Here is a 288,358-nt window from a genome sequence, read left to right as displayed (position 1 = left end):
CTGGAGAGAGCTCAGTTTCTGCTGTCATGTAACATAACTCCTGCTTCTTCCTGTTGGTTTTGGCAAAGTATGTATATCCCTGGACTGGATTCTTGAGATGGTTAATGTTGCATCCATTAATAAGTTTGTGGTTTCAGGGCCCTTTTGTCTCCATTGGTCGGAGCTCTGCCTTAGAAATGTAAAGGGTCTTTCCAAGGCATTTCCTTGAAATTTGATTTCTTCATTCACAGGGGACATTAGCACCTCTTCAGAGATAACAAGATCCTTGCTCTTTTCTGAAGGCTAGAAACTCCTTTTGTGTGAGCTGTAACTAGTCAGGCTTCAGTCAGCGTATAGCCTTTGTCCATTTAAAAAAAAATTATTTTATAAAGTAAGCCAGGATGGTGTAGACATATATATTTTTTCCATCATGTCTTCTGTTCATGATACATCCAAAGTCCCCAGACACGGTTAATACCGACAAAGCGCACATCTATGAACCCCCTCTCACTGATGGCACAGAATCCAGAGACTCCCTTTTCTGATCCCTTTTAATGGTCTGCTTGGCTCTGACGACACTAAAACAGCAGCAGTGAGTCTTGTCCAATCCACAATCCCCTGTTCTTCCTGTCTTCAGCTCTCTGTCCTTTCCAATTGCATAAAACACAGTAACACAGTCTCTGCTATATTCTCAGTCTTGCTTCAACCCCATTTGTTCTAAACTACCAATCTGTTCTAAACTACCAAACAGAAAACAGATCCATTTGTGGATTGCCTTGCTTGTTTCCACTCTCACCAATTGTGTGTTCTCTACACTGCCTGTCACCAAAAAGGCTGAAACCTGGCCCCATTGTAATTAGCTTTCTATTTACCCTTTGCTTCTGAGCTTTTCATCCCCATGGCAGCTTTGGATCACATGGGCATTTCTTGGAACTGAACGATGTTATATTCAGGAAACCAATTAACTCTCTTTCAGAATACTCCCTGGTTCACTTTGGTCTTAAGGGGGGGCATTGCACAAAAAGAAAACACAGACTTTTCCCAAAGCTCAGATCATCACACTATCTAATTTGCTTCCAAACCCTCTCAGGCAATGCAATCCAGATCTCACAAACAAACTGCATAAAATTCATGTTACCTCTGGTTCTTTTGTCCATCACCTTAAATCTCTGTTCTCAGGTCAAGAACCCTTCTGTCACTGAAAGCTGTTTATTTTTAATATCAAAATTGTTCATAATTTTGAAAACCTGCCAAATTTCCTTTCAACCTTTCCTGCAGTGAGGCAAGCAAGCCCAGTTTCTCCAGTCTCTCCATGTCACTGAAGTCCCTCATCACTGGTACCATTCCAATAAATCTCTACCATCTCCAAGGCCTTGACATCCTTCCTAAATTGAACACAATACTCCAACTGAGGGATAACCAATTTTTCCTCAAGGTTTAGGCTATGTTTTTACAAATGTAAGGAAGTTCAGAAATAAGATCTTCAATCTCAACCCACCCTTCCCGCATAATCCCCAATATCCCTTGGTTTCCTTAGATTCAGGAATCTATTGCTCTCAGCCTTGAACATACTCAACATCTGAGCATCCTCAGCCCTCTGCAGGAGAATTTGAAATATTCACAATGTTTAGTGAAGTAACTTGTCCTCCGTCCTAAATGGTCAACCTCTTATCTTGAGATTATGCCTCTCTGACCGAGATTCTCCAGCCAGGGGAATCAGCTCCTCAGCATCTAACCTGTAAAGCCCTTTCAGGATCTTGAGATCATGTCTCATTCTTCTGAACTTCAGAGTGTATAGGCCCATTCTACTCAATCTCTCCTTATAGGCCAACCCTCTCATCCCAGGAAACAATCTAGTGAACCTTCATTGCACTGCCTCCAAGATATGTATACGTACAGAGACCAAAACAGTACAAAAGTACTCTAAGTGTGGTCTCACCAAAGCCCTTTGCAATTGCAGCTTTCTTACTCCCTTGTACTCCAACCTTCTTACAATAAAGGCCAGCCTACCATTTGGCTTCCTAATTGCTCACAATGTGTTAACTTTATGTTCTGTGAAAAGGTTGCCTAAATCCCTCTGAAAGCCAACATTCAATAGTTTCTCACCATTTAAAAGATTCTATTTTTTTAATTCTCCCTACCAAATCAAATAACCTCACATTTCCCCATTTTATATTCCATCTGCCACCTTCTTGCCCACTCACTTAGCCTGAGTATATCGCTTTGCAGGCTCATGTTCTTCACAGACCTTACTTTCCCTCCTAGCTTGTATCCTCATCAAATTTTGATATTATACCCAGTCCCATCATTTAAGCCATTAACATACATTGTAAATAACTGAGGCCTCAGCACTGATCCTTGCAGCACCCTACTAGTAACAGCCTGTCAACCTGAAAACGACCTGTTTATTCCAACTGTTTTCTGTCCTTGAACCAATCTTTTACCCGTGCTAATATATTACCAATCCCACAAGCCCTCATCTTGTGCAAACTTACTTGTGCCACCTTTTTGAATGTCCTCTGAAAATCTAAATATGCACATCCACTGGTTCCACTTTAGCTATCAGAGAAACAGTACTCTACGGCACTCTTAATTAAGCCAAGAATTCAATATGCTTCAACAGGCTTCTCAACTTGTTCCGCCACCTTCAAAGATTTGTGCATGTACACCAGGTCTCTGTTCCTGTACCCAATTTTAAAATTGGGTAATTCAGTTGATATTGCCTCTCAATCTTATGACCAAAATATACCACTTTACATTTTTGTTAAATTTTATCTGCCATTTTTCTACCTATTTCACTAATATGTCCGTTTCTTCATCTATTATGATCCTTATTGTTTACTGAATTTCCAAGTTTCATCTCATTTGCAAGCTTTGAAATTGTGCCTTGTATACCCAAGTTCATGAAATTAATACATATAAAAAGAGTAATGGTCCTAACTAACCCCAAGGGATATATATATATATATATATGCTTCCCTCCAGTTTGAAAAATAATTGATCACCAATATTCTGCTTTCTGTACCTCGGCTAACTTTGAATTAACTACACCACTCTGCTTTTAATCTCAAGGGCTTTAATTATGGTTACAAATCTATTATGCGGTACTCCGTCAAATACCTTTTGAGTCCATGTACATATCAATCCTCTCCTTTACTTTGAAGCTCAAATAATTGAATTAAGTCAAATACAATTTTCCTTTAATAAATCCATACCGACTTTAATTAATTAACCTGCACTAATTAATTTGATGAGATCAGTAAGTTAAAGGGACATTGATAAATGAAGTTGGCAAAACTAGCAAGAGTTCAATGGCAGAAATTGTACGGTCATCTACTTAGACACAATGGATAGATCAGTATTTTCTAAATGGTGAAGCACTGGACATTATGAAAGGATGTATTGGCCTGTATCGGTGCTGCATAGCTACACTAGACCAATACTGAGTTTAGAGTTAAATTGAGGACAGGTTGTATAGGCTTGTATTTACTACAGTATAGATTAAGGATGTCTAATCGAGTCATTTACAATGATTAAAGGAGGAATGATTTCCCCTAGTGAGTGGGGAAGACCAGAACAAGGGAGCATAACCTTAAAATTAGAGCTAGGTCACTCATGGGTGATGCAAGGAAACAAAGTCATGTAAAAAAAAGGTTGGGGAAATCTAGAAGTCATCCCCAAAAAACTGTAGGGGGCCAGGAGCAAATCAAAATGTTCAGAACTAAAATGGATACATTATTGCTTGGTGAAGACATGAGAGATATGGAGTCAAGGCAGATAATTGAAATTAAGATACAGAGATTCAAGGGGCTGACTGCCCTCATCCAGTTCCTATGAGTGACATCTTTCTACCTTAAGTAATTATTCTTCTAGAAAATAAAACGTTTTTGTTCTGTGCAAAAAATCCTGTTTCCACAGGAATCTCTGAAGGAAGCTTAGTGAAGATTGTTTGGCAATGTGATTTCAATGTCCCTACCAGTTGGTATTCTTCATTACCCTGCAAAGTTGTACCTTGTGTTTTTCCTTGTTACATCTAATGCCATCTTCTTCCAAAAGAGGAAGTGTATTTCCAAAACATGGCATCTACATTTAAAGAGGTCAAGGGGTAGGCTTATATGAGCTCCTGGTTAGAACTAGAACCCAAACTCGGAGATGTATTTTTGTCTAATTTGGATGAGATGATTTGTGTACACAGATTAAATATATTAATTTGTTAATTTCACCACTTCTACATGTATGCAGTTTAAAAACCTTTGTTCTAGTTTCTCTTCCTCCACCTCACCCATGATTTTGATTTTAAAAAAATGTTTTCAGTCATTATACCACTCTCTTTAAATGGATGGAAATGGGAATAGGGTTCCCCACATAGAAAAGTTTAAAACTACCTATGACAACTGATCAGTGATTACTTTTTCAAGGTTTGGCCTCTATTAATGATGTGCAGCAGCACGTTTCGGATTGCTAATATTTACACCAGTAAATGATAGAGGAAACAGCAAATTGCAAAGATATCATTTTAGTATTTCTAACCTTTCAAAGTTGGGCATTTACTATCAGAAATCGCTAACAAAATTCAGCTGGAGTCAGGCAATGCCAGTGATTTAACATCCCCACAGGATGGCAGCCGTTGGATTTGCTGAGAAATGTATATTTACTCCTTTTTATAGAGCAATTTCACTACCCTTTTCCCCAATACGCCCCTATTCGAGGGTAAATTGCCAACTCCAATACTATTTATTAAATTAACGTCCAATGCGATCCATTCAACACGACAGCAATTTATAGGCAGCTGATTTAAAAAAAAATCAAAATTACAATACAGCCGCAGAAACAAAATCGATGCAAAATTGTTGCAGCACAAGGACAAGCGTAATCCAACTAACGGCGTCAAATCCAAGAGCGACTGTAACCGGACACCAGAAATTGCACACTTGGGAGATGTTACTTTTCCCACCCAGCGTCACGATCGCCTGATAATAGAAAGCTGCAGTGTCTGCAAACACGAAGTAAATTAATCATCCACTTTATTGCGACCTTTTGCAGTTTAATTCCATACAGGTAATAACTGAGAATAAATTGACAATTTTGCACCTTGGATATAACTTTATGGGATCCCTCGTGGCTGACAGTCAGTCAAGCAAGTCGGTGTCCCATTCACACTTCGAAATAAATTAGCACACATCCATATTTGCACAATATACTGTGATTATAAATAAAATGGCTGATGCCGAGTTACCATTCCCAAGTTACCATTTGTACATCGCCACATGGTGGCGATAGCCGCGAAATTAGCGCGCGTTATTGACATTTCAATTCCAACTCAGCAGCCAATTGGAGATCTTGTTTCTCCGTCGTTACAATTATCCAAAGAGAAACAAAACTAAAATGCTAGCATCTTTTAAATGACAAGAAAATAGCAGTCAGATTATTTTGTTCCATCTAAACCCTTTTCACATTAACTCTGAACAGCCCTGCCAACGAGGAAACAAAGTTCCGCAAAGCAATCGATTTAATAACCACAAGAAAGCCACTCCCTTGCCATGGGTACGAACTTGAAACAGAAAAAAATATAGGCAACAACGGGAAGCCAGTTGTCAGAATAAATTGCACCCAGAATGGGAGGGGACACAGATTGCCAAATCAAATCCATTTAACATGCAACAGTCCCCAGTCTTTCATTAACTGCACAGACCATCACCACCAAAACAAAACTTGGTGTGTGGAATTTATTTTCAGAGCTTTCTGAGCACGAGAGATTTGTATAATCCGCATCCTGATTAGATACCAAATCAACGCTGCATAATCTCTGCGCCATCAAATAATCGTTTCAGCATACATTTAACATATTCTAATTATGGGATTTAGTGTCAAGACAATTGCTTTGAATTACGTTCATTTAAATAAAAGTATTCCAACTATTTACAATACTTTCAAATTGCTAAACCTAACTCCCGGAAAAAAAGATAGAATATTGTCCCATACAGTGGACTGGCCTCAGGAGGGGGCAGGTCAGAGACACACAACATGCCACCTGAGCATTGAAACCATGATCAAACATGAATTTGTTTTTGACCATCAGTTTTACTGATCTTTGCTCTGTTCACAGGTAGCTCAGTAAATGATTCATTCTTTAAAGTGACTACTATACAATAATGACAAAGTATGTTGACCATCAAAAGCCAAGTGACATTCTAACAAAAAAGTTTTTTTTTAAAGTTTCACCAGAACCAACCACACTAGATGAAAGCTTTGACTGTGAAAACGGTCATCCAAGTGGTTAGGTTGACTTAAGGATCAATAAAAGTAAACAGGCCACCATGGTTCAAGTGGATGGAAACAAATATTTCTAAAATTATTCCATCCATATACTGAAATAGTTGTAAGACATAAGAGGTTGAGAGTTATTTATTTACTCTCATTAAAGTTGCCAATTTTTAAGATCTAAATTTTAATAAAGATAGATTAACCTCTAACTATTAGTGTATCTGAGTAAAGGATAAAGTAATTTGTTCTCCTGGATTGTCAAATCACACCCATTCTTGAAGGAAGCATCAATACAGCTGCTCCATTCACTTACAGAAATACCAGTACAGGTATCTTAAAGACTATAAAATCTGTAGTGTGAAACAGCCTTTCTCCAAGTCTCTTCAGTTATACTCCATTCAAGCATCAAATGTAAATAATTGTACTTCCATAACAGAATGGGTAAATTGTAGATTTATTAATTCTAGCTACCATTACACTTAATGCAAGGAACGGGCTTGTTGGGTCTTTTCACGTTCTTATAATTCAGTGGTTGCCAAGGGGAGGGATTTAAAAGTTACTAAACTGTTTTTCCATTTTGGCACCAGCGTTAGCATTATTCCTTGGGCAACTGCAGAACAAATCAGATGCAGAGTAAAGCTCTTTCTGCTGACCAGAGCAATTCTCCCTTCATACAGGCCCCCCAACTGCAGCAATGTACCAACTGTGGCATCAATGCCAACTTTACTTTTTTAAAAACCACTATTTATTATGGCCTGAGATAGTCAATTATGGCATTTGAAGCAGAATGTACGAGTGACAGGACAGTATTTAAAACTGACTACACCACTCAGTCCTTCACTGCTAGTGTATTTTGTCATCAAAATGTAGTTTCAAGAGAAAGAATGGAGTTCTATAGCGATTTGAAAGATGGGACTATATCAAGCAATAATTGGCTTCAGGGATTGTTCTCCACAGAACACTTGCTCCTTCCTATATATAGCTTTAGATAGGAAAGTCTTTGAGTATGTACAAAAATAGAACCTTCATTCCCAGAACTTCACCCAATCACTAAAATTGTCTTCCTATGACCACATGCTGATAAAAATCTGAAGCAGATGAGGCATTCCCACAAAAACTAAGGTAAAAATAAATCAGAGATTCGGTTATCCAAGCTGCTGGAATAAACCGACCAAACACCATCTCAAAATTAGCCGGGATGAAGACTGGTGGGAGGCCACTTACTAAATTGATGTGCTAAAGAATTTGAGAAAATATATAAAATTCAAATGGGAAGGTGGAGGGCACTTAAAAATCAAATATACTTAATCATTTTCTAGGTTAAGAACAGCAGTTTCTTTTTGTCAACATTTCCAAGTCAGGGTGTTACTGATGCCAACATATTCTACACCATGGTCAGATTCCAGCACTGGCAATGTGCAAGCCTCCTCATTTTAACACTGATACATCTCAGGTAATGCAATCACAAGTAATCAAGTGCTCACTTTACAAACTGAGCTAGTATGCGTGCTAAACTGATAAAAGGCAAAAGACAGCAATTAAATAACATCTGTGCCAAGCATCACCACTTGTGGATAGAATAAAACTGCTGTGACAGGAATATCCTGCTTGCGAGACAAAAGCTCAAGCTCAGGTGTCCGTGGTGTTGCCTGGTTCTTGGATCTTTCAACCCATATGAAGTTGCTGCTGGTTAATGGATAATTTATTAGAACACATTTTAAAAACTAATGTTATCCATAAAGAACATCTCCTTTCAATCAGGACATTGAGGTATGTTTTGTTTAAAACTGAATTGCAGAAGGATTCTAAGGATTGCAATCGATGTTAAATGCCAAATTTACAGAACAGAAGCACCAAAGACATCATTTATTCATGGTCACAGGATCACTTACTCCCATATATTTTCATTCTGTTCAACTTTAAGGCAGATTCCATTTAGCTTCTTTTCAGGGCCACACGGCATAGAAGTGAAGCCCAACAATTCAGAAAAAAGGTAAAAATCAAGGTGCTCCAGATTACATTATGGTTGTCTGAATTTTATTTCTTGTGGGAGTAATGGTTAAGCAATTGGATAAATTATCCAGTTTCCGATTTATAAATTTAATCCAATTATTCAGAAATGAAGAGCACCTTACACAAATTCTATAACTTATGCCCAAATACGACACTGGCAGTATTAAGATATTAAATACAGCCCAGGGAAACAATGAATCTTTACAGGTCACAATAATCCAGCCCTTTAGCAACATCAGTTTACAGAGAATAAAGACAATCGAGGTTTACGTTCATAACTTTCAGTGCAGGATGAATAGACCATGCCAAACAGTTTAAACTGTTTCAGCGATTGCTTATGCAGTTACAGCAGTTTAATCAGATTCAAATTCTTTACATCAAAGACCTGTAGAAACCCAGAATGGCCAGTGATCCCATCTATCAATAACATGAACACACTTAATAAATAAACCACTCCTTTAACCCATTCTATAATTATTAACAGCTACCACGTGCATTTCAAAAGATACTTTAGTTCTCTTTCAGAAATGCTGCGGAGTTTGTCTCCCCCAGGGAGGTGAAGGCTCTTGATATGTAAGGCAAGCCACTTGCATAGTAGTCAACATCATGGTGGGTTTCTGCACCAGTTGAAGTCCTCAATGTTTTTCCAATTCCGTCTGATGGTACTGTTCTGTACAACACCAATGCTCAGGGCTTGACTATATGTACATGTAAAAAGCCCCTTGCACCCTAACAAAAATAGGGTTAAAAGGTAATTGCTGTAGGTACAGGCAGGTTGAGTCCATTTCACATGTATCCATTCATCAGCTCACAGAACCATCACCTTCACCATCTCGCTCAAATTCATCAGTGATTTCATCTGTGTTCCCTGAGTCACTGCTTGCTGCAGAGCTGAATGAAGGGGATTTTCTGTTGGTTTGTGGGGGAGGGGGGGTGGAGTGGAGAGAGAGAATAGAGAAAAGAATGAATCATCTCAATTTAACCATTAAAAGTTAGCTAGACATACAATCAGGCACCGAGATCATCCAATCTTAGCACAGGAGGAGGCGGTTCAGCCTATCATGTCTATCGTTTCTTTGAGAAAGCTATCAAATTATTCCTACTCCCTTGCTCTTTCCCCATAGCCCTGTAATTTCTTTTCCCCTTCAAGTATTAATTCAATTCCCTCTTGAAAGTTACTACTGAAATCTGTTTCTAACACTCTTTCAGGTAGTGCATTCCAGATCCATAATAGAACAACATGTGTGGTTATTCATGCACGATTTGACCAATAGGTTTAGCAGATTAAGAGATGCCATGAATTGCAAATCTCCAGAACTTGTTTGGCGATTTACATCACTCCGCCATTTACTTCCACAAACAGTATTAAATCCTCATCCTCCCCATTTAAAAAAAATTGCTGGATTTGCATATGAACTGTCCATTAAACTTGCCATGGAAAATTGTGTTTAGTACCTTTTTCAAAGGCTGATCATTGTTAATCGACCTCTCTGCCCTAGAATTTGAACAATTTAAACTGTGGAATCTCATTCCTTCAGGTGGTTGAACTGCTCAGAAAGTTTAAAGTAGTCAAACTTAATTTTTTCCATATTTTTCCTTTGTCTTCTTTCTCCCTCAAGCCAATCTTTCTTTTCCTGTCTATTCCTTCTTCCATGATTGGACTAATTCACCCTTTTTGCCTCAGCCGTTCCTCGGTTTCTTTCTCAATTCTTAAATTTCACTGGTTAAGGAGATAGACAATTGGTCCTATTCACTGAGGTCCCAGATGCTCCATGCCCTTGCCATGCTGTTATAAGCTTGCACTTGCAGCAAATTATGGCGCAAGACTTCTGAGCTGAAGGGTGCAAAAAAGAAAACTGAACAGGTTGCCAGATGCCCCACTTCAAGATCCGGCCTGTTATTACAAACTTTGACATTACAATGTTAGAGAAACTATCCACCACCTGCTTAAACATTCACACCACTGACCTCCATATTAAAACATCACTTGATGTCAGGTCTCAAAACGGCCAGATCAGGCTAATGTCAAGTCAGGATACTGTGCAACTTCCTGCACTTAGTAAGATTAGAGAGATTTAAAAAGTCTGAGAAGTTTATCGTGGGTTCTCTTACCTGCCTCCTGACTGTTTAATGAGCCGACGACAGGTTTCCATTTGCACATCGAGGCCACGCTTCATGCTGCACATTTCCATGTATTCATGGAGGTGGCGGTTCATATCGCTTTTGGCACTGGTCAACTCCAGCTAAGTCAAAAGAAGATGCAGTGAGAGTGAAGTGTGATGAGTGGGTTGGGGGTGAAAGAGGAGGCAACTCATGCATTGAGTGAGGAGGCAGTGGCGGAGCAAGGTATGAGATTATTGTTCGGAAATTGTTTAACATTTATCAGGCAATGCCTAAAGTAGACGGAAAAAATCTCACCTCTATTTGGTCAATGGTTTCCTGATACTCCTTTTCTCTAGTTTTGAAAAGCGATTCCGTTTCTTTGATCACTGTTTCCAATGTTTCATCCTTTGAGTAAAATATTAATACATTTTTAACTCCCTTTCAATATCTATAATAAGAAAAATCCCCTTGGGATCACAAACATTTGTACTCTGTGCTCAAGTGTTTGAGACCAGATTAGTTAAACATTAACAAGTGACCCTTCACAAAGTTTGAGATCAGCATGAGCAATGAACAACAAACAACTTCCAATCGTGAGTCACTCCTACAACGAAAACAGCTTTCAGGCTGACAAATATGATTGGGCGGTTGTTGCTATTGATTGTGTGTGTTATCTGCACACAACTGCAATTTAGTGCCGAGACCTAAAGTAACATGAGCACCTTTGGGATCAAAATGTTTCCCCTCTCCATCTACAATCTGCCCTCAATTCTGCCACCTCTGTCCAGAGATACCTGGACCACTGGGGAGGACACATTCTGTACAATGGCCTACTCTAAGCAAGCACCACTGAAGATGGAATTACATTACCCATAACTGGCAGTGTTACACCACTCAGATATAGATATCATGGGAGTACAGGCTAGTACTTACTGTAATCTCCACACAATGTGCCATCCAGGTAGCCTGGAGGGGGAGGGAAAAGAAAAATCAGACGCTGGGTAAATAGAGGCCAGATTATTCAGCCCAGTCTAACGGTCGCGAACACAGAACCTCTGGCAGATAGGAAGAGCAGGTCATTTGCTACCTCATCAGCTGAGAAATGGTAAATAGCAACACTGCATATGATGCAAGGAGTCAAAAAACAAAATTACACGACTTGCTCACAGGCAAATCGCACATCAGCATAATCAAACAGTTCACCCTGAAATATTGCATCTGGGGTTAAAGTGGTTACTTCACCAAGATGTAAGGACAAGGAGGGCAGTGGCAAGGAGGGCAGTACTGGGATTACTCTGCTTTCTGTATTATAAAGGGGCAAACTACTTATTTACACCGAAGGCTCCATTGATACCTTAAACATGAGGAAATATTACCCTCGCTCAATCAGAATCTCTGGGTCAGGCGTTCATTCTACACAAAGACTTCACTAATGAATAACGCCCAAATGTAATGTGGAACTGTGGTCTAGTCAGATTTTTAGAATATTCAGAGAGACAGACTCCACCACTTACACCCTCCCAGTATACATCGATTTATTCACTTGCGAATAGGGGTACCTCTGATGGAGGTTCCACGATGGCTGTGTACTCAGCAAAATCTTCCCAAAGCAGTAGGGTCTCTTCATTTTCTTCCCAGCTCAAACTGTCACAGTCATCTTCAAAGTCAAATGTCTCTCGCCTGGGAAGAAACACTAAATATTAATTCCAGATGTACTTATGGGCAAAGCAGGTGGTGTTCCAAATGGTTTCTTCTCTCCCGAAGTTATCATGGAATCAATACGAGCAGGGAATAATATACAAAGTAGAAGACAACATTTAGGGCCATATAGCTCTGACAATCAGGGTGAACAAGAGGATTAAAATCAAAAGGAAGACAATTAAAAAAAGCTAAATTTTAAACATGCTGATTAAAGGGTAAGAGACATAGGGATGGCAAAACAGGAAGAGATGCTGGAAAATAAAAATGTGGAATAGATTCAAAGGGATAGTTTTTGGTTTTGATTAATTTATCCCTCAAAAAGGTTAGGGACAGAATAAAAGAGTAAGACCAGTTTAGTTGTGAAAGGCTTTGGGGAGAAAGAGAAAGTTTCTTAAATTTAAGTGTGTAGGAAATGGACAGGAAGAAGAAATAAGGAGGCTATAAATATACTCCGAGGAATGCCAGGAAAGCAGTGAGCTCTGCAGGGAGGGATTTGGAGGAAAATATAACTGAAAACAAAGCAGAAATATAAGGCATTCATCAATGTCAGCAGTTAACAAAAGAGGGGCTATCCCATTAAAAATTACAATAGGAAAGTGGTTTCTGAAGATGGAGAAATTGTTTAAGTATTTAACTGTTATTTTTCAAGAGTGTTCACAAAGAAAACGGGGTGAGAAATACCAGGATTGGAGGCACAATTTAAATAAAATCTAGAGTGAAACATTTTAAAATCATGAGTGGACATATTGGGGAGGCTGTTGAAACTCAAAGGTAGATAAAGCTCCTGGCTCTGATAATTTTCACCCCAGGGTTTTGAAGGAACTGACATGATTGAGAGTCATCTTGCAGATATTTTTCAGGGATTCCAGCCAAATCCCAAAGATTTGGAAAACTAAGCATGACTTCCACCTTCAAAACATTGAGGGATGGATCATCAATTTTTCATAATCTATCCATTCTTAGCACTTTTAAATGCAGGCCTTTCCAGCACTGCCTAAGCCAGGTCAGATAAGGTCAGGTTTCCTTTACTGAGGCACATCACATGGCTGACCAAGAGTCATTAGCATGTGTTGAAAGGATTTGCAGGTTGATGACCTGTTTAGCCACATTACGAACGTACCTTCCTTGGTTATCAAGTCCTGGGATGAGACTTGAACCCAGAGCATCTGGTTCAAAAGCAGGGACACTACCCATTGCGCCACAAGACCTCCTTTAGGATGAATGAGGAGAGGCAATAGAAACTAAGTGTTACAATTTTATAGGAGACTCAGGAACAGAGGCACCAGGGGGTATACGCACACAAATCTTGAGGTTGGCAGGACAAGTTAAGAATGTCATTTTCAAAAAAACATACAGGATACTTGGCTTTAATAGTGGCACCGAAGACAAAAGCAAGGAAGTGATGCTAAACCTTTATAAAACACTGGTTCAGACCCAGCTGGAGTCTTGCCTCCCAATCTGGGCACCATTCTTTAGTAAAGATGTCAAGGCTTTGAGAGAATGCAGAGGAGATTTACTAGAATGGTACAAGGGATGCAGGGCTTCAGTTACATGGAAAGACTAGAGAAGCTGAAATGTTGTCCTTAGTGTAGGGAAGACTGAAGAGAGAGGTATTTAAAATCATGAAGGTTTAAGTAGAGTATGTAAAGTATACCTATTTTTGAATGGTTGTAGGCCACAGATTTAAAATTATTCTCCTCAGTTGACCACGTGCCTCACCCATTTATGTTTCTGCCCGCAATACTAAGATTAATTTAGTGATTAGAAAATGACATATCTTCTTCCCACCTATAAAAGCACAGCACAAAAATGCACCATCACATCTCCATGCTGTAGCACTAGTCACGTTTAGTAAAGAACCTCTAACAACATAGCACCAATGATGCATTCTTGCATTTAGAGAATAACCATTATCCTCCTGTGCATCCTGCCCACAACACAATCCAAAATTAAACAGCACTATGGAACTAAATTAATTGAACTCAAAGCTTTAAAGTAACCACAAAGGATGCTCCTCCTCACCACCTTCCCATAACTTAAGATCAATAGGAAAACCACTTTGGTTGAGTCATAAAATGTAAACTGTAATTTTATACAATGTGACCAGAGGAATTTTTTTTACTTACAGTTGATTGAGCATTCGCTTCATTTCATCAGTTATATTGAGGGATGTGCTGACATCATCATCAGAGTGCCGTGTGGTATCCCCATCAGTTTCTGAGCTCTCATCATCACATGCTGGCTTTTTCTCTTTCTTTTTGCTGACAGTTGTCACCTTATTAAGGTAAAGAGTGGGATGAAGTGAGAACAGGACCTCAAAAGATAGTAATTTGTATTGAGTATAGGAGCAGTAAAAAAGACAGGTTAATATGTGGCCAAAGAAATGATGCACAAGGGAGAGCTTTTGATTTCTGGAGCATTAGGACCAGGTATGGGGCAGGACCTGTCAAGATGGGCATGTTGTACCTCAACAGGGCTGGGACTAATGTCCTCGTGGAAAGCTGAATAATGCTGTGGAGGATGATTCAATCCAATTTCATATCTATTAAAATAAATATCTGATTTTCTTTTCAAAAGGATACAGGGAAAAGGCAGGTTAATAACAATGATAAAATAGAACCATTGTAGTTGATTAATGGGTCTGGGAAGCCCTAAACTAGAAACAGGTAATTAAATCAGTTTTCATTAACATTTTAAATAATTAACAAATTGGAATCATTCTATTTTTCATTGCTCTGTAGGTCACTTCCTGTAATAAATGATTCCCAAGCAGACAGTCCAAGTGAAACAGGGAATTCAGCCTGAGCAGAGTTAGTCATTATGCTACATCTTAAATCACTCCATGGCAGGGAATGGGTTAATCGACTAATTGCCATCATCAAAAGCCCCATGCACATTAACTGAATTCCAATCGCTGTTTCCTTTCACCTGGAACATTTTGCTCATGTCCTCAGAGTTTCGCTGCTGTGCCACATCACAGAGTTTGGCAGTGATGTCAATCCTCCGGCAGATATCCATATCCACTTTCATAGCCTTCTCTTGAATCTTGGTATCCAAGTCAGACATTTGCTGCAATGGCACAGAAGGTAATTTTATCATAGGTTTTATGAACTATGCTTTCTGATCAGGTAATGTAAAATTAAACTCAAATTTGATTAATTCCTGCAGTCAAAGACAAATCAATGCAATCAAAACGTGTATAAGACAACATCAAACAATTTTAAAAATTTGCTCATTTCATAGGAGTACAGCAATTACACAAACATTGGCAGCTTTGTTTTTGCTGTTTACTGTGTGCACTTTTGATTTTAAAATCAAAATATAAACACTGGCCTAACTTTTGTTTCTCCCCCATACCAATCACACACTAACAACCATCCCTCTGAAGCCAAACAGAAAAGTCAACAATTTCATTTATATAGTGCCGTAAGAGATAAGTGCCAAGGTGCAAAATGCACAACCAATTCCATTAGATGAGAGATGTTTGTTTTTCAATTAGTTGGAGGCAGATTTAATAATTACACCAACAGATGATCATATGGCTTATTACATTCAGCCAATCTCAATTACTCATGCTCCCATTACCTCTATTCTCACTTCTTGAGAATTTTCATGGGACCTTAGAAAATAGCACAATGCTATACAAAGCAACTTCATCTACTTAGTTTCAGTGACATTTTCAGTAGTGCACAGCACAAGTGAAACAAAAGTGTTAAAGGCCTCCCAAACAGAAAAATGTCAACATTCACTGCAAGATTAAAAGAGATGATCTGCTGTTCGAGTCCTAATGCTGTGGTTAGCATTTGGGACAGTAACCATCCAATGTTCCCTTATGTATATGGTCTGTTCATCAGCATTTCAAACATTGCACATGTTCAAAATATTTGCAGCTACCAACTTGCTTCCAGATATTGGTATGCAAGGAGTAGCACACACATTTTAATCTCTTAGGGAAGGTGTTCAGATCATTTGGCAGCCCTTTAACAAACCATCAAATTCAACTGTAGTAATATTAAATAAAACTATTGTTTTACCATTCTTAGTGCTAATCTGTATACACTGCTAGTGTGAAACAATTGTTATGGGATATGGAGATGCAGCAAGATTAAGGCTCAGGTGAGCAGATTCACTTCTCGATCAGTGATAGTTTAAAAAAATGGGTAAAGGCAACCATATCCAAATTCCACTGTATTCTTGACCAAAGGTTTGAAGAGATAAAATGTAAAAATAATTGTAAGGAGGTCAAAGCCCAGTGGCAGCATTTGAGAGGTTGGAGAAAGTTCCAAAACCAGTGAGAAAAATGTACAAACCAGCTGTCGTACTTCTAGCTGGTGTGGCCATTTGACTATCCTATTATTTACACGTGTTTTATAAAGTCCTTGTTATTTCCCTTTGTGTGCCCAAGTTTTATTTCATACCCCCAATCTTCCTAAACCCCCTTGCAGATTCCCCTCTGTGCTTTTTGTGCTTGTCTTTAATTTTGCCATTTTTCCACCTAATTAATTGTAATAGGTCACCTTTCAACCCACTGAAATTAGTGGACTTCCAGCCCCAGCCCTTACTTTCCTTTAAAGGTTTTCAATACGAACCCTGTTGGGTTATGGTCACTATTTACCAAGTATTCTCCTACATTTCCCTGCTTTGTTACCCAGAACCAACTCTATCAAAGCATCTTTCCTCACTAGAGCAATATACTGAATAAGGAAACAGTTCTGCATGTGTCTTATTTACCCCCTCCCCATTTTGACCAAAATATGTTCTTATCCCACACTATTTTTGGATATTTGAAGTCCTGTAAGCCTCTCTAAACTACCTACAAATTTCATTTGCAATTATTTCTTACTCTTTGGTGCTCTGTAATACCCTCCCAACACAGTAACAGATTTAGTATTAAAATAAAATTTTATAGCCAGGAATATTTAGCTCCCAATCTTGTCTCAGCTGGAGTCAAGTTTCCATTAAGATTACGTTCTAATTAGGGCCTTTGATTCTCCAACCTTATTTCCATTGCATTGCACATGCAAAGCAAATACCATGACCCGTCATATTCTTCAGTGTGCTTCCCTTTATTCCTTCACTATTCTTGTTCTTCACAATAATGGAAGAGGATAAAGTACTAGTGTTAAGAAGAAAAGTGAAAATAAATCAAAAGGGAGGAACTTACTAGATTTAATATGTAAAAAGGCAATATTTAAAAAAAGACAAAACAGAAAATTAGACCTGGTTACTTTTTCAGGGTATTAAACAGGGTAGGTGGGAGACTTGTAGATGCTTTAGTCACAATCTTCAAAAACACTTTAGATTGAGGAATTGATCCATTGGATTGTAAGATTGTCAATATCACTTTACTACTAAAGAGGAGCGAAAAAGTAGGAAATTATAGGCCTATAAGTCTAATGTCAATTGAGGGGAGGTCATTAGAATCTATTAGATACATTGTGACAGAGAACAGGCAAATATGAACTGATCAGAGAACCAGCATGGATTTGTGAAATGTAAAATATCTAACTTTATTGAATTTTGAGGAGCTAACTAACATGATAGATAAGAGAAAACAATCTATAAGGTCCCATGTGAGAGACTATTACAAAAGGGGAGCATATGGAAGTGGAGGCAACCTATTAACATAGGTGGGGAATTAGGAGGTACTGCAGGATACTGAGAGTAGGAATAACGGGTATGCATTCAAATTGGCAAGATGAAACTAGTGGTGTCCCCCAGGGATCTGCCCTGGGCCCTCAAGCTTTTTTAAAATTATATTTATTAATGACTTAGTTGAAGGAAGAGAGATCAGTATGTCCAAGTTTGCTGACACCGCCAAGTTAAATTCTACAGTAAATGATGCGAATAGGAACACAAAATTGCAAACCAATATTGATTGATTAAATAAATAGGCAAAACTACGGCAGCAAGCGGAGTTCAATGTAGGAAAGGCTAAGGTCATCCACTTTGAATCCGAGAGAGAGATCAGGAGTATTTTCTAAATGACAAGCTAACAACTGTGGAAAATAACCAGAGATTTAGGGTTCAAATACAGAAACCATTAATGATACACAAACAATTTTAAAAAGATAATGGAATATTGGGCTTTAGTTCAAGGCGGCTGGAAAACAATGAGCTAGAAGTTATGTTGGTTATGTAAAGCTATGGTTAGACCTCCATTTAGAGCGCAGCATTCAGTTTTTGTCACCATATCTTAGGAAGGAGATTGGGTTTGGAGGGGTTAAAGCACAGTTTCACCAAAATAACACTAGGATGAAATAAAAGGGTTAAATTATGAAGACATTGACATGGACTAGGCTTGTATTCCCTGGAGCATAGATGGGGATGATGTAATGTGCCAAAGGCAACTGAGAAACTATTTCCTGTAGGGGAAGTCCAGAACCAAAGGCCATAACATTAAAGTTAGAGCTAGGCCTCTCGGGGTGATATCAGGAAGCACCACTTCACACAAAGGGTAGTGGAAATCTGAAAACCACTCCCCGCAAAATGTTTGGGGCTGGTGGGTCAATTAAGATTTTAAAACTGAGGTTAAGTTTTTGTTAGACAGAAGATATGAACAATTACAGACCAAGGCAGGTAGTTAAGAGTAATGATACAGATACACCATGATCCAAGTGAATGACAGAACAGGCTGAATGGTCTCTCCCTGGTGTGCACATACATGCGGTCAGTTATTCTGATATAGCATTTCTAGTAAGGCTTTGCCTTACACATGCAACAGCAACTTTTGTCATACTGTAGCAGGGTCAATGTGGAAGATAGTCCAATGCAGGTCTCCTGGTGTTTGATACACTTGAGTTTAAAACAATCATGTGAAGAATTACAAACCCAAACAACTACACCCTACTTCCCCTGACAAACAATCACACTGCATTGACACCTTGCCTTTTGTTTCTAAAGTCAAAATATTTGATTTATAAAATCATTGATGTATGTATTGTACTGTACCTCAGTATACACAAAGGGATCAATGCACTCAAATCCTCCTCACTCAACCTTGAAACCTGCAAACATTCGTTTGACTAGCAGAACAAAAACTTCCAAACGTACAGACACGCAAGCTTTAAGGAATGACAAACTTAATGCATAGTAAAGATTGAAGCTGCTATATTTACAGCAGGAAGGTCTGCACACTGACTAAATGAGGTCGTTGCACCCAGTGAAATTCCAGTTAAAATTTTTGATCGCAGTCCTAGTCTAGTTAGGAAAATGACTGCATCAACCATCTATATGACAGTGATCCAGTTGCTTGTTTTCACAAGCAGTGTCCTTAGAGCAATCATGGTTTCTCCTCTCCCTCATATATTATAAGTGAATTAAACATTCAAACCACTGTTCAACCCAGTCCTTTGAATATGCAGCACTTTCGAAACCAGTGTTTTACAGATTGAACATTGCTATTAATAAAATGCTCACTCACAACCTGCTGTCTAGCCACCCATTTTCTCCTTGAACTCCCAGACAAAACCAATTATGAACATTTATCAGTCCTCATTATGAGCAAAGAGTCTTTTGGGTCCATACTGAGCTCCAATGCCAGCAAACAAACTGCAAAGAATTAAATTTATTCCCGAGCTTAGCATTTTTTTTTAAGTGAGCAGGGGAGAGAGAAATGAAGAAAGGAATGATTTTGACAAATGGTCAAGATCATTGGCCTCCACATCTGAATTAATCATGACAGAAAACACAAATTTACTTCAACATTGCAAAATCATTTCTGCCCATAAACGAATACAGCTTTTAAGACCATAATGATGAATGAAACTTTTATTCAAACATTTCTCAAACATAATGAGCTAAATAGTCTCTGGTGCTGTAAACTTCTACTTATATTTAATCTATCAGGGAGCAAAAAGAAATCTTTCTCTGATGATAAGCTCTTTCAGTAATCAGAGTTAGAAGAGGGTCATTAAATAAACTATTTGACTGCCCCTTAAACTACCATATATCAAATTGCATTCAAAGGGGAAACCCTGCCTGAAAAGCGGAACATTTCAGCAAAAATCACCGTCACATTCCAGGAGCAATTCTACCAAATATGGTATCAGAATAAACATATCACAGCTGCGATTAAATCTTGCACAACCAAACTGCCGAGTCTGTAGTCAGCAGAGTCAAATATACTGTAGTTGATAACCATCTGGAGTCTGGGCAAGTCAGAAACACTAATGAGAATTCCAGATAACAAAACAAAATTTTAGCTGAAGTTTTATTTGAGACACGACATACCTGATGAATCAGGATGACAATGTGTCTCAATATTTAGTGCAGATTATTTTATTGGCCAGTTTTATTTTTTACATGTTGGGTTTGGTTTTATTTATATTGTACCTAAGCCAATCTTACCTAGTTACTATCAAAAATATCCAATCAAATGTAATTTTTAAAAATACCCTATGCTGAACTTTCCAGTTCAGTTGCTATATCTGCTCAGAATGTGATTAGCTCAGGCAATCTTCAGCTGAGTGCTTGCTCCAGAGTGCCTCTCATCAATGTACAGACCCAACCATCTTCAGCTGCTTCATCAATGACCTTCCTTCCATCATAAGGTCAGAAGTGGGGATGTTCGCTGATGTTCAGCACCATTCGCGACTCCTCAGATACTGAAGCAGTCCATGTCCAAAGACCTGGACAACATCCAGGCTTGGGCTGACAAGTGGCAAGTAACATCCGCGCCACACAAGGGTCAGGCAATGACCATCTCCAACAAGAGAGAATCCAACCATCACCCCTTGATGTTCAATGGCATTACCATCACTGAATACCCCACTCATCAACACCCTGGGGTTACCACTGGCCAAAAACTGAACTGGACTAGCCATATAAATACTGTGGCTACACGAGCAAGTCAGAGGCTAGGAATCGTGCAATGAGTAACTCACTTCCTGACTTCCCAAAGCCTGTCCACCATCTACGAGGCCCAAGTCAGGAATGTGATGGAATATTCTCCATTTGCCTGGATGAGTCCAGCTCCTACAACACTCAAGAAGCTGGACACCGTCCAGGACAAAGCAGTCCGCTTGATTGGCACCACATCCACAAACATTCACTCCCTCCACCACCGATGCACAGTAGCAGCAGTGTGCACCATCTACAAGATGCACTGCAGGAATTCACCAAGGCTCCTTAGACAGCACCTTCCAAACTCTCGGCCACTACCACCTAGAAGGACAAGGGCAGCAGATAGATGGGAACACCACCACCTGCAAGTTCCCCTCCAAGTCCTGACTTGGAAATATATCGCCGTTTCTTCACCGTCGCTCGGTCAAAATCCAGGAACTCCCTTCCTAACAACACTGTGGGTGTACCTACACCACACAGACTGCAACGGTTCAAGAAGGCAGCTCATCATCACCTTCTCAAGGGCAACTAGGGATGGGCAATAAATGCTGGCGTAGTCAGTGAAGCCCACATCCCGTGAATGAATACATTTAAAAAAAGATATACCCCCATCAATGGATCATTAAGGATTTGTGATCATTAGCATGAGGCTACTGATGATCTCAAACCCAAATTTGTGTTTTTCTAAATTCGTTCATGGGATGTAGGCATTGTTGGCAAGGCCAGCATTTATTGCCCATCCCTGATTGCCCTCGAGAAGGGAGTGGTTAGCCACCTTCTCAAATCACTGCAGTTCACATGGTGTAGATACATCCACGGTGTTTCTAGGAAGGAAATTCCAGGATTTTGATCCAGTGACAGTGAAGCTCATTTCCCACAAGAAAAATTATCCATTGTTACACCCTCATGGGAACCACACAATGAGTATTATTTCCCAGTGATAACACCACAATAGCCTCAAGTTTCAATGTAATTTCAGCTCAACTAATGCAATTTATGATCAACCACAAATTTTATTAAAATCAAAAACTACTCAAGGTGTCAGTGTTCAGGCAAGATACGTTTCACTCTCAGGACAAGACACCAACTGAACTTTCAATTGTTGTCTTACAAAAAGGCAGAAACTCAACGGTGGCAGAAGCACTACACATCACAGGCAGGGAGAGGTGTGGCAAAGGGAGGTTTAAAGAGGGTCAAAAAAAGTGATAATTGTCAAACATTCAGAAACCGTCATTCAAAATAAGAGTTCGTTGGCAGAATAGATTGAAGCCAAAAATACACCCCATTTAGATCATGAATGACAACATGCATTTAACATAAAAACATCTCCAGGCACTTGTCAATATAGGAATGAATTAGAACAGATTGAGCCTAGAAGAGGAAAGATGAAGAAAATTTGGCTGAAAGGATGGGTTTTAAGGAAGCAAAAAAAAAAGGGGTTGGGAAGTGTTTCAGAGAGCAGGGATGTGAAAGTCCAAGGCTTAATCATCAGGGGTTGGGCAAAGCGGAAGATGCGCAATACCTGAGTCATTGACTTGGAACTAGTGGGAGTAGCACAGGATCATAAACTAATACAGCACAGAAGGTCACCATTTGGCCCATCAAGTGTGCACTGACTCTTTCGAAGAGCAATCCAGTTAGTCCCACTTCCCCATTCTTTCCCCATATCTCTGCAATTTGTTCTCCTTCAGTGTTTATCAGATTTCCTTTAGAAGACTACTATCGAATTTATATCCACCACCATATCAGCAGCGCATTCCAAATCCTAGCCATTCATTCCATGAAAAACCTTTGTCGCCTCTGGTTCTTTTGACAACATCTTAAATCTGTGCCCATGTTTATCAACCCTTCAACAATTAAAACACGGTTTCCCTTCAGTTACTTTATCTAAACCCCTCATAATTTGAAGCATCTCTATCAAATCTCCTCTTAGCCTCCACTGCTCTAAGGGAACAATCCTAGCCCTTCAAATTTGTACCACTTACCTTGTATTGTCTCTTCTCATTGTTAACAACAAATTGCATCACCTTGCACTTATTTGCACTGAACTCCATTTGCTACTTGTCCACACATTACAGAATCTTTACAGTGCAGAAGGGAACCATTCAGTCCTTCGAGTGCATTGGTTCTCTGAAAGAGCATTCTAGCTAATCCCACTCTCTTGCCTTATTCCCATAACCTCGCGCACACACTCTTTTCAGATAGCAATCCAATTCCCTTTTGAACATCTTGGTCGAACCTGCCTCCACCACCCTCTCAAACTTTGTTCCAGACTCCAACCACCCTCTTGACGAAAGTTTTTTCCCTTGCATCACTTTAACTCATTATTAATTAATTCTGTGCCCTCTAGCCCTTGATGCTTTCGAGTGGGAACAGTTTCTCACTATTTACCATGTCCATACATTGCAGCAACCTATGTTCTTATGGGGCAGAATTCTCCAGTCGGCGAGTTGGGGGGGGGGGGGGGGAGAGAGAGGAGGGAGGGAGGGGGGCGCGCCGCTCGCCAACATGTAAAATGACACACGGTGATGTCAGGCATGCGTCCTGACGTCACCGCACGCCATTTAGATTGCCAGTTCAGCAGGTGCGCAGACAACTTGGCTGCGTGCCCGTCGAACTGTCAAAGGCCTATTAAGGCCATTTAAAAAGTCATTAACTCAATTAAATGAGCTGTCCATCCAACCTTAAGGTTGGCAAGCGGGCGGAGAGCCCAAATGGCCTTCGCGTTTTTCATGAAGCCTTATTCACGGGCGGTATGAGGTTTCATGAAGTATTTTAAAATGCAATAAAAATTTTTTAACATTAATTCTTTGACATGTCCCAGCTCATGTGACAGTGTCACATGAGGGGACATGTTTCAAAAGTTTTTTCCTTCCTTTTATGAAGTCCATCACTATCTTCCACACTGCTTACTACACTTTTAAGTCATCTGCAAATTTCAAAATTCTGAGCATGGATTTTTATTTTTTTTAAATCTGCCCGTGATTGTGGCACAGGCTGGAGAAGATGTAGAGATGGCATGTAGAGATGTAGAGGAGGGTGAGGATTATTAGTTTGTGTTGGGGAACAGGAAGCCAAAGAAGATAAGTGAGGACAGTGGTAATAGATGAACGATACTCAGTACAGGCCAGAATTTTACACAAATTGGAGTTTTGGGAGGATGGACAGGGAGGGGCCAACAATGAGATCTTTACCAGGATTAAGAGAAGCAGTGAAGTGGTATAGTTGGGTGTCTTCAGCATATATACTGAAGCTTACTCCATGGCTGTGGATACTGTTGCAGAGAGGCGGCATTTAGATAATCAAAGGAAATCAGAGAATGAATTGTAACATTTTACTGCACAATAAAATCATGTCGCCCCTTGCAGCTGTGCCAACTGTCTGAAAGAACAACTACTTAATCCCATTGACCTGCCCTTTTCCCTATCCTTTAAATTTTTCCTTCATCTTTGAAGGAGGCAAGTTGATACAGCTGTTAAAAAGGCACATGGGATCACTGGTTTCATAAATAGAGGCAGAGAGTTCAAAAGCAAGGAAGTTATGCTAAATCTTTATAATCACTGGTTAGGCCTTAGCTGGGGTAATGTGTTCAATTCTGGGCACCACGCTTTAGGAAGGCTTGGAGAAAGTGCAGAGATATACTTGCATAATACTAGGGACAAGTCTCTTCAGATATTTAGATCGACAGGAGGAATTGAAATTTTTCTCCTTAAAGCAGAAAAGGTAATGGGAGGTTTAATAGAGGCGTTCAAAATTGAGTTGTTTTGACAAGAGTAATTCAGGACAAACATTTCCAGTGGCAGGAGAGTCAGTAACCAAAGGTAACTGGCAAAAGAACCTCAGTGGGGTATGGAGAATTTTTTTTTTTTTAAGAACAAAACACAGCGAATTAAGACAGTCTGGGATGTGATGCCTAAAAGGATGATAGAAGCAAAATCAATCCTAACTTTCAACAGGGAGTTGGATAAATACTTGAAGGAAAAAAGAGGGCTGTGGGGAAAAAAGAGAAGGGAATTTGGATTTATTGGATGGCTCTAAGAGCTAGCACATGCAAAATGGGCCAGTTGGCCTTCTTAATGTTGTATAATTCTTTTTAAAACTACTGTGGATTCCACTTCCACCAGTTTCCATCACGGTATTCCATCTCCTAGCAAGCTTGAGTTAAAGAAAATTCTTAGTTTCCTTCACTCTTTTGATGATCTTAAATTTATGGCTTCTGCAGTTCTAACTTGCCTCAAAATCACTCAATTTCAACACCTTCATCTTAACTTTTCGCTGTAATGAAAAGTCACCTTTCTCTAGTCTCTTCAAAATTAAAGCATCTCATCCCTGATATCACAGTGAATGTCATCTTCTGCACCTTCTTGATAGCTTTGAAAACCTCCCTGAAGTAGCATTCTCCAAATTGGACAATATTCCATCTGCAACCTAATCGATGATTTAAATAGGTTTAGTATTATGTCGTGTTTTTATAAATCTAGAATTTTTTTTTAAAAAAAGAACCTGCTTTAACTTGCCCTCTCACTTTTAAGGATGTTGATATCTACAGCCCATTACACTTCTCTACTCCTTTTAAAGTCTTACCATTTAGAGTATATTTCTCCAATTCTTCATCCTAAAATGTATCACTTCAAATTTCTTTGCATTAAACTCTTATCTGCCCAATGACTTAAACTGCCTACGTCTCTCTCAAGTCATTTCCAATCGCTTTCACAGTTCACCACACACCCTATTTTGTGTTGCCTGCAAATTTTAATATTGTCCTCCATGCTCCGCTGACTTCTAGAGAACATCACTGCTTAACATGCCTCAAGTCCAAGGGTCAAGGATAAATTCTTGAAAAAAATTCCGAGGTGACAGTGAAAGGAAGGGAACAGAAACCATTGCTGTAGATATACTGGCTGCATTCGGAAAGTACGTACATGAAGGACCTCTTGGTTTCTGGATCCAGTCCCCACTCAAATGCCAGGCCTTTATTGTGTCTCAATCTCCTCAGCCAAAGTTATCAACTGCTCCAGGATAAACCCCAAAGGTAAGGACAACCCCAAGCACCTTTCTTCCCTCCCACCCCCACAATAAGACTCCTCCTGAAACCCCTGACCGACACCGCCCCCCCCCCTTATATCCTCACTCCAAATACCACGAGAAACATGTGGATTTCTTCATTTCTGAGTGTCTGATCTATGCATCTGCCTTTACTCTACCTTCTGCCAAAATTGCTTCCTAGCCCCTGACCACCTCTTCAATTGCCCACCAAGTCTGTCTATCATTTTGCAGTTGTTCCCCCAACTCCATCTTTACTCCTTTTCAAGATGCAACTCTTCCTTTTTGTATTCTCTCCCCATTCAATTCCTGATCACTCTTCCCTTTCCTAGTTCCCATGATAGTGGTCAGTGACTCCCTTTCAGAAACTTAGGAGCAGGAGTAAGCCATCTAGCCTGGAGTCTATTCTATCAAGTTAGGAAACTCTTCCATGTGCAAGGGATGGTAGAGGTTTGAAATTCTTCCACAAATGGCAGATGATGCCAGGTCAATCGTTAATTTTAAATCTAGGATTGATAGATTTCTGTTAACCAAGGGGTACGGGGCAAAGGCCAGCATATGGAGTTCGGTCACGGACCAGCAATGGGAGAGACCAATGTCAAGCTAAGCACGCTGCAAGAAAAAAATGGATGTACATAGTAGGCACAGAAACCTCTTTCTCACTTCACACACCATATGAGTGTGAGGAGGATAGTTCATGCGTGTTTCTTTTTAATTAAAACATTTGACTAAAAGATGGCTAGGTATACTATTTTTCCAATTCTTCTTGGCCAAATTACTGCTCGTCATTAATGATCTTTATTGTGGCAACTTTTCTGCTCACCTGTAAAGTACTTACATCACTCATCAGGCTCTTAAACACAACTAGCTCTGATTTCAACTTTTCCACTTTCTCATTGAGTTCCTTCTGAATGGCTTCAGCTTCCTGAGAATCCTGAAATCACAAACACAGTTCTCAGGACCTGCAGCTGTAATAAAAAAATTCATGGAATGACTGCAAAAATTAAATGAAGTACAGGTTAAGTCATGATATCATAATCAGGAAATCCATTGGAGGGCCAGCACAGCATGAACCAAGTTCAGCTCTGTAATAAAACCTATCTGCACAGAAAAAAACTTAAGATTGAAAGCCAGTATTACCCTTTTCAGACTTGTTATATAGTGCCAATTAGAATAAAACGTTTAAAAAAGTCCTCCTGAATTACCTAGAAGGTTAAAACACTATGCTTTCAACTTTGGGACCCAAGTTTGAATCTATCCCAGACCATAAAAGGGTGTTATGAGATGAGCCTGAAGCTGCCTCAGCCCAGTAAAGAGGTCTATAATTTGTACTTGGGTACAGAAAGCACAGTTATTGATATTTTGATTGAATACAAGAGTAAGAAGGACGGACTTTCACAGAATGAGCAGATAGGTGGCAGATGCAATTCAGTGTGGAGAACTTGTGTGTTTTGGAGAGAAAAAAAAATCAAGAAATGGAAGATTGACACTGGAAGATGTGGATGGAGTAAAAGTCTTAAACCTCAAACATTACAATTCTTTAAGAAGTGAAAGTGCCAATAGATAAACCCAGAAAAAAGACCAACTGTAATTTTGGTTTTTTTAATAAATAGGACGATGAAGTACAAGAGTGAAGATTCGTGCAAAGCAATGGTTAGGTCAGTGTTAGAGTAACGTGTGCAGTTTCGAACAACCCATTACATAAAGAACATTAAAGTCACAAGAGAATGCAGCGCTTAGATTCACCAGGAAGATACAGTGGATGGGAAACTACTGTTGAGAAGGGATGCTGCCATATTTCCACTGCAACAGAGAAGGTTAAGAGGACATATAATTGCACTTTTTTTTTATTGTTGGGAAGTGTTTTCATATGGCGAATGGCGAAAAACGATTTCCTCTGGCTGTGGAGTCAATTTAGAATGGCCACTAAGAGAGAGGTAAAGAGTTCTGTTGAAGAGTCATACGGACTCGAAACGTTAACTGTATTCCTCTCCGCAGATGCTGTCAGGCCTGCTTAGTTTTTCCAGGTATTTTTATTTTTGTTTTTGTTAAGGGTTGTTGGAATTTGGAATACTTTGAGATGAGTGATTGAGGTGGACACCATTTGCAGCTTTTAAAGGAAAGTTAGATAAATACTTCAGGCAGAGGAATATGACGATAATAGGGGTAGATCTGAATAGCGGTGTTGGTTTTGCAAAGAGCTGTTACAATGGTCTGAATGTCTTCCTCGATATGAACTTTTATGGTTCTAATTCAAAATTGTATCCCTGTGTTTCTATAAAAAAAACTTTAGATGTTGGCAGAAATTAAATTCCAGTCTCAATTTAGGCAGGGAGTGCCAATGCAATCCTGATTTTGCATATAGTACAGATGGAAATTATTTTGGAACTAGAAATCCACCTATCCTCATCTCATATTACTGTGTCTCCATTTAACACCCACCGCTCAAAAAACAATCCAAAGCATGCATACGTCAAAAATTCATCAATGTCTTGAAGTACCCAATGAAAAATAAAATATTCATATCTTACCACCTGTAGTGCAGCCACAATTTCTTGCAGATGCTGTCTGAGATTGAGTTCTTGTTCCCACCTAAAGGTAGAAGACAAATATTGTTACAACAGGGATCATAACACTACAATTATTGAATTAACAGCTTTCAATGCAACACAGTAACAGCTTAGATAACAGTTGTAACAATATATCAGGTTAACTTTGGTGTAAGGCAACATGTGAACAAAATCACAAACTTTTATTCAATTAGTGAGTACATCTCAGATTATCTACTGCAGCTTACAATCCATTACATATCCCAACATCAGAAGCACCACTGGGTAAAACATATTTGTCATAACTTTCTCAGTCTTCCTTATGTGCAACAAATATATAGGTATATAGTTTTGGCCAGCAATTTGGAACAATCAACATTGTCAATTCTATTTTATGACATTCGTTTGCAGGGATGAACATCAAAACAAATTCAAATTTCCCTGAAGTAAATCAAATGCAGAACGTATTAGAAAAGCCTATCACAACTCCTTACTACACAAGAAGCGTTTAGTCACCGAAGCAGTTCCAATACCAAGCGATTCTGCAACTGCCGATACAAGTCTTAGATTATGTATCACCCCAGTGGTGGCAAGGTAGAGGATATCACAGAATAGATATAGGCATTCTGACAAGGTGGGGTGGTGGAGAACGTGGCAGCTGGGGGGTGGTGAGGGGCAGTGGTGTGAGGTGGTCACGGTTTACATTGGAACCAATGATACTGCAAAGAAACGGGTTGAGATTGTATAGTGTTTCAGGATCTAGGTAGAAAACTTAATAGTTCCGTAAAGACAGTAATCTCTGGTTCACTCCTAGTGCCAAATGCTAGTGAGGATAGAAAAGAAAAATGATGATAAATGTGTGGCTGGAAAATGCTGCAAGAGGGGGGGAGGGCTTCAGATTCCTGGGACATTGGGACAAGTTCTGGTCAGCAGAACCTGTAATAGATAGAGTTGTAGTATCTGAAAAGGGCTCAATTGGTGCATTTTTGAAGGAAGGAAGGAAATGGGACCAATTGTTCAGCTCTTACAAAGAGGTACAATTGGTGAATGGCCCACTTTCATGCCCCATGAACTGTCAATCAGTCCCACACGATTGTCACAAAATGGAAATAGTGTGGTTCATTCAAAGAACACACTATCTTTTGATCAAAAGACCAAAGTGTTATGTTTTCTTCTCTGCGTGACCAAAGTAACTATTAACAGTAACAATTTGCATGTAGTAATCTTTTGGTCCTTCTGAACTGTCTAGCCAACTTCCAACAAGATTACCCTGATGCATCTCTAATCCAATACCCCTGAAGCCTTTTTGCTGGAAGGAACTTACACAAGTATTTTTAAATCGAATCATAATTTATGGTTTCATGTTCTATACTTTTGATAAGTTTCACATGTTTACACAGAAATACATAGGACCAGAAAAGAAGAGGTTTATTAAGTCTAATTTGTGTTTATCGTTTCACTGAAGGTATTTTGCATGAATTTACCTTTTCCTTGTCAGACTTAATTTTGAAGTGCATCCTTGAATTTTGTGCACAACAGAAAAACATTTGAGACCACATCTCCAAACCCCTCATTCTTAAATATGTCTATTAAATCATCCCTTAGTTTTCTCTTTTCAAGACAGAAAAGCCCCAAATTTGCTAACCCACTCCACCAAGCTCTGACCTTTTTGCCCTGGAATTAACCTGGTGAATCACTTTTGTACCCCATCCAAAAAGGTAATATCCTTTAACCATATGGAGAACAAAACTCTATTCTGGATGTGATCACACTAAAGCCACAATTTCAGAACTACTTTTCTTGCCTTATGAGTTACACCCTCTGGCTGTTGATCCCAATCTTTTATTTTGCCTAGCTGCCTATAAACACTGTTTGTACCCAAGTGTGCTCAACATGTTCACCAAAACCCCTTCATAAAATCTTTTTTCTGCAGGCACACAAATGCATTTCTCTTTTTTTACATACATAAAAAAAAAGAACTTGATGCATCCTCAGGGGCAAAAATATGTTGGCTTTGCCAGCGATCCCAAGAACAAATTTGAAAATAACTTAAGTTAGTTTGGCTAAGAACATCTAAATTCTAATCACATTACAGTAAACTCTTGCTGTTCATGGGGGTTCTGATCCCGCGAGATCTCAAAGGGTGAAAACGCGAATGGCGAACACAGCTTATAATGCAACAGAATTAGCTATGTTCCATCATCCCCAAATTTCACATTTTTACCTTAATGCAGTCAATAAAAAACTATTTTTTTGATTCAATTAAGGACAATTTTACTGAAGAAATTATTTGTCAATAAAAAAAAAGTAAAACTTTTCAATTACAAAATACAGTACCATGTAGTACAATTGACAAATCACAGTACAGTACATTACTTTACAGTACAGGTGCATTGAAGATAATTTTAATGAAGAAATTGTCAACACAAGAAACAGGGACAACTTAAAACTTACCTATTACAGAATAGAGTACATACAGTATAATTTACAAATCACAGTACAGGTACTATACCTTACATTACAGGTACCATACTTTACCTGAGAGTGGATGTAGATGGAGTGGGTGATGTGACTGATGCAGGCATTGATGTGGAGTGGGTGATGTAACTGAAGCAGGCATTGATGTGGAAGATTTGGATGAGAAGAACAATGTTATTGTTGACTATTTCACCTTTTGTTTTTCAATTTTGCAAAGTTCTCTAAGGGGGCAATAGCTGTGTCAATCGCTCTACAAAAGGCAATGCTGCTTTCCATGCTTATATCATGGTCTGGTTGCCATATTTTTCAAATCTTCGGCTGACCTTATGAGATCTGCCATCATCTTGGTTGTGAACTGAGCCGTTTCAGGCTCTTCTTCCCACTCCTACTCCTGTTTAGGCTCATTTCATCTCAGCAGTTCACTCAATTCTTCCGTAGAGAGTTCCTCTCCATCAGATTAAAGCAGCTCATCCACTTCAACTGTGGTGATGTCTTCAAATCACAGAATTTTAACAGGGGGCGATTCAACCCACCATGTCTGCACTGGCTCTCCAAATGAGCATTATGACCTAGTGCCATTACCCTGCCTTTTCCCCGTAACCCTGCACATTGTTTCGATTCAAATAATCATCTAACACCTGCTTGAATGCCTCGATTGAACCTGCCTTCACCACACTCCCAGGCAGTGCATTCCAGACCTGAACCACTGTGTGAAAAAGTTTTTTCTCACATCACATTTGCTTCTTTCACAAATCACTTGAAATCTGTGCCCTCTTGTTCTTGATCCTTTTACGAGCAGGAACAGCTTCTCCCTATCCACTCTGTACAGCCCCCTCATGATTTTGAGCATTTCTATCAAATCTCCTCTCAGCCGCCTTCTCTCCAAGGAGAACAGTCCCAACTTCTCCAATTTATCCTCATAACTGAATTTTCTCATCCCTGGAACCATTCTTGTAAACCTCTTCTGTACTCTCTCCAATGTGTTCACATCCTTCCTACAATATGGTGCCCAGAACTGTACACAATATTCCAGCTGAGCTCTAACAAGTGTCATATAAATTCAGCATAACCTCCTTGCTCTTGTACTCTATGCCCCTATTAATAAAGCCCAGGATACTGTATGCTTTATTAACTGCTCTCTCCACCTGTCCTGCCACCTTCAATGTTCTATGCTCATATACACACACAGGTCTTTCTGCTCCTGCAACCCCTTCAAAATTTCACCCCCCATTTTATATTGTCTGCCCATGTTCTTCCTACCAAAATGCATCACCTCACACTTCTCCACATTGAACTTCATCTGCCACCTATCTTCCCACTCCACCAACTTGTGCATGTCCTTTTGAAGTTCTACACTGTCCTTCTTGCAGTTCACAACACTCCCAAGTTTCATATCATCCGCAAACTTTGAAACTGTCCCCTGCACACCAAGATCTAGATCATTAATATATATATATCAGGAAAAGCAAGGGTCCCAATACCGACCCCTGGGGAACTCCACTACAAACCTTCCTCCAGCCTGAAAAATATCCATTGACTGTTACTCTCTGCTTCCTATTTTTCAGCCAATTTTGTATCCACGTTCCTAATGCCCATTTTATTCCATGAGCAATAACTTTTCTCAAGTCTGTTCTGTGGGCATTGTATCAAATGCCTTTTTAAAGTCCATGTACACCACATCAACAGCATTACCCTCAACGACCTTTTCAAAAAAACTCCAGCAAGTTAGTTAAACATGATTTCCCCTTTAGAAATCCATGCTGGCTCTTCCTTATTGACCCATATTTTACCACATGACTAACAATTCTATCCCGAATAATTGTTTCTAGAATCCTGCCCACCACTGTTAAACTGACTGGTCTATAATTGCTGGGCTTATCCTTACAACCTTTTTTGAATAAGGTTGTAATGTTTGCAATTCTCCAGTCCTCGGACAGGATAAATCCCTCCCCTCTAAGTTGTTTTGCCAAGTCAACAATCCTGGCACTTCAGCCTTCACATTGGGGAACCCTGTGAAATCATTCACAGTCTCAAGCCAAGCTTTTTTCCAGCAGGCATTTATGGTTGATGCTCTAACTTCATCCCATGAGTCCTTAATTACACCTACTGCTATGAGGATGTTGAATTCCTTCCAGTAATCATGGATTGTGGTTGAAGGGTCTGCTTCCAGAAGATAAAGGATGTGGCTTCGGGTGTAGAAAGCCTTGAATGAGGCAATGACCCCTGGTTAAGTGATGTCGTATTTGGGGTAAAAACAATTTCAACATCTGGATGGTTCTCGGCAAGAGCGTGGATACTCAGGTGCATTATCAAGGATTAGTAGAACTTTGAAAGACAGGTTTTTTTCCCTCAGATAAATGCGGACCTCTGGCAGAAAGCAATTGGCAAACCAGTCTTCAAATACGGATGCTGCAACCCAGACATTGCTGTTAGCCTTACAAACGGCTGGCAGATGACATTTATTTTTCCCTTTGAAAGCTCAAGGGTTTTCTGACCTATAAACAAGCGTTGGTTTACATTTAAAGCCAGCCACATTAGCACATAGAAGTGTCGTGTCAACCTGTCCTTTGCTGCTTTAAAACCAGGAGCTGTCTTTTCTTCTTTTGAAATGTAGATCCTACCTGGCATCTTCTTCCAGAACAGGCCAGTTTTGTCTGCCTTGAAGGCCTGCTCGGCCTGGTAGCCTCTCTCAAAGTATTCCTGCAACACCTTGGGGAAACTCTCCTGCAGCTGCATGGTCAGCAGAAGCAGCCTCCCCCAACAATTTCACATTATGCAGCCTGCAATACTTTTTAAAGCGATCGAACCATCCTGTGCTGGCTATTTGGAAATAGAAGGAGAGGCACCTTCTGCACCACCTTCATTGTCACCAGCACAACCCTCTTTACTACCCTTTACGTTCTGGTACAATTCAAGTGCTTTGTTTCAAATGACTGGACCATTAACTGGGGTCCTCCTTTGATGCTGGTGCACTATCCATACATTGAGTAACTTCTCCATTTCCTCTAAAGTGTGGATCTCTCCTGCTTACAGAAGTTAACTTGGTAGTACGACTGCCAGAAACACTAACAATGGCCCTTATTTTTGCTTCAGACTGCCTAATGGACCTGATTGTGGATTCATTCACAAAGTATTCCCTGGCCAGCATGGAAGCACTTGCTTCATTTTGCAGTCTATCTAGGATTGTGACTTTTTGTTCAAGCGTCATCACCTTCCTGGGGCATTTTCTGCTTTGCTGTGACTCTCACATTTTTAGTAAAGTGCTGTCCTGTCTACTGCAAAATCCTGTAAATCACAGCAACCCATGTGCACGTGGAGGCTGCACATGCCCAGTGAAGGGGCTTTTGCAGTGCATGCTTTCTTCGAGGGCAGTGTTTTTTATGGAATTTTAAGGTACAGTATGTTTTTTATTAACCTTTGTGCATGTGTGCTGTTTAAATAGGGATTGTTACATTTTTAACCTGAAATGAGTGAGGCTTCAGGGGCGGGAACTGCGATTTGGTACACAAACAGGTTCGTGCGGGTAAACAAAATCGCGATGGAGGGGGGTGCAAACGGCAGGAGTTTACGGCACTGCAAAGGGGTTTGTGCAATCCTATGTTTCAATTCTGTACTGTTCAAGCTTGTATAATTATTTAATTGTGCACAGGTATATTATGGATTATACTTTGTGATAAATTAACACAAGTGTAACATAAGAAAGGTAGTTAAACATGACTCTAAATGGGCTAAATTGTAATATTTTATTCCCTGTACCACTAAAAATGCTCCAGGCCAGCCTTGAATTTTGCTTGGCTGCTGCCAATATTTTAACACCTTTTAGTTCAAAACCATGGGACAGAGGGATTAAGATTTTGAAGCAGAATTGTAGAGCCTTCTTTTGAGTCAAATTTTGAAATGCACTAGAATAAAAAAAAATCCTCTTATTACGTGATCAGTGCATTTACATTCAGACCATTCTCAACCTATTCAATCTGCTAAATTTGGATAAATATTATTAGAAAAACCATCAGAAAATTGGGACAGTTTTTGTCAGCCTTCAGTGTGGTACAAGCTTTTACACTAATTGATTTGCTCAAGCTTCTTTTCAGAAATCTATTCAATCTATTAGATCCAAGTAGCTTTTCTCAAGATCACTGTGCCTATGATATAAATAGCGAGGCCAGTTCTAATTAATTATTGATATGGTTGGGAAAACCTGGTGAAGCAAACAAAAATGTTGTACTGGAGAGGGAAAATGAGAGAGAGGGAGGCTGGTCTGAACTAAGCATTAAAAAAAATCAAACCGTTTGACCCTGTTGCAGGGGCTTCTACTGTACAATACAATGAGGCTAACCAAAAAGTATTTACAATGGGCTAACAGGGTCACTTGAGACCTCAAGGGGCAGTCGTCCTTGCCCTTTTACAAAAGAGGCCCAGGTAACGGTCCCATGCTCAGGTTCATGAGCCATGGCCAATGGCAGTAGAACCAGCAAATTTTCAGTGATGATGGCAGAACAGCTAGAACCTCGAGGGACAGCGACTGCCTATACGTAGAGGATCCTTTGAAAAAAGGACTCTTGTTTCCTTTTAAGCTCAAGAGGAAGGCAACAGGAAGCCATCTCATGTATTCTTTTCCCAGTCATACTCATTTCTCATTGGGGTGGAAAATGGAAGGCTCTCACGAGCAACTGAACATTAAAGTGCAGGATCCGAGGCATGGAGAAATGAGTAAAGGACCTGCTTTTGGGCAAGTCACCATTACATCTAACAGTGTACTGTGTGTATTATTGCCATCCCTCAAACACAAAAACTCAAAACAAGAACATTAAAAGGATTATTTTTCTCATCTAGTGCACTAGCTGTGGAGAAAACCACCACGGTTAAATCAAACAAAGCATGCTTTTATTTTCTTATTCTCCCAATTTTATCAATGGCAGATAGTCATAAGGATACACCTGTACACATAGCTGATCAACCCAGCTGCAAGAAAACAGCGCACAACTTAAGAAAAATCAGACTTGCACTGTTCACGGTAGAAATGATACATTAACTCTTCTTTAATGTCCACAATGTGAAGAGAAAACCATATTATAATATAAAACAATATATAAAGGGACACAAATCGTGCTGTGGAAACTATCGAGGTATTTCCCTCTTGTCCATTGCAGGGAAAAAGCTGACATGCAATCACAGAATTTTAACAGCACAGGAGACAGCCATTTGGCCCTGCATGTCTGCACCGGCTCTCCAAATGACCTAGCACCATGGCCCTGCCTTTTCCCTGTACCCCTGAACATTGTTTCTATTCAAATAATTATCTAAAGTCCTCTTGAATGCCTCAATTGAGCCTGCCTCCATCACACTTCCAGGCAGTGCATTCCAGACCCGAACCACTCGTTGTGTGAAAAAGTTTTTTTTCACGTCACACTTTCTTTTGAAAATCACTTTAAATCTGTGCCCTCTCGTTCTTGATCCTTTTACAAGTGGGAACAGCTTCTCCCTATCTACTCTGTATAGCCACCTCATGATTTTGAATATCTCTAGCAAATCTCCTGTCAGCCACCTTCTCGCCAAGGAGAACAGTCCCAGCCTCTCCAGTCTATCCTCATAGCTGAAGTTTCTCACCCCTGGAGCCATTCTTGTAAAATTCTTCTGCACTCTCTCCAATGTGTTCACATCCTTCCTACAATATGGTGCCCAGAACTGTACACAATATTCCAGCTGAGGTCTAACGAGTATCTTATATAAATTCAGCATAACCTCTTTGGCTCTTGTATCCTATGCCCCTATCAATAAAGCCCAGGATACTATATGCTTTATTAACTGCTCTCTCCACTTGTCCTGCCACCTTCAATGATCTATGCTCATATATACCCAGGTCTTTCTGCTCCTGCAACACCTTCAAAATTTCACCCCCCCATTTTATATTGTCTGCCCATGTTCTTCCTACCAAAATGCATCACCTCACACTTCTCCACATTGAACTTCATCTGCCACCTATCTTCCCACTCCACTAACTTGTCTATGCCCTTTTGAAGTTCTACACTGTCCTCCTTGCAGTTCACAACACTATCAAGCTTCATATCATCTGCAAACTTTGAAACTGTCCCCTGCACACCAAGATCTAGATTATTAATATATATCAGAAAAAGCAAGGGCCTAATACCGGCCCCTGAGGAACTCCACTACAAACCTTCCTCCAGCCTGAAAAATATCCATTGACCATTACTCTCTGCTTCCTAATTTTTAGCCAATTTTGTATCCACGTTGCTACTGTCCCTTTTATTGCATGAGCAAATACTTTTCTCACAAGTCGGTTGTGTCGTACTGTGTCAAATGCCTTTCAAAGTCCATGCACACCACATCAACAGCAATACCCTCATCGGCGTTTTCTGTTACCGCTTCAAAAAACTCCAGCAAGCTAGTTAAACATCGAATTCCCCTTTAGAAATCCATGCTGGCTCTTCCTTATCAACCCACGTTTTGCCATGTGGCTACTATTTCTATCCCGAATAATTGTTTCTAGAATCTTGCCCACCACTGAAGTTAAACTGACTGGTCTGTAATTGCTGGGCTTATCCTTACAACCTTTTTTGAACAAGGACGTAATGTTTGCAATTCTCCAATCCTCTGGCACCATCCGAGTCTAGGGAAGACTGGAAGATTATGGCCAGTGCCCCTGCAATTTCTACTCAATTCCTTCAATATCCTTGAATGCATCTGATCCGGTCCCAGTGCCTTGTCAACTTTAAGTACCAACAGTCTATTCAACACTATCAATTTTGAACCCTTCTGCTGACAGAGTTTCCTCATCTGTCACCATGGCCAGGGTAGCATCTGCCTCCTTGGTAATGACGGATGCAAAGTATTCATTTAATACCTCAGCCATGGTCCCTTCATCCATGTGTAAATTCCCTTTTGGGTCCCTAATCAGCCCTACTCCTCCTTTTACCACCCTTTTACTATTTATATGTCTATAGATGACTTTGGAATTCCTCTTTATATTGGCTGCCAGTCTTTTCTCATAATCCCTCTTCACTTCTATAATATGCTTCTTCACCACCCCTCTGGACCTTCTGTATTCTTGGTTCTCAATTGTATTTTCTACCTGACACCTGTCATAAGTGCACTTTTTCTTCTTTATCTTAATGTCAATCTCCTTTTTCATCCAGGGAGCTCTGGATTTGTATGTCCTACCTTTCCCTTTTGATGGAATATACCTTGACTGCGCCCGAACCAATTCTTTTTTGAAGGTAGTCCATTGTTCAGCTACAGTTTTTCCTGCCAATCTTTCGTTCCAGTCTATTTGGCCCAGCTCCGTTCTTGCCCCATCGAAGTCGGCTCTTGTCCAGTTAATTAATTTGACTCTGGATTGCCTGTCATCCTTTTCTATCATCCTAAAATGTACAATACAATGACCATCCCCACTGACACTTGATCTACTTGGCCTGCCTCATTTCCAAGAACCAGGTCCAACAGAGCATCTTTTCTTGTTAGATTGGACACATACTGCTGTAGAAAATTCTCCTGAACACAATCTAGAAACGTTTGCCCCTCTCCGCCCTTTATACTATCACTGTCCCAGTCTACATTCGGGTAATTAAGTCCCCCACTATAACTACTCTACAATGCCTGCATCTCTCTAGAATTTCCCTGCAGATTTGTTCTTTTTCCTTCTCACTAGTTGGTGGTCTATAGACTATACTGAGCAATGTAATTGCACCCTTTTCATTCCTTAGCTCTAGCCAAATTTATTCTGTCCTTGAACCCTCTGGGACATCTGCTTTTTCCAGCACTGCAATGCTCTCCTTAACCAATATTGCCACCCCTCCTCCTTTCCTTTCTTTCCTATCTCTTCTTGTACCTGGGAACATTTAACACCCAGTTCTGCCCTTCCTTGAGCCAGGTCTCTGTTATCACCACAACATCATATTTCCACATGGCAATCTGTGCCTCTAACTCCCCAATCTTATTTACTATACTCCATTCATTCACATACATGCATAGTAACCTTGATTTAGATTTTGTTACTTTTTCCCTTACCCCGACATTACCTATTAATTTACTATTCTCTATACTAGTGCTATCTGTCTCTCCCAGTATTTTGTGCACCCTGGTATACCTCTCTAAAATTTTCTCTAGGTTCTCACACTCCTGCCGAGTTAGTTTAAAGCCCTCCCAACAGCACTAGCAAAATGCCCGCAAGGAATTCAGTCACAGCTCTGTTCAGGTGCCATCTCCCTCAGAGCCAGTCCCAGGAATATAAAGCCCTCCCTCCTGCACCATTTTTCCAGCCACGCATTCATCTGCCTTATCCTCCCATTTCTGTACTCACTGGCACATGGTACTGGGAAGCAATCCGGAGATTACTACATTAGAGGTCTTGCTTGCTAATTTTCTACCTAGCTCCCTAAATTCTGATTGCAGGACCACATCCCCCTTCCTACCCAAGTTATTGGTACCAATGTGGACCACAAGCTCTGGCTGATCTCCTTCTCCCCCCAGAAAAAGGTCCTGCAGCCACTCTGACATCCTTGACCCTGGCACCAGGGAGGCAACATACTATTCTGGAGTCACGTCTACAGCCATAGGCTGTCTGTTCCCCTAACCAATGAATCCCCTATCACTATAGCGCTTTCTTTCTTCTTTCCCCTCTCCTGAACAGCCAAGCTGCTTGTGGTGCCACAAACTTGGTTCTAACTGCACTCCTCTGAGGAACCAGCACCCTCACCAGCTTCCAAAACAGAAAACCGGTTGGAGAGCGGGACCCCAGGGGACTCCTACACTACCTGCCTGCTTCTCTTGGACTGCCTGGTGATCACCCATTCCCCCTCTGTCTCCAGGCCCTTAAGCTGCAGTGTGACTACCTCTCTAAACATGCTATCCATGTAGCTCTCAGCCTTGCAGATGCGCTACAGTGACTCCAGCCACCACTCAAGCTCTGAAGCCCGGAGCTCAAGTTGCTGCAGCTGACAGCACTTCCTGCATGTGGTCAGCTGGGATACTGGTAGCATCCATGACTTCGCACATATTACAGGACATGCATTCCACTTGACTGAACTGCCCTGCCATGCCTTAACTCTACTTCCCTTATGTTAACTTTATTCTACTTTGGATTATTTATATTACTTTATTATATTGGCCCTTAAATTTCCCTTATTTCTGGTGCTTCACAATTAAATCCAAGTAAAGGATCTTTAAAAATATCACACTTTTCTAATTTACTCACCAGTTCCTACTTATCAAGGCTGCCGTTCTTCTTTCTGAGCAAAGGTAGAAAAATAAAAGAGCATCTCCTTCTTTCTCACCGAACTCCCTGAGTCACCAAGATCCAACTGAAGCTCTCTACTGCAGCCAAACACAGCACTCCAGTGCATTCTCCCACTCCAGTGCATCCTCCCAGAGACAGTTTGGCTTTAGGCCAACCAGAGGAACGTCCAACATGGTCTTTTATGCCAGACAAATCCAAGAAAATTGTTGAGAACAAAACCAGGGACTGTTCATTGCATCCATCGACCTGACCAAAGCACTTGACTCATGTACTGCACTGAAACCTGGATTGTGCATCAGCAACACTTAGGAGTGCTAGAGAAAGTCCAACAGTAATGCCTTCACCACATCCTCAGGATTCAATGGGAGGGCTGTGGAACAAATGTGGTTAATTTCTTGAAGTGAACTCCACATTTATTAAGGCAAAGCTCATGCAAAATCAACTTCAGTGGAGTGGACATTGTGCCATTTGGATGGCCAAAAACCACCTCCCCCACCAGGTCCTGCTTTCCCAACTCTCAAATGGCCATCGTTCCGGGGGAAGGGCAAGAAAACACTTTAAAGATACTCTGCAGCTCTTCTTAAAGCATAGCAACATTGGTATTAATGACTGGGAGGAGCTTGCTACCAATCATTCAGAACAGCGCCAACTTGACAATCAAGCTGCACCATGCTTTGAATCATAATGTCTTAATGAGGCAGAGTGACAGCAAAGGAGGAAAGAAAAAGAACCAAATCCTACAGTCCCGATCCCACCACCTCATAGGACGTCCTATCCTATGTGCCCAAAGACGTATGGCAAAAATTGGTCTACTCAGTCACATGAAGCCCCACGGCAGAAACTCATGACCCTGAGTAAACGCCTTCTTTCAATCAAGGGACAGCCAACAATATAAAATACTAATCTCCAATGGCTTTCATGCTCAATACACCTTCCACAACTGACAATGTACAGTTGAATCAGGTCCACTCCAGACTCTCCAATGGAATAGAAGCATTGGGGAAACTTATAAATACAAGTACTTTCTTGTTATATATGTCTTTCACAACCTCAGGACACCAAAAAGCACTTCACAGACAATTTGATACTTTTAAAGTGCAGTTACTATTACCAATTTGCACACAGCAAGATGCAATAAATGGCAACAAATGATCTGACAATGTGTTTTTAGTGATGTCAGTTGCTGAACAAATGTTTCCCAGAACACCAGGAGAACTTCCCTGCTCTTCAAAAAGTGCCTTGGCATCTTTTATTTCCATCTGATGAGGCAAATGGTGTTTACCATCTCAGCTAGCAATGCAGAACTCCCCCAGAACTGCAATTAAATGTCAGTCTAGTGCACATACTGAAGTCCTGGAGTGGCCTTCAACACTCAGCCTTCTGATTCAGAAGGAAGTGCTAACAATAAGTCTTTTTCCTTTGTATAACTATCCACTGAGCAATACCCCAAGCAGTTTGCCTTCAACGGCAATGAAAATGTTCCAGAATGTATATTGGAGTCCAGGCTGTAACCTCCAGTTTACTCCACAGGGAGATAAAATGCATGTTTTGAAAGTAAATACAGACAACCAAATATTTCACTAAAACATTCAAAAATAATTCATTCCAATTTTAGTTTAGGCATTATTGTACATGGTCAGAGACAATTTCCCTTCGGAGAATCCTGAAGGTACTCCGCTGGAGATATTAAAAAGGAATATTGTTTCTGAAGATCTACTATTACGATCTTTCTCACATTAGTTGAGTGATACAATTTGTTCATAAGGGTAGAAATGTATAATGCATTATTCTGCTGCTGGAGGAAGGTGCTTCCCTTGAGGCTACAAAGAGTCATTACTGCTCAGCAAATACTGCACAAGTCGAACCTTTACTTGGTATTCTGATTGCAAATCATAACCCAGGCCAACTTAGAGGCTGTAGGCATTGTGAATCCCATACTTTCTGTTCTAGAGATTTTGGTTACATTTTATATTTCTATATTTTATAATTATTACATATAAGCGACACATATATTTAAGTTGACAGGAAATGTGCATCAAACGTAATGTTTTTATGATATTAAGTAGCTATTCCCCTGTGGCAATACTCAGTTAGCATAAGGATTTGCTGTTTTGCAACAGGAGAGTTGTTCAATACAGGTTATAACATCTAGACCACTGATTTATGGCACCTGAATAAATTATAGACTGTCACAGCACTGGAGGTGGCTATTCAGCCAGTTATGCCTGTGCTGGCCCTTTGAAACAGCAATCATGTTTAATCCCACCATCCCCAGCTTTTTGTCCCTAGCCCTGAAAATTCCTCATCTTCAAGTACCTGACCAACTCCCTTTTAAAATTATTTATGGAATCAAATTGCACACCCTTTTCAGGTAGGGCATTCGGGAGATCCAGGCAACTATAAGAGTAAAAAAAAATCTTCTCCCTTCCCCTCTAGATCTTTTGTCAATTATTTTAAATCCATGAGCTCCGGTTATTTAGAAACCAAAGTAACCCATATGCTTTTTTTAAAACACTGTCTATGGACACCAAGGCCACTCTGCTCTCATGTTTCAAAATCATGCCATTTATTGTAAGCTGTCTTTCCATACTTGTCCTCCCAAAGTGTATCACTTCTCATCTCTTTGCACTGAACTCCATGCTCCTGCTCAGCTCATCATCCTGAAACCTACAACTATTCTCATCACTATCTATTATGTTGCCAAGTTTTGTATCATCTGCAAACTTAATAATGCTGCTCTGAGTGTAGGTTGTTTATTAAAATTGAAATCAGCAATGAACTCTGAAGCTGACTCTTGGGGACCATCATTGCAAACCCCCTCCTGGTCTGAAAAACAGCTATCCACCATCATCCGCTGCTCCCAGTCAGAGTCAAATCTGTATCCATATCGCAGCGATCCCCTCATTTCCATGAACTTCAATCTTCTTAATAAAAGTCATGTAGGCATTTTGCTGAATGTCTCCTGAGTAAGATCATACAACATCTACTGCTGTACAAAAACAAAAATAGCTGGAAAAACTCAGCGGGTCTGACAGCATCTGCAGAGAGGAACACACTTAACGGACTCGAAACGTTAACTGTGTTCCTCTCCACAGATGCTGTCAGGCCTGCTGAGTTTTTCCAGCTGTTTTTGTTTCAGATTTCCATCATCCGCAGTATTTTGCTTTTATCTATTGCAGTACCTTGGTCAACCTTCCCTGTTACCTCAAATAATTCCATCAAGTTACTCAGACACAATTTGCCATTAACAAATCCATGTGAGATCTCTTCAATTAATCCAGGCCCTTCCAAAAAAAGTTCATTTCATCCCTGATAATGGTTTCCAGTAATTTTCCCACCATTGACATTAGGCTGACTGGCCTGCAGCTTCAAGATTAATCCCTTTCCCCTTTTTTGAATAGTGGTATATCATTAACAACTTTCCAGTATTCTGGCACTAATACTGTATTCAATGAGGATTGAAAGATTGTGACCAATGCCTCAGCTATTCCTATCTTTGCTTATTTCAGCAACCTAGGAAGCATTCCTTCTGGACCTACCAATAAAGTTCTATTTTATCACAAGGTATTCAAGGATTTAATGTAAAAATGTACATATGAACATACAGATTAGGAGTAGGCCACTCAGCCCCTCGAGCCTGCTCTGCCATTCAATAAGATCATGGCTGATCTGATAGTAACCTCAACCCCACATTCCTGCCTACCCCAATAATCTTTCACCCCCTTGTTAATCAAGAATCTATCTAGCTCTGCCTTAAAAATATTCAAGGACTCTGCTTCCACCATCTTTTCAGAAAGAGTGTTCCATCGGCTCATCACCCTCAGAAAAAATTTCTCATCTCCGTTTTAAATGAGCGACTCCTTATTTTTAAACAGTGATCCCTAGTTCTAGATTCTCCCACAAGAGGAAACATCCTCTCCAGATCCACTCTGTCAAGACCCCTCAGGATCTTAAAGGTTTCAATCAAGTCTTACTCTTCTAAACTCCAGTGGATACAAGCCTAACCTGTCCAACCTTTTCTCATCAGATGACCTGCCCATCCCTAGTAAACCTTCTCTGAACTGCTTCTAACACACCTACAACTTTCCTTAAATAAGGAGACCAGTACTCTACACAAACTCCAGATGTGGTCTCACCAGTGCCCTGTACAACTGAAACATAATGTCCCTACTTTTGTAATCAATTCCCCTCACAATAAATGATAACATTCTATTAGCTTTCCTAATTACTTGCTGTACCTGCACACTAGCCTTTTGTGATTCATGCGCTATGACACCCATATCCCTCAATCAGAGCTGTGCAATCTCTCACCATTTAGATAATAAGCTTTTTTATTCTTCCTGACAAAATGAACAATTTCACATTTGCCCACATTATACTCCATTTGCCAGATCTTTGCCCACTCATTTAACCTATGTCCCTTTGTAGCCTCTTTACGTCCTCTTCATAATTTACTTTTCTTCCTATCTTTGTGTCGTCAGCAAATGCAGCCATTCCTTCAGTCCCTTCATCCAAGTCATTTACATAAATTGTAAAAAGTTGAGGCACCAGCACTGATCCCCGAGGCACACCACTTGTCACATCCTGCCAACCAGAAAAAGACCCATGTGCCAACTCTCTGCATTCTGTTAGCTAGCCAATCTTCTAACCATGCCAATATGTTACCCCATACACCATGAGCTTTTATTTTACGCAATAACCTTTGATGTTAATGCCTTCCCAATGTCAATTTATCAATGCCTTCTGGAAATTCAAGTATAGTACATCCACCTGTTCCCCTTTATCTACAACACATGTAACTCCTTCAAAGAACTCCAAAAAATTGGTTAAACATTATTTACCTTTCACAAAACTATGTTGACTCTGCCTGATTGCCTTGAATTTTTCTGAATGCTCTGCTATAACATCTTTAATAATAGCTTCTAACATTTTCCCTATGACAGATGTTAGGCTAACTGGCCTGTAGTTTCCAGCTTTCTGTCTCCTTCCCTTTTTGAATAAAGGAGTTACATTTGCTGTTTTTCAATCTAATGGAATCTGCCCCAAATCTAGGGAATTTTGGAAAATTAAAACCAATGCATCAACTATCTCACTAGCCGCTTCTTTCAAGACCTTAGGATGAAGTCCATCCAGACCTGGGGATTTGTCAGCCCGCAGTCCCAACAATTAGCTCAATACCATTTCCTGAATGATTCCAGAGTGCCTCACCCTCTTCCATTTCCTGATTTACAGCTACTTCTGGGATGTTACTTGTGTCCTCTACAGCGAAGGCCGAAGCAAAACACCCATTTAGTTCATCCGCCATCTCCCTACTTTCCATGATCAATTCCCCGCTCTCTATAGGACCAACAATCACTTTGTTAATTCTTTTCTTATTTAAATATCTATAGAAACTCTTACTATCCATCTTTGTATTACTAGCTAGCATTCTGTCACACTCTAATTTTTCCCTCCTTATTAGTCTTTTTGTCATTCTTTGCTTTTCTTCATATTTTTCCAACCTTCTGACCTGCCACCTGTCTTTGCGTAATTATATGCTTTTTCTTTAAGGTTGATACTGTCTTTAACTTTTTTAGTTAACGATAGATGGTGGGCCCTCCCCTTGGAATTTTTCTCTCTCGTTGAAATGTATATATTCAGTGTACTCTGAAATATACCTTTAAATGTAGCCTCCATTGACCTATCCCTTAACCTCCTTTGCCAGTTCACTTTGGCAAGCTCTGCTTTCATGCTGTTATTTAAGTTTAAAATACTACTTAGACGCACTCATTTCTCCCTCAAAATGAATATAAAATTCAATCCTATTATGATTGCTGCTACCTAGGGGTGCCTTCACAAGAGGTTATCAATTAATCCTATCCCGTTGCACAATACCATATCTAGTATAGCTTGCTCTCTGGTTGGCTCCAGAACGTGCTGTTCTAGGAAACTATGCCGAAAACATTCTATGAACTCCTCATCTAAGCTACCTTTGCCCATCTGATTTTTCCAGTCTATATGTAGATTAAAATCCCCCATGATTATTGCTGTACATTTCTAACAAGCTCCCATTATCTCTTCTTTTATTCTCTGTCCTATCGTGTAGTTACAATTAGGGGGCGTGTACAGCACTGTACAAAGACAAATGACTTCTTGCCTTTATTATTTCTTATCTCAACCCAAACCTCTTATACCATCCTGGTTTCCTGAACTTAGGTCATCCCTCTCTAAAGTGCTAATACCATCATTAATTAACAGAGCCACCACCCCTCCACCTTTTCCTAACTTCTTGTCCTTCCTAAATGTCACAAACCCTTCAATATTCAGGTCCCAATCTATGTCACCCTGTAGCCATGTCTCTGCAAAGGCTATCAGATTGCATTTATTTATTTCTATTTGCACCATTAGATCATGTGTTTTGTTTTGAATGCTACATGTGTTGAGATACAGAGCCTTTAGTTTTGTCCTTTTATTATTTTTGTAGCGTCTAGCCTTATCTGCCAATTTACTCTTAGATTTGTACTCTGCCCCTTCCTGTCACAGTCTATCATTTCCCACATTAATATCTTTCTCTCTTGCCTTGTCTCTACTCTTTGGTTTACCACATCTTCCCAAATTTGATCCCTTGCCCCCACTATTCAGTTTAAAACCCTCTCTACTTCCCTAGTTATGCGGCTTGCAAGGACCAGCCCCAGCATGGTTCAGGTGTAGACCGTCCCAACAGTATAGGTCCCACTTTCTCCGATAGTGGTGATTGGGGCCTGTGCCCCAAATACCGAAACTCATTTCTCCCACACTAGTCGTTGTGCCAGACATTCATTTTTCTTATCTTATTTGTCCTGTGCCAATTTGCACATGACTCAGCTAATAATCCAGAGATGATTACCTTTGAGGTTCTGCTTATTAATTTGGTGCCTGGCTCTTCATATTGGCTACGCAGAGCCTCCTTCCTTGTCTTGCCTATGTCGTTGGTATCCAGTGGACCACAGCCACTGAATCCCCCCACTCCCACTGCATGTTCCTCTCCAGCCCTGAGCGGATGTCCCAAACCCTGGCACGAGGCAAGGTTCTCGCTCTTTGCTACAGAGATCAGTGTCAATCTCCCTTACTATACTGTTCTCCTACTACCACTACGTTCCTATTTGCCCCCCCCCACTTGAATGGCTTCCTGTACCATGGTGCCATGGTCAGTTTGCTCATCCACCCTGCAGCCCCTGCTCTCATCCAAACAAGCTGAGAAAACCTGAGACCTATTGGACAATTGCAAAGGCACACACTTCAGCCCTCTGGGTCCTCTTACCTGCCTCACTGGCAGTCACAACCTCCTGTCCCTGACCAAATCGGAAGACCCTATCCTAAGTGGGGTGACTGCCTCCTGGCATAAAGCATCCAGGTAACTTTCCCGCTCCCTGATGTGTCGCAGAGTCTGCAGCTCAGCCTCCAGCTCAATGACTCTGAGCCAAAGCTCCTCAAACCGTAAACACTTACTGCAGACGTGTTTGCCCTGGTTCACAATTATATCCAAGAGCTCCCACATGCTGCAACCTTGACACATCACCTGTCCTGTTGTCCTTAATGTATTTTAAATAATTACTTAATTATATTAATCACTTATTTATGTTGCTTTCTTATATATTTTATTAACTTTACCACCAATTTGTGTACTATTTTAAACCTTAGGGATAGGATAGAACTTACCCACTTACCAGATACTCACCAAATAGCTAGCTAATTTCCCTGTAGTAAAGCAAGAACAAATTCCTAGGGGGTGAGAAAGATAGAACAAGGAAACACCACCTCTCCCCTTCACCGAACTCCCCCTCTCACCAAACTCCAAGTCTTCATTCAATTAGCTCAGCTGCACTTCATTTTCATTGTGTTCATTGTTTTGTGAATATTTTAATGAGTTTTCATATTATATATATATACCCATGTACTAACTTTTATGCCTTACCATTTTTGAAATTGAGATTTATATTGTGCCTAAGCCAATCTTACCTAGTTACTATCAAAAATATCCAATCAAATGTAATTCTTAAAAATACCCTATGCTGAACTTTTCAGTTCAGTTGCTATATCTGCTCAGAATGTGATTAGCTCAGGCAATCTTCAGCTGAGTGCTTGCTCCAGAGTGCCTCTCATCAATGTACAGACCCAACCATCTTCAGCTGCTTCATCAATGACCTTCCTTCCATCATAAGGTCAAAAGTGGGGATGTTCGCTGATGTTCAGCACCATTCACGACTCCTCAGATACTGAAGCAGTCCATGTCCAAAGACCTGGACAATATCCAGGCTTGGGCTGACAAGTGGCAAGTAACATCCGTGCCACACAAGTGTCAGGCAATGACCATCTCCAACAATAGAGAATCCAACCATCACCCCTTGATGTTCAATGGCATTACCATCACTGAATTCCCCACTATCAACACCCTGGGGGTTACCATTGGCCAAAAACTGAACTGGACTAGCCATATAAATACTGTGGCTACAAGAGCAGGTCAGAGGCTAGGAATCGTGCAATGAGTAACTCACCTCCTGACTTCCCAAAGCCTGTCCACCATCTACTAGGCACAAGTCAGGAGTGTGATGGAATACTCCCCACTTGCCTGGATGAATGCAGCTCCCACAACACTCAAGGAGCTTGACACAATCCAGGACAAAGCAGCCTGCTTGATTGGCACCACATCCACAAACATTCACTCCCTCCACCACCAACACACAGTAGCAGCATTGTGTACCATCTACAAGATGCACTGCAGGAATTCACCAAGACTCCTTCAACAGCACCTTCCAAATCCACAACCACTACCATCTAGAAGAACAAGGGCAGCAGATAAATGGGAACAACACCACCTGGAAGTTCCCCTCCAAGTCACTCACCATCCTGACTTGGAAATATATCGCCGTTCCTTCACTGTAACTGGGTCAAAATCCAGCACTGTGGGTGAACCTACACCACATAGACTGCAGTGGTTCAAGGCAGCAGCTCACCACCACCTTCTCAAGGGTAACTAGGGATGGGCAATAAATGCTGGCTCTGCCAGCGAAGCCCACACCCTGTGAATGAATTTAAAAATTATAATTGTTTAAAATAGGTGTAAAATTACACCCATTATTTCAGGTGCAGCAAGGAACAAATCAGTTTTCTGTTGTTTTATTGCAATTTTTGAGAGCTACTAAAAAATATCTTCACTAAGCCCATCACATTTCGTTTCTTTCAATGTATTTTTACTGCAGTGTATGAATCATGTTAAAAATTGGAAAGTTTCCAAGATTACATATCCTTACAAGTGTGTGCCTGATGTGCAGGAATGGCTTGACACTTCAATTATCATACCAAAAAGTATAGGACATGAATTTTGGGTGTAACGCCCCAATTATATCGTCACAGGAAATTCCAGCCTTGGTGAGCGAAGGTGGATTTTAACTGCACTGGGTGTAAACCTGGGCTTTGGTAGCACTGAGGGGATGATCCTAGTGTTTGATGGACTGGGATTGGGGTGAAGAAGTTTCAATGGGATAGGTGCTCTTATGGCCTAGTATTACTTTGGAGGGGAATAATGAATTTGGAAAACTATGAAGGGGAATCTTCCACATCACCCAGCTTTCCCCCAAAGCATAATTACTTATTTTCTTAAAAAGGAAAATATACCACTTAACATTTACTGCACATTGATTTCCATCTGTCTTTTTTTTGACCCTGCAATCAATTTAGCAAAATTCCACTGCAGCTTCCTTTGATCTTATACTATTCACTACACTTACTGTATTAGAATGGTCTTCAAATATGGACACCAATCCCCTTAGCCTCATATCAAAATCATTGATGGTACATGGTGAATAGAAACAAAATCCCTATGGGATACTGCAACATTTCTAACAAACATGAATTCTGGAAAGAAAGAACTTGTATTTACATATTGCCTTGTATATCCTTGAGCTCTTGACAAACAACAGATAATTTTCGGTCTCGTTACATAATAAATGCTGCAGTGAATTTATACATAGCAATGTCACACAAATAGTAAATAAGACAAATAAGCAGCTGTGTTTTGTTTTGTGCTGGTTGAGAGATTAATATTGACCACCGCACCAGGAGAATTCCTTAGTCCTCCTAAATAGCATCATGGAATTCTTGAGCAGAGAAATGGGGCTTCAATTTAACAGCTCATCTGACAATGTGGCACTCCCTCATTACTACAGTGAAATCTTGGGCAATGCTTGCTCCTGGCTCTGAGGAACTCTGATGCCTGACCAAAATCGTGAATGGGGGGGTGCAATGTGGTGTGAGGGAGGGAGCCCAGACTCATGTTAAATCATAGAATCATGGAACAGTTACAGGAGGTTATTTGGCCTATTGAATCCATGCCAGCTGTCTGTAATAGCAACTCAGCTAGTTCCACTTTCTTGCCCTTACCCCACAGGCCATTCCCCAATATATTTTTAAACTTTGCTTAATTTTGATGAGTCCATGTCACATTGATGCTTGGACCCCTCAATAGGATCTACTTTTGGAGGCCGGTGTGCCACTTAGCATGGAGGCTTGCTAAATGGAATCGTGGGCCACATATTTATATGCAAAAGTTAGTGTGCCTAATTTCTAATCCATAACACAATTGAGTGCGGTGCAAAACAAGAGCCTTCCACCAAAAAAAGTTACCCTTGCTTTCCTAGCTGATTTTTGAAATCCAGTTTTCTTTATACTGCTGTCTCAGCTGGAATATTGTGTACAGTTCTGGACGCCACACTTTAGGAAGGATGTGAACGCCCTGACAGTGCAGTGGAGAGAGTGCAGAAGAGATTTACGAGAATGGTTCCAGGGATGAGACACTTCAGTTATGAGGAAAGATTGGAGAAGCTGGGACTGTTTTCCTTGGAGAGAAGGCTGAGAGGAGACTTGAGAAAAGTTTTCAAAAATAATGAGGGGCCTGGACAGAGTAGGTAGGGAGAAACTATTCCTGCTCGTAAATGGATCGAGAACAGGGGGCACAGATTTATAGTGTTTTGCAAAAGAAGCAAATGTGAGGTGAGAAAAAACTTTTTCACACAGTGAGTAGTTAGGGTTTGGAATGCACTGCCTGGAAGTGCGGTGGAGGCAGGTTCAACTGAGGCATTCAAGGGGGCATTGGATGATTATCTAAATAGATACAATGTGCAGGGTTACAGGGAAAGATTGGCACTAAGTTAAAATGCTCAGAGAGCCAGTGCAGACACAATAGGCCGAATGACCTCCTTCTACACCGTCAGCTTCTGAGATTCTGTGAACCACTGAGAAACTATCCTCAATTCGGACTGTTTCCTCCTTTCTAACCAGTTTTTAAATTCAACTTGCAGCCTATAATAAATTATGTACCTCTTAGTCTTTTCCAATAGTTTCGTATGTGGTGCCTTATGGAAAGCTTTCAATGAAAGTCCATGTACACCACAAACACTGCTTTTCTCCATCCACCATATCTGTTGCCTCCTCAAAGAATTTGGATCAGGTTTATCAAGCACAATTTTCCTTTCTGAAATCTGCACTGGCTGTTTCTAATAACATTTGCTTCATATACTTTATAATTTAATCAAAAATTGAAGATTGCAAAATGTTTCCAACTACAGATGTGAGGCTATCTGGTCTATAATTACCTGGGCTAGCTTGGTCACCCTTTTCCAAGAGGTCTGTGCAAACATCTAATTTATTAATTTCTGTATACATGTCTGCCTCTTTCTCTCCATTCCCTCTTGCACAGCTGTTCCTAAACAGAATGAGACATTTTTGGAACAAAGCACAGGTAATGATAATCTGAGAAGCTTTCAAAGTTCTACCTGTTTGTTTTTCATCAAAAAGATAAAAATACTCAAATCAAGTTGATGAAAAACACCATCTCTGCGAGCTTTTGTAAATGGTCTCATCCATGTAGTTTGCATTGAAACCATTTCCAGAGAACACAAACTTAAATACATTAATAGAAGCTGAAGCTGGCTTTTCACTGAATAAGCAACACATTTTTATGATTTTTTAAAAAATCACAAATGGAAACATTACCCCAGTAGCTTTTGAAATGTGTTATCCAATTTTTCCATAAATAATTCTGAAAAACAACCACGAAGATAATTCTTGAAAAAGAAGCATTTGTGTGGTTGGGTTAAAAGATAAAATGTGTACAGACTACAGGTCTGTTTTCAACTAAGAAATTAAAGGTTTGGGTAAAAGTAGAGGACTGAATCCCTGCATTTCATCTACCCGCCTGCCATAACTTCAGCAGAAGAGGTGCGGATAATCTGGAAAAATTACAACTAACGAGAGAGAAGGATTGAAATTCATTGACGGACTTGTTGCTACACTAAGCCAGATACCTGATCAGTCTGGGTGTGGTAGATTCTAGGTCTAATCGGATGTGGTGGACTCTGTTCCAACTGTCACTCAAATTTACTTATTTTGTACAGCTTCTTGTAGCATTCCATTTATGTCACGCTACAATCTCAATTTAACCTGCAAAATCATTCTGTCCTCCCTAAAGGGACATATTAGCATATGAAGGTGAGTGAGAAAGTTCAACACGCCACTGAAAATTTAGCAAGGATATTATCATAACCCACCAATATTCCCAATACATAAATGATCTCAAGACAATGAGAAAAAGATCTCAATGCAGCCTATTTGTCAAGGCAATGGCCAAATAAAACAACCATTTCCCCTACCTGTACTACTACCACAATTTGCAAAACCGCCCAAACACACACAATGTACTAAAGTTGACCTATGCAAAAATCTGGGAACAGATTGCTGGGCGACCGTTTTGCAGAACGCCTGCGGTCTGTCCGCAAGAAAGACCCAAACCTCCCTGTCACTTGCCATTTTAACACTCCACCCTGTTCTCTTGCCCACATGTCTGTCCTTGGCTTGCTGCATTGTTCCAGTGAAGCCCAACGCAAACTGGAGGAACAGCACCTCATCTTCCGACTAGGCACTTTACAGCCTTCCGGGCTGAATGTTGAATTCAACAACTTTAGATCTTAAACTCCCCCTCCCCCCATCCCCACCCGGTTTCTCCCCCCCACCTTTTTTTTTCCAATAATTTATACAGATTCTTCTTTCCCCACCTATTTCCATTATTTTTAAATCTAAAACTAAAACCTTGTTAGTCTTTCCACCCCACCCCCACTAGAGCTGTACTTTGAATATCCTGTCTTCCATTCTTAATTAGCACTTTTCTTAGACAAATATCACCACCTTCAACACCTCTTTGATCCTTTTGTCTGTGACATCTTTTGATTATCTGCTCCTATCACTGCTTGCTTATCTCCACAATCACCACACCCTCAACTTCTCTCTCTCCCCCCTGCCCCCCCCACCTTAAACCAGCTTATATTTCACCCCTCTCCTAACTATGCTTCAGTTCTGCCGAAGGGCCATGAAGGCTCGAAACGTTAACTGATTTCTTCTCCACCGATGCTGCCAGACCTGCTGAGTTTTTCCAGGTAATTCTGTTTTTGTTTTGGATTTCCAGCATCCGCAGTAGCTTTTAGCTTTTTGTTTTTATCTCTAGTTTACTGGCACCCTAGCATGTGCCATTAGTTCTTTTCCCAAGAATTAAAATATGGTGAAACCTTAGCTCCGAGCAAACCTTCAAGTTCACAATATCAAAAATGCATTACTCACATTAGGTTTCAGCCCCACCCCAGCCCTACCCTGCCCAGATCATTTCATTGCATTCAATTATATACAGACGCACAAGCAAATCCTCAACATGAAAGATCAAAGGCTCACAGCCTTTGATGTGTTTTATGAGGCACACCTTGGTACAAGACTTGTGTTTCAACTTGCCTGAAGGATTTAGAATGCAGCAGAATCACAAATCATCCTGAAAGAATGCTGAACTACAGTCATTGCCTCCTCCCAATATCCACTGAGCTTCTAGTGCATTTGATGAGCAAACAAACTTGAAACAACTTGCATTAAAATATTCTTAGAACATCCAAAAGTGCTTCAGAGGCAATTAAGTACTTCTACAACGTAGGGAGTTAATTTGCACACAGCAAGGCACCACAAACAATGACGTAAATTGCCAGATAATTTGTTTTTGATCGTGTTGGCCGGGACATAGAGAACTCCCCTGCTCTTTTTCAAAATGCAATGGGACCTTTGACATCCATCTGGGGGATGGACTGGGCCTTGGTTTAATGTCTTATCCAAAAAGGCAGTGCAGCACTACCTCAGTACCACACTTATGATGAAGAGTCATACGGACTCGAAACGTTAACTGTATTCCTCTCCGCAGATGCTGTCAGACTTGCTGAGTTTTTCCAGGTATTTTTGTTTTTGTACCACACTTATAGTGTCAGCCTGGATTATTTATTCCAGTCTTTGAAGTGGCTTGGACTCCCAACTTTTTGACTCAGAGGAAACAGTGCCACCCAAGGCCATCACTGAACATAGCTTTGGATAACTGGAACAGAAGGAAGCCTTCCTAGCCTGCTCTGTCATGGCTGATCTGGACTTCAACCTTCGCTCCATATCCCTTGATAACCTTACCTAGTAAAAATCTATCAATTTCAATCTTTAAAGTTCTAATTATCCTAGCATCCATTACCTTTTGGAGGAGGAGGAGGGGGATAAAGGGGGTGATTGTAAATTTTAGATTTCTACTATCCTATGTAACGTCACATATTATGCAACATGATTATATTAATAATGTCAAACATATAATGGCATTCATAAATTATTTCTGCCTTTCAGTCGCATTACACATATGAAAATGTGAGAATTGTGCTACTAGGTGTAACAGCAGTTGAACAGTTTAAAATTCTTCGGCCAGATTTAAAGCAGCCACATGTAAACCACAGGCTTCTTTAAAGGTTATAAGTAACTTTTTAACAGGCAGCTATTTGTTCCACATTCTTCAGCTGGATGTCATTCAGATAACTTCATCCCATCGCTGAATAGTGTTAGGGCATCACTTGTGTCACTCATCTTTCACCCAACATCCAATGCTTTACACCTGTATTTACCCCGTACACCTGTATTAAATTTCACTTAATGGGGGCATTTGGCTTATTTTCTGTAATCCATTTATCCCTAACATATATTCGCTGCCAATGCTTAGAACATAAAACTATTAAGCTGCAGAAACCCTTGTATTCAAAATTTACCAGTGTCATAAAGGAAAGATGACGGATAGCATTTTAAAAATCTTGCTTTATGTGCCTGAATGCAACTTCTGAGATAATTATGCTATCATTTTATGAAAATACTACAATCTACAATTTCTAGAATTGGATGCAGCCTCAATTGCCCAGTGCTCCTATACCCATGGATGTACACTATTCTTTTCATTCCCAAGGCCATCTTATGCTGTCTGAAATTACTTCACACTTTTCTACCTCCAACCACTTCCCATAGGTGTGAGCAAAGAGATAAATTACCTTATATGCATTATATAAATTGTACGGCATGCATTTCAGATAAATCTTGTATTTGGGACTGGGAGTCAAATCATGCAAATGCAAAGAGGACCCTAGAAATGAATACAAGTGAAGGTGTTTAGTATAACACTCAGTGTCCACATAACAGGCATAACCTAAGCATAAACAATTACCCTAGTATGAGAATTAGTGGAAGTTGAAATTATAAACAATAAAAATGCCAGTGAAATTGGAGATTACTGTAAATATATGTGGTATTATGCAGTTTGCACGCTTTTACACTGTAATGAATCTGCTTGCCAGTTAAAGCCTTAGTGAAAGTTTACTGCATTATTTACAGCCTTCCAAAGGCTAGACGGATGCTGAAATAAACTGAAAACAGCTTTTCTGTTTATTCCATAAGCATAATAGAAATTTACATAGGTACTATGGCAAATGAAAACACGCTCCTTCCAGTGAACATATGGAGCTAGACTTCAGCCGCAAGATTAGTCTGAAACACGGAAAACAAAATTATGTAGAGTTAACAAAGTAAAAAGACTCCAAAACGCAACACTAGTCATTAGTATTCGGGTCAGAAAGAACTGCAATGTACTATTCAATTTCTGAAGTGCCCTACTACAACTGGGCCTCTTTGTAAACAAGCTCTTAGTTCAAAAGAACTTTCAGTTCAAATAAATGAAAGGTTGATGAGAACTCCAAGTCTGGTCCAACATAACCACGCCATTGATATTTGTACAGCAAAATGAAAACTGGGACAATCAAACAAAAAAGCCTCATTGAGAGAATATTAGAGGCCAATTGTACTATGCAACTTCCCTTGACTCAATGGGAAAAAAAAAACTGCTAAGTTGACAGTATAAGCAGAGTAGTGATTTAAATGCAACTTTCTTAAGATGTATTGGTGCTGGTCCCCAGTCCAGATAGATGGGGACAGTTAGCAGCAGGCAGGGCATCTGGCTCTAAAAATCAAAAGCCAAATCCAAAAAATGATAGCTAATATGAAAGCATGATCAGCCAGCATTGTGGCAACCCCTTCTATCATGGTAAAAACCAAAAGAGAATGAAATAACTTTTTAAACCTAAACTTTTTAATCCTCACAAAAAAGTCAACTGTTCTGTTAGTGTGGCACTAAAATAAATATGTAGGCAATGGTGACTAGCACTCTGACATACAGATTGGCTTTCCCTTAATGGAGGGTGATGTCAAGCCTGTATGAAAACTCAATTATGCCAGTTCACAATGTCAGCATTGAAACCTGTGCCTTCAGCTTAAGACCACCATTTGTCATGAAGCTATTAATGTATATATTGTTGGAAATTATTTTTCTTTTAAAAAGAGGTTTAGTCTGTGGGTGTGTCTTAATTGGTTTAAAACCAGCTAGTCTGGGTGTTTTGATGTGTACTAGTTTTGAGATGGTAGAGGTACATTTGCATTTTGTTGAATAGAACATTCAAGGGGGGTGAAATCTGGCACCTAGCTAGCAGAGACCAAGCAAAATGTTTATATTGCTAATAAAATTGGTACTATGAATGGAGTTTTATTGTTAGAAGAGGTGGAGCTCAAAGGGTCTGGTGATGCAATGAGAATTTACATTCAATGAGATGTGCTAGGTATATCAGAGGTCAGTTGTGTGTGTGCAGGGCAGAGGCATTTTAAGATCAAAGCAGCTGTAAGCCTAAAACTGTTTCCACAGGAACCAACGTGAAAGGAATCTCATTTTGAATTTGCATGGTGAAAATGCTTTGCCTGGTGTCTGCTGAAAGTCTATGGGTTGCTGTTGCCTTAATAGAGATTAGTTTGGGAATTTGTTAAAAGTTATGATAGTAGTAATTTATAGTTATGTGTATATATTTAACTTGTGTAAATTAATAAAGGTCTCATATATTTTGATATAAAACCTCTTGAGAACTGGTGGTCTGACTCCTTAATTTAGAGCTGCATCTCAAACATACAAAAATAAAAATATAGGTTATGACAGTTGTTTAAAGATTCCCTCTAGGATTTTTAAATAACTCAGCTTTACCAACTGCTGGGTCATAACACATTTCAAAACTGACCAAACAAGACTGCCAATATCTGTGCTCACATGCATGTATTTCTGGAGGGATACTGCCCTATTGTATTAAGTTTCTGGTACCAGTGTGCACACTTCTGGTCATAAATTGCTCCCAACACTACAAGCTAACAGGAGATTTTCCAAATGACACCACTTCCAACAAATGACAGTGCAACTGTTGACTTCTACTTCTAATCTGGTTTTACACCCCAGTCTGGTTACGTTAGCATGCCTGGTGTTAGCTTGCTCGCCTTACTGATCAAATATGTAAACATTATTTTGGTTTCAAGGCAATTACTTTTACTTTATTCCCAATTTGTCTGTGGGTGTCAGATTGTCAGCTTGACTCAGCCGATTGCATTTTCACCTGTGCATCAGAAATTTCAAGTCTCACACCAGCACTTGGTTAACTCTCTGATACGCCCATTGAGCAAGTGTTGCAATATCAGAGATAGTGTTCTGTAGTAACCTTGAGAGGAGATATTAAACTGAAATCCCATTTGTCAGATCAAATGTTATAAAAGAAGCCCATTTTGATGAACAATGTTTCTTTTATTCTCCACTTCCCTATACTACCACCCCCCCTAAGCACAGGTAGTGGCAATGAATTTAAATCTGATTAAGTTTTACTTGTTTCCCTTTTATTTTCAATTATAACCCACTATAATTAATCCACATTATAACATGCTTTTGGAGTGTGAAGTCCATTTTCGGCACTCCCCATTAAACAATAAACAAATCATGAGCACAAAGCACCAGGTATTTGAACTAACTAAAGATTTATCAGAAAGAAGAGAACTATGCCCATAAAATGCTGCCCATCAAAAGCAAGATATCAAACATTCAAACTCATGTAAAGTCAAAATATTTAAAAGAAACATTTAAGCTGACAATCTGACATGCACAGAGGTACTGGGGAATAAAGTAAAACTGCCTTGAAACCAAAATAACATTTCCATATTTGATCAGTAAGGCTAGCTAGCTAACACAAGGTATGCTTTTCAACTCAGTGGGCTGAATGCTCTCCTGCTGTACAATTCTGTGATCCCTCCATTTATGCATCGGACTCAATTCACGAGTGAAAAATCAGTATCTTACCAAGAAGGTCAGGAATGGAATATAGCTTAACTCCAGCCAAATGGCACAGTAGGTGCAAAGGATTCAGTATTTGTTGACTATGGAGGAAAGTAACTCTGAATGAGTAGCTGGAGAATGTGGCAGAGGCATTGTGGGATAGGTATAAAAAGGACACCATTAAGAAATTTAATAGCAAAATGAGAAAAATCATAAGGATCAGATGATATCTATGCCAGGAGGTTTGGAAGAAAGAAAAGCAGTAAGCACAATTTTTAAATATCTTTGAGAACAGAAGTTAGACCAAAGGACTGGAGGGTGGTAATTATTTTACCCTATTGAAAAGGGGGGGGGGGGGAAATCCCAATTATACAACAATTAGTTTTACTTCAGCTGAGAGTAAATTTCTACAATTCATTATGCAGAAGGAAATTCATTAAAGATATGGGTTAATCAGGGACCAGCAGCATGGATATGCAATGGGCAAATAGTACCCAATTAGTTTTTTCAGGAAATCAAGAGTATCGATAAAAATAATGTGATTTATGCATGTATGAGGAGCCACATTTATGCAGAGATCAGTGCTGGAACCTCTTGTTAACTGCTACGTAAATTTTAACAAAAGAATGATATTAAAATTTGCTAATGATACCAAGTTAGATCATTGCAAAGCATGATGAAAAATACAAAATAAAAGCAAAATATTGCGGATGCTGGAAATCTGAAATAACAACAGAAAATGCTGAAAAAACTCAGGAGGTCTGGTAGCATCTGTGGAGAGAGAGAGTTAAGTGAGTCATACAGATTCGAAACGTTAACTCTGTTTCTCTCTCCACAGGTGCTGCCAGACCTGCTGAGTTTTTCCAGCATTTTCTGTTTTTATTTCTTAAAAATACAAGAGGTAGGCATTAGCAGAGTGGGAAAATAAAACTCAACACAAATATATGTAGTGCATTTTGAGAACAACAATGAAAACAAGCAAAGTCCCCAGTAGTTCTGCAGTCTACATTCTGTTCACAGGCAAATAGCACTACCATTTGCCAGTGCCATAGGAGTCAATTACAATGATGCTGCTTACAACACATTAAGCATGTAGATAAAGGCAGTTCAACAGGTTCTTCAGTACATTTACACTTTTGTTAATCCCCTGCATTTACAAAATAGCCCTTTATCTTGGCAATTGAATTCAAAAGTCATCAAAATAAAGCCGCGAAGGGGGAATGAGGGTGAGCGGTGTGGAAAGAAACACGATCAAAACGGGCCACAAATTCATAGGAGCTAATTAATCAAAGTTACACTTCTCTCCACAGATGCTGTTAGACCTGAGTTTTTCCAGCATTTTCTGTTTTTGTGCCACCATCAGAAATGCACTGTTCCGCTTTTAGTTTTGTAGAAATAGGATTTCTCCATCTGATTCCCCACTCAAATGCACTGGGTAGCGAGAAGTTCCTGTACTTGCACAGAAAGTTAAGGCATTTCAAATCTGAGTACAATGTGGTAAATGTTCATTACTATCAATCAACCTCTCTGGCACTGAAAGTAACTAGAAGTGTTCCTTCAAGTTTTAATTGTTGTTGAAGACTTTTTCCAAATTAAAACTACTTTTTCTTCATATTTTTTCTCTCCCAATTCAATCTTTCTCCCCCCTCTATCTATCTCTTCCCAGTTTGACAATGAATATCATTCTAACTTACACATCCTTGTTCCGAACTTGCATTGATTAAATCTCTGTGCTTCAATCTTTATGGGTAAGGAAATACATTGTTGCTTTCCCTGTGGAGGGCATCGCACCATTTCATCTCCCACTGCCAGCAAATTGCCATTGCAAAATATCATGGAGATTAACTGGCAACAGCAAGTCTAACTAACTAGGAGTGGGGTACCTTTTGTTGACTGTTTAATGCAACTTGCCAGCTATCAGCAGTAAGGCCAACACACTCGGTGCAAATAATGCAGACAACGATAAGAATCAAAAATGGAGGAGCAAAAAAGATCTAAGGATGCAGATGTGTGTTTCACTTCTTTAATGGTCTATGTAACAACTTGCAATCCTATGCTGGTACTAACACAAAAATATCCGAGGCATAAATTAGGCAACAAATCAACAAAGTTGTGCATCAGAAACATTCAAGTTTGTGCCCCTTGTATTTGAATGCCACATTAGGGAGTGCATCAGGATCGGTGAGATTAAACATTTTGCTGGGAATAGCAAAGGTGGACATGAAATAGTGATTAAGATATAAGTTTTAAGCTTTAGTATTGTGGCAAATGAAGAATCAAAGACTAGTCAGTTGGGATTTAGAAAGTAACTTGAGTTTCCACCACCCACCTCTCCTCCCAATCAAAGACAAGCACACAAAAGGAACTGAGGTCGGAAGCAGAGAAAGTAAAAAAGGGCCAACAGGTTTCTGAGAGTCATTCACAGGGATATTGAATATAAAAGCAAGGTGACGACATTGAACTAGTGCAAACATTTGGCTACGTCAATGGAAGTACAGCAGCTCTGGACACCCCATTGCATTAGGAGAATAGAGCCACAAAAAAAGGCACAGAAAAACTTCGCCAGAATCATATCAGGAATGAAAGTCATAGTTATGAAGAAAAAAATGCTGTTGGTCAGTGGAATATAGAAGAATATTTGGGAGTTGTTGGAAGATTATTAAAAAGGTTCAACATTCTGAACAGCTTTTTTAACAGATAAATACATTGCTATCACTGCTGTTGGTATCAATAACAAGAGCATAGAAAATTATTACAAGAACAAAGAACCAAAAAATCCATACAACAGGATAACTAGAATAGTTGATTTACCACAAATGACTATTGGGGTACAGACAATCATTGGAACGGGGATTCAGTATGTCTCCGCTTTTCAAATACAATCAGGGAATGAACAGTAAGAGGTGCAGTTAAGGAGCTACAAAAACAGGTGTGATGAGCCAAACATGAGTGGAGAGCTGGTTCAATCAACCTCTACACTTCAAACAACAGTGCAACCCAAGTTAACTTTCCTTCAGATTTTCCCATTCTGAGACAGATGGCAAACAGTAGCTCCCCATTAGAACATAACTAACAAAGGGGAAAACGGGCTGACATTTAATCGGTAATGTCTGAGCTCGTGGTTTTAAAATAATTTTTCCTCTTTAGATTCCCCAAATTATCCACATACAGGGCAAGCAGAAGGCTTACTCCCCGGTTTCTGGGAATGTCACTTTCCAACTAAGCACTAGAAGGTGCAAGAAAAAGGCACAGGTTGACGTGTCCTCTGATTTTCCCTTTCACCCAATGAAGCACCACATCTCAAGCACTCCAAATACCCTTCTAAAGGCAGAAAGTCATCACACAAAATTACACCCTTGAATTTGCACCCTACAACTGTTTGGCTCAAACCAACATATGTGGTCCATTATCTGTCAATTTACTGCTGTCCTAGGGCAATAAATCATTGAGAATGAGCTAAAATATTGGTGCCATGACTGGCTCCTAAAGTAATAAATGTATTACAATGCCCAACCCAAAGAGGTTAAATTCAACATTTCTTACATCCAACACATTTCTTTCAGTCACTTCTTGATATTTAAAGTATCCAAAGCTACCAGAAAATATTTCATTCTAAGGTGATCTGCAAAAGGATTACTAAATTAATCTATTGTGGTTGATAAGTGTGTTTTAAATCCAAATTGACTATGCAAAATTGTGTGCGGGTCCATTGAAGCAGAGAAATGTTTGGCAATTGCAGAAATTTAGGTTTGACAGAGTTAAACACAATGGGAAATACTTGGATTAATTTTCTGCATTCGGATTGAAGAAACACGCAGTTATCATCTCACATATTAGAGTTTATGTACTCTACATGGATAAAATCCATGTACATACATAGTTTAAGAGATTCTAATTTTTTTAAAGTTTGTTTTAAAAGACTAAAACTCATCATTTTCTACAAATGTGTTCAGGGTCTGCAGGATTATATACAAACGCTCAACTATTGACTCAATAAAGCAGTTTATAAAGCTGTGTACTGACAAATGCCTGGATTCATAATCTGTGTTCTACAATAAGCTTCCATCTCCTTCAGCTATCCAATCAAAAATGAGAAAACGTTTGATCTCCAATTTAGAAGTACATTATTCATTTCACATTACCCCTCCCCTCTAAGAATGTTGGAGTCGCATAATCTTGGGAGATAACAAACGATTCTTATTCCATCACCATTTCACAACATTTTTTCTAATGTAGTGCAGCTGTGCAATTTACATCATGAATATGATTCCACCACATATAGCTCTACACAAAGAATGCCTGAAAAGTGTAACAAATTATTTTGTGGGTCAGGTGTCACAAGAACTCTCAAAAGTAACCAAATCAAACAACTCAAAGCCACACAGGTTGTATTTTCATCACAGCATTAGCAGTAATAGTTTCTGCACGCACAAGTTTAACGAGAAATTACTATCTAAAGTTTAAAAACCTAGGCTCCTTTTATATAAGATTTACACATTTAATGACCCTCACTTATACGTGGGGATACTGGTGGAATTTAAATCTGCTAAAAGAATCTTCCATGTTTGTCCAATGGTTAAAGTAGTGGCTTGTCGGGCCATTTGCAGAGTGGAAAAATCAAGTGCCTCCACACACCCCCGCGCGCCCCCCCCCCACCACTCCGACCTCTGGTGGATCTTTCCAGGTCCATCAATGCTGGTTCTCTAAGCATATGTTGCTGACGGTAGCTCCATTTCCTTCAGATGCTATATTTTGTATTCATCCTTTTCTAATACTTACCCCAACCCCTTTTAAATGATGGGGTGGATGTAGAGAAAATGTTTCGACTTCTGGGCGAGGCCAGAATTAAGGGCCGTAAATTAAGGTGGTCACTAATCTAATAAACATTTTATTCATTCATGCGATGTGGGCGTTGCTGGCGAGATCAGCATTTATTGCCCATCTCTAATTGCCCTTGAGAAGGTGGTGGTGAGCTGCTGCCTTGAACCGCTGCAGTCCTTGTGGTGTAGGTACACCCACAGTGCTGTTAGGAAGGGAGTTCCTGGATTTTGACCCAGCAACAGCGAAGGAATGGCGATTGTAGATCCAAGTCAGGATGGTGAGTGGCTTGGAGGGAAACCTCAAGGTGATGGTGTTCCCATGCATCTGCTGCTCTTGCCCTTCCAGATGGGAGTGGTTGTGGGTTTGGAGGTGCTGTCTAGGGAGCCTTGCTGAGTTCTTGCAGTGCACCTTGTAGATGGTGCACACTGCTGCCACTGTGCATCGGTGGTGGAGGGAGTGAATGTTTGTGGATGTGGTGCTAATCAAGCGGGCTGCTTTGTCCTGGATTATGTCAAGCTTCTTGAGTGTTTTATTTTTTTAACATACGCATATACGGAACAAAACAAAATGTGTAAACAAAGTTCAAACAGATCCATTGCAGTGGCAATACGAGTTCTGGTCCCCCTCATTATTTCTGCTGCATGGCAATGTGTATACTCGAACATTCCTTGTTCCAGTCCTACTCTGGCCCCTTCCCACAACTCTTTCTCCGGTACATTGATGATTACTTCGGTGCTGCTTCATGCTCTCGTCGGGACCTGGAAAAATTTATTAATTTTGCTTCCAATCTCCACCCCTCCGTCATTTTCACGTGGTCCATCTCTGACACTTCTCTTCCCTTCCTTGACCTCTCTGTCTCAATTTCTGGTGATAGACTGTCCACCAATATCTATTACAAGCCTACCGACTCTCACAGCTACCTCGACTACAGCTCCTCACACCCCACTTCCTGTAAGGACTCCATCCCATTCTCTCAGTTCCTTCGCCTCCGTCGCATCTGTTCTGACAATGCTACCTTCAAAAACAGTTCCTCTGACATGTTCTCCTTCTTCCTTAACCAAGGTTTTCCACCCACGGTGGTTGACAGGACCCTCAACTATGTCCAGCCCATCTCCCGCGCATCCACCCTCACGCCTTCTCCTCCCTCCCAGAAACATGATAGGGTCCCCCTTGTCCTCACTTATCACCCCACCAGCCTCCGCATTCAAAGGATCATCCTCCGCCATTTCCGCCAACTACAGCATGATGCCACCACCAAACACATCTTCCCTTCACCCCCCGGCGGCATTCCGTAGGGATCGTTCCCTCCGGGACACCCTGGTCCACTCCTCCATCATCCCCTACTCCTCAACCCCCACCTATGGCACCTCCCCATGCCCACGCAGAAGATGCAACACCTGCCCCTTCACTTCCTCTCTCCTCACTGTCCAAGGGCCCAAACACTCCTTTCAAGTGAAGCAGCATTTCACTTACATTTCCCCTAACTTAGTCTACTGCATTCGTTGCTCCCAATGCGGTCTCCTCTACATTGGAGAGACCAAACGTAAACTGGGCGACCGCTTTGCAGAACACCTGCGGTCTGTCCGCAAGAAAGACCCAAACCTCCCTGTCACTTGCCATTTTAACACTCCACCCTGCTCTCTTGCCCACATGTCTGTCCTTGGCTTGCTGCATTGTTCCAGTGAAGCCCAACGCAAACTGGAGGAACAGCACCTCATCTTCCGACTAGGCACTTTACAGCCTTCCGGACTGAATATTGAATTCAACAACTTTAGATCTTGAACTTCCTCCCCCATCCCCACCCCCTGTCCGTTTCTTCCCCCTCCCTTTTGTTTTTTCCAATAACTTATATATATTTTTCTTTTCCCACCTATTTCCATTATTTTTAAATCTATAACTGTAATGCCTTGTCAGTCTTTCCACCCCACCCCGACTAGAGCTGTACCTTGAGTGTCCTGCCATCCATTCTTAATTAGCACATTCTCTTAGATAATATCACCACCTTTTACACATCTTTGTTCCTTTATCTGTGACATCTTTTGATTATCTGCTCCTATCACTGCTTGCTTGTCCCTACAACCAACCCCCCCCCCCCACCAAACTTCTCTCCCCCCACCTTAAACCAGCTTATATTTCACCCCTCTCCTAACTTTACTCAGTTCTGCTGAAGGGTCATGAGGACTCGAAACATCAACTGTTTTCTTCTCCACCGATGCTGCCAGACCTGCTGAGTTTTTCCAGGTAATTCTGTTTTTGTTTTGGATTTCCAGCATCCGCAGTAGTTTTTTGTTTTTATATTAATGCTGGTTCTCCCCTTGATCATTATATCTTCAAACCGAGCATCTCATTAGATATTACACTGAAAATCTTATGGAAAAGCTCTTAAAAGTAATATAAATGGTTTCCTTTGAGCCTTGGAATGTTTCGCCATCTTATGTACACCAATTTAATAAATTTGCCCACGCCTGCATCAGAATAAAAGTCACTATTCTTAGTGATCACACTGTGGACTGTCAAAGGATCCAATATGATCTAAATAATCCTTTAATATCAGAGATTCGTTGATAGTTTTCAATCTGATCAGGGGTTCCTTATTGCTCGATAGAAACCATAAATGCCCAAGAACACACTCAAACAGAATTTACTCCCCAGTCTCAACAGGGCATCTCGGAGCAAAGTCAGCAATGCTTAGTTTCAATTTTCAAATACCATTACCTTGTTTAGCTTTTTTAAAAATAGATTGTAAAAGATCTACTCTTCAGAACACACGCTTGATACTGATCATAAACTGGCTACCGTTAACTGCTAATATAAAGCACGCATGTGCAATGCTTGACCGTTACACGGCAACATCACACCGGTTTATTTTCTGTCACTCCCTAGCCATCCTCTCTGTTTATCAGCTTCAATGGTGTCGATTCCAGCAAGTTGTCTTTTAACTCTGGAAAATTATAATCCTCCTGCCCACTGTCAGCAGAGTAGCCGAGGCTGCTCATTTATCAGTCTCGCAGCTGTTGCCCACTCTCAGATATTGCACCAAGCTCCGCAGTGAAAGCGCTCACTCACTTTTTCTTGTACTCATCCCGCTCCCTCTTCACTTTGGCCAGCACATTGTAGAGGGCCCGCAGCTCGGGGGTGATGGTGTCGATCTGAACACCGACTCCGTCCGGGTGGGTCCAAGACACGCCGGGTCCCTGCACCGTCTCCAGGCCGCCTCCCACCTTCCTGATGTGAGTGAAGCTCCAAATGGTCCCGGGCAGCCGGCTCGGATAATGGTGGTGAGGCAGAGAGCCCGAACCGGGAGTGTAAGTGGAGCCGGCGCCGGGAGTGTAACCGACACCAGGCGTGTAAGCGGAGCCGGTACCGGGCGTGTAACCGGTACCGGGCGTATAACCGGAGCCGGCACCAGGGGTGTAAACCGAGCCGGTACTGGAGGAGAAGCCGGCACCGGGAGTGTAAGAGGAGCCGGCACCGGGGGAGTAGCCGGCACCGGGGGAGTAGCCGGCACCAGGAGTGTAACCGGCACCGGGAGTGTAAGCGGAGCCGGTACTGGGGGAGAAGCCGGCACCGGGAGTGTAAGCGGAGCCGGCACCGGGAGTGTAAGCGGAGCTGGGGGTGAAACTAGAGCCGGCACCGGGCGTGTAACTGTAGCCTCCGACCGAGTAACTGTAGCCGGTGCAGTAGTCCAGCCGGGTCTGAGTGGCTACGGCCCGGGTGCGGCCCAACCGGGTCCTCCGCGGCCCCTGGGCCGCCTGCAGCTGCTTCTCCAGCAGCTTGTTGCGCCGCTCCAGCTCATGGACCTTGGCCAGGAAGCAGCGGAAGCGCAGGTTGAGGGTCTTGAGGTGGCTGATGTTGGAGCCCAGGTCGTTCCGCAGCGCCAGGGTGACGGGGTTGGGCTCAGACAGGCCGCAGCTCAGCAGCGGAGGCATCGCCGCCGGGTTCATGGTCAGGACTGGACTTCGGGATTCAGTGACGCGGCCACGGGCAAGAGCCCATGGCACGGGGGGGAGAGAGAGAGGAGCAGGACAGGGTAGGGCCAGACGCCGTCGGGAGATGGGAAAAGCTCGGCCTGGGCCAGACCTCCGCGCTGCTCAATCACTTCCAAGCAAATTAGCGGCACACCCGGCTTCAGGGTGACTGTAGCGCTGCAGCGTCAGAGCGAGGGGTGGGGCCTGTTCCGCTGGGCGGGGCTATCATAGGCTCCGCCTCTCGCGGTCATTCCCTCGGCCTTGGGAGCGCGAGACTTGTTCCAGCAGGCTAGCGGCGATCGCGGCTCCCGCCTTTCCTTGCCTGCGGTCTCGCTCGAGCGCTTGAGGCAGTTGCTGAAGTGCCCGGGCTTCGGGGAGAGGTTGAGAGCCCACCCTCAGGCATTCCCTCTCTACCTCCGCAGCTTAAAACTTGCATCTTTAACCAAGCTTTTCAATAATTTCTGACTGTAATCTCTGTTGCGCCATTTGTTTTGTTTTGTTTTCCTTGCATATTGCAGTCTTAATTTTTGTGGACCCTAGTTTTGTTTTCGGACTGCAGCAGTTCATCATTCTGCCATTCACACCTCCTCTGGACACATCTTTTGTTTCTTTACTTGTCCCATTGCTATCCCCTTTGGTTCTACCCCAACAACTCTTTTGTCCTTCAATGTATTCCACTACCTTCCATTTTGCTCTTTTTCAATTTCCCCCCATTTGACCTACTTAAAACCTATTACATTTCTGACTTCTGACAGTTTTGATAGAAGGTCATTGACCTGAAATGTTAACTCTGGTTTTTCTGTCCACAGATGCTGGCAGACAAGCTGAGTATTTCCAGCATTTTCTGTTTTTAGTTTAGATTTCCAGTATCTGCAGTATTTTACTTTTGTAACTGACCAAATTTTTGGTCATCTGTTTCAATATCTCTTTCTGTGACTTGGAGGTTGAATGTCATTTGACATATTTGAAAATAAATCATCAGTAAAGAAGTGGATGCAATTGGATGATGGTGAGTTGAGGAAGGGATAAGTATAGAGAAAACATAATGGGAGAGAGGACACATATACCCTGAGTTGGGCTTTGTTATATCACAGATTGGGAGATAATCTAATATGGAGCTCACCAGTACTGGCCCAATCAAATATTCACTCTTTACTATTTACTCCTGTTAAGATGAAGTCAAATTTTGTTTGTAAAAAATGTAAATCATGCAGTAACTTGGATTCAGCAATTTTAACAAAAGACGTGTAATTTTTGTACTTTTTCAATTCAATTTACAATTAAGCAATTTTGAATTAAGAATAGACTATATTCCATACAAGACTGAGATCTGATAGGTGCAGCCTTCCATGTACCATCATAACAGCAACGTGATAGCATTATTCCATCCCAGATTGAGAGAAATACCAAAAAATTGGAATACCATCACATTCAAACAGAGAGTAACTCTTACATCAAAACAGGCCATTCAGCCCAAATGGTCTATGCCGGCATTTATGTTCCACATGAGTCTCTTCCACACATTTCATCTAATGCATATCCTATTCCTGTTACCCTCATGTAATTACAAGATTCCCCTTATGCTGTACACCTTAACTACTCCTTGTCATAGTGTGTTCCATATTCTCACTGCTCTCTATGTAAAGAATTTTTTCCTGAATTCCCCATTGAATTTATTAGGAACTGTCTTATAATTATTAACTCTAGTTTTGGACACCCTCGTGAGTAGAAACATTTTCTTAACGTCTATTATCTTAAATACCTCTATCAGATCACCCCTCAGCCTTCTCTTTTCCAAAGAAAAGAGCACCAACTGTTCAGCCTGTCCTGATAGTATGACCTCTCAGTTCTGGTATCATCATTGGGAATCTTGTTTGAAACGCCTCCATATCTATTTTATTACATGGAGACATAATATGTTCACAGTATTCCATGTGTGGTCTAACCAAGGTTCTGTACAAGTTTAATATATCTTTGTTTTTTAATTCTATCCCTCCAAAAATGAACTTCAGTGCCTGGTTTGGCTTTTCTAATGGCTTTATAAAGACAACTCCCTAAGCACCACCCGTTCTCAGTCAATGAGACTAATTCTGACAAGGGTAGTAGCGCCTTGCCATTGTTCAGTTGGAGACTGAGAGCATGCTGGACAATTCTTAGGGCATCACCCTAACCGTAGCAACCTTAAGGCTACCATTCCAAAGTACTAACTGCCTGAAGATTTTCCCACTCTTATACTTAGTAAACATGATAAGGCCAGCTGCCCAACAGGCACAGGTCACAGGAACAGGAGGAGGCCATTTCAGTCACTCGAACCTATTCTGCCATTCATGGCTGATTTGTATCTCAACTGCATTTATCCTCCTTTATTCCATATCCCTAACAAAAATCTATCTATAGTAGCCTTGAGAATATTAACTGATCACATATTCCCAGCCAATGACTAAATCATAGACATTAGGCTGACGGGACACATCACACATCACTGTGCTAAGATCCATTGATGAATCTTCTGGGTGCCGTGCTATCCTCAGATTGAGTATAATTCCCATGAGGTGCTTCTCAGGATCTGTATCATTCCCAGAAGGAAGCCAATCTTGACACATGCAACTCCAAACTTTGTCCTAATTTGGAACTAATTGCAGTTCTTAGTCTGACAAGGATTGCTGCTGTCTGCAGATCCAATAGGGGCAGTCCCTAGGCTTTGGCAATTTAAAAAATTCATTCATGAGATGTGAGTGTTGCTAGGAAGCATTTATTTCTCATCCTTAATTACTATTGAGAAGGTGATTGTGAGCCACCTTAAACTGCTGCAGTCCATGTAGTGGAGGTGCACCCACAATGCTGCTAGGGAGGGAGTTCCAGGATTTTGACCGAGTGACAGTAAAGGAATGGCAATATATTTCCTAGCTTTATAAAGACAACCCTAAGCACCACCCATTCTCAGGCTGCATGACTTGGAGAGAGAATTGCAGGTGGCAGTATTCCCATTCCAAGTCCTGTGGCGAAAGTGAATTGGCAACAGGGACAGGACTATGAACCTGGGAGTCCCTAGTCTAGAATCTGCACGCAGACGACAGATGCATGAAGGTCATTGAACACCTCTGATGGGACAGAGGTGTTTTAGGGCAACAGCATCTGTAACTGAGCACTCCTCTTCACACCCCAAATGGGGTGGGGGCTAGAAAAAGTGCCCCAAAAATAGGCTGCCCCACTTTCTCTTAGCTGGGGTACCATTCATGACTCCTCAGATACTGAAGCAATGTGTATCCTTGTGCAGCAAGAACTGGAGAAGACCTGGGTTGATAATTGGCAAGTAACATTCGTGCCAGGCAATGACCATCTTCAATAAGAGAAAATCCAACCATCTCCCCTTGACAGTCAATGGCATTATAATCACTGAATGCCCCACCATCAACATACCGGGGGGTTACTATTGACTGGTTGGAGTCATATGTAGCACTAAGGAAGATGCCTGTGGTTGTTGGAAGCCAATCATCTCAGTCATGGGATATCGTTGCAGGAGTTTCTCAGGGTAGTTAGGTAGTCGGTAGTTAGAAAGGCAAATGCAATGTTGGCATTTATTTCGAGAGGACTAGAATATAAAAGCAGGGATGTGCTGCTGAGGCTTTATAAAGCTCTGGTCAGACCACATTTAGAATATTGTGAGCAATTTTGGGCCCCATTTCTCAGGAAGGATGTGCTGGCCCTGGAGAGGGTCCAGAGGAGGTTCACGAGAATGATCCCAGGAATGAAAGGCTTAACATATGAGGAACGTTTGAGGACTCTGGGTCTATACTCGATGGAGTTTAGAAGGATGAGGGGGGATCTGATTGAAACTTACAGAATACTGAAAGGCCTGGATAGAGTGGACATGGGGAAGATGTTTCCATTAGCAGGAGAGACTAGGACCGAGGGCACGGCCTCAGAGTAAAGGGAAGACCTTTTAGAACAGAGATGAGGAGAAACTTCTTTAGCCAGAGAGTGGTGAAACTATGGAATTCATTGCCACAGAAGGCTGTGGAGGCCAGGTCATTGAGTGTATTTAAGACCGAGATAGATAGGTTCTTGATTGGTAAGGGGATCAAAGGTTACGGGGAGAAGGCGGGAGAATGGGGTTGGGAAACTTATCAGCCATGATTGAATGGCGGAACAGACTCGATGGGCCAAATGGCCTAATTTCTGCTCCTATGTCTTATGGTCTTATGGTAGTGTCCTAGACCCAATAATCTTCAACTGCTTCATCAATGATCTTCCCATAGTAGGGATGTTTGCTGATAATTGCACAATGTTCAGTACTGAGAAGGAAAGAAAAGGAAGCAAATTCTGCATTCCAGATCCCACTACCTTGTGGGACATCCTGCCTGATGTGTCAAAAGATCTGCTGGTCAAGAATCAGTCACATGAAGACCCATGGCAGAAACTCGCCCCTGGTAAATGTAAAGTACTGCATGCATGAAAGAATGATGGGTAACATGTACTCCATGAATGTTGTTTAATTCATTCAGGATGAAGATTCTGAGTAGATGACACGCTGAACATGTACATCTGAGGTGATCTTATAGAGATATTTAATATAGTAAATAGTGTGGAAAATTACTTCAAATTAAATTGCAAGAGACAGACAAGGGAACACAAATTCAAACTAGTAATAAGGAATTTAGGAGTGATAGCAGAGAGATCTCCATACACAGAGTGATCAATACATGCAATGGATTTTCAGTTAAGAGTTGCAACCTTAAGATTATTATTAACAATTAGATGCCGGAATGGGGGCCAGCTTTAGGGTCTTTCTGGATGGATGAACTAAGGGATCAATATCTTATGAATGTCCTATAAACAACAGACAAGAAAACAGCTCTGATAAAGGGTCATCAACCTGAAACATTCTCCCTGCAAATGTTGCCAGACCTGTTGAGTATTTCCATCATTTCCTGTTTTCATTTCAGATTTCCAGCATCTGCAGTATTTTGCTTTTGTATTAGAAAATTGAGTGTACTAGCTGGCCCATTTCACACTCTGGTGTTAGAATGGTTTTCATTTATTGTTTCTGGCAGAAGGCTGAGCTGAACCAAGCATCTCTCACATGAAGAGAAGGTGGCTTTTGATTCAAGTAGTACTTTGATTGGCAGCTTGGTGGACCAATCCATGTCACACAGATTTTAGTGAAAGTGCAATGTCTTTGCTTCTTTCTCTTTGGAGAGAATGGAGATTTCTGTGGTTGGACAGCATGAATCAGTTGGAGAACTACATTGGTGATGTGGGGTCTGCTTACAGTAATGACCAATGATATTCAGCCTATTCACTGCAGACCCATGAAATTTGTAACAATATTGGAGGAGCGGTCTGTGATAATACAAATAGACGCTTCATCTCTGAATTTTGATATTGAAAGAAAGTCTTTTTATTTGGTGCCTTTCATAACTGCCAGATATCCCAAAATGCTTTACAACCAAAGAATTACTTTTAAAGTGTAGTCACTGTTGTAATGTAGGAAACATGGCAGCCATTTTTACACTGCAAGATCCCACAAACGGCAAAGAAATAAATAACCATATCATCTGTTTTAGTGATGTTGATTGAGGGATAGATATTGGCCAGGTTAATTATGTTTATTACTGTTTCCTGTTATGTAACTTCTTAATAATATAATTTAAACTTCACTTTGGATCTCTGAAATTTTCACTTTAAGTAGGAATCTCCTCTCAAGAGCTTATCAAATTATTTCTGAAAGTGTAGATATGATTTTCACGCTGTTATACATCCATTAATTTAATTATATCTGATGCAAATCGAATAAATTTGAGGTTTGACCTGTTTTCATAAATTGCCTTTATGTTGTAGTATCTTAACGTTTTGCTACATTATAGCACTATATAAATACAAGTTGTTGGCATCTTCCTGAGCTACTTCTGTTATTATAGTTCAAATAAGAAGATTTAAAAAGAAAACTGTAAATGCTGAAAACGCCAGAAAGACATAGTAGACCAATCAGTTGCCTAACCTGTTGTTTATGTCCAGCATTTTCTTTTCCTCTTTCATGTCAAGAAAGCTCAAAATTCTGGGAGTCCTACTTTACTGGCGAAGGACTCCCCCTCCCTTTTGTTAGCTTTGTAGACACTTCAGGTGCAGGGTCACAGTCATTTCCACATTAGGTTTGAGGTCCCACATCTGTACAAAGGCATTAGAGGCACTCACAGCAAATGGCACAAAGATAGGCCAATAAGAGTCAAATGGTCATGTACAGAATTTTTATTGATTTCCCCAAAGAAGACAAGCCTCAATTTTAAAGTAATCAATCCCCTCTGGGAAACCTTCTTGTCCTTTGGAAGTCCCCTAAGGGAAATGGTGCCAGCTGGCATGGCTTTTGCAAGGCTTAGAAGTGTTTGCTGGTGATAGATCCCAGGGTAGCCCAAGAATCCTCCCCTCCGCCAGCCTATGATATGTGGAGAAGCACAGGTGGAAAAGCTGCCAGCTCCTGCCTCTGCTTTCCTCTACCACCACATAATAATTTGGGCTGTGCCAACTCTGCCCAGTTTGGTGCCTTCCTCCCTCACAGACAATCACCTGCTGTACGCCCACTCTGGCCCCAGATTCTTTCTTCCTACAGACTACTAGTTAAAAGATTTCTAATTTCAAGATCATCTGTACTTAAGTAATTAGAAACATAAGATTGCAGAGGATTGAAGAAGAGCTCTACAATATTGAAGAGCTCTACAGTAGAAAAAGTCGGTTAGAAAAAAAACTGGCTGATAATTTCATGATCTGCAAACCAGTATTTATCGCCCCTCCTGAGCTGTTCTCTGGGCAGGATAAGTCACCCAAGGTTGTATGAAACTGGGGTCATGTGTACGCCCAGACCAGGTTTAGGGAAACTAGTTGCTTCTTTGCAGGTATTGTTACCAGGATCTTGTTTAAAGATACAATTTCTAATTTTTCCCTTCTGGCAGGATTTTTAAAAAACTGAAACCCTCTAAAAGACAATGGAGACTGCCAGACAGCTACAATATACAGCTTGCATTCCACCAATTGGCATGGAAAAAATAGCACTCAACCCCCTGGGGAGCATCAGCCTCCTGTTGGTTTTACACTATTCTGAAACTTTGAAAATATTCCTGAGATGAGACATCAAAATGCAATTAAAAACAAAAAACTACTGCGGATGCTGGAAATCCAAAACAAAAACAGAATTACCTGGAAAAACTCAGCAGGTCTGGCAGCATCGGTGGAGAAGAAAAGAGTTGACGTTTCGGGTCCATACGACCCTTCAAAATGCAATTACCAGTTCTAAAACAATGACTGCAGCAGTAATGGAACAATAGAATTTCTCTGGAATATAAAGCCAGCAGAGTACTTTAAGAGACCTAGCAGCAGGGAGATCAGAGACTCAAAATGCTGTATTGAAACAGGTTGCAAAAGCTGTTTGCTCTCTCTTTCACTCTCTCTGAAGTATTGTGCCCAGGTTTGCAAAGTAATAATCCCGAGAAGAAAAATCTACTGCAAACCAAGGTTTTTCGGAAATAAAATGTGGAAATTTGCTCCATACAACTAAACCCAGGAAGACAACTGAACAAAACAGCCGCAACATGGATTCACTGCGTGAAGACCAGCCAAAGAACAGCTAACCATATACCCCTTTGTTTTATCTTCTTCACAAACTGTAAAAAAATCCTTAAATCCACCCTCTTGTTCTGCCATATGTGCTGGTGTGTCTTTGGGCCCAGGTAAATGTATGTGACATGGGAATAGTGGTTACAATTTACCTAGGGCAGAATTTTTCATCCTGCCGGCAGGCGCACGCCTGACCCGAACGGGAGTGAAATAGTGCGCGATGATGTCAGGTAAGTGTCTTGATGTTATTGCCCACTCTCGCGATATTTTGCCCAGCGTGAGAGGCAGCAGCGCGCCCGCCGACAACTAAAAGGCCTATTAAGGCCCTTAATCAATTAATTAAATTGAATTTTTCACTGCCTGTCCAACCATTCGGTTGGCGGGCGGGCGAATAGGCCAGGCAGCCTTTGCATTTTCAACGAAATCTTATCCATGGACGGGATGAGGTTTTGGACAGTAAATAAAAAAACAATAAACATTTTTAAAACTCACTTTTAATATGTCCCTGCTCATGTGACAGTCACGTTTTCCTTATTTTTGAAATCTTTCTTTTTAATGTTAAAAACCTTCAGCTCCCTGAGGCAGCTCTGTGCTTTCAGTGCACGCTCCCCCATGCATGCACACACTTCAACGCTCGCACTCATCCTACCCCCACCCAGCAACGCTGAGGCTCTGAGCACGCCTTTCGTGCTGGCTGGCCGTTAATTGGCCAGCTAGCATGAAATCACGCTCACATCCCGAATGCGAGCGGCAGTCGGTTTCACGGCCGCTACCAGGCCCGCCTGCTGCACCCGCCCAACGAAGTAAAAATGCTGCCCCTAGTCTTCTTTAATTTGGGAAATAGTTTCAAGTGGCAGAATTTTCTGGTGCCGCCATCAATGGGTTTCGTGGTGGGCAGGAGCAGAAAATTTGGAAAGAGGCCAAAAGTCGGATTCCCGCCAATGAGAAAACAAATTGGAACTTTTCCTCGCCACTTTAATGGTGGGATGGTGGCGGGTCAGCTTTCCCACTGATCCATGTTGGGAATGCTATTTGCATACATTAGCATGTCATGAATACTCATTACAACACAACTCGCCCGCCAGAACAATGTTCCCCTCTCCCCAATTTCGTGCCACACCAGTGGGAAATTAGATCAGTCTAAATTACAACTGGATATAAATGGCATGCAGTTCACCCTCACTTTACTCGTGACTTTGAGGTGAGTGCAACATTCAAAGCCTACTTGCAACAGCACTGCTCCAGTTCATCAGCGATGCAAGTGTTAGTCCACACTGGTGGGGCTGCTCTCTGTGGCTGCCTCAGGTGTTAAGCTGGGCTGCTCACAGTGGCTGCTGCGATACTACAGCAGGTCAGCATTGTGTGCTGTGAGTCTCAGGCAAGGTTGAACTCTAAAACAGAGACCAGCATGGTAACTGGAGGAGTGGGGGGAGATGACAGAAACCTGAGGGGGTTGGGGGGGGGCAGTGGGGACGATGGCAGGCAGAGTGAAGATTGGGGTGGGGAAGCTGGAGCCCGACATGGAACAGTAGAACCCAGACACAGAAGGGAGTGGATGGAATTTGATTTGCAAGAATGGGAGGGGACGCACGCAGACTCTATAGTATGAAAGATGGGGGGTGGGTGGGGGGTACTGTTAGTGTGGCACAAGAGGGAAGGGTTGCACATAGACTCATGAGTGGGAGGGGAGAGAAACTGTCTTTCTCTGGTTGTTCATTAAGGAGCTGGAGAGCTGAGTGAAAGACAGTCATGGTCCTTGGGTGGGGCCAAGAGGTCGGGGTGAGAGATTAAAGGCAGTCCTGGGACTCTGTGGGCTATGCTACAGGGCTATGCATGTTGTGTTCCCATTTGAGGGATTGGCAAGGTGTGGGGATCAGGCACAGCTTGGTGTGAAGGGCGTGATCATAGTCTCAAACTTGTTGCTCATGGAGTGTCTGGTTCAGTACTGGGCTGCAGATGGGATGGTCATGGTAAGGGAAGGCATCTGCAGCCTATAAATGGGGAAAACGTAATAAAGGGGGGTGGTACTCAAAGATCTCTTGAGGACAGCGGGGTCAGGGGATGCCGCCTCTGTATGTGACCGTACGCATGGCCTCGAGATGAGGAGGAGTGAAGTATGGATGGGGACATCAACAGTGATGGGTTCAGGGAGGGGGGCAGGAATGTCCATGACAATGACAATGGGATCCAGGGTTACTGGGGTAGGCTGGAGAATCGCTGGAGGGAGTTCTAGCTGCACATCATGAGGTTCCAGGGAGATCGGAGGGACCCGATCTCTGACAGGGGAAGGGTCAAAGCTGGTCTCGAAGTAGAAATGCAGCACTGCCATCTTGAAATCACTAATTTAAAATCAAAACTGGAAAAGAATCTGCAAGGGACGGGGCTGATGCAGTGTGGGAGGAGCCCACAGCTGGATTCAGGGGCCCTAATGGGGGCACCCTCACAGTGCTTAGTGTAACAACATGGAAATGGAGTCTGAGCTGATAGAACTCAAGAAGAGTTTATTGAGAAGGTGCAATTGGAGCCACTGACATTTGGAGTGCTTTAATGTGAGACTGCAGGAGTCATTGGGTTCACAATGATGTTGACCAATTTGAGCATTAACAGAAAGGAATGTGAGAATGGAAGATGCTGCCAACCATTAAGGGACTGCTGAATATCTGCAAGATGATCAATGAAAGCTTCTAAGGTGCTTCCTCCAGTTGGCATAGCTAATGGGTCAGAGGGCATCCAGTCATTCCAAAAGTGCAGGATAGGCATAATCAATATACCAGAACAGAAATAGTAGGAATGCCTGTGGTAAGATTGAACCTATCCTGAATGCACTCAAGCCTCTTCCAACCTCTCTGGGATAAAGATGTCAAGTAGCTAGGGCGGCATCTTGGTCACCCAGAGGTAGCGCCTCAGCTGGAATGCAGAATCAGGGAAAGGTGAGTAGCGCAGATACAGCATGTAGGTGGCCTTCTAGTTGCAATTGGGAGCTCTACTATAGCTGCCCATTACTCATTAATCTGTTGGGTCTTTCTGTCCAAAGGGAGAAGGAGGATTAAATAATGGAGTCTGAGCTCAATGCTGCCTTCTTGATGGCAATGATCTGACTAAGGAGGAGAAGAAGGGCCCGGCGCTGCCCAGCACAGCTTCGAGAAGAGGCCCGGCCTGAGGACCATGGTCCTGGGGAGCCCCAGCAAGACCTGGAGGATGAGGAAGTCAGACCCATCCCTTGGAGGCAACTTGCACGACTAAGGGTCTACCAAAGATGCCTTTCCTATCTGGAGATGAGCAAGAGACAATGCCACACACATCTACGCTTGTCAAATTTGCCACATTCTGTGGGAGGAGCTAACACCGCATGGGTTGGGCGGGACATCCCCTGCCAGTGCCCCTGAAGGTCACTGCTGCACTCAATTTATTTGCCTGTAAGTCATTCAAGGGATCCACAGGGGACCAATGTGGCATCTCTCAGTCCTCAACACACAAATGTATCAAGGAGGTGATGAATGCCTTTCAAAGTGAGGCTCATCATTATGTGAAGTTCATACTGAATGAAGCTAGCCAGGCTGCTAGATTCCCAGGTTTTGCAGCAGTCTCTGGCTTCTCTAGAGTACAGGGTGCAATTGATTGCACACAGGTTGCTTTGAGACCTCCATGGCAGCAGACCCTGATGTTCATTAACAGGAAAGGGTTCCACTCCCTAAACGTTCAGCTGGTGTGTGATCATCAGAAGCACATCATGCACGTTTGTGCAGGTACCCTGGGAGTTCCCATGACTCATACATTCTGAGGCACTCCCAGGTGACTCAGATATTTGAAGGACTGTGGCACTTATAGGGCTGGCTCCTTGGTAATAAGGGGTATTCGAAACAATGGCTCATGACACCTGTGCGTCGTCCTCAGAGTACCTTGGAGGAGAGACACAACGCAGCGCATAGTTTGACAAGATCCATTATAGGGCAGACCATTGGCATCCTGAAGATGCACTTCTGATGCTTGGACCCCTCAGGTGGGCTCTGCAGTACTCTGCATAGAGGGTGTCCCACAAATTCATGGCGTGTTGCGTCCTGCAGGACCTGGCACTTTAAAGAGGAGGTCGCTTGCCAGAGAGAGACATGGAGGAGGCTGAGAGTTCCTTGGACTATGAAGACCAAGAAGGGCAGGAACGTGAAGAGGGTGATGATGGGGAGCCTCCATTTAAGGATGTAATCAAAGCCACAAGACACGGAAGATGTGCCTGTGACACACTCATAGCTACAAGGTTCCAGGAGGAGTAAAGTGCAGGCAAGGTTACCCAAGCACGTTTCTCCTGTCCCTTAGTGGCATGTCTCTGACCTGAAAGGCCTTTACAACCACTAACATCAAGAGCAAGGTCAGCATTTGGCCTTGGATCTTCAGCCCTTATGTTTCACCAGGCCCTAATCTTTGGAAAGATTAGCAGCCAAAGCTGTATGTAGCCGCTCTGGGAGGTGAAAGGCAGCATACTAGTGCAAAGCCTGTGTCAAGTGGACTTGATGCAGTCGTGGCCTCCTGAATGAAACACTTCTTGTTGCTACAGAGATGCGCACCTGGCTGGAGAGACCATCATGGCTGCAGGCCTTGTGCTTTGCTACTAACAGTGAAGACAGCTATTTGATGATGAGACAACATGAGTGGTAACCCTGCAATGCAATTGAGCACACATATCTCCATGATGTCTCTTAATGTATATCACTTCCTAACGCAATTTGCAGGCACTTTCAATAAAGAGGTTGACACATCTCCTTGACATTAGACAAGGGGCGAGCAACTAACATGAGTCACCTGGACATCACTTGAATGTGAGGCTCACAAAGGATGGTGATCACGGAGTGAGAGCTTGGGTCACCCTTGCAATAAGAGGCCACATAGATGCATACGTACAATGCATTCAGATGACAAGACCATTGTCATGAACAGCAAATGTATTTACAAAGTTGCATGACATATAAAGTGAGTGAACACCCATGACCCATAAGTGATATCAAGGCTTCTTAATCTTTTGAACCCTACCACTACGTTTTGGTGCATCCCTGACATCCACAGCAGAGGTTGAGGCAGCCTGCTGACTGTTACGTCCTGTTGTCTTTGATGTCTTTAGCGGGCATCCTCTGGAGCCTTGAGGGCTGGAGGGCCTCAGCCTGCTTTGGGTCTCTGCGATGAGTCAGATGCATCCTCGGCCTGTGCAGCTGGAGGTGATGGGGTTACAGGCAGAGGGAATTGGGATCGGCTGAACACTCGAAGAGTCACCTGAGTGGATGGCACCGGGGTGTCCAGCTGCTGGTCCTCTTCCCTGTGGGTGCCCAAGGGCCCCTGCCTGACTCCTTGAGGAGAAGAGACACTTGGAGGCAGGGGCATAGTGCTGCTGGAGTGTACCAGAGCGCCGCTGCAGCACCCCTTATTTAAAGGCTTTAATGGCTAGTCCTATAATCCACCACCCAGCATCCCCGCATGTTTCATAGGGATCATAATGAGTGGTTACCAATGCTGCCTGTGGCATTTAGACGCCTGTCGTTAACTCAAAGAGCTCTTGGGTCAAGTCAACCTGTCCAAATCTAGTCTCTCTTTCCTGACAACAATACAAAATGTTGCTAAGGAAGTTAAATCAGTCATGAAAGACACATTGATATAAACTTCCAGAGGTCAGCTGTGAATTTTAAAACTAAAATGAGAACAGTGCCAGGTGGAGAGGGAAGGCAGTCAAAAATGCAAAGTGGTGAAACCTCATTGAAAGGCTGAAAATTTAGAGTAAGTAAAAATATTTTTTCAATGTATTTCCTAATAAATAAATCTGAGGTTCAACAAGAAATGTGAGCATGGAAAAAATGAAGCTTGGCTTTATCTACTTTCAGATTTCTTAGTTCTCACCCAAAATTTATTCGTCCTTAAGATGTGGCAGAACTGAATGATAGGATTGTTCTGACTAATTCATCATTAGCAATGCTGAATGAATCTTTTTTATAAAATACCAGATTGTCAGCTATAGTGTAGATTTGCACAAAAGGTGACACTGGGGGATGCATCATTCACGAATTGCACATATATGGTATGGGAGCTACTCGCCACGCCTATAGGAGGTATATGTAGTGCGAATGGCCAACATAGCCTTACTTCACTCAACTTCAATGCCAGAAATGGAACAACGCCTTTTTTGTGCGACCAACAGAGCCTGTCCAGCAGTCCTGAAGATTAGTAGCTAATAAAAGTCATTGGCTTTTCCGTAACACCGGCTCCAGCCTTACCCCTTTCCAATACTTCTATTTTACTTCCGACACCTCCTATTTAAAGGCTGGATGGTAAATTCTCCTTTGCTGATTGGTCATCCGTTATATGCCTCACTTGATTTTTCTTTCCACTGATCTCAATGGAATCCACTCCATTAATTGTCTGACTGGATTTTCAATTTGTAAGGTTGGTGTTGATTTTAATCATCACTGCTTCCAATATTGAAACTACCTGTTTTCAGGAGTAGTATATGCTGGGTGATTTGGCTCATTAATAGCAACAATCAGAACTGGACAGAAATTGCCTCGCATAGAAATGGGATTGTGTGACTTGTGATCCAGAGATGGCTGGCCCGGGGACCATGTTAAGTGATTTCTCTCTGTATTATTATGTGGGGCACAAGGGCAAGTTTGGCCAATGTTTCCTGGAGCTTGAGTTCAGGCTGTACAGTAAGTGTTGACCGGAATGTCCGGAGCTCACAGTATGGCTGTGAATCCAAAGCCTGGGGAGGTTAAGAAGTGGTGAGGGAAGGCCGGGCCTCATGCTGCTGCTGGTGCTGAATATCTCTGAGTCAGTGTGCAGCAGCAGCAACAGCAGTAACCCTCCTGTACAGCTCCCTGACTGTAAAAAAAATACAGACCTTACAACTCCCTGCACACAGCTTTCTCATAAACAGGCATTTCAGGGTCTTTGAAGCTCAAGGTTCCCAGGATCTAAAGCAGCACCAATTTCCCCAAACACCCTACTGTGTTTGTTCATTCATTCATGGAATGTGGGCTTCGTTGGCTGGGCCAGCATTTATTGCCCCATCCCTAGTTGCCCTTGAGAATGTGGTGGTGAGCTGCCTTCTTGAACCGCTGCAGTCCATGTGATGTAGGTACACCCACAGTGTTGTTAGGAAGGGAGTTCCAGGATTTTGACCCAGTGACAGAGAAGGAACAGCGATACATTTCCAAGTCAGGATGGTGAGTGACTTGGAGAGTAACTTCCAGGCGGTGGTGTTCCCATCTATCTGCTGCCCTTGTCCTTCTAGAATATAGTGGTCGTGGGTTTGGAAGGTGCTGCCTAAGGAGCATTGGTGAATGAACATTAATTCCTTGGCTGTGATGGCTTGAGGATGTGAAACGCAGTATAGTGTTTGTATTCCTGCTGACAGCTTTACATGGAATTTACAGCACAGAAACAGGCCATTTGGCCCACCTTATCTATGTTGGTGTTTATGTTCCACACAAGCCTGCCCCCACCCTTCTTGATCACACTATCAGAGTAACCATCTTCCTCATGTGTTTATCAAGTTCCTTGAATGTATCTATACTAGAATCATAGAATAGTTACTGCACAGATGGAGGCCATTCAGTACATTGTCTATGTGTAATTTCTCTGCAACAGCAACTCAGCTAGTCCGACTCCTCCACCTTTTTCCTGCAGCCCTGTAAAATCTTTTCCCTTCAGATAATTATCCAATTCTCTTTTGAAAACCACAATTGAATCTGTCTCCACCACATAATCAGGCAGTGCATTCCAGATCCAAACCACTTGTTGCATAAAGAAGTTTTTCCTTACGTTACCTCTGCTTCTTTTATTAATCACCTTAGAGTTCTCGACCTGCTGCCGATGAGAACAGTTTCTCCCCATTTACTCGATTCAGACCCCTCATGATTTTGAACACGTCTAACAAATCTCCTCTCAACCTTCTCTTCTCCAAGGAGAACAGCTCCAGCTTCGCCAATCTATCCACATAACTGAAGTCTTTCATCGATCGAACCATTCTTGTAAATCTATTCTACACCCTTTCCAAAACCTTCACACCCTTCCCATTAAGGCCGAACCAGTGTTTTATGAAGGTTCATAACTGACTTGCTTTTGTATTCTGCGCCCCTATTTATGAAACCCAGGATTTAGTATAACTTATTAACTGCTTTCTCAACCTGTTCTGCCACCTTCAATGATTTATGCACATATACACCCGGGTGCCTCTGCTCCTGCATTTCCTTTAGAATTGTACCCTTCATTTTATATCACCTCTTCTCATTCTTTTGACCAAAATGTATCACTTCAGACTGCTCTACATTAAATTTCACCTGCCACATGTCTGCCCATTCCACCAGCCTGTCTCTATCCTCTTGAAGTCTATCACTATCCTCCTCACAGTTCACAATACTTCCAAGTCTTGCATCATCTTCAAATATTGAAATTATGCCCTGTACACCAAGGTCTAGGTTATTAATATAAATCAAGAAAAGCTGCGGTTCCTCTATGCCACCCTTCCCATGGAGAACGTGAGGCGTTCACACGTCAGAGCCACAACATCAGACAGAATGCAGATGGACTCCTCCATCCTTCGCTCTAGTCTGCTGACTGCGTCTCGCAACTCTGCCTGATGTACTCCAACATTTTAGCAATGACCACTTCTAGAGGCTCATCATTTGACTCAGACTCAGCGGGTGGCTGTTCTCTAGCAGTCCTCTGAGTGCCAGAGACCTGGGCTGTCCCTGCCTCCGCATGCTATGGAGAAATGTCAGTGAGGTGTCACTGAATATATTTAAGGAAATAGAAAGATTTCTAGACTCTAAAGGCATCAAGGGATTTGGGGGGAGAGCGGGAGTATGGTGTTGAGATGGAGGATCAGCCATGATCATATTGCATGGCGGAACAGGCTCAAAGGGCCAAATGGCCTACTCCTGCTTCTATGTTTCTATGTTCCCCCAGAATATGACTCTAGAACTATGACCCTTCAGGGTGTGTGTCTTTGCGCTGGTGCATGGTGCAAGTGAACACTGTGATGGGTCTTCATCCTCAGCATCCTCCTCTGAGGTGGCCTGGGGGCTGGGGCCGTTGCCTGTGCTGATCTGCCTGGACCTGCTGCTGCCTGTAAGAGTGAGAAGATAGATTTGGTTCATGAGCAGGCTGAATACAATATTGCACGACGCTCACTGTGAATATCAAAATGTGATCAACGCATGGAGAGCTCATCCATACTGGCTTGCTGGGAGAGGCTTTCCCCACAGGAGCGATCTCTGTCCTCATCCACCAACTCAGTGGCATCCTCCTCAAACTTGAAGAGATTTTGGATGTCCGCTGTCCCTCCTCCAGTCTGGGATCTTTCCCCCTTGTTGTGGGCAAATTTGGCCTGCATGAAGACAAAGGGATGGAATGTGATGAGAACGGTTGGGGCCGAGGTTGGGAAGCATGCATGTCTGCTGTGTGTGTTGAGCCCTCCCCAGTAAGGGCTGAGGATGGTGTTTGTGCAAGATGATAGATGATTTGCTGGTGAACAGGCTTTCAATGCTGATAACTCCCCTGCTGATATTTTGTGAGATCCCTGAGCTGAGTGACACTCTGAGTGCATAATGCCATTATGAGATTGTGCGTTTGGAAGAGCTGAATGATGACTTACCCTGGTGATGCAGATGAGATCATTTATCCTCTTCCTGCACTGGACAGTGTTTCTCAGGTGGGTCCCCATGGAGCTGACCTCCCTTGCAGCCGCCTCCCAGGCCATAAGGTGAGGTTGGTGGACTTTCTTGAACCATCCCTTGGATAGAGGACATTCCGTTGCTGGTGCACTCCATGAATAAAGACCTCAAGGAATTCATTGCTGAACCTTGGCGCTGCCTTCTTTTTCCTTGGAGCCATCCCAGCCTTGGTTGTTCACACAGCTAGACTGCAGAGAGTAATGTGTGCTTGGCTGGCGTTTATAAATGGCACCAGGACCTTCAACCCCATTAGGTTATGGCAGGGCAGTCGAATCATTGGCCACCCCACCATGTGATTCAGAGAGCTACTCGCCAATGCATAATTAATGAACTTCCAAGTATAAGATTGGGCATGATTTTCTGACCCGCCAATCTGTGAAAAACTTGCTGCAAATCCTGCCCGCCACCACACTTAGTCTCCGGAGCAGAAAATTCCACCCAATAAACTTATCTTGTTCTTTGTTTAACCTAAGAAAACCTGTCTGACTAATTCTTTACAATCTGAAAGCATAAATAGTGCAACTCCTGCAGTAGCAAAGCACATCCTCTTTACATTCACAAAAAAACCTTGTTATGATCAGACCTGGAGTGGGAGAATAGGGGAGTCCTTCACCCCTCATCTGAGGCAGAGTTTTCCGCTCCTGCCAGCGATGAGAATCAGAACAGGTGGGGTGCTAAATTTGGCATGATCGGAGAAGTCAGCTTCCTGCTGGCGAGAATTCAGTTTGGAATTTTGTTCTCCTGACTTTGATGGCGGGTTAAAGGCAGGTCGAGTTTTCCGCTGATCTATGTCAGGAACCATATTTGCATTAATTTCCATCTCATGAATGCTCATTAAAAGGCCAACTTGCTGGAATTACTTTCTCCCTCCAAATTAAGTGCCCCATCAGTGAATAATTAGAATGGCCTGTTTCATGACTGTATTTAAGTGATTTGCACGTGGTGAGCTTCACTTCATCAATGACTTGGAGGTACGTAGACGCTGTTTTCACCTACCTTTAAGAGCAGTGCTGCGAGATTTCGGTGCTTGTCAGAAGCTGCGCCAAGCCTGGGCACGGGAGGCAATTGCAGTGGGGAGAGGGAAGATGGGGGGAAGAGTGGTGGGCAGTGCTGACTGGTGGAACACGGGAGGGAAGGGGGAAGACAGAGGCAGGAGTGTGGGGGTCAAGGAACAGAGTGGAGTAGTGAAAGATTGTCCTGAGGCAAGTGTTATAAGACTGTCCAAGGAGGAGACAGAGACTCTCCTGGGGCTGAGGCCACGCATGGGGCAGTTGAGGGGGATAGTTCCCAGAAAGTAAGAGTACATGTGGCCTCGAGAAGTGGAGGGGTCAGGTCAACAAAGGACATGTGGACATCAACATTGAAGAGTTCGGGGGGAGGACAGGAGTAACAACATGTATAATAATAAGCTCTAGGGTAATGGGGAGGCTGGATAGTGATAGGAAGAAGGGGAATTAGGAGGTGGTGAGGATGGGAGGGACTTGCTGGGTATTAGGGGAAGATTGGAAGCTGGTCTCCCACAGGAATGCAGGCAGCATAATTTATATCAACTCACCTTCCAATGACGCAGTTTGAAAATTAAGCTTGAAAAAAAATTGCTCAAGAAGGGGTCTCAGGGCATGTGGAAAGGGTTCAGCACAACAAATCTTGACCGATTGAAGGGACATCCTATAACTGCATTGCTGAAACCATGAAGAGCATGGTTCAGCTGAGTGCTGAACTCGAGGCTCACATGCACAATGAATGAGCTTGGCTCCATTACTAATGGTGTGCATTCAAGCGAGAATCCATTAAGTTTAGGTGCTACGGTGCATATGATCTTAATTAGCAACTGACCCTTACAGAAGCATGTCAGAATGGATGCCGGGTCCAAGAATCAATGGCCACGTCTGCTGTGCAGAGGCAGCATGTGCCCTTCAAGCCTCCATGTTCCCAGTGCATTGGTCATGGTGTTCAAGACACCATGCTTACAGTCAGGACATAAGTGCAAGGACTGGGTATCCATAGTTGTTGTGAAGACCACTGGGGGACAACCAACCCAAGGCTGAATGTGGCTCCTAAGACTTGGTTCTTTTGACCTTAATGAAGACCGTCGTTGTGATGTGCAGTCACATCTGAGTGCAAAGATCAGCCAGCTATCATGTTCCTGGATGATATCATCCTGTAAGGGGTGGCCTTCGTATGTGATGTACAGACAGTGGGCAAGGCTATGGTTAGAAACTACATTTGTGCCTTTTATATGGAGAGAGATCATCCAAGGGCACAACCATTGATTGCTCAATTGTTTGCGTTCACAGATACAAACCGGAGTGGAGAATGCAGACTGCAGTCTAATGCTGCCTTCATGACTGGCTTCATTAGAATGGGGAGAAGAAGGGCCCGTTGCTGATTGGCACAGCTCAGGGAAGACCATTGCCCTGAGAAACAAGAGTCAGCTGGGCCTGAGGAAGTCCCGGATGCTGACGAGGAAGGGCCAAATCCATGAAGATGTTTGGTGCAACCAAAGGTCTACAGAAGACGCATCTCATACATGGAAATGAGCAAAAGACAGTACCTTCGCTTGTCTGGCGATGTGGTGGCTCATATTTGCCACATTCTCCGTGAGGAACTCATGCTGCATAGACTTGGAGGGCATCCAGTGCCAGGTGTTCTGAAGGTTACCTCTGACCTGAACATTTTTGCAAGCAGATTCTTCCAGGGCTCCACAGGGAGCCTTTGTGGAATTTCACATTTGGCAACACACAAGTATATAAGGACATTGACAGATGCCTTTTTCAGTAAAGTTCACCATTTTATACAGTTCCACATGGATGAAGCAAGCTAGGCTGCCAGAGCTGTGACATTTTCTGCGATCTCAGGCTTCCCACAAGTGCGGGGCACCATCAATGGCACACATGTGGCCTTGAGAGCTCTCTGGCAGCAGCCAGTGCAATTTATTAATAGAAAAGGATTTCACTCTCTGAATGTACAGATAAGGTGAAAGCAGATCCAGCATGTTTGTGCAAGTTATCCAGGGAGCTCGAATGAGTCTTACATTCTGAGTCACTCCCAGTGCCAGAGATATTTGAAGGAGCTCAGCGCTTAGAGGGTTGGCTCCTCAGTGATATGGGATACCTGCAGAAGACATGGCTAATGACACCAATTTGTCATTCACTGAGTGCCTCTGAGGAAAGATACAATATCGCACATTCAGCTATAAGGTCCTTAACGCAGACTATTGGCGTCTTAAAGCTGCATTTCAGAATTTTGGGCTGATCAGGCGGGGCTCTTCAATACTCTCCACAGAGGTCTCCCGCATACAGAGGTCTCCCGCATTGTTGTTTGCTGTGCCCTGCACAATCTTGCGCTGCAAAGGGGGGATGTTTTGACACAGGGAGAGATGGAGGCACTAGATATCTCCTCGGACGAGGAGGACATTGAAAGTGATGAATTTGAAGAGAGCGAAGATTCAGACAAGCCACATGAGGATGCCAGTTAATGGACATGACGCGGAAGACGTCTCCATGACAATCTCATAGCTACAAGATTCCAGGATAAGGTTGATGACAAGATTTTACAAGCACAGTTCTCTACACGCCTTGATGCAGGGGACACAACAACACCCTCATTGTCAACTTCAACGTGCCTTGAGAGGTTAACAATCTCACAACAAATACTGGTGACTTTCAACTCTTGACAACGGGGTCATCACTAGAAGGTGCAGTAGCCTAGGGATCATATGTCCATTGTGGAATGTGCTTAGCACTATACTGGCGAGAATTCAGTTTGGAATTTTGTTCTCCTGACTTTGATGGCGGGTTAAAGGCAGGTCGGGTTTTCCGCCGATCTATGTCAGGAACCATATTTGCATTAATTTCCATCTCATGAATGCTCATTAAAAGGCCAACTTGCTGGAATTACTTTCTCCCTCCAAATTAAGTGCCCCATCAGTGAATAATTAGAATGGCCTGTTTCATGACTGTATTTAAGTGATTTGCACGTGGTGAGCTTCACTTCATCAATGACTTGGAGGTACGTAGACGCTGTTTTCACCTACCTTTAAGAGCAGAGCTGCGAGATTTCGGTGCTTGTCAGAAGCTGCGCCAAGCCTGGGCACGGGAGGCAATTGCAGTGGGGAGAGGGAAGATGGGGGGAAGAGTGGTGGGCAGTGCTGACTGGTGGAACACGGGAGGGAAGGGGGAAGACAGAGGCAGGAGTGTGGGGGTCAAGGAACAGAGTGGAGTAGTGAAAGATTGTCCTGAGGCAAGTGTTATAAGACTGTCCAAGGAGGAGACAGAGACTCTCCTGGGGCTGAGGCCACGCATGGGGCAAACTCTCCAATCCAGCCTTTTGTGAAATGCCCCTCTCTTCATCCCACTACTGACAGCCTTGCCTTTAATCATATAGGCCCTATGCTCTGGAATTGTCTTCCTAAATCCCTCCACTTGTTCACCTCCCTTTTTCCTTTAAAACTAATATCTTGGACTAAGCTTTTGGTCACCCTTCTTACTGTCACCTTTATTTATCATCCATCTTTTACACCTCTATGAAAAACCTTGAGACACTATTCTACATTTAAAGCACTACAATATCTTGCATTTATATAGTGTCTTTTATACAGTGTGTTTTCCTTTGTTAGTAACATCTTGAGCAAAACAATAATACTACAGAAGCACTTTAACTGGTGTCTAACTTAGATGTAAAAGTTGGGGTTATGTACAATGCAGGGAGGAATGGGATCGCTTGATATAGAAACTAACATCAAAACATCTGAAAACAGTGGTTTCAAGCTTTTCATTGTGGGGATATCTTGAAATATTTACACACTCTAAGTCCTAACACTCGCTTAGAAGACCCCTATAAATCTTCACACACTTCCGGGAACCTTTGTTCCAACTTCCAAAACAATGTATCACCATTATTGCAGATATAGTGACAGAAATAAAGTGCTAGTGAGTCAAGTACAGAAAAGATATAAAAGTGTATTTATGTAAGCCAGGCCCCAGACAGACAGAAATTTAATCCTCAAGACCCAACTTTCAAAATGGCATTCTGAATTATCAATGGGGAACGCTCATTGTTATTTGGAACATGGAATATTTGAAATATTTACTCTGAAAAGTTTCTTATGGTAGATAGCAGGTTCAGAGATAAAATACTTCAGTGTAGAATGTGGTGCAAACCACTCGATTCTGATGCAATACAATTAAGAGATATTCTTTTAAAATGTTTTTTGTTAACATTGAGGAAATTAACCACCACTATATAGGAACCCAAGGTTCAGCAGGACTACTGCAAATGCATATTACAAGTCAGCTTTTAAAATTCGGATTCATTACATAGATCCATTTTATTCAGTTTTGGTCCCATTATCTAAGGAGAGATATACTTGCCATAGAGGGAGAGCAATGGACATTCACCAGATTAACCCCTGGGATGGGTGGATTGTCTTATGAGGAAAGATTGAGGAGACTGGGTCTGTATTCCCTTGAATTTCGAAGAATGCTGGGTGACCTCATTGAAACTTACAAAATTCTTACAGGCTGTGACAGGGTAGATATAGATGTTTCCCCTGGCTGGTGAATCTAAAACCAGGGGATGTAATGTTAGGATAAAGGGTAGGCCATTTAAGACTGAGATGAGGAGGAATTTCTTCACTTACAGAGTGTGGTGAATCTTTGGAATTCTCTACCCCAGAAGGCTGTAGAAGCTCAATCATTGAACATGTTCAAAACAGAAATCAATAGATTTCTAAAGACTAATGACATCAAGGGATTTGGAGATAGTGTGGAAAAGTAGTGTTGAGGTAGATGACCGGCCATGATCTAATTGAGTAACGGAGCGTGCGCAACAGGCAGAATGGCCTACTCCTGTTCCAATGTTTACTTTCGTGTTTAGAAAAGAAAATCTATAAATGAGTCTACCTCAGTATCCATACCACATTCAGTGGCTTATCTGATATTATATATATGTTGTACCGGTTAGTTCTGGTTGTAAACACACGACTTATATATCTGGATTCTTTTGCGTGTAAGCTTTGTACAAAAGAAATTGTTTAATTGTAGCCTTTGGGCATTTTTGGCTTTGAAATTCCAGGCTCAGCAAATGTGTGTGTAGGAAGGTGTTGAGTTCAGTAATTGTGAGAACGATGTTTTTTTTTTAATTGGGATTATTCACGTTCTAACATAGCCCACTCAATAACAGACTACTTATGTCATTTGAGGCTGAAAATCAGAAATATTGCTTATTTCCTCTGCTCAGAGTGTAAACATATTCCACTCCGTAGGGCTAGTTGTTTTTGATGTTATGAATACAGGGTGTGTATTTGAAGGGCGTTCACAACATTTTTCTCCTCCAAAAGCAAATTAAGTGTGTAGGCAGCAGGCGGATGTATAAAATATACAAAGTAACTGAGGCGCAAAAACACTTTCACCAAGAAAATTACACTGTTACTATCTTAGGTATAACAAACTAAAAATGTCTCACTAAACGTTTGCTTTAATTTCTGAGCGAGGCAGCCAGTTGATTGTCTCCTGTTAGGCAACAGAGGCTTTAAACACATGGGTAATTTAAACTTTTATAAACCTGGGATTTCATTCCTGATCATGGTTTCTTTTTGCAGAGGGAAATTTACATTTATTGAGAACATGGCTTGTGATTGCTGAACCTTATGTCATTCTGACATTGTAGAGACTTGATCATTCTTGCTGGATACTGCCTTTCTTTGACATTGTGGCTTACCTATTTTGGCAGAACTTTCCTTTAATCCATTTGGTAGGAATGAAGTATGGAGTTTGGGTAGCTGTATTAGCAGCACAGTTTATCTTTTATTGTATATTTAATACTTTTTTCCACTATACATTTTCTATTTGGGGTGAATTATAACTGTTGTGGAAGTGAAATCACAATGATCTGATGAGAAGAGAACTTTGCCTTCCAAAGAACTGAAGTTTATACTGACTTAATTTCCCATATTGTACTGTACAGTCCTGTTTAGCTTGCATTCGGGTAGTAAAATTAGTAATTCATATTTTCTATAAGTATTTACTGAAAAGGAAAATGCCAGACTACTACTTGATTGTTGATGTAAACCAAAAATCCTAGAATATTTTGAGGTAAATGTGGTAAAGGTACTTGATGGGTTAAAGGAAACGATGGCTAGCAACCCCCATGGACCAGATAACTTGCATCATGGCCTTGTGGAGACTCGGAAGGTGATTACGTGGTGGTAGCTAACGTCATGGGAAAAAAATCATTAATCACTGGTGAGGTTCTGCAAGATTAGCAGCAAACAATTTAATTCTTAGCAATGTAGAAATCTAGCAAATGATTATCAACAGCTTCAAAAACATTAACACAGATCCAAAAAAGCTGATAATATTTGATTGTCCCTGATAATGTGAAAACAAATTTACTTGTATTGAAGGAAACAACGCAAGTTGAAAAAATACTAGTTGTGTATATGGACTTGTAAAAAAGGCATTTGACAAAGTACCACCTATTGGCAAAATTGAAGCTCATGTAATTAAAAGGGGCAGTGACTGTTTGGATATGAAATTGGTTCCATTCCATTCCACGCGTGCTCTGCCCAAAAGCAGGTCCTTGGCTCAGTCTGTGCTGATGTTTCATCAAAGCTGTTTTCTTGAGCAGTTTTTTTTGTTAGCGGTGGTTTGCCATTGCGTTCTACTCTCAGGGACAGAGTGAGGAGGCAGGTCCCAAGTCTACCTCAGCCGGAACAGTAATTGAAGCTGCATTGTTGGCAATATTTTGAATGCTACCAACCTAGCCAAATGAGCTAACTGGCCCACCATGAAATTGGTTGTTTTTCATTGTGCCACAGGGGTCAGTGTTGGGCCCACTGCTCTTTTTGATAAATATTAATAATAACTTGGGTATACAGGGCATAATTTCCAAGTTAGCAGAGGGCACAAAACTTGGAAAAACAGCAAATAGTGAGGACCATTATAGCAGACTTCAAGACAGACTGGTGACATGGCTAGAAATATGACAGGTGAAATTTAACATGGAGTTTTTTTTATTCATGGGTTGCGGGTGTCACTGGCTAGGCCAATGTTTATTGCCAAGCCTAATTGCCCTTGAGAAGGTGGTGGTGGGCTGCCTTCTTGAACCACTGCAATCCACGAGTATGAAATAATATTTTGGTAGGAGACTCAATATAAACTAAGGAGGTGCAAAACAGAGAGAACAGGGGATATACATACACAAATCTTTGAAGGTGGCAGAACAAGTTAAAACAGTTTTTAAAAAGGCATGTGGAATCCTTGTACTCCATGCCTCTATTAATAGAGCCAAGAGCAAAGAAAGTTATGCCAAACCTTTTTAAAACACTGTTTAGGTCCCAGGTGGAGTACTGTGGGCAATTCTAAGCACTACAATTTAGGAAGGATGTCAAGGTCTTGGAAAGGGTGCAGAGGAGATCTAAGAGACTTGTACCAGGGATGAAATACTTCAGTTATTGGAGGGATGAGAGAAATTGGAGTGGTACTCCTTTGACCAAAGAAGGTTAAGGGGAAATGTGATAGAGATGTTTGAAACCATGAAGGATTTCAAAAGAGTAAATGAGGAAAAACTATTTTCAAAGGCAGAAAGCTCAGTAACCAGACGACACAGCTTTAAGGTAATAGACAGAAGAATCAAAGGGACCATGAGGAAAAATACTTTTCAGCATTGAGATGCTATGGTCTGGAAAGCACTGCCTGAAAGACAGTAACAGTGGATTCTAGAATAACTTTCAAAAGAGGATTGGATAATTGAAGGGGGAACACTTCAAGCTCTATGGGGGAAGAACAAGGAACAGGACTAATTGTAGAATTCTTTCAAAGAGTTGTCATGGGCAAGATGTGCCTAATGGCCTACTTCTCTGATTGTGATTCTAGTGGTAGCTCTCAAGGGGGCAAGGGGCATGCTCCCTTGAAAAAGTTTAATTTTTATGTTAAAAATGATGTACTTTTAAGCATTTGTTTCCTCCACAATTGACAAATCTTTAACCAAAAAAGGGGGTAAAAAGTGACATTTGCATTTTCAATGGACAAAAGTCACCAGAACAACCACCCTCCCACATTCTAACCCAATGTCCAGTCTTCTTCCTATGTCAGTTTCTCTCTTACCCACAATCACTACTCTTTCTTGTAACACAGAACTGTATAGAAAAAAAAGGATTAAATTGATGGAGAGTATTTGTGGCATATTTAAGGTCAGAAATTATAAGACTACATTGCTGGCATGAAGCACCACTTGATGCAAGTGTCAGGGATTTCAATATTGTAGGCCTATGTGACCCACACTCACATACTGCAATGTTCCCTGCTAACAACAGATTTCCATTTTCTGCATTGCATTGTTGCACTGAGGGGAGATATTGAGCCTAGCTGGTCCGGTACTTGGACATCTATTGTTTCTATCCACCTAAACTGAAACCTACAAATCTACAAGTAACACTAAACTAGAGAGACCAGTAGAGACAGAGAATGCAGTTAAACATTTGCAGCAGAACTCCGTTAATGCAACTGGGGAGGCAAATATGGCAAAATTTAATTTACTGACAGGTGTAAAGTACTGCACATTGACGGAATAAAATGTGTAACCTAATTATAAATAGCGAAATAGAATTAGAACAGTTAGACTCAAAGGGATCTGGGAGGAATAGGTGACTTGTTAGTTTCAACGTCTAGACGGTGTCTGGGCATTGGAAAGAGCCTGAACAGTGGGCTACAAAGTCAAATATAAACAACTAAGCAGAGGTTAGATTAAAAATAAAGCTTTACAGTGCATTGATCAAATTTCACTGTTACCATGCAATAAAACTACATGATGTAAGGGAGTAACGTATTAGCATGGATGAAGAATTGGTTAGCTAACAGAAAGCAGAGAGTAGGAATAATTGGGTCTTTTTCAGGTTTGCAAGCTATAACCAGTGGAGTGCCATGGGGATCAGTGCTGGGTCCTCAACTATTTACAATCTATATTGATGACTTGGATGAAGGGACCGAATGTATGGTAGCTAAATTTGCCGATGACATCAAGATAGGTAAGAAAGTAAGGACTGAATCTTCCAGTCGGCATGTCGGGCCCAACACGCTGACACGTAAAATGACGTGCGATGACGTCGGGCGTGCGTCCAAGTCCTACGCTCCTAAAAGGAGCTTCAATGGTCAAATGGTTTTTTCTCATTCTCGATGTACACTATTTGCTTGGTTTCTTATAGGTCTCACTAATTTGGCTTCAAAAAGGGCCAAACAATTGTGATATTTGATCTGATCTGAGGAAAGCTGTTACTGTTATGTAGAGGGGTGGTGAATAAGCAGAATTGCAACACGACTTTTTCAGACCTGGGTGGCCCACGAGTTAGGATTTAAATATTGGCAAAGGTTTTGACAACACATTAATCTATCTAATACTCCTCGGTATAGCATACATAACCATTAGCATTACATGTTAACAGTATTATGGATAGCTCACCCCTGTCTTGCTCTTCCCAAATCAATGCACCAGACAGGTCCTATTCTTCTGGACCTTACATCCAGCCCCAAAATTGCATTCTGTGTATACTAGAGATGGTAACTCATATGAGAACAGGAGTTACCATTTATTGGACAGAGAGGTGAAAGTCAGGGCCAGTAGTGCTCAGATCATGTGAAGAGGTGGGGGACCTTCCTGATGTATTTAACACTGGACTCAAATAAAGGTGGTGGGGGAGCGAGGGAGGAAAAATATTTAAAGGGAGGAAATGGAATGAGAGAATTCAAGAAAAGCGTCAAAAGCAGAATACCTGGATACGGTCAGGTGGGAAGAATGCATGACAAAGGGTCATATGGGGAGAGAGGAGGATAGTAAAGGAAAAAAATCAACAATGAACAGAGCTACTGTATGATGAAGGAGAGATGGCTTTGTGCAATTCTTTGGGAGATAGAAAGGAGAAGCTAGATTTTGCCTTTTAGGATGGGATTAGCATAGAACACCACCAATAACTTGAAGTGGGAAGAGGAATACAATCTTAACTAGGTGTCAGGTTGATTTGATTACGAAGAGGAATACCAGTGAATTAGATGGGAGGGTGAAAAATCATTGTGAACTAACTTTGGATGAAGTAAAATGCTTTTAGCAAACTGAGGTAGGTAGGAAAATAACAATTAACTTTTGAATAAGTGGTAGATTGATCTGTCGAATATGCAACTGTCACTTTGTTCCTCCTTTTTAAAAAAGTAAAAATTCACAAATGCTCCTTCAACATTTGAATTTTTTTCTTTAGAGGGGGAGTTTTCATTTATTTGTGTTTGTTTTCCTCTAAGAGGAAACCTGTGGAATGACTTTCTTTTCAAGAGGCATACTATCAAAGCTTTTTGTCTTGCACTCATCAGAACAGCTACGCAAAATAAACCAAAAGTAAGGAGACAACAATTTATACTGCATAAGAGTGTGTTGATTGGTTGGGACGTGGACTCTGATTGGTAGAGGCCTGCCTGGTTTGAATCTGAAACAAAAGCTTGGCAGTTCTCTGCTGCATTCTCCATGGCAATGCTTCGACCAGAGTCCACTTGCTAACCAATCAGCATTCTCTTCTCATGCGGAATAAATTGTTGTCCCCTTTCTGTTGGTTTATCTTGTATAGCTGTCCTGATGAGCGCAAGACGAAAAGCTGCGATAGAATGTCTCTTTTTTCAGCAACACTCAAGTTCTCTACAACCAAATGACGACTTTCTTTTCATGTTGCTTTTTTTGAGCTGTCAGTGTTCTAAAGGTGTTGACCAGATTTTGCTAATTTTCCAGGTTGCCTTTTTAAAAAATATTCGTTTATGGGATGTGGGCGCTGCTGGCTAGGCCAGCATTTAATGCCCATCCCTAATTGCTGTCGTTCAGAGGGCATTTTTAAGAATCACCCACATTGTTGTGGGTCTGGAGTCACATGTAGGCCAGACCAGTAAGGACAGCAGGTTTCCTTCCCCAAAGGACATTAGTGAACCAGATGGGTTTTTACAACAATTGACAATGGTTTCATGATCATCATCAGACCTTTAATTCTAGATTTTTTTTACTGAATTCAAATTTCACCATCTACCATGGTGAGATTCGAACCCGGGTCCCCAGAATAGTATTCTCTGGAATACTAGTCCAGTGACAATACTACTATGCCACTGCCTCCCAGCATTATGTATGCATTATGCCTTGATGTCACATGCCCAAGGAGAAAATGAGCAATTGGTGGGATAGAGGACTTGCCTCTTGGTGACCTACCAAATATCCATCCAGTCGACTAAAAAGGCGAATAAATTATAATCAGTTTGATTCAGTCAAACCAATGAGAAAAGCATGACCTCTAGACCAAAGTACTGGATTCACACATGACAAAGGCACACCCAGCCCAGCTGATCCTGCAAAGTCTTCCTCACTTATATCAGAGAACATATGCCAAAATTGAGAGAGCTGCTTTATGGACTAGTCAAGCAACAGCCTGATATAACCATACTCTCGGAAATTATACCTTTCAGTCAATGTTCCAGCCTCCTTCATCACCTGCTGATTACCACCCATCACCCTACCTCAGCTGATGAATCAGCACTCCTCCATGCTGAGCACCATTCAGAAGAAACACTGAGGGTAGCAAAGGCACAGAATGTACTCTGAGGGGTGGGGGGGGGGGGGGGGGGAGCGGGGAACGGCACTTCAGCGTCCATTCCCAAGGATGGCTTAACAGCAGCACTGATCGAGCTGGCTGAGTCCTGAAAAGATGCCAAGCTGGACTTGCAGCAGGTGGAGAGAAAACTAACCTGAGGGGAAAAACCTCCTTGTGCTAATCTTCACCAGTCTACCTGTTGCAGAGGCATCTACCCATGACAATATTGGAAGATTGGACACTTTCCATCAGGTTGTGTGGCTACATAGCCTAGATGCAGAACAGCAGCTGCTAGATTCCAGCAACTCAAATCTGGGCATCCATGAAGTATAATTGTATTCCACCAGAAGGTCTGGAATATAACTCTATTACCATCAAGCCAGAAGAGCAAACCTGGTTCAATGAACAGCATGCCAGGAGTAGTACCAGGTGTACCTAAAAATGAGGTGCCAACCTGGGGAAGCTACAACACAGGACAACATACATGCTGAACAATGGAAGCAGTGTGCCATTGGCAGATTTAAACCATCCCACAACCAACGGATCAATGTTTAGCAATCCTGTCACATCCAGTTGTCAATGGTGTGGATAATTAATCAACTAATTGCAAGAGGAGGCTTGATAAACATCCCCAACCTCATTGAAGGTGGAGCCTAGCACAAATACAAAAGACCAGACTAAAGCATTTTTGCATCCACATTCAGCCTAAAGTGCTGTGTGAGAGATCCGTCCTGGCCTACTCCTGAGATCCCCACCATCACAAGCCAGTCTTCAGCCAATTCAATTCACTCCACGTGATACCAAGAAACAGCTGAATGCACTGGATACACCAAAGGCTATGGGGTACAACCACATCTCAGCTGTTGTGCTCCAAAAATAGCTGTCTCTCTTGCCAAGCTGCTCCAGTTTATTGCACTGGCATCTACCCAACAAAAGTAGAAAATTGTCCTAGTGTGTCCTTTTCATGAAATGCCAGACAAATCTAATTATTGCCCCATCAGTCTACTCTCAAGCATCAGCAAAGTGATGGAAGATATCAACAGTGCAATCAAGTAGGACTTATTCACTGGTAACCTACTCACCATGGTCAATTTGGGTTCCGTCAGGAACACTTAGTTCCAGACTTCATTGCAGGCTTGGACCAAACATGTACAAAAGAGGAGAATTCCAGTGGTGTGGTAAGAGTGACTGTCCTTGACATCAAGGCAGCCTTTGACTGAGTGTGGCATCATTGAGGCCAAATTAAACTGAAATCAATGGGACTTATGCGGAAAACTCTCCAATGGCTGGACCATACCTAGTACAAAGGAAGCCGACTGGGGTTGTTGGGAGACTAATCATCTCAACCTCTGTACCAGGAATGAGAAATCTCCACCAAAAGGCAGATTTCCGACATTGGGGGTTTCAGAAATCTGTCATTTGACTCCTTGCTTCTGACGTTCAGACCAACTTTTAAAAATAAAATCGAGCTGTCAGTTTCATTGACAGTTGCACCCAGCAGTAACTGCTGCTCTTGACCTTCATGCACCCTCCTAGATTTCTAGTCAGTTTTTTAAAAAAAACTGGAAGTGCCCAGAGATGGAAGAGGCTGTGCCCTCTGGACCACTTAGATTTGAGCCCCCGGGGTTCTGAGCTCCTTCCCCACTGTGTGGATCCCCAGCAGTGGCGCCAACTGAGGAGGAGCTGCAACCATCCACTGTCAGGGGAGATGACAGTGACAAAGAACCAAGCACAGACAAGGTGGAGACATCTAGGCCCAGGGTGGAGAAAGATGGTTGAGTGTCTCTGGGTGGGTAAAGAGGGAGGTGATGAGTGAATGTGTCTGGGTGGGGAGGGAGGGCATGAGTGAGTGAAGGGGAAAGGGTTTGGGAAGAGGGGCTGCAGATTGCAGGAGGAGAGGGTAGAGGGGCTGCTGAGTGTGTCGGGGAGAGATCCTTCACTGAGTCTTCTGTTACCATGGAACATGGAGAGCTTGGCTGAAGCCTACATGATTACATAAAATGATAAAAATTTTTACAAAGTACTTTAAAAACAGGTCTTCATATTTATGTGATGTATATTTATATTTTGATCTATGATACATGAACTTTAATAATAAAACACGATGTTACTATGCTGCTTTATTTTTGCTGGGGTCTGGGGTGGGGGGGGGTCATATTAATTTTCAAGAGTTTTTTTTAAATTACATATTCGTTTGAGATGTGGGCATTGCTGGCAAGGCCCGTCTTTATTGCCCATCTCTAACTGCCCTTGAGAAGGTGGTGGTGAGTAAAATTTATGTCACATTGGAAAATAGTTTGCATAGCACTTTGCTTCACTTAGCATGTACATAATCCAGCAAGACGATGTTCTGTTGTTAGTATGCACTAACTACATTGAATGCTGAAGTCACTTTGGTGATTTTATACAAATGCATTGGTCCATAGTCTTGAAGGTAATAGAAGGTAAACAAAGTGAGAATTAGTGTTTCTACGCACATGAAGTCCAATAATTCCACCCATTTGAAGTGGCTTAGAAGCATTTGCATTTCACTACAGATCATAAAACGTACTATTACTTGATTCCTTGTCACAAAATATTTCAGACCTTTTTGTCTTTAGCCACTCTCACCCCTGCTCTGCACATTACTGCTGGAGTTCCTCAGGGTAGTATCCTCACTTCAACCACCTTCACTGATGACTTTTGCTCCAGCATAAGGTCAGTGATTGGTATGTATAGTGAAGCAGCCTGTGCCCACATGCAGTAAGACCTGGATAACATTCAGACTTGTGTACTATATTTGCAAATAAGATTTGCACCACACAAGTGGCAGGTAATAACTATCTCCAACACCTCCCCATGACATTCAATGACATTGTTGAATCCATCTACATTGCTCAGAAACTTAAATAGACCAGTCACATAAATGCAGTGGCTACAACAGCTGATCAAAGGTTGGGTATTTTGTGGTGAGTGACTCACCTCCTGACTCCCAGAAGCCTCTCACCATCTACACGATGCAAGTCAGGAGTGTAGTGGAATACTTTCCACTTGCCTGAATGAGTGTAGCTCCAGGAATATGCCATAATCGAGACTCAATACCATCCAGGAAAAGCAGTCTGCTTAATTGGCACCCATCCACCACCTTAAACATTCACTTGCTTTACCACCAGCACACCATGTCTACAGTGTGTATGATCTACAAAATGCACTGCAGCAACTTCCCAAGGTTTCTTCAACAGCATCTCCTAAACCCACAAACTACAAGGTTAGTACACGCAAGGAGCCACCACCTCCAAGCCACACACCATCCGGACTTGGAACTATATCGCTGTTCCTTCATCATTTCTTGGTTCTCCCTACCTGGAGAATCCTGGAACTCCCTATCTAACAGTAATGTGGGGGTACCTTCACTACACAGATGGCAACAATTCAAGAAGGCAGCTCACCGCCACTTTTTCAAGGCTAATTAGGGATGGGCAATAACTGCCCTGCCAGTGATACCTACATCTTGTGGATGAACGAAAAGCACCCTTTTGTGTAATTGCAATTATTTAAAAAGTTATGTTTTAAATCGTATGATTAAGACAAGCTATGCAACCAAACATAACTGACACACCTTTCGTGCAAAGGGATTATTTAGGTAGTAACCACTCCCTTAGGGCTTTGGTGAAGATAACATAAAAGGAATAATAGAGTAACAGGGTGTGGAAACATTTTGTGTCAGATTGCTCTAAAGCTTTTTGAAAACATTGAAAACTGAATAGACTCCACCTTTTGTTATAGAAGCAATAATGATTACCAAAAATTGAGATGACAACACACCCCAGCACTTGCATCCCACAGACTAGTCTGAACAGAGGCTTTCCAGTACATGACGTACAACTTTAACTTAAAGGATGACTCCTTGCCTTCTTTGCATACCAAATACACCATAACAAAAACAGAATTACCTGGAAAAACTCAGCAGGTCTGGCAGCATCGGCGGAGAAGAAATCAGTTAACGTTTCGAGCCTTCATGGCCCTTCGGCAGAACGGTTCTGCCGAAGGGCCATGAAGGCTCGAAACGTTAACTGATTTCTTCTCCGCCGATGCTGCCAGACCTGCTGAGTTTTTCCAGGTAATTCTGTTTTTGTTTTGGATTTCCAGCATCCGCAGTAGCTTTTGGCTTTTTGTTTTTACCAAATACACCATACCCAGCTGTAGGTCTTTCCCTGTTTAAATTTAGGCAATAGAATTTGGTTACTGTGTCTAAGCCATGCCTAGTTGGTACAACACAGAAATTTGGCTGAGATAAATTCATGTGCAGTCCCCAAACTTAAAACGTCTACATTTAACACAAACAGTTTTATTGGTCAAAAAGGCAACAATGATTAAATAGGTGCATTAATTGCAATTTCAAACATGCTGGTTAAAGTGTCTTAAGTTGCCTGTATTTTGGGCAGAAACAATGTTGTTTCTATTCACTGAATTAAAGACTTGGGACAGACTTCACTTCTGACTCCACTGTTTTGCTGCTTGATTTTTTATGCCCTGAAGCTGGTTCAGATGTTACAATTTCCCTTGATACTGGAACTTTCCAACTTGCAGGGTTTCACCAATTCCTAATTTGTACTTTTTCATCAGTTTCTTCCTGCTTTGCTCTCTGACCTCATCTTGTCCATGAGACCTATCTCCTGCTCCCTCGGTCCTTTCCTTACCACCCAACCTCCCTTGCTAGGCCCTTTGGTTAGCTGATATTTTTAATGGTTCCCTCTCCTCAGGACTGTTTCCACCCTCATCCCTTCAAATGTGGCGTCATCACTCCTGGCTCAAAAAAGTCATCTTGACTTCTCTGTCCTTGCAAACTATCACCGCACCTCCAACTCCCTTTTGTCTTTAAAAGAATTGTTGCCTCCCAAGTCCAGGCCCATCTTTTCTACAATTCCGTGTTTGAATCCCTTCAGTCAGGTTTCTAGCCCTACCACAGCACTGAAACAGCCCTCTTCAAAGTCACAAATTACGTTCTTTGTGACCGTGATAAACTTTCCCCCTCATTCTTCTTGACCTCTCTGCTCTATCATCCAAATGAGTAGAACTACCCTAACTTGGTTCTATTCTTGACAAATTGTAGGCAGAACATCACTTGCAGTGGCTTCTCTTTCCACTCCTGTCGAGTCACCTCTTAAGTCCACAAGGATCTATCCTTGGCCCCCTTCTATTCCTCATATACATGCTACCTTTTGATGGTATCATACAAAAATACATCAGGTCCCAGCTGTACGCTGACAACGCTCAGCACCACCTCTCTCGACCCCTCCACTTATCTCACTTTGTCGCAATGCTTGTCTGACATTTAACATTGGATGAACAGACATTTCCTCCAACTAAACTCTGGGAAAACTGAAGTCATTGTCTTTGGTCTTTACCATAAATTCTGCTCTCTTACCACCATTTTTATCCCTGGCAACTGCATGAAGCCAAGCCACAACTTTGGTGTTGTGTTTGACCTTGGGATGTGCTTCGGACCATATATTTGCCCCGTCACCAAGACTGTCTACTTGTATGTCCATAACATCACCTTACTCTGAACCTGCCTCTGCTTGACTTTACCAATGCCCTCTTGACAGGGTTCCATTCTACATAAACTTGTGCTCATCAAGAACTCTGCTACCCATACTTCAACTCGCTCTAAAAGTCTTTCACCCATCACCGTGCACTTACTGACCTACACTGGATCCTGATCTGACAACGTTTTAATTTTAAAACCCTCATCCTTGTTTTCAAATCCCTTATGGCCTCACCCCTCTCCATCTGTGCAACCTCCTACGGCCCTATAGGCCTTCTGAGTCTCTTTGCTCCTCCAATTCTGGCCACGTGCATATCCTGGATTCTAATCATGCACCAGCGGCGACCATACCTCCTGCTGCCTTGGTCCTAAGCTCCGGAATTCCCTCTTTAAAACTCTCTACCGTTCTTAAAATCTACTTCTTTGATCAAGCTTTAGGTCATCTGTCCTGACATCTCCTTTTGTGGCTCAGTATCAAAAATGTTTTTACTGATGTTGCTCTCGTTAAGTGCTTTGGGATGTTTTGCTCTATATAGAACAAAAAGTTGTTGTTGAAGTTCTTTTTTCATTTCACTTTTGTAAATAATAATTCAAAGGGAATATATGAGGCAAATGATATATTAATACTTCCGTGTTATAGCATCCATTGTGTAGTGTACAAAGTGCAACTGCACAAATGAGTTCACTAAGCAGTGGGGACTGCAGAAACCCCGTATACACGTCCCTTTCTTCCTAGAGTACAGCACAATGCAGTCAGCCAATCAGCTTTTTGATAAATGTTGGTTTTATAGGACACCTACAATTGGAATTTGAGATGGATACTATTAGATATCCAGCAATTTGTTGCGGCTTGGTATAGGATAAGATCGTGATGGAATCTTTTAATGGTGGGTGAGCCTCAGACTCAATCTTAGTCAAATTTAAAATGGAAGACACTGGAAATACTCAGCAGGTCAGGCAGCATCTGTGGAGAGGGAAACAGAATTAACATTTCAGGTTGGTGACCTTTCATCAGAGCACATTAGTGGAAGTTGTATTTAGTTGCACCTCCATCCTCATTCTGTCATAGCTGAAACATGGAGTTCACTAACTTTAGCCAAAGTTAAAAGTAGAGCCATCTTCCCCAGTTAGATTTTAAGATCGACTATCATGAAAAGCTCAAGTATGGATCAAGAGGATACATTAGGTTATGTTGTTACAGCTTAGTTCCCATGTTGAAACTTGGATGGCTGAGTAGTAGGTTCTCCCAGGCTCCTCCTAACCTTTGTTTTTAATGAATCCATCCATTCGCACCAACCACTTTTAGTGAAGGTTACTACCTCAGGCATTTATATCTCAGTGCTTAATATCGATTTCAATATTTTTCAATTGAAGATTTTTGTTTGTTGGGCTTGTGAAAAGTAGCTTTGACACTTAGTGTGCAACATGCAACAACCTACACAAGGCTTAATGTGAGCTGGAGCTGGACAAGTTTAGTCTGGTTTTCAATGTTGAATCAATTGTAGATTGGCATTGAGAAGGATCATGATTTAACTTTATTGGATGTAATAGTGAACTAGAGCTTAAGCACAACATTTAAATACGCGACATGTTACTGTGAAGTACTGAATACAAGAACAAAGTAGGAAATTAAACCAAAAGTACTCCATGCAGTCAGGTTAAATGACAATTCCAGTATTATTCCTCTGTACACATGTACGTTAAAATCTTAAATCCAGAATGCTCACACATAGAAAGAAGCTGTTGCTGCTGAACTGAGGCAGAAAATAATTCCAACTGCTTTGGAAGAGTGAAAATGCAAATGCAGTATTTCTAAAAGTACAGTTAAATATTGACTTTGTTTTTGAGCAGATGAATTTGGAACATTTTAGGGGACAGAGTTAAGAAGATCTTTCAGGAAGTTGTCAGGATCTTCAACTTCTGTTAAGAGACCTGAAAAAGTGAACACAAAGGAATCATTGATTAAGTGGCTATTGTGGGATTTAGCCTAAACAACACACCACCCCAATTAAAAGTCATTCAAAAGCCCTTGGAGATTTTTTTGGGGAAATGTGATAAAACTTCTCCCCTAACACCAAGGGACAGACAGGCCTAATCTTTCAGTTACAATACTTATTGTTGTTGAGTTGCACCACCTGACTGGAACACAGTATTCTATTCAAAATCTCATCCAGACAGAGAATGTGGAAGTGAAGCCTGAGATTCAAATTTGCAATCCTCTGATGTCCATGATCCAAAAGAATAATGAAGGTCCTGTTGCTAGTATGCAACAACAGTGGAAGACAATTTTCATGAAAAATGTCTCAGACAGAAGGTGCATTTGAGGGCTTAGTATTTCTACCTCAGAGGCCCAGTAATTAGAGCCCTGGTTGCTTTGTGAGAAAGGAATGCTGTTGTTTTATACTGGGGTGGAGAAGGGAAATGAATGGACAATACTTATTTAAATACTAACCTGCAACATCTAGAAATTCAGCAAATGACTCAGCAGGCATAAATTCATCCTGGAAAGTTTTGAGAGATCTGTCTGTTGCCTCATAGATTGGCATATCATTGTGTCGGATGTATTCGGCAAGAGAGTAGGACCAGCCACCCTCTGTGTTACTTGTAGGAACCTTCTGTAGTGGCAAAGTAGAAAAAGACTTCAGAACAAAACTGTACAATGCAGTAAATGTGAATAATATGGCTTGTTTATGATGAAGCAGAATACACAGAAATCTTAACAGTTTTTTGAGGAATAAAGTGGCATTAGATATAAAGTGAATGAGCATTCACAGAGTTAAATCACCTAACTCTCAGAACAATTCATCCCAACCGTTACCATTCAACTCAAATCTGGTATCACACCAACATAAACAACTGTCTCCTCTATTGCATTTTCAGTTTCGAGCTAAAACTGTGGAAACTAATTTTGCTTCAATCTCAACTTCTGTGTTATTGTTTGGGAAAACGGACTATTTTAAATAATTATGGCTCAGTTAGATGAATCACTGAGCTCAACAGAGCATATATGGTGATTAATCAATGCAGAAACAAGCCAGGGCAAGTATGCCTGGTGCCTTCCACAACAGGCCAGGGCAAATGTGCCCGGTGCCTCCCGCAGCAGGCCAGGGCAAATGTGCCTGGTGCCTCCCTAAACATACAGCATACCTTAAATATTCCATACATAAGATCCACTAATCCCCAGCAGAGCAGCACAGGACGGTACACAGAGTATTCCTTCACAGACTTGTCAGACAATCTGAAAATATCAAGACATTTCATCAAAGTGACTTAGAACATTCTGCAAACAACTCTAAAATGTTATTTTAATTTATAGTACTCAGGAGACAGAAGGGTAGAATGGCTACCCAAAATATTGTTTAACATTGGTACATGCAGTCTTCCTTACTGTTTGGAACATGTTTAATCTCCACACATTATTAATAACTACCCTAATTGCACAGTGGAAAATGGCAAATGACACTGTCCATTTAATAATATTTGTGTAGGTAGCAATCTTTCCCCATACTACTCTATTGGCCTCAACCAAATCTTCGCTGCATTGCTCTGAGAAGCAAGCAGTTAACAAATAACCAAAAGAGCATAGAAGTATTACAGTAATAAAACTAAACGAGAATTTAGCTCAGTGGTGGCATTCTTGGCCTCAAATCAGAAGTTCATAGGGTTCAAGACTCATTCCAGGATGTCAACACATAAAAAAGGCCGTTACAAAAGCATACTGAATACTTGACTTTATATATTGAGACTTAGAATACAAAATCAAGGAAATTAGAGGGGCTTCAGTTCTATGGAGAGAGAAAAGCTGGAATTTCTCTCCTTACAGGTTTCAAAGTAATGAGTGATTTTGCTCGAGTAGATAGGGAGAAATTGTTTCCAATGGAAGGAAGATCAGTAACCAGAAGCCACAGATTCAAGATAATTGGCAAAAATTCCAGGGGGAAATTAGAAGTTTTTCCAGTGAGTATGGTGGTCTGGAATGCACTGCCTGAAAGGGCAATAGAAGCAAATTCAGAGAATTTGAGAAATACATGAAGGGAAAAAAATTGTAGGGCTATTGGGAAAGACACAGGAGTGGGAATAATTGGATAGTTTTTTCAAAAAGCTGACATAGACCCAATTGTCTGAATGGCCTTCTTTCGTGCTGTAGGATTCTGTGACTATCTAGGCTAACACTGCAATGCAATCTTCAGGGAATACTGTAAAGGTTTTGATAATGTTAAAGTGAGGCCCTTGGCACTAGTCAAAGAGGAGGAGGAAGTTCTCTTGGTGTTCTGGCCAATAAGTATCCTTCAACCACTGTTGCCAAAACAGATTAACTGGTCATTTACCTGACAGCTATTTGTGGGACTTCGTTGTGTGCAAATTGGCTGTACAGTTTGCCTATAAAGCAATGATTATACTTCAAAAGTAATTCACTGGTTATAAAACATCTTCTGGCATACTGAGGAGATTGAAGGTGCTATATAAATGCAAGTTCGTTATCTTCTATTCAGTACTGAAATTATAAAACACAAATTCCAACCATGCTTCTTCAGAAAGAACACAAAGATAGGTATGTGAAGCTAACTTCTGTTAGTTGGGAAATTTATGAAAGTAGCATATATGCAAGTGTTAGATCTCTACGGCCCTATTTCTTCAGGCTAGCTTGCATGCAGCAACATCAAAACATCTAATGCTCTCACCTACCAAAGCAATAATGTTTAATGAAAGATTGCAGTATTTCAAATAACTTCAAAGGAACCCTTCACATCAGCCCAAGAAGCTTTCATGTTTCTAATATGTTCTTGTATCCTGGAACGTCTTGAATGGAGCAAGTTACGCTCAGCAGCCAATTTCTTAACAGCTGTTTAGTAATGGGTTTTCCTACAAACTGTCAAGGTTGATAAGAGCCTGGCCTTCAACTATCAAGCAGGTCCATGTTCAACGGATCAATACTACTTGAAGTGGAAGGTTCATCCATGCAGCTGGTTCCTGTTCAGAGCAGCAATCTTCTTGTCCAAGCATGAGTTAGGACACAAGTAAATTCATCTATGCTATTTATTAGGTACTGCAAAGACAAAGGACCTTATTTATCTGAACATGGCTAAAGGATTAAATGAATACCTTGCACCTATCTTCACAAAGGAAGTGAATGATGTGAAGGTTACACTAAAAGAGGAAGTTATGGACAGATAGAAATAGAGAAGGCATACTAAAAAGATTAGCATTATTGAAAATTGGTAAATCGCATGGAATGCATCTTATGTTGCTGAAATAAATAGCAGAGGTCTTGGTCACAAACTTTTAATCCTCATTGGATACAAGAGTAGTACCAGAGAACTGGAGGGCTGCTAACATTATAGCACTATTCAAGAATGGGAAGAGGGATCAACCAGGAAAACTACAAGCCAATCAGCCTAACCTTGATGATGGGGGAAGTTATTGAAAAACATTATCAGGGATAAAACAGGCTTTCATTTGGAAAGATACGAGTAAACAGAGTGTCTCAGGGGTTTATTAAAGGTAATTTGTATCTGGCTAACTTGGTTGGACTTTTTGAAGGCACTAGTGAAGGTTGATCAAGATAGTGTAGCAGGTGTTGTATCAAGGACTTCCAGAAGGCATCTGATAAAATGTAACACTATTAAGATGATGGAAGCCCATGGTATTTAGGGAAAAGTGGCGGTATAGATATGAATTTGGCACAGTGACAGAAAGCAGAAGGTGCTGATGGATGGATAGGTTTCAGGCTGGCAGATGATTTGCAGTGGTGGTCCCCAGGGGCCAGTTTTGGGTTCATTACTCGTGTCACATATGCAAATCCTTACAGGGAAAGTTGATTAAAAATATGGGTTACTTGGGAATATAAATATTGGAAAAGGATATAAAAGCAAAGAGATCATGCTAGAATTTCAGAAATCATTGGTGTCATCTCAGCAGAATATTGTGAATCATTCTGGGCACCACGCTTAAGGAAAGCCTTTAAAAGAGTACAAAGGTGGTTAACCGGGATGTTAGCAGGAATGTGGGATTTCAGTTATGAGGACAGGTTAGAAGAGTTTCACACAGTTCTCCTTGGAAAAAAGGTTAAGAACTGACCTAACAGAGGTTTTCAAGATAATGATAAGTTTTGATAGAGAAAACCCATTCCTCTGGCAAGTGGATCAACAACTAGATGTACTAGATTTAAAATCACTGGCAAAGATTTAGATGGGAGACGATGAGAAATTTCTTTTCCGGGATCTGGAACACTTTCATAAAAGCTTGGGAAGCTGATTCCATATATCGTTTTAAACGGGAATTGGACAGGTACTTGAGGATGAAGAACGCAGTGTTGCGGACAAAAAAAGTGTGGTACTAAGTACAACAGCTCTTTCAAAGAACCAGCATAGGCACAATGGGCCAAACAGCTGCAAGTTTCAATTATATGATTTCAACATATAAATACAGATCAGATAAATCTGTATTATTCCAAGTATACGAAACAGCAAAGGCCAGAGGATACAAATAAAATTTAGCGAAAAGTAGGTTTAATATACAGAAAATGTTTAATGTTTAAAATAAATCTACTGAGGAAAGTAACAAAATGGAAGACACTTGCGATGTTCAAGATATAATTTGATGCTATGATGATAGCTCAAAGCAGTCAAGAAATTGACACAGATGGGACAGTTCATTTACTAGATGGGCTTTAATGGGCAAATTTGTTTTCTGGGTGAATGGCTCTGTTGGGACAATTCATTTTCTGGGGGGAACAGCTTCAATGGGAGGGTTCTTTTACTGGGGAAGGGCTTTGATTGGACAGTTAACCAGAAAGAGGCTTTGAAGTACCCCAACTTCCCTCTTGATCCAATGCTGGACTGAATTCCATTGGGCTCAATTCTGTATCAGTGCCACAGCTACATTATATTGAGACAACGGACCAAGGAATATGCTTACATGAAAAGTAACTTGAAAAACATTCTCTCTACAGTCCAATGGATTGGAAAAGATTCAAAAATTAGCAATGTGCAAAATTACCGAATGCCATTGGAATCAAAATTAGCCTGCTATTGCCTCAGACCAATGATCATGTTGCCTTAAGGAGACAGTGCTCATGTTATTTTCCTTAAGGCAATGTTGATGATTCCGAAGTGTATGTGAAGTTCAAACTCAAGAAGAAAATATCACTTTTGGATTATAATAATGTGCGCTGGAGAAGTTCTCTCAGGTCACACTTTCCTGATTTGATTTGATGCCTATAGTAAATATTCTCATACTAATACATTTGCTAGTCATGAAAGTACTGACTTTTCTGCCTCTCTGTTGATTTTCTTACTTGTTGGAGCCGCTTGGTGATGCTTTCCTTGCATGGGTGGTGACCAAAAGACGTTTTAGAAAATCAAGACGGGTGGCTTTCCATTTCTCAGGTGGGAAGATGTGCAAAGCCAGGACTGTGAAATAGTGTGCTCCATCAACCTCGTAAGCATTTTCAACCCATTTCTCTTTTGGCTGTTCCAAGAAACTCTGTAGGTTCTTCTCCTCTCGAGATGTTGCCCGGGTCCTGTGATATGATTGAGTAACATCAATGTCCATACAGTTCATAAAACAGTTACAATTCAATGAGGAATTTACTGTACTTACGTATTAAGAACATAAAGGACTGTATGCATTATGTATGGGATGAGATGGATGTTACTTTCTCTGCCTCCTCCACCAGTATCAACACTGAATGATTGCTCCATTGCAAAGCGCAGGAAGAGTAGCTTAATATCATGAACGTTTAGCTGGTAGGTGGGTTCACGTTGGCCTGTGCACTCTTGCAAGTATGTATTGTGCCTGAAATTGGAAACAAGGTCATCTAATATATCACCAAGGAACTTAGCTACCATGCCAAACATCTGAATGCATCTCAGAATGTTACAGCACAGAAACAAGCCATTTGGCTCAAGTCTGTGCTTGTTTTTCTCTGGGCCACCTTGTCTAATCCCAACATCCTGTTCATTCCTCATACTTTTAATATTCCCCCAAGTGCCAGCTTGACCCAGTGGTAGCACTCTTGACTAAGTCTTAAGATTAAGTGTTCAAGTCTCACTCTGTGGATTTGAACACATAACCAAGGCTGACACATCAGTGAAGTACTAACAAATTACTGCATTGCTGGAGAGTTTGTCTTTCAGATGAGACCTTAAAATTGAGCCCTGCCTACCAATTCAGGTAGATGTAAGAGATCACACACTGCATTATTTGAAGACCAAGAAAGTTCTCCAAAATATTATCCCTCAGCCATCACCAAACCAGATTAACTGGAAACATATCTTATTGCTGTTTGTGGGACTTTGCTGTGTGGAAATTGGCAGCCTCTTTTGTTTGCCTACAAAGCAATGATTATTTCAAAAGTAGTTAATTGGTTGTGAAGCTCCTTGGGACATGCTGAAATTGTGAAAGATGCTTGATAAATGCAAGTTCTTCCTTCTTCATTGCTGATTGCCTTTTAAAAGAGTTGATGAACTCTGCTTCAACAAGAAATTAAGCCAAAGGATCTCACATTCTGCTGTCTAAAAACATTTTTATTCTAATCTTCCTTCTATTCTTTTTGTTATCATTTTAATTTTATCCTCCCTTATTACCTTCTCACCAAACACTGGAAATAGTCCACTATTATTTACGATATCTAAGCACTTAACAGGGCATCACTTAAGCCCCAATTTCTCAAAGCTGTCTTTGTAACCTTAACTCTGCAACCCTGGCAACACCCTAGTGAACTTAAGCCGCAAATTTCTTTACTTTATATCCTTTTTATAATAGGGTGCCCAAAATTACAAAATAGGTTCCAAATGTTCTCTGACAAAAGTTCAACATTAGCTCTTTGCTTTTATATTCTCTGCCTCCAAATAAACTAAGGATTCCAACTGCTTTTTTTAAATAACTGATGTACATGTAACACCAAATACTCTCTGCCCACCTTCTCCATTTAAATGCTTATTACTTAACGTGTATTTTCTTTGCATAATATATGATTTCACAACTTTCTGCATTGAACTGCACCTGCTGCCTGACTGCCCATCCTGCCAGCCTCGCTATGTCCTCCTATGGTTTTCACAACCCTCATCACACTCTGCCACATCTCACCCGAAATATGGTGACATCAGCAAACTTCCATATTATTCATTCAGTTCCTGGGTTTTTCACTCCCCCAGTTTAAATTACAGGGAATATTTCAAAATGAAAGATCTCAGTTTACATCCTTTGCTTAAATGAAATCTCTTACCTTGCCAAACATGTGGCAAATGCTGATTCAGGTACATGTGGACCCCACACAGGAAGTAATCCATTACACTTGGTGTTTGCATTTTGTAATGCAGCACTTTCCCACTCCTCCCGACCACGTGCCAGCCTAAAAGGAACAACTCACTAAAATCAGCCAGATCATCAGCAGTTACATAGGTTACCATCATAAATTATCAAAACCAATCTGTGGACTAGTAATAAATCACAGTATTGACTTAATTAGAACATTGTGAATTTTATCTAATTAACTCTTACATTTATTGTATAACCATTCATTATGCTACAGATGCAAAACAATCTTAGAAAGGAAAACCAGTCATTTAATACTAGGATTTCCTGATCCAGAGCCTCTAATTTACAGAGAGCGACAATTGTTTTCAGGACTTTGCAAACAGCCATAATTATCTGGGTTTGCCTGTTCTCAGGAAGTACTTGAGCAATGGCTTTAAGGAGGCAAACTTAAAGAGAATTCAACCTGATAGCTAAAACTCTCCAATCCAACACCAAATTACCTCTGAATCATGTCATGGACATTTTGGTTGGTAGTGATTAAATAAAACCATTTACTATGCTACTATGGACAGATCCTTTCATATGAATATTTCTTTCAAACAAGATCTGTAAACGTAGCCTTTCTAATGATTACAAAATACAACTACAGTGATGTACAGAACCAAAATACAGTTCATTCACAAAAAGGATGAGTTATGATATACCAAGTGCCTTCCATTTTGGAAGTTTATTGTATTCTTGAATTGATTGCTTAGGTGCAGCGAATCAGCGAATTCAGGATAACTGAAAGGGGTGGGACTCACTTGTTTCCCTGTTTATTAATTTAAACAACAGAAAATAAGGTGTGCTGCATTAATGATATCATTCCTCCCTACCCAATTAGTCATGTATTTGTTCTGTTCAAATGATCCAATACCCCAAGAACACAAATATAAAATTCTGATCCCTTATATTTTAAAAATCACAGCACTTTTGGAATAAACGTGATGTCACTAAGTTAGTGCAGAAACATTGTGCAGCTATAAGGGACTTGAAGGCTGAAGTATCCAGCCCACAACAGGCAATTCCAATTCGTCCTTTTCTTCAGAATCTTTTCAAATAGTTATCCACCACCCTTTCGAGCATCATTATGGATTCTGCTTCCAACACTGGTGATTAGACATTCCATATTCTAACAACCCACTGTGTTAGAAAACTGTCCTAACTTCTCCTATTTGTCCTTTTGTTAATGGCCTTCAAAATTTTCCCCTCAAATTTATGCCCTCCAATTACCATCTCACTCATCATTTGAAATAGCTTCCCTCAATTCATTATCAAAACCTCTCAATTTAAATAAAAGGTGTAGGGTTACCAATACCTGACTGCAGCAAGGTGACAATCATAGTGGACAATATTGAAATGCGAGACTGTACTGTATCCCTGCTGTTTCCGTGGTTTGTTCTCAAACTCTTCAATGGCAACTCGCTTTGTGAAGGTATAAATTCCTAACACTTTGGTTGGCTGTAACAGAGATCAATAAGGATCATTCTATTATAGGGCAGGCATCTATACCATGAAAACGTACAGCAACTGAATTTTTTCTGGGCAAAGTAGGCGTACCTGAAATTTATAACCCTCACGGCAAATGCAACAGGTCAAACCTGGTTCCTCAATAAGTTCTTCCATCTGCTTCAGTAATGTCGTTGTGGTGACCACCTGACCCTTCTCATTAGTCTGTAGAAAGAGAATATGTAAAATGTAAATGAAAAGACTTTGACTTTTCCATAAGCCATTTGTGTGATACAACCACCTTAACAGCCTGATCTTAGCAGCATGTGAATCATATCAAGGCAAGTCAGTTCTAACTATGCCTTTTTTCACGTGAAAGACAACTGCGGAGTAGCTTTAAAGTTGCAGTACAGCTTTTCCTGAGATCCAGTTAAAATATGACAAAATGCTATAATAATAATTATTTTTTTCTATCAAGTAACAACTTTATTCTTGACTTTCCTTCTGCACAGCTTCCAAAGTAAACATGTTAAAACATTGCCACACAGAGTGAATGTTACACCTTGGTTACACTAGATCTTCCTACAGAGATAATCCATTTCCCAATCATCATCATCTATTCTTAAAGTCAGAATGGTTGAGATGTAAACTGATGGAGTTTAGTAGACACTGCTCTCACCATCTACAAGACCAGGTTTGGCGCAATTCTGAAGATGCTAAATTATGTTGTTAGTACAGCAACATAAATGAGCTGTGGACTGCAACACTTGTAAGTGTATCCAATAACTATATAAATATCAGCAACACATGTATGAATACAGATGACTGCACTTTGACAAAAGGTCAAGTCAAGAGCTAAAATGATTGCTGGTGTGGTGAGAACATAATTATACACATGTTTTGTAATATAGGTAAAGTTAGATTGGTTTGCTTGATTGCAGCTTGTTTTATGGTGCACCTAATAATTTACCAATTAAAAATTATACCTAAGGAGGGAGTTCATGGCATGCTCACAGAACACAAGCTGCTCAAATTGTAATGACCCTACCATTTTTTCAACAATCTTTAATAAATAAAAGGAAAGTTTTAGAAAAGTGAGTTGAATTAAAATGCACGCACCTGGCAATGCTAAGGATGCTGAGAGAAATGGGGGAAGACAAAGTGGAGGCCATAGAAATGACACACTGTGTGTCAAAGGACTGTAGAATGAACTCTATAATATGCATTCCCCAGTTAAGTGCGGGCCAGTTATGTATGGCAGGGGAAATTTTGGATTCTTTAATTAATGATGACATTGCTAAATTTTTAGACAATGAGAACGTGATTAGAAGCAACCAACATAGATCTCAGAGAGGAGGATGTGTTTGGAAAACCTGAATGAATGTGAATAGGTGACAGATATGATAGATGGAGAAATGCAGATGTGATGTTCAGGGCTTTCAAAAAGCTGTCAGCAAAGCACCAGAGAGGACCAAAGAGCTTGCAGTTGTATAGCAGCACTTATGACCTCAAAGTGTCCCGAAGCACTTCACAGCTAATTATTTTTAGCACGTGGGCAAAACAGCATGAAATAAGTGGCCAGTTAAACAATTTTGATGTTGGTTGAACAATAAATATTGTCCAGGACCTCAGGAGAACACCGCGAATATACTACAAATAATGCCCTTTATATCTGGAAGGTCAGGCGGGATCTTGGTTTAACATTGCATCTGAAAAACGGCACCTCTGACACTGAGATAAAAGAAAATACTGCAGTTGCTGGAAATCTGAAATAAAAACAGAAAATGCTGGAAAATCCCAGCAGGTCTGACAGCATCTGTGGAGAGAGAAACAGAGTGAATGTTTCAAGTCTGCATGACCCTTCTTTAGAGCTCAGGGCACAAGAAACCTACTGCAGAAAACTATATGGAAGTATGGAATTAGCAGAAGGGTAGCAAACTGGATTAAAAACTGCATAGAAAGGAGGAATTAATGAGTAGGTGTTAAGGGAAGTTTCTCAAGGGTTGAAAATGTTCCAAAGTGTTCAGGTCTGGGACGACTTTAGGAAACGCAACAAATAATTCCAAAGACCAAAGGAAACTAAGAGAACTTTGATAAGTTGGTTGGACAGGGAAAAAAGTGGCAGATGGAGTTAAAATGTCAGTAAGTGGAGTACTGTGTGCAATTTTGGGCGCCATACAATAGGATGAAGTAGTCATAATGAGAGTACAATGCAATTCACTCAGACACTGCCTTTTATGGGGATTTGCGACCAGTATTAATGATTGAAGAAGAGACCATGTCAGAGTTTAAGAACAGGTTGGAAAGGCAAGTAAAGGAAAGGGAAATAAAGGGTGGGCAAAAGGGATTAGAACTAGAGTTATATTGAAATTACAACATGGAAATAGGCCATTTTGGTGTTGTGGTCCCAACCCACGTGCACATCCTGTTCTCATGCACTTTATTTTAAACATATTCAATGTTTACCGTCATTCCAAGTGTGCCCAGCGCTTTCTGTCGCATAGCCATTGCCATCCGTTTCTTTTCTGCTCGTGTCTCCTTTCGCGCTGCTTCAATTTTCCTGTTGACTTCTGGGTGTTCCCGCAGTGCCTCCAGTAGATTTTCTGCGAGGGTCCCAATGCCTTCATCACTGGAAACCTGCTCCAGTTTATGTAGGTTTGTGATGGAGTCTGTTCCAATTAACATCTGATAATACAATGTGAGAGAGAAAAAATTACTCCAAGATGCCACTGGGCATAACAACAGCCTGGGCTCCAGTGTTTGCAATGAAACAGGTGCCATCCCCATTAACATAACAGGCCTGAAATGATTTTCCATTCGTCAGACACCTCTCATTCCCTGGCAAAATTACAGTAAGTAGTCACAACCACACTATCAGCTGGAGTTCTGTTCCCCCACATATTCTCCCCCTCAGGTAAAGCTCAACCTGAGGAGTTTCCACTCCTCCATCCTCTTTCTGGCACCATACTAACAATGCGTAAATAAATCAGATCCAACTAAATGCATACTGTGTGCAGCACATCTGAAATGGGTTGGGGGTAGATATGGTCATGCAGTGGTTATGGTACTAAACATGGTGAGTTCAAATTCCAGCAAGGCAAGTTTTGTTTTATTTTATGGGTTTGCACTACCAATAAACTGATCATTAGAGCTGCTGGATTGTTGTAAAACCTCAATACATTCAGGGGAACAAACGTGGTATCATGATTAACCTTTTTTTTAATAATTAGTAGCTCATCAAACTTCTCATTTCCCTTTCAAGGCTGAAAAGCCGAAGTTTTTACAAACTTCCTCATTGCTTATTCATCTGACACAGGGATTATCCTTATAACTGTTCCCTGCATTGCTTCCAGAGCTCATGCATTTCCTTGGTGTACAGAATTAAATGCAGTATTCAAGGTGCGATTTGATCAGCACAACATACAACTTCAGCTTGGGGCATCTGTCTTCTTGTCTATTTGCATACCATTAAGGACACAGTGGTCACAGAATTGGACTGGTAACTGTGGGAGTTGTGAAAGTGAATTCCATAAAATCTGGTAATTTGTGGTTGAAACCCAGATAATGACCATGAAAAGTAAAATCCCAATGTTCATAATGCGCTTCAAGGAAGAGAACTTGCTGCCCACATGTTGCTCCACTCCTACCTTTTAGGGGCTCAGGGCAACAAGGGATGGGCAATAAATTCAGCCATGTCAGTGTGGTCCGACAAATCAAAAACGGACAATGTAACACAGCATGGCTTTGCGGATTATTGCTGTATAATAATCCAACAAGATTTGGTCACTGGCAGGTACTATCTTGGACTTTTTGTTGATGCTTCGTGAGACCATACTGTCTCACCACTTCTACAATGCTGGGGAGTTTGAGAGTTTGACCAACTTACATTGTTTCTAAATCCAAGTCATTTCTGTACATCAGAAACACTAACGGCCCATTATCAATCCCTAGACTTCACTAGCTTATTTCCCCAGGCATACTTGACTCCCCCAAATACTATCCATGACTTGCTCTCTTTTAGCCAACCCTTTATCCACCTCTTAAGTTCTGAGCATCAGTTACTGCTCTCCAGTGTATTGTTCATCCCTGGGATTTAAAAAAAAAAATTAAATGATATCTAGGATGATGTCCCTCTTAGTAATATCAAAGTCATGGAGCTTAGTAATATCAAAGTCATGGAGTTTAGTAGTGAAATCTTGAATGATGGGTGGCTAATGCCTTTCTGGTGAATACCTTTCAAAAGGAACGAACTATTCTTAGTTAACTATTATTGGTACATCTGCATTTTCAACCCATTCTGCATCCTCGTTTGCTGTTACAATACTGAAAATTCTCTTACAGCTGCATTTTGCTTCCTAACAATGTTAATTTCTAGCTCCCTTTTTGTCCGAACTTTAAAAAAAAATGTTAATTGTATGGCAAATATAAAAGATTTGCACAGCAAAACATTATAAACTTCAAAACCAAAGTTAAATTAATTTAATTACTGGAATAAAAAAAGTTTGAAAAAAATCTGCTCATCACCTGCTCAGCTTCAGCTGTGAAGAGAGAATGGGGGCCATCTCACCCAGACTTGAGCTTTCCAGAGGAGGCAGAGACCATTTGGCTCACTTTACAGCTTCTCCATCCTTCCTACACATTATTCTATTTTCCTTGTGCTAGTCCTTCGAGGGCTGTGCTTGAGAATTTATGAAATTTACCCCACAACAGATAAGCGTGTTATTTGAAGCTAGACCCTATCATGGAAGTCCAGTTCTCCACAAAATAGCTGCCTACTCTGCTTTCCAAAACTGAAGTGTACAAGAGCCAGGGAAAGTATTGGTAATGAGGGAGATTGAGAATTTAGACAGAAAGAAAAAAACTTACTTGTGTGGGAGGGTGCTGCATAGCCAGTCCCCGTAGCAGGCGGAGAATAAATGGAAGAGCTGGTTTTGATAAGAACTTCTTCCACACATCTGCATCAAGGCTATAATGAGATAAGTGTACATTTTAAAGTTGGAGTTTCAGCCAACTATCAGGATTAGAGTGGGGTTCCAGATATTATATATTTCTATGACCTGCACCCACCTCCTGACCACCCCGCCCCCCCCACCCTGCTCCTGGTGTATACAAAGCCTCACAACGACCCTTCCATTAACACTTCTTTGACTCCAACAATTTCCCATAAAAGATTGCATGATACATCTAAAAATTAAATAATTTTAAAAACTCAATACTCATGAAATGAATCTCACTTCTTGGCACTTGGAATATGTTTCCGGATGTATTCTAAAGCATTCTGGGTTATTCCTTTCTGCAGGATAAGTTCCTTCAGTTGGTGTCCATTGCTGTTGTTTTTGATTCCTGCAGCAATTTTACAGAAACAGTCCAGGAAAACCTTGTCGTCTGTGTTATGTTCTTCATCATATCTAAGAACAGGACAACAAAGAGATGGAAAGGATTAGAAAGGCCATGAGAACAACAATCACAGTGAAAACTGGGAAAGTAAGTGAAAGGAAGGCCGTGCAGGATGCTCAGAATAATCTTTAAATTACACATTTAAATTTAAATCCGTTTGTTTAAATATTTTAGCATAAACAGTGGCTTCTTATTCACATCACTTTTAATCAAAAGTGAAGATGTAGCGTGAAGCTGCATTGACTTAGACAAATTAAATGGTCCCCCACCACTTTGTGAATTATTTAGCTCTACAAAAGGTATTCAGTGGAAGTGCTTGGCTCCAGGATGTTCACATGTGTAAATCACCAATCACAGGCCAACAACTGTCTCTTACTTGTCAAAATTACAGTAGGGCTTGAATCGATCAACAAGAATCTGCATTTTCTCCAATTCTCCAAAAGACAGGTATGGGATAATACGCAGCAAACCCTGGAGAACACTGGGATTGGAACGGACAAACGTCGAATTAATCTGGTCCAACAGCATCACCAGTTGATCTTTGTCTCCTGTCAGCAGCAGGTTACCCTAGTGGCAAGAGATAAATTCAGCTACAGACTTCTATTACACAAGAGAATTCTGTACCTAGAGAGAGGACGTAATGGTCAGCTGTAAGGGTATACATTAATAAAAGCACAGAAACATCTCACTATGTCCTATGCATTGTGTTCCTGAACAGCCTAGATGATTCTAATTCATGAACTTTGAACTCAGATGGTTGAGTAAACTCTGTACCGGCTTTGTCTTTTTCTGACTGTATTGCAGAGGTTCATCCTTGGTCCTTTCCTCCTCATTGGTTAGATTCTTTCCCTTGATAATACCATGCAGAATCTTAGCGTAATGTTCCACGTAAATGCTGATGTCCCCATCTCCTTGCTCTATCCCCCAGAGCTTTCACTCAACTGTTCAAACTGCCAGCCAGCAGGACTGAATGAATCAAGCTTTCTTCTAACTTAATGTAGGCAAAACTGAAGCCCATGCCTTTTGGCTTCCATCAACTCCTGTGTGCCTTTATTGCTATCTACCTCCCTGACTGTCACCTTGTGCAAAGTCTTTTGGTGGGGAACCTTGGCATGTTACCTGAGCCAAGTTTCCTACAACCGTAGACTCAGCAAGACTGCCCGTTGCCACCTTGAGAATATCATGCACCTCCACCCTGATTTCTCACTGCCACGGAGAGATTAACTATGCCTTCATCACCAGGGGCCACAATTTCTCCCATGCCCTCATTGCCAGCTGTCCTGTCTCAACACTCCATAAATTGCCACTCATTCAGTATACCACTGTCCATGATCTTATTTGCTCAATGTCCCACAGTTCCATTACTCATGGGTCCAATTACTGCATCCCGAAAGAAAGTTTAAAAAAATAGTCCACATCATGTATACTTCCATGACCTCACCCCTCCTTTTCACTAACCACCTTCAGTCCTACATTTCCATTCACAACCTATGCTTTTTTGGTTCCGTATTTCCCCATCCTGTTCATTTAACCAATGCTGGCTGCTTTTTCAGCCACCATCATGACCTCTAAACATTACCTCCTCTCTCCCTACATTCAAAAGTTTACTGAAGACCTTTTTCAGCAGCCAATCTTAGCTGAAATTCTGATGTGAGGAGCACTATAAATAAAGCAACTTTTTTCACATTCCTTTTTCTTTTGTTTTGCCTTTCATTCCCTGCATAAGCTTTGCAGATGGCTCAATGGGTAAGTGTACTATGGGTTCTGGTTCTGAGCCACAGGGAGGAGAAAGTGCTTGATCAATTTGTTTTTAATTGTGCCAATTGTGTGCCTAACCACCTCTGCTAAATGCACCAACAATTGCTGGAACATGGTTCTACTGATACTGGTGATCTGATATCTCACATGATGGTTACTGGACCTTCGCTCCATCATAAGGTCAAAAGTGGGAGTGTTTGCTGATGTCTTCACAGTGTTCAGTTCCATTCACAATTATTCAGATGATGAAGCACTCCATGCCTACATGCAACAAGGCTTGGGTTAATAAGTGACAAGTAACATTCATACCATGCAAACACCAGGAAATGACCATCTCCAACGGGAGGGTTTAACCATCATCCCCTGACATTGAATGGTATTATCATTACTAAGTGCCCCACCATCAACATCCTGGGGTGTAGAAACAAGAAACTCAACTGGATTTGCCAAATAAATGCCATGGCTACAAGAGCATGTCAGAGGTTGGGTATACTGTGGTGAGTTGCTTACTACCTGACTCCCCAAATCCTCTCCATTGTCTACTGGGAACAAGTCAGGAGTGCAACAAAATACTCCCCATTTCCTTGGATGAATGCAGCTCCAACAACACTCAAGAAGCTCAGTACCACCCAAAACAAAGCAGCCCAAGAACCACTGGTGCACCGTGGTTGTAGTGCCTACCATCTACAGGATACAATGCAGTAACTCACCAAGGTTTCCTGAAGGACAAAGGCTGCAGGCACTTGGGAACACCAAATTCCCCTCCAAGTCACAAAACTTCCTGACTTGGACGCGTATCATCGCAGTTCAATCCTGTTTCATTGTCACTTGTTCAAAACCTCGGAAATTCCTACCTAACCATGTTGTGGGAAAACCTTCATGCAGACTACAGTGGTTTAAGAAGGCTGTTCACCATCACCTTCCCGGGGTAACTAGCGATGGCCAATATCAGCTTTGCCAGTGACACTGTTATCCAAAGGGTGAATAAAAAATGAAATAAGCCTTGCCAGTGAATGTCAGTAGTCTAGTGCAATGTGGGTTTTTGTTGCATGAGGGAGATGGGAGGGAATTACAGCCAAGCCTGACACTTGAACTTTCAGCATGACTCACTGGAGCACACTCTAGGTCTCCTCTTCCTCAATTCTCAGGGTATCAACATGAATTGCAGTACCATTACTAATACCTGTGCTGAACTCAGCTTTTCTGTTACTGAGCTGCTCAAATTAGCACCTTTTTTCCCCTAATATTTTATTGTCTCTGCTTTAGGTGTTGACTCCTTTTTGGAGTAGAGTTCCATATGTGATGGTCTCCCTTTCGCTCCATTCTTCATGCTCAAATTACGGAAGAATCTTCGGATCTTGAGAATTTGCATAAGATACTCACTCTGTCCTCAGTCAGCGGCTCTGCATTTGCTTCATCTAGAATTATCTCCATGATGCTCAACACTTGCTCAGCAATTGTTGCACCACCACTGTCTTTACTCTCCTGCTCTGCCAGCAATGCCTAGAATACAAGCAATACCTTATTAAACACAAACTAACACCAACAAACAAAATATTGAAGTAAATAATTTTTTTAATCAGCACAGGCAATTTTTGTTTTTGACAGTTGGCCACATAATGCAAAATATAGGTTTTCAACTTGGGTCTGAGAATTCCAGGAAGTTCTTAAGGTCATCAGATTTATCTCTGTCTGGGCTCACGAAGTCATTATCTAGAGAACCTTGCTCTCTAGATTTTCTCTGTATTTGTTAACTTATTTCTGGTATTAATCTAAATGAATATTCAACATTTTACTTAACAATAGAACTGCTTGTTTTGAATAGTTGACTCTCTTTCATAACTTTGGAAATCCCCATCATTATTTACAATTTTCCACACAAACATTTTGCTATGTATAGACAAGACTTATGCAACAGCAAGCCACTGGACTGAGGTAGCACTTTCCATTTGTTTTGGGTAATTTCTGATGAACATAACCAAGTTTACAATATTTCCACTCGAGATCTGAGACTCACTAGGTTGAGGGTTCCCAGCATTACATTCAGCGGGTTCATCTCTGGTTTAATCAGCTGTTGTCGATTCACTTTCACTTTTACACAGTAACTAAACAGCTTCAGTAGCACCTGGGAAGAAGAGAAAAACAAACTTTGTTACATTTGATTATTACAAAACATGTAACTTGGCATTGACCCGACCTGAGTTTAAAGTCTCAGTTCAAGTGATCCAACAAATACTGTAGGAGTCATCAAAAAATACCTTGCACAGCTTTTTTCAAATGATACTCTGAATAATTTGGCATCTGGATTCATTCCAGGGAATTGCATGCGAGCGAACACTCATCTGATGATGATTTGCCATGCATGCGGTGTCCTGTTCCTACATGCAAACCCTGGCCAGTTTGACTACTTTTTATGAAAAAATTAAAACCATAAGATGCAAAACAGGCAGAAAAATCTGTGGGATAACTGAGTGGGAGCTTGATGTATGGAGAACGCGTCATTTAAAAAGTGAGACACTCTACATGATAGATAAGCTCTCTCATTCATCATCCTCAACATTGTAGGAAAGTAATAGTACAATAATGAGAAGGGGGGGAAGACTTTGCAGGGGCAGAAATGCCAGTCCCAAAGGACACATGCCAAGAACATATTGACAGCTGCCAAATCTAGTCCATGTTTAGTTAATAGATGGGAGTTACTCCACATAGGAGGCTTACAGATCCTATTGACTGAGACCTGACTTAGTGATATACAGGAATACATATGGGAAGGGGCAGGTCGAATGACTTGTGACTAGAACACTGGATTTCTTCTCCACGAGATAATAGCACTGGCTGAAGGCATAACTGGAGCGGCCATATAAACACTGTAGACATTGTAGCAAAGTAACAGTACAATAATGAGAAAGAGAGAAGACTTTGCTGGGGAAAAAATGCCAGTCCCAAAGGACACATGCCAACTTTATTGACAGCTACTAAATCTAGTCCATGTTTAGTTAATACACAAGCAAGAGGCCAGATACTTCGACAAATGGTTCACATCTTAACATCTTAAAGTCTCTCCAATATCTATGGTGCTCAAGTCAGAAGTGTGACAGGATACTTGCCACTTACGTGGTAAGGTGCAACAACAATACTCAATAAGTACAACACAATTGACGACACAGCCACCCACTTGATTGGGGGCCCTGCCTCTGAACCCAACATCAACACCCTACATTAGCAATGCAGTGGGGCTGCAGTATTTATTTATAGGGAATATTGTGCTAACTCATCAAGATTACTTCAATAGCCCCGTTACCTCTATCAAGGACAAAAGCAGTGATACCATGGGACCAGCATCAACTCCAAGTTCTTCGAGTCACATAATATACAGGCCAGCAAACCATCATAGACAAAATGTTTCAGCACATCCAAAGTGTAAAATCAAATATAATTGATCAAATAAAGTCATTACTAACCCTACAAAAGGAAATTCCAGTTTTCCATGATTAAAAACTGTCACAGAATGTTTGAATAGATGATGCATTAACGGTGAAAGATCGATTTAGGTCTCAGTTAGGGGCAAATAGTGATCTCACAGGACTATTGCATAAAATATGCAGTATGAAACATACTGGATGAGGCACTAGGTGTTATTCCCCCAGTCGCCCCCATCAAAAGTAATTCAATATTTTGAATGGAAATAGGCTGCAATCTTATGTCAACCATGAAATATGGAAAGGTATATATCATAAAACACGACTGAGGAGAATGCTATTGGACATACATTTCTCATTTGGTATTAACTTCTCACCTGGTCGTTCAGTTTATTGGGTGATCCAACACATTGTGAGGGTCTGAGGTGAGAGCCTCACAGGATGGTACATGTTTGGACATTGAGTGGTCAGAAGATATGGCTCCTCAGGCCTAGGATGCAATCACTAAAGAATGATATTGCATAGGGGTCTCCCATACATCGAAGCTGGGCAGGTGCTTCCTTGAAAGGAGCCTGGCCATACAATGGGGGTTCCTTAAGAGTGCTCTCAGTCTTTCCTTGTGCTATTTAAAAGCAGATCTTGCTTGTCCAAAATGCTCCTGTCATCAAAGCACAATTGTAACTGCTGTTGCCACAGTTTCCGTGAAAATAAAGCTTAATTCCAATAGGTCATCAATTTGCACCATTTAAAAAAAAAACCAGAATTTGCTGCTGCAATTCATATGTCTAATATTGTTTATAAGGTGTAGATGCTGCCTAAAACAAATGTGACGCACACCAATGTTTTGCTTGGGTGACGACAATAGTGATTATGGCCATGAGCAACTGTAAATAGCTAGCTAACAAAATATTTAGTTCTTGGCACAGCTGATTTGTGACAGTATCATGAAGTACAGGTAATGATTTTGATAACAATTGGCAAAAGTAGCTTGGTGCGTTTCTGCTTTTGAACTCAGGAAATGGGAAGGTGCATTAATCAAAGATCAGACTGATGTCAGAGAATGTTTCTAAAAATCTAGGACTAAGCACTGTAAATGTCAATTACCAAGGACTGCGAGAACAATAGCAAGATACAACTTCTGCAAGAACATTCAAGGACTACTGTGAAGATAATGCTAGGGGCACAGGACACTAATCCTGGGTGTGTCAGGCGCTCCAGCAGATGATTTATTCTTACATGTGACATGGGAGTAATATGCCACATGCAGTTCTGACACCAAAATCAGGTGAAAGTGCCTGAGATAATTCCCGAGATAATTGCCAAAAATACCTACCCCACCCCTGCACCCCCACTCAGCATTCAGAAGGGTCCATTCTCTCTGCAACATTCCGATCCTCTCTTCCATCACCCCCAACTCTGGCTCCCAGCTTCCCGTCAGGATTGCAACATTTGGCCTTTCATTTTCTACCTTCCCATTGCCCAAATACGCCTTCCAGGTAAAACTGTGATTTACTTATACTTCTTCCAACTTAATATACTGATACAGTCTCCTCTGCACTGGGGAGACCAATTGCAGACAATGATTGCTTTGCTGAACACCTCCATTTAGTCAGCAAGCATGATCCTGAGAGCTTCCAGTTGCTTGCCATTTTAATTTTCCATCCCACTCTGACCTCATCGCCTGCACTGTCCCAATGAAGCTCAGCACAGGCACGAAAAGAACAGCACCTCACCTTTCGATTAAGTACTTTACAGCCTTCTGGCCTCAATATTGAGTCAATAACTTTAGATGATTGTCCATTTGCTGAGACAGCAGGCGTTGGTAATGATTGTGCTTTAACATTTCTTACCTCCTTTGGACCCATCTTCTGTTTCTATACTTGTTCCATTACCATCTCCTTTTGCCTTCATTTAACCACTCCTGTCCTCTACTCTTTCCTATCCCCACCATTCCTTTTCTCTGGTCCTATACTAGCCTATAACCTGTTAAACTTCTAACATCCTACATTTCTGATGAAAGGTCATCAATTTGAGAATTTAACTGTTTCGCTCTCCACAGATCCTGCCAGATCTACTGAGTGTTTCCAGCATTTTCCTTTTTAATTTCTGATTTCTAGCATACAAATAGTTTGTCCCAAGAAATAATCCACACTGGATTAACTGCTCTCGTTTGTGCAGCCTGCAAAACAACAGTACTATTATTCTAAGCACACCTGCAGCTGGCTCCTTTCTTTTATAACCATTGCACAGAAGGAGGCCACTTGACCAATTGTGCCAATGCTGGCTCTCTGAAAGAGCTATCTAATTGGTGCCATTTCCCTTGCTCTTTCCCCAGCCTGTAAGTTTCTCCCTTCAACTATTTATTCAGTTTCCTTTTCAAAGCTATTATTGAATCTGCTTCCACCATCCTTTCAGGCAGTGCATTCCAGATCATAAACATTTCACTGCATGAAAAAAATTACCGTCGCACCTCTGGTTCTTTTGTCAACTACCTTAAATTTGTATCTTCTGGTTACCGATCGATCTGCCACTGGAAACAGTCTCAACTTATTTATTCTACGATCGATCATGAATTTGAATACCTCTATTAAATCTTTGCTGTAAGGAGAACTTTTTCAGTTTTAGTCCCGTATCACCAATGTCATTCTTGTAAGGTTGTGACATCCTTCCTAAATGTGGTGCCCAGAATGAAACATAACATTCCAGCTGGGGCCAAACCAGTAATTTATAAAGGTTTAACATAATTGCTTTGCTTTAGTACTCATGTTTCTTTTTATATCCCATATTCATTTTCAACAGCTTTGTCGACTTTCCTGCTACCTTCCAGGATTTACGTACACCTCCAAGCTCTCTCTGTTCCTGCACTCCCTATAAAATTGTGCAATTTATTTTTTATTGCCACACCTCATTCTCCGTACCAAAATGCATCTCTTCACACTCCTCAGAGTTAACTTGCATCTGCCCATTTCACCAGTCTATGTCCTACTGAAGTCTGTACTATCCTCCTCGCTGTTTACTACATTTCCAAGTTTTGTGTCATCCGTAAACTTTGAAATTATGTCCTGTATTCCCAAGTCCAGGTTATATATATCAAAAAGAGCAGCGGTCATAGTACTGAGTCCCTGGGAAACATCACTGTATACTTTTCTGGTTCTTTGTTCTAAGGGATGTGAATGTTCGATAGTTGATTTGGGCACAAATCTGTGGAAACTTAAGAGTACAAGCCAATGCTTTACCAGTGCCATGAATCTGGACTCCAAACCCTAATGTTTGTACAATACATCTAGAAATGATTAGAACAGAACACACGCTGCCTCAGACACTCACAGTTAAAAGGTGTCGTCCTTGTTTGAAGTCTTTGATTCCAGCCAATCGAGTTAACATACACTCGAGACCGCCACACTGAGCCATCACTCCTGCCATTTTATACACCTCTTCTTCATCCTCCTCTTCATCTACACAGAAAAAACAATAATGAAGGGTCAGAATAGTGACAGTAGCTATCGCAGCTGTATCGCAGACAATGAATGTCAGAGCAACAGAAATGTTTAATGATTTAGTTTTGGGACAAGAGATCATACAGAAAACTTGAAAATACAACCATTATCTGTGTGTCAGTGATGTCTTTACCTGTAGTTGAATCCAATGATTCAATAAACTCCTCAGTTGCGTCTCCAAGAAGTCCTCGCATTCGGTAAATTATACGCATTGGCTCCCCCTGGGCAACAGTCAAACAAGTTATTTACTGGATAATCACTTGGAACTTATAGCTCACAGTTACACTTGGGTCAAACATTAAATATACTAACAGTTGAAACAGACCTTCTGGCACCAGAATACATCTCACTCTTTGTGAATCTTTTCAACCCATTTTAGTTAATCTTTTCAGAGATACCCTACAATTCCCACCCCAATCAAGCAGCCAATTGCATCTTTAATGATTGCAGGTTTGTACCTCCATCTGGAACCCATTCTATGTACTGATCGCTCTGTATTGCTGGTTTGCACTCACCTCATTTGCTGGACACCAGACCTTCTTATACACCTCAGCCACAGGTAGGTCCAAGCTGATGATTTTGTTGTTCACGAGAAGCTGAAAAATACCCACAGAAATTACTAAATAAAAGTTATACTGTAAGCAAAAAGAATAACCTGTTCTCTGCCACCAAAAGCACAAGTCGCGAAGGCTGTGTTGCCTGCCCAGTGCCAGGGCTAAGGACATCTCCTCCAGGCTGGAGAGGAACTTGGAGTGGGAGGGGATGGCTCCAGTTGTGGTAGTCCATGTAGGTACCAATGACACAGGTAGGACTAAGAAAGATGTTCTCGTGAGGGAGAATGAGCAATTAGGGGCTAAATTAAAAAGCAGAACCACAAAGGTAATAATCCCTGGGTTACTACCTGAGCCGCAAGCAAATTAGCTTGGATAAATAAGCCTTAAAGAGTTGAATGCGTGTCTCAAAGACTGGTGCGGGAGAAATGGGTTTCAATTAATGGGGCACCGGCACTAGTACGGAGGAAGGAGGAAGCTGTGCTGTTGGGATGGTCTTCACCTGAGCCACCCTGGGACCAGTGTCATAACAAGTTGTATAACTAGGGCTGTAGAGAGGACTTTAAACTAAATAGTGGGGGCGAGGTGTCATGAGATGAAATTTAGAAAGTTAAAGAGAAAGGACAAGGCAATAGTGCAGGGTAGCGACACAGGTAATAGTAATCAGAGTTTGACAGAAGGGTCAGAGTATACAAGCATAAGAGTTCACCGAAAAATGGCTTTAAACTAACTGAGGGGGAGGGGGGCTCGGGTGAAGGGAGATTTAGAAGTCTAAAAATAGAAGTTAAGGCAATAAAAAAAATACTGATGTGGGTAAAGACATGCTGAGAGGGACAGGAAGATACAATGTTTAATGATAATAGTGCACAGAGAGTAAGGTCCATTCAGGGAATAATAGTAAAACAAAACTGAAGTCACTTTATCTGAATGCATGGAGTATCTGCAATAAGATAGACCAACTAGTGGCACAAATAAAAAAAATGGTTTAGATATAATCACCATTAGAGGCATGATTAGGTGACCAAGGTTGGGAAAATAAATATTCCAGGGTACACAATATTTGAAAAGAGATGCAGAATGGAAGAGGAGGAGGGGTGGCCCTGATACTAAAGGGTGGCATAAGGACATTAGTGAGAAAGGATCTTGGCTCAAAAAAATATCAAGAAGTAGAATCAGTATGGGTCGGAGAACACTGGTGGGAGGTGTTTATAGGCCCCTTAACAGTAGTTATACCATTGAACAAAGCATTAAACAAGAAATTATTGGAGCTTGTAACAAAGGCAATGCAATAGTTGTGGGGGACTTTAATCTTCATGTAGCCTGGACCAATTAAATTGGCAAAGATGGTCTGGAAGATGAGTTTGTAGAATGCTTTCATGACAGTTTCCTGGGGCAGTATTTTGTTGAACCAACTAGGGATAAAACTAAAAACAAAAAGCTAAAAGCTACTGCGGATGCTGGAAATCCAAAACAAAAACAGAATTACCTGGAAAAACTCAGCAGGTCTGGCAGCATCGGCGGAGAAGAAATCAGTTAACGTTTCGAGCCTTCATGGCCCTTCGGCAGAACTGAAGCATAGTTAGAAGAAGGGAGAAATATAAACTGGTTTAAGGTGGGTGGGGGGGAGAGAGACATTCACCACACCCTCAATGTCTCTCTCCCCCCACCCACCTTAAACCAGTTTATATTTCTCCCTTCTTCTAACTATGCTTCAGTTCTGCCGAAGGGCCATGAAGGCTCGAAACGTTAACTGATTTCTTCTCCGCCGATGCTGCCAGACCTGCTGAGTTTTTCCAGGGATAAAGCTATTTTAGATCTAGTATTATGCAAGGAGGTAGGGTAAATTAGTAACGTAATAGTAAAAGATCCTCTGGGAAATGGTAATCATAATGCAAGTGAATTCCACATTAAGTTTGAGAACTATTTACTCCAATCACAAACAAGAATCTTAAACTTAAAACCAATTACATCGGTATAAGGTCAGAACTGGCTAGGATTGATTGGATAAATAGACTAAAAGACATGGAAAACATTTAAAGAAACAATTCAAAATGTTCAACAAAAATACATCCCATTGAAAAATAAAAACTCAGCAAGAAAGTGGCTAACTAAGGAGGTTGACGATGGTATTAGATTAAAAGAGGCTTATAATGTTGCTAAGAGTAGTAGCAAGTTTGAAGATTGGGAGTGTTTTAGAAACTAGCAAAGGGTCACCAAAAAGTTGATAAAAAGGGGAAAAATAGAATGAGGATAAACTAGCCAAGAATATAAAAACAATTGTTAGGAGCTTTTATAAGTATATCAAAAGGAAGACAGTAGCTAAAATAAACGTTGGTCCCTTAGACTCAGAAACAGGAGAAATTATCATGGGGAATGAGGAAATGGCAGAGAAATTGAACAAATATTTTTTGTCTGTCTTCACAGTCGACAACGCAAGTTACGTACCAGAAATAGAAGTTAACCTAGCGGCTAATAAGAGTGAGGAAATCAAGGTAATTAATGGGGAGGTGATGGCGCAGTGGTATTGTCGCTGGACTAGTAATCCAGAGTCCGAGGCTAATGCCCTGGGAACCCAGGTTCGGATTCTGCCATGGTGAAATTTGAATTCAATAAAAATCTGGAATTAAAGTTCTAAAGATGACCATGGAACCATTGCCGATTGTTGTGAACCATCTGGTTCACTGATGTCCTTTAGAAAAGGAAATCGGTCGTCCTTATCTGGTCTGGCCTACACGCGACTCCAGACCCACAGCAATGTGGTTCAGTCTTACATGCCCTGTGAAATGGCCTAACAAACTGCTACAAAATCACAAAAAATGAATGAAACCGGATGGACCACCTGGCATCGACCTAGGCTCCAGAAACGACAACAGCAATTTTAGCCCTGTCGGTCCTGCAAAGTCCTCCATACTAACATCTGGGGGCTAGTGCCAAAATTGGGAGAGCTGTCTCATAGACTAGTCAAGCAACAGCGCCTGATCCTTATGGAATCATGCCTTACAGAAAATGCCCCATCACCATCCCTGGTTAGGTTCTGTCCCACCGGCAAGACAGACCCAGCAGAGGTGGCGGCACAGTGGTATACAGTCAGGAGGGAGGTGCCCTGGGAGTTCTCAACATCGACTCCGGACCTCATGAAGCCTCAAGGCATCAGGTCAAACTTGGGCAAGGAAACCTCCTGCTGATTACCACATACCGCCCTCCCTCAGCTGATGAATCAGTGAACACCTTCATGTTGAACACCGCTTGGAGGAAGCACTGAGGATGCAAGGGAGCAGAATGTACTCTGGATGGGGGAATTTAATGTCTATCACCAAGAGTGGCTCGGTAGCACCACCACTGACTGAGCTGGCTGAGTCCTAAATCACATAGCTGCTAGACAGGGTCTGTGGAAGGTGGTGAGAGAACCAAGAGGGAAAAACATACTTGACCTCATCCTCACCAACCTGCCTGCTGCAGATGCATCTGTCCATGACAGCGTTGTTAGGAGTGACCGCCGCACAGTCATTATGGAGACGAAGTCCTGCCTTCACATTGAGGATACCCTCCATCGTGTTGTGTGTCACTACCATCGTGCTAAATGGGATAGCTTTCGAACAAATCTAGCAACTCAAGACTGGGCATCCATGAGGTACTATGGGCCATCAGCAGCAGCAGAATTGTACTTGAATACAATCTGTAACCTCATTGCCCGGCATATCCCCAACTCTACCATTACCATCAACCTTGGTTCAATGAAGAGTGCATGAGGGCATGCCAGGCATACCTTAAAATGAGGTGTCAATCTGGTGAAGCTATAACACAAGACTACTTGCATGTCAAACAGCATAAACAGCAAATGATAGACAGGGCTAAGTGATCCCACAACCAACAGGTCAGATCTAAGCTCTGCAGTCCTGCCACATCCAGTCGTGAATGGCGGTGGATAATTAAACAACTCACTGGAGGAGGAGGCTCCACAAATATCCCCATCCTCAATGATGGAGGAGTCCAGCACATCAGGGCAAAAGATGCCAGTCTTCAGCCAATTACATTCGCTCCATGTCAAGAAACGGCTGAAGGCACTGGATACTACAAAGGCTATGGGCCCTGACAATATTCTGGCAATAGTACTGAAGACTTGTGCTCCAGGACTTGCTGCGCCCCTAGCCAAGCCATTCCAGTACAGCTGCAACACTGGCGTCTACCAGGCTATGTGGAAAATTGCCCAGGTCTGTCCTGTACATATAAAAAAAGCAGGACAAGTCCAACCTGGCCAATTACCGTCCCATCAGTCTACTCTCCATCATTAGTAAAGTAATGGAAGGGGTCATCAACAGTGCTATCAAGCGGCACTTGCTTAGCAATAACCTGCTCACTGTCGCCCAGGTTGGGTTCCGCCAGGGCCACTCAGGTCCTGACCTCATTGCAGCCTTGGTTCAAACATGGACAAAAGAGCAGAACTCCAGAGGTGAGGTGACAGTCCCTGTCCTTGACATCAAGACTGCATTTGACAGAGTGTAGCATCAAGGAGCCCTTGTAAAACTGGAGTCAATGGGAATCAGGGGGAAAGCTCTCCACTGGTTGGAGTCATACCCAGCACAAAGGAAGGTGGTTGTGGTTGTTGGAGGTCAGTCATCTCAGCTTCAGGACATCACTGCAGGAGTTCCTCAGGGTGGTGTCCTCGGCTTAACCATCGTCAGCTGCTTCATCAATGACCTTCCTTCCATCATAAGCTCAGAAGTGGGGATGTTCGCTGATGATTACACATGTTCAGCACCATTCGCGACTCCTCAGATACTGAAGCAGTCCCATGTCCAAATGCAGCAAGACCTGGACAATATCCAGGCTTGGGCTAACAAGTGGCAAGTAACATTCATGCCACACAGTGTCAGGCAATGACCATCTCCAACAAGAGAGAATCCTACCATCGCCCCTTGATGTTCAATGGCATTACCATCACCGAATCCCCCATTATCAACATCTTTGGGGTTACCATTGACCAGAAACCGAACTGGACTAGCCATATAAACACTGTGGCCACAAGGGCAGGTCAGAGGTTAGGAATCGTGCGATGAGTAACCCACCTCGTGACTCCCCAAAGCCTGTCCACCATCTACAAGGCATAAGTCAGGAGTGTGATGGAATACTCCCCACTTGCCCAGATGAGCGCAGCACCCACAACACAAGAAGCTTGACACCATCCAAGACAAAGCAGCCCACTTGATTGGCACCATATCCACAAACATTCACTCCCTCCACCACCGATGTACAGTGTGCACTATCTACAAGTTGCATTGCAGGAATTCACCGAGGCTCCTTGGACAGCACCTTCCAAACCCACAACCAGTACCGTGTAGAAGGACAAGGGCAGCAGATAGATGGGACGCTACCCTCCAAGTCACTCATCATCCTGACTTGGAAATATATTGCCGTTCCTTCACTGTCGCTGGGTCAAAATCCTGGAACTCTCTTCCTAACAGCACTGTGGGTGTGCCTACACCACATGGACTGCAGCGGTTCAAGAAGGCAGCTCACCACTCCTTCTCAAGGGCAACTAGGGACGGGCAATAAAAATGCTGGCCCAGCCAGCGAAGACCACATCCCATGAATGAATGAAAAAAATCAGCAGAGAAAAGGTATTGGAAAAACTCAAGGAACTAAAATCCGACAAATCCTCAGGACCTGATGGCCTATATCCTTGGGTTCTTAAAAGAGATAGCTGCAGATAAAGTGCATCCAGCAAACTATGGTTTTCCAAAATTCCCTAGATTCTGAAATGGACCCAACAGATTGGAAGTTAGCAAATGTAACACCACTATTCAAGATAGGGGGGAGAGAGAAAACAGAACCACAGGCCAGTTAGCCTGACACAGAAGACTGATTAATGGGCAGAAAGCAGAGAGTAGGAATAAATAAATTGGCAGGCTGTGACTACTAGAGTTCTGCAAGGATCATTGCTGGGGCCTCAGTTATTTACAATCTATTATTTAGATAAAGAGACAGAGTAATGTCTCCAAGTTTGCTGGTGACGCAAAGCTAGATGGGAATGAAAGCTGTGAGGAAGACACAAAGAGGCTGCAAAGAGATATAGACAGGTTATGAGAGTGAGCAACAAGATGGGAGTTGGAGTATAATGTGAGAAGTGTGGGGTTATTCACTTTGGTCAAAAGAATAGAAAAGTAGAATGTTTTTAAAAGGTGTGAAACTTGTAAATATTGATGTTCAGAGAGACTTGGGTGTACTCCTACAAGGAACACAAAAAGTTAACTTGCAGGTACACCAAGCAGATGCAAATGACATGTTGGTCGTTATTGCAAGGGGATTATAGTACAGAAATAAGGAAGTCTTGCTACAATTGTTCAGGTCTTTTGTATGACCACACCTGGAATAGTGTGTGCAATTTTGGTCTCCATTTTTAAGGAAGGGCGTACTTGCATTGGAGGCAGTACAGCAAAGATTTGCTTGATTGGTCTCTGGGGTGAGAGGTTGCCCTATGATAAGAGATTGAGTAAATTGGGTCAATACTATTCGAGTTTATAAGAACGAGAGGTGATGTCATCAAAACATTCAAGATTATGAAGGGGCTTGACAGGGTGGATACTGAGACATTTATCATTTAGGACTGAGATGAGGAGAAATTTCTTCAAAGGGCTGTGAACCTTTAGAATTCTCTACCCCAGAGTTGTAGATGTGCCATCATTGAATATGTTTAAGGCTGAGATGGACAGATTTTTGGTCTTTCAAGGAATTAAGGGGTATGGGGTGTGGGCTGGAAAGCGGAGTTGAAGCCCAAGGTCAGCCATGATCATATTGAATGGCAGAGCAGGCTCACAGGCTGTATGGTCTTCTCCTGTTCCTATTTGTTATTCACCCAACCAAACATTTACAACAAATTTTATAAATTGGTTCAAACTGATTGAGAATATTACTTGTCAAAAGTAAACCTAGCTAAAATTAACCTGGAGGTGGAATTTGTCATTTGATTAGCAGGAAGTGAGAGCACTCCACATTTTAAAAATCGTTCATAGGGTGTGGGCGTTGTTGGCAAACACAACAATTATTGCCCATCCCTAATTGCCCTCGAGGAAGCGTTGATAAGCCACCTTCTTGAACCACTGCAGGCCGTGGGGTGTAGATATGCCCACAGAGCTAATAGGCTGAGAGTTTCAGGATTTTGACCGAGTGACAGTGGAGGAGCTGTGATTTATTTCCAAGTAAGGATAGTGTGCGACTTGAAGAGGGATGTGCAGGTGGTGGTGTTCCCATGCTACTGTTGTCCTTGTCCTTCTGGGCGGTAGAGGTTGCAGGTTTCCAAGATGCTGTCAAAGGAGCCTTGGAGAGTTGCTGCATTGCATCTTGGATATGGTACACCCTGCAGTCACTATGTGCCTGTGGTGGAGGGAATAAATGTATAAGGTGGCAGATGGGATGCCAATCGAACAGGCTTGTTTTTCCTGAATGGTGTCCACATTCTTGAGTGTTATTGGATCTGCATTCATGCAGGCAAGTGGGGAGTATTTCATTATATTCCTAAATGGTGTCTTGCAGATGATGGAAAGGTTTTGAGGAGCGAAGAGGTGAATTACTCACTGAAGAATTCCCAACATCTTGACCTACTCTTGTAGCCACAGTATTAACATGATTGATCCAGTTAAGCTTCTGGTCAATGGCGACTACACAGCAGTCTACAATCTCAGCCAGACATTTCTTAGAATGGGAGCAAAAAAAGACAAAAAATTGTTCAAAACAAGGTGGTGTGATGTGGGGGGAGAACAAAAAACCATCAGCACCAGCAGCTACTTCAGTTCTTGAACAAAGTAATGAAGTTGAAGTAATTGAAACACTGAAATATTAAAAAGCTACTTCAACAGCATCACTCTGCCAGCTACTCCATCACCAAGGAGACCAACAGCAACACCATTACCTCCTGGTTGCATGCCATTCTGACTTGGAAAAACATCACCATTCCTTTATTGTCACTGAGTCAGTATCCTGGAATTCTCCACATAGCACTTTTATGGGCTGCAGCAGTTCAAAGTGGGTCATCATCACCTTGGGCAATTCAGTATAGACAATAGTATAGACAATAAATTCAGCTGTACCCATATCGCAAGCACAAATGTAAAAAGGAATAAAGATTGCAACCTTCAATTTAAGTCTGGGGTTTCAAGTTATTAATGAGAATTTTCTTGGAACTAGGGCACCATTTTGTTGCTGTTTCTTTCTGTATTGGTTCATACCTCCATCCCACTGTCATCTTCTAGCAGTGCTACAAGGTCACAATCCTGACAAATCTTATTCTTAATGTCTCTCATGAGTGGTCCAATTCCAGGTTCATTGCTGCTGTAAGGATTTCCTGGCATCCTGCCCTGTAGGAAATCTTCTTGCTGTGGATCTTTTTCCAATGTCACAAAGAACTCTGTCACTTCATTTTCCTCCTGCCAAGAGAGCAGATCTATTAACAAAGGTGTTCACTTTTATCTTTAAAAAAAGCAAAATACTGTGGATGGAGATCTTACATCTTTATCTTTGTTTTATCAGCATTGAACATCTCAGACATAGAATTATTTAGTGAGGAAAATTGCTGCATATCCACCCACGTGAATATTACAACAGCACTTCTCTATTACCATTCAGCTACTTCCCCTCTGCTCTTCAACCCAAAAGCTCCCTCCGCCGATTTTAAAAAAAATTAACAAAGTAAGCGTTGGACCTATAAAAAGTGAGTCTGGGGAATTAATAATGAAAAATAAGGAGATGACAGATGAATTGAACATCCGTATAGAGGATACAAGTAACATCCCAGGAATAGCTGTAAATCAGGAAATGGAAGGGAGGGAGGAACTCAGGAAAATTACAATCACCAGGGAATTGGTATTGAGAAAATTGTTGGAGTTGCGGGCTCCCCGGCAACAAGTCCCCGGGTCCTGATGGGCTTCACCCTAGGGTCTTGAAAGAAGTGGTTAGTGAGATACTTGATGCATTGGTATTAATTTTCTAAAATTCCTGAGATTCGGGGAAGGATCCATTAAATTTGAAAATAGTGAATGTAACTCCTTTATTTAAAAAGGGAGACAGACAGAAAGCAGGAAACTACAGGCCAGTTAACTTAACATATGTCACAGGGAAAATGTTAGAAGCCATTATTACTCGGGTACTTGGAAAAATTAAAAGCAACCAGGCAGAGTCAACATGGTTTTGTGAAAGGGAAATCATGTTTAACCAATTTATTGGAGTTCTCTGAACAAGTAACATATGCTATGGATAAAGGTGAACTGGTGGATGTACTGTATTTAGATTTCCAGAAGACATTTGATAAGGTGCCACATCAAAGGTTATTGCAAAAAATAAAAGCTCATAGTGTAGGGGGTAACATATTGGCATGGAAAGAAGATTGTTTAGCTAATAGGAAACAGAGGGCAGGCATAAATGGGTCTTTTCTGGTTGGCAAGATGTAATGAGTGGTGTGCCACAGGGATCAGTGCGGGGGCCTCAACTTTTTACAATTTATATAAATGACTTGGAGGAACTGAAGGTATGGTTGCTAAATTTGCTGATGACACAAAGATAGGTAGGATAGTAAGATGTGAAGAGGAGGCTACAAAGGGATATAGATTGGCTGAGTGAGTGGGCAAAGATCTAACAAATGGAGTATAATGTGGGAAAGTGTGAAATTGTCCATTTTGGCAGGAAAAATAAAAAAGCATAATATCTAAATGGTGAGAGATTGCAGAGCTCTGAGGAGCAGAGGGATCTAGGGGTCCTCATGCATAAATCACAAAAGGCCAGTATGCAGGTACAGCAAGTAATTAGGAAAGCTAATATAATGTTACTATTTATCCTGAGGAGAATTGAATGCAAAAGTAGAGAGGTTATGCTTCAGTTATACAGGGCATTGGCGAGGCCACATCTGGGGTACTGTCCACAATATTGATCTCCTTATCTAAGGAAGGATGTAAATATGCTGGAAGCAGTCAGAGGAGGTTTGCTAAACTCATACCTGGTTTGGGTGGGTTGTCTTATGAGGCAAAGGTTGGACAGGCTAGGCTTGTATCCGCTGGAGTTTAGAAGAATAAGAGGTGACTTCATTGAAACATATAAGATCCTGAGGGGTTTTAACACCGTCAATGTGGAGAGGATGTTTCGTCTTGTGGCAGAATTTAGTACTAAGGGCCACTGTTTGAAAATAAGGGGTCGCCCAATTGGGACAGAGATGAGGAGAATTTTTTTCTCTCAGGGTTGAGAGTCTTTGGAACTCTCTTCCTCAAAAGGCAGTGGAAGCAGAGTCTTTGAATATTTTTAAGGCAGATTAGATTCTTGATAAGCAAGGGGGTGAAAGATTATCGGGGGTAGGTTGGAATGTGGATTTGAGGTTACAATCACATCAGTTATGATCTCATTGAAAGGCAGTGCAGGCTTGAATGGCCGAGTGGGCACTCCTACTTCGTATGTAATTTATCTCCCCTCCAGTCTAGTTATGAACCTCTGTCTCAACACCCCACCATTATCTCTGACCATTATCTAAGCCTGAACCAGACCTTTAGTAACCTCAAGTGTTCTATTCGACTGCAAGCTGAGCCTCTGATTCCATCTGCTCGGACACAGACCACCTACTTGTCCGTATTAGCACCGTCTCCGCCTGAATTTCAAGCCCTCCATGGCCTTGCTCCTCCTTACTCCTGTTAATCTCTTCCAACACTACACACGCTTCACTCCACAAGCTCTTTTACATTCCCTCTCCCTTTGACCCATCATTGGTGACCAAGCCTTTGGCCACTTAGGTGATATGCTCTGAAATTCTTTCCTTAAACAGCCTTCAGTTAGTTCCCTTGCCTCCTTTAAGACTTTACTTCAAAAGTCACCTTGATTGAACAAAGTCACTCCTTCTACTCTCTTCTTTAACTGAGGATCCATTCTCTCCCCTAAGTTTTTATGAAGGACTTGGGACTTCTTTCTATACTAAAGGTGAAACATAAATGTTGTTGGATTCTTCTGGTATTTGTTGCTCAGTTACACACTAGTTTAACCATCAGTGCCACTGCAGGGGCAACATGATGTGGCAGAAATATCTCAATTATATGTTACAAATTTCAATGAAGATGTGTGAACGTAAAAGCAAAATACTGCGGATGCTGGAAATATGAAACAAAAATAAAAATAAAAATAGCTGGAAAAACTCAGCAGGTCTGACAGCGTCTGCAGAGAGGAATACAGTTAACGTTTCGAGTCCATATGACTCTTCATAAGAACTGAGGAAAAATAGAAATGAGGTGAAATATAAGCTTGTTGAGGAGGGTGGGACAGGTAGAGCTGGATAGAGGACCAGTGATAGGTGGAGACAAAGAAGAGATTGTCAAAGATGTCATAGACAAAAGGACAAAGGGGCGTTGACGGTGGTGATATCATCTAAGGAATGTGCTAATGGTGACGTTAAGGGTAGAAAGCAGGACGAGCAAGTTGACAGATGGCCCTAGTGAGGGTGTGGTGGGTGGGAAGGGATCGAAATAGGCTAAAAGGTGGAGATGAAACAATGGATGGGAATACATTTAAAAATAATGGGAATGGGTGGGTAAAGAAAAATATCTTATCCCACCTATTTCCATTATTTTTAAATGTATTCCCATCCATTGTTTCATCTCCACCTTTTAGCCTATTCCAATCCATTCTCCCCACCTCACCCCCACTAGGGCTGTCACTTGCTCGTCCTGCTTTCTACCCTTAATATTAGCACATTTCTTAGCTAATAACACCACCGTCAACACCCCTTTGTCCTTTTGTCTATGACATCTTTGGCAATCTCTTCTTTGCCTCCACCTATCACTGGCCCTCTATCCAGCTCTACCTGTCCCACTCCCCTCAACCAGCTTATATTTCACCTCATTTTTATTTTTCCTCAGTTCTGATGAAGAGTCATACGGACTCGAAGCGTTAACTATGTGTGAATGTAAATTAATTTTTTAATAACTTGGAAAATGAAAATACAGAATTATTTGAAAGATTAACACCATTCATGGAAGTCAAAACCAGGGCATTATTGATTGACATGCAGTTTCCCAAATCTAGGGGCAAGAATCTAGAAATGGGCAATAAATGCAAACTTGACAACACCACCCTCAGCCCAAGAACAAAGGTATAGAATTGGTGCGGTCCCCATTAGTGTGGTCATCCTACTGTTGGCATGATGGTGATTTAAACAGAAAGAACTCAGCACTGAGTAAGAGTTTTCTCTTATATTTTGCTTTAATGTGGCTCACTTATACAGTAATTAGTCTTGTAGAACCTTAACCTTCCATGAGATATGGTTTCTGACCGAACTGTTTACATATAATTTCACTATAGGCCAGATGGTTAGCCCAATGTACAAATCCATATACTCTCATGCTTCTTTTGTACTTACCGGGTAGATGATGCTGCACAGCCTCTCGAAGATGAAGACTGGCGTTCGGTAATCATCAAGACTGTATCGTTTAGCAGTTTCAATACAGACAGCCATGAATGCCTTTGTTTCAGACTCTGTACCTACAGAAGTGTGGGGGTTAGAATTTGATCAGTACAAAAACAGACATCTTCTTCGCTCCTGAGAGAAACAATCAGGCTCGAATTTTCACAGAGCTTTAAGCACACCAGCCTACCCTGTAAATCCTGCCATCCTAAACAACCCATTTATTCACACTCTACTCTCAATCCCATGAACCCTAATCTTGTGTGACAACTCCTGCGTGGCACCTTATCAAATGCCTTCTAAAAATCCACATGCACTGCATCCACTGCTCCCTTCATCTACCTTGCTAAATTGAGAATCAGAAGTGCCACAAGTAAAAAAGATCCAGCTGTGGCTAACTACATAGGTTTAGGATATTATTACATTAAAAGAAGTTTATAATATTGCCAAGAGTCATAAGACCGGGGATTGGGAAGTTCTAGATATCAGCAAAAGATGACTAAAATTTTGATAGATAGAGAAAATAGATCGAGGGTGAACTAGCCAGAAATATAAAAAGATTGTAGGAGCTTCTACAGACAGTAGCAAAACTGGATAGGTGTAATTATAATAGAGAATAAGGAAATGACAAGGATGTTAAAAAAGTAGTTCTGTCTTCACAGTCATAGCCACAAAAACACCAGAAATATTGGGGAACCAAAGGTCTAATGAATGAGGAATTTATTCATATTTGCATTATTAGTAAAGAAAAGTACTGGAGAAGTTAATGGGACTGAAAGCTGACCCAATGGCCAACATCCCAAGATTATTAAAATGGTGGCTGCAGAAATAGCAGGTGCACTGGCTGTGATCTTCCAAATCCTAGATTCTGGAATGGTCCCAATGGATTGGCAGATGCTAATGTACCACTGCTATTCAAGAAAGGAAGGAGAGAGAAAATAGGGAACTACAGGCCAGTTAACCTGTCTCCAGTCATTAAGAAAACGCTGGAATCCATTATTAAGGAAGTGGTAACAGGGCACTTAGAAAATCACAATGAGATTAGGTAGAGTCAGTATGGTTTTATGAAAGGGAAATAATGTTTGACAAATTAAGAGTTTTTTGAAGATATATTCAGCATGACAGGTAACGGGAAACTAGCAGATGCTTTGTAGTTGGATTTTCAAATGCATTCAATAAGGTGCCACATAAAAAATTCATGCTCAAGGGCAGGTGGGGTTGGGGTAATATACTTACATGGATAGAGGATTGGTTAAAGGATAGAAAACAGCACCAATTAAACAGGTCACTTTCAGGTTGACAGATTGTTACTGATGGGGTGCTACAAGGATCAGTGCTGGGGCTTCAGCTACTTACAATTTATATTAGTGAGTTAGATGAAGAAACCAAGTGCAATTTGCTAAACTAATTCAAAATGATTAGAATATTGTGTCCAGTTTTGAGTGAACCACTTTAGGATGGTGTCATGGTTATGGAGTACTCCACTAAGGTGACACCAAGGATGAGGGGCTTTAATTCTGAGGAGAGACTTGACAAACTGGAGCTCTTCAGAAAAATGCTGAAGAGGTCTGATACAGGTCTTCAAAAGTATATAGGCTTCTGAAGATTGGAAGAGCTGTTTGAGAGAGCTAATACAGGCACAATGAGCCAAACGTCTGCCTTCCATGTAACAATATTCCAAGATCCTAGGGGTAACGTCATAAAGAATGAACCTGCATTTATATCATGCCTTTCACAACTTCAGGATGTCCCAAATCACTTAAGTGTAGTCACTGTCTGTAATGCAGAAAAGGCAGCAGCCAATTTACGCTCAGCAAGATTGCACAAACAGCAATTTGGCAATGGCCAGACAAACTGTTTTTAGTGAAGCTGATTGAGGGATAAGCTACTGGGAAAACTCTCTAACTCTTCAAATGGCACGAGGGGGTTGATGGGACCTTGGTTTAACATCTCATCCAAAAGACGGCACACTTCTGACTGTGTAGCACTCCCTCAGTACTGCATTGTGAGTTGCCAGACTAGATTAGGTGTTCAAATTCCTGGAATGAGACTTGAACCCACAACTTTCTGACTCAATAGCAACTGTTCTACCCACTAGGCCACAGCTAACACATGGCATGTGCTATAACTTGGATCATCAGAGCAGACATCCAAACTAACTGAAAGAAATTATGCTCTACCTATTAGGTGGAATACGCTATATTTTTAAACCAGAGAGAGACACAGACAGGGAGCATTCTCTTACAAAAGTACTAAACTTTGATTCCCCTTTAAATGAGGATAGAGCTCAACTTTAAGTTTGAATGTGTCTGTGCTATTTATTACCTGTTGTCATGTCCTCCAACATCTCCAGCAACATGTCTTGCGTCTCATCAATCAGTTTTGTTCGCTGAACCACAAGTTTTCGCAGACACAAGTAGCCATTCAGCACTGTGCCCACCAAGCGACTCTTGAAGTGACGCTTTATTGATTCCACTTCCACAAAAGATGAAAGCAGTGCTGAAACAAGGTAGCAAAACAGTGAATATATAAAATACATGACTATCCACCTATTGATAGGTTAGTGTTCAACCCTGCTCTGTAACACAATGTACACCTCACCTGTCAGGCTTTTTAATGCATATCCCTGCTGAAGGTCAGTGCTGAGTGTTGCCTCCTCCAATGCCAGTAAATGGGCAATTTCCTAAAAACACAAATCAGGTGACAGGAGCATTACAACTGAAGAATTCAGACACAGTGGGCAAAGATGATACAGTAATTAAAAGACTGCCATTCTTTCCTTTGTTCTCATGGAAACACCAGCACCTTCAATGGCACAGGCCCTGGCCACTTTCTCGCACCTCATTCAAATGGCCAGTTTTCATCACAGTGCCTTTACAGTGTGGCTATTCCACAATGGAGGTCATCATAGCTGAGCCCAATTCTGTCCTCACTTGACATCTACACATGTGTTTTCTAATAGGAGTCAGTGAATAGGAATCAGGAGTATAAGGAGCTGGGGGACCTTTCCCCCCTCCATTAACAGGAGCATTGACAGTAACTGTAGCCACTCTGGCTGAAACCAGTTAACTCGACAGAAATAAGGGATAGAACGTGAGAACGTGTTCAATAATGTACTAGGCTAACTTGCTAAGCAATTGGACAAGCCCTATTGCTCCTTCTCTTAACAGGATTCCTGCTGTATTCCTGAATGAGAATCTCAAGGTTTTGTGGACTTAGGTTTGTCTCAGTCGCTATTGCCTCTTGTCCTATAAAGAATTTGTGATAAAATATATAATTATGAAAAAGTAAGCATTCAAAAATCTTAAGGGTACAGAACATTGGCCAAATATTAATGTCAATGATTCTAATATGTACAAACTACCTCCTAAATGTTCGAGAAATTTTGATTGGGACAGAAAATTAGATTTACACCAAGTCAGGGGAAACAAGCAATACAATGAAAAGAATAACCCTGAAGTTCTGAGGAAAGGTCCCTGGCCTGGTATTTTAACTTTATTTCTCTTTCTACAGATACTGTTTGACAGACATGGGTAGTTCCAGCATTTCTTGTTTTTATTTCCAATAGTAAGATTTAGCTTCCTTTAAAGTTAATGGAGATTCATGATTAAATGAATATCACAGACAATACAGTTTTGCTCAGTTAAGCAGGGAGAACACATATTATTTAAAATCCCTGGCAGTTCTATTTCACACTAACTTACAGTCACATAGCTTTATGTGCTTTAAAAATGTAATGAAGTTACAGCAAATTCTGTTCCCACAGTACTTGAACAGGAAAATTCTTATAACTAGGGCTTAGCTTCTGTAACAAGCATTTCAGTGAGGGGAGTGTCACCCTATCACAGGCCTTGCTAACAACAGTTTTCCAATAAATAGCTGCCCTAAAGCAATGGAAGGTAGATTCAAGTAACCCAATCCCTATAAGATCAATCACCCACTTATCTACCGCTCCCAGAACTACAGCTCATATCCCGACCCTTCAGACATGTACAAATAGCATAATGACAACTCTGAAATGTCACCCTGCCTGTTACAACTGATCTAAACTAGCGTTGTCACTATATTGGTAGTGCACATCTGTTGCTAAACCTGTCTAGGAGCTAACGAACCCAAACAATGCAACAGACTCTCAAAGGGATTAACTAGTAATTAGTTTGGCAGCTAATACCAACAAGACACACAACAAAAGAAAAGACTATCTGACTGGAATTACTCGGTGTGGGAATCAGATAGAAAACACAAACTTGGTAAACATTTCCTTGCTTAGAATTTTGGGCAGAAGCCAATTAATTGAGAAATTAAACATAATGGGGACAGATGGCTGTGCCAATCATGACATAATGTTATGGAAAAGAACTGCCACCTGAGATTTTTCTGACTGGTTTTGGAATGGAAGCAAACACAGACCTTTGTGATCAGGTTTCCGATGTATGGCAGCACTCCCCGAGCTGCCAAGTAGATCTTCCAATGAGCTGGTTTGATGAGTTTCTGATAGAGTGCAAGATACTCAGCTGCACACTCACCGGCAACACTCAGCTCATCCAGGTAACTGGCAATACAAAAACAGAAGGTTAAGTCTTAAAGTACCATTTTAGTGGGGTAGAAGTAGAAGACAATGAGTCGCTAAGGTTGCTCACTGATTGGCAAATGGAGTTTGCATTAGTGAAAGTCCACATTCCTAGTCGGTGGTGTGTTTTCTTGGGGTTAGGTGACTCCACAGCAGCCCTCAGGCCAGCTTGAAGTCACTCCCCTCATCCTGCTGTCTGTAACAGAGCTGCAAAAGAACACTGCTTTCCAGATTCAATATTGAGTTCAACAATTTCAGACTATAATCTCAGTTCCATTTTGTTTCTTTGTTTTTCTTGCCCCACCACCATTCCCTTTGGCCCTGGAAGACTAACTCTTTGATGATTCACTATCTCTTGACTTTCACCTTCTCACATCTTCCTTTTGTCCTTGTCCCACCCACCCCTTGTTCAAAATCAATGACATCTCTGATGAAAGGTCACAGGCCTGAAATGTTATGCTTCTCCCCACAGATGCTGCCACAACCTATGTATTTTCTGTTTTTATTGCTAAAGAACATGCCCTGTAATTGACATACCAGCTGGAATGAACAACATGTTAACAAGAAAATTAATATTTATACAAAAAACTGAAGAAATATTCAGTGAGGCTATTTATTTCCTCTTGTTAAAAGATTGATTTATTTGTAATAAGGACAGGGCAGCAGATAGATGGGAACACCACCACCTGCAAGTTCCCCTCCAAGCCACTCACCATCCTGACTTAGAAATATATCATCGTTCCTTCACTGTCACTGGGTCAAAATCCTGGAACTCCCTCCCTAACAGCACTGTGGGTGTACCTACACCACATGGACTGCATGCGGTGGTTCAAGAAGTCAGCTCACCACCACTTTCTCGAGGGCAACTAGGGATGGGCAATAAATGCTGGCCTAGCCAGCAATGCCCACATCCCGTGAATAAATAAAAAAAGTAAAATCATATCCACCTTGTAAATTGTTGGAGAAAGAAAGTGTAAGTGCAAAGTTGTATCATGGATAAGTTCATACTGCCTGATGCAAGCTGGTCTGCCCTTGCTCCAACTTCCACAAATAATTTTGCAGACATTGGGGAACTTGGATAACTGATCAGAATGCAAGTCAAAATCACAGATGTTTAACATTGACAAGAAAGGAACTCTACAACGGACAAAAGTCAGCAACTGGCTGCAACTACATACTGTTCTATAATGGAGACCCCATTATGTTACAGCTAGACCTGGAGTTGCTGAAAGAACTTATGAAGCTGTTGCTTAGATTTCTGGTGAACAGAAGGTACCTGGTGAGGAGATCAAGAACTTGTTGCTTGCGGCTTGGAATGGTGGTAAGTGCCTCCACAATCGTACAGGCAGCTTGCCGTGCAGCTTGCGTTGCAGGAGTGAACAGGACCTGAGAAACAACAAAGTCGGGTGGGTAATGTCCAACTCATACATAGTACAATGATTTTAGAACAGCAGAAAACAGGCAAGGACGTTCATTTCAGCCTCCCCAGTTGCCCCACCAGCGGGGGAGGGGGCTCCCTGGACGCCCCGCCAGTGGGGGAGGGGGCTCCCTGGGCAATCTGGTGAACAACTGCAGAATTCTGTGACAGTGTCAGTGGTAAGATTAGAAACACATTACAAAGGTCTGGCAGTATGTGAAGAATGAACTTGTTCCTTCTAGATGAATTGGCTCACACAAAGCAAGAAGATGGCTATGAGGGACCACAGCAGGAAAGCTGACTTTGTTTCCCGTTTGAATTATGACAACCGCTTGCCTGGATTCAGGACTCCTGCAGCATTTTAAATAAATTACATATACTTTTAAAGCAGTAACCTCTTTCTTGTTTTTTTTATTTCAAAGTCTATGTCTCAATAACTGGTCCCCACAACCTCTGGAACACTGGTTGCTAGCACCTAATCTCGCCCCCACCGTAGTAGAAACCACAATCCACAACTTCATTATCTTGAAATTTGATTCCTCAAATAATTACCTCACGCTCTTCCCACCTCCACAAGGCTCTGCTAATCCAGAACTCAGGCCCTTATTCCCTCCAGTACCCATCATCTTTAATCCTTGGCTCCAGAAGCTGCTTGAGTCCCAAAAAAAATCAAAATTGGGGTTCTTCTCTGCAAATGTTGTCATAGCTTTGCCCATGTTCTCTGGGAATTATTCAGCCATATTTTCTAGCCCAGGCCTTCTGCTGTTCCTCAGGAGTCAGTACTCTTGCCCTCTGGAAATCTCTTTGAAGATCACTTTGAAACATTTTTTTTTTCTTACACAGTGTTATGATCTGCAATGCACTGCCTGAAAGGGTGGTGAAAGCAGATTCAATAGTAACTTTCGAAAGGGGATTGGATAAATACTAGAGGGAAAAAACCTGCAGTGCTATGGGAAAAATGGGACTAACGGGATAGCTCTTTCAAACAGTCAGCAAAGGTATAATGTTGAATGTCCTCCTCCTGGGTGTGTCATTCTATCATACTTCCCATTGCTTTCTCCATCCTCCATCTTCAAAAAAGTTTCCCTAAAATTCCCTCTGCTGCGCTCTCAGTTCCTCCTCCCCAGCCCATAAATTCCTCCACTTCCTGTTTGGTGCCTAAGTCTTCCCCTTTGTGAAGTTCCCACATACAGCAATGCGAGGAGTGCTACATAAAAGCAAGTAGTCACAAGAAAGTGGACAAGTCTTTGCAGTCTTCAATTGTTGAGCACAGGTTTAAAGAGGGTACAGCATTAAACGTGCAGAATGTGAGACCAATTTGAATTATAATCAACCTACAATAGTAAAGATATGACACAGTGATGCTACATTGTTCAAATGCTGGACTCTCCCTATGATCACCCATTCATGCAGAGTTGCAATTGCTGAACTGAACAAAGAATCTCTCTCTCTCCCCAAAATGAAGAAAACGGTAGATTACATGGAATTTACAACACAGAAACAGCCCATTCTGCCCACCTGGTCTCTGCTGATGTTTATGCTCCTAATCAATGGTACTTCTTGTGTACAGGGCTATTGCTTGGCAGCTTCTATATCTTCTGTCCTGACCTGGGAAAAGTTCACTCGGTACGTGAGGATGGGGCAAAAAAAATTGTGTGTGCTAGTTACAGCTACACAATACTGTACAGCTTAGTGAAGATGATAGGTGGCAAGTCATCGCTGTATACGGCCCAGAACGGTCTTGCTCTTATACCTTTATCCTCTGTTGAGTTACCATCTTTGCCCATTACCTGTCTAAGCCAGTTATTGTGTCCTAGTTTGAGGTCCAGTGGCGAATTCCTCTTTCCACGTTTGCTCAGGAACTGCTTCCATTTCCAAGCGTACTTCTCCATCAGATAGAGATGTCGTAGCTCAGTTTTACTTTGTGTTTTTCCTTCAGCGTCCAAAGCTGTTTGGAGGGGGCACAGGGGTGGAAATGAATCCCAAATCATTCACAGTGTTGTCACATAGCTTTCATCTATGCACAAAAGGCCTAACACTAAGGAACTTCAATCCACAGGAAAGATTTGAAAATAAATCCATTCATTTCATCATCTGTTTAGTTCACAACTTCTTGTTGTGCTAGGACCCTGATTCTGCAGAATTTGCCAACATTTGTTTTGTTTCTTAAGTAGAGCAGTTCAAATCACTTAGCCAGATTCAGTATATTGTCTGGAACTGCACAGACTTGGTGCTGGTTCACATCCCTACTCAGTTTGTTACAGGATCCAATATGCTCAGGCGCATGTCACATCACATCCGGTCAAAGTAAACTGAGCTAGTGCAATGGACCATTATGCAAACTAAGAAACAGTGGTGCAGTGTGTAGATGTTCCAAATACTGCAGTTGGATGGAGATTCATGCTAGCAATTTCTGCACACCATCAATAGGTGCTGTCAAATGGGTGACCAGTTGTCACAAGTAATTTGAGCCTTTTAAAATATATTCTCCACTCCAACTGTATCAAAAGCAGTGCTGACAGGAGCTTGGCAGTAATTACCTGCTGCATTCTAAAGTGGGGGAAAATGAAACTAAGATCAAAGAAAGAAGGACGAACTCAGCAAACTACTTCAGTCCTTAGAGATTATTTAAATGAACAAATATGTCAGTTACTCCTTCCTATTGCTGAAGAAAATGAAGCAACTGAAGTTTTATTCTGGAAATCTTGTGCACAGTAAGCCATTCACCTACAGGATACTGCAGACAGAACAAACCCCTTACTACAGCATTCCAAATCACCTCAGATTCCTGCTGATAACATACAACAATATGAACAAAGCATTTCCACTCGTCAGGTGTGGTATCTCTTTGTACATAACACACTGAGCTCGAGTAGGACCATTAAAAGCTGTAACATGTTGAAATCAGAAGTCATGAGTGAAAGTTGTCTCTACCTCTGGCAGGCAGACACTTCTTCCAAGCCTCATATGATGCTTTGGGATCTTTCTTGAGCCACGCTTGAGCCTGCGCATGTATCTCGTTACTATAGGGTTTGACAGTTGTAAGTGTATCAACCGAGGTGTCCTGCAGAAGAGAGAGAGCATAGTGATTAACCTGACAGAGAGAGAAGCAACTGGATCACTGTGTTAAATCAGAGAGTATGTAGGTTGAGTAAATATATTCACCACCGGTGAACAGGCGCACCTTGTTTTTCTTACTAGTTGGGGCAGGTGGTTTAATCAGTCGTTGAAGAATACGCAGACACATCAGAGTGATGTTCTCAACAACCACTGGAGTCTTAATATTCACAGCCATCAGGTACAGACTCAGGGCTATGGATGGGAAAACAAATCAGGGACATTACACAATGCAGTAATTCAAAACCTATGTGGTCCAGCAATGATGCAAGAACATGGTTTTGAATCCATCTAAACTCATTTGCCATAGACTTTAATGTTTTACTTTAAAACAAAAGTTAATGACAGTGTTTCATTATGACTTAGAAAATGAGGTTGCTTGTCAGTGAGCTTTATTAAACAATCCCACATTGAGTTAAGCTTACCACATCGAAGTCGCAGCTCCCAGCATGCATCCTCCTTTGAAATTGAATCAGTCAATAACAGCATCTCATATTGAAGACTGCTGGCCTGAAAGTAGGAATAAACACATCAGTTCAGAGAGAGGTGAAAGAAAGAAAGAGAGAAAAGAATGTGAGTGTGAATGTGTGTTTGCTTGTACTTATGTTCAACCAGGGCTCTTGTGTATCTCCCACAATTTTCTTCTCCTGTAGTCTTTTATGAGTTCCCTGCAATTAGGTGGGTGTTGTTAGCCTTCCTACATCTCAAAGATATCTCGCACATTTCCTCAAGTATCATCCTAATTTTCCCCAAGATATTTGCGTACTGAACTAATATATCAAAAGGCCATAAAACACATCACAGGCAAGCCCAATCCTGTCCTCACCAGGAGCCACACTGAAAGGTGGGCTGTCTTCGCTCCCAGACTGAATTAATTGCCACTGGGAAGCTCTGCTAATTGCTCATGTCTGCAGGCCATGGAGGAGACATGGAAAGTTAAGCTGGTTCTTTCAGGTGCACGAACACTTACGAGACACTTATTAAAAACTTTTGAATGCTGCTTTATTAATTTACTAAGAAACTAACTACTGTACCACGATATAGGAAGTGGTTCTGTATTTTTAAAAAGTCACTTCAGAACAAAAGAAACATTAGGAATAGAAGCCATTCATCCCTCAAACTGCTCCGCCATTCTATCTCAACTCCATCTTCCCGCACTATTCTCCTATCCCTTAATTCTTTTGGTACCCAGAAATCTATTGATCTTGAATATACTGAACGACTGAGCATCCAGAGCTCAATGGGGTAGAGAATTCCAAAGACTCATAACGCTGAGTGAAGAAATTTCTCATCTTGTTCCTAAATGATCACCGCCTTATTCTGAGACTGTGAACCCTAGTTCTGGACTGCCCAGCCAGGTGAAACACTATCTCAGCATCCATCCTGTCAAGTATCTTAAGAATTTTATATGCCTCAATTAGATCACCTCTCATTCTTCTAAATTCTAGGAAATTTAGGCCTGGCCTACTCAATTTCTCCTGAGAGGACAATTCTTTGAGCCCAGGAAGCAGTCCAGTGGCCCTTCAATGCACTTCCTCCAAGGCAAATATATCCTTCCTTAGGTAAGGAGACTAAATCTGTGCACAGTACTCCCGCTGTGGTCTCATCAAACTCCCATATAATTGTGGTAAGATTTGTTTACTCTATACACCAATCCTTTTGTGATAAAGGCCAACATACTACTTGCTTTTCTAATTGTTTGCTATACCTGCACGTTAACTTTCTGCGATTCATGTACAAGGACACCAAGTTTCCTCAAATACCAACATTTCCCATTTTCTCACCATTAAGAGATATTCTGATTTTCTGTTTTTCCCAACAAGCAGATAACTTCACACTTCCCCACATTATATATTTTTGCCATGTTCTTACCCATTCACTCAACCTTTTAACTGAGTAGATTGGCCCAGTGTCCTTTGAGTGCTGTGCCTCTGGAGACAAAACACAGCTCATGGATAATTCCAATTCTGTGCTAATGTGTTGCATGGTCTACACCAACAGAGCCTTACATTTTCTCCCTTACACTGCTCAGCAGGGGTTATGGAGCAGCTTTCAGGAGCCAGAGCCCTAGCTGATATCCCCCTCCCTCAGCAGGTAAATAAAGGTCAAATAAAGCAGCTTCCATTTTGCCCCAGCTTAAGATCAGTAAACTCAGCACCGAGCATGGCATCAAACGTGGATATATTTCACCATGCCATAAGTCATGATGCCTGGTTGCCACTGGGGGAGCCACCAGCCAGTTCACAATGGGGTGCAGTTTCCACTCAATTGTGGTTTTCTTGATACATTTTGCCTGAAATCAGCATTACCCAAGCAAAGGATTGCACAATTTAAGCGCACATTACGTTCAAGTTTCCACAATCTTTTGAACTGGTTCAAGAAAAAACACACTAAAAGACAACCTTTCCTACAAAACTGCTCATACCACCTAATTGAATTAATCACCATTGGAAGGTTCCGCTAACAGCGCTTGTTTGTGGAACTTCAAAATTTTCTGAAAGTTAAGCTGGTTCTTTGAGGTGCAAGGGCACTGATAAGACATGTTTTAAAAGCTTTGAATGTATTTTTTTTTTACAAATCTACCAAGAAGCTGACCACAGTACTCCAATATAACTCTATATAGCTCCATATTTTTTCCAGTCATTTAAAATTGGATTACTCCTAGGTTGTGCATTGACACTGATTAAAATGCTTTTATGATAAACTCATTTTCAGATGTATTAATCAAACTGCATCAAATTACCACTCTTAAATATATCAAGGAATTTTTTTAAAAAGAAAAATTTTTCAATTATGTTTTAAGATGCTGCCTAATTGCCTAGTTTCATGTGTCAGACTTTGCATTGAGATATACAAATGAGTTTAAGCAGAAACCCAAGAGAAACAACTTCTGACAACACACACAAGTCGCTGATTGCACCCAAAGCGAAAATTCATTGGTCCGGAATTTGCAGTGGGAATAACAGCTTAATACTGTGTAAAACTGACAGCATCTTCTAAAATATGTACAGTTCATTTCAGAAATCTGAAAGTTGCTGTCAGTGACACCCTGCTCCTCCACAGGCTGCACTGCTAATCTTTACAGATGGAGTCAATTATCAATGACTGATATGTTGTGAACTTCAACTATTTAAACACTATTCTCGCTGTAAGCCCAATTATGTGTGGAGTTTTTCACTCAAAAGAACATTTAAAAATTGCAGACTTAAAATAAATTATAAAGCTTGTGCTCTGATATTTACATTTCTCCCTTAACTCCATGTGTATGCCTCAATCTTTATTTCTATACAATGATTTAAATGGGGTTTATATCCCCTGCTTTGCTATCTGTGGGAATTCTTCCACCTGACTGGCTGATCAGCTAGCCTGCTCATTGCTGGATGTCACAGATCCTCTGTAGACAGCACAAAGTTGAAAGTGACATTGGGATAAAGGAGTCTGTGCTCTAGAGCCTGCTAAAACTTTGCAGGCAGCTTTTTAAGATCAACAGTGAGCACTGTTCCTTTGTCTTTGACTACAGGAGTCCAGGGCTACATCCTTACTCACCAGATCAGGATTGGCCCAATGTCCTTTAAGTGCAGTTGAAACCTTGGCAATGATTAGGTCATTCATTTGTTGTGTTGCCTCTGGGTTATCTCTGCAGGTAAAGAGCAAAATATGTTGGTCATATAAATGGAGTAACAATACAGTAGCAAAGCAAGTAAACACATTCTAGCTACTGCATTAAACATCAGCTTGGCTCAGCTGGTAGCACTCTTGCTGTAGAGTTAAAAGTTTGTGGGGGTTCAAGCGCCACACCAGGACTTTAGTCCTTAATCTAGGCTGGTATTTCAGTGCAGTACTGAGGGAGTGTTGCCACGTCCGACTGTTTTACAGTAAGACCTTAAATAAGGCCATCAGCCTGATAAGGTAGATATAAAAGATCCTCTGGCACTTAACAGCAGCAGTGAATTCTTTTGGTGATCTCACCTACCTGGATCACTCACTCAACACAACAAAAACAGATAAATTGGTTACTTCTGACAAGGTCAGATGAAGGGTCAACAACATGAAACATTAACTCTGTTTCTCTCTCCACAGATCCTGCCTAACCTCCTGCGCAGAATTTAGCCCTCGTCGGCCGGACTCAGTCGGGAGGCCGACCGCTGCTTGTGATTGGGGCCAGAAAGTGATTTCATACTGGTGGGCCAATTAAGGCCCACCCAGTGTGAAACACGAGTGGCAGCGCTCAGCATTGCCTGTGCGGGCGGGCGGGGAGCAGGGCGAGCGCTAGCCTAGTGAACTCGTACAAGTGAGCGCTTGAAAATCTCCTGCAGGCAGAGTTTAAAAAAAATAAAGAAATTAAAAATTTAATAAAACATGTTGCCTCATGTGACTCTGTCACATGAACAGAGACATGCTATTAATTAAGTTTTAAAATTTTTACTTGCTTTAGGAAACCTCATCCCGCCTGTGGATGAGGTTTCCTAAAAAGTGCAAAGGCCGCTTGGCCTTTTCACCTGCCCACCAGGTTGGGCGGGCAGCAAAAAATTTCTTTTTATTACCTTGTTAATGGCCTTAATAGGCCTTTTACTTGGCAGGCGCGTGCTGCCGACTCCTACGCGCGCCCGCTGCCCGAAACATTGCGCAACTGCGCGTTGATGTTGGGAACGTTCACCTGACATCAATGTGTGTCATTTTACGCTTGAGCTAAAAATTTTGCCGCCTGAGTATTTCCTGCATTTTGTGTTTTAATTTCGATTGGTCACTAAAAGGAATTTGCTTTGTACAAATTAGCTGCTATGTTTGTTTGGCATAATAGCAGCACTACATTTCAAATGTAATTCATTGTCTGTGAAGTGCTTTAGGATATCCTGAGCGCACAAAAGGTGCTACAGCCCCTCCATGGCCACTGTCTGAGGCTGAGCTGAACTGTTTAAAACCGTAGTTTCCTATTCCCATATTATAACTCACACCAAGTTCCTTTTAACTCACTTCCATACTTTCTGATCTACATTGGCTCCTGGTCCCTCCTGATCCAGCAATGCCTAGAATTCAAAAGTCTCATCCATGTATTCAAATTCTTCCACCCCCATCTTCCCAATCTCTGAAACCTTCTCCAGCCCTCAGAGATCTCTGTTCTCCTCCAAGTTTTCTTGTCTGCATATTCCCAATTTTCATTGTCCCACTATTGGCAGCCAAGTTTGCAGCTGCTTAGTCCATAAGCCTCTCTTCCTTTAAGATGCTCCTTAAAATCTATCCCTTTGGCCAAGCTTTTAGTCACCCGCCCTAATGGCTCAAATTTTGTTTGATAATATTGTTGTGATCCTGCATGCTTTACTATGTTAAAGTTGCTATACAATGCAAGCTTGCTCTTTCTAAACTTCCCCTTAATGTTGACAAATGTAGAAAATACTACCAGGTGAAACATTAGTCTGGCAACTTAAGTCCAAGTTGTTCATGCTTTGTCTACCTTTCGTTATACTTATATTTTGAATCAGGCAAGCTACAAAGTAAAATTCTCCAGTGGGAACACTGACAGTTTCCTTAGAATTCAATAATACTGCAGTATTTTTCTCACATACACAGGTCACGTCAAGTAATTAATCAAACTGAAGCCCTGCAAGGGTCATATGAAATGATTAAATGTTTGAAGAGAATGTACCAATGATTTCAGAGTCACAAATAATCTGAGCCTTTGCATTCAACTAATTTTAAAAACGAAGACTTTTGATTTGAAAGTCCACTTCTTCTGACAGAGATTTTAGACGACTGAAGGACAAATGAACATACGAAATAGGAGAAGTAGGCCATTCGGCCCCTCGAGCCTGCTCCGCTATCCAATAAGATCAAGGTTGGTCTGTTTGTGTTTTGAATTCCACATTCCCATCTCCTCCGATAACCTTTGATTCCCTTGCCTACCAAAAACCTAGCTACCTCTGCCTTAAAAATATTCAATGACTCCGTCTCCACCACTTTCGGAGGCAGAGAGTTCCAAAGTCGCACAACTCTCAAAAAAATTTCCCCTCATCTCTGTCCTAAAAGAGCATTTTAATTTTAACACAGTGCCCCCTAGTTCTGGACTCACCCACAAGAGGAAATATCCTTTCCACATCGACCTTGTCAATGCTGTTCAGGATCTGATATACTTCAAGTCACCCCTCATTCTTCTAAACTCCAGTGGAAATAAACCCAATCTGTCTAACTTTTCCTCATAAGACAGTCCGCTCATTCCAGGTATCAATCTAGGAAACCTCCTCCAGCACACTTACATCCTTCCTTAAATAAGGAGACCAAAACTGCACACAATATTCGAGAGGTGGTCTCACTTCAGCAGCCCTGTCTGAAAAGTGAAAGTCACCGTAGTCCCAGAAGGCCATAGGCTGCTCTCTTAGAGAGATGACTGGTGGTGAGTTTAACCCGAGGGTCACCACATTGGAGAGGTGAGGTTGAGAAGGATGACCTCAGCCTGTATGGGAATTGAATCCACGCTGTTGGCGTCACTCTGCATCACAAATCAGCTGTCCAGCCAACTGAGCTAACCGACCCCTAACTAGCCCTGTATAGCTGAAGCATAACATCCTTACTTTTATGTTCAATATCTCTCATAATAAAGGATAGCATTCCATTAGTCTTAATTGCTTGCTGCACCTCCATACTAATTTTTTTGACTCATGCACTAGAACACCTAGATCCATCTGCACCTTGGAATTCTGCAGCCATTCTCTGTTTAAGTAATACTCTGCTTTTTCATTCTTCCTGCCACAGGGAACAACTTCACATTTTCCTACATTACACTCCATCTGCCAGATTTTTGCTCACTCACTCAACCTATCTATATCCGTCTACAACCTCATGTCCTCTTCACAACATACTTTCCTACCCATCTTTGTGTTATCTGCAATTTAGCTACCATGCCTTCTCTCCCCTCATCTAAGCAATTGATACAAATTGTAAAAAATTGAGGCCCCAACACAAACCCCTGTGGGACTCCAGTCGTCACACTCGGCGTGAAGCTGATTGTTGACTACGCTTTCACTGTGGATATGCCTGGAATGGGCACTGTAGCAAGGCTGAGCAAAATCCATGAAATTTACAGGAACAGGTTCTTCACCCCCTACAGGCTAGAGATGGATTGCACTAAAATATCACTGGTGGAAATGGAAAAGGGGCAGCACTGAGTCAGGTTTTTTTTTTAAAAAAGTAACAACACCTTTAAAACCAGGGTTGACATTACTTTGGGGGCTAGCCATGATGATCTTTCAAATTATTTTTAAAGAACATCTTGACGCTCAACCTCAAAATGGTTCACGTCATCAAAACGGAAGCTGTTGGCAAAATTTTGATGGCTTGAGTAGAGGCGACTAGTTACAAAGGACAAGAGCACAAGCAGCATAGCAGTGGGTGCAGTTACCTCCCATCTATTTCCAGCCCTTGCATTAGGCCATCTTGCTGTCTTCATACATTGATGCATAGTACTTAATGTATTTGGCAAGTGCGGGGCACAGACTTGGACACTGCTGTTTCTGAGAACACTAGGTAGTGTCTGCAGCATTCTCTAAACATTTTTTGAAATCAGGCATTCTGTGAAGAATAGCTAAGGAGAGGAATCAGTAACATAAGAAATGTTGCCACTGCGATGTCTTAACTTTCAGCATGACTCTTCATTAACTCTAGTCTTCTGATCCGATATCAACCCTCTGCTATAGCTGCTAAGAACTGGGTTCAGCCTGCAGCACAATCAAACAGCTGAAAAAAAGAAACAGAAAGAGAGAGAGAAAGAAAGAAAGGACAGGGGGAAAAAAGAAAGTCAGCTGATATTAGATGCATATTTGGTCTGTTTGGATGCAGCACTGCACTCTGTCTATCTTCTGAAATGAGGGTACCAGGAATGACTGTTAAATATTCTAACCAATACAAACAAGTCACAGAAAAAACAGACTATTGATCTCATACATTGATTGCAGAAATGCTGCCTCTAATATTAGACAAGGAGTTCACCCTCCCTACATACCTAGTTAACAAGCACATCAGTTGTCTGACTTCCTCTCTCATTGAGGCAGTACCACGCCGCAGATTATAATCAAACAGCTCTCGGATAAGTCCCTGAGAAACCAGGATCTGTCGGATAGTGCTGTTGGTAGCAAGGGCACGAAGTAATGTTATACAGTGCTCAGTAACAGCTGAGGCACAACCATAACACTTTGTTGAAGAGGTGTGCCCACAGCCGAGGACAGACAGAGCTCGATACTGACTGGCTGTGAATGTGGGCTGAGCTGATGATCGTGATGACTTTGTTGCAGCTTCTCGCTGATGAAGATCATATTCCAGCAGTTCCTTCCGTGAAGCCAGGACTTTCTGCAAAACAAGTAAAATGTTTAGGTTAGATTAGAGTTATACAACCTGATTAACCGCTATCTAAACGAGTGTTCAAAAATCATGCACATTTTTAAACCCAGACATTCAATCATCACAGTAACAAAACGTTTAATCCTATTGTTTTCATCCTTATTGTTCACTGCTTTGAGTTATATTATTCTTGTTAAATCTTGTGTGTGTTGGACAAACTTTATATTTCTTTGGATTTTTCTACCTGAATAATTTTGGACAATTCATCGAAGGATGTCTTACAATCTCCACAGTATTCCTGAGCCAGTTGCTGGATATAGCGATTCACACTTGCTGCTGATGAGCTGATTCCGGCAACACCACTGGAATCATCCTGGGAAATAGGAAAGAACAAATGATTAAGGCTAATTTCTTGATGTTCAAAGTGCAACCCGCTCCCACAGCTATTAAAAAGGGAGACAGGATGCTTGGCTTTATAAGCAGACCATAAAGTACAAAAGTTATAGTGAATCTTTAAAAAAAATCACTGGTTTGGCCCCACTGGAGTCTTGTGGTCAATTTTGAGCAACACACTTTAGGAAGGATGTCAAGGTTTTGGAGAGAGTGCAGTGGAGATTTACAAGAATTGTACCAGGGATGTGGGACTTCAGTTATAAGGAGAGTATTCAGGAGCTGGGATTGCTCTCCTTAAAGTAAAGAAAATTCAAGGGAAATGTAACAGAAGTGTTCAATATGATATTGGAATTTTTTTTTCAAGATGGGAGAAATTATTATGGATGTTAGTAACCAGAGGACAGAGATTTAGGACAACAGGCAAAAAGTTCTGAGCGCAAATAAGGAGAATTTTCTGTTATACAGTGAGTTGGTGAGATCTGGAATGCACAACCTGAAAGAGTAGTGGAAACAGATACAATGTTAACTTTCAAAACTGAATTGGATATATACTAATCATTTGCAGGGTAAGGGGAAAGAACAGTGAATTCAGGCTAATTAGACAGGCAGCTCTTTTGGAGAGCTGGCATTTGGACAATGGGCCAAATGGCCTCCTGTTCTGGATCATTCTGTGAAATGGAAGCACAAACTGAACAAAGCACACTGATAACAGACAGGCAAATATAATCTTGCAGAATCAGGACTCCAGGCATGTGTCAAACAGTGAATGTAAATTAATTCAAAATCTTAGCTGCCAAATGTAGAGAACTGAATGGGCAAGGGAATCTTCACCACTTAATCACAGAAAAGACACAGTACCTGCAAGGCATTTTAGGAATAGTTTGTTTCACATTCTAATCCTAGAGAAATATTTCTTACACTGGAACTCCCTTCCCTGAAACCCTTTGCCCCTCCATTTCTCTCTATCCTTAAAAGTCATCTCTAATCCCAACTATTCAACACAGTTTTTAGTCCCACTCTGTGTGTCTTTTCCTCTTATTATTTGTTAAGTACTAGGTGGGATTCCGTGAATGAAGAAAGGCGACATAAGTTGTGGTGCTGAATGTCGCCCAACCAGTGAAACACATCCCTTTACCTGCGGTTTCTCAGGAGCTGCCTCACTGACTTTCACCAACAGAGTTTCAAGCTGTGGCCTGTGTCCCATCAGCTGGTGATAAACACGATCAGCTTTATCCAACAAAGTGTTTATGTTTGTGACTGCCTGCAGGACAAAAATCAAAACGTTAGAAAATGACAGCATATTGATTTAAACAGCAGAAAGACAAAATATATTGAAGGGGCTGGAATCCAATTAGTTCTCAACCAGACATTCCCAAAATTTAGTGCAACAAAGCAAAAGGGGGTCAGGTGCCAGAAAAGTCAGAAACTGAATGCGAGCATTTCCCTTGGCAACCTCACCTTCTTTCTGTCCTCTTCATTTTCAATTGGATCCACTGCACAGCATGGCTTGGCATGCAACATGAAATCGAACCGTGCATATTTGCAGAATCCACAGGCATTACACAGAAATGGATCTTTCTCATCATAGTTAATAGATCTATAAAGACAGAGCTGAATTACTCACAATGATTATAATTTCGAAACCATAGAAAAGTTACAGCACAGAAAGAAGCCATTCATCCCATCGTGTCTGTGCCAGAATTTGCTCAAGATGTTGGCCTAAGGAGCTGAGAGACTCAACAGGAGCTGAAAGGGAGATTACTCTCAGGTCAGAATCCAGGTTTTAAACATATTATTGAGTCAAATCAAATTAATTCAGCACAAATGAAGAGTTGAGGTTTGTTTGCTAAGTGTGCAACCAAAAATTAACTGCAGGCTTTCCCATAAGCTGACATTTGCACCACACAAGTGCCTGGCAATGACTATCTCCAACAAGAGAGAATCTAACCATCTTCCCATGACGTTCAATGGCATTACTGTTGCTGAACCCCCTCCCACACTCAACAACCTGGGGGTTACCACTGACCATGAGCTGAACTGGGCCAGCCATATAAATACTGTGGCTACAAGAGCAGGTCAGAGGCTGGGAGTTCTGAGGTGAGTAATTTACCCCCCAATCCCCAAAGCCTGTCTACCATCTACAAGGCACCAGTCAAGAGTGTGATGGAATACTCTGCTTGCCTGGATGAGTGTGGCTCAAACAACACTCGAGGAGCTCAACACCATCCAGGACAAAGCAATCCACTTGATCGGCACCCCGCCTACCAACTTAAACATTCACTCCCTCCACAACTGACCACTGGCAACACAGTGTCTACTACACTCAAGATGCACTGCAGCTCACCAAGGTTCCTTCAACAGCACCTTCCAAACCCATGACCTCTATCACTTAAAAGGACAAGGGGAGCAGACACATGGGAACACTACCACCTGCAAATTCCCCTCTAAGCCACACACCATCCCGACTTGGAAATATATCGCTGTTCCCCCTAGTGTTGCTGGATCAAAATCCTAGAGCTCCCTTTTCAGCAGCACTGAGAGTGTACCTACAACATATGGACTGCAGTGGGTCAAGGAGGCAGCTCACCACCAACTTCTCAAGGGCAATTAGGGGATGGGCAACAAACACTGGCCTTGCCAGCGATGCCCTCATCTCATAAAAGAGTAAAAAAGTGACTAAAGGGGATGCTCAGTTGTTGAGCAGATTCATATCTGAGACCGACAGATTTTTTGGCACCAAGGGAATCAAGGGATATGAGGATGGTGGGGGAAAGAGTGGAGCTGATGTGGAAGTTCTCCATGGTCGTAATGAATAGCTAAGCGGTCTAAAAGGGCTGTATATGCTGCTACTCCTACTTTTTATGGTTTTCCATCTAGCCTGATTTAAAATCAGTCTCATCCCACTTGAGCTGCATTTGTCAAGATAGAGTAAAATTCCTTCTGTTGCTCCTGACTGCACTGTGCCTCAAAGAAAAATGTATATATCACAGAATTTCAACAGTACAGAAGGAGGCCATTCAACCCATCGTGTCCGCATCAGTTCTCCAAATGAGCATTATGACCTAGTGCCATTGCCCTGCCTTTACCCCGTACCGCTGCACATTGTTTGAATAGAAACAATCATCTAACACCCTCTTGATTACATCACATTCAGCCCAGTTAATATACTAGAGTGCACAAATTGCAGGCCACCTAGCCTCTAAAAGGTTACAATATAGTGCATAACATACAGCTCAACTGCCCTAACTCTGCAAAGTACTGTTGGTCAGGTCATCTGGGGCCACAGTCAATCTAATTCTGGCCGTAATATATATTTGTATGGTGAATGTTCCATATGCTGTGTTTAAGCGACCTGCCAATGCCACTTGAAAACAGCTGCAGACCTCGTTTGCATAACATACAGCTCAACTGCCCTAACTCTGCAAAGTACTGTTGGTCAGGTCATCTGGGGCCACAGTCAACTGGAAAATAGAAAGCATTTAAAAACAATCTAATTCTGGCCGTAATATATATTTGTATGGTGAATGTTCCATTTTATTCCAAATTTATTAACTACCAGATGAAAAAGCTGGATTGTGAATAACAGGACTCAGAATGGCCATCTTGGAATTTTGGCAACAAATCACAAATCAGTAAATTACATTAATACCATCCATTTTATAAATACGGCAGCACTGTCTGACAGGTTTCTCTAAACTCCACAATAAAGCATTTTAGTTTTGTTACTGCTTTATGTTCATTTTATCTTAGCATCAGTTGCAGACGATCCCACTCACCTGCATTTGTGACACTGGTACACGTTCTCCCCGCAGTTACCACAGACACCTGGATTGGCAGGAACGGATGCACTGCAGCGTGGACACTGCAAGGTCTCTGTTGATGCCTGGTAATTCTCATAAAAGTCTGCAAATTCAATCATGAGGTTGGATGCTACAATGGGGAGCGGGAGATCAATTTTCACTTCAGTCTGACCCGGTGTTAGTTGGACTTTTTTAGCCTTGTGCCAACGAGCAGGCCTAAGAAGAGAAGTTCATGTAACTGATGAGGCAAAAATCACCACAGCACAAAGTTGGAATTCAGTCAGGTCATAAAACTGTAAAATTTGAAGTGCCCAATTAACCTGTTGATATTAAATACATTAAAATCAAGCAAAACTATTCGAGTAGAAAGGGCAAGCGCCAACTTTTGGCTGTGATTACCAGTCAAGAAAAAATATGTAGTTATGTATGGCCTTTTAAAGTCCTCAGGATGTCCCAAAGTGCTTCACAATCAATAGTGTACTTCTGAAGCGTAGTCACTGCTGGGAAAATTCTGTATCCAATTTATGCATGAGATTGTGCAAGAGGTTGCAAAGCTCTGAGGTGCAGAGAGATCTGGGTCTCCTAGTGCATGTATTACAAAAGCTAGTATGCAGGTACAGCAAGTAATTGGGAAAGCTAATACAATGTTATCATTAATTGCAAAGGGAATTGAATACAAAAGTAGGGAGGTTATGCTTCAGTTGTACAGTGAGGCCACATTAGGAGTACTGTGCACAGTATTGGTCACCTTCTTTAAGGAAGGATGTAAATGCGTTGGAAGCAGTTCAGAGAAGGTTTACCAGACTAGTACCTGGAATGGGTGGGTTGTCTTATGAGGAAAAGTTGGGCAGGCTAGGCTTAAATCTGCTGGAGTTTAGAAGAGTAAGAGATGACTTGATTGAAACATATAAGATCCTGAGGGGTCTTGACAGGGTGGATGTGGACAGGATGTTTCCTCTTGTGGAAGAATCTAGAACCAGGGGTCACTGTTTAAAAATAAGGGGTCGCCCGTTTAAGATAGAAATGAGGAGAAATTTTTTCACTCAGAGGGTCATGAGTCTTTGGAACTCTCTTCCTGAATAGGCGGTGGAAGCAGAGTCTTGGAATATTTTTAAAGCAGAGACAGATAGATTCTTGGTAAGCAAGGGGGTGATAGGTTATCGGGGGTAAGTGAGATGCAGATTTCAGGTTAAGATCAGATCAGCCATGATCTTATTAAATGGCGGAGCAGGCTCGAGGAGCTGAACGGCTGACTCCTGATCCTTGTTCGTACGCTCACATGACAAGGCAAAACAACAGTGAAATAAATGACCAGGCATCTGTATTAGTGATTTTGGTTCAGGGATAAACATTAGCCAGGACAAAAGGAAAACTACCCTGATCTTCTCTGAATAATGTAATGGGATTATTTACATCCATCTGAGAGAAAACACCTCTGACAGTGCAACACTCCCTCAGTACTGCACTGGAGTGTCAGCCTAGATTGTGCGCTCAGGTCTCTGGAGTAGGGCTTGAACCCACGACCTCCTACTTCAGAAGTGAGTGTTTTCACTAAATCAAGACTGACGTTCATGGAAAAAAACTTTCTCCTAAGAGTAGAAAGGGTGGCTGGATGATATTTATTTATATAGCCTGAGCACACATTAATTCACTCAGAATCAACATGCAAACTGCACAGGCTGCTTACAGTTACTTGGAACTTGTACTTGCATTTGGGAAAGGTTAAGACCAAACATTCATCCACCATCATTTACAAGGACATAAATGTCATCGCCAGATACTCACTTATTTTTTAGTTCTACAATAGCCTGCACAGTTCTGTTGTTGTAATACAGGTTGATGGTGCGAACCATCTTAGTGCGTTTCAGATCTCCAATCTTCACAGTCACTTTGCTGATGGTGTGGCTGCCAATCAGTTTCACCACTTGCTGTGTGGTTGTATAGCGTGTATCTACCTTGATTGATGAAAGTTTAATATTCTGAAGAGAACAAATAAAATTTTTGGTCATTTTAATTTATGTGCATAAAGTACAAGAGAAAACCAATGTACCAAGGTAACTAGCAGTTCAGTGTGAGATTCATTGCTTGGGGCTGTTCTAACTGTTGATCTCTATGATTCAAAAATTATTCTGAGAAGCTCCTTTACCCAAAAGGGACATTGTCTAACTGTCAAGGGGGGGCAGGGGTTTCTATGAGGCTATATTGTTAATATAGTTGTGACAGGCCATAGCAACAGAGAATCGCTTTCTCTCAAAACTATCCGCTGTAGTTAACTGAACAGATGACTAACCAATAATACTCGTGGAGGAAACTGCTGACAATGACTCACACACAGAGGCGACCACAAGTCTTTACACTTTCAAGGAACAATTTTCCAGAGGAAAAGGGGAAATTTAATGGTAGACCTTGCCAGACACCCACTGAGCCAGGTGTACTTCTATACTTACAGTGAATGGTACCTCAGGGTTATTACAGACAAGGCAGGGATCACTCTCTAGGTAATAGCCATCGAACTCGACTAGACCAGACAGCATGCTGAAACAAAACGAAAGCAGAAAAAATAGGAATATTGTTAATCATTTAAGTAGCATAAAAGCACATTGCAGCACCTCTTCAACAGTTCCAGATCTACATAAAATGTGTTCACTTATGCCAAAGAACAGACATTTAAACAAATATATTACTCACTTATAAATGTTGGAGTTGGGATGATTGGTGAGAATATGGTTCTGAGTACGAAGAATCTCTACTGCCTTGTGTGAATATTCTTTCAGCTAGGACAGGAACAATGGTGACAGTCATATTCAGCACTAATAAAGTAGGAACATGCAAAGCAGTCAAATTCCCTACAACGGGGCTTGCTCTTTTAATATAACAGACATTGGCCACAATCTATAGACACTTTCTTACCTTTTTTTCAGTCTGTGGAGTCTTGAGTGAGAAGTATCCCAGCAGGTCCACAAACTGTGCAGCCTTGCGTCCATAGGCTGGGAGTTCTGGCCAAATCGACCACATCAGGTCCAGTAACAGCTCTTGCTGTGATTTGCCAGAGCTCCTAATCACATCAAATCAAAAGAAAGTGCAATGAATAGAAGCAGTAAACCAAAGAAGAATCACCACTGTGAGGTAGTGAGTTCCCAAGGCATTTCCAACATCACCACACAGACACCTATGCTGTTCCGAACCTCCTCTGTACCCCTATTCCAATTCCCCCTCATCCCCACTAACCAGCTTCCAATCTGATTCTCTCGATTCCAGACACCAATTCCCCTCATTGTCATTGCTCCTGAGCCCACCCATATCCCCAACCTTGGACTTCATTACTCAAGTGGTTGCTGCAACACGTGTAGCAATCCAAACCTAAAGTCCTTGGGCATCACCGTTCACGTCCAAAGGGCCTAAGCAGAACTCTGTTCAGCTGAACATAACTTCGATCACATTGTACTGTAGCGGCCTTAAGGCATTGGTCAACATCCCATTAACCTTTTAAATTATTTTATCTTACCTAATGTTTAGTGATTTCTGGACTTGGACCCTAAACAGCTCTGCTCCTGTACGGTTCCTAGCTTCTTGCCATTTAGAAAATACTTTGATCTATCTTTCTTGGGTCACATCCCTCTTGGGCTGCGTTTGTCAAGATGGAGATCGCTCTCGAAAAACATGTTTTACTTACCTGATAACTGCTCCACAAATATCCCCAAACTCAATGATGGGGGAAGCCCAGCACATCAGTGCAAAAGACAAGGCTGAAGCATTTCTTCAGACAGAAGTGCTGAGTGGATGATTCATCTCGGCCTTCTCTTTAGTTCCCCAGCATCTCAGATGTCAGTTTTCAGCCCATTCAATTCACTCCACATGATATCAACAAACAGCTGAAGGTATTGGATACTGCAAAGGCTATAGTATAGGCCCTGACAACATTTCAGCAATCGTACTGAAGACTCGTGTTCCAGATCTAGCAGCACCCCTAGATAAGCTGTTCTGGTACAGCTACAGCACTGGTATCTACCTGACAATGTGGAAAATTGCTCAGGTACGTCCTATCCACCAAAAGCAGGACAAATCCTACCTGGCCAATTATCACCCCATCAGCCTCCTCTCATCATCAGCAAAGTGATGAGGTGTCAGCTGTGGCTCAGTTCATAGCACCCTCGCCTTTGAATCAGAGGGTTGTGGATTCATGTCCCACTCCCGGAAACCAAGAACTGTGATTATACTCAAAAGAGTTGCAATCTGTGACTGTTGATAACTCGAAAAGAGTATCAGCAAAGTGATGGAAGGTGACATCAACAGCGCTATTAAGCAATGCTTACACAAGAATAATCTTAGGGGGAAGCAATGGCATAGTGGTATCGTCAATTGACTAGTTATCCAGAGACCCAAAGTAATGCTCTGGGGACCTGGGTTCAAATCCCACCACGGCAGATGGAATTTGAATTCAATAATTAAAAGTCTAGCGATGACCTTGGAACCATTGTCGATTGTTGCAAAAACCCATCTGGTTCACTGATGTCCTTTAGGGAAGGAAATCTATCATCCTTACCTGGTCTGGCCTACACATGACTCCAGACCCACTGCAATGTGGTTGACTCTTAAATGCCCTCTGAAATGGCCTAGCAAGCCACTCAGTCGTAACAAACCTCTACGAAGTCACAAAAAATGAATGAAACTGGGCGGACCTCCCGGCATCAACCTAGGCACGGGAAGTGGCAATCTCAGCCCTGTCAACCCTGCAAAGTCCTCCTTACTAACATCTGGGGCCTAGTGCCAAAATTCGCAGAGCTATCTCACAGACTAATCAAGCAACAGCCTGACAGCCTCACGGAATCATACCTTACAGGTAACGTTCCAGACACCACCGTCACCATCTTTGGGTATGCCCTGTCCCACCGGCAGGACAGGCCCAGCAGAGTTGGTGGCACAGTGGTATACAGTTGGGAGGAGTTGCCGTGGGAGTCCTCAACATCGACTCCAGACCCTATAAAGTCTCATCAGGTCAAACATGGACAAGGAAACCTCCTGCTGATTATCACCATCTTCTCAAGGGCAATTATGGATGGGCAACAAATGCTGGCACTTGTCAGCCTACAAAGGAATAAAAAAAACTTCCCCACATTGAATTCCATCTTCCAGTTTTGCCCACTCAGTTAATGTTCATTTGCAGCTATCTGCGCCCATTCACTCCACTATGCTAACATAGTGGTGTTAGAAAACTTAGATACATGGCCCCCTTTTTTTCATCTAGGTCATCATTAAATAACCTGAAAAGCTGAAGAGAGTACGGGTTTCCTTGGGTTATCACTAGTATCAATATTTGTTATTTATTGCCCACATGTTTAACTTTTTTAAGCCTTTTGTGGAAAATAACTGAACTTCTGTAGCAAAATTCTGTTACAACTTTTGTCACACTGAAGTTATACTGTGTCTAGTTTGACTATAAACTCACAACATTTGCACGATTGGCCTCTTTCTCCTGTTGTTACTGCAGCTCCTACACAGGGCTGAGAGCTCAGCAATGCATTGCTTAAACTGTTAATATTGCAGCGATTACAACACTAACAGGCCATTTGGCCCAAGCAGTGCATGTTGGTGTTTATCCTCATGGAAATGAAACCGACTCGCGACTCACCTATAGATGTGTAGAGTAAGGCAGTGAGCCTGCCAACGCACAGATGAGGAGTTTGATTCCAATAGGAAACATCGTAAAAACTGAATCAAAGTTTCTTTGTCAGCAAATTTATTCAGTTGATTGACCAAAGCTGTGCAGAGCTGATCTTCCTGACTGCTTGCATTCTCTGTCAAAAACAAAGAAGGAAATGGCAAATTTATTAGCTGGCATGATAAAAGCATAGCGCATACGAGTGTAAGAATATTATCCCGATGTTCACAATTCACACTGTAGAAACTTGAGCTTTGCTTTGAGATCACTGGCAAGGGCACATGAATTGCCCATCCCTAGTTGGGCTGAGGCAATGCATGTGCCCTTGCTTGCGGTGGCAGTGATTCCATTATGGTTAAATGCAAGGAATTCCAGGGTTTTGACCAAAAGGACATGAAGGAATAGTGACAGAAATGCATCTTGTCCTGCGACACTGCCGGGGTTATTGCTGTAGTCTAATTTTTTTTCTCTCTTGTGTATAGTAGGAACATTTTTGTAGTTGGGTGTCTTGCCAGGATACTTCAAAAGTGCAAAACCCCCAAGTAGATTCAGCATGGGTTAGATACAGAGTAAAGCTCTTGCAACACTATCCCATGAAGCACTACTAGGGCAGTTCCAACAGAGGTTAGATACAGAGTAAAGCTCTGTTCCATCAGCACTCCAAGATCAATTGCAGCATTAAGAGGATGATTACGTGTCTCCTTCAAAGTGTCTCAGCTCAAGCCTTAGAAAGAATCCTTATTGTTTTCCAGTGAAATGCTTCCATTTCCCCTATTAGTCAACCTGGTCTCTTACAGCGTGGCTGTCAATTTTGCCAAATCTTGGCAACCATTGCTTTGTGACCATTTCATTATTACAAAACAGGCTAAGTGCACCAGACTTCAGAATTTCATTAAGCACTGTCAGGAGAAAGCAGTCCAGTCCCCCTTCAGTATGAATTTGGCTGTGACCCCAGATTCAGAAACTAAAAGGACAGGCTACTGACCCACTGCACATTCACATTTTTATTTGCCAGGCTGTAGTTAGGAAAAATGTAAATATTAGCTGTTTAGTATCACACTCTATGAACAGCTGAAATCAGTGACACTAAGGGAAAATCTAGAATTCATGTATGGCATAATCCATAGGCATAAGGGAAGGATACAGCTCCTGTTTAAGGTTTAAGTCTGAAGACTCTCTCTCTATGACTGCTCATTTGCTAAATATCCATTTTCACTTGCTTTAACAACAGTTTTATGCAAAATTTTTATTCCATTATAAAATTATTTGCATGTGTAAATGTATATAAAATTCTCCTGATAATGGTTTATACTGTAGCGATGTTCTTATAGCATACCATCCTTCTCCTTCTCTCTCTCCTCTTTCTTGCTCTTTTTGCTGGAGGATTTGGACTGAGATCCGGTCTGTCCTGAGCTGGAGGAGGCTGCAGTTGTTCCGGTGCCCCCTGTGCTGCTGGACGATGTTGTAGAGAGCACTTTACTGCCACAGAGCGCACACGAAAGCAACTGGAGGAGAACCGGGGAGACTCCTTCATCCACAAGAAAACTAACCTGAAGCAGGAAATATAAAACAGCTAGAGGGGAGGAGAGGAAGAAGCACAGAGAGGAACATAGATAAAAAGTTAAATTTATTTGATTTACTTAAAGCATAAACTCAAATCTTAATACCAGCAAAGTTCAAAAATCCTTCTGCTGAAACGATGGAAATATTTTGTGGTTGTTTTCTAAAAAGCAGCTAATATGTACTCAGTTCAGGAAATGCTGTATTTATTTAAGATTCACCAATTTTTAAATTGTGGATGTTTGAATGGGCTTCTGTACATGAGCCTTTGTAGAAGCAGAGTCGATACATTGTTTTAGAAGAAAATTAGTTGCTTGAAATAATATTGAAGGTTATGGGGGAGTTAGATTAGACAAGATGGTTTGCATGGCAAATAGATTGGCACAGACTTGGTATGCTATGTACTGTACTTATAACTGTAATCATAACTGTGTTGCAGTGATCCATAGCCTTAGCATTAGCCTGAAGGAGTTTGTCAGGACTGCAAAGTTCAGTTTTGTGTTTGCTTGTAAAATCTGGGGTACATGCTGCAACCTTTTTTTAAAACGTTAGTCAATCTTGAAACTGTAGCAAAACATGGAGGAGGGTATATCTACAACTGAGGTTCCAGGAAACATTGCAACCTAGAAAAGTTAACTAATGTTATACTAACAATCATCCTTGAGGCAGAATTTCTGCCAGTTCACTGTCCGCTGGCTTGCAATCTCTGCACAGGCCTTTAGGTGCTCCATCTGAAAGAGGCAAAAGGATTAAACTAACTTTTAATCACTGTGAACAGAGTGATAAAAATGCACTTTGTTAACAGGTAAATTGAAAATTATCAGCGTTGAAAAATATAAAATTGACTAAAAAATGAAGGTGCAATGTGTAACTTAAAACTGTGAATTGCATTTAGCACCGTTTTGGACACAAAGACAACCTGAAATATGCCCCGTTTATATGCCTCTTAATCCACTGCTGCAAATGTAATACAAACGTTTTAACACAGTTTCAGATAATGAAGATTCATTTTAAGGATTTCATGGACTGCCATAGGACAGAGATTTCAGAACCCTATTCATCTGCAATAAGCATCAACTTACCAAGCTAATGAGCGTGTCGTACTGCAGAGCAGATCCTGAGGAAGCTGTGACCACACCACCACGTAAATGGATTCCCTGCTCCTCCAGCAGTTTTTTAATTCCTCGAACATGTGAATCAAGTGTGTGCAGATCCCGCAGCTGACGGTACTTCTCCTTTGATCCGCAAATGAACAGTAGGAGTTTACGAACTTGACGACGAACGAAAGGAGTCTGCTGGATCATTAGATACTGAAACAAGAGCAAGTTTTCACTGTTATAGGAACTCAGCAATTGCATAAACGTACACCATTATCACATACTGCCAGCAAATGTTGCTGTGGATTTCTGAATCAGACACTCACTTCAGACAGGAAATAGAACCAAGAATGGTCAAAGATCGGTGGTGGAACCCGAGAGTTTGCATCAGCAATCTTCTTTATTTGGTATGGTAACCTCAGCACCATTTCAGTCAAGAGCTGTGAGTACGCCTCGAACACATCTGCAGCATGGCCCTGCAAACCAGCAAGGATTTTTTTTTAAATCCTAAAAACTTGTGCCGTAAAAGCAAACATGAGAAAAATTACCAACATATGTTAGCTGCATCAACAAACCTCATGCAAAAAAGTGTATTTTTCCCTCTCTATATTCACATATTAAACTGTACCTTCCAACTCAAATGCATAAACACATATATACTCCTGTTCTCCAAACATGCTCTAAATCCATAACTAATAGCTATTCCCCATCTTTGAATCATAATGTCAGCCTTTTTATTGATACTCAGCAGCAGGACCTTTGGTTTAATTATAAAGCCTTACCTTCACATACTGTCGCAGGAAGAACGGGCTCATGTCTGGAGGTGAAGAAGAAGTGTGTGGTTTCAGGAGCTGACTTGTTACCACAGCTTCTTCTTCACCCTGTTGTGTTTTCCAGTAATCCAGCAGTGATTTAAGAACATGGAGGCAATAGTCAATGGCTCCTGAACTTAACAATGCAGTGGCTGTGGCATTGGAGATTAATGAGGAAGCCTGCAAGGAACATAATAATTACTTTTGCAATCTCCAGTAAAATACATGTTCCTTTTGTCATGCCAGTGCAGGCATTAAATATTAAATATTTTCCAAAAACTGCTCCTTTTAAAATGGACCCTGATGAGCTGTAAGATGGCTGCTGAGGTGTCATCTGACTTTTGCAACTTCAACAGCCCAGCAAACTTTGAAAAGTTCCAAATTCGATTATCACGGGCAGGGGTCTCCCTTGAATGGACATGCCTGAATAGAACTGTTCTGTGGAATTTCACACTTGCTATTGTCAAGGCTTACTCCAAAACACAGGGACAATAAACTCCCAGACTCTGACTCCAGGTTTGCCATGTAGCAAGGGAGGGCTATCGAGATTGAGTACCCACGATGAGGTGCTAAAGACAACTATCTACCTTATAATTTGATCATGTGACTGAAACTCCTCCTTCACAAGAAAGATCACCATTTGTGTTCCACTGTGTATCAATGGCCATTCATCATGTGATCGAAACTGCCCTCTGATTTGAAATCCTTTTATCCAAAAACAGAGACACACACACCAGGCTGTCTGCAGAGCACCAACAACAACATTACAGCTGCAAAGAAAGGCTGTCATCTAGCCTTTTCAAGACCTGTGAGGCCTTTAAAAGCCTCCTCCAACCTGTTTTGAACAGCTCCTAGTGCGCCTGTAAAAAAATTGGACCTCTGGTGTGACAGCCATCAGAATCTGTCTACATGATCTTGCTGAAGAGTCTTTACTTTGAAGGAACCCTGCAATTAAACCAGATTTGACCCCAGCCATCTGAACTTACTTAACATTAATTTGAGTGTGGGAAAAACTCCTTCCTTCACTGGACTCTCAAAGACACACGAACTGTTAACCATTCTGTTTGGTTTTAATATCTGTAGACCTTTTTTTGGGCGTGTGCTGTGTGATTAATGTAGCGATAGAGCTTTTCAAGGCGAGTGCATGAATAAATAATATTCCTCGTTTAAATCCATGAAAGTCTGCTGCTGTTGACTTTTAAGTTGACCCCACACTAGGGTTTGGGAACACACATCAGCTTTATCAAAATTACTTTACACTGATTACCGCCAGAAAGGATAGGGAATTAGGGGTTTTAATCTCTCTCTCACCCCTGTCCTTAACACTTTCGTTTAAGAACATATAGTGCATAAGGTTTTAAAAATTCCCCTTAGTAAAGCAGTTAAAAATTATTTCAGTAACAGAAATAATGCAACAGTTTGCACACATTAATTTATAAGGTGCAAAGCAGCGACTTACCTCAGAGGCAGATTTTGAGCTTGATTTAGTTCGGGACATAAAAACGCTGAGAAGTCTCATGATCACCAGATGCACTTCATTCAGTGGGCTGCGATCATTCTTCTTAGAAACATCCTGAGCAACACAATTATAAGCAATCAATTCAGGAAGAGGGGTTCTGAACATCTTAATTTATTTTTTTCTCGAGATATGGGTGATGCTGGCAAGTTTACATGTATTGTCCACCACAAGCGGCATTTACTTAGCAATAACCTGCTCACTGACGCTCAGTTTGGGTTCCACCAGGGCCACTCAGCTCCTGAACTCATTACAGCTTTGGTTTAAACATGGACAAAAGAGCTGAACTCCACAGGTGAGGTGAGAGTGACTGACCCTGACATCAAGGCAGCATTTGACCAGTGTGGCATCAAGGCACCCAAGCAAAACTGGAGTCAGTGGGAATCGGGGAAAAATCTCTGCTGGTTGGAGTCATACGTAGCACAAAGGAAGATGGTTGTGGTTGTTGGAGGTCAATCATCTCAGTTCCGGAACAATACCCTGAGGAACTCCTGCAGTGGTATCCTAGGCCCAACCATCTTCAGCTGTTTCATCAGTGACCTTCCTTCCATCATAAGGTCAGAAGTGGGGATGTTCACTGATGATTGCACAATGTTCAGCACCATTTGCGACTCCCCATATACTGAAGCAGTCCATGTTGAAATGCAGCAAGAGCTGGACAATATCTAGGCTTGGGTTGTCAAGTGGCAAGTGACAATTGCACCACACAAACACCAGGCAATGACCATCTCCAACACAAGAGGATCTAACCATCTCTCCTTGACATTCAATGCCATGACCATCGCTGAATCCCCCTCTATCAACATTCTAAGTTTACCGTTGACCAGAAAGTGAATGGGGCAAGCCACATCAATACTGTGGCTATAAGAGCAGGTCACAGGCTAGGAATCCTGCAGGGAGTAACTCACCTCCTGACTCCCCAGAGCCTGTCCACCATCTACAAGGCACAAGTCAGGAGTGTGATGGAATACCTGCCTGGATGAGTGCGGTTTCCACAACACTGAAGAAGCTTGAAACCATCCAGGACAAAGCAGCCCGCTTGATTGGCACCCCATCCACAAACAGACACTCCCCCTACCACCAACATACAGTGGCAAGTGTGAACCATCTACAAGATGCACTGCAGCAACTCACCAAGCCTCCTTAGGCAGCACCTTCCAAACCCATGACCACCACCATCTAGAAGGGCAAGGGCAGCAGATAGGTGGAACACCACCACCTGGAAGTTCCCCTCCCTAACAGCACTGTGGATGTACCAACACCACATGGACTGCAGCAGTTCAAGAAGGCAGCTCACCACCACCTTCTCAAGGGCAAGTAGGGATGGGCAATAATTGCTGGTCTAGCCAGCGATGCTCACAGGCCATGAATGAATAAATAAAAATTGCCCCGAGGCAGTGGTGATGGATCTTCTCTTAAATTACTGCATTCCAGATTGCAACACTGAGATAGTCCAGAATCGTAACCACTATAGGCTACTGTATGTAGAAAGGTGCCATCTGGACACCCCACCCTCCTTGCCTGCTCCTAACCGCTGCAGGCCCTTGGGTTGCTGTGTGTGAGGTACTTGTGTGTAACAGCATTCAGTATAACAAAGACCACAGCAGCATTTTAATTCAGAGAACATTTGATGGTTATGCAGTTTCCAATTATGCAGATTTCTATGGGTTAGTGCATTCAGCATTACTAACACACAACAAACATTTGTAATATTAGGTTTCATTAATACCAATGAATTTTCAGGCCTGCATAATCATTAGGATACATGCCTGCACTAACTCTGAACTGCAATCTGGATGTGGGTGGAGGAAGGGAGAAAATTACTACTGAAGGTCTAATGCCCAAATTATTTTGTAAAGTCTCCCTGTGATCATCAAAATAATATTGGAGTTGTTCATCAAGAGAAGAAAATTAATTTTTAAAATGGTGAAAAATGCCTGATGATTGGCTGCCGAGAGGCCAGTACCTTCTTGTCCATGCACAGTTCTGCAATGAGTTGGGAAAGCAGGTTGTCCAAGGCTCCTTTATCTTTCTCATCTTCTCCATCTAGGTCAGCAGTCAGCATTAGGATTACCTGTTGGATGAAAGGAAATGTACATAGAAAACATCAGTAACACATAAAACAAATGCACAAATTAAAGACATTTCCAAATCAATCAACAGTACCAAAAGCTGGTCCCCAATTTTTTTGTTAGCCATATTTCCTCCATGATCATTATTTGTTAATTTCCTTCCATGATAGTAATTTGTTTTGTCCCTGTAGAGTGTAAGCTAAGTTTTGATTCTTCTGAAAGGAGCTGAGATGTCCAAGTGTGCTGGGAATTCCATCAAAACAAAAACTCTATGGAGGATCAGGTCCTGAGCAACTCCATCAGAGCAGAATGAAAACGACAAGGATATAAGCTCAAAATACAGCGATTTTAGTGAATCCACATCTTTTGTTTGGCTTTGTGACTAAAGGCAAACATAAAATGGAGCGAGCCCTAGACATGAACCACTTGGCATTTTCCCATTTTTGATCCTCAGTGCCACTGCAATTTCTCCAAATGACAACACAACACATTCGCCATTTGTTATCTCCAATGAGGCTAATGTGTCAATTTCTACTTAACATAAAACTAAATTTTGTATCACCCTAGAAGTGTAAAATAAGTCAGAAAAAGCCCATTGGGACAAGCTATTCTCACCTGCATGTAGGGGATGGCTCGAACTCCACCAACATGACGGAGCTGTGGCAGATGCTGTAAAAGTCTCTCAAGGAGCATCAGACGTACCATGTGGAGCCTGTGTGAGGAGTAGAAGGAATACTTAAACGCCAGCCCTTAACACAACTTTTCACTGAACTGCTGGTGACAGTCAGAGGAAACCTAACGGATCATAAATCACATCACTCCACTATAATTTGAATTGGAAAAATAACTTAATAACTTGGAGATTAACATCTTTTCTCACCTGTTGCTTGTATGTAGGTCTCCTTCTGTTTCACCTTCTCCTTCTGACCCTTCACCTTCTTGTTGTCCAGTGGTGGTACTAATGGCTCCTGTGCTGGAGCTGACACTGCCCGGTCCTGTAGGATGTCCCTCGACTGTTGTATCTCCATATGCACTGCTGCGCCCAGACACTAAATATAGATTTTTTAAAAATGGTTAAACTGTGTCTAGCTATATTATACATTTACATATATGTATTTAAACACACTACAGGGTTATTATGGCTACCATGCACATGCATTAACAACTGCAGTGTCATATATTTTGTGTCAATAACTTCTTCCTAGGAACAATGAGGTAATCACAAGGGTGTTTAATTTCTCAGGCCCTATTCCTGTTCAGGTTGTTTGTAGTATACTGCTCTCTACACATTAGAGTCATCCCTGAAATAATACGACACCAGGAGCTGCAGTAAAGCGGCTGAGGCCAAACTGGAAAGCATTGGCTGTGCAGTGGAGATTTGTTGTGAAGGAATGTATCCCAATCCTCAAAGTATTCTTATACATAAATCAACTAGAAGGCACTTAATGCTTGGGCTGTAAAAATGAAAGAGGGTGTGTGCTGCCATACAGGGATCAGTTACAAAAATCCAAAATTTTAAACTTGGCCGTAAGGTATTGATTTAATATTCCATCTGTTTTATTTTTAAACTTTTAACACCTTAATGCACGTTTAGGCCAATCGCTTACCACTGTGTTCTCCCGCAACAGAGTCAACAGCACTGCCCCCGCTCTCTGACCCCACACTGCCACCGTGCTCCGCAGGTGATGTTCGCAGGGTTGATCCATCTGTTGCTGCTGTGCTCCCTTCATCATCAGAGGCTGGAGCTAAAAGCATAGCAACGGCTGTTACAGGTAAAAACACCATATTTACAAACCGTGAGCACAAGCACAGACGTTTGAGACAAACATAGCCAGAGACCATGGGCTTGGCACGGCCTTCAGCAGCTTTTCAATATCGTAACAATTAAGAAGCAGGACATTATAGGTACAGAAAGGTTCTAGCGGCTGATCAAACCACACAAAAGTTTCTCACACAGACATGAGACCCACAGACAGAACAAAAGATTCACTGTCTGTTCAACACCTGGGCCAATATTTAACAAATGCTTGAAAAGGCATAACAAACTTGGGGAGAGAGTGTTTTGCTTGGTGACTAATGGAATTGTTTGACTTTTCTGGTAAATTGATTCTTTCGATTGTCACATAGGTTGGTCATTCAACACATAAGTACTTCACTTCCATTCAGCTTCTTATATTAGAAGTCATTTACACAGTGAACATCAGTAGTGATTTAAACTCAGTTTGCAAAAACGTTAAGTCCTCATTGAAACAGAGGTTAGCTTCCAAAAGCTGATTCATTTAGTTTATTGTGGATTGTAATTATATAATTAATAGCAGTGATTATACTGCAAATGGAAACAGGCTTGATGTTGTGGAGTAGCAGAGGGATTTGGGGGTGGGGTGGGAGGAGGGGTACAGGTCATTAAAGACAGCATGCTGGGTAGAATAAAGCCTTAAACGAAGCTAATGAAATTCCAGGTTTTATCACAAGAGGTGCAGTTCAAAAGTCAAGAAGTAACACTGAGCCCAGACAAAAACTTAATGTGATCTCATAAAAATGAGGGGCCACAATTATAATATTAAATGTCAGAGATTTAGAACAGACAGCAGGGTAAGTTTCTTCAAGCAGAGTGTTGAGAGGCTGTGAAATTCATTCCAGGGTTGTGGCTGAGGCAGAAACTGTATTAACATTTAAGATGAGATTGGAGAGTTAGGCAAAGGAGATGACGAGAAATGGGAACAAGTGGGTAAATGCAATTAGAGATATTTGCTCATGTGGAGGGTAATCACCAACATGGGCTGGTTGGGCCAAATGGCATGCTTCCATGTTGAATCTTTTATGTAGGGTCATTTAATATTGCTCTGAAGGAAATAACTGACTTTGTAACTTGCAAATCACTTCTTGCAGGAACTATTCAAAGTGTTTATTGTAAATGCTTGGTTCCCATTTTACGTAATGTTTATTTATTTAACATGCCTTACATGAAGCAGCTGCCTAAGATGGAAAGTCAGAACTGAATTGACCAATCAGAAACATAACTCTTCCATAGCTGATTCTTTTTCACTTTCCATACCTGTCTCCAACTGTAGGTTATTCACTGCCACATTCTCACCTTCTCGCCAAGAAGGTGGGGGAATCATCTGAGCTATAGAGTTATCCACAACCTATCAACACTCTGATACATGAAATCTGATTCAACTGAAGCAAATCTAATGGCAACAATTCTCTTCACCTGCAGGGCTGAAAATTGACAGAACTCCATCTTTTACACATACAGAGAGTGCAGTCTAGACTCAAGGGCAAACTGACAGAAGCAGATAAAGTGAAGACTCCGAGGTTTACCTTAAAATTTCTTATTGGGAGTTGATGCTGAACTACCTGAACTGACATCAAATGTCTCTAAGACAATTAACACAATATCTTTAATTGTAGTGAACTGCATTATTACTTCATTTTAGTTAATCCGCAATACAATTTGCAACCATGACCCCACTACACCACAGAGTCAGATTAAAACCACACCCTGAAACATCATCACAACAATTGATATCATGAAGACCCCATCAGGAGCTTACACAAACATTTTTTCTATAGGTCTGTACCAGATTTAGCCAGTATAGTTACCTGAGGCTGTGGTATCAGACAGCGTGCCTGCATCCAATGATGAGGAGCTGGGTGCTTGTCCAGATAGTCCCAGGCTCTGTAGGCCCAGGGCACTGCTGCTACTACCTGTTAAAGGCAAAAATCATCAGGAACTTATCCACACTGCAGGAAGAGCATACTCTCATACACAGAATACAATAAGGACCAAAAAATCTAATTCAGAAAACCTGCATTCAATCAGCATGACATCATGACAAGATGCTGAGTCTGTGTTTACTTAAACAGAACCACATTGCCTGGTTTACAGTACCCAGAATATTTGTTTCAAAAATCAATAAAATATCCAATTACAAAAATAGCTGTAACAGCATCTGTAAAATCCAGACTGACTACACCAAGTCAGTGGAGAGTCTGATTTCATAGGCTTCAAATTCACGAGGTCTATAAGTTACTTATTATCAGTCTGGCCAAAGCAGAGATTAAACAAAGTCAGTCAAAGTAACAACTCAACACGACATACGCTGAATCTAAGCTGCCTGGCCCTGACAAAGGGTCACCACCTGAAACATTAACCTATCTGCTGTCTTTAAGACCATAAGACATAGGAGCAGAAATTAGGCCATTCGGCCCATCAAGTCTGCTCCGCCATTCAATCATGGCTGATAAGTTTCTCAACCCCATTCTCCCACCTTCTCCCCGTAACCTTTGATCCCCTTACCAATCAAGAACCTAACTATCTCAGTCTTAAATACACTCAATGACCTGACCTCTACAGCCTTCTGTGGCAATGAAATCCATAGATTCACCACTCTCTGGCTAAAGAAGTTTCTCCTCATCTCTGTTCTAAAAGGTCTTCCCTTTACTCTGAGGCTGTGCCCTCAGGTCCTAGTCTCTCCTACTAATGGAAACATCTTCCCAACGTCCACTCTATCCAGGCCTTTCAGTATTCTGTAAGTTTCAATCAGATCCCCCCTCATCCTTCTAAACTCCATCGCGTATAGACCCAGAGTCCTCAAACGTTCCTCATATGTTAAGCCTTTCATTCCTGGGATCATTCTTGTGAACCTCCTCTGGACCCTCTCCAGGGCCAGCACATCCTTCCTGAGTTACGGGGCCCAAAATTGCTAACAATACTCTAAATGTGGTCTGACCAGAGCCTTATAAAGTCTCAGCAACACATCCCTGCTTTTATATTCTAGTCCTCTCGAAATAAATGCCAACATTGCATTTGCCTTCCTAACTACTGACTCAACCTGCAAATTAACCTTAAGAGAATCCTGGACTAGGACTCCCAAGTCCCTTTGCACTCCAGATTTCTGAATTCTCTCCCCATTTAGAAAATAGTCCATGCCTCTATTCTTCCTGCCGAAGTGCACGACCTCACGCTTCCCCACATTGTATTCCATCTGCCACTTCTTTGCCCATTCTCCTAACCTGTCCAAATCCTTCTGCAGCCTCCCCGCCTCCTCAATACTATCTGTCCCTCCACCTATCTTTGTATCACCTGCAAACTTAGCCAGGATGCCCTCAGTTCCTTCATCTAGATCATTAATGTATAAAGTGAAAAGTTGTGGTCCCAACACTGACCCCTGCGGAACTCCACTAGTCACCGGCCGCCATCCTGAGAAGGACCCCCTTATCCCCACTCTCTGCCTCCTGCCAGACAGCCAATCTTCTATCCATGCTAATACCTTGCCTCTAACACCATGGGCTCTTATCTTACTGAGCAGCCTCCTGTGCGGCACCTTGTCAAAGGCCTTCTGGAAGTCCAAGTAGATTACATCCATTGGTTCTCCTTTGTCTAACCTACTCATTACCTCCTCAAAGAATTCTAACAGATTTGTCAGGCATGACCTCCCCTTGATGAAACCATGCTGACTTTGAACGATTTTACTATGCACTTCCAAGTATTCTGAAATCTCATCCTTAATAATGGACTCTAAAATCTTACCAACAACCGAGGTCAGGCTAATCGGCCTGTAATTTCTTGTCTTTTGCCTCACTCCCTTCTTAAACAGGGGGTTACATTAGCGATTTTCCAGTCCTCTGGGACCCTCCCTGACTCCAGTGATTCCTGAAAGATCACCACTAACGCCTCCACTATCTCTTCAGCTATCTCCTTCAGAACTCTGGGATGTAATCCATCTGGTCCAGGTGATTTATCCACCTTCAGACCTTTCAGTTTTCCTAGCACCTTCTCCTTGGTAATGGCCACCATACTCACCTCTGCCCCCCGACTCTCTTGAACTTTGGGGATGTCACTCATGTCTTCCACTGTGAAGACTGACACAAAGTACCTATTCAGTTTCTCCGCCATTTCTTTGCTCCCCACTACTACTTCTCCAGCGTCATTTTCCAGCGGCCCAATGTCCATTTTTGCCTCTCTCTTACCTTCTATATATCTAAAAAAACTCTTGCAATCTTCTTTTATATTACTGGCTAGTTTACCCTCATATTTAATCTTCTCCCTCCTTATTTCTTTTTTCTCAGACTTGCTGCGTAGTTACAGTTTGATTCCAGGTTCTAAAGAAGGTGGATGAGCCAAAGGTTCTCTTTTTGCTTTTTGTTTTGACTTCTAACATTTGTAGTAAAAAAAAAATTGACCGAAATAAAGTTTATTAAACTTTCTTCATTCTGTTCAGTTCTTTGCAAGTCTGCCAAAACAACTGAGCAGATCCTGAGTCTCCCACCTGCTCCCCAATTCATAATGCCCAGCCTCTGAATAAATCAGAGGAATTGTGCTGTACCTTGTTGATCTTGCTGCAGGCTAAGAGCAATTGCTAGTTCCACCATTGTCTCATCATCTGCATCTGGAGGGATGTCCAGCATTGGTGGGAAGCCCTCTGCTCCCGCCAGCAGTGCCTCCAGGGGGGAAGGGTTTCCATTCGTGACATTTTCAGCCGACTCCAAAACCATTGATTCCGACTGGGAAAGAAGGGAAAATGAAACAATTTTTATCATAAGCAGATTGAAAAGGCAGGAGATTTATAAGATGCAAGCTTTATTAAAACTGCAGGTGAAAAATAATCAATAAATTTTACAGTCTGGCAACTTGGCCTACTTTGCGACTGGAGTAACATGTTATAACGACAATATTACCCGTGTGATGTGTAAAGTGATTTCAGCTTTTCCATTCCGCCCCCTGCGCCCAATCAATTCTTCTTACAACTTTACTTTTATTGTCTCATTCTGGAGACAACCCGCAACAACTTGTATTTACGTAGCGTCTTTAACGTAGTAAAACATTACCCAGCTGCCTAGGCCCCAAAGCTCTGAAATTCTCTCCCTTACTCCTTCTTTAAGACATGCCTTAAAATGTATCTCTTTGATCAAATTTTTGGTCACCTGTTCTAATGTCCTCCTTATGTACTTGGTGTCAAGCATTGTTTCAAATTCCTGGGGATGTTTTAATACATTAAAGGTGTAAGTTGTTGCTGCATTGATAGCTGAAATCTTATACTTAGTGAATCATAGGCATAAGCTATGCATGAAGTGCCACTGTGCTTTGTCAAACCAGATCCACTTTTATGTCAGTTATATTCTTTCACAAAGTTTCAGATTTACTGCAAATTTCAGCTGTACCCAGAGCTGCAAAGAGAAAGACTGGAGCAATGAAAAGTCTCTATATATTAACTATAACTACTTCTATTCTTTTGTTCTCATCCTTCCATTGGTGAACAAGATACCATTGATCTTTAGAAATGCTTACCACCATCTCAAAGTCTCCGTGATCCACTTCACTTTGTTCTTGACTCTCTTGACGAATATTTTCATTGCCTGCCATTCCCGATGGTTGTATTTTATCCTCAGCATCATCATCGTCGTCGTCATCTTTATCACCTGAAGAACAAATGGAGACAGGTCTTTAGACTAAATGGACTCCAGTCCAGGGTGACATTTACACTTCACTGCAAAGTCACATGTTCAGGAAAACCTCACAGCTAAATGTGAGCAGTGCCCTTGTGCAGTATACGTACACCAAGGTGCGCTGGTGTCCTGGGACAGCTTTTACACATACTGGTGTCCTGGTGCAGTGTATCTACATCGACACATTAAAATTCCTACTCAACACTTGCAGTGATCAATTCAAAATTTTATATAACAATTACCCAAACTGAAATAATTTTCAATGCCTTTATTCAGGCAAGGAAGGTGAGAGATGAAAAATACATATTTAATTATCACAAAGGATCTAATTTTTGGTCCTTTAAACAATATAACAGGGAGGCATCTATACTTGCTCCCTGATTCACCATTTTAATACCTGTAAAAGGGAAACAGCATATCCATTGTTTTTTGTGAACATCAACAGTTTTGGTAACCAACATTTCAAGATACATTACTACATTGCATCACTGCATTATTGCTGGGCATTATTCAGATCTCTCGTTCCTTACCCATTGGGGTGTTGCTGCGAGGAGGGGATGGCAGTGTGACGTGTCTGCGCTTGCTCCGTGGTCTCAGTACGCGAATCAGCGCCTGTTTACAGGCAAAACTCACTGATTGGTCCTGAGGGACAAACAATTCAAATCAATTGAGATATAGAACACTGGCAAGAGCCACCAGGTAAAGACACAGATAATGTCCCATCACACCAACACGAAAATCATTTCACAACTGTGCAATACTGCCGAATATGCTCACACTAATTTTCATCCTTTAACAATACTAAACAGGCTGCTCTCATTGGTCACAAAATGTTGCTGTAACATTGACTGACCACAATCAAAGAAACAACCATTATTTCCCATTAAATAGGGGACTTACAGGGCACAGCAGCATCTGCATATAAACCTTTGCAGCAGCATTGATGTAGTCTAGCTCACAGGTACAATATCCATGAATAATGTCAATTAGTGCATTCACTGTTGCCTCAATGTGAGTCAGACCTGTAGAGAAGAATGAAGACCAATTAAAAAGGTTGCTGAAGGATATTTCAATCAACCAAACACCGCAGTACTTGACAAGTATCAGTACAAGTGATCAGGTGAAGCAGTATCATACAGATATTGGTGTTTACTGACAAGATCAAATGAAAAACAAAGCTTTACGGCATTCTTGTGAAGTGCCCTGGAATACTTAGTTGTTATTGGTATTTGAAAAGTTACTTTTCTATGTTGCTAACACTCAGCTCTCAGTTTATAAACAGGGTGATCACAATATTTATTTTCTTGTGAAAGTATGACATCTTCAAAGATGTCACTACATATTACAACTCATGGACAATCATACTCAGTATTCCAGTCAGTTAGACATTGTGGAACATTTATGTTTCTTTCGCAAAAGCACCAAAGGTAACTAAAAGGCATTCGATACAGTAATGCACAACAGGCTTGAGAGAAAAGTTTTAGCTCATGGAATAAAAGGGACAGGAGCAACATGGAACAGAGAGTAATGGCCAATGAATATTTTTCAGGCTGGAGGAAGGTTTATAGTGGAATTCCCCAGGGGTCGGTATTGGGACCCTTGCTTTTCCTGATATATATTAATGAACTAGGTCTTGGTGTGCAGGGGACAATTTCAAAGTTTGAGGATGATACAAAACTTGGAAGCATTGTAAACTGTGAGGATGACAGTGTAGAACTTCACAAGAACATAGACAAGTTGGTGGAGTGGGCAGACAGGTGGCAGATGAAGTTTAATGTGGAGAAGTGAGAGGTTTTGCATTTTGGTAGGAAGAACATGGAGAGACAATATAAATTAAGGGATACAATTCTTAAGGGAGTGCAGTGGGGAGGGACCTGGGTGTATATGTACATAGATCATTGAAGGTGGCAGGACAGGTGGAGAGAGCAGTTAATAAAGCATACAGCACCCTGGGCTTTATTTATAGAGACATAGAGTTCAAGAGCAAGGAGGTTATGCTGAGCTTATATAAGACACTAGTTAGACACCAGCTGGACTAGTGTGTTCAGTTCTGGGCATCACACTATAGGAAGGATGTAAACACATTGGGGAGAGTGCAGAGAGGTGTAAAAAAATGGTTCCAGGGATGAGAAACTTCAGTTATGAAGACAGATTGGAGAGGTTGGGACTGTTCTCCACGGAAAGGAGAAGGCTAAGAGGAGATTTAATAGAGGTATTCAAGATCATGAGGGGGCTAGATAGAGTTGACAGGGAGAAACTGTTTCTGCTCGTAAAAGGATCGAGAACAAGAGGGCACAGATTTAAGATGATTTGCAAAAGAAGCAAATGTGATGTGAGAAAATACTTTTTCACACAGTGAGTGGTTCAAGTCTGGAAATGCACTGCCTGGAAGTGTGGTGAAGGCAGGTTCAATTGAGGCATTCAAGAGGGCACTGGATGGTTATTTGATTAGAAACAATGTGCAAGGGTATGGGGAAAAGGCAGTAGGATGGCACCAAATCATTATGCTCAACTGGGGAGCCAGTGCAGACACAATGGGCCGAATGATTCCTTCTGCACCGTAACAATTCTGTGATTCTGTGAACTATATTCAGTTAGAATTCTGGCTCCAGTTTTAAAACTTATGCATGACTGGTGGCTAGAATCCTACTTCATTATATTTTGTCCAAAGCATACTGTGTGTCACTTTTCTGATGCATTAAATAAACAGGTTGAAAATATGCAGTCATTGTGTTATTGTTTGTCTTACCAGGCAGGCAGGCAGGAGCCAGGAATGCATTCTTAGGTTTGGAAGCATGCAGCCTCCAGAAATGAGTGACTAACTGCATAATAAAACTGCAGCCTTCGACTTCAGCAGTCCTGTGGACTTGATCTCTTTCATCTGTTCCTTCTAGAAAAAGGATAAAGTCAGTAATTGGCTTCAGATAGAATAAGAAACATTTAAAATCTGGCATTCCATCGCATCTGCTCATCCTAATTTTGTTATTCCTTCAAAAGGATGTGGACATCGCTGACAAGGCCGGCATTTATTGCTCATCCCTAATTGCCCTTGAGAAAGTGGTGGTGAGCTGCATTCTTGAACTGCTAGTGTCATTGTGGTGAATGTACTCCCACAGTGCTGTTAGGAAGGCAGTTTATGTTCTTATTATACTTCTTTGTAGCTTTTTGCTACAACAGAATGGCTTGTTAGGTCATTTCAGAGGGGGAGTTAAGTTTCATTCTCTTGCTGTGGGTTTGGAGCCACATATGTCAGCTTGGGTAAGACAGCAAGTTTCCTTCCCTGAATGACATTAGTGAACCAGTTGGGTTTTTATAATCCAGTGGTTTCATGGTTACCATTGCTGATAATAGCATTTTATTCTAAGATTTTTTTTAAAAAACAGTTCAAATTATAGAATGCCGTGGTGGAATGTGAACTCATGTCGCTAGATTATTAGTCTGGGCCTCTGTAATTACTAGTCCAATAACATAGCTATTACACCACTATACCCAGTAAATTAATTGCCCAGTAATTCAAATGGAATTATATTCAGCCATTGGTTGAAAATGGTCACATGGAACCTTGTGATTTGTCTTGATCTGCACCAGTATTAACCACAAGTACTCAGATTAACTGTGCAGCACTCCAACAAGATGCAATGTTTTAACAGGTCTTGACTGAATGATGTTGATTGTTTAAGTACAGTGGGTTGGACTCCACATGCAGAATAACCTTTAGTTAGGACAAAAAACACTTCTCTGTGACAAATGACTTTGCAAATTTGTTTTTGTTTAATCTACACATAAAACCAGGCAGATTAATCACCTACCCAGTACCAGCTATTACATCATTGTAAAGATTAAAAACTCATTACCAACAGTCAAGCACTACACAATCCTGCTACTGTGGACTCAGAATGGTTAACAGATGCTGCTGGATGAGTGGCAAACATTCATTCTGAACATAATTTTACTGGAAGCGAGGTGACAATTTGAGCTGATGAATGCTAAGTGTAGCCTATTCAAGTGTCTGAATCTTCCATTAAATATACTGGCGATCAGTTGGCTAAATGGCTGGGGTCTGGTTGAGAATAACACCAATAGCACATATTAGATCCCCATTCCAGCTGAGGTAGACTTGTGATCTGTCTCCTTGTCCTGTCCCTGAAAGTGAAAAGTATTGGCAAACCACCACTGACAAAAAAACTGCCAAGAAAATAGCTCATGAAGCATCAGCAAACAATGAGCCAAGGACCTGCCTTTGGGCAGAGCATGCATGAATGAAGCATCACAGTCCTCCAGTAATTGGTCAACAATGGAACAAGGGAGACATATGAAACCAGCTTGCATTTGGTGAGATGGGCTAATGCTAGCTGCAAGCCAATGTCAGTCCAGGATTATGTACATTATACATTGCACTATAATATCCCCTTGTCTTCACCTTCTACACATTGAGCCTTGGCACTCATTAGATTATTTTCTACCATTTCCACTAACTATAACACAGTCCCACATAAAACACATATTTATTCTCCTTTCCAGCTTTCCAGAAGGGTTATTCCTTCAAGGATACACTTGATCATTCTTCCAACCCAATGTTCAGCTGCCAATCCCATTGCAACAGTAGGAGACAGAACACCTATTTGTTCACCTGTTCCTACAGCAACATTCAAAGCCCCAAACATTCCCTCTCTAATGTACGTACTTCTTCCAATTTCTTTATGAGAACTTCACCCAAAAGCTAGTGAACAGTATGAAAAAGGAATCAAAAAATATGGTGGAATGTTGGATCTTTATTTCAGGGGACCGGAGGTGGCAACATTTCAATTATCCAAAGCCCTAAACAGGCCCCTGCATTTTGCTTTGGACTGCAAACCTCAGCAAAGATTTACTGGCCTTGGAGGGGGTACAGATTTACCAGAACGGTACCAGTGTTTAATGGGTTAAATTAAGACAAAAGGTTGCAAAAACTTGGGTTTGTATTCCCTTGAGTAGACAGTTGAGCAGGCATCTAATTGAGGTAATTAAAATGATAAAGGGGTTTGAAGGGTAGATACAGAGAAATGATTCCCCTGATGTGGGAGTAAACAACAAAGGAACATAACTTTAAAACTAGAGCTAGGACATTCAGAAGTGGAACCAGTATTTTCTTCACCCCTCCACACACACAAAAGATAGTAGAAATCTAGAACTCACAACCCCTCAGCCTCTGGATACTGGGTCTGTTAAAGTTTTCAAGACTAAGTTAGACAGATTTTTATTTTGTCAGGCTATCAAAAGATATGGATCAAAGGCGGGTAAATGGAATTAAGTATCGATCAGCTATGATCTAACAGAATGGTGGAACAAACTCATGGGGCTGAATGGTCTGCTCCTGTTTTATACAACATAGTTCTAGTGGGGATCTGTAACTGGGGTGTTGGCCATTTTCCTCAGTTGCTGGACTTGCTGTGTTCAACTGCTTGTCAGTTTCTTTTTTCAGGATTTCCTGCATTTTCAGTTTTTATTTTATTTTTCCCAAGTTTGTGTCCATGCATGTGTGGGCATAAGCGTCCATGTTGGTTTGTATACATGCATGTGCTCAGTTCACAAATCTTTCCCTCACCTAGCTAACTTCGTGTCCCTTTGACCTCTCAGCATCTTTTCACTGAAACACTGGAATGTTATCTGCATATGATCCATCAGTTTTTGTGTCTCTCCTGCATTTCAGAAACAGTTTAGCTGGACATTTAACCCCTCTCTGTGGCAGGTGTTAGTATTCCTGAATTTTGATATCTGTTTTTCTCTTCCCTCTTCCATAATACCATCTTATTTAATTCACTTCTCTTCCAGTTTCCAATCCTGAAGCAGTGCCTATACTCAGAACATGAACTCATCCATTCTCTTTATTGATACAGTGGGCCTGTTGGATATTTCCACTATTTTCTGAATTTGCTCACCTCACCCACATGCACAGGCTCACCTTTATCAGTTTGTGGTGCTTTCACCTCTGTGAAGTGCACAAGGTTATTAGGTCTCATCATCGCAATGGAACGTGCTGTGATTATTAGCCGCTGGAATACTTCTGGATCAAGGTCACGACCATCCTTGTTCCAAGTATTCAGAATCTGCACAGCATTATTCAGCAGAGCTTGATCCTAATCAGACAAAGAAAAGAGAAGTATTTGAACACATCTCGCTGAAGAAAGTATAATTATGTTACTCAACAACATAACAAGCCAATTGAATGCCTGCCCTACTTTCACACGCCCCTTTTCTGGTATTATACAGAGCACTTGCAGAACAAAGTATCCGTTGTTGCAGCATCTTCTCTTGAAGAAGGTGACACGTATTCTCTTGCTGAGTTGAAGAATGCAGTAGGCAAGCCAAAACAGATTTTGGCATGAGAGCATAGCTGATTCAATCATCACTTTGAAAGTAGGTCAGCTTCAGATTGGCCCAGTGCTGCCTGGTATTGCTCCGAACACTCTGTATACATCCATCTGCATTAAACATTGCAGCCCATCCAATGTCTGGCTTGTGCTCTTTGAAGCCAGTGGAGCTAGAGCAGCAAAGCTTTCCACTTCTCAGTCCCATAATAAATACATAGCCCAGCAGACGCCACCAGTGTTAGCAGGCTGGTTGCACACAAGTGTATGAAAAGCAATTCACCAGGCATACGTCACCTTATGATTGTGATAACTGCCACGGCTATTATGCAGACTCGCCAGCAGCCCCTTGGTTTGTTGTTGAACGGTGGATGGAGTTGGCATCGACAGCAATGTAGTGGCCAATTCCAATGCTGTCTGTTTATTCTTCTCCTGTGAGAGAACAGACAGTCTGTAAACACTTAACAGGTAAATTTATATGAATTCAGATTTTACATCTATTCTTCTGATCTAGTAACCAGTTCTCCAGCTATCCTCAAATGAAACAAGTGGAAAATGAGAAATCAAAAGGGATTTCTAGCAAACAAAGCCCACTAACTTATTAAGCAAGGAAATAACACAAACTCTATCTCCTCTTTCCCCCCCATATCACAAAGGCAAATAAGTTTACCTTTTCAGTTGAAGATCCAACAGCAAAGCAGCTTTCCAGCACTTCCATTGAGCTCACCACCAGCCTAAAAGGGAAAGGGAAACATGCCTTTCAATGACTGAACTCATTATTGGGAGAGGGAGGAGAGTTGCTTACTAATAAACTGCACATAAAAGGGCTCTGATACAATATAAACAAAAGCAGTATCTTTAGTTGCTGTTGTTATTCTTTGGTTACTCTCACAGAAGATGGAAGAAAGATGTGTCTCCAATATTGGAACAAGCTAAAATATTTAAAACTTATATCCAGACTTAATATTTTCCTCCAAGGCTCAAATGGTCCATTTACTTCTGATAATTTACAGCCTGTGCACCATTTCTTAACACTGTATTTAAAAAAGCCAGTTCAGTTTTATAATTTGGTTGAGAGTTCAAACTCACTTTAGGGAAAATAAAGGCAACTTTGCCAGTGAAGCCCACATACCACGAATATTTTGTTTTCAATAAAGGATCATAAATATATACTAAGAACATTAATATCACAAATTAATACTGTTCAAATAGCGTGTTTAGAAAAGTTAAATGAAAGCGATTACTAGCACAACATTACACAATTTAAACTGAGAGGGATAATTAAAAGCTTTAGACAATGACTTCCAATGCAGAATCAAAATTACAACAGCAACAAAGGAGAGGGGCAAACAGACTCCAGGTGAATGGAAACAATTCTGAAGAACTTTATAAACCTGATATCCAGCAGACAATATTGGGGTACAAATGCACAAAGTCAAAAGCAAAAATAATTACAAGCCCATGCCTGAAAGATCAATTCCAACCATTCGCCTTGTTGCCATATCACTCAATTCCTTCTAAGTCCCTAAACCAATTCATACTACTGCTTCAAATAGTACTCGAATCCTCTACCATATTGAACATTTTCCATACCGACTCTGTACCAAATTATTCAGTTCCGTTCACAATCTTGAAAATTTCAACAAGATCGACTGGACATTAGCTTTATTATTCATCTCCATGATCTCCGAAAGAGCAACAGGAGCATTTCAACAATCAGGTAACCCAAGTAGTTCAGATAGTCTAACTAATGCCATATACATAAACATACCTCAACAATATCCCTCTACTCCTGCAACCCTGAACCTCATTTGACATTTTCACTGCAACAAAGGACTATGCTGAATGTTTAATAGATCTAATCACTATAATTGCATCAGCACACTACCCCACTCTTCCATTTAGACATATTCCCCCTTTTGGATACTTGCTCTCTTACTTTATTCCTATCAACATTGAAATTCATCTCATATTACTAACTTACTTAACTATAATGTCAAAATCCTACTGAATCTGGTAGTGCTCTCTCTCTCATTATATGTTCTTCCTTTTGTTCTGGCATTGTCTGCAAAATTATGAAGAAGATTTTAATCCTAAACTCTTGTCCAAGTTATTCATGTGAAAAACAAGACTTTATCTGTGCGTCTCCAATTCTGGCCTCTTGTGCATATCCTATTTTATTTGCTTCACCATTGGTACCCATGCCCTCAGCTTCCAAGGCCCTAAGCTCTGGAATTCCCTCTCTAAACCTTTCCAGCTCTCTACGTCTCTTTCCTCCTTTAATGCGCTCCCTAAATCCGACCTCTTCGACCAAGCTTCTGGTCACCTGCCCAATATCGCCTTCTGTGGCTTTGTGTCAAATTTTGCTTAATCACGTTCCTGTGAAGCGCCTTGTGACATTTCACTATGTTAAAGGTGCTAGATAAATACAAGCTGCTGGCATTGTATAAAGCTCAACTACTCAATTTACTCTAAAGGTACTTGTCAATATACCCTCCCACAGAGATAAAAGTATCAAAACACTAACAGCTTTAAAAACCAAATGCATGCAACCTGGTGACAGTACCACAGAATTCAACCAGCCAGCTGAATTCACACCCTCTGCATTGATGGGGCATTTGAAGTCAATCTATACAAGATGTCTGACATGACTGAAGACCATTTTATTGATTTAGACATGCATCCTGGGTTCAGTATTATTTTGAAGAGCTCTTCAAGTTCAAATAACAAAAATGTGCGTGGTTACTGCTGTTTTAAATAGTGAGATGCCACTAACACAAAGACACAAATGTAAGAGAGAACAGGATAAAGAGAAAGGAGGGATACTAACCGGTCTAAGGAGCTTAGGGATTCAGTCTCACAACTTTCAGGGAACAACAGAAAAGAAAACCACGTGAGAACTTTAAATAAAGTAAACACAATCGTATTACCACTTTAGAAAAAGAAACTGAAAGAGATGATGAGCAGCCAGGCATGCAGAATCTGCACACAGATGATGTGACGGAGTCATGCAATGCGACTGCTGTGAAATACTTGGCTATCAGCACAGAGCACAGGGTCCTCACAGGAGGATGACATGCCTGGTGGAGACAGATTATTTGCAGTTCTCAGCTTTTATACCTAGATCAGTGCAGCGTTTGTAATTGTGGAAACTGACTCATGACGCACCAAAACATATTCACAATTTTCAAATTATACAAGTTTGTAATGAAACCCCTCTGGAGATTTCCATTTCAAATGGAGAAACATACTGGGGTTTTAAAAAGCAGAGTCTGGTTTTCCCTTTGAGCATGTAGGTGTATAACCTGTTTGTTTCCATTTGGAAAAACCCTGCTACATTCACAACCACTCTAGCAATACTGCACAGGCTCAAAACACTCAGGAAACATACCCATTTGTTTAAGTCCTTGACATGTTGCTACTGACAACTTGAGCTGTCAGATTACACTCACTTCCCCTTCCCTTACTGTAGTCTCTATATTTAAAGATCTTACTGATTGTTTGCACCTTGAGGGCAGATACAGGCGTCAGGGTTTAGGGAAAACCAACTCTTTGTAATTCAAAACTTGCTATTCTGTGACTTAAGTTTTAAAATTCTTTTCAGATATTAAGTTGGTCAAAGTTTTCTTTAAACATCTGGAGATGACATCAACGCTTTGAGCAATGGCCCATATGCTTAGATTTCCTCAATCTCTTCCTTTGGTTCAACAAAGTGTATTTCTATGGTGTCTTAAACATAGAAACAAAACACTCTCAGTGCTTCACAAAGGCGTAATCAGTCATTTTTCTTCTTTATTCTTTAATGAAATGTGGGCCAGCATTTGTTGCCCATTCCTAATCGCCCTTTAACTGTGGTTTAATAGGTGATTTCAGAGGGAAATTAAGAGTCAACTACATTACTGAGGATCTGGAGTCACATGTAGGCCAGACCAGGAAAGGATGGCAGATTTCCTTCCCTAAAGGACATTAGCCGAACCAGATGGGTTTTTACAACAGTCGACGATAGTCTCAAGGTCACCATATCAAGACTAGCTTTCCATTCCAGATTTTATTAATTACATTTTAAATTCCATCAGCTGTAGTGATGGAATTTGAACCCATTTCCCCAGAGCATTAGCCTGGGCCTCTGGACTATTAATCTAGTTACATTACCACTATGCCATCATCTACTCCAACTTGGCCTCTAACCCAAAGGATGAGATAACGAGAGTTGAAAAAGAGAGATTTTCATGGAGGATCTTAACAGGGGAAGAGATGAAAGGTTTAGAGATGGAATTCCATGGCATTAGGTCTAAGTGTCTGAATGCACAACTGTCAAGGTTAGACAAAGTGAGGGTGGTGGGTAGATGCACGGGAGACCTGAGTCAAAGGCGTTTTTGGGGTTGGGGGGTGCAGGGGGAAGGTTTGCAGCAGATTATAGGTAAAAGATCTGCAGGGGTTTAAACATGTGGCTGAGAATTTTGAGGCATTGTCCCAGAAACCAGCATAGGTCAGGGGGCACAGAAGAGATAGGTAAGCAGGACTTGGTGCAGAGTACAATACAGGCAATAGAGTTTTAGATGAGATTAAGTTTACAGAGGCGGGAGGATAGGAGGCTGGTCGAGAGCACACTGGAATAGTCTAAAGAAATGGAAAAGGGATTTGGAGGAACAGGGGCTGAGCTAGGCACAAATGAAGGCATGTTGCAGAGGTGATCTTTTGATGAGGATCAAATATTCAGCTCAGGGTCAAGGAGGACGCCAAGGCTGCAAACAGTCCAGTTCAACCAGAGATGGTGGTGGGGGAGGGGGATGAAATTTTTTTTATTCATTCAAAGGATGTGGGCTTCACTGGTTGGGCCAGCATTTATTGCCCTTCCCTAGTTGCCCGTGAAAAGGTTGTGATGAGGTGCCTTCTTAAACCGCTGCAGTCCATGTGGTGCAGGTACACCCACAGTGCTGTTAGGAAGGGGGTTCCAGGATTTTGATCATTGACAGTGAAGGAACGGCGATATATTTCCAAGTCAGGGTGGTGAGTGGCTTGGAGGGGAGCTTTCAGATGGTGGTGTTCCAATCTTTCTGCTGCCCTTGTCCTTCTAGGTGATAGTGGTCGTGGGTTTGGAAGGTGCTGTCCAAGGAGCCGTGGTGAATTCCTGCAGTGCATCTTGTAGGTGGTACACACTGCTGCTACTGTGTGTCAGTGGTGGAGGGAGCGTATGTTTGTTGATGGGGTGCCAATCAATTAGGCTGCTTTTTCCTGGACGGTGTCAAGCTTCTTGAATGTTGTAGGAGCTGCACTCAACCAGGCAAGTGGAGAATATTCCACCACACTCCTGACTTGTGCCTTGTAGATGGGGGACAGGCTTTGGGGAGTCAGGAGATGAGTTATGCGTCACAGGATTCCTAGCCTCTGACCTGCTCTTGTCGCCACAGTATTTATATGGCTAGTCCAGTTCAGTTTCTGGTCAAAGGTAACCCCCCCAGGATGTTGATAGTGGGGGATTCAGTGATGGTAATACCACTGAATGTCAAAGGCGACGGTTAAGATTCTCTCTTGTTGGAGATGATCATTGCCTGGCACTTGTGTGTTACGAATGTTATTTGCCACTTGTCAGCCCAAGCCTGGATGTTGTCCAGGTCTTGCTGCATTTGGACATGGACTGCTTCAGTATCTGAGTTGTTGAGAATGATGCTGAACATCGTGCAATCATCAGTGAACATCCCTACTTCTAACCTTATGATGGAAGGAAGGTCATTGATGGTGGTTGGGCCAAGGACACTACCCTGCGAAACACCTACAGTGATGTCATGGAGCTGAGATGACTGACCTCCAACAACCACAAACCTCTTCCTTTGTGCTAGGTTATGACTCCAACCATTGGAGAGTTTTCCCCCTGATTTCCATTGACTCCAGTTTTGCTAGGGCTCCTTGATGTCACACTCAGTCAAATGCAGCCTTGATGTCAAGGACAGTCACTCTCTCCTCACCTCTGGAGTTCAGCTCTTTTGTACATGTTTGAACCAAGGCTGTAATGAGGTCAGGAGCTGAGTGGCCCTGGCGGAACCCAAACTGGGCGTCAGTGAGCAGGTTATTGGTAAAGATATGGAATTTGTGGTGGGGCCACGGAGCTGGCTTTGGTTTACCCAGTGTTTAGTTGGAGGAAATTGTAGCTGCCCAGATGTTGACAAGCAGCCTGATAACAGAGAAGCAGTGTAGAGACCAGGAGACATAAAGGTGGCTGTTGTTAGCATACACACGATTAGATGGTATCATTGTTGGGCAGCAAGCAAATGGGAAGTGAATGATCACTCCTTGGAGCACACCAGAGAAACAGTGCGAAGATTCAAAGAGAAACCTTTGCAGGAGATGCTTTGGCTATGATTAGCTAGGCAAGAGTGGAGCCAAGCCAGGCTCGAGTAGTGGTGGGGTGGGGGTGCTAAAAGGACAAATGGACAAGAGGCATTAAAGGAGACGGCTGTTATCAGCAGTGTCAAAGCCTGCAGGCAGATCACGAAGAGAAAATAGATGGTCATAGAGGATGTTATTTGTGAATTTGATTTGGTCTGTTTCGCTGCTGTGGAATGCAGAGTTAAGAGATTCAAACATGGAAAGGTCAGCATGGATTTGGGAGGCAACAGCACATTTAAGAAGCCAAAAGGGAGGCTAGAAATGGGGTGGTAGTTTGCAAAGACAAAGGGGTTGAGGGTGGCTCTTTTGCAGGGGATGGGAGTTTTGAAGGGAACAATACCCGAAGAAAAGGAACCACTCACAATGGTAGCTAAAATTGGAATCAGGAAAAGAAGATGGGTGATTAACAGTTTGCTATTGTAGGCCTACAGCTGGAAATCACTCATTTTTAAAATTTCTGTATTCCTGCTTCACTTTTGATCTTTAAATGAACGTTTTTTTAAATTTTACTTTGTAGGCATTGATTTAAACCTAGATGTGATTGTGCTTTGATAATTAATATAATCAATAATATTATTAATTGCAGGTTTGGACTTTGCCGAAGGATTTTTCTTGCACATCATATTCACAGCTGTTGTTTAGACTGAACTTTTTTTCGTAGATGCGCTGCTAAAATAAGTTATTTTTCCATTGCTTAAAAAAGAGGAACTGTTACTGTATTGACCCTGATGACCCTGAACTACTAGCCAGGACAATTAGTAGCCTTACATGGGGTGGTCAGCTATGGTGTAGAATCAGGAGATAGAGTTGATTGATGGACATCCCATCTACCATCAATCAGATGTTAAGACACCATCAAAAGATGCGTAAACAACTTGGATTGTGAAGTGTGCAAAGCCTTGCAGTGCCTGTGAGGAGAATTGATAAGGACTTGTGTGTTTTTCAGACTCATTGTTTTGAGAAAGTCTGAAGAACGACTCAAAAGGCTGGAATGGAGCCAGAAATTTGGCTTAAAGGGACATTGCTTCCAGGATTTGGTGTTGCAGCCGGAGTGGAATAGTTAATCGCTGAAGACTATGGAGGAAGGGACATCGGAGTGATTGGCTAAAGAGTCCACCCCCGTATGTAAGATTATTTAGTAATGTTAAGTACCATGGGGAAATTTTACCATTTTAGGATGCTGTCGTGGAACAAACTAAGTTGGGGTTATCCATTTTGGGAAGCGGCCATGGAACAGACTAATTTGAGGCTATTGTTTGTGTTTTTAAAAAATCAGTCTTTCTTCTGAGTGCTTTCTCCTTTCAATAAAGCTATCTTTCTTTTGTTTTACTTTCTTTTTTATATTATCAATTATAATTGTCATATTAACATACTTATTATTTAATATTCAATAAAATTGTTGTTTTAACACATTACTTGGCGTAGTCATTCATTCCTGTTACGTCCAGAGTACACTCTAAACCTAAGGGATTCTCATGCCCCTGCACTGTGACGGGCTCAAGGGAGCTGGAAATGGGTTCCATGGACAAGATGAGCTTGGAGAGGGGAGATGGGAGAGAAAGATGGAGGTGAAGGTGAAGGTGGTGAGGGTGAAGGGAATATGTTGTGAGGGGCTTAAGCAGATGGCTGTTCATGTAGAAGCTAAGCATTAGTTATCTTTGCTGTCCAGGATGATCCAAGAATTGTGAGCTGTTTGGCAAAGGTGATTGAGGCCTGATTACACATGATGTGGTCTAGCTTGATGGATGGATGGCCAATGTAGTTAGGCACCAGATATGCACAAATTTGGCCCTTGGATGTGTGGGAGCCAAGATGGGGACATATTGGGGATGAACCAGAATGAGGCAGTGAAAATCTTTCTGGGCACAAGTGCATCAAATGGTGGAGTTGGGGGAGTGGCTGAGCAACTTGACAGCTGCAGAAATATCATGCTGAATGGAAGGCCTAAGGCTAGGCAGCTGGGAGTTTGAAAGTGCAACTTTAACTTTGGGTAGTTTCTTTTCCAGAGGCAGATGCAGAAGGAACTGAGGATTGGAAGGAAGTTAGGTGGTGGAGGATATAAGAATGCGGTCAGAAATGTTCGAGTGGAGAGGCCACAAGGTGGAGGGGGTATAAACGAGGGGAGGAAAGCATATGTGGAAGGCAGCGAACACAGTACAGAGGAAAAAGGGAGCTGAGATGAAAATTTAAATCACAGAGGATTTGGAGATGCTCAGGGGGTAAGGATGCGGAAAAATCTGGGCTGGGGTTCAGTGGGGATGTGGTGCATACAACTTTTTTTTGTTTTAGAAGAGAGTTGAGAGGAGATAACAAACTGAATTGCTCAAAGGAGGAGAAGAAGGTATCAGAAGTTTAGAAGAATAGGCCATGTGTGGCTTGGTAACAAGGGCTACACTGCTGTCATGGCTGGCTTGGTGGAGAGATGGTGGAAGCCATCAGAGGCTTTGGTGAAGGGCAAGATGGTGCCACCAATAAAGCAAATTTCAATGTAGAATATCAATGCAATCATTCAAAATAAGGGCCCTGCTTTCGCTAATTGTTGTGTTAACAGAATTGAAGAGGCTGTGGTGGATAGGGTGAGCAGAACCAGGGGACGTGGGAAGGTGGCTGAAGTTAGCCCCCAGCTAACATACTGGGTGGGTAAATTGATGAGCTAAGAGAATGAGGCAGCTGGGGTTGCTGCATGCAAGAAGCCTACAATGGCCCTTCCAAGGATGCCAAGAGAGGCGTAGGATGTAGCTGAATGTTTATTCATAGGGGATTCAAGTCTGGAACAGTGGCAAAACAGTAAAGAGGCAGAGAAAGTTAGCGATTTGGGGAGTAAATACAAAAGGTGACATGACAGGAAGGGGAAGAAACGTGACAGACAGGTCTGAGACAGGTCAAGAGAAAGGAAAAGAGGGCAGTACAATACAAGTAATGAGCTCTAGCCCAGAATAATAGCCACAATATACACACAAAAACAAAGACAGAGGGAATTCAAATTAAGTATTCAAAGCAGAGATTAGGACAGGCACATCCAGGGTTGTAAACAGGGCAGAGGGAAAAAAATGAAAGGGGTAGGATGACATTTTTATCTTCGTACATCTAAATACTCCCCAATTCAACTGTTTTCTGGAACGCTAGAAACATATGAATCCAACTTAAGAGTGCAAGAACTGCAAGCTCAGGACACAGTCTGAGATCATGCTGTAATGAAAAGCTTTTCACACAACAGCCACACATGGATCAGCGAGAAGAAACTCTAATATGCCCAGACTTTGGTTACAGAACAAATGTTGCAAGATGGACAAAATCATTCCCCTCGTGTAAACGATTGCTTTGCATCATCATCCTTGCCAATTTTTCTCCATTAGGAGTCAAAAACTTGGGACAACAAAATGTGTTTTGACATTTATTATTCAATGGAATCTAATTTACAACGCTATCAATTTTATGCACACCATTCTTCATTTGTTCCTCACCAACTAAAGAGCAGTAAGTTAGTAAGCAGTTCACATAACTTCAAGCAATTCCAGCACATGCTTACCTCTCGAGGACAGAGCTGCTGGTGGAGGATGGAGTCGTTGAGTCCACCTCTCCTGTACTATTATTCTGGCTGACACTTGGAACAGCGACATTATTTACAGAGGCTGATGGGAAATCCTCTGGAGGTTCATCGGGCCAACCAAATTGCTCCTTTGTTTTTCCATAGATTTTGATTGAATCTACCATTGTAACCCCAGCAGGATCAACTGATGCACCAACTGCAAGGACCAGGGAAATAAAATAGGAAAACATAACGTCAAGATCCCGAAGAGAACAAAATAGATACACCAACAAATAAAAATGGTTTGGTCCTAAATCTCTGCCAGTGCTCTAGGCTTGGAGAACAGCAATGTACTTACTCCCAAAAAGCATAAATATCTAGCATTACTTGTATACACCTAGACCAAGTCCAGAAAACTGGGACAGAGAGCTAAGCAAGCGTACACCAGTTACAGGACGTTAATATGGAAATCCACACCATGGCCAGTCTGGACAAGGGCACGATTGGTTAGTGCAGAGAGAAAGCAACAATGCTCCTACAGTATAACAAGTTTTATAAACTTGGATTGCAAGCATTTCCATTGGCTAGTTATCGCTTACCAAAAATGGTTAGCTTCTTATCAGCTTGTAGTGCTTCTTCACGCGTAAACGGGTAGTCAAACCAACGAGCTCTCGTCAAGTTCAGCTGCATTGTACGACCAAAAATCTCAATATAGGATGGTGCTCTCTCAATGGCCTGTGTCCCAACCTGGATCCGCATCCCTGTCATTACCATGGTAGCATTGTTGTTGACACCTTCCACTGTAAATCCACCTGGCTGTAAAGAAACATGTATAGAATCTGAATACCAATCAAAACAGATCCAATCAAGTGCAAGTCTACATACTATTGCCCAATTATTTAACTTCCTCTGGTCCACCAATACAGACCGAGATGTGACAGGGAAGATATGCAGTCATAGCATTAACCATGCCAAAGCTTCTTACCACAGCAAACACATTTAAAGTAACAGCAATAAGCTAAGAATCTTATTACTGCAATATGCTACTTTACATTGGAACTTGGCCCACTTTGAAAGGCACTGCAGACAATGAGAAAAGAACAAGGAGAGATTTTAGGAGGCTTCTGAAAATTGGGAGGTCATGTTTTGACAAGGTGGTCTAGAGAGCAGAAACAGTAACTGAAAGATATCCATTAATCATGAAGCAGAGGTGCTGTGGAACGAGGAATAAACCAGTAATGAAGTTCTGAATTGGATGCGCAAATATTTGGCTGAAAATCACCAAGGGTAAGGATTTTAAAATCAATTTGCTGAGTCATGTGAGCCAGTGCAGTTTTGCAAGAATACAAATCACAGATCTTTGCAGGTGACATGGACCGTGGAGTCCTGCATGAGTCAGCTCTTGAGATGATAAGGCATGGAGAAGAGACAATGATAAAACCAAGAAATGTTAGGGAAGTGATAAAAGTAATCTTAGCAACTCAAGTCAGGTTTGGGGGAAGGAGATTTTGGAATAGTATATAAAAGTTTGACCCTTCCAGGCTTTGCTTGAATAGAAATTGAGGAGATGGACGGAGCCAAAATTATAGGTATATAGATGCTTGTATGAGAAGAAAATTGCCTTCGGTTTTGTGGACACTCAGCTGTAGAAAATACTGCAATAAATAAGCACATTGTCATAGGCTTTGTTCATCATATTGCACCCCCAGCAATTGTTGCTGTCAACACTTAATGGTGTATTAGAACTGGGCATTTCCAGTAGCACTCTTAGATTTATAAAAAATGCGTCTGCAGCAAGCTGAACGGAAGGACACATATCTAGCAATATAAATCAGCTACACTACAGTTATCATTCACAGATTAGCTTTACCAGCTGCAATATATTCAATCCAAGTTGCTAAATGAATCATAGCTCCACAGTTACACAGCAAGAAACCTGTAAACATCAACCCCTCACATCACTGATAACAATCAGCAAAATGTCCAGGACATGAATTCGGCATTTATCTTTGGCAGTTAACTTAATGCAATCTACATTGCCATTTTACCAACATTTTAAAAATCTATATGGTGTCCTCTTTCTATCTTTTACAAGAAGCATAGATGTTATGTCTCAGATTTCCCCTATCATTGTTCTCTGAGCCCATTTCAATTCAATCAACATCATTGGAAAGGAGGCCCAAAATTGCAATAAAATTGCTGATGTAGTTATACTTGATAAGAGAAGCTGGTGCTATTGCTAGATAGAATCAGTGGATGCCATCTGGTGGACTCATACCTTTGTGCTGGCAACGTACATGCCTGTGGAGTTCAGTCGATGTTTAATTTGTTGCATGTTGTACACCTGTAGCAAGTCGTTTCCCCCAAACTCAACATCAGTCAGCTGCTGGTTGTGTTCAAAGAAATCAATCGGAAATGTTACCTGACTGGAGGTGCGAGTTGCTGAGAACAAAGGCACCAAAGAAGTCCATCAATAGTTGATCAGTTATTCAGAATGCTACTAAAAACACCTTCTATAGAGCTATGAATGGTTTCTACCGAGAAAAAAAAAAGCACTTTTATTTGGCCCTTTTGTGCAGAATTCATACTGCCAAGCGCACGCTCTACATTGATAAATTCAGCTCAAAGATTATCAAGCATTGCAAATCACTGCCATTAAGATTGTTGGGGTCTGAAATGGTAATTGTAAAACTAAAAATTCACAAATAATGCAAACGCATTTCAAATTAGACCTGCCTTGTAGGACTGGTATTTATTTATAAATATCTAAATATGCATCGCTGAATTACATTCTTAACTGTGAGTGATTAATGTTGTTAGAAGTACTTTTATACACATCTAATTTGGTCTGGTTGTAATGAGAACCCGTCATTAAGGAGACCACCTCAAACATTAACCTGACTCTCCCTTTCAAATGCTAACTAACCTGCTGTACATTTCAGGCAGTCTATTTATCGCAGATGTATGTATAAAGAGAAAATGCAATGAGGACAAATATTGTAATATATTACAGTACCATTGTTTATTACAAGGTCCTGATAGTTTGTAATTACAACCAATCTCAAGGATATAGAAGACTGGAAAGGAAGCAGCTGCTAAATCTCAGTGGAAAGACCCGGAACTTAAGTCCCAGCACCACCACCTATTTGAAATGAGATTAGAAAAATTCTTAAAAAACTTTATGCTTTACTTGCCTGTTGCTTTGAGTGATACAAGGAGAACTGGCTGAGAGGAGTTTGAAGGTGGCAGTGGACAGGGAGTAGAAATAGCTTCAGTAGAGAGAGGCAGTAAATAACTCATGGTTAATTCATAGCTTTTCAGCTGTATTCATCAATTCTGTTCTCACATGGTACTGGGCTTTGTAACTCAACAAGTAAAAATATCACAAAAGAATGCAAACATCAATCCTAAAAGAATTAAAAAAGGTCCTGAAGAGTGGAGCATCCTCCTCACCTCAAGCACGAGAACAGTGTGAACAGCCTAGCCAGAACACGTTTCCCATGTGAATTACACAGGTGTGCCATCACTATACTTATATGTATTCTCATTGTTTCTCCTTTCAATTAAGCAAAGTATTTCTGAGAGTAAAATCTTACTGGCAGCTACAGCCTTGCGCTTGCGGACTGGTTTCAAGATGCTGATAACACTGCTGGGCTGCAGTGAAGGCTGTAGCCAATAGGAAGTGTTCTCGACATTTGCCATGTAGATTCGCAGGCTGCCATCTTCACACAAGAGTATCATGGTGGTTCTTTGCTGGTCATTGCTGGCTGTGTGGCGAATTGCGACCATGTCCTGGATCTAAAATATGAAGTTGGGGGGTTGGGGGGGGAGAGGGGAAATACATGAACATGCTTTCTGCTCAGACTCTGTTTATTTGCTAATCTGACCATTTTCATCTTTTCCCTTTCTCCGTACTGTTGAATGCTGCAAGTGTGTTTGCTGGAATGACTATCCACTCTAATGTGAATGTTATTCCTCAAATTTATCGCATGTCTTCTTTCATTTAATAAATTACTCTGCTTAGGTCCTCTACATCAATTAACAATTCCTAAATTTGAGACCTTCTCCTCACTCTACTTTCCAAATGGGAATAGACAAGGTTCCTCAGCCCACTCTCTGAAACCTGCAACCCTCTTAGAACGTTTTCAGTATCTTCAATTTTTTCCAAAATAGCACACATATATCCCATGAATGCAGTAACTAATGATTGAATGTCAATATAATTTCCTTGTTTTATGGCAATACTCATACATCCAGTAGTTCAATGACCTTTACAACAACACTTCCAGTCACAATAACACCTGAACACTGGAAATCTGAAGTAAAATTATAAAATGCTGGAAATGCAAAAGTAGATCACTCACTATCTTTCCCATCTCTCCTGAAGTAATTCACTCCTTGCGTTCTCAATCTTTGCATCAATCATTTGCAAGTTAGTTAAGGGAAACCTTTTTATAGGACTGTCCAAAGTAATGAAGAACCACAAGCAGAGGTCACAAGTATGGATGTACTAAGTACTATAAAAAGAGACAGCTGGTAAATACAATATCCTATTCATAGTAATGTAAGGTCTCCACCCGAAATGTGAACCTGGACACCAGTTGCCTTCTGGTAAGTTGTTAACATTCACGTGCCAATCTGACTGAGTGCTAACAACCTGCTTCATCACTGGGGCATCAAAGACAATCATGATCCTGTCCTTCCCAACATTCAGCAAAGGCCACTGGTCAGCGATCAGGAATCAGAACCTGGGTTAATGACCCCCTCTCCAATCCAGGATTCCTGAAGTGAACTACTGCACCCCCATCAGGGATCAAACCTGGCACATTCCTGTTCTGCATGGCTACAGCTACTCACTAGATAAAATGAACCACGGGAGAAAACTGAAAGAGCAGGCTGACAATTCAGTTGGCAACCCTTCATTGGAACTGAAAAGGGAAGACAGGAAACTCTGTTTCCAAGGTATTATACCCATCAGCTATCTCGATGATACTACTTAACATTTCTGCACTTGTGACCTTTAAATATGATTACCCACTTTCCCTTACTACTTAGGGTGGTCATTTAAAGTGGCTTCTCCTACCTGCCCATGTTGGCATTGACAAAATGGCCCATCTGAACATTAAACGATCTTCTCTTTTTCCAGCCACGTAATTCCAGTATCTGGTGTTTTTATTACATTTTATTGCCTCTCAATTTAGGGAAAGAATTCATACGAACATACAAACAAGGAGCAGGAGGAGGCCTTTCAGCCCCTTGAGCCTGCTCCGCCATTTAATAAGATCATGGCAGTAACCTGAAATCTGCATCTCACTTACCCCCGATAACCTATCAACCCCTTGCTTGCCAAGAATCTATCCAACTCTGCCTTAAAAATATTCAGAGACTCTGGTTCCACTGCCTTTTCTGGAAGAGAGTTCCAAAGACTCTCAACCCTCAGTAAAAAAATTTTCCTCATCTCTGTTTTGGATGGGCTACCCCTTATTTTAAAAGTGACCCCTAGTTCTAGATTCTTCCACAAAAGGGAACATCCTCTCCACAACCCCCCTGTCAAGACCCCGCAGGATTTTATATGTTTCAATGAAGTCACCTCTTACTCTTCTAAACTCCAGCGGATACAAGCTTAGTCTGTCCAACCTTTCCTCACAAGACAACCTACCAATTCCAGATATTAGTCTGGTAAACCTTCTCTAAACTGCTTCCAATGCATTTACATCCTTCCTTAAATAAGGTGACCGATACTGTACGCAGTACTTCAAATGTGGTCTCACTTGTGCCCTGCACAACTGAAGCTATTACCTCCTTACTTTTGCATTTAATTCCCCTCGCAATAAATTATAACATTCTATTAGCTTTCCTAATTACTTGCTGTACTTGCATACTAGCCTTTTGTGATTCATGCACTAGGACACCCAGATCTCTCTGCACCTCAGAGCTCTGCAATCTCTCACCATTTAGATAATATGCTTCTCTTTTATTCTTCCTTCCAAAATGTACAATTTCACATTTTCCCACATTATACTTCATTTGCCAGATCTTTGCCCACTCACTTAACCTATCCAAATCTTTTTGTAGACTCCTTATGTCCTCTTCACAACTTACCTTCCTACCTATCTTTGTGTCATCAGCAACTTTGGCAACTATCCCTTCATCCAAGTCATTTATATAAATTGTAAACAGTTGAGGTCGCAGCATTGATCCCTGTGGCACATCACTCGTTACATCTTGCCAACTTGAAAAAGACCCATTTATGCCTACTTTCTGCTTCCTGTTAGCCAGCCAATCTTCTACCCATGCCAATATGTTACTCTTTTAATTCAGGATTGTGGAATCACTAGAGAACCAACAGCTGATTAACTCAGCTGCAGGAGTACGGAGGTACCCCTCCTTCACTGTAGTCTTAATAGTGAAAACCGCAGCTGCAATCCTCAGGTCAGCAACTGCACCGAGTCACCAGCTCCGACTGTCAATAAAGCAATGAAAGCAGATGAAAAAGCTGAATCTGAAGCCAGTAGTGGAATCTAATATATTTCAATCGTTGAGCAGTCTGTGTCTGGACTAGGTGCTCAACAGCCCAGTTTTATTAATAAACAGGAGCAATATCCACAGTTTTGTTTCTCTTTCCCAGGTTAGGTATTAAATTTCTCTCAGGTTACTTGGCTCCAGTACTATTATGTTATACTGAGCCAATTTATAATAATCTGTCCTAAATTGCATGAGGGGCCTGTGTATTTTGAAGATAGAAAGTTACATTCATGTATCCAAAAGAGTGATTCAGAGCAATCTACAATTGATAACACTTGAAAAGGGTCGAATTCATATTTCTGCCCTTTCAGGTATCAGTTGGCTGAAGACCTGTATTCTGTGAGACAGTGACTGACCTTGGCTTTGGCTGGTAGAGTTTTGATCTCCTGGATGAGGAAGGTGTCTGGTTTGACCATGATGACAAGTGGAATTCCAGTGGTCTGTTGTACACAGCAGACCAGGCCAGGGTGATTCATCACCTCTGACCACTGGCACAGGGCAGGAACAGTCTTCCCACTGCCACCATTTGAACTACAGAGGGGAAAATAAAGGAAGGTAAACATGAATCATATAGATTGAGGAGATGATGCAAAAATCATGGAAACAGACTGATTAGAGAGATAGATAGATATGAATTGGCAGACTCGGTTTTCAAATGTCTGACACTCTCAGCTGACTACGTATCCAAGGCCCAGAATACAATTGCTGTAAGCAGTTATGAAGAGAACACGTTAAGTTGATATTTCAGGTGCAGACACTGTTCTGGCCAAGGTTCTATACCTGAAACTTTAACCTGCCTGTTCTCTTTGCAGACACTGACTGACCTGAGTTTTCAGCATTTACAGTTTTTTTTGCTTTTTGTTACCATTTTGGAAACTAATCTCTGCTGGGGCACTTGGTATTTGGCTAATCAATCATTAACATACATTAGTCAGAAAATGTAAAACTAATACAGCAGCTTCCTCAAAGCTGACAAAAGAACCATTTGTCCCTCAACTCCTGTGGGACACTCCCTACACGTCACTTACCTTTTCAGATTGATTGGGAACAGGCGCTGCACTTCCAGTGTCGTGCGACTTAACATGGCAGCAAAGGACTTGCCCTGACTATAACTAAAAAAGAGCATCTGCAGAACATGGGAGTAATAAACGGAGACACCACCACCAGCAACTTGTCCATTACTGTCCTGGAAAGAAATGGAGAAAGAACTATATTCAGGTGTATAATAGAATAGAGTGCATTTACACAACAATCCAATGAAGAGTTAAATATTTTATATTTGCACTTGAGGTGCAGATATTACACCAATAAAAATAGTATAAGGAAGAAGAGTGATTGTGCTACTGGACTAACAATACAGAGAAATTAATTTCAACTCCACCATGGCAGTTTGAAAAATCTAGAAATAAAAAACTAGTATCAGTAAGAGGGACCATGAAGCTGCCAGATTGCCATAAAAATCCAAATGGCTCACTAATGTCCTTAGAGAAGGAAACCTGCTGTCCTTACCCAGTCTGCCTTTTATGTGACTCCAGTCCCACACCAACATTGCGCACTCTTATCTGCCCTCTGAAGTCACACAGTAAGCCAGTTAAATCACCACCTTCTCAGGGCAACTAGGGATGGGCAATAAATGACTTCCTTTGCAGCAAGCCAGAGAACGAAAGCAAATCATTTCTGTAACTTTAAGCACCACCATACATACATGCATAAAAATTACAACATGGAAGCAGGCCATTCAACCCAACGTGCCCATCGAGTTCCCCCTTTGTCACCATCTCACTAACCTGTTCTTAAATATTCTTAGCTGTCTACTATCACTACTGTCACTGTTACATCTAAACATTTATATTGCACTAGAACATATTATACCTCATGCCATAAAACCCAGTGCTCCAAAAACAATGTTTTGGTCTTATCCACTTATAAAAGTGCCTTGTGTTTCTTGAACACCAGATTAGTGCAAATAACAATCCAGAGACCAGGCAGCTCAAACAACGTGACACCAACATAGAGGTAAGCAGGGGCTTGATTTACAGTGGTTGTTGTGTTTGGTAGCTTGATGGGCCAATCCTTAACACAGAAGAGGGGCAGAAGTTAGGCTTAAGGCTTTTGTTCAATGGATAAAGGACAGTCTGCAGCGCAAAGACAGGAAAAAAAGGTTCCTCGGGAGATAGCTATCCTTGTCTGACTACGAACTGAGCAACCTGCAGAATAGGTTGCCTCTCCAGGTAATTTCAACATTAAACAGAATATGTGGTTAATAAAGTAACTGACAGCCACTGCACAGGACTGACACCTATACTCAGGGTCGGATGTCTGGGGTGAGGGGGGGTGGTTTGAGCTATGGAGGGGATGGATGGGAGTTGGAGCCTGAGGGGTATCGGAGTTTGGGAGAGGTTGGAGGTCAGATCTTGGGTGTGGGGAATGGGGTGGGGGGAGACCCGGGGGGTGTGTGAGGGAATGAGGTCAGGGGTGTGGGGGAAGACCTGTGGGGTCGATCTGAGACTTTACAATATTCAGAAGTTAGAAGAGGTTTTAATTCTTCTAACTTCTGAGTAACTTTTGGTATTGTCCTGGCAGAATCATCCGAGGTTTGTGATTTAAACTGCATTTTTGGATGGTTCCCAGCGCAGCGCTATTATCCAGAGGAAGTGTGTACTTCTGGGCAATTGCTGTGCAAACCCTTACCTGGGAACTTTCCAGAGGGAATCCCCCGTGCATCTTTGGGGAACCCCCCCAAATCCAACACTGGGGAGCTTGGAAGTCACAGGCCAATATGTTTCCTACGTTACAACAGCAGCTACACTTCAAAAGGTACTTGGCTGCACAGCACTTTAGGACATACATCATATAAATTCAAGTCCTTTTTTTCTTTAAGGCCCCAATGCGCACAACAGTTTGCACTGGTAGCCTGAGCACCAAAATACTGGAAGGATATTAAAATTTGTTGTTAGGAAATGGGTTACAATGGTCAGACAGTATTTCCTGCTCATTTCTAGTAGCCCTGGAGTCACACACAGGTGAGACCAGGTAGGGACAGCAAGTTCTTTTCCTTGTCATTCTTAAATTACCAGCTTTATTGACCTCAATTTCACGAATTATCAAATTGGGTTCTGAATTTACAATCTCTGGATAGCAACTTCAGTACCTTCAATAGGCGATTTCCAACCTAACCCAGACAACCCAAGTTTAATACATAGCCAAGTCATTCTAGCAACTGAGTTTCATCACTTTCCAGTTGGGCTTATGGTGTTCAATTGAAGAGGCCTCCCATGGGCCCATCACTAACTAGAAGGTAGAAAATGTTATACTTGGATAGAAATGAGTACAAAGCTCTACACTAACGTGCTCATTTTCCCCACAGACCTTCAGATCCTCGTGCGTGATTTCAAGCACATTGGTGACGTAGAATGGTCCGTGCTGAGCACTGCTTGCTTCTTCCATCACTTGGGTGTAGATATAACCAGCCGAAGACATGATAACAATAATACTCTTCCCTTCCTCATTGAACAAAAATGTTGTGTCACGGATCTTCGAGCTCGGCAAAAGGAAATAGTACATTGGACTCAAAGCATCAGTGGACAAGTCATAAACCTGTGAGCAGAGGTGAGGACACAACCAGTGAAGGAACTTCAAAATGTACCTGATTTTTCACTTGTTAATAATGTTTTGCAGCAGCAGCTTGTGTTGCTAGAGCGTGTGAATTATTTTATTTTAAATTAAAGCAACTTTGAAATGAGGACTAAAACCAGTTTAGCCACTGCAATATTAAACAATTTAAGGATAGCGGAGCGGACAGTTGGACTTTGACAAGTGTTTTTAGTTATTTTTTTCATATTCCATATGTTCCTAATATTAAATTTCTTACAATCATGGTAAATCATTACGTTGCAGAGGAATATAGCTTTGGTACAATGCTGCCACTCAGGAATGAGCGGGCAATAAATATAAAACCTCCCCTTGGGTACTGGATGGTATAACAATTAGGACCCTTGTCACTCTAGGAACATGGTTCAAACGCAGTGCCGAGGTACCTTCATTGTAAGCTGCAAGAGTCTGGAGAGAAATTAGTTTGAGCAGTTGCAACCCAGCTCTTGGGTAATCTGCAGCAAATTAACTTTCCATTAGTTCAACACAAGGGAAGCTTGCGTAGACCATTGAAAGATTCAGGGATATGGTGTGACTACTTTTCTGCCAGTGGGTGCATAGAAAGTAGATCAGCCTGAATGCACCATATTTTATGCCTGGCACAGGGGTGTCAGAGGCAACAAAGGGTGGCCCAAATGAGAAAAGTTCTATTCTTCAGCCTTGACATCAGCCACTATAGCAAAGGGCAACATTTACCAGATAGAAATGAGCAAGCCTTTGCAGCCTGATACATTCCACTACAAAATGGAGACGTGCAACATGGTTTTGGAAGAGAAATGTAGAGCAGCTAAAACATTATACTCTGCTACCCCAGCCTTACCTTGACAAAATCTGCTGTTATAATTGCAAGCTCTGTCTGTGATCCTGGCAGCCACACTGCTTTAATGATGAAGTTACCAGTGGCAAGTTGTGGATGGAGAACAAGGTGATCCGAAACTGATCCTGAATTGCTAAATGTCAGAACATGACAGTCCTGGAGAATAAGATACATGCAGAATATATTATTGCTATATTATTAATCTATATTAAAATGTTAAACAAGGAATCGTCATGAGATGACCCAGAGGAGCAAAGTCAGTGATCAATGCATGACCACTAGGAAATATACGGAATGTGACCGTGGTCACTTGTCAGTTAGCAATATTATCCTATCAGCCAGGGAATGTTGAATGGTGATAACAGTTTAAAAAAATCCCCTCCCCAGTGTGATTATTCATTTTGTGGCATGGTGCCATGTCAACAGCAGTGATCTAGACCCTAACCCAAAGAATCATTATTCATGTATGAAACTAGACAATAAGCTGAGCAAACCACTTGACTGAGCAGTCAACACAATCATTCTGATTTTGTCCTCCTTCAATGTCCAGTAGGGATCACTAGAGGGAGTGCTGATCAATGATGACACCTTTTCAACACAGCTGATATCCTTGCAGGAGATCAGCTTTCCATTACAGCATCATGATGTTTCTAACAAGATGTTTTGGGCTCATGTTTACATCCAACACATAACAGGGCAGTACTTGAAGTGAGGCAAATAGGTAAGATATGGGTGAACTTCTGGCATACAATGGCCATACATAACTAGGTTTCAGGCAGTGCATTCCAAATTACAATAACCCACTGTGTAAAATATTCTCATTTCTCCTGGACTTTTTACCAATTATATTAAATCTGTCTTCTCTGGTTGCCAACTCTTTTGCCAGTAGAAACAATTTATCAAAACTCCTCATAATTTTGAACACTTCTATTAAAGCTCCCTTTAATCTTCTCTGTTCTAAGGAGAGCAATCCCAGCTTCTCTAGTTCCTCAAGGTTACTGAAGTCCCTCATCTTTGAAATCATTCTAATACATCTCTGCACCCTCTCAAACAGCAATGCCCAAGAATTGGACACATTATTCCACCTGAGACCCAAAGGATGATTTATAAAGGCTTAGCATAGCTTCCTTGTTTTTGTACACTCTGCCTAGATTTATAAAGCCAAGGATCCTGCATCCTTTTTTTAAAAAAGCAGGCGCATCAAATTGTTCTGCCATCTTCAAAGATTTCTGTATGTGAACCAAATGGGATTGTATCCCCAGATGCAGGGACACAATCCCACCTAAACAAGTTCAACAAGAAATATGGCTTTCTGAAGGGCACCACTTACCTTGAGTCCACACACGGCGAGGTAATCCTCATTACATGGGTTTCCAGTCAGACTCAGAACAGTGAAAGGAACCGGAGCTGAAGCTAGACGAGTCAATGTCAGTTTTCGCTTGCTCGAGTCAGCCTGTTTGAGTAAAGCTGATAGTTGGAGCACTGTGATCTACAACAAGGAAAAAGAAATGGTATCACGTTTGAACTGAAGATGAGTTATGTGGATATATCCTTTACACTGCTATCAAAAATTGGAGCTCCAATGGATTGTCATTCTGACATCCAGTCTTGGGTAAGTTTCTGATTCCATTCCCCTCCTCAGGAACTGTTTCAGATTAAACCAGACTGTTCAGACCATTGGCATCCAGTTGGACCTGAGCTGAGGTTCCAACCCCATATGCTCTCCATCATAAAACCACTGACCTACACTTCCGTAACATTGCCCATCTCTGCTCCTCCTCCAGCCCAACTGCTGCTGAACCCCTTACCAATGCCTCCAGATTTTCCAATGCTCTACTGACCTGCATCCCATCCTACCCTCTATAAACTTCAGCTCATCCAAAACACTGATAGACTAACAATACCCCACACCCAGTCCCATTCACTCACCCCCTTGTCCTTTGTGTTTACACTGATTCCTCGGCCTCCCAACCTAAAGTTTGAAATTCTCCTGATTGTTTTTAAATCTATTCATGGTCTCACCTTCCCTTATCACTGTAACCTCCTTCAGCCCTCCAATTGCGACTCCAAACTCTCCTCTAATTCTAGCCTCCTTCATCCACCATTGGCAGCTGTGCCTTCAAAGTTTAAGACCCCGAACTCTAGAATTCCCTCCTTAAAACTCTCTCCCTCTTCATCTATTTCTCCTCCTTTTACGCTTCCCTTAAAACCCACTTCTGATCTAGCTTTTGTTTATCCATCCTAAAATCTTTTCTCATTCAGCACTCACTTTTTTCTTATGCCTCTGAGAAGTATTTTGGAATGTTATTTCTACGTTGGTGGTATTGACAAATGCAAGTTGTTACTGCCATTAGTTCAAGTCCCAACACAGCAAATTGTGAAACTGAATTTCATAAACCTGCAACTTGCAGAATAGCACCAGCCAGGAGGTTTTCCTAAAAATCTAACCAAGTTTATTGATGTCCATTAGAGAAAGAATGTTGACACATAGACTGGTCTATACATGACTTCAGTTCCATATGCGGTTGCCTAGCAAACTACTCAGTTGTTAGTTGTAAGTGTGGCGTAGCCTTGTCAATGCTGCTCAGCAAAATTTTAAAAATCTACACTAAATTTCATTCCAGGAAACATTGAAAACCAGGTGTGATAGTGAAACGCACCTTTCCCTTCTCATGGCTAACAGCCAGGTGCTGTCGTCGGCCGTGGGGAGAGGAGAGGACACACATCGCCACACGACGCAGCACATGTGCACTGATTAGCTGCCGGATTGTTTGCCCTTGGTCCCCACTGTAGTTCATCCGCACATTCTCAAATGCCCCTTCCTGAGAACCCAGGGTTGGAACCTACAAGATCAAGACATTAAATTAGAAGCATCAGAGCATCAAAAGCCCAAGTTGAATAATTCTCTTGAAAGCAAACCTTAAAAAAGCAGGACAAAACAGACGCAGGCAACAGATCAAATTAGACAGAATACAAACAACTTTTAAACATTCCCACCCCACTTGATTAAAAAAAAAAGTGCAATGAGCAAAATTATTCTAAATGTGAGAAGCAGAACAGTTAGAATTCCTCCAACAGCAGTTACTCTACCGCAGCCTGCCTTGCAATACTCCATTTTGTAATGTATTTTGCCCCTCAGGATAGTATCACACAATCTATTCCTGCCACTTTCCTATATCTCTTTATACTTGCATGGAAAATAATCAGAACCAAAGAATAAGGCAGCAGGAACTGCATGAAGAAGTAAAGATGGAAAGAATTCTCCAAGTTGCACCCTCACGGAGGACATTAACTCAACACTGTAATGTGTCACTGCTTTGCAAAATATTCTCCATTATTGGTTGTTGTATAAATGTGTTACTCATGGGTTTCTGTTTGCTGCTAGTATAATGTGGCGTATTGTGGAGGAGGACCAGTTCTAACAACCAAATGATGTGATAGGAATGGCTTGCACCATGTTATTTGACCTTGGATGACACTGGGGGTTTTTTCACTGCTTGTTACAGAGGAATATCACAGTTCACATATATTACACAGCGTTACATCACTCATCATACTCAATTACTGTACCAAACACTTTCTAACCCTTAACACTCCATTTCCAGTTCCAGGGCGTACCATCAGCTGGTCAGTCATTTCCACATTCTTCTCCATTGTGTGTAGATCATCGAGTGCCTGCTGGGCCCGGCTGCTGCTGCCAACCGCCGAGGCTTGCTGGAAATTTGCCTGGATAGCATCCATCAGGAAGACGAGCATATCGAGGACTAACCCAGCAGTAGAGCAACCAGACTAGGAAAAGGGAGGAGCAACAAGGTTAGAAGATGGGACAACTGAAACTATGATCACCTGCCTGTGTCAGGAGGACTGGTTGATGCAATCAATCAGTTAGAGATGGACCTTTCACTTTTGGGATCTGTGTTGAATCCAACTCAAGCTGTTGGGATGAAAGTCTCTGCTGGTTGTAAGGGTCTGCACACAGTCTCAATCAAGCTGCCATTGTCCAAATGGCAAAAAGCTCAGAACTTTGAATGAACAGTGAGATTTAGGGGTCCAAGCATAAAAATCACCAAGTGGACAGGTGCAAAAAATAGTTTAAAAGACTAATGGAACATTGGTCTTTGTCTCAAGGGGCCTGGAATACAAAGGGTGCAAGTTATGTTACAACTGTACAAAGCTCTGGTCAGATCCCATCTGGAGTGTTATCAGTTCTGGGCATTGGACCTCAGGAAGGACACATTGGGATTGGAGGGGTGCATAGCAGATACACCAGAATGATACCAGATTTAATTCATGAGGCAGGTTGCATAGGCCACATTTGTATTCACTTGAAGATAGAAAATAAATGAAGAATGAAATGAGGTGTTTAAGATGATTAGAAGGTTTGATAGGGATTGTTTGATGGGACAGTGCAGAGAGGTGCATTACTCGGTATCTAATTCATGCTGTACTTGCCCCGTGTTTGATGAAATAGTATACGGGGAGCTTTACTTTGTATCTGACCTGTGCTATACCTGTCATGTGAGTACTTATTGCTACTAAAAAGTTCCAGAAATAGAACGTGGTGTATTCCCATCTTTTAAATCACTGATCTACCATGTTATAAAAATAAAAAACACTTTTTTCTTTATTTTCTAGGGGAGGAGACAAATGGACTCACATGTACATGTTCATAAAGCAAGGCTGATCTTGTTAGGAATATATTCCTTATTTTACAAGCACATTGACCAGGCACAGGTCAATGCAAGCAGTATTCCTGGGAAAATTACAACTGGAATAGGGGGAAAAAGCAATCACTGAAGCTAGGGCTTCTGATGATGTTACCAACCGAATAAAAACATGTTGGCTTTTCACCCAAGCTCCTCAATTCAGGTACTATTCCGGATGATACAGTGCCAATATTACTGATGTTCTAGCAGGTGGCACTGACACTTCTTGAGCAGTTCGGTACTGTTAACATCTACCCATTTCCCAGTGCTCTGCACTAACAGGCAATTTGGTGTGAAGGCACAGGACGCCACCTGACTAGCACCACAACAAGACCAGGGTGGAGAATAACACATCATGTTAATACTAGTCAAATATATTGCAAATACATTCTAAACACCCTCATACACCAGGGGATGTTTATGATATATTCCAGTGGCTGGGGAATGAAACATATCTCTTTAATCTCAGTCGCATGGTATATCTGTCAATTCTTTCCATCATTATCCATTAACTCTCTACTCTGGATGTTCAGAGAACTAATTGATGCAGTTTTGCCTTGTAAGATATTAAGTTTGTATGTTAGACACACTCTAAGCTCCCTTGGGTGGAAATGCCAAATCACCATGGAGCAGTGTTACATTACAACATTTGTGTCCAGTTCAAGGTCAAACAGTAATTTAATAACATTGTTCAACAGATTTAATTACTGTGCTCAGAGGTGGGCAGTGCCAGCAACAACACAGGAAACACATTAGCAAAAACTGCAATGGTAGCGGAATTTTCACAGCTCCACCCAGAAATAAAAATGATAAACTGGCAAAAAAGCCACTGGTTTCAAATCCAACAAAGAACGAAAATGCTTCTCGGTACTGAAAAAATCCCGACAAAATTAAAAGAACTAAAGGTTACTTTAGAACTGCATCAGCATTGAACATACCGATTTCAAACACTGCTCTTCCAAACTCTCTCTCTCACCATTGTGCACCTCCACTGATCAATGGGAGCTCAGAAGAGTAACATGTACCCCATCAGAAACATGCACCTTGAATCGCAGTAACAAAGCGAACTGCATCCTCCAAAAGATGAGAAACATGTACTCAATTTGATGCCCACGATTCAGTTGTTTCCTGTTACCTGAATCAATTGCTACATTTTGATGGGGCTTTGTGAGGGCTTCTGGCCTTCTACTCAAACAGACAAGTGAATACATGTTGGGCAGGGAAAATCTCAACCACATGCTGATGGTGGTTGGGGCACACATATGGAGGGGGTGTTGAGGTGGAACGATAATACGTAGCTGAAGTTAAATAAATTCCACACAGCCACAGCCTCATAGCACCACACTCGCAACCTCACGGCGCCACACACACAAATTCTACAACATGTTTCACTGAGAACAGGTGCAGGGACACAATCCCATCCAGTTCACTGATACAAATTTTTGAAGGTAGGAGGACAAGTTGATATGGCTGTTAAAAAGCACACAATCCTTGGCTATATAAATCAAAGCTTTGAGTAAAAAAGTAAGGAACTTAAGCTAAACTTTTATAAATTCCTGGTTAGGTCTCAGTTGGAGTATCATGTCCCATCTGGGCACCACACATTAGGAAGAATGTCAAGAGGGTGTAGTGGTGTACTGGAATGATATCAGGGGTAAGGGACTTCAGTTATGTATAGAGATAACAGAAACTGGGATTGCTCTCCTTGGAGCAGGGAAGGTTAAAGGGGAGTAGGTAGAGGTGCTCAAAATCATGAGAAATGATGATGAGTAAAAATGAAAAATTATTTCAGCAAGTGGTGGAAGGGGATTCAATAGTAATTTCCAAAAGGGATTAATTACATGCTTACATTTTTAGGGCTATGGGGAAAGAACAGGGGTGCAGGACAAATTGGACCAACTCTTTTTAAGAGCTAGCATAAGTACAATTGACTGAAGGGCCTTTGTCTGTGCTATAACATAATTTTCCGCACTAAGTTTCTTCCCTTCTTAGAAGGCGTCGACTCTTCTCGGGGCTTAATTTCAAGGGCATCAAATACCTTTCAACAACAAATGGCCACTTGTCCTGTGAACCTTGACAATGAGTGCTGCTGAGCTATTCCACTGAAGGCGGCATCACAGGTGTGACTAATCCTGTCCTGACTTGATGATCACATGCAATTTCCAGGAGGTATCACAAGGAAACTATCAAGACCAGGAACCCTTTTGATCCCACATTCCCTCCCCCAATGTCCCAGGTAGTGCAAAACAGCATAGATCCAGGAATCAAATGCAACACGTCCTGGTCTGTACAAGTCAACTGCTCATCATCTTTATTATCTAAGGCACAGGGGACTTGCAGAATGATAGAGTCCCTGAATTCTTATTTAACTAAAAGCATTATTTTTTAAATCCTTCAAAATGAAACCAAACATAGCATGACTATATCGAACAGCCTTTTAAACTTTAGAAGGCAGCTCTCTGCAACAGGAACTCATTGACCAACTAGTTCTACGATAGCACGCTGCATGAGTGGGACTTATGTCTCTCAATTCTCACGAAGTACTCACCACCTGGGTCTGCAGCTCCTCCCTGCAGCCCTCGATCTGTTTACACAAAGTACTCTTCTTTGGCTTGTCTTCCTCACTGGTCTTGCCATCTGCACTCATCACTTTGCATTTATCTGCTGGAGAAGTGCTTTGGTGTCGCAGGGCACTTTCTGGGACACGGGGCTCGTTCTGGAAGGCGGATGATTCCTTTAAGGTAGAGCTGATCCCACTACTTGGACTCCGCTTTACCAGGGCCTGCGAAAACAGCAATATTAATATCTGCTAATTGCCTTTAAAAAGGGCCCACAAAAAGAGGAATTTGGAACAGAGGCAACCAAACTGCAGCTCTCGGGCCCTCATTGCTCAGTCCTATTTAAACTCATAAAGGGGTCGGTTAGCTCAGTTGGCTGGATGGCTGGTTTGTGATGCATAGTGACGCCAACAGCATGGGTTCAATTCCCATACCAGCTGAGGTCATCCTGTCAACCTCAGCCCTTGCCTGAGGTGTGGTGACCCTCACCACCAGTTGTCTCTCTCTAATGAGAGCAGCCTATGGTCCCCTAGGGGCTTTCATTCATTTAATTTAAACTCATCTGTGTTCACCTTGTTCAAATGTTAAGGGTTGTTTTTATTGCTCTCATTTATTGATGGATAAATCCTAAATTAGACACCAAGATCTGCCAGCAACTCAAGATACAAGAATGAATGGGGACAGAAATTTGGCCCCAAGGCTCCAATGATGGAAGAATAATGTAAAGTCTCCAAAGTTGCACTGGCTCAGAAATAATCTTTACTGGTATTGCACACAAGTCTGGGAATGTTCTTAGTTGAAAATGGGGAGCTCAGTTTTACAGGTTTTATTCACCAGGAACAAGATGATCACAGCAAAATCAAGAAAATCCACAAACATCACAGAAAAAACCCCTGCTCCTCAATTGAACCCTCAGCATACAACATGAACCCACATCCTTTAACATCTTGCAAATTTTTTAAACTTTCATTTCAGAGTATGGATGTCCTGAAACATTGCTGGAAGGAGTTACTGAACCCAACCCCAGTGGGTAAGCAGAACAAAATACAGTACACAGTGACTTTGGGTATACCAGCAAGCAACCTCTTTCAACTGAAAATATCAGCCTCGCACTGCCAGGCTGAGTAACATTATAGAAAGCAATCCCCCCAGCCCCCATGATATAGTTATGGTACAGTTTTCCTTCATCAATTTCCTCCCCTTCCTTCCTAACAGCAGTGACTCTTACTAGTGTGCGATTCCACTGGCATTGTTACTCTCTAGTATTTCACTATTCTTTATACAGTAGCCCAGATGACGGTGAGAAAGCTAGTCAACCATCAGGACCACCCCTGTCAAACCCAAACCTGTCCCAGTTGAACATTCCCACAAGCTCCTGATTGTGGTCTGGATTGAGATCCTTGGCTAGTTTTTCCTTCACCAACCCAGGGGCTCTATACCAACTGCAGACCTCCCTTTACTACCTGGACTGATATTGGCTAATTGGGTACAGGCTAGGGAGTAAACCTGTCTCAGCTACCATGGGAACCCTGTCATTCAATCTTTGGAATGAAAGTGATGTTAAGGGCTAATATTTCCATTTACCTAATTTTAAACAAGGTTCTAATATTAAGGCCCCCACTTTAATGTGCACACAATTAAAATTTGTCACTTTGTGAAGCAGTGAGCACCTGGCTCCCACTTACAACTGCCAAATTTAAATACCTGTTTCAAGCATGACTGAAAACCTATCTGCAAAAATGTCTTTTGTAGCTCTATCACCTGCTAAACATGTACAACACTGTAGGTTTCAGTTCTCTAGCTGTGCACATGTAAAAGACAGACTGAAACACAATGACAGGAGTTGAAAGAGACAGACACACACACAGCAGCAAGACAACTTGCATTCACATAGTCCTTTAATGTAGTAAATGTCTGAAGGCACTTCAGTGAGGAAAGAACAGACACTGAGAATTAATAAAGGGAGTGGGGAAAAATATGATTAATGAGACATATGTTAAAGGAGCTTTGGGAGAGGGGAGAGCAATGTCAAAATGAAAAGGTATGGGGATCAAGGCAGTAGGACCAAAGGCACTGCAGGGTCTGACACAAGTGATGGAAGGACAGGAGATGCAACGGTGAGAGTTGGAAAACTAAAGGGTATAGTCTGGAATGCTGGGCTGGAAAAGGGTGCAGAAGCAGAGTTATGGACAGTTTAGGTAAAAACTGCAGAAAATGGGGAGCTCACAGAGATTGGAGAGGATAGAAATGATGAGCAAGTTGAGCAGGATGAAGGCAGGGGAGTTTTGGATGTTGGAGCTGATTTAGGATGTTTCCCTTTGTGAGACAGACTAGAACTAGGGCGCACAGTTTAAAAATAAGGGTTCTCCCATTTAAAACGGAGATGAGGTGAAATCTGTCCCTCAGAGGGTTGTTAGTCTGTGGAATTCTCTTCCCCAGAGATCAGTGGAGGCAGGGTCATTGAATATTTTTAAGGCTGATGTAGAGTGACTCCCTCTAGGGTACATTGGTACTAACAACATAGGTAAGACTAGGAAAGAGGTTTTGCTGAGGGAGTATGAGCAGCTAGGGGTCAAATTAAAAAGCAAAACTTCAAAAGGTAATAATCTCTGGATTATTACTTGAGCCACAAGAAATTGGCATGGTAAATAAGATTAGAGAGATGAATGCCTGGCTTAAAGTTTGGTGTGGGAGAAGTGGGTTTCGATTCATGGCACCAGTACTGAGGAAAGTGGGAGCTGTACCGTTGGCACGGTCTATACCTGAACTGTATATAACTAGGGCGGTAGAGGACTTTTCCACTAAATAAGTGGGAAGGGATCACTTGAGATGAGATATAGTAGAGGTAAGCAACAAAGTAATAGAGCAAGGCAGCAATTTGGGTAATGATTACCAGAGAGTGACAGGAAGGGACAGAACGTACAATTGTAAGTGCACCCACAGATAAGGCTAGAGATTGCAAAAATGGTTAAAAAAAAGAGTTTAAGACCCTGTATCTGACTGCACACAGTATTTGTAACAAAAGGGATTAATTATTAGCACAGGTAGTGATAAATATATATGACCTGACAAGCATTACAGAGACATGGTTGAAAGGTGACCAAGGCTAGGGCCAAAGTGTTGAAGGGTATTTGACATATCGGAATGACAGGAAGCTAAGAAAAGGTGGTGGGTAGCTCTGTTAATTAAGGATGGCATTCATTCAGTGCCAAGAGATAAGTTTAACTTGAAAGGTCAGGATGTAGAATCAGTCTGGGTAGAGGTAAGAAATAGTAAAGATGAGGTCACTTGTGGGAGTAGCTTATAGACTCCCTAACAGTAATTACACTGTAGGACAGAGCATACAGGAAGTAATAAATGAGGCATGTAAGAAAGGTACCACAATAATCATAGGTGATTTTAATCTACATGAAGTTTGGGAGAATCAGATTGGCAAAGGTAGCCTGGAAAATGACACTGTTTTCAGGACAATTTCTTAGAACAGTATATTCTAGTGCCAACCAAGAAGCAGGCTATCCTCACCTCGACCTGGTATTGTGCAATGAGGGAGGATTAATCAATATATTCATGGTTAAGGAACCTCTAAGTGACAGCAATCACAACATGACAGAATTTCATGTTCAGTTCGAAAGCGAGAAGTATGGGTTCATGACTAGTGCTTTAAACCTAAAGAAAGGTAATTATGAGGGTAATTATGAGGTCGGAGTGACTGGGGGGGTGTTTTTGTCGGAGTGACTGAGGGTTGTCTGTTGGAGTGACTGGGGGGCTGTTTGAGTCGGAGTGACTGGGGGGCTGTTTTTCGGAGTGACTGGGGGGGGGGGGGTGTTTGTGTCGGAGTGACTGGGGGTTAAAAGGTAAGACCATTAGAGTTGCAATGGCAGACTTTTAAGAAGATATTTGATAACTCTCAGAAAAGATTTATCCCAGTGAAGAAGAAAAGCTCTCATCTGTGGCTAAATAAGGAAGTCAAGAATATATTAAATTGAATAAACACTGTACAAATCTGCAAAGATTAGTGGTAGGTAAGAGGATTGGACAGACTTTAAGAACCAGCTAGAATGACTAAAAAGATAATAATGAGACAGAAAGTACAATATAAGAGAAAAATAATAATACAATAATATAAAAACAGATCGTAAGAGTTTCTATAAGTATTTGAATAGGAAAAGAGTAACTAAAGCTAGTGCTGGTCCTCTAGAGAGTGAGTCTGGGAAATTGATAACGGAAAACAAAGAAACTGCAGGGACGAACAGGTATTTTGGGTGTGTCTTCACGGTAGAAGATTTATTTCCCAAAGATAATTGAAAATCAAGAGGTGATAGGGAGGGATGAACTTAAAACAATCACCATCACCAAGAAAAAAGTGCTAGGAAAACTATTAGACCTAAAGGCTGATATCTCCCCAGGACCAGATGGCCTGCATCCTCGGGTCTTAAGTGGCGGCACAGATAATAGATACACTGGTTATAATCTTTCAAAATTCCTCAGCTTCTCAAAGGGTCCCAGCAGACTGGAAGATAGTTAATGTAATATCTCTATTCAAGAAAGGAGGGAGGCAGAAAGCATGAAAATACAGGCCAGTTAGCCTAACATCTGTCATAGGGAAAGTGCTAGAATTATTGAGGAGGTTACAGCAGGATACTTAGAAAATCACAATGTGACCAGGCAGAGCTAACATGGTTTTGTGAAAGGAAATCGTGTTTAATCTATTGAATGTTATTTCATCAAAAAACTCTAAGGTGGATAAGGGGGGACCAGTAGATGTGGTATATCTGGATTTCCAAAAGCCATTTGATAAGCTGCCACATCAAAGATTACTACACAAGATAAGAGCACATGGTGTAGGGGTAATTTATTGGCATGGATAAAGGGTTGGTTAGCTAACAGGAGGCAGAAAATAGGGATAAACGGATCTTTTTCAGGTTGGCAAGCTGTAACTAGTGCAGTGGCACAGGGATCAGTGCTGGGTCCTCAACTATTTACAAATTATGTCAATGACTTGGATGAAGGGGCCGAATGTATGGTAGCTAAATTTGCCAATGACACCAAGATAAGTAGGAAAGTAAGTTATCAAGAGGAGGTAAAGAGTCTGCAAAGTATTATAGACAGGTTAAGTGAGCGGGCAAAAATTTGGCAGGTGGAGTGTAATGTGGGTAAATGTGAAATTGTCCATTTTGGTAGGGAGCAGGGAGAATAGAAAAGCAGTATATTATTTAAATGGAGAGAGATTGCAGAACTTGGTGGTACAGAGGGATCTGGGTGTCCTGGTACATGAATCACAAAGTACAGCAAAACAGGTACACCAAGTGATTAGGAAAGTAAATGGAATTTTGACATTTATTGCAAGAGGAATGGAATTTGAAAGTAGGGTTACTGCAGCTATATAGGGCCATGGTGAGACCACATACTGTGTACAATTTTGGTCTCCTTATTTGAAAAAATGTATAATTGCTTTAGAAGCAGTTCAGGGAAGGTTCACATAACTCATTCCTGGGAAGAAGCGCTAATCTTATAAAGAAAGGTTAAGAAGTTTAAGCCCTTACCCATTGGAGTTTGGAAGAATGAGAGGTGATCTTAATGAGAAGTATAAGATCTTGAGGAGACTGGAGAGGGTGGATACTGAGAGGATGTTTCCTCTTGTGGGGAAAACTAGAACTCAGGGACAAAGTTTAAGAAAAAGAGGTCTCCCCTTTAAGATAGAAATGAGGAGAATTTTTTTCTCGAGGGTCAGTATAGTGTGGAATTATCTACCCCAGAAGGTAGTGGAGGATAGGTCTTTAAATTTATTCAAGGCTGAGTTAGATAGATTTTTGTTAGACAAGGGAGTCAAGGGTCATGGAGGATGGACAGGAAAGTGGGGATGAGACCACAACCAGATCAGGCATGATCTTATTAAATGGTGCAGTAGGTTCAAAGGGCCAAATAGCATACTCCTGCTCTGAAGTCCTATGTTCCTTGTCAATCAAGAATCGAAGGGTGAAGGGGTAGACAGGAAAGCAGAGTTGAGGCCACAATCAAATCAGCCATGACCTTATCAAATGGAGCAGACTCGAGGGGCCGAAGGGCCTAATCCTAATTCGTATGTATGCTCGATCAACAGGGAACTGAGAAGGAATTAAGAGAAGTCAGGCCCTGGAACCATAAAAAGCATGGATAAGGATCTGAGGAATGAGGGTGAAGGAAAGGTTGAGGCAGGTGATGTGGGGATGGAAATAAACTCATGGGAATATAACTCATGGCTACTGATCATGTGAAACCAATTAACAATAAAAGCTGCCCCATCAACCTAGAAATCCACAGGAGAGGTTGTACTCTTCCAGTTGGCAGAGGTAACATAGGTTTTAAAGACAAGTGAACAAGGATACAAAAAGAATCTTGAAATGCTGCCACCAAATTAGTTTGCAGAAACAGCGACTGACAGATGGTGCAAAGATGCACCAAATTGGTTTCATTTTTGCCTTCAGTACAAATTATTTTTATTACATACTTGACAACTTCCATCTTCCTTTGCTCCACAGTCACAGAAGAATGATCCATACTTGGCGTAAGAAATCTCATGATCCTTGTGACAGACTTTCGCACAAATGGTGCAAACTCCTACTCCTTCCACCATTTTACAGGTGTGACAGTGATACCTGAAACAGCAGGTTAGATTGAATCAGTTTACCCTCCCCCATCCACAGTCATGCTTAGTCTCGCGCAAACAGATTTGATGTTACACAAGCTTTGTGATTTACACCATTAATAAAGAATAGATCACCAAATAGTGGCAAAACAGTGTGCTGTCAAGCAATCTTCTCCCATCATCAAAAACAGTGCAGAATATTCAATTTAATGTTCTCCCCAGAGAGAAGTGCACTTAAGGACATGACAATGGTAGGACCAATACAGCACATTTTAGACTATAACCATATCTGTAACAATGCAGTAATCACCTAAACACATCACACTGATCTACAAAGCTATGAAATTTATTACCGATTCTTATTTCTGCTTCCATCTCTGAAAGAGGAAATTAATCGTGTATTTTAAAATTTGATTTCAGAACCTGCGCAAAGACCATATTTATTGCCTATTTTCCTAGTTGTCAGGTGCCAGCAGTGGCTTAGTGGTAGTGTTCCTGCCTGAGTCAAGAGGCCATGTGTTCAAGTTCCACTCTAGAGATACGGACATAATTTAAGTTCTGCGACAGACTGCTGAATTATCGGAGGTGCCATCTTTCAGGTGAGGCATTAAGCTGAGGACCTGTCTGTCCTCTTAAGTGAATGTGAAAGATTCCAGTGCACTATGTTGAAGGGGAATTCTCCTTACTATCCTGGCCAATATTCATCCCTTGACCATCACCACTTAAAGATTATCTGGTCATTATCTCATTGCTGCTTGTGGGAATCTGCTGTGTGCAAATTGGCTGTCATATTTCCTACATTACAATGTAACTACACTTGCAAGGAATTTACTTGGCTGTAAAGTGCTTCAGGGCATCCTGAGATTGTAAAAGAACACTATATAACTAAGTTTTTCTACTTGTAGTTTCTAGAGAAAGGCAGACCTTCACCATGAGCCACTGTAGTCCTTGATACTCCCATTCTGGAGGGATTAGGTCCAAGTGGAGTGGGGCGATTGTTGCACTGGGATTGGTTTGGCTGACCTAAACCCTCCATCCCTACCTCACTCTACCAGAAGGAAAATTCCTGGAGGTCACACACCATCAGCTTAACAGAAGGACCAATGTTCTCACCAGTGCTGGTTCATGAATTCCTTCTGTGTAATTGTGAATGTGCAGAGCTTGTTACACAAGGAATCTTCATCCTAGGGGAAAAAAAAACATTCCGCTCATTGCATGTGCGATCCAGTTATAATGTTAGTGGCAGTTTACTTACATTGAATAAAACTGTTTCAGCAGACTAGCAAACTACTCACTGAGTCCTCTGCTTGCGAGTCCTCTTCTTCTACAACCAGATCTTCCACCCAATCAGAATCAACCTCAATTGCCCTTTCCTCACCATCCACCACCAGGTGTGTTGATCCCTGCCCGCTGTTCTGTCGCATGGCATTCATGACATCAGCAAGATAGGACATGATGTGGCAGGCACAGTCAAGCATGCCTACGTGCTGCACAACAAGACAGAAATGTTAAATTGGGATTCAAAAGGTGCATTCAAACTGCTCCCAGATGTAAATTGCATGCTGCAAGGTCCAGTTCACGCCCCACACAGCAGTAAAGAAATAAGGAACAGTTTTTTTTAACTGGGGGAAACTGCAGAAAAAGGGACACGATTTTTAAAAAAAATTATTTGCAAAAGCTGGGATAATGAATTTAAACACTCGCCAATTTCTTAAAGTTACTCCCACAACCCCAACATCTCCCCTCAACTCACCTTCCCCTGAGTTACATTCGCTCCCACCTTCTCCAAGACATTCTTCTGGGAAAGATACTTCTTACTGAAAAGCAAAGACATAACAATTCATAATCAAAGAAATAGAATATTTTGAACTAGAAACAAATAAACTCAATCCCCATCCACATCCCACAAGAAGTTTGGTGCAACCTCAAACATTTATGTTTTATAACACGTGCAAAACAGTTAATTAAAAACACTGCTGAAACTCTTATTTCAAAAGCTCACCACAAGACACAACCACTTTCCTAGACCAATGTACTGTAATCATTCACCCAGTTAATATCACATACTCACCATTTCCCTAACCAGTCTACAGCTGCACGGTGAAGCTGCAAGTGTCCTCCTCCCTGCCCAGCACTGGCCAATGTCGCCATAACAACCATGAGCTCTGGGAATCCCGTTCCATCACCATTGGACAACATTTCTGCTGCCATGGGGATAAGTGTGTTGAGTAACACGGTACAGACACCTTCTCCAACTTGGCTAAGGAGGAGGCGAGAACAGATTAGCATCAACTTAACCATTAACTTTAAACTATCAATAGCAACTTTCAAAAGAGCTTTGGATAAATACTGAAGGAGAAAAATGTGCAAGGCTATGGGGAAAGAGCTGGAGAGTGGAACTAACTAGATAGCTCTTTCAAAGAGCTGGCACAGGCACAATGGGCAAATGGCCTCTTCTTGTGGTATAATGTCTGTCATTAACTGATTAGAAATGCTGGTTTCAGTAGTGGGTCCCAGTAATCAATTTACAGAGTAGAGGACTTAAATTCACCAGTGTAACTGATCACAAGCAGTGCAGTCGGATGTTAGTGTAAATCAGTGACCTTCACTAGTTTTCTATAATTATCAGTAATCTCTATTACTTTAACTAGCAGAGAAATGCTTCAAAGAACAGGCTGAAGTCTATACCTTCCAGTTATTAATATTGAATTAAACCGCCCAAACATCTCAAATGTTTTGTCATAATCTGTTAAGGTTTAAAAAGGGCATTGTTTTCTAATGAGCCACAGAATTGCAAATACAGCTTCAGATCTGCATGACCTTGATTCTGAAGTTTAGATTGAATAATTGCAGTATCAGCAATCAAAGCAAGACATTCTTATGAATGGGAATTTTTTTTCTTTATTCTTTTACGGGGTGTGGGCGTCGCCAGCATTTGTTGCCCATTGCGAATTTCCCTTGAACTGAGTGGCTTTTCAAAGGGCAGTTAAGAGTCAACCACATTGCTGTGGGTCAGGAGTCACATGTAGGCCAGACCAGGTAAGGATGCCAGATTTCCTTCCCTAAAGAACATTAGTGAACCAGATGGGTTTTTATGACAATCGATGATAGTTTCACAGTCACCATCACTGAACCTAGCTTTATATCTCAGGTTTATTAACTTAGTTCAAATTCCACCAGGTGCCATAGTGGGATTTGAACACATGTCCCCAGAACATTAGCCTGAGCCTCTGGATTACTAGTCCAGCAACATTACCGCTACGCCACCATCTCCCATCATGAAACATTATATACAAGTACAGAAAGCAGAATAAATCCAAACTCTCTCCAGCTCCAAAAATTGTTTCATGAATCAGCTACTTGTATTTACATAACATATCTAACATAATAAAATATCCAAAAGCACTTCAAGGAAGCTGGGGAAAAACAGGAGTAGGAGAATTGGAGTCATCACTGCATGATCGAAGGAGTAGGTTTTGAGGCTTTTGGAGAAGAAGAGAGAAAGAGAGGGAAGGGAACTTAGGTAGAATGCTCCAGAGTGAATAACGAAAATAGTTGAGGGCTCTGCTATAAGAAGGGAGTCAAGGGTTACGGTGAGCAGGGGAGCAGGCAGAAAAGTAGACTTAAGGTCATAGTAAGAGGACTAAAACTCAGTATGGCATAGGGCACAGGTGCTGATGTTTTGGACAAGTTGGAATTTGTAGAGGATAGAATTCAAGAGGCTACTAAGGAGCATTGGAGTTAGTCTGGAGGTGAAGAATGCTTGGGAAACCATTTCAGTAGGGACGTAGTGAGGTGCGGACAGAGGCAAGCAATATTGCAGCAAAGAAGCAGACAGCCTCTAATGTGGCAAGGGATGTCAGGTTTGAAGCTCAACTCTGAAAAAGTATCAAGGTTGTGCACTTTCACATTAGTCTGTGGGAACAGCCTAAGATGAGAAAAGAATCAAGTGCTAAGGCTCACAATTTTAGATGGGAAGCATACACAATGGTTTAAGTTTTACCAACATAGAGTTGAGAGAAATATTTGTTGTCTAAGGGTTGATATAATTTCAGAATGATTTAGGAATTATCAAGATTGTTGGCAGAGTGGAAAAATGGGTCTGTCAACATGAGTTCTTTCCGTTCTCTACCTGGACCATCCCAGTTTTCCTTCCCTGTAAGTGCTTGCATAGGTGCTTTAAGTCTTGTATGGCACCTGTTACATACAAGAGAAAGTAACCTAATCACAACCTTTGCTGCTGAAACCTTACTCAAGGCTCTGTTTCTAAGTACCTGTTCTCTCTAACGATACATGCAGTCAAAATCTGCAGAAGTTGCCTGTTCTCTTGTACCACATCCAGCTGGTCAGAGTCTTTAGGTGGTGCATGGGTCATTCTTGTTAGCCAGGCATGTAATCGACTATGTTCAACACAAGCCAGCTGAGCAAATGAGCCACACAAATGCAGGAGGCTTGGGTTTGGGCTCTTCTCCGCTGAAACACAAAACAAAGCCACTGTTGCATATCTAACCAAATAGGCATCATCTACACTAATCGATCAATATTCAGCTTACTTAATACATTATAGTAAACAAAACAGATGAATATAAACTAGGAACATATGTACAACAGCAAAACACTCAGTTTAAAGGAAAAGCAGAATACTATAGATGTTGGAAATCTGAAATAAAAACAGAAAATGCTGGAAACACTCAGCAGGTCAAGCAGCATCTGAAGAGAAATAGAGTTAACATTTCAGGTTGATGACACTTCATAAGAATTCAAAAAAGTTATAAATGTAATTGGTTTTAAGCAAGTCCAAAAGTAGGGAAAGTTGGGTGGGCAGGGGCTGTGTTAGCAAGAACAGGGAATAATGGTAGGGAGGAGAGGATAAATGACAAAAGGGGGGACACTTCAAGGCAAGGGAAAGGCAATGGGACAAATAAAGAAACAAAAGATGGCTCTAGAGGAAGAGGAAACGAGAATAGCAGAATAATCATCAACAACTGCTGTCCAGAAAAAAAATCAGCAGATTACACACTGAAATTGCAGAACTTAAAATTTGAGTTCAGAAGGCAGTAAAGTGTATATTTGAAAGTTGTGATGCTGCTCCTCAAGCATTCTTTGAGCTTCATTTGAACAACATAGGAGGCTGAGGACTAAGATTGGAAAGGAAGTGGGGCAGGGAATTAAAAATACAGGTTAGCAATAGCTCAGGGTCATGTGGCAGACTGAACAGAGATGTTCCACAAACCAATCACCCAATCTGCACTTGGTCTCCTTGATGTAGCGGAGACTGTTAGCGTGAGCAGCAAATATAGTATATGAAATTTAAAGTAATATGAGTAAATTGCTGTTCACCGGGAAATAGTGTTTGGATCCCTGAATGCCGGGAAGGGAGGAGATAAAAGGACTGGCATCCTAATTCCTGCACTTGCAAGAGAAGGTGGTGTGAAAACATGAAGGGATGGTTGAGCTCATTGAGGAGTAGACCAGGATGTCACAGAGGGAATAGGCCCTTCAGAATGATTAAAGGACAGGTGAGGATGTGTCTGGTGATGACATCACGCTGGAGGTGGCCCCAGCTGAGTGAAGGTGGAAGGAAAAAAATTGCAATATGTTATGCTAGGACAACCAGTACCAATCCCAACCACACAGTAATTTACACCACCCTTCTTGCTAGGAGTGCTCCAACATACTACTGGTCAGTTTCATTGCTCCCTGTGGAACCCAGTGTCTCATTTCAAACTGATTTACAAACCTGAATAATTGTATTCTCATTTCCCCTCTACAAATGGGATGAGGAACACAGCCAATATACAAAGTCTTACATTGTCAAAGCACTAGGTATGAAACCTAGTGTGCAAAAGGAAAAGGAGATACTTTCTACAGCAATGCAGCCACTGTACACAGAAACTGGGTAGTTAGTCTTAAGGAGCATTCTCATTAATACAACCTGTTACACTGATTGCCCGATCTGGCAAAGCCCCCCTGAAATGTTATTGATGGGTTCAAATATTAACATCTACATTCAATTACTGCTATCCTTAGATGAAATATTTTAATGAATTTCAGCCCAGAAATATATTTTGATTTGTTTGAAAACCATGCCTTTTATTGGCAGGAATATTTGGCAGTACTAACGGCAATATTCCCTAGCCCACAGTACAAAATCTTGAGAAACATGCAGCACAGACAGAATTCTGAAGACAACAAATTAAAACAGTGCTTCATGTCTACCACATGTTCAAGTGTTGGCAGATTTTCTGGTTTGCTGAGTCAGCCACACAACAAAATATTCAATTCCCTTCTTAGTCTTGGTTTTGTCAACATTCTTCCAAAACAAATCTTCTCTTCTCATCCTGCACTGACCCTGAAGCAGCCGTCAATGCAATTGCACCCAAGAACCCAAAAATGTGAAGAGTGGCCAAACATTCTCAAACCATTGTTTTCAGATTAGGAACATGTGCTATAATAACTTTTAACAGCTGAGCAAACTGAATATGCCACTCACCAAGTTGGAAGAGTTTTGTGAAGAACTTCAGCACTCTGTTACAGAATTTAGCTGAAAGATTCTCATTGGCTGTGGCCATCATGATCTGCACCAGTTCCCCACTGTAAGGAAGAAAGGAAAACAGAAGCTGATACGCAGACAGGAAACCAACTCAACAGCCTCAAGATGGGACATGACTTTACCTAACCAAAATATATAAATACAGGGATGGGCAGCTATCCAGATGGACAGAAAAAAGTCCACTTAACACATTACATTGCTAAGGTTTTTCAAACTCAAATATTACAACCTCAAAAATATAATGTTTGTTTAAATGTATTAATGGTGCTGAGTTTCTACAGGCAATGGAACAGGCCCAATGCTGCTTACAACTAGCAAAAAAAAATGGAAAATTGGGGCAGAAAGAGAAATCATTCATTTTGAACAGTTGGTAGCTTATGGTGTGATGGGATTCATCATCTTGGGATGTGCTCAGGGTTCAGATATTTGTGCCAAATATTGTTAAGCTTAAAAATGCAGATACAGCATTTACTGTGTGATGATAAAATTCTGTGGACATTGGGATCAACTCCACACTTGTACACACAAGAAACATTTGCATCATGATAATCTGCAGGCAGGTATCTCAAACAGGTAGAAGGATAAACCATGATACAGCCAAAGTAAACAAGTCAGGGAAATAAGTAGCCAGTGATTTAAAAAAGGAAAGATCCACTGAAAGGATCAAACATTTAACTAAAATGGAACTCTCAAGTCCAACACTGCTCACATTCCTAGCATCCAGCTTCTCTCATTTCTACTTCTCTAGTTAGCACAGCATTCTCCACCTACCGTTCAGAAAAAAATTCCTCCATGGCTTTGCGTGCCTGGCTGCTTTCCAGTTGCTTCTCCAGGTACTGCAAGCATTCCTCCAAGATAGTCTCATCCAAGCCACTATGGAAACAGATGAGGTAAAAAAAGTTTTTTTTAAAAATTGCTTAATGCACACTAGCTCTTATCCTCTGAAGGAACATGTGCTTCCCAAAGCTCAATGCCTTGGGCAGAAAGGCAGTTTTAAAATGCATGTTTTTAAAATTCATACCAACCCAGACATTTAATTCAAATGTCTGTCCCCTGTTGACAAAATTCACCTTCCACATAAGTGGAGTAACACAGTGGTTACGTAAGCCCCAAACATCATATTCTCATCTGAAACCAATACCCTGTAAATCTTACAATATGTGGATGGCAGGGATATGTTCCGTAGAAAACCCAAGCAACAAAAACAAATTATGTCCCATGCAACACGAGTCCCCTTTTCCTGGGCACTCAAAATATGGAAATGCTGGAAACCACTAGAAAAACAAATGGACCGTACTAGCCAGGTCAGATTGAATGGGGTTGGAAATCATGACTTGCTGCACTACTTAAATCCTGACCTGTACATTGTAACTAATCAGTGACTAAAACAGCACACTTCTACTGAACCATTTATTCCCAATACAGAACTGCAGGTACAAGGCTGGAATCCTGTTTCTCAATAATTGCACTAATTCAGATCTGGAACGAGTGTACAAATCAGTTGTGCTGGATTCTTGTGATGCCCTGTAAAGGTGCTCAGCCACAACCAATTTAAAAAGCTGATTAATAAGCAACTTAATGCCAAAACAACTATTAACTATGGAATGGAATATCCTTTATTTAAAACATATTTACAGAAAATATAGTAAAGAACTTGGGCTTATATAGTGTCTTTCATAACCTCAAGATGGCTCAAAGCATTTCACATTGAATTAATTAGTTTTGAAGTGCTATAGCAGCATACTGACAACCATTGTGTGTCCAACAATGTTCCACAGATAGCAAATGAGATTCAGGATAGTTAGTCGCTTTCAGTGTATTGATTGACCGTATGAATATTGGCCAGTGGATCAGGAGAACTCCCTGCTCTTCTTCAAATCATCCAATGGAATATTTTATAAACAAGCACTCAGGGCCTTAGTTTAATATCTTATCTGAAAGATGGCACATCTGACAGTGCCGCATTTCCTTAGTACTGCTAATGTAAAGTTAGATTTATGTGTTCAATCCTGCAAGAAGGTTTGAACCCAAAATCTTCTGACTTAAAAGCTCTACCAACTGAGCCCATCAGACATCTGGTCTGCTTCTTTCTTTAAACTGCTGATTAGTACTGTGCACATTTACACTCAAAATATTTCAGCAAATTGCACATAAAAAGCAGTTAATTTACTGTTTGGGTGAACATATCTTACATATCTACAGATCCACCATCTACAAGGCACAAGTCAGGTGTGTGATGGAATACTCTCCACTTGCCTGGTTAAGTGTAGCTCTAACAACACTCAGGAAGCTTTACCCCATCCAGGATAAATCAGCCTGCTTGACTGGCACCCCATCCACCACCTTCAATATTCACTTCCTCCACCACCAACGTACAGTGGCAGCGGTGTGTACAAGATGCACTACAGCAACTCACCAAGGCTCCTTCAATAGCACCTCCTAAACCTGCGGCTCTACCACCTAGAAGGACAAGGGCAGCAGGCACACAGGAGCACCACCACCTGCAAGTTCCCCTCCTGACTTGGAACTATATCACTATTCTTTCACTGTAGCTGGGTCAAAATTCTGGAGCTCCCTTCCTAATAGCTGTAGGTGTACCTACACCACATGGACTGCAGTGGTTCAAAAAGGTGGTCCCACCACCTTCCCAAGGGCAATTAGGGATGGGCAACAAAAGCTGGCCTTGTCAGCAACGCCCACATCCCGTGAAAAAATAAAAAAGTATTTTAGGTTTAGAATATCTTATTTTATACTCACCTGATTGCTTTATCAATACAAAGATTGACTGCTTTCTGGATGGGGAATCTGATACAATGATTACCCAGTTTAGTGGTCACTTCAGCAAGTAGTTTAATTGGTTATAATCAGAATCTAATGTGCTATAAATTCAGAACATCTCTTAATTTACAAAATCCAAAAGCTTATCTGGCAGATCTTTACTAATTTGAATCTTTAGTTACCTATTGGGATCAGAGTGATTAGCAATTATATTATAACAGCTTGTAATGAGTCGTTCGTAGATACGTGCAAGAAACTCGTCGGATTCTGCAGGTCCGAGAATCCGTTCCAATGACGTGGAGCTGATTTCAGACACACTCTCTGTGCTAGTCTCCAAGAGCAATGGCAGCAGCGTGTGAATGACCTGTGGAGGGTTCAGTTCATCAGGACACCACCTAGTATGAAATTAGAACAGAAAATTAATGATATGTAATGCTTAACTGAGAGAAGCAATTCAGCTACTTGAAAATAGGAGTATTGCAAGAGAGAAGACAAGAGTCAAAAATATGGACAACACCGAAATACATAGTGACGGTATGAGAAATAGATTAATATAATTTGGAATGTAAACTTGTGTAGGAACAGGGAGAGAAAAATGAGGCTTTGCTTTTGAGGGAGGGGCAGAGTCAGGGAAGGTGGTACAATAGGCACCTACAGTGCTATCCCCATCCTATGAAACTTCTGATCACAGCCCTGCTTTTGTGCAGGCAGTCAAATGGAGGAACTGTTGCACCTCAAGCAATCTGCTCAAACGCAGCAATGGGAATGTAGAAGCACACTCAGTCACTGAGGTGTATGGCTCAGTAAAAAAAAAATAGGTTTATGAAATACCCAGCACACATGCACAAGAGCTGAAAGACTGGAAAGCAACACAGCATTCTTGAAGTGAAAAATACTACGATACAAACAGGTTAATGATAGCTGAAGCTTTCAGGCACAGGGGAGGGAAATCTCAGAACTAATACAGAGTCATGAATTAAAAGCCACCTATTGACTTACACAATAAGGTCACCAGTGAGCCTGACCAACGACAGGAGAATATGCTTCAGGCAGGCAGCAAGTGGCAGACTCTGGTTGGACAATGTGCCGAGGTGTGCAGCCTGGATTGCACTAATGTAGCTCTCTGCAGGAATGGTGTCATTTGCAAATGCATTTCGCTACAAGAAAACAAAACCGTTAAGAACAAATCTTGTTTAAATTCCTGCAAAACATGCAGGTCATTCCTAATTTGCAGGAATAGTCTCATTGTGCCGATCAATCAGATGAAATTTAGGATGAAATTCCATTCCAATTCCAGTTTCCAAAATAAATAGCCCTAACAGAACCTTTCCTGGTAAAAGCAACAAGGTTAGACGTCATAGAATTACATGGAAATAAAACACACAAATAAGCCATGTGGCTCCACAGGTCCATGAGGTGTTGATGCTCCACATGAACAGAAATCCTAAGCTCATCCCATATTTCTTTACTCTAATTAAATGTTGATATGGTCTCTGCTTCAATCACTGATTCAATCAGATAATCCAATTCGAATCTCTGCGTAAAAAAATTTTCCCTAAATTTCTTGTGCTCAATCTTATCTGTGAGCTCCCTCATTCAAGATTCTGATGGATATATTGGCCTTGGAGGGAATGCAGTAAAAATTTACCAGAATGATATCTGGATGCCAAGGATTAGGTTATTGGGTAGCATGACCCCAATTAATGGTCGAACAGACTTGAGGGGATAAATAGGCTACTATTGTTCCTCTATTCCCTTAACCACTGGAAACAGTATGTTTCTTTGTATTTTGTCCCATCTCTCCATAATTTTAAACAGCTCTGTTAAATCAGCCCATAACCTCATCTGTTCTAAGGAAAGCAGCCTAATTTTTCAATTTTTTCTTGGCATTTGTTTTTCCCTCATATCAGGCAGCTTAACATCACTCTTCTCAACATACTTCCTAAGTCTCTAGCATTCCAAGGAAAGGTTTAGGGGGAACATTAGGGGGAACTTCTTCACTCAGAGTGGTGAGAGTGTGGAACGAGCTACCATCTGACGTGGTAAATGCAGGCTCACTCTTAAGTTTTAAGAATAAATTAGATAGATACATGGATGGGAGAGGTCTGGAGGGTTATGGACTAGGTGCAGGTCAATGGGACTAGCGGAATAATATTTCGGCACAGACTAGAAGGGCCGAATGGCCTGTTTTCTGTGCTGTAGTGTTCTATGGTTCTAGGTGATCAACCAAGTTTTACTTATCCAAATTCTCTGTAGCCATCCTGCTCATGCCTTCCTGTACTGCATTGTCTCCCATCAGGAGACATTTGATTTTCAATGTGGGTTCCACTGTTTCTTCCCTCTATAATTTAAGCCCTTCTTAATACAAATAGAAATGTGTCCTTCAATGGTGAATTTCAAACCATACCCAAAGAAATAACTGCCAAAGGTATATTCACAGCATGGCAACGCAAGCATAAATTAACTAAAGACCTGCAAGCGCAACAGAAAGAAATGCCAACCCAACCATCTTAAATATGTTACATAAATGAAAGTATCTTTCAGAAATGCCTCAAAGCATTTAAATACAAGAATTAATCTGAATGCAATGTCTTATTTAACAGAATAGCAGCCATTTAGCACCACAATCTCACAGTAGTGAGATAAATGACCAGTTAATCAACTTTTGATTAAAGGGGAAAAAATGCTGGCCAGACCCCCTATCCTCCTTAAAACAGTGCCACAGGATCTTTTTAACATCCCATCCAAAGGTTGTACTGGTTACCAATATTACAAATCTATTGCATACTTTGCCAGATGTGAATGACCTTTTACGTACCCATGATCCGATGTTGGGGAACTCATTGGTGTGGATATTGTTCCACGTTTCACACAGTGTCTGTACAGATGATGGCAGGTTCTGTACCACTAACTGAGCTGCAAATACAATCACAATCAGCATGAGAAAATAAGAATAATTTCAAGCAGGGAATTCACTATTAGGCATCACACAGAACAGGTTATTTTACACAGCTACAGCTGTAACTTCAGGCTGAGAGAAATTCCAGCTCTGTACGGCACCCACCTACTTCTACTGCACAGTGGGTGGGGGTGACAAGTAATCTCTGAGTCGCAGCCATAAAGTTAATTCTGGCATAATGAGTTGGATTTTAAGATGTTTTCCACATTAACTATCATCCAGTTCTAAGACAGATACCATCTTCAGAAGTCACACATGAATGAGGTTTACCAAAAAAGACTTTGCAGCTATCATGAACACCATAGTATTCACCACAATGAATTTCAGTGTAGCACTAAGTCACACATGATACAAAAGTCCCAAGTTCAATTGCTGTCTGTCTCAAATAGGGCAGAAGTGGGACACCCTGACTGGCATCAAAATCTCAAGAGTGGAAGGAAATGAAGAAAGAGAAAGAAATATAACAGCCAGGATTCCTGTGCCTCATCATCTTAAGCAAGCTCTGCTAGAGGTCAGTGTATGCAGACATCAGGTACACATGGTCTTTGTTATGGTGCCAGGTTCACACATTGAATAGTCAGCTGAGCGAAGTATCAGAGGGCTGTTGAAAGCCCTACAAGAAGTCAACAGATATAGGCAAGAAGAAAAAGGCCAGAAGAAAATAAAACTGTCACAAAGACATTCAAGTAAAAGAATAATGCCTGCAGCTCATTCTACGTTCATTCCAGTTACCTCTGGTGACACTGCTAAAGCATGTCAAATACCAAAGCAATTCCTGTCCTTACCAATAGAGTTAGTCTTGCAGCGAGTAGATCCAATCGCCAGTGCTGCTGCGTAACCGTGCAGCTTCTCCTCAGTTGGACTTTCAGTCGCGCCCTCCTCACACAGACTTCTCAACAGATACGATCTAATATCAATTATCAACCAATCAGGATGTAAGACATAACCTTGTCAAAAACACTCATTTATAATTAGTGTTAAATATTAAAACTTAACCACTGATGTCCGTACATACATAGTAAGCACATTTATCATTTTCTACCTGGCAATATGGAAAATTGCCCAGTTAAGTCCTGTCCACAAAAAGCAGGACAAATACGCCCTGCCAATTACCACCCCATCAGTCTACTCTCAATCATCAGCAAAGGGTGATGGAAGGTGTCGTCGATAGTGCTATCAAGCTGCACTTATTCAGCAATAACCTGCTCACTGATGCTCAGTTTGGGTTCCACCAGGGCCACTCAGCTCCTGACCTCATTACAGCCTTGGTCCAAACATGGACAAAAGTGCTCCAGAGGTGACGTGAGAGTGACTGCCCTTGACATCAAAGCAGCATTTGAATGAATGTGGCATCAAGGAACACTAGCAAAATTAAAGTCAATGGGAATCAGGAGAAAACTCCTCACCTGTTGGAGTAATACCTAGCACAAAAGACGACAGCTTTGGTTTTGGAGGTCAATCATCTCACACCCAGGGCATCGCTGCAGAAGTTCCTCAGGGATGTGTCCGAGGCCCAACCATCTTCAGTTGCTTCATCAATGATCTTCCCTCCATCACAAGGTCAGAAATGGGGATGTTCGCAGATCATTGTGCAATGTTCAGCACCATTCGCGACTCCTGAATTCGCAGATACTGAAGCTGTGGCCGTATAGACATGGGCTACATTGAGGCTTCAGCTGCTAAGTGGCAATTAATATTTGCACCACTCAAGTGCCTGTCAATGGCCATCTCCAACAAGAGAGAATCTAACCAATTCCCCCCGACATTCAATGGCACTACCATCGCTGAATCCCCTATCAACATTGACCAGAAGCTCAACTGGGCCAGCCATATAAATACTATGGCTACCAGAGCAGGTCAGGGGCTGGGGATTCTGCAGAGAGTAACTCACCTCCTGACTTCCCAAAGCCTATCCACCACCCACAAGTTAGGAGTGTGATGGAATACACTCCACTTACCTGGATGAGTGCAGCTCCAGCAACACTCAAGAAGCTTGACACCATCCAGGACAAAGCAGCCCACTTGATTGGCAGCCCATCCACATACACTCCCTCCACCACTGATGCACAGTGGTAGCAGTGTGTACCAGCTACAAGATGCACTGCAGGAACTCACAAGGCCTCCTTAGCCAGCACCGTCCAAACCCCTGGCCTCTACCACCTCGAAGGACAAGGGTAGCAAATGCAGGGAACACCACCACCAAGTTCCCCTCCAAGCCACACATCATCCTGACTTGGAACTGTATCGCCGTTCCTTCATTGTTGCTGGGTCAAGATCCTGGAACTCCCTTCCTAGCAGCACTGTGGGTGTTTCTACAACACATGGACTCCAGCAGTTCAAGAAGGCAGCACACCACCACATTTTCAAGTGCAATTAGGGATGGGCAATAAATGCTTGCCTAGCCAGTGAAGCCCACATCCCATGAACAAATTAAAAAAAAATTGAGTGGCTTACATTTCACACAAAGATGGAAGCAACTAATTTTACAATACTATTTACAGATAGTTCAATCCAGTGCATTAAACACACCATCCTTTCACTTCTATGATCTAATCTTGAACTCAGCCAAACTGAGATTAAAGTCTCCTTTTCCTGCAAAATGTGAACATTCTTGATGAAAAATTTAGTGTTTTTAGAAATTCCAAGCCCATTATAGAACTATCAATACCTCAACAAATTGTCACAGTCACCACCTAAACGTTGTACATAAGCTGAGAAATTCACAATGGTCCAATAGGAGACACTCATCTTAGGTTATAGTTGGGTTGTTGAGTGTTGTTGGGAGCAAAGTGAAACTTATGCTTAATGTAGCCATCATACACCTGACCTAGAATTGCTGATGCGAGTGCAATGTGTCTCTGGCTTGAAAGTGCTTGAAGCCAACATTGTATGGTTCTTTCCCACCAACCAGGATAAATAGGAATATAGGGGCAGAAGTTGGCCATTCAGCCCAACGGGCCTGCTCCATCATTCAATATAATCATGGCTGATCATCCATTTCAATGCCTTCTTCACACACTATCCCCATATCCATTTATGTCATTGGTATTTAGAAATCTGTCAATCTCTGCTTTAAACATACTCATTGACTGAGCTTCCACAGCCCTCTTGGGTAGAGATTTCCCAAAGATTCATAACCCTTTGAGTAAAAAATGTTTTCCTCATCTCAGTCCGAAGTGGCTTCACCCTTATTTTAAAATTGCACCTCCTGGTTCTAGGCTGCCCAACCAGGGGAAACATCTTACTTGCATCTGCCCTGTCTATCGCTTTAAGATATGTGTAGGTTTCAATTAGATCATCCCTCATTCTTCGAAACTCTAGACAATACAGGCTCAGTTTCCCCAATCTCTCTTCATAGGACAGTCTCGCCATCCCAGGAACAAGTCTGGTGAACTTTTTTTGCACTCCCTCTATAGCAATAATATACTTCCAAAGGTAAGAGGACCAAAACTGCACACAGTACTCCAGGTGCAGTCTAACCAAGATTCTATACAACTGAAGCAAGACTTCGCTACTCCTGTACTCAAATCCTCATGCGATAAAAGCCAACATACCATTTGCTTTCCTAATTGCTTGCTGCATCTGCACGTTAGCTTTCTGTAAATTACTGACGAAGACACCCAAGTCCCTTTGTGCATCTACACTTTCTAATCTCTCGCCATTTAAGAAATATTCTGCACATCTGTTCCTCCTATCAAAGTGGATGACCTCATGTTTTTCCACATTATATTCCATCTGCTATGTTCTATGTCCAAATCCCCTTGAAGCCACTTTACATCTTCCTCACAACACATTCTCACCTAGTTTTGCGTCATCCACGAATTTTACATTTGGTCCCTTTGTCCAAATCACTGATACATATTGTGAACAGCTGCAGCCCAAGTACTAAAGTTGTGGTACTCCACTAGTCACAGCCTGCCAAAGTGAGAGTGACCCATTTATTCCTACACTGTTTTCTGCCTGTTAACCAATCCTTAATCCATGCCAGTATATTACCTCCTATCCCATGTGCTTTAATTTTGCTAACCAACCTCCTGTGGGGGGCTTTATCAAAAGCCTTCCGAAAATTCAGTACACTATGTCCACCAACTACCCTCTATCAATTCTGTTAGTAACATACTCAAAAAACTCCAACAGATTCGTCAAACATGATTTCTCATTCATAAACCCATGTTGACTATGCCCAATCAGATCATTATTATCCAAATGTCCATTTATCACATCCTTTATAACAGATTCTAGCATTTTCCCTGCTACTGATGTAGGGCTAACAGGTCTGTAGCTCCGTTTTCTCTTTCCCTCCCTTTTTAAATAGCGGGGTGACATTTGCTACCTTCCAATCTCACAGGAACCATTCCAGAATCTAAAGAATTTGGAAGATGATCACCAATGCATCCACTAGATCCATAGCTAACTCTTTCAACACTCTGGGATGTAAAATATCAGGTCCCGGGGACTTGACAAACCTTCAGTCCCAATAATTTCTCCAATACAACCTTCTTACTAATTCTAATTTCCTTCATTTCCTCATTCTCCCTAGTCCCTTGGATCTCCAATTCTGGGAGATTTCTTGTATCTTCCTCAGTGAAGACAGACACAAAGTAATCATGTAGCTTCTCTGCCATTTCTTTATTCCTGATTATAAATTCTCCTGACTCTGCTGGCAATGGGCCCACATTTGTCTTAGACAAACATTTCCTTTTTACATACCTATAGAAACTTCTACAGTCCATTTTTATGCTTTTTGCTACTTTACTTTCAGATTCTAACCTCCCTTATCAGTTTCTTGGTCCTCCTTTGCTGTATCCTAAAATGTTCCCAATCCTGTTGTTTACTACTATTCCTAGCAACTTTATAGGTCTTTTCTTTTACAATCTTTAACTTCCTTTGTTAGCCATGGCTGACTGATTTTTCTTTTTGGATTTTTGTGCCTTGAAGGAATGTATAGTTGCTGTAAACAATGTAATAGTTCTTTAAAGATTATCCATTGCCTGTGTGCCATCATACCTTTTAATGTATTTTCCCAATCCACCTCAGTCAATTTGCCCCTCATACCTTCATAATTTCCTTTGTTCAAATTTAACACCGTGGTTTCAGATTGAATTACCTCACTTTCAAACATAATGTAAAATTCTATCATATTATGCTCACTCATCCCTAAAGGTTCTTTTAAAACAAGATTATTAATTAGCTCTTTGTTACATTATACTAGTTCTAAAATAGCCTGTTCTCTAGTCAGTTCCTCAACATACTACTCTAGAAAACCATCCCTAACACACTCCAGAAAATAGTCCTCCACAGCATTAGTGCTCATTAGACTTACCCAGTCTATATGCAGATTGAAGTCACCCATGATTACTGTATTACCCATGTTGCATGCTTCTCTAATCTCCTGATTAATACCATGCCCCACACTACCACTATTGTTTGGTGGCCTATAAACAACTCCTACCAATGTTTTCTGTCCCTTGCTGTTTCTTAGCTCCATCCAAACAGATCCTATATTTTGTTCTTTGGATCTGAGATGCTCCCTTACTAATGTATGATCCCGTCCCTTATCATCAGCGCAACAGCAAAACCTTTTCCTTTTCGCCTGTCCTTTCTAAATGTCAAATATCCTTGAATATTCAGTTCCCAGTCTTGGTCACCTTGTAGCCATGTTTCCGTAATGGCAATTCAATCATAACCATTTACCCTCTATTTGTGCCACCACCTTGTTGCAAATGCTGCATGCATTTGGGTAGAGTGCCCTTAACTTTGTCTTTTTAATATTATTCCGCATTCGGAGCCTGGTTGCTGTTTACCGTCGTCTGGTCTGCCTTCTAATTTCACTTGCGACGTTTCTACTTCCTGTTACCAGCTTTACTTCCTTCCAATTTGAGCTACACTTCAGGTTCCCATTCCCCTGACAAGCTAGTTTAAACCCTCCCCAACAGCTCCAGCAAATCTTCCTGTGAAGATAATAGTCCTGGTCCTGTGAAGGTGCAACCTGTCCAGCTTGTACTGGTCCCATCTGCCCCAGAACTAGTCCCAGTGCCACAGAAGTCTAATGCCCACCCACGCACACCAATTGTTCAGCTACATATTCAATTGCTCAATCCTCCTATTCCTATGCTCACTAGCACATGGCACTGGGAGTAATCCTGAGATTACTGCTTTTGAGGTCCTGCTTTTTAATTTCCTTCCTAAAATCTGCTTTCAGGACCTCATTCCTTTTCCTACCTATATCACTGGTACCAATGTGGACCAGACCTTTGGCTGTTCACCCTCCCCCAGAAGGATGTTCATGATATCCTTGACCCTGGCAGCATGGAGGCAACACACTATCCTGGAGTCATGTTTACAGCTGCAGAAATGCCTGTCTGATCCCCTGACTATGGAATTCTCTATCACTATTGCTCTTCCACTCTTCTTCCTTCTGTCCTGTGCAGCTGAGCCACCCATGGTGCCATGGACTTTGGTCTGGCTGCACTCCCCTGAGGAACATCGCTTTCACTTGCATCCAAAATGGAAAACCAATAAGCAAGCAAGGTCGACTCGGGGTACTCCTACAATGCCTGCCAGGTTCTCTTAGACTACCTGGTGGTTACCCATTCACCTTCTGCCTGCACGTTCCTAATCTGCAGTGTGACCACCTCCCTAAACGTGCTATCCACTTGGTTCTCTGCCTTGCAGATGCACCACAGTGACTTCAGCTGCCGCTCAAGTTCCAAAACCTGGAGCTCAAGCGTCTGCAGCCGGTGATACTTCCTACAGATGTGTTCGTCTAGGACACATGATGCAACCATGACTTTCCACATACTGCAGGATGTGCATTTCACTTGGCCGAGCTGGCCTGCCATATCATAACTTTAACAACTATTTGTTACAATTAGAACAAGTAGAATAACTTACCAGTTACTCACCAATCGGCTTTTTCCCCTGTACCGAAGTAAGAGCCAACTACTGGAGGCTGAAAAAGGTAGAAAAAGGAGCACCTCCCTCACTCACCAGACTCCCAGCTTGACACACTTATGTGCAGCATGCAGGGGAGACCAAGCAGCTCTGAGGACCCCCTGTTTTTATGCTTTCTGAAAAACAACTGATTCAAGCTTCTAAAAACCAGTTTAAGCTAGCTACCTAATAAACTAGCTGCAGCTGCTCTCAGTTTGTACACTCCTGTTTAAGGCTGGAATAAACTTAACTTCTCTTAGCATAAGGAGTAATTTTTAGTTGATTGCTAAATTTAAAAAAAATAGACTTTAGATAGAAATAACCCTTAAAACTCCCTCACCAACTCTCAGTGCAGAACAAAACTGACCACCATGATAGCATTTCAAACAGCAACTAATGTCAAAACTATCAGATAATCCAAAATTTATACCTGGTAAATGCAGCATAGATGCCAATCAGCTGAAGAGTTGCAGGAAGCAGATTCTTTGTGATCTCAGATGTTTTATGGGAATCCGTTTCTGCAGCCACCTTGGAGAAATACTCATCCAGAGACACTTGGACCTTTGAAATGACTGCATCAAGCGTGTAGATGGTCTGCAGGTTTGGGAGGCGGCTAAGTGGGAGGATAATGCTCGCATCAATTCCACAATAGGAAGAAATCTAAATTTGAAGGAAAGACCTAATTAATCTCATGAATTAGAAGTAGCATTGAACATAACTTTACCGTGAATGCAATATCTATTTTGTCAATTAGCAACTACAAGAAGGAATGAGCTGATTAAATAGTCAGAATTGTTTCATAAATTAATAGCTAATTGGAGACAGATTGACACACACACACAAACATCCTGGATCTAGAGAAGCTGTTGTCTGCACCATTCATCATTCTTCCTGTGCCTTGAAGGTATGCAAGGTAATTACTGACATTCAATTCTATTTTGGGCTTTTACATACAACTCGCTTAGTTGCAAGTGCACTTCAGCCTGTCATCATTGCGTTTGAGTTTCTAAAGAGTCACCTCCAGCACTTTTCCATACGGATTCTATTTCAATGTTTTCTTAGAGATTCCTGTGTCAGACACTCAGAATGGGACCATGTAGGTCCATCTTCTCTCTCAGACTTTATAATCGGTATCAGCATCTGTCCTATCTGTAGTACACGTGGTCACCTGGTTATCATCACCACGTTAAACCATCTGACATTAAAGAGCTGATGCAGCTTTCTACACCAGAAGCCAACATGCTTCCTTCAACCTTGCTTGTTTTTCATAGGGCATTTCACTGTGGTTTTTTTTTTTATTCGTTCATGGGGTGTGGGCTTCGCTGGCTGGGCCAGCATTTATTGCCCATCCCTAATTACCCTTGAGAAGGTGGTGGTGAGCTGCCTTCTTGAACTGCTGCAGTCCATGTGGTATAGGTATACCCACAATGTTTTTAGGGAGTTCCAGAATTTTGACCCAGCGACAGTGAAGGAATGGTGATATATTCCCAAGTCAGGATGGTGAGTCTTCAGGTGGCGGTTGTTGCCAGTGTTCCCATCTATCTGCTACCTTTGTCCTTCTAGATGGTATTGGTTGTGGGTTTGGAAGGTGCTGTCTAAGGAGCCTTGGTGAGTTCCTGCAGTGCATCTTGTAGATGGTACACACTGCTGCTGCTGTGCATCAGTGTTGGAGGGAGTGAATGTTTGTGGATGTGGTGCCAATCAAGCAGGCTGCTTTGTCCTAGACGGTGTCAAGCTTCTTCAGTGTTGTGGGAGCTGCACTCATCCAGGCAGGTGGGGAGTATTCCATCACACTCCTGACTTGAGCCTTGTAGATGGTTGACAGGCTTTGGGGAGTCAAGAGGTGAGTTATGCATCGCAGGATTCCTAGCTTCTGACCTGCTTTTGTAGCCACAATATTTATATGTGGTGTTTAAAGTCTCTTGCCAGTTTCTTTGTGACCTAATAAGAGTGCCCCCAAATCTCCCTTTTCAGCAGACATTTCTGCCTTGAACTTGTTTATTGGTGTAGTTTCTTTCTCAGAGAGCCTCACCCATCCAGGGGGCTAAGCAAGCCTGGCCTGCTATCAGTGCCACTACTGCAATGAGGATGCAGAGTCAATATTTGTATTCACGTTAATAATTCTTCCTTTCCACTTGACCCAGCTTCAGCCCTTAAAAGTATTTTTGGACGATATCGTGCCAATCGATGTGACAGCCTGAAAAACAACCATCAGGAGAGTACTTTCCTCAAAAAGAAATACTCCTCTTACAAAGAAAAACACCCCCCTCCAGTCAGAGAAAATGCTGGTGTGGTCCTTCTTACCTGTCTGGCAACATACTCCTCTGCAAGCTCCACATCATACTTCACAGAACTGCACTTGGTGACGGCCAGTTCCACTAGCGAGCCAGCGTGTTCTAGCTTCATGCCCTGTCGAACCAGGTGATCCTTTACCAACACAAAATCAAACACTGGTCAAAGCAAGGTACTAAACAGCACACTGAACAACTGGGCTTTGTCATATTGAAAATGACCATGCTTTACCTACTTAATATTTCCTTTACAGTTACATAACCAAATAATCCTCCAGCTATTCTTATGTTAAGTAGGTTCATAGCTTAATGAAAGCTTTTTAAGTTATGATAGCCAATGCTACTGATTCTACTGGTAAACGCTCTGCCCAGTACAGTACTGTAGCTGTACCAAACAAATCAGAGAGATTCAAAGCCTCATGCCTGTTCTGCAGTGTTAACAGCTAAAGCAGCAGTCAATGTAATAATAGCGACCTCTGCACCCCTGGTTTCAAGGTTTCTGCTCATAGCCTCTACCGAGAAACCCCTTTTGGAAAGTACATAGCCATCTGGCAAGAACTTGATTTGGCACACCTATAATGCAGCCACCAAACAGTCTGACACTTTCACTGCTCACACATGTGAAACAATTTGGTCGAGGAAATTGGGAGCCTGGCATGAGGCAGCACCATAAGGACAATAGGGGAAAAAATCTGAAAAAAGAAAATAATACCTGAAAGAGCACTTTTTTTTTTTAATCGTCTGTGATGTTGTGCATTCTGGGCAGTTTCCTTGCTAATACATTCTCAAACACACAATTCTTTCTCCTTTGCCCCCCCGCCCCACTTTAACAATTTGTACATTTCCTTTCCCCACAACTGAAGCTGCACTAAGAGAGATTCTTTTTGATCTTTTATGGTCAGCAACCTCCTCATCATGTCTCCACAGAATTTGTATCTTTAGTACCTTGATCCAGGTTACATAGGAGCTGATACATAGTCGTGATGACCAACGAAGTGTGTGCAGGATGTCGCATTCGCTCAGCTCTGTTGTGCTCAATGCCACTTGGTTAATGTAGGCTTTTGACGGAGGCATGATACCCAGGATCCTCCACAAGATCAAGAAGTAGTATTGAATGGAGCATGCCTCCTAGAAGGAAAAGCCAGTGAGAGAACAGCCAGGAACCCTCGAGCAATGATTCACACACAGCTACAAACACTGTCAAAGACTTTCAGTCCAAAACATACTCAGGCTGGCCCAAAAAGACACATATTGGTTAAAATTTCGATTTGTGCAACCTACAGTAAATCAACAATGATTTTTCAACACCTGTACAGCACACACTAGGCTCCCTATTTTGAAGATTAACTTAGGTTTTAGGAATAAACTCTAGAAATGAATTTTAATCTGCATCAGTAATAGATTAAAAATGTGGCACAGTCACAACTTTGAAAAGTAATTCAACGGAAGGTGATGCTGTGAAAATAGCATTATGGTGACAATAGATGCAAAATGTTACCAAATGCTAAAAAATTTACTCTCCCAACTTAGGGCCCACACCAGCTTTTTAAGAATTGTGAAAAGCGGCACAAAATCTGCAAAATCTGTAACATCTGTAGACCTATATATCTGTAGACCTAAAAAATCAATGAAAATGTTTATCAAGGAACGGGATGAAAGGTACACACAGCCAGCTCAGACCGAATGAGGTTGGAAGGACAGCGCTCCAATCTTTCTTCTTCACCCACTCTCCATGTCAGAACCACTAATACAATTTAATCTCAACTCAACAGAGTGAACAAGTAAATAAGGAAACAGAGCAATACCTGTGATGCCCAGTTTTCTTGGTCACCTCAGTTGAAAGAAAGAAAAATTCCCCACACATAAACTAGTGGTTGTTGCCCATACCGTGACATACCTAACAAACCTACCAAAGCAAAGACTGCTCGACACCACTGTCCATCCTCAGGCAAGCCTTAGTTTATACAGCCCATGCCCGCCACATTGAGGTGAATGCTAATTGATAACTAGAGACCATAAATTTAAGACCACCCACTAAAGAGTGAAGCAAACTTTTGATTTTTTTTTGCACAAAAGGTTATTAAGTCACAGAACCTTCTACCAGAAATAGCGGTGGAAACAGGATAGCTTTTTATAAAAGTGGATTTGAGAAAGAAGTATTTAAAGGGCAGAAGGAAAGGGTGGGAAGGAATTAAGTGGATAGCTTTCTTAGTGAGCGAGCGCAGACAGAATGACCCTAATGGCCTTCTACAGTGCTCCAAGGTTTTATGATTCTAACAAAAGTCTGTGCATTACCAGAGGTGTTGCATTCTTGTGCTCTTCCCTCCTGAGTGTGTCAAATTGTGAGCCAGCTGCTAACAGCAAGATCAGTGATGCATACAGATCATCATACTTCAAAGAACCAGTACAAAGATCATCACAGATCTATGGAACAAGAGGGGAGAGAAAAAAAGTGAAAAACCAAGTCTCTAAGTGCAGTATCAAACAATTGTAAGGAGAAATTTCGAATAAACATCAAAACCCCATTACATGCAGGTCTGTAGGCAAATTCCATACTCCACACAATTTGCCATTGCAGCACACTGTAATATTATCGTTACACAAACACTACATAACCCGGTTGTATTAATATTACCATCCTCGTACACTATACAAATTTACAACTTTACACAGAATTCCACTATTCCCCCCCGAAACTCCAATTATATGGTTCTCACCATCTCATCCAATCTGCTCCTGTCATCAGTGGATGTCTCATGTGAAAGAATGCTGTAGAATTTGGGCAAAGGCGTTGAATCTGTGGAAAAGCAGCAGCTCAGTATCAGCAATAAAAACTCAGCATAGGCTATAAATTACTCTATAGCCATCCTTGTATATGACCTTAAGTCATATCCCAGACAGTACTAACACAACAACAGAGGAACAGAAGATTGTAAGCCCAGCCAGCTTGTTTGAAATACCTTGTCCAATATCCAGCTACCCATACCTCTTGCTCCAACACCCAGCCCTGTTACCAACTCTGTCCAACAACCAACCCAGTCACCCCCAATACCCAGTCCTTTTGTATCTATATAGTTATTCAGATCACTGGAACCCTTCACTGTGAACATCACTCATTCTGACCCACATTGTGTAACCAGCTGTTGCCAATACCCAGCCCCCTCACATCTATACTAAACTGCCCTCTTGCTCAGCCTTTTCTTTCTAACTATTCCCACACCCAGCTGTCCTAAATACCAACCTCTAACATCCAGCTCCCTATCATGAAGCCTCCTAGCTCAGATGCATCATATATGAAGAGTTGTCTAAAGCGGGTTGGGAAAATAGATTACGGGTAAGGTCAGTGGATGAGCAGTGGCAGACATTTAAGCAGATATTTCATAACACGCAACAAAAATTTATCCCGGTCAAAAAGAAGGACTCGATGGGAAGGATGAACCACCTGTGGTTAACAAAGGCAGTCAAGGAGAGTGTCCAATCAAAAACTAAGGCATACAAAGCGCCAAAAACTAGTGGTAGGCCAGAGGATTGGGAGTTTTTTTTTTTAGGGACCAGGAGCAGATGACTAAAAAGCTAATAAAGAGAGTGAAAATTGATTATGAAAGTAAATTGGCAAGAAATATAAAAACAAACAGCAAGAGCTTCTATGGGTATATAAAAAGAGAGGCTAAAGTGAGCGCGGGACCTTTGGAGGACGTGACTGGAGGATTGATAACGGGGAACAGGGAAATGGCAGATAATTTAAACCAATATTTTGCATCGGTCTTCACAGTGGAGGACACTATAAACATTCCAAAGATATCAGATAAGCAAGGAGCTAATAGGAGGAAAGATCTTGTAACAGTCTCTATCATGAGGGACAAGTGTTTGAGAAACTAATGGGACTAAAGGCAGACGAGTCACCAGGACCTGATGGCCTGCATCCAAGGGTTTTAAAGGAAGTGGCTGCAGATATAGTGGAGGCATTGGTCAAAATATTCCAGAACTCACTGGAATCTGGGAGTGTCCCAGCAGATTGGAAAACCGCTAATGTGACGCTCCTGTTCAAGAAGAGAGGGAGACAAAAAGCAGCAAACTATAGGCCAGTCAGCCTAACGTTTGTCATTGGGAAAACACTAGAGTCCATTATTAAGGAAGAAATAGCATGACATTTAGAAAAGCGTAACACAATCAAACAGAGTCAACATGGTTTTATGAAAGGGAAATCATGTTTGACAAATTTGCTAGAGTTCTTTGAGGATATAACAAGCAGAGTGGATAAAGGGGAACCGTTAGGTGTAGTGTATTTGGATTTCCAGAAGGCATTCAATAAGTTGCCACATAAAAAGGTTATTGCACAAGATAAGAGCTCACAGTATTGGGGGTAATGTATTAGCATGGATTGAGGATTCGTTAACACATAGGAGACAGAGAATCTAGATTAATGGGTCTTTTTCAGGTTGGAAAGACGTAACTAGTGGAGTGCCACAAGGATCAGTCCTAGGATCTCAATTATTTACAATCTGTATTAACGACTTGCAGGAGGGGGCAGAGTGTAATGTATCTAAATTTGCTGACAATACAAATATAGGTGGGAGGGCATGTTGTGATGAAGACATAAGGAATCTGCAAGGGGATATAGATAGGTTAAGTGAGTGGGCAAAAACTTGGCAGATGGACTTTAATATAGGAAAGTGCGAGGTCATGCACTTTGGTAGGAAAAATCAAAAGGCAGACAATTATTTAAATGGAGAGTGACTCCAAAAAAGTGCAGCACAGAGGGATCTGGGTGTTCTTGTGCATGAAAAACAAAAAGTTAGCATGCAGGTGCAGCAAGTAATTAAGAAGGCAGATGGAATTTTGGCCTGTATTGCTAGGGGGCTGGAGTTTAAAAATAGGGAAGTCTTGTTACAACTGTACAGGGTGCTGGTGAGGCCGCATTTGGAGTACTGTGTACACTTCTGGTCCCCGTATTTAAGAAAGGATATACTGGCATTGGAGGCAGTTCAAAAGAGATTCACGAGGCTGATTCCTGGGGTGAAGGGGTTGACTTATCAAGAATGGCTAAACAGGGTAGGCCTTTATTCATTGGAGTTTAGAAGAATGAGGGGCGATCTTATTGAGACGTACAAAATTCTGAGGGGGCTTGACAGGGTAAATGTTGAGAAGATGTTTCCACTAGTGGGAAAATCTCAAACTAGGGGACATAGTTACAGAATAAGGGGACACTCATTTAAAACTGAGATGCGAAGGAATTTCTTTTCTCAGAGGGTACTGAATGTCTGGAATTCTCTATCTCAGAGAGTTCTGGAGGCTGGATCACAAAGTACTTCAAGAGGAGGTAGATAGATTTTTGAAATATTGGGGAGTTGAGGGGTATGAGAAGCTGACACGAAAGAGGAGTTGAGGCCTGGGACAGATCAGCCATGATTTTATTGAATGGTGGGGCAGGCTTGAGGGGCCGAACGGCCTGCTCCTGCTCCTATTTGTTACGTTCTTATGCGTCTTTAAAATGTTTTTTCCTGTTCAAGGTCTAAAACGATCACATCATTTTTTATCAGATTGATTTTTAAATAAAGTGCCCCTTTAACCTGTATTTGTTGATTTGGTTTATAGATTTCTCTGAATTTTACCCCAATTCCTCCATGCTTCCTGCCCTCAAATATCGCACTGTCATGGACTGATTCATCTTTTGTGCTTTGAATTTCTGACATTTTCTCATTCAACTAATTCCCACAACCAGAGTATAAACCATTCCACTGATCCCTCTCTTCTACAAATATCGCTATCTACATTCTCATTACCTGATATTTCCAGTCTCACCTTTTGTCATGCCGCGTGACCATTCTACAATTCTATCTTTTCAGCATTCATCCTCAGTTTGCAGTACCTGCCAACAGTTTCTAGTCTGGCTCTGCCATATCTTTCCCACTCAATGTTCTTTCCAAGCTGCGTGGCCATGCTGCATTCTGGAATGTACTGTTCGGTGCAATAAAGAGATGGTACACAAAGAAAAATTATAGGGACCAGTGGTCCAACTGTGTTTCGCCTAGCTTTGCCGTACCTGTTCCACTGTGTTTAGCCCAGTTTTCTTCAACCTCCTTAAATCCATGATAAAGTGGCACTTGAATGCGTCGACCAGATTCCTGGGTGCCACTGGCGATGGCACCAGCACCGCATACTGGTGAGGTTAATAGATTGTACTGAATCTACAGCAAAGATTAAACATCCATAATGTCAGCCAAACACATGCTCTAATATGGGCTGCCCCACATATGCCACGACAGTATTGCATTTATGTTGTTTAGTTCACTTTTTCAAACAGTATCTGAAGGAGAGAGAATGACAACAATCTCATGTGTAAATCAAGCAGAATTGAAGATACAAATGACTGGTTGAGTTCAGAGCCCCCACACTGACTAACTGAATGGCAGGCTCAGCATAGGATTGATGAGGCTGAGAGGAAAAAAATATATAGCTGTGATTGAACGAATGACATAAGGCAGAAGTTTAAACTGAACACCTAGAAAGCAGAGACAAACAACACAGGCATTTGCAGGAATAATGAAAGAAAACAGAAGCTAAACAAAACACAGGAACAAAAATGCAGAAAATTAGGCTTCGAGAGTGAGGGACTAAAACAAAGTGAAATGTGAGGTTCAGCTTGAGAAAATGAAAATCTGAACAAACAAGGCTGAGGATTGGGTAGAAAAATTCATTTAATTTTCTTTGCTGAAATTGCTTAAATACTTTCACTGACAGTTCTGCGATTTTATTTAGCGGCCGCTGCAGGGAAAGACAAGTGGCAAATGGCAAGGACAGGGTCAGGCTCTCTTTAAAAAACCCCACAGTTGACTAACTTCTTCACATCCACTGTCTGAAGTAAAAGAATATCTAGTTGGGCGAAGTACTGGGTGGCAACTGGTGCCTGTGACACCATGCAAAGAAGTCAATGCCACATGAAGAAAAGAATATTTTAAGTGTCAACTTTAACGTAAGGTTAACATAACTACATTGAAGTTATTGCTGACCTTTAAGTCAATTTGTATTATTATAACGCGTTAAGTGTCACAGCGGGTGAGCTGAAAACATATTTCCTGGACTTGATGGCTGTCCAAAAGTTAAAAGTTTCTCCTGTAGTCTGTCAGCAGCTTTTAGCTCTTGAGTTTATCTATGTGAGGTTTATTCAGTGTTTCAATGTGTGTTGTGTAAGATCAGGGTGTACATAATACAATTCCTGTGTTTTGTATAAAGTTTGCCATTTTTGTTCTGCTGAGTAAATATGACTTTGGGGAAGAAAGAGCGAAAGCAACCCAGGGTTTAATTCATGCTCCTGAGCACTGACTGGAATGCAGTAAATAGAAAGTCTTCATCAGAGCAGAGTTACCAAGTAGAGCAGTGTTCCCAAGTATGACTTTCACTCAGGAGGCTCTGCCTCAGTTCCCTTTTATTTGTTTCAATAACCACATTTACTGAACCCCTGTTGCAATCTGAATATGAAATCAAACAACTGCTCCAAGATTGCTAAAGTAGCACAAAAGAGGTAAAATAAAATGTTATATTTAGATTTACAAAATACAGTGCACATACTCAATACCCAGTTCCATGTGGTCTTTCTCTTAGGGTAAATGAGTTGGCTAAGTTGCAAGGCCAGCACAACAAAACAGTGAGCAAAGCACAAGACAGGTTTTGGTGATGAGACTGCCAAATGCATTGAGCCAGTACCCTAGGCGCTGTACCCGTTTCTCAAATGGCGTAAACCTCCTGTAGTTTCATAACCAGCAATCATTTAACCTACACGTTTTGTTCAACAGAATGTAATAGGGTCAACACAATGTTGCAGTTTGGCATTATGGGTTCAGTTATAACTTACATATTCAGTCAACAGCTCAATTGGTCCTTACCTGTTCAAATAGGTAGATTGGCACTTTTGAATATTGCTGAAGGATGTATTCAAAAACCAGCAACAGTCGGGCGAGAGTCAGTGGCACACAGCGAACCTGAGCTTCTGCCTTAGATGCCACTTCAACAATCACCTGAATGCACATTGTGACCACAGCACGCCGGCCACTCTCTGAGAAATTATGGAAAATTAGTAGTAGGAGCTGAAGGTGCTCAACATTCAGATCCTCTGAGTCAGTTGGTACTACACCATGGAATATGTTTTGCTTCAGTGTCCCAATAAACCTATCCGGGAAAAAGGAGACAATCATTCATTTACTCTTCTGTGCTGAGAGTAAAGTTACTCATGCAGGCTATAAAACTATTGGTAAACAAGTGATTACTGTGATATCAGCTACGGATTCCGGAATTGTACAGCCAAAGCAATGGGGCCAATAACTCCCTCCATCTGTGATTCTGCACATAGGTGGGTTTTCACTCTTTCAATGTCTGGTGTCAAAGATGACCACCACTTTTCCTCTCTCAATTTAGCAAAACGAACTCAAACATAACAAGCAACATTAATTCTGCACTCCATTCAGGAGAACAGCAAAAGGCACGATGCATGACAGGACTCTTTAGGTTTCTTCAATCTTTCTCAAGAGTTTTGTTAGTATTAAGAATACCTTACCTTTCCCAGATTTTCATACACTCTGGTACATCTGGCTCACCCTGTGCACTGGCTTTGTGCTGCCAGATTAACAGCAGGCGTGATAGCACAGAAAGACTCTGCGAGTGGATATACAACGGCCATGGACCCTCAGAGAATGGCGCAATTCCCAGCTGCTGCAGCAGAGTGTTCTGAGTAAAATACCATATAGTTAACACCATGATGTTGAATGTGTTTACCACAATACTAGACTCATGCACAACATCAGCTTGTTAATCAGCGTATTATATATGGAATTCAGTTCCATCGTTGGGCAAAGCTGCAAATGTGTTGTGAAATATGAGAAAAAGGTTACTATGTAGATAGGCTAAATACCATATCACAAGATAGAGAATAGTTCAAATGAATTATAACAACCTTGTGTTTGTGTCAGCTTGCAAAAGAATATAGGTTGCAACACCGACAAGTTAAAAATAATGAACTGCTCAAAAATAATAAGCAAAAGAGCCTAGAGAGTGGTTAAAAACAAGATCAGGAAGGAAACTGAGTCAACAAATTGGGTATAACCTTAGGTAACAGAGACTGGGACCTCAAGAAGAAAGTTCACCAAAGATGCTGTTTTATCTCTATTCAGAATTAGGTAACTATACTCGTTCTGTATTTTGCAATGCTGTGAATATAGTCACAAAAGACAATTTGTTGTCATGAGCCTGATTATTTCATATCTGAAACTTTGACACTCCTATCATTAGAGTCAACACTGCCAACAGTACATAAAACTAGTTTCAATCACAACCATCTGAAAATTAACACAATAGTATCTGGGACTGAGACACACATTTACTTAGTAACAGGCATCAAATGCACTAGAGCACAACCCAACCACCCAGTTCCTCCTGAACAGCTGTCTATAGCAGCACGAAAGCAATGCACTTTTTGCAAGCTATTCCAATGTCTATTTTAAACCTTTCATATTACACAGGATATACAGCATAGAAACAGATCACATGGCCCAAATAATCGACGCCAGCAATCATGCCCTACTCAAGTCTCCTCCTCCTGCCTTTCCTCATAAGCCTCTATGCCCTTCCCCCTCATATGCTTATCTTGCCTCCCTTAAATGCATTTACACTATTCTCCATGGTAGAAAGTCACACATTCTCACCGCTTGTTGGGTAAACTCACTAGTGTTTTTTCTAAATTCATTCATGGGCGTCACTGGCTAGGCCAGCATTTATTTCTCATTCCCAATCCCTTGCTCAGAGGGCATTTAAGAGTCAACCACAGTCACATGTAGGCCAGACCAGGTGAGGAGGGCAGACTTCCTTCCCTAAAGGACATTAGTGAACCAGATGGGTTTTTACAAAACAGACTTTTTATTGGATTCAAGTTTCACCATCTGCCATGGTGGGATTTGAACCCCGGTCCCCAGAGCATTGCCCTGGTTCTCTGGGATATGAGTGACAATACCACTATGCCACTGCCTCCCCAGTGAGTAAGCTTAGTTTCTGCATCGACCCTTCACACTGTTCAAATCAAAGTGTTGATTTGAAGGAGCTATTCAATGGGGGATGCTCACATTGAATAATAACAAAGATACATCAACAAATAAAACTGAAAGGACTTGTCTCACGACATTAGAAGTTGGGGATAAGAGAAACTTGTGCTGCAATTCAAACTTTACACAATAGAGAAACATAGAAAGCATGTGGCTAGAAAGACATTCAGCCCTCACTGCAGCTCCCCTAATGTGAAATACCGCAGCCTACCATTCTGGCCAGTAACTCTGGATGCAAATTTTCATTTTTAACACACAAGCTTGTTATTTACAGATGACCATTTCACAGATATCAAGAAATGAAGCCCACTCTCATGCATTATCATTCAATCTTTAATATCACATAGTGGATTCAACAGCAGGTGAGGGAAGCATACACACAAAAACATATTGTCAACATTAATTAAGCACAGTCAGTGATGCACTGTGGACTCACCTGCAGGATAGGTGATGGAAGATCAGACGTGACCATAGAATGGTTAAAGTGATATAATGCAGCTGCAAACTCCTCATCTGATGGCCCTATGCAAAAATAAAAACTTTGAATGTCAACAAGAAAGGGAGACAGAGGGACACAGGAATACAAAAATAATGTTTTACCCAAAGATGTAAAAAAAAAAGCAACCAATTTTTGAAAATGGAAGCCACAGCTTATCAAGGCTTTAAGAAATCAGCCAGAGTTGCCTCAGTCATAGAAAGTTTCCAATGAGAAAATAAAACAATAAATCAGAAAAATAAAAAGTTAAAAGAAGCTTTGAACAAGATGCTTTCCCAAATTTTACCTTGGATACCCACTATATTAAGCTTGTGTTGCAGCCTTTCATGTGGAACTTTCTAAAAAGCTTTCTGGAAGTCTAAGTATACTATGGTAGAGGGTTTTCCAACATCTACTTGGGATATCAACTCAGAAGAAAGTCCTTTGGTAAGGTAGATTCTACCCATTTTAAAACTGTAAGCTGGCATTTATTAGTTTATTTTTAAGAAGCCATGATTAAGTTTGCCCTAATAACTTATTTCACTACATTTCCCCAGTTCTGATGAAAGGTCATTGACTGAAATGTTAATGGTTTCTCATTCCACAGATGCTGCCTGACTTGATTAGCATTTCCAGCATTTTCAGTTTTTATTTCAGATTTCCAGCATCCACAGTATTTTATTTTTGTTTTGATTAGAATATTCAGCACAGAAAGCCCATTGTGTTGTGCCAACTTTGAAAGGTCTATCCAATTAGTCCCACTCCAGTGTTCTGTCCCCTATCTCTTGAAAACCTTACAGGCTTTCCAGAGTAAAGTCTTCTTACTTATTGCTCGTGTTGTTTCATTAGTCCATGTAGTACCACAATTGCCAACCTCACACTCATTTCCTCTGTACATGAACCCTTCCTCACAAGACAAGTGGGTCTCCAGCACTTTCCTTTCATGATGGATGGACAGACAGAAGGTCCAAAGTCCTCCATTCTAATGCGTTGCAATATACAGGAACAGTAAGTGAACCAACAGCAACTCCTCTTCCACTTTAGAAATGAGACTTAGAGGCCACAACCAACATCCAAGGCTTAAGCAGACCTCTTTGTTCTGAATGCCAGCTACAGCTTGTTGGTTGCCATCACTAAAAGAGCTTGCTGACCTTTTGTTCCATCTTTGTCCACATCTTTAATGATACTGGCTAATGTCATCATGTGCTGTTCAGTCAGAGAAACACTCAGGTAATTCCGGATAAAGTTGTTCCTCGAGTTCAGCATTGAAGATGTAATGAAATTAAAAATACTTGAAGCCAGGCTCAGAAACTGAAAAACAAATTTTAAAATATATTTTAAATATTCAGATTTTACTGGAGGTCGATCATCTTCATTCTCCAGCAACTTCTTCACCAATGCCATTTCCAATACCTGTGAATGGAATTCTAATCCTAATATTCAGTTCTACTTGTAAGCAACAACATTGTAAAACAGCTTCTACTTGCTAACTCCTCAGTCATGTGCTACTTAAGTTTAAACCTTAAAGGTAACAATGGTACATTGCTAGCTTTACAGGTCAGAATGTTCCTGAATCAATCCCTAGTCTGGGGTAAACTCATCAGAGCAGCAGCTCAGGTGCTATAAGTGACCTCAGCATCCTTAAAGAAGGAAATAACCAGGCAGGGTTACCACTTCTGATATCTTTGTGGTGACCACTACTGGAACATGCCCATGCATGAACCAGTGGTGAGGATTAGTGTCTGATGCAAGTATCTTGTTGGCGTCTATGCCGGGCAAAGTATCTGATAGTGAGTGGTGCCCCGTGAACACAAACAGAGTTAGCATCTTCAAGATGGAAAAAGAGTAAATTAGAAAACAACATCTGTAGACACAAATTAAGCAGGAAAACCTCCGTAGCTAACAGATAAATTGTAGCGCTAGACAAAGGAACTGCGGCCCAAAGTCAGATCCACCCTTCATTCTTTGTGGTTGCAAGGTTACAGTCAGGTTATTTGTCTTGCATTAGCATCTCCTACACAATCCAATTTCTGCTGCTCTCCTTCCAAGAGATTTACTGATTCACCCCCTTATATAAATAGATGTAATTTGTTTAAAGGGCCTGGAGATACAATGAAAATTTACATTCAAAGAGAAGTGCTGGATATAACCTGAGGGGGATTTGTGTGCGCAGGGCAGAGGCATGTAACATAAAAGCAGCTGTAAGCCGACAACTATCTGCAAAGGAACCAAATTGAAAGGAACCTCATTTTGAATTTGTAAGGTGAAAATGCTTTGCCTGGTTTCTGGTTAAAGCTATGGGTTGCTGTTGCCTTAGTGGAGATTAATTTGGGAATTTGTTAAAAGTTATGGTAGTAGTAATTTGTACCCACGTTATATGTTTAATTTGTTGCAAGTTAATAAATGTCTCATTTAGTTTGATGAAAAAACCTCTTGCGAACTCGTGGTCTTATTCCTGAATTTAGAGCTGCATCTCAAACGTACCAATTGAAAATATAGGTTATGACAGTTGTTTAAAGTTTCCCTCTGGGATTTCAAAATAACAGCCTTTAACAACTGCTCTGTCATAACAGGCAATAAATGCTGGCCTTGCTTGTGATGTCACATCACATAAACAAATAAAAATGGAGAGATGCAGTGGATGCCATATACACGAAGGTTGGAAAAGTCTTCTGACAAAGTACTACACAGGTTATTAGAGAAAATTATGAGGTATGGAATTAAGGAGGGAGTAACAAATTGGATTAAAAGCTGATTAGACAGGAGACAACAAAAATTAGGAATTAAGAACAGTTTATCCAGAGTTATATGCAAGTGAATAGTGAAGCCCAATAGGGTTAAGTTCTGGGGCCATTTCTGTTCGCAGGGATTTAAAGATGCTATTAAACAGGTACAGTTAATTATTTTGAAACTGAAGGAAGCATCAGAAGAATATTGATCAGATGGGAAAATGGACTATAAAGTAGCAGATGGAATTCAATACATGAGGTGCTACATTTTGGTAAAAAAAAAGCTAATAGGAGTAATTGTACTTTGAATGGAAGTAGACTCAGTGCTGTAGAAGAGCAAAGTGATTTGAGGGAAGGTTCACAAAATTTTCAAGGCAGTAATTCAGTTTAATGTAAGAGGTTTAGAGCAGGAAGCAAGAGCTATCCCTTTTCCACTCAGAATTGAGAGCTGTGGAATTCGCTTCCAGTTAGTGGCTGAGGCAGAAACAATGTCAACATTCAGAATGAGATGAGATAGAATAATGGAACGGATCATGCCTATGCTGGCTCACTCAAACAGCAGTTGGGCTTAGCCCTACAGTCCTGCCTTTATTCATAAACCTGTAAGTTCATCATCTTCAAGTACATATCCAACTCCCTTTTAAAATTATTCATGTAAGAAAAATGGAATAAACGTCTATGGGAACAGTGTGGATAAAGGTGAAGCAGACTACTTGCTTGCAATGAAGGGTAAATACTGACATGAGTCAAATGGTCTGTTTCCATGTTGTAACTTCAGTAACATTTCCATGATTCAATCTTCAACGGGGAACACATAAAATACTTGTCCAGATTTGTCAAAGACAGGTTATCTTTACCTTCTACCTAAATACTGTTGTATATCACTCACCAGCTCAGGGTCTCTGCGACTCGCCAATATGTTGCCATTCTCTCCAGGACACTGCTTACTTGGGCTCTTCAATCGTGGAGAACTCTCCAAAGGAGGCGGTGGAGGAGGAGGGGGAGGTGCTGATTTCTCCTTGCTGGGAGAGATGGTCTCCTCAAACCACTGGCCAAGAATTGGCTCACTGTCATCATCTGTAATATAAACAATGCAGAGATACAGCACACACATCAAAGGCAGATTAAGTAACAAAAAAACAAACTTCAATAGCACAACCCACAGGTAGCATGATTATTAATGAATTACAATCACAAAATGGAATTGCAGAAATTTACAGTATGGAAGGAAAACATTCAGCCAATTGTGCCCATACCAGCTCCCTGAAAGAATTGTTCAATTAGTCCTACTCCCCAGCTTTCTCCACACCATCTTATATTTCTCTTTTGCAAATATTTATCCACTTTAAAAGCAAATGAATTCTGATTCCACCATTGCTTGCGGTGTTAAATTCCACACCCTAACAGCCCTCTATGTTAAAAAATATCTTATTTTTCCTTTATCCTATTGGTTATTTATGTCTAGTTACCATTTCCTTGTACAGTAGAAATAATTTACTTCTCCTCCCCCCTCCCCAATTTATCTCATGAAATTCTGACCAACTCTTTCAGATCTCCTTTTAGCTTTGTTTGTTCTCATTAAAATAACCCTAGATTTTCTAGTGCTGGAAAGCACTAAACACTCAGGCAGAATGTGTCACTGGACACAAGCACGCTCGCACACCAATCCACTGGATATAAACATCACTAGCCTGATTAATAAATACTTAACCAGAAATGAATATGTATTTTAGAATTTTATTGCAAAACAGGTACGATTTTATACTTTAGAAATCTGGCTTGTGTCTGAGCCAAACACCTCACATTAACTAAAATAGCTGGAAACACTCAGCAGGCCTGACAGCATCTGTGGAGAGGAAGACAGAGTTAACATTTTGAGTCCGTATGACTCTTCATCAGAACTCTTCTGATGAAGAGTCATACGGACTCAAAACGTTAACTCTGTCTTCCTCTCCACAGATGCTGTCAGGCCTGCTGGGTTTTCCCAGCTATTTTTGTTTCAGATTTCCAGCATCCGCAGTATTTTGCTTTTACCTCACATTAACTACTCCCTGTTTCATGGCACCTGAACTCTCACCCATCACTAGTATCGTACATAAATCCTGAGACTTGCTTTTGTTACCTTGGCTACTATCTTCTTCAGTGCTGCTAAAATCATCTTCATAATAAGTGTTTGAATCAGTGGATGCACTGACGTCACTACTCACAGAGCCTTTCCGTTGACGCTGAAGGACACAGGCCTACGGAGAGAAAAAGGACAAAGAATTAGCAACAATTCTGTTTCTAGGAGAACTGAAGAGATAGTGTGCCTGTAAAGAAGACAGTGCAGCAAGGACAGGGACTCTTGACTTGAGACTCCACAGTGAGAACAATGAACTATAATTATTAGAGACTTGGGACACTGGGCCAATTTCTACTAAAGTAGAAAGATTTAATGGAATTTCAAAATTTTGAAGAGTTTGGACAGTGAACAGGGTACGCGTATTTCCTCTAGTTAAATCACTAAGATAATGAGGGAAGAGGTTAAAACTCAGTGGGCTGCTGAAGCATAAAACACCCTGCCACAGGGAGTGGTTGAGACTATCGTATCTCTTATGGGAATACTGGCTAAACATCAGAAGTGAAGGAAGATACAGAGCCACAGGGAGAGGGATGGGCAGAGTAATGAGTTGTGGATTGATGCAGGGCGATGTGGCGTGAACAACTGAGTAGGGTTAGTTCTGGTTAGAGAGTGTAACATGGAGAAAGCAGCACAGCAGAATTAGTTGTGAATTGATAGAGAGTTTATGGGGAGATGGGTGCAATGAGGTTAATTTTGGATTAATACAAGGATATGGAGAGAAATGGCTGGACTTGGGATTAGTTTTGAGTTGATGCAGAGCTATGTGGAGAGAGCTATGCAATAGGTTTGGTTTTGGATTGATAACAGCATTAATGGGGAGAGAACAGGACAATGGAATTAAGTTTGATATATCAAGTGAATTGATACAAAGCTTATAGGGAGACCAAGGGTTAGTTTTGGATTGATATAGTATTATGAGGAGAGAGCAAAGCAACTTGATTAGTTTTGAAACAATACAGAGCTATGGGAAGAGAGTGGGGCAGTGGGGTGAGCTTTGGATTGCTTTATCAAAGAGATACCACAGACAAGATGAGCCATTTTATTTATTATGTATTATGACTCTGTGGTGAAAAGTGATTACCTTTCTGTAAGATGTCGACAGCAGTGTGAAAAGCAAGTTGGTGAGTGGGACAGATTCAATCAATCTTTGCACACGTTGAATAGATGAGCTTTGTGCCATGATATTTAGCTCTGCAGGTGGTCCATCACCTCTCCACCCCTGTTGAAATCAAAAGATACCCATTATGATTTTTCAGTACAGAAGTCTAACTATAGCAATATTCATATCTGATAACACGAGAGAGTGAGAGTTCTCTCAGATGACCTGGTCCAATATTTATCCCTCAACTAATACCATTAAAACACACTATTTGGTCATAATCTGGGAGCGTGTTCAAGTTGATTGTCGCATTACCTACATTGCAACAGTGTACTTCAATGGTTGCAATGCATTTTGGGACACAGGCATAATATAAATTCCAGTCCATCATTTTTACTTTTCATACACAATCCCTCATACATTCAAGCTAGATTACATTTCACCTCTTTATGCATTTTAACCCTAGTGCATCCAAAATCCAGGCTAATAACTGTTGCTACAAGACTTCAAAAGAATTAACAAGTGTTTCTTCACATGTAACCCACTACACCAAACACACAAGCTCCACTTACCCGGTAAAGGGCCTCTACTTGCAGATCCTGAAACAGTGACGTCAACAGTTTGATAGCATGATTTGCTAGAACCACAGACAGGACACCAAATCCTTGATGTCTACGGGGGAAAACAAATCCAGGTTAATATCAATCCTTTATAAAAGTTGCAGTAAGGGTCGGCTTGCAGAACGTCAAATCATTCACTTACAGAAACCAATCAACAAAAGCATCCCAAATAGAAATTTAGCCAGGTCCCATTTAATTGCCTGCATTCTGCAGTTATTTCCCTGCAGCTTCCCTTGGTGAGGTTACAGGCTAGTGGCCTGTTCCCAAGCTTCTGCCAGATTTTCTCTGGATATCAATGCCAATTCTTTGCAACAACCACAAACAAGAGTTGGATCTCACAACAGAGGTAACCGAGTGCATGAATTAGTGCCCTAGCACAGTCTCATGCCCCTCTGCTGCCCTATTGCAGGGATAAATATAAACTTTGTCCTAACTGTCAACAAGATAAAACTGAAATAATCAAAACAAAACCAAGTGCAATTACGATTAAAAAAAGGGCGGTACTGCCAAATCTAGAGCCCCTGGTTATCTAGAAGTATACAAGGTAAAATAAAGCAGAAAAAGAAAGCTTATGACAGTCACAAAAAGCTTAATACTGTGAAAAGCTTAAAGGAGTATAGAAAGAACAGGGGTGAACTAAAAAAGGAAACTGGAAAGCAAAGAGAGGATATGAAAAAAATATTGGCAGGTAAAATCAAAGAAAACCCAAATATGGTTTACCAGTACATTAAGAGCAAAAGAATAACTAAGGAAAGGGTAGGGCCAGAGATGTTACATGGTAACTTGTGCTCGGATGCTGAACATGGGCAGGGTTCTCAATGAATGCTTTGTCTGTGTCTTCACTAAGAAGAGGGGTGAAGTAGATATTCTAGTTAAAGAGTGTGAAATATTAGATACAATAGGCATAGTGAGAGGGGAATACTGGAGGATTGACATCCTTGAATGTGGATAAGGCACCAAGGCCAGATGGACTATATCCCATGCTGTTAAAGGAAGCTAGGAAGGCAATAGCAGATGCTCTGAGGATCATTTTCCAATCCTCACTAGATGCAGGCGAAGTACTAGAGGACTGGAGGTCTGCAAACATTGTATGAATATTTAAAAAGGGTACAAGGTATAGGCCAGAAAATTATAGGCCAGTCAGTCTGACTTCAGTAGTAGGCAAATTATTGGAATCAATTCTGAGAGACAGGATAAACTGTCACTTAGAAAGGAACAGATTAATCAGAGATTTCCACATGGTTTTGTTAGGGGAAGGTCGCTCCTTATTAATTTAATCAAATTTTTTGAGCAATTAACAAGGAGGATTAATGAGGGTACTGCAGTGGATGCTGTCTGGTAAGGCATTTGATAAGGTCCCACATGGCAAACTGGTCAGAAAAGTAGAAGTCCATGGGATGTGGGGGAATGTGGCAAGTTGGATTCAACATTGGCTCAGTGACAGGTAACAAAGGGTATTGGCTGATGGATATTTTTGTGAATGGAAAATGGTTTCCAGTGGCGTTCCTCAGGGCTCAGTGTCAGGTCCCTTGCTGTTTGTTGTATATATTAATAATTTGGACTTAAACATGGGTGGATGATTGGGGAATTTGCAGGTGGCATAAAAATTGGCCTCGTAGTTGATAGTGAAAACGATAGCTGTTGCCTCCAGAATGATATCAATGGTTTGGTTGAGTGGGCGGAAAAGTAGAAGATGAAATTCAATCCAGAGAAGTGTGAGGTAATGCATTTGGAGAGGACAAACAAAGCTAAGGAATACACAATAAATGGGAGGATATTGGGAGGGGTAGAGAAAGTAAGAGACTTGGTTTGTATGTCCACAGGTCCCTGAAGGTGGACAGGTGGATAAGGTAGTAAAGAAAGCATATGGAATGCTTTCCTTTATTGGACGAGGTATAGAATACAAAAGCAGGGATGTAATGATGGAACTGTATAAAACACTGGTAGGCCACAACTGGAATTTTGTGTACAGTTCTGGTCGTCACATTACAGGAAGGGCATAATTGCTCTGGAGAGACTTTAGAGGAGATTTACAAGAGCTTGAAAATTACAGCTATAAGGAAAGTTTGGATTGGCTGGGGTTGTTTTCCTTGGAACTGCGGAGGCTGAAGGGTGACCTGATTGAGGCATGCAATTATTATGAAGGGCCTAGACAGGAGTAGACAGGAATGCCTTGTTTCCCCTAGCAGAGAGGTCAATTGCCAGGAAGCACAGATTTAAAGCGATTGGTAAAAGGATTAGAGGGAAAACTTCTTCACCCAGAGGGTGATAGGTGTTTGTAATTCACTGCCTGGTTTGGTGGTGGAGGCAGAAACCCTCAACTCATTTAAAAGGCACCTGGATCTGCACCTAAAGTGCTGTAACCTGCAAGGCTACGGACCACGTGCTGGAAGGTGGGATTAATATGGACAGCTAGTTTTTTAATTTTTTCTTTTCCAGTTGGCACAGGCACGATGGGCTGAATGGCCTCTTTCTGTGGGTAACTTTTCTATGGTGCTACATAGAGAGATTAGAAAACTGAACACTAGGAATTTGGGATTAAAGCAAGATGCTATACCCTCAGCATCTGAAAAATAAAATGGTTAATGTAATGTTTGGTAAGGGACCCATCATCTATCTGCTCTGCTGTACAGTTTCAGAATTTACCGTTTTTATTTGCAATTAAGCACAGAGTTGCAGCAGAGTCACTATTTCAGGCTGGAACTGAATGTGTAAGAGTTCATTACACATTATTATACCTCCCAACCACCATTTTAAGGCGCCAGTAATTCTGGAAACTTAGCTATGGATTCTTCACTGACCCTTTAACAGGCGCTAGTTTGGGGGAACCAGCTCCTTCCTTCACACGGGCAGCAATGTCACGAACTCGCAGTGCAGCCAGTGGGTCTTTTTCTTTACCCTTGTCTGCCAGTGCCGTAGGACTGAGGTTCAGGATCAGGTAGAGACTGTTTAGCAAACACCAGGCACCCAATAATTGGAAATTCTGATAATGCTGGTGGGAGAAGACACAAAGAACAATTCAGTCAACAACCAAATTATTGCTTTCAAAAAATGCACTTAGCTTCATATCCATAGCATAGGAGTAGTTTAATGGGATACCACTTTGCATAGAATATTTAGTTACATTCAAATCCCGCACTGTTTTCTGTGTTTTCTGAATTGTTTTCAGTGAAGTTGAATTTCAAACAGTGCATTGAAGATTTACATTGATAGTTACTACATATTGTGAAGTTCCGCCATCATACAAATCTTCCTAATTACAACCCTCTGAACTTGTAAAACACAAAGTTTTGGTCTTATTGGTTTAGGAAGTGCATAGCGAAACAGAGGAACATTTAGTAAACAAAGCAGAAGTATAAAGTGGTGTTCCCTCCTTTGTAATCATCCAGTTTTAAACTGAAACTTGCTAACAGATAAATGATTGATAACTTTTATTTACATAATACCTTACTACATCCTTATGAATCACAAAGCTATTCATTTTGAACAAGATGCTTTTTAAATGCAATCATCATTATGTAGACTAGCAGAGCAGCAAATTCCCTGAAAGATCCCACAAACAGCAATCAGTTGAATCATCACAGGCTATTTTAGGTGGTGTTAACTGATGTTTTATAACGCCCAGGATTCTTCTCTTAATGCTACAATGACATTTTTTGCACCCAATTGAGCAGACAGATGGAGCCTGGTTTTAAGTCTCTTGCAAAGGACAGCATCGCTAACAATGAGCACTCCCTCAGTACTCCACTGAAGTGTCAGCCTGCATCAAGTGCTCAAGTTTTGAACTACCCACCTGAACTCAACATTCTAACTCAGAGCTGAGTGCTAAACCAAACTGAGACAAGGTGAAAACATAGCCCACTATGGATACAAAATGTTCCATTGTGATAAATGGGGAAAATGTAGGATAAACCTAGTAGTCTAAAACTGGCCATCAACAGCAACAAAATTGTATTCCACCACAATTTTTAATCTAACGATCCAATATATCATTTATTTAGCACTAGGCAACCAACCCTGGTTCAATGAATAGTATAAAAGAATGTGCCAGCATCAGCATCATACATATTTTAGAATGAGGTATGAAACTAATAACAAATCTATCATAGAAGGTTACCCACTTGCTAAACATCAACATCAGTAGGCTGTAGACAGAGCAAAGCAGTACCACAGCTAACAGATCTTAGCAAAGCTCCGCAACCCAACCACATCCAGCTGAGGTTGCTGGTGGACAGGCAGGCAACAAATAAGAGGATGAGGATCTGAACATCCCTATCTCTTAACCATGAAGCCTAGCATGTGAGTGCAAGAGACCAGCTGAAGTGTTTGCAGATGAAGTTCCTACATGGTGTCCTCCTGAGGTTCCTGCCATTAGAGATGCTACTATTTTAAAAAATTCAGTTCACTTCACTTAACATAAAGAAGTGACTGACTGCTCTGGACACTGCAAAGGCTTTTGGCCTGATATTCAAGCTGTCAAGCGAAAGGCCTGTGTATCAAAACCAAGCTGTTCGAATACAACAATGACATGGGCATATCCCCAACTATGTGAAAAATTTCAGAGTATGCCAATTCTACAGAAAAACAAAATAAATCTAACTGAACAAATTCCCACTGTATTACTACTAGGAGAGCAATGGAAAGAGTCATCAATCGTGCCATCAAGCAACATCTACTCACAAATAACCAGATGGTCAATTTGGATTTTGCCAGAACCACACACCTCTAGACCTCATCATAGCTTTTATCGAGGTATGGACAAAAGAGCTGAATGTCAGGGAGAAGTGAAAGCAACTTTTTTCACCTCAAGGGAGGATTCAACTAAGTTTGGCCCCAAGCAGCTCTACATCAATCTTTTGGAATCGAAGGAAGAACCTTCCAGTGGCTGGAGTCATACCTGACGCAAAGGAAGATGGCTGTGGCTGTTGGTGCCCAATAACTACAGCCTGAGGACATCATTGCAGGAGTTTTGCAAAGAAACAACCTTAACCCACCCATCTTCATCAATGACCTTCTCTTACTCACCCTCCCCGCCAATCACATGGTTAAATGTGGGCCTGTTCGCCACATGGGAGCATGCCACAAGGCTCAACTCCATTACACAACTCTAATAATGAAGCAGCTAATGCCAGCTTACAGTAGGGCATGGATAACTTTCAGACTTGTGCTGACAAGCAACAGCTCACATTTGTGTCACGTAAACTGTGGCATTTAATCATGTCATTAAGTGAAGGTCATGCAATCACCATCTCGAACAAGAGAAAGCCCAGCCATTATCACATGGCCAACGTAATAAGGAAGGCAAATGGAATGTTGGCCTTTATTTCAAAGGGAATGGAGTATAAAAATAGGGAAGTCTTGCTAAAGCTATACAAGACACTAGTTAGACCACACCTAGAATACGGTGAACAGTTTTGGTCCCCTTATCAAAGGAAACATATACTGGCATTGGAGGCTGTCCAGAAAAGGTTCACTAGGTTGATTCCGGGTATGGAAGGATTTTCTTCTGAGGAGAGGTTGAGCCTGTACTCATTGGAGTTTAGAAGAATGAGAGGTGACCTTATTGATTCTTAGGGGGCTTGACAGGGTCGATGCTGAGAGGTTGTTTCCCCTTGTGGGAGAGTCTAGGACCAGAGGGCATAATCTCAAGAGTAAGGTATCACCCATTTAAAACAGGGATGAGGAGAAATTTATTCTCTGAGGGTAGTTAATCTGTGGAATTCTTTACCGCAGAGGGCTGTAGCAGCTGGGTCGTTAAATATATTCAAGGCGGAGATAGACAGATTTTTAATCATTAAGGGAATCAAGGGTAATGGGGAAAAGGCAGGAAAGTGGAGTTGAGGATTATCAGATCAGCCATGATCTCATTGAATGGCGGAGCAGACTCGATGGGCCAAATGGTCTACTTCTGCTCCAACATCTTATGGTCTTATAATCGAGTCCCAACCCATCAATACTGCATATTGGGATCAACCATATCAATCCCATGCCTACAAGGAGGAAACAGGCTGGTATACTCTGATAAGTAGCTCACCTCCTGATCCATCAAAGTCTTTCCATCATCTACAAGGTTCAAGTCTGGAGTGTGATAGAATACTCAATGCCTGGATGCAACACAAGTAGCTTGACACCATTCAGGGTGGAGCAATTCACTTTATTGAGGTCCCTAGCACTTGATTCATTATCTCCCCCCTCCAGCACTGTGGCTGCAATGAGTACAATCTGTAGGAATCAAGTGGAGCAACTCACCAAGGTTACTTCTGCGACACTCTACCTCTGATAAAGACAAGAGCAGCAATAACCAGAACACCATAACCATGAAGTCACACATCATCCTGACTTAAGACATATTTTCCTTCATTGTTAATTGGTGACTATCCTGCAGTTCCCTACCTAACACCAACACCGAAGCACCATTACCACAATGCTCACCAAAATCTTCTAAGAACAAAGATTTGTCTTGCTCGCATCACAACAAAACAGAGTCTTTAAGAACCATGGTGCATCGAGGCCTATGAATCAAATGTACATCTGACACAGTTCAAAGTTATTCTATGCAAGTAACAATAGTATGTTACATAAACTCAGGAGACATAACAGTCCAGGGCTTATTGCAGCAATTATCAAATCCCATTTATCCCCTGACACAGAATGAATGGCCACCTTATGCTACCCAAACTACAACACAATCTCCAACTTCTCTACTGTAAGGTGTTCATAAGCAACAACAAATTTCCTCCTTGCTCAGCAAAATGCCGCAGACTCCTTACCTCACCACCTGCACGTCGTGAGCTGTTAATAGCTTGGCCAATCATGTCGTAGATTTCTAGCTGTAAATGGTGAACAGTACATTCATTTAGTGATGATCTCAGACATGGTATACAGAAATGCCTTAATCACAGCCTCATATCCACAGCAATTCCATGATAAGTTATGGAGAAGGGGCAGAGAAATAGCATTAGAGTTGATAGCTTAAGGCTCACACCAGGACAGGTTGCTTGGGCTGAATGGCCATCAGCTATGCCCTGATATAAAATAATTTGATACAAAGATTACATGTTATTTCCAAATAGAAGGGTAATCCAAACCAGTCCATATTCAACAAAACCCCAAGAGATGTCAGAGTTAAGTTATATAATGCTGAGGGAAACTAGAAGGCATCAGCAGCACACTGTCTTTTTATCTCTTAGCCTTTTTCAGATCTAGCTAGCAGCACTGCATCTATACGAAATTATTAGCAGTCTCAGTGTAGCTCTTTTAGGATTGAGTGTTCCACACGTGAAACAGACAAAAGAACTGCCCTCACCTGGCAGATGTACAGGACAGGCATGTTAAGTTTTTAAAAAATGTGACCACATCTTCTGGAAGCAAAGAGGTCATTCAATAACAATGTACTCTAATGTACATAATGTAATCATGTACCTTACACAGTAATGAGGTTTCTACTTTACATAGTCCCTATTTGGGCATTGTCTTTGTTCAGTCAATCTTACTGTAAACTATCTGCATCCTGCCTAGGACAGGGTCACACTCACTTTTATCTGAGCCACACTGAAGCCAACAAAGTGAAAATAAATCAAATTGTTCCCAAGCCTGATCATTATTTCAAACATTAAATGCTACACATTAGATAGAATGAGTCTGCTTATTCAGCACTTACACATTTCTGTACAATTGTAGCTGCATCATTCTCGTAGTCTTCTTCTTTACTGGTAGACCCAGATCGTACTTGCAGGCTGCTGCCTACATGTAGAATAGCCATGCACGTTGCAACACTCACTCCTAATGAGGGGGAACACTGGAAATTAGTCAAATTAATAATATCACCATATCCAAAATCTGGATTAGATTTTACCCACTAAATGTAACTTTACAGACTGTCAAAAGCGAGGTTTTAAAAAATTCATTTGTACTGTGGTGGGAAAAAGAAAGCAGGAACTCTGCCAAAGGATTACTGTACCAGATATATCACATCATAATATGGTCCTAATGTGAAAAAATCCACCATCACTAAGTGGTAAACTCAAATGACAAGTGAACAAAAATAATGCACAAGTTACCAAGGTGGCAGTAACAGTTAATGATCATCTACTGAAGCAGCTCGCAAGGTGAAAATGGCAAATCATGGTACTGTCTCTTCAATGCCCTGGGCAGATCTCATACTCCGTTTATTTTGAACAAGTTAGCATGCATCTTGCAAATGTTACCCCATGCTACCCAGCACAGGGAAGTTGCTTTATTCTTTCTCAGACTGACCTGCATACAGACAACTCAGTGCCAGTACAGTCACATCCTGCAGCCTTGCAGGAGTCAGTGGCTCAAGAACGGGCAGGGAGAGTGTGTCCAAAGCCATGGTAACATCAATAACGAGGGAATGGAATCTGAAGAAACAGCAATAGAGCCATTAAAAAAACAAGCACTGCAGAAATCAAAAATCTACATACATCAGAGTTTCACATGAAGAGGTTATCAGATCCATCAGTCAGACTAATTTTCACTGGGACTAACCATCAAACCTACTGAAAAGGAGTCTACTTTCACAATTGATGCAGACCAAGAAAGTGGTCAGATTTATGTTGCTCCACATCAATCAATACATTGTGGCTTTTTTAACCAATGATCTGATCAAGAATCATACCCATCAGTCTTCAATGAATGTTCATGACTCACCCATTTCGCACAGCAGTTGCATCTGCAACTGTTGCAGGCATTATGAAAAACGAGTTGGCTGAGACAGCATCCTGGAAACGGTTGATGTAGCGCAGAAAGTAGGGAAGGTTTAAACAGACACGTAGCAACTTCTCAGAGCCTCCTACAAAAAGGGAAAAAAGTCAACATTCCTCTTTTAACACTGAAGTAACTACACCTACCAAATCATGCACCCACATATGGAACTAGATCCAATACGCTCAGATTAACCATTTGTGTGGTAAATCAGAGTCAGCACATTCAGACCATCTGTCATTATAACAACCTAAATTCAGTACATGTAAATGTTCATATCCACAGTGACAGCAAAGGCACTAACCAAAATACTTTGAAAACAGAAATCATACCAAAGGACTAGGGGTGATGAATGTTAAACCCCCATTCAACAAGGAGAAAGAGATATGCAAGATCGCTATACATCTATTAGCCTTATGTTTTTAATACAGAAACTGCTAGACCACAGAAGGTGCCAAAAAACGTGGACTAATTAGAGACAGTCGATATGGATTTGTAAATGGCAGGTCGTGCCTGACTAACTTAATCAAATTTAAGGAAATTAATTGTTGCATTGAAGAAGGGAATGCAGTGCATATGATGTACCTGACCTTTCATTAAATACAATACAATAGTCTAATGGTTATGTTACTGGATGAGTAATTCAGAGAAATCCCTCAAGGCAAGTTAAGAATTTGAATTTGGTTAAAATGAATAAATCTGGAATAAAAAGCTGGTATCTGTAAAGGGAAATAAAAATAGAAAATGTTGGAAATGTTCAGCAGGTCTGGCAGCATTTGTTCAGGGAGAAACAAAGTTAACAATTCAGGTTGGTGACCTTTCATCAGAACTTGTCCCAATGAAAGATCATTGACCTGAAACACTAGCTTTGTGTCTCGCTCCGCAGATGCTGCCAGGCCTGCTGAACATTTCCAGCATTTTCTGTTTTTATTTCAGATTTCCAGCGTCTGCAGTATTTTGCTTTTGTACCAGTAAAATGGCCATGAAGCCATCAGATTGTTATAAAAATTCCACTGGTTTGCCAATGTTCTTTAGGGAAGAAAACCTGCTGCCTGTAGGTGACTCTGCAAAACTGGATTTTGCCTTCCAGCATTTGGGTGCAGTCCTCCACATTAGTTACATCCCTCATTATGTGGAGTCATCTGCAAACTTCCACACTGAATGTTCAATTCTCAAGTCCAAATAACTATGTATATGGTAAACAACAATGGTCCCTGTGGGATACCACTTCGAACTTTCTGTATGTCTGAGAAGCTCCCTTTAACACCACCTGTTTTTGGTTTTGTAGTCATCCTTCAATCCATTCTACTCCCTGGCCCGTGACTCCACACAACCTGACCCTCTTATGCCTGTATAACCAAGGTCGATTATTTGTTACTTCTTCAAAGAATCTAATAAGGTTGGTTAAACTTGACCTTTCTTTTAGAGATCCATGCTATTTTTTATTGTATCTCCATGAGGTTTCATCTAGCCCGTTGACTGCAAGTTATACACTCCTCTTCCTGTGCCTGTCTCTCTCTTCATGTGACTGTATTCTTGATTAAACTAGCCAGATATTCCTCCCCCTTCCTTTTATGGCCAAGTGTCTCTATCTCACGCTCGAGCTCAACAACTCTTGAGCAAGAGTGATTCATGATGTAGAAATTACCCACCCAAAACAGTCTCAATGGTCACAAATAGCCACATTCTGCAGTACTGACATTATCTCCTTATATCAGTTGCTTGGACATCTTTCTAAATTTGCGGGATCGTTGTTCAGGCAGCATCTCGGAATAAAGGTTGTTATTTGAATATGGACTAACTCAAAGCTTTCTTTGTAATCGACTGTACATGGAGTTAGATCATAGATCAGCCACAATCTCTCTGAATGCCAGAAGAGGCTCAAGGGGCTAAATAACCTACTACTATTCCTATATCCTAGAAATGAAACCAGTTTATACTTAACCAAAGAGCCCAACTCTAATGAGTCTGCAAAGAAAGCTGCCTAATGAGTTTGCATAACATGGCCAGAAAGTTTCCTACCAGGACATAAACCAGTCACAGGTGTGATCCCTGTGTTGAGTTAGCTGATCGCAGGGTAGCTATAATTAGCTTCAGCACCTCTGGACTAAAAAAGAGGGGATAAAATCAGCGATCAGGTGGACATTGATTGCGATGTCATTACTTCCACAGGTCAGAGGTGTGCTGAAATTCAAAGCTCACATACAAGGAATAGGTACCCAAGTGAGGTACCCAGTGGATTTCTGCTCGCGCCTGTAAAATGGCACCATAGCAAGAATCAAAGACTTTGGGAGAAGTGAGCAGGAAACATGGGTAAGGGGAATAAAAGAGGACACACTATAGTATGTATATCATGATTGCTCAAAGCAAGTGAGTGTGTTCTAAATATTTGTGAGCACTGAATTCAACAAAGCCCAAGTATTTTAATAACAGACAGAAACTGTCAGTTCAGAACAATTACTCCACACTTTTTATGATGCAGCAGTTTTTTCAAAAGGTTTTTTTTTAAAAAACTGATTTTCCTCTATTCACTGTGAACATTTTTTTGAATTTAAAATAAAAAATCATATTGCTTCAATGACCATCATGGCATTTTCATTTTAAACTCACCCAGTGCTTGTAAACTGGACACATTCTGTGCGATAAATGCACTTTTCATCTTAGCAACTGATGCTTGATCAGTTCCAGCCTGTTCATCGCTTTCTCCATCAACCTGACATATAAAAAGGATTGCACAGAAATTATGGCATGGAAACAGGCTCCTCAACCATCCCTGTCCTCATTGGTGTTTAACCACCTTCCCCTCCTCCACTTACAACAGTAGCTCTAATTCCCTGTGCTCACCCTGTCTATCATATCTCTGTTCCACTTGCCTTCAACCCCCTTCTGAACATTTGCAAAGCTAATTACACTCTTATGAAACATTGCCAGATAAAAAACAGAAATATATTTGGGGCCAAGTCGCATTGTATGAACACTTGACTGTCACCTTTAACCTGGATTCAAATCCAACCTTAACAGTTAAAAAAAGGACATAAGTACACTGGGTAGTTTTGAGGCAGTTACGATCCATCTTCTAGCAGGTACAAGTCCACACCACAATGCAGCCAATAATTCAACAGTAACTTCCAACAAACTGGCAGATATTCAAGAAAATAGTGCAGGTAACTAATATCACATTGGTGCAGGGAAAAGTGCTCTTCCAATACAAAATACAAGGCCTCTGAACTTGAATAGGTAGGTGGTTGGAATTAAGGTACAGATCAGCAATATCTAATTAAATGATGGAACCAGATCAAGAGGTTGAATGGCCTCCTGTTCTTATGCTGGGAAAAAGGGTGCTCACCCTACTATACATAATCTGCAGTGGATACTGACAAGGAGAGTGTAAAACAAAGGAAACGTTTTGTTTCCCAAAATTCATGTCCTTTAAATACATAACTACCATTGTCATATGTTCTGAAAATTTTAGAAGCTCAAGTGTTGTTTCAAACACTGGTCCCTAACAAAACCACCTTTGCACTGGGTCAAAAACAGTTTACCGAGTTTACTTGCATAACTTTATTCTGAAAGGATCCACCCCGTTTAGAAATTTTAGCCACAGCAATTGAGTATGATACCCTTTACTATACCCCACATCACCATCACACCTTTAGTGACACTCCACAGCATCTACAATACTAGGCATTCTCCACACACACGGCACTGTCCTATTATTTTATGGAAATTAATAAGTAATGTTTCCTCTAAAGTCTGTTAGCTGTGCACAGCCGGCTTGTTGCACTGCACAGTCCCTCAAAATTGACACACAGCGTGCACCATAAAGGAAACATTGCCCTGCGCAACCCATTCCACCCACACAGCTTAGAGGGAACACTGTTAACTAGGTCCATGTCAAAAGATGCAGCATTCATTTACCCAAGTCCATACCTGAACCACAAGAGATGGGGCAGATGAGGCTGACACATCTGGGTCGAAAACTGAGGTTAGTTGGCTTAAAAAATTCATTTGCACTTCCTTTTGTCGAAGTTCAGGTGTCACTGGAGAGGCGGACTCTTTCTGGTCCTCTACTGTGTGAAGAGATTCACAGATGAGCAAAAATTTCAGCAAAATAATCAACGATCACCAGTGCAGAAATTAACTGTAACCAGAAAATAATCTTTAACTTCCCAATACAAAGACCTACCATCTGAGAGAGTCTTTATCGTCATCGGAAGTTTAGCTGACTTCATCATTGCTGTGAACGTAATGATCTCAGTCCTGTCTAGTCGGCTGCAACCAGTACAAAGGCCCTTGATCAAGAGGATCAAGTGTTTCTGAGGCGGAAGTGGTGAATATAACAGGACAGGGTCAAAAAACAGCAAATGTTATACATAATACAAAACGTCAAAATAATTTAGCATAAACTTAGGAAAAATCTTTCTATTCAGACAAAGCCTCTCAAGGTTCCTATTTGATTTTCTTTTGTTACTTTTCATATTCCCTTTCCTAAATCCACTGACTTATGACCAGTGCCTGTGCATTCGAACAGAAGACCGTAAGGTGTAGGAGCAGAAGTAGGCTATTCGGCCCATCGAGTCTGCTCCACCATTCAATAAGATCATGGCTGATCTGATCATCCTCAACTCCACTGTCCTGCCTTTTCCCCATAACCCTCGAATCCCTTACTGATTAAAGATCTGTCTATCTCCGCCTTGAATATACTTAACGACCTACCCTCTACAACTCTCTGCGGTAAAGAATTCCACAGATTCACTACCCTCAGAGAAGAAATTCCTCCTCATTTCCGTCTTAAACGCACAACCCCTTATTCTGGGATTATGCCGTCTGGTCCTAGACTCTCCCACAAGGGGAAACAACCTCTCAGCATCTACATTGTCAAGGCCCCTAAGAATCTTACATGTTTCAATAAGGTTGCCTCTCATTCTTCTTAACTCCAATGAGTACAGGCCCAGCCTACTCAACCTCTCCTTAGAAGAAAATCTCTCCATACCTGAGATCAACCTAGTGAACCTTCTCTGGACTGCCTACAATGCCAGTATATCTTTCCTTAGATAAGGGGACCAAAACTGTTCACAGTATTCTTGGTGTGGTCTAACTAGTGCCTTGTACAGTTTTAGGAAGACTTCCCTATTTTTATACTCCATTCCCTTTGAAATAATGGCCAACATTCCATTTGCCTTCCCTATTACCTGCTGAACTTGTATGTTAGCTTTTTGGGGTACATGCACGAGGGCCCCCAAATCCCTCTGTGCTGCAACTTTCTGCAGTCTTTCTCCATTTAACTAATGTTCATCTCTTCGATTCCTCCTGCCAAAGTGCATAACCTCACATTTTCCCACATTATATTCCAAGTTTTTGCCCACTCACTTAACATGTCTATACCCCTCTGTAGACGCTTTGTGCCATCCTCATCACTTGCCTTCCTGCCTATTTTTGTGTCAACCGCAAACTTGGCGATACTACATTCACTTCCCTCATCCAAGTCATTAATATATATTGTAAATAATTTTGGTCCCAACATTGATCCCTGTGGTACTCCAGGTTGCCATCTGGGTACCATCTTTCATATATTAGCAAGCACGAGCAAGCTCTTCAATCATGGGTATCACTGACAAACCAAATCTTCTGCACAAATGCGCAGTCCAGCAGAGGTCATTGCTGTCCAAGGTCTCCTTGATTTGCCCCACTATTCCACCTCTGATTAGCTAACTAAAATGATCTGGGACCTCATTTTTTATATTTCAGTTATTCAACACTTTTAATCAATCAACCATCAGGAAGTTATATTGGAATTTACTGAGGTTGGTGAGATTACACATCTTGAACACATCAAAACATCTCAATCTACATCATGGCATGGTTCAAATCTGAACAGTGAAAAGGCTAAAGGAGGCGGCCAAAAGCGCTGGCAACAAGTAGATTTTAAGGAAGCTTCTGAAAGCTCAGAGATGTAGCAAGGGAAGAAATTTCAGTGAGACAGCTAAACATAGGATAATTAGGATCAGCAACAGGCAATTCAGCATTTCGGCCATTTCTGCACCTAAATTAGATCATGATTGATCTGCACCTCGATTCCATTTTCCCATCTTCGCTCCACTTCCCTTGATAGCTTTACTTAACAAAAAGCTACTGATCTCAGTCTCAAAACCTCCAATTGAGCCTGAGCATCCACAGCCTTTGGGGGTGGCAATGGTGAGTTGGGACAGGGAGCAAGAAGAGAAAGAGTTCTAAATTTGTACTATTGCGCATGTGGAAAAAATGCTGCTCATTTCACTCCTAACTCTTAATTTTAAAATTATGCCCTCTTGTTCTTAACTCCCACAGGAAAGGAAATAGTTTATCGATATTTCATCTTTCAAATTAATATTTTAAACATTTTGATCAGATCACTCCTCAAGCTCCTATACTTGAGGGAATACAAGCATTTTTGCAATCTGTCCCCATAATTAAACCCTTTAAGGCCAGCATCATTTTGATGAATGCTTGTTGCACCCCTCCAAGGTCAATATATCTTTCCTGAGGTGTGCTGCCCAAAACTGAACACACTGCTCCAGATGGGACCTGACCAAGACTCTAGACAACTGAAGCATAGTTTCCATCCTTTGAGATAAAGGCCAACATTCCATTAGACATTTTTAATTGATTTTTGATCCTGTTTACAAAACACTATCACTAACCATACAGCAGAAGGAAAATGCAGTAGACCAGAGATGGAAGAATGGAGAACGCACGTAAGAACATAGGACTGGAAGCAGCTGCAGAGACAAGGTCAGCAAGACCACAGATGGATTCATTAAAAAAAGGTCTCTGAATCTATGTGCTGATAGATGGATATCCAATGTAAACTGGCAAGAATGAGGAAATATGTGAGTGAGACAATATATGATAGGATGCGGTCAGAATTCTGAACGATTTTGAATTTACATAGACTGGAGCTTGGGTGACCAGAGGGGAGACTGGAGGTGACAACAGCATAGATGAGGGTTTCACCAGCTGGAGTAGGGAAGGAATGGAAGGTAAATTTTCAAACATCCTTGGATATGGAATTTTTGCTGAAGAATTGGAGGGTTGCCAATATTATACCTCCACTCAAGGAGGGTGGAAGGGGTAAATGAACTATAAACGAGCTAGTCTAAGGTCAACAATAAGTAAGCTTATCGAGCCCATGTTACGATGAACTTAACACTTAGAAAGACTTGGCTTAATTAAGGACAAACAATAACAATTCATGCAAGGGAATTCAGGGGTTTGTAATGAAGGAGTTTTTAAATTCTCACCTGTGAAACAGCGCATGCTTCATCTGGATTCTCAAGACGCATCAATGAGAATTCAATCAGGACTTTACATGCAGCTGCAACAGACAGCAGCTGGTTCCTAGGAACTAGAAATATTGAAAAAGAAAGGTTAGCATCAAGTTAGACTTTCCAAAACAATAAACATTTTAGGAATTAAAAATTGACCAAATATAACTTGTCTGTATTAACCTGGAATCCAGAAACTCTTCAAAGAAAATGTGTGAATGAGATAAATTGGGTGGTTCTTTCAAAGAACAGACACAGGTATGATGGGCCAAATGGCCTCTTCCTGTGCTCTGTCATTCCATGATCCTGTAATGGTCTATAAAGCCCAGTAATACATCCAAAAACATTTGACTATTTCAAATACAACTAAGCTCTGCAAGAGGTGTTATTGTGTTAAAGGGATGAACCCTGACTGGCCAAATGCCCTGACTTGTGTTGCATTATCACTACACTTCCTTACACTGGAGTCACAGTGCCACCTCCAATTCCACCTCGGTTCGGGAGCTTTTGCTGAACATAACTCAAAATAAAAGGATTCAACACTCTTCACACTGACAAGCATTACTATTCTTTGTGACTTGAGTTTAGATGGCATCAACAAACAAATGAAGATTTGATTAGAAACACTCACTCTGTGCACAGACTGTTGAAATGTAATGTGCAGACAGCGCCACAAATGAGGAGTAGAAGGGCTCGTATTGTTTGTCATGATGCAGAATCTGTTTCTCACTGAAATACAAAACAAGTGAGTTAAAAGCTTTAGATTAACACAAGTACAACCTAACCAAACCCAGAGAAAGAAACAGGATGGATCACTTCAGTATTCACATTTCAAAATTTTAATTATCCTTTCAAATTATCATCCAGTACAAATTTAGCATCAGGTTGCACTCCAGTTGGGTCAAAAAATGATAAAACTCTGCTTATATATTGCATTCAAGCAGTTTTGCAACTTTTTGATTTGGACTCAGGGAGTGGAAAACACTGAATTTGTTGCCTATACCAAATTGCCAAGATGTTGATGAGTTGCCTTTTTGAAACGTTAATAGTCCATTTGGTGATGTTGCTCCCATAGTGGTAATAGAAAGGGAAATCTTAGATCTGACCCAGCAACAATGAAGGGAGAAGATATTGCCAAGCCTGCTTGATCTATGAGTCAAAAGTGAAATTGGGAGGCAAGAGTTGTGAACTGAGATGAGCACTGTGGAATTGTCAGTGGAAAAGCCCACTCCTGACCCTATAGAAGGAAACTAATTGATGAAGCAGCTGAAGATGGCCAGGCTAAGGATGCTCCTGCAGTGATATCCTAGGTTGCGCCGAATGGCCTCCAACAACCATAATCATATTCCTTTGTGTCAGGTATAATGCCATTGACCAGTTTTGCTAGGACTCCTTAACACTATACTTGGTCAAATGCTGACTTAATGTCAAGAACAGATACTCTTATCTCTTGACATTCAGTTCTTGCATCCATGTCTGGATCAAGGTTATCACGAGGTCTGGGGCAAGTGAATCCAATAGAACCCAAACTGACCAGTAGCATGCTTTTGTTATTAAGGAGGAGAGTGAATAGGTATCACTTGATGGCAGTGGCAATGACTCTTTCCATCACTATACTGATACTTGGGAGAAGGCTCATACTTGAATACCAATTACTCCATCAGCAAAGTCTCAGGCTTTTAATCAGAAGGCTGAGAGTTCAAACTTCAGCCTCATCTGACGTTAGAACAAACAGGAAAGAAACATCTACAGCTATCCCCAGTTTAGTACTCCTAATGTGTTCCTAAAAAACAGCACGCTAAACAAAAATGTGCTAACAAAAATCACTTTCCCATAAGAAAGCATGTAATAAGGTTGAGTTACATTCCTGATCTGTAATTTTTACATTAAAAACCTATTGACTGCCTTGAGCCTAAGTGGCCCAAAAATCTTCTTTCCATATACTACTTACCTGCCACTTGCCACTCTCTGCCACCCATTCACTGCTTCCTGCCACCCATTTGCAGCCCTTTTTGCTCACTGCTTTCCTCTCCCTCGTTCCCTCCCACTCGCTACTTCCCTCTCCCAAGCCAACCCTGCTCCATTCCACTTGCAGCCCCTCCCCTGACCCCTTGCTGCTTCCCATTTCCAGAGCCCTCGCTCATAGCGAGGGCTCAGGAGAGGGAAGAGACAAGGAAGGGGCAGTGAACGTGAGGGAGCAAGGGGGCAGGAGAAGCGGCGAGCGAATCGATGGGGAGTGTTTAAAAAAACTGACCAAGCATGCGCAGTTACAACAAAGTTCTTGGCACGTGTAGTAATCACACTAAAACAAAAACTGAGGCAGCGCTATTCAGATAAGTTCCCTAATTTACAAAACATGCTAAAATGAAAACATGCTAATAGAACGTGCTTTTGACAGGGAATATCTGTATATAAACCAATGTGGCTGGTTACTGTTCTTCAGTAACCAAATCAAGACAACTTCCACTGGTCACTATCTGTTGTCACAGTTAAATTAAGTATTCACACTCAAACAGTTCAAGTACAGTGCAACACAACTAGGCCCTGTTTAAGATGCAAGTTTTTACTACAGAATTTGGGCAATCTCAGGCCTGTTTCTTTGGGCTCTGTATCAAACCAAGCTTAGAGCTGTTGAATACTTTAGCAAAGAGCCTTACAAGGCTAGTTGTGTATCCAGATATGGCTCATTACATTTCTAATTTGTCAAGAATGAAAGGCAGTCAAGGGGCTTGTGATCTCAATATTTACATTCACAGTTTATTCATGAGAACCTTAACCTTTTTGTGCATCTGTTATAAATTGTTAGTGATTTTGATCATTAAGTGGTTACTGAACAGTGGTATTGTTAAATACATTTACCTGTACTGTGTAGGGTATGTAAAGCATTTTCTACTAAAATGAGTGCACGTTGCTGTATAGAGGCGGCGGCCATTCAGGCCCTTAAACCTGCTCCACCATTCAAACTAGTTCATGGCTGAAATGTACCTCAATTCTTCTGCCTTCGTTCCATATCTTGATACTCTGAGTCAACAAAAATCTATCAAGCTTAATTTTTAAAATTTCAATTGAACCCCAGCCTAGAGGCAGTTTCATTGCAACTACACCTGTGGCCAGTCAGCAATTTCAGTTGATCAGCACTGATCTTGCACATCTGCATTTTGAGACAGGACTTCTGTCTGAGCCTTTAGAGATGCTCTAACACTGCAGTCCAGGATTCTTGAGGCTTATCTGCTTCATCACGGAGAATTATGTCCAGAGCTCATCAAGTATGGCAAACTTCTGAAGCATGTCACACAGAACAGAATCAATGGTAGCTAGAGGCCAGGAGAGTGACCTGGTTCCAAAAGAGAAAGTTCAAACTGCAGTGTTTGACACAAGCAGGCAGCTCACCATCACCTGCTCAAAGGCAATTAGAGATGGACAACAAATGCTGGCCTTGCCAAGGACACGCACATCTCAAGAACAAATTCAAAAAAGCAGGACGATGCCTTGCTGGATGTACTGGTAAGAAGTAACTTGTATCTTAACAGCAATTTTCAGCATGTTCCAAATGACTTTAGAGCCAATTAGGCACCTATAAAATAGGTACTGTTGTAATGTAGGAAACTTGGGAACCAATTTGCATACAGCAAGCTCCCACAAGTAACAATGAGAAATATGACCAGAAAACATTTTTTTCTGTAATTGAAACAAGGGAAATATTCGCTTGCTGGCAACAACAGTTTATTCAAATGGGTTCAGGTGTCTTCAGCTGATAATGACCTTGTCCAGCGTGGAACAGACACACGTAACTCAACAACTGTGGTTTATACAGTTCCTTTCACATAGCAGTATGTGCCAGGGAGTGTAATTCAGACAGAAACAGCAATTGAGTCACATAAGGTGACATTAGGCAGGGGGTGGGGGTGATTATACCAAATGTTAGAGGAGGAACTGCAGTTGGTAGCACAGTGTGGATACGAGCAAAATGTTACAAAGTGACACTGGTAAATTCAGTGAGTGGGAAAAATGGTGGCAGATGGAAATCAATATGGAAAAGGGGATGTCATCCACTTTGAATTTCAGAAAGGTATTTTCTTAATGGTAAGAAGCTTGGAGGAGCAGAACTCTATCGATCAAAACACAAAGGTCACAAACTACTGGGCAAGTACAAAAAATTCTAAAAGGCTATTGAAATGTTGGCCTTCATTACAAGTCTTCTGGAATATGATGGGGTGGAAGTTATGTTACAATTATATAAAGCTCTTGTTGGCTCCCACCTGGTGTAACTGTATTCAGTCTGGGCACCACACTTGAGGAATGATGCACCTGTCCCAAAGGAGGTGCTGTGCAGATTCATCAGAATGATGCTGGGCTGAAAGGGTTAAATTATGAGGGCAGGTGGCATAAACTAGGCTGATCTAATTGAGATGATGGTTAAAGGAATTGATGGGTAGATAGAAACTATTTCCCCTGATGGGGGTTGGGGGAGTCCAGGACAAGGGGATATAGCCTTAAAATTAGAGTCAGGCCATTCAGGGGTGATGTCAGGAAGCACTTCTTCACACAAAGGGGAGTTGAAATCTTCCAGCATCCGCAGTAGTTTTTTATTTTTTTCTGTAATGTTGGTTAGGGAATATCATGAAGGACACAGGGGATGACGCCCATACACTTCTTTAAAAAGTGCCAAATGGATGTTTTACATCTGCCCAAGAGGAAAAACGAGGCCTCAATTTAACGTTTCATCCGAAAGACGGAACCTCCAGCAGTGCAGCGTTCCCAGAGTACCGCACTGTGTGTATCAGCCTGGATTGTGTGTCAAGTCTTTTGGCTCATGACCTTCTGACATAGAAGCAAAAGTACTACCTACTAATCCAATTTTATTTGAACAATAGCCTAAAGAAAAGTAGGTAGGTGCCAGATTTCTACGTCAGCATCGCTGATGCAGCCTTCTTGTTTTACATTGAGAATTTACAGAACAGATAGAGTTTGTTCCACAAGCAGCCACTGTTCCCCAGTCAACCTGCAGGTCAGTGAGGACAATTAATCCTCTTACGCCATGTCTCACTTTACCACACAGCCCAGCAAAGTGTCATGCTCTAACCAACTATCAAATTCTTCCCAAGGGAGGCAACAGAAGCTCTATTTATTATATTTTTAAATTGCACATTTTTATTTGGCAGAGTGCACAATACCAACAATCTTGTGAACAGCAATTGTAAATGAAGTGGCACAACACACCTCATTGCTGCACCGAACAAATGGATCTGGCAGAAGATCACAGAACAAGATGGTTTTCAACTAAATAAGCTCACTGTCATCAGCTGACTAAAGTGGCTGAACAGAGAAACCTCACCATCTCATTGAGGCTTTTTAATATGTCCACTATCAGTAGAGAGTGATTAAACTGCAAGTTGCTGAGGTGAATTCCAGAGTCCTATTACACTGCATATAAGCAGGCCCAGGGACTATGATATGCATAGTCATTCCCATCCAGCTTCATGCTATTTATATCTCTTATGTTTTCAGAGGAACAGCAGCTTATTTTTCAGTCAGGATTATGCAACCACAGCTGTCACCAGTACACATTTGGGCTGCCATAGTTCGCCAGGAGGACCACAGCTGCATTCACGGATCTATTTTGCAAATAAAAATATTCCAAAAACTTTAAACTGGAGGGCAATTTCAAGGTACTTTTTAATCCAATTTATATCGGAAAATATCCTGCAAGAACAGTAGTCACTTTTTAAACACATGTATTTTAACCACACTGGAAGATCTTCAGCTGACAACATGGTCTGCTGGGTTCAGGCGTGTCAGAATATCATGGGTTGTCGTTTTGAATGGTGCCATTATAGTGATGATATGAAGTAGCCCAGCGTGGAGAGCGCCGCAATGCTCAGAAACTCAATACTTTAAAAGGTATAACTATTAGTGGAAATTTTGTGATGGGGCTGTTCCAGATAGAGGGAAATTCTAAATAAGATGTGGTAATTAAATAAAATAGGGAGGTACAATAAAAATAGGTATATGATTTGAATGTGATAGGAGCTACATGGAGTAGCATTGAACTATTTGATACCTCGGCCTGTATCCTAAGAGATTTCAATAGGCTTTTGGAAGCACCATTGAACTTGGAGGCAACCTAGTGATATGGGTGGGGAGATTGGAGACTGATTGCCAGATTTTTTTTATTCATGGGCATCGCTGGCTAGGCCAAAATTTATTATCCATCTTTAATTGCCCTTGTTCAGGGGGCTTCTTAAGAGTCATCCACGTTGCTGTGGTCTGGAGTCACACATAGGCCAGGCAAGGGCAGATTTCCATTAGTGAGCTAAATGAACGACATTCAGCAATGGTTTCGTGGTTATCATCAGACTTATAATTCCAGATTTTTATTGAACTCAGATTTCACCACCTGCTGTGGTGGGATTCGAACCCAGGGCCCCAGAGCATTACCCTGGGTCTCTGGAATACTAGTCCAGTGACTGTGCCACCACCTCCTCCTGTGACCTTGTGCAATTCCCCAGGGGATCTTTACTGGGCCTCAGGTTATCATATACTGTATATCAATTTGATGGCATGGATGAGGAAGCACATTAAGTTGTGTGGACAGAAACAGGAAATTACAAGGGACACAACTAACCAAGCAAGCGGGGGGGGGGGGGGGGGTGGAGAAAAACTATGGTAATGGAGTTGAAAGTGGGCAAGTGTGAGATCATCCACTTTCCACTCAAAACAGGTCAGAATATTTATTTAATGGTGAAGGGTCAGGGGCCGTTCATTTAAGACAGATGAGGAGAATTTTTTTCTCTGAGGGTTAAGTGTCTTTGGAACTCGTCCTCAAAAGGCGGTGGAAGCAGAGTCTCTGAATGTTTTTAAGGCAGAGCTAGATAGATTCTTGATTAAGAAGGGGGTGAAAGGTTCTCGGGGGTAGGCAGGAATGTGGGGTTGAAGTTACATTCAGATCAGCCATGATCTTACTGAATGGCGGAGCAGACCCGAGTGGCCTATTCATTCCCCTAATTCGTATGTAAATTGTGGAGAAGCAACAGAACCTGGGTATCCAGAACACAAATCAACAAAAGATAGTGCATAGGTGCAAAAAAATAAACAATCAGGCTCACAAAATGTGGCCTTCATCTCAAGTGGGCTGGAATACAAAAGGGGAGGAATTTATGCTTCATTAATATAGACTCCAACTGGAGTAGTGTGTTCAGTTTTAGGTGCCAAACCTCAGATAAGAGATACTGACCTTAAAAGGGAAACACTGCAGATTTACCAGAATGATACTAGGACACAATGGTTTAAATTATGAGGACAGGTTGCATAAACCTGGCTTCCATTGCTTTTAGTTTGGAAGGTTGCCCTGTGATCTGAACAAGGCGTTTAGAATCAGAAAGGAATTTGAAAAGACATACAAAATAACTAAATGGCAGAACAGGGTAGGGGGAGTAAATGGCCTACTCCTGTCCGTAAGTTACCCACCCACCCCGAACTTTCGGTCCTTGACTCCAGCCTCCTGCGAATCCTCCCTCTCCTGGCCCCAACCACTTGGGGCTATGACTTCAACTGTCTAGGTCCCAGGCTCTGGAATTCCTTCTCTACACCTTTTCAACTCCCTTTCATCCTTTAAGACCCTTCTCAAAAGTCCATCTCTCAAATCGAGCGTTTGTTACCTTCCTACCACTGGACTCCTGTCCAACTTTATATATCGACGAATCGCTTCAGATATTTGTCTACATTGAAGACGCTTTAGAAATGCAAATTATACCTTGAATAAAACGGGAGGGGTAGGGTGTAAATCGCCGCAGCCCCTCCCCCTCTTGTTTGCTTCAGATACTAGAAAGTTCCCGGCTGTTCGCCCAGACCGGAGGTTCTGCGCTCATTTCCTGACTCCCGCCCTTGTTATCCCGCTGGATGCAGTAGCTAAATCTGCAGCCAGTGAGCCCAGGCCCGAAAGCAGATGCAATACAAGGCCTCAGGGGCTCAATGCTTGGGCCATCCTGGCCGGGCAACCTGCACCCCTCCCCCTCCTCCCGGGACGGCCGCCAGCGTGCGGCCTCCCACTTTACCTATTAATGACCGAACTGAAGAGCTGAGAGATGTCCCGCGGCTCGAAGGTGGAATAGGAGGCGGCGAGGAGCGGGCGGACGGCAGCACTCCAGTCCGGATCAGGCTCCGGAGCCGGGGCCGAGTTCAGCGCCATCTTCCGCAGCCCTGCTGGTGCAACACACTAAACACTCCGGGTGGCGCTGCGCATGCGCGTTACCCACTGGTGCGCCACACAAAGCTGTCCGGGTGGCCGGCCCGGCGGCGCACCTCTGGCTTTTCATTAGTGGGCGCGGCCGGAGTGGAGAAGGACCGGGCTTTCTGGAGTGAGGCTTCCATCTGCTCTGTAACAACAGGGAGAAATGGACGCTAAGTTACAACATGGTCCTTACCCAACAGCAATCTATCAGTCTCAGTTTTGCGATTTTCAATTGAGTCTCCCCAGCCACAACAAGTTTTTGGGGAGAAAGTTCCAGATTTCCACTACTTTTTGTACGCCCTGAATAGTCTAGCTCTAACATTTCCTATTATAGGAAATAATTACCTTCTATCAACCCTATCACTCCTTTAATCATTTTAAATACCTCAATTATATCAATCTTCCATACCCATGAGAATACAAGCCGAATTTCTGCAACCCGTCCTCATAATTTAACCCTTTCACCTCCAGTATCATTCTGGTGAATTTGCTACATCCCCTCCGATTCCAATATATATTTTGAGGTACAGTGTCCAGAATTGAACACAGTTCTCTAAACAAGGTTTAAGCAGAGCTGTGTACAACAGATAATCTTCCAGCCCTCAAGATGACAATCAACATTTCATTAGCCTTTTAAATTATATTTTGTACCTATTAGCTTTTAGTAATTTCTGTATTGGACCCCTCAATAGCTCTGTTCCTTCAAGGTTTCAAAGTAGATGACCGAACACTTTGCATTTTAAACTTCATCTGCCAAAGTTTTACTCATTCACTTAATCAAGTGCATCCCACTCACTTGCCGTTTGGAAAGCTACAGTTAGCAGCCCCCAGCAATAAAGAGACATTATACAGTTAGGTGCTGCCAATACGTCTGACTGCCTGGCCTCCAACCTACAACTGTCACATTTCATCTGTAATCTCACCCCAGCCCTCAAGATGCTTAATAAGGTTAAAATAAAATAAAATTTTGACCCAGCGACAGTGAAGGAACGGTGATATATTTCCAAGTCAGGATGGTGAGTGGCTTGGAGGGGAACTTCCAGGTTGTGGTGTTCCCATGTGTCTGCTGCCCTTGTCCTTCTAGATGGTAGTGGTCGTGGGTTTGGAAGGTGCTGCCCAAGGAGCCTTGGTGAGTTTCAGCATTGAATCTTGTAAATGGTACACACTGCTGCCACTGTTCGTCGGTGGTGGAGGGAGTGAATGTTTGTGGGAGGGGTGCCAATCAAGGGGGCTGCTTTGTCCTGGATGGTGTCAAGCTTCTTGAGTGTTGTTGGAGCTGCACTCATCCAGGAAACTGGCGAGTATTCCATCACACTCCTGACTTGTGCCTTGTAGTTGGTGGACAGGGTTTGGGGAGTCAGGAGGTGAGTTACTCTCCACAGGATTCCTATCCTGTGACCTGCTCTTGTAGCCACAGTATTTATACGGCTAGTTCAGCTCAGTTTCTAGTCAATGAGAACCCCCAGGATGTTGATAGTGAGGGATTCAACGATGGTAATGCCATTGAATGGCTATGGGTGATGGTTAGATTTTCTCTTGTTGGATATGGTCATTGCCTGGCACTTATGTGGTGTGAATGCTACTTGCCACTTGTCAGCCCAAGCCTGGGTATTGTCCAGGTCTTGCTGCATTTGGACATGGACTGCTTCAGTATCTGAGAAGTCATGAATGGTGCTGAACATTTTGCAATCATCAGCAAACATCCCCACTTCTGACCTTATGATGG

General features: G+C 41.5%; 2 protein-coding genes across 12 annotated transcripts; both read right to left on the bottom strand.

The window, feature by feature from the left end:
* Nucleotides 1–7,927: 7,927 nt before the first annotated feature.
* iffo2b (intermediate filament family orphan 2b) lies at nt 7,928–67,691 on the bottom strand. 4 transcript variants are annotated; one of them, XM_078557995.1, is made up of 10 exons: nt 66,638–67,691; nt 28,479–28,539; nt 26,771–26,881; nt 14,989–15,129; nt 14,187–14,335; nt 11,919–12,039; nt 11,293–11,325; nt 10,675–10,764; nt 10,369–10,499; nt 8,259–9,165 (listed from the first exon to the last, which is right to left on the bottom strand). In XM_078557995.1, exons 1-10 carry the CDS (start codon nt 67,513–67,515, stop codon nt 9,060–9,062), a joined length of 1,821 nt encoding a protein of 606 aa, XP_078414121.1. In that variant the 5' UTR covers nt 67,516–67,691; the 3' UTR covers nt 8,259–9,059. The 4 variants fall into 4 exon arrangements, with proteins under 4 accessions (XP_078414123.1, XP_078414121.1, XP_078414122.1 ...); XM_078557996.1 differs by having other exon boundaries at nt 26,786–26,881; nt 66,638–67,675; XM_078557997.1 differs by lacking the exon at nt 11,293–11,325 and having other exon boundaries at nt 7,928–9,165.
* Nucleotides 67,692–104,506: 36,815 nt separating this feature from the next.
* Nucleotides 104,507–286,610, bottom strand: ubr4 (ubiquitin protein ligase E3 component n-recognin 4). Of its 8 annotated transcripts, none has more exons than XR_013578892.1 (107): nt 286,457–286,610; nt 279,034–279,131; nt 278,379–278,482; nt 275,285–275,414; nt 275,029–275,168; nt 273,709–273,811; nt 271,045–271,186; nt 270,631–270,755; nt 270,035–270,156; nt 269,145–269,204; nt 265,176–265,366; nt 262,327–262,426; nt 261,737–261,874; nt 260,656–260,773; nt 259,423–259,610; nt 256,956–257,115; nt 255,766–255,851; nt 253,793–253,962; nt 253,125–253,407; nt 251,285–251,429; nt 247,959–248,038; nt 247,537–247,665; nt 246,187–246,369; nt 245,255–245,377; nt 243,381–243,610; nt 236,803–236,924; nt 235,877–235,974; nt 234,058–234,215; nt 233,241–233,453; nt 231,052–231,153; nt 230,221–230,321; nt 228,002–228,200; nt 225,799–225,987; nt 225,481–225,544; nt 225,023–225,214; nt 224,841–224,911; nt 223,590–223,737; nt 217,093–217,326; nt 213,424–213,627; nt 212,499–212,681; nt 211,169–211,327; nt 209,842–209,994; nt 208,740–208,967; nt 206,399–206,556; nt 205,727–205,901; nt 202,442–202,643; nt 201,124–201,287; nt 199,445–199,661; nt 198,846–199,062; nt 191,760–191,792; nt 189,600–189,663; nt 189,227–189,361; nt 188,524–188,698; nt 185,332–185,472; nt 183,483–183,604; nt 183,113–183,224; nt 182,425–182,555; nt 181,463–181,640; nt 178,737–178,841; nt 176,738–176,875; nt 176,011–176,179; nt 175,746–175,842; nt 175,025–175,132; nt 173,002–173,115; nt 171,513–171,722; nt 171,057–171,206; nt 170,716–170,943; nt 170,286–170,364; nt 169,410–169,646; nt 168,044–168,209; nt 165,325–165,469; nt 165,103–165,188; nt 164,862–164,949; nt 164,200–164,393; nt 162,391–162,630; nt 160,073–160,211; nt 159,750–159,875; nt 158,466–158,594; nt 157,887–158,230; nt 153,440–153,530; nt 150,319–150,403; nt 149,961–150,088; nt 149,711–149,840; nt 148,567–148,724; nt 146,636–146,745; nt 145,200–145,341; nt 143,391–143,472; nt 143,115–143,288; nt 140,745–140,866; nt 136,588–136,785; nt 128,330–128,410; nt 127,948–128,035; nt 127,645–127,772; nt 122,916–123,023; nt 122,282–122,401; nt 119,517–119,707; nt 118,978–119,151; nt 118,610–118,709; nt 116,210–116,428; nt 113,855–113,968; nt 113,613–113,755; nt 112,224–112,349; nt 110,597–110,791; nt 110,264–110,516; nt 106,142–106,232; nt 105,447–105,609; nt 104,507–104,926 (listed from the first exon to the last, which is right to left on the bottom strand). XR_013578892.1 is itself a non-coding variant. In XM_078557988.1 (107 exons), the coding sequence occupies exons 1-107, from the start codon at nt 286,588–286,590 to the stop codon at nt 104,862–104,864; spliced, it is 15,567 nt and encodes a 5,188-aa protein (XP_078414114.1). In that variant the 5' UTR covers nt 286,591–286,610; the 3' UTR covers nt 104,507–104,861. The 8 variants fall into 8 exon arrangements, 7 of the variants coding, with proteins under 7 accessions (XP_078414114.1, XP_078414116.1, XP_078414117.1 ...); XM_078557988.1 differs by having other exon boundaries at nt 110,292–110,516; XM_078557990.1 differs by having other exon boundaries at nt 110,292–110,516; nt 176,738–176,869.
* Between the last annotated feature and the right edge of the window lie 1,748 nt (nt 286,611–288,358).

This window comes from Cetorhinus maximus, chromosome 15 (assembly GCF_964194155.1).
Source record: "Cetorhinus maximus chromosome 15, sCetMax3.hap1.1, whole genome shotgun sequence".
Taxonomy (NCBI): Eukaryota; Metazoa; Chordata; class Chondrichthyes; order Lamniformes; family Cetorhinidae; genus Cetorhinus; species Cetorhinus maximus.
Note: the sequence above shows the minus strand (reverse complement) of the source record. Positions and strands in the feature narration are given on the sequence as shown.

Excerpts from the sequence above, each read along its gene's own strand:
- iffo2b (XM_078557995.1), bottom strand. The coding sequence starts at position 67,515 with ATGAACCCGGCGGCGATGCCTCCGCTGCTGAGCTGCGGCCTGTCTGAG. Across the intron at positions 28,540-66,637 it reads CGGGATGAGTACAAGAAAAA|GTGGGAACAAGAACTCAATC; the intron begins GTGAGTGAGCGC and ends TTCTACCTTTAG. Across the intron at positions 12,040-14,186 it reads AAGCGAATGCTCAATCAACT|GCGAGAGACATTTGACTTTG; the intron begins GTAAGTAAAAAA and ends GTTTCTTCCCAG.
- ubr4 (XM_078557988.1), bottom strand. The coding sequence starts at position 286,590 with ATGGCGCTGAACTCGGCCCCGGCTCCGGAGCCTGATCCGGACTGGAGT. Across the intron at positions 257,116-259,422 it reads GTCGCAGAGACCCTGAGCTG|TTTCTGAGCCTGGCTTCAAG; the intron begins GTGAGTGATATA and ends TTTGTTTTTCAG. Across the intron at positions 116,429-118,609 it reads TGCAGCACCCTCCCACACAA|ATGTTAATTGGAACAGACTC; the intron begins GTAAGTTTTTTT and ends TTGTATTATCAG.